This window comes from Pseudopodoces humilis, chromosome 17 (assembly GCF_049639895.1).
Source record: "Pseudopodoces humilis isolate 2021_Gansu_Grassland_sample_001 chromosome 17, ASM4963989v1, whole genome shotgun sequence".
Taxonomy (NCBI): Eukaryota; Metazoa; Chordata; class Aves; order Passeriformes; family Paridae; genus Pseudopodoces; species Pseudopodoces humilis.
This window is the reverse complement of record NC_142216.1, coordinates 12540766-12829123: the sequence shown is the minus strand read 5'-3', so window position 1 is coordinate 12829123 and position 288358 is coordinate 12540766.

Genomic DNA, 288358 nt, shown 5'->3' with positions numbered 1-288358 from the left:
ACACTCTTCAGATCAACTTAAAAAGGTATTGGTTATTATCTATTCCTAAGAAGCCAAATAATATAGTACTCATGTTAAAAGACAAAAAAACCAAAAACTCAGAGCAAACCACATCTCCATCCCCTTCCTCTCCTCCCTCAATGCCCCAGACTTGTTACAAGGCAGTAAATCCACAATAACAGCTGCTATTCCACACTGCTGGGTGGATGCAGGAACCCTGCCTGCCATGAATGTCAAATATCAATTAGGTCTACACAGGAGTTGAGGACCATATGCTACAAGGTTCAGATTTGGCAAATTTAAAACCACCACCTATGTATGGAATTAAATCAGCTCCTCTACATCTTAACACTTAAAGTGAGTGCCCACAACTGAGAAAGCATTGGATGAATCCCCAAGCCCAGTCTGTTTCTGATTTTTCCTTCACAGAAGGAACTGAATAAAAAAAAAAAGCAGGGTTATAATTTTCATACAAAAGAGAACAGAAAAAGAAGCTCAAATCCTTTGACTGTATTTCCAATAGAGCTATTTCTTAATAATATCAACTGGAGTAACTAAAATTTTGCTCTGTAGTATACACCTACAAAGGGATTCATATTTGTAATTAAATATCAACACTATGAAAGAAATACATTCTAAATAAAGATGGCTAGGGAAGAAAAAGCAGGCATTATGTATTCCTTAAAATTGTCCTTCAAAATCTATTCACTGACAGCAAAACTATGGAATAGATAGTCCATAGAAAACTGTGGAACAGCTTCTGCAAGCAGAGCCTGAGAGCTGAACGTGCCCCCTCGAAATCTGGTGTTAACACTGAGCACTTTAAGTGCAGCAGGATGTGAAAGTGGATCGGTGTTTGAGGGAAGCCAGGGCTGCAGTGTGAAACTTGGCCTGTAGCCAAGGAACCACCAAATAGTTGGGGATTCAGGATTAAGAAAGAATTATTTCCACTCAGCTGAAAGTGGGCAGAGATGGGCAAGGAAAAAAAAAAAGACAAGAATTTCTCTCTTTTTTCCCCCCTTAAACCTGAAAGACTTTTCATTTTACACTGTATTGGTGGGTAACTGATTTTGGTTTAGCTAACTTTGCATGAACTCAGAGGTAATATTTACAGTCTTTCTCCTGAAGCCAACTATCTTTTCCTTATCCTGTGCTGCTCTACAGCTGCAGAGTCCATCTGCATTTCCAGGATATTCAGATTTAATTCCATCACTACTATTATGTTTCTGGTCCATACTCATTTTTTGCCTTCTAGCAGGGAATCATATAATTCAAACTTTCCCTTTAATTTACACAGTGGGCAACCCTATCTCAAGATTCAGAGCAAAAGTATTTACTCTGAATAATTAGAGGCAAGAGCTTAACAAATTGTCACTTCCTCAGCACAATTCTTATTGTTTGAGGGAGTTGGGGTACACTAAGGACTATTTTAATGTGTCTTTTTAGTCAATATCTCTGTTGATGTGTCTTCAGATTTTAGAGTTAAAGAGATAATTCTGTTATCATCTAGGCTTATGTTTTATCTTCTATGCTTAGTCTTTTCTGACTAAAGATTTTTCTCTGTGCCCATGTAAGGAAATATTTCTGCTGCCAGCCAAGTGGAAAGGTATACAAGTATGTTAAATTCCATATGAATTTATTATTCCATAAGAAACACAGTGGCAAACCCTGTAAACCCTGACTCTCCAGTTAGGGCCCCTGTCCTACATGGAAGGCTATTTTCTATTAGTAAACCTGAACATGAAACTTCTGAATGTGAATAACTGGCTGTATCCCAGATCTTTTCAGCTCAGAATGGTGAACTTGAAATTGTGCTTCTGGCAATCCCAGGAAGCTGCATGTGCACAGAGATGTCATTGCTGAAATGCACAGCTCAACTCTTGTACCCTTGATTTGCAGGCACTACTGAAGTACACATGTTTCTGTATGCCAATGACTGAAATTCATGACAGTTGCAGATGAGCATTCTAAAAGATCCTGTCATTGATGGAGGAAATGTCTTAGATGCAAAATCTACAAAGTTTTGCTGATCAAAAACTGAAGGAGGCTTTGGGGGCTTTAGGAATACATATGAGAACAGAGTTGAGATATGGCTTAAAACACTCAAGAAAAAATGCAGTAAACCCAAATGGTGTCTTTCAGGGTTTCTTCATTTCAGAATACAGTCAGAGCTACTGCAACAGAATTGTTATCCATGAATATCCTTAGGTGCAGAGGTGAATCCTCTTTCAACTGAGCACAGATAAAGCTCTGAGAATCTCCAGACCCTCAAGGGGAGGTAGTGGTCAATATCAGCAGGCCCTGCTGGGTAATTTGGACATATTGTTGGAGAAACCAGAAGCAGAAGAACAAAAGGACACATAAGATGGGCACTATGGAGAGGAAGGAAGGAGAATTATTCTTCTGAATATTACTGTGTATGTAGAGGTAAGAGCAGTTTCGCTGCAGGTGTGCCTCCTTTGCCATGGGTGTTCAGGGAAAAGGAAAGCATCACGTGCTTGATGCAAAGTGCTGTTTCCTACCACATCAAATGTGAAATTCTGGGAGCACACTAATGAAAACATTTTGTCATACATGTACTTGCAATCAATGTATGCATGACTGTCTCTTAGAAACAGACTAAAGTAATGCAAACACCAGCAAAGGGCGTTGCTTGGGAACAGGGACACTCATTCAGCATATCTTAATAGAAATTTGATTTTTTTCCCCAGAGTGGCACAGATATTTGACATTTCAGAAAACAAGCATGCACATTTATGTTATTATCTTCTGTACTCTTAAAATATTGAAATACTATTTAATAAAACTTAAATATTAATGATACAAATCAATCCAAAGTTTTATCACATTTAAAAATTCCTTTTTAGACAGAAAAATAAATTCCACTGGGTAATTAACAGGTAACTCTCTTCCCATTGAAGAGAGGCTGAAACATACAGAAACACCAACATTAATTTGAGGACTCTGAGAATAGCACAGCCTTTTGAAACAATAGCAGAGCATTTTGAAAAGGACAGTTTGAACACTTTAAAACATAACAGCCTTCCATTTTCATTGCTGCAAGAATTTACAGTGTTCACTACTGTAGTACTTTTTCTGAATCTACAGGTTGTCATAACTCCATCACAAACACTATGTTCAATAGCAGGCAGGCATATGAGGTGCATATGTTTATGTTTACAGGGACAGTAAAGGACCCTTCAGGTACTCAACAACTGCTGGAAACTCATCCTGGAGTGTAGGAACTTATCCATCAAGAAATGGGTTGATTTCCTTCAGCATTCTTTGAACTACAAAATGCTTTATTACTGAAAGCCTGGCCTATACACGTAGCCTTACTTCTTACTCTGTTTTACAATGAATATCAGGAATTGCTCCAGTAAACTAGAGCAATAACAATATACATTTTTATCTCTGCCTTGACTTTGGCTGTGTTCCAGATTGAAATCAAAGAAATAGCTTGGAGAAACAGCAGCAAGCCAGAAGAAACCCTCCTATTTAATTCTATTTAATAAGAATTAAGACCACAAGAAACACCAGCTCCCCATGCTTAACAACAAAATGTGTTTTTTTAAATCTCCTATTTTCAGCAGCTTTCCAAGACTGACGCCAGGAAAAGAGAATTTCTTTTATTAAAATAACTGGTACTGTAAGGAAAAAGAAAAACAGGAAAGGATGAAGATGGACCCAAAAATGGGCTGATGATATCAAGCTGGCTACCACCTTTCCATGATGTTTCAGCACACTTTTCATGGTTCTTTGACAAGGCTTACCAGTACTAACTTCACCATTTGCATCATGGAAATAAAATACACTGTGAGTGACCCTCAGTCCTGATTACATTTTATTTAACTCAGCATTGGAGATTTAAAATGATGGTATTTTACATGAAACAGAATGTTTTGGACCTCTATTCCAAAATCTCCATTGAGACCTCAATGCAAGAAGAAATCTGCCACTTAAATATGCAACTTTCTGTCATGATAGCATCTCTCACTTTGCACAGAACAAATTAAATCACTTGAGAATGCTACAAAAGACAGAAAACTTTAAACTAAATGCCATTCATAATGCTACACAGCAGAGCAAATGACGTGTTCCCTTTGATACAGGAAAACATATTTACAGCATTACCTATCGTTAAATAGAGGAAACTGTCAGATACTCTTTAGTCAGGATGGTGTCTTCTTCCAGAGTTAGAATGTGCTGTTTAAACAATGGGACACACTTATATCAGGAATTTAAGTTGATATTTGTTTGTGTGTCTAATATTAGCTAGCTAAATGAAGCCCTACCTTGCTGGTTTTCAGCAGCCACCAGATACAGAGGGTATTAGACAACTCTCTAAGCTGCTTCTGTTTCTCTGTTCAGCAAAAAAATTAAAAAAAAAAAAAAGCAAAAAAACAAAGCAAGCCCTAAATATATATATCTAGTGTGTATATATATACATATATATATATATATATGCACCTACCACTAAAGACATATGTCTATTAGTAAATTGAAGTGCAAAGTGTTTTATACAAGCACCTTTTCAATTCAAATTTGGTCTTTGCAGTGAAGTTTTTCAGATGAGTGCAATAATTTGTGCCATCTGGATCTAAGCAATCTAAGTTTCTCACTAGACCAACCACACAATTGTCACATACTTTTCCTGCTCCTTTGCCTTGGTTGGGAACTTCTTTGCTGGGGGTTACTATAGTGACAAATCATTATCTACAATTCACACAATGAATTAAATAATTACTTTTATTAACTTGACCAATACTGGGCTGCAGGTGAACAGCATCACCAGTGGCTCTAACTCCATTCACTGCAGCAAACCCAAAGGGGAATCCTGACCGTCCATGAGCTGGGATTGCAGCTCCTTCCAACAGCACACAGAATTTAGGCTGCTGTGATTGCCCACCGTTTTTGCTCAAACAATTCCAAATATTATATGATCTGGGCACCATCACTATATAATTGTTCTTTTTCCAGAAATGTTAGGATTTTCTATATAGTGTTTTCTGTGAAAATGTTCAGAGCCTGTAAAATCCCTAAATTCTTTTACCTGGTTAAGGCAGGCTATGTATGGAGCATTTCCTCTCTACAGTTTTGTGAAGGTCGCTGCTGAGAGAGCTCAGATCCTCCCATTCTTCCCAGCCATGCCCTTCTGTATTTGTTTTAGCCAGCCAGGGAACCAGAAGCAGTTTGGAGAGCCTTGACATTTTAGCTGAGTTTCATAAATACTTCTACTATATACAGTGTTCCTGTAATTCCAAATAATTTAGAATTACTTTTTGGAATAACTTTTCTTGGGGAAAAGTACACCTAAAGTCAGAGATTCTAATGTTTACAGGAGAGAGTTATGTCTTTGGACATTCATGTACCATACAGAAAAATTTAGTCATACATACTTAGAGGAGTTATGTATTTTAAGCAGTTGAACCTGTTCATTGACTGAAACTTTTTAGAGCAATGCTTCTCTAGAAATAAAGTCATAGTATTTCTTCACACTGAGTTGCCAAATTACACATTCACTAAATCATGATGCAGATGTATATTTTTGTAGTGGAGAAGATAAGTGAGACCAGAGTTTGGGGGCAGAAATTTCACACAATATTTAATTGAACTCCTTTGTGCAATCCATAGTCTGTAACAAAGGAATTCAATTAAATATTGAAATTGGGGTCATATAAATGTAAACATACTTTTTTTCCCCCATATGCTATTTTTCTATCAAAACTTTAAAAATAATAAGCATATACATGCTCACATATACTTGAAAAGATTGAATACAACAGAAGTACTGCTTAGTGATAGATGACAGATTAGGTAACTCAACCATATATCAATTTGGTGAAAACCAATTAAGAAAAACTCATTTACAGAATGTTTGCTCTTCATACATAAATAGCAATTTGATGCCAACAGTATTATACTCAGAACATACTTGCAGACTACATTTTGCCACAATTTTCAAGTTTCAATTATGAAACTGAAAGTGCAGTTACTGGAAATTAATATAGAATGGACTCAATAAAACATTAGTACAGAGTCAGAATTCAAACACTTCAATGAGTGAACAGGATTTTAGTGCTATTACCACCTATAAACTTTAAGCTGTTAAAGCCAGTGCTTGGACAGAGAAAGCAACCTAATGAGAAAAGCTTCTAAACCCAAAACATTTCTAACTGATGTACTAATATTACTTAGTTACCCAACAATAGTACTTAAGAACTTCTCAGCTCCATGATCCAGTTTTTCCCCCCATAAATAATTACAATAGCTACAGCAAGGCAGCTTCAAGTGCATGTGGGCCAGAGGTGGAAGCAGCTCCAAAAAGAAGCACATCTCTCACAATGAATGACAGCTAAAACATTTGCCCAAAAGTTATCTGGATTTCTAGGCCAGGGGTTAAAGCTTTCCTTTTCTAGCTACATGCATATGTGCTGGGATTTGGCATGGATTGTATTTGTTTTAGTGGATCCTGGCCCTGAATGTGTTTGTTTATAACTTTCATTTATGCTCCTCTGTGTTACATGTGTACAGTGAGCAAGGAGCAAACATCAGCAGTAACATGCCGTGGACTTGCTGATTTTTCTCCAGGGATGATGGAAGTTCAGGCATACCACTTACCAAATCTGACTACAGGGGAAATTTACTAAAGGTAATTATGTTATATAGGTTTGTTTGGTTTTACTTGTTGTTTTCTTTTTTGTTGGTTTTTGTTGGTTTAAATAAAAAAAACCCACCAAAACCCACAAAAGCCAAACAACAAATCACCACTAAAACATCACTTCCACTATGAAATACTCACAAGTCAAAGATATTGCATTTGGTGAATGTTGCAGTCTGAACAGATCCATGTCTACATTTCAGATGATGAACCTTTCAGGCACTGATGTCTCTTACATACCAATATGCACACACTAAAATAACTACTTCAGGTCAGCATATTTCTTAATTATTAAGTGCCCTTACTGTAACTCCTGCATCTCAGTGCACATATTTAAACTTGTCCCAAAATAACTTTGCTGTTCCAAATCACCAAGACTCTGAGCTTGCTTTCTTTACCCTGACAAGGTCTGAAACAGCAAGTTACACCCTTCTGTAAAGGGCAGATCCTTCAAGATACAAGATTATGGTCCTTCAAAGGCATAAACTGATTGAATCTGAGACAAACCCCAGCAACCCACGTGCTTTTAGCAATGGCTTAACGTTAACACAGCATCAGTTTGATATTCAGGATGCTGCTTGTTTCCATAAGGTTTTGTTAAACTAAGTGCAAAATATGAAATCACTATGAATGTATAAAGTATTCATGAATATAATTTCCAATGATTAATTAATGTGAATTGGTTCATAAAAATACTCAGTAATTCAAATCCAAGTTTCAAGGAAGTGGCAACCTAAGTTGTCTTTCACAAAACCTGAGATACTTTTCTGAAATGGCTTAGAAGGGTTGACATGAATCTTATCCCAAATGTATCAAAGCAATTTACACATGAAAGTGTACAACTGCAACAAAGAGAACTTCAAAAACTGGGATGGAATGAAATACAAATCTTTCATTTCTAATGGCAGAACTCATTTCTTTAAATTAGCTTTCCCTAAATAATTCCTTCTCTGAAACACAAATAACAAGCTTGCTGAACTCTACTGACAAAGTTGCTACAAGCTGATAGTAGGCAGGAAAAGAAAAAAAAAATGCTTATTTGGAACAGTGAGAGATTGTACCTATAACTACATTTTTAATTATTTGAGAGGTACTTATACATCAGAGCAGAGCTAGTTATATAACCCCAAGACATTTAAGAGCCTATTAAAAGTGTGTATCATTAATTGCAACCTTCTTATTTATAAAGAACCTTAAACTATGGGTTTGTGTCTCAAAATCCCTTTCTTCCCCTCCACATTCTAAGTAGCCAGGCAATTAGGTTAATAGTCAAGCTCCCTGGGGATAAAAACATTAGGAACCACCTATGTTCCTGTGGTACAGTATTACTGTGTTTGAGATATGTTTGGTAATGAGAAAAATAAATACCAGAGGCATACAATTATTTCTGTAATGTAACTTGCATTCTTCTAAACCCCCTAATAAGTAGATTAATCTAGATCTCATAAAAGAGATAGAGCTGTGCCACCGAGTTTAAAAATCAAAGGCCATGGAAGCCGTTTAATACAAGATTTTATCAGACATGATCAATATAAGCGTCTGTAAACTGAATCTTATCTTTCTTATTCATGTTTCCTTTCTGGCCACTTAGTATTCTCAATAATGCAGAGAATGAGTCAGCACAAACTGGCTGAATTTTACCAGATGGTTTGTGATGCTTGCGCTAAAACAAGGCTTTAGCATAATTTGCAGTAAAATGTAAAAACTAATACAAACAAAAAAATCCAACCCCAAACCACAAAAATGTCCCTTTAAAAAGAAATTAATCACGCCACCCATAATTACTATGTAATTTATGAAAGACTAGAATATTTTCAACTGTACCTAGCAAAACTTAATCCCAGAATTTATGAAAATCAGGAAGATGACTTAATTTTTGACCTATGTATATCTGTGGATAACTCCAAGCAAAGCTGAAAGTCTGGTGACTCAGACAGCAAGGAAAACCCAGGGAACTGTAAAATCAAGTATCAGCAGTGGATATTGAGAGCTTCCCAACCCTCAGCTTGTGAAATCTGGTTTACAGAAGTCAAACTGTAACCACACAAAGTATAAATACGCTCTATTATGGAAGCAGTAGTAATCATAGTTCAACAGTCTCCTGGTGAGAGGAGTGCAGCACACTGAATTTTCTGCTATTAACACACGGTTTTGTAGTTTAAGGCCCCCAAACCAAATGCTCTACACAATGTTCTGATATCAAACCTGGTGCCTCCCCATACCCTGGCAGAAACCCCACAATGCAATCATACAACACACACCACAGAGTTTCTAGGGGCAGAACAATCCGAATTTATCAGGGCTACCTGAACCTTTCCCTGCTCGTTTCCAAATTACTCTGGTCCTTAGGAACAGAGATGCAACTGAACCTAAATAGAACACATCAAACAGCAGCACCCTGTTTGCATTTAACCATTAAACCTGCTCATAATTTTTGTCATTGTAAGCAGTATCCTTCCACCACTGAAACTGAGAATATAATTTGTAGGTACGAGACTCTTACTTTGAGCCCACAATGAGAATACCGTGGCAAGGGTTCAGCTATTAGTTTCACATTCATTTAAGGTCTATGAAATGCAGTTAATTCATTAAAATGCAATTATGCAATGCAAATTCAGAGAGAGTAAAATGTCTTCTTTTTAGTTCTTTTCCATGTTAAATTAAAGATCTTAACCTCTCTATTATGCATATCATCATTGCAAAAAAAAAAAAAAATAAAATTTAGACATTGAAGACTTCCTTTCTGCTGGTTTAAAGACAACTCCTTATCTTTGATTTGAATTTATACTTGCTCTGGAAACCACACATCTAAGTTTTTTTGAGTTCCCAAAAATTATATTGTCAGGAAGGGTAAGGTGATAGCTGGGGAAAGTTTGAACATGTTGAGAAATAAACATAAATTATAATTGAGTAAATCTACCTAGGCTGATATTTTTAATGTGTAACACCTTTGTGCAAGTTCAGCATATATAGCCCATGCTCATGGTGAAACCTCACAGCTCCAAAACTGCCCCAGTGCCTGGGCTCAGCTCTCGAGCAGCCAGCTCACACATTCACACACAGCCAGGACTGCATCCAGGGCTTCACTGATCCTGCTGGAGAAATGCCCTGGGCCACAGCTGCTTCCTGAGATGCTCCAAGTGGGTCACACATCACTGCTCCCAAACTGGGGAACCCCAAAGCCACCAAACCCCAGCACTCAGCACCTCAGCCATACCTGGACAGGGTCCAGCCAGCCCTGCCACAAAGTGATGCTGAAAACATGGAAGCTCAGAGCTCTGCACACACCCAAGCTTCATCCCACAGAAGAGAAGATTGTGCCTTAACCAGTGTCAGACCCATGGCCATCAATCCCTGACACAAACATCCCTCATGCAGGGGATGGAGAGGCACAGGAGCCCCAATGATCACCCATCCCTGGGCTTGGCCACAATTAACCAGTCCCTTACAGCTGTAGTCAAGAACCTTTTGGCATGGGAACAGGACTCTTTTAATGACACCAGCCATATGTTCCAGTTAACTGCTTGATTTCTTACCTATCAATATGTATTAGCAGTATTAAAAGTAAGACTCTTTTCTTCCAAGTGCAAATGTAACATCAGATGGCATTTAGTATTAGGTCAGTATTACTGAGTATTCAGTATTATTTAGTTCAATTTCATTAGCAAACACTGAATAAGATTATAATTTTAGAAGTATGAATCTAATAGTGTATTGCAACATCATTCTGCTACATAGTTTACTCCAAACAGGCAATCACATGCAGTAACCTCCAAAATATGGTTTCAAATATTAATACAAACCAGATACTTGTTAAAAAAAAATAAAAAGGAATCCCCCAACAAAACCAAGAAAACACACATAAATATTTTTAAATTGTTGGGCTTTTTTGCTACATTTTCTACTTTCAGGTACATGCATAATTTATCACTATCAGTAGGATCTTAAAGATGAATTAGGATAAATAAGTTATTCAAACCCCCTAAAAAGAATACAAACTAAATTCCTTGGCAATTTCAGCCAAGTTTTGCTGGGTTTAGTCACTTGAATACCAGAGTACTTCCAGTGATTATGTGACTACTTATTTGGACCCTCACTTCAGTGGGCAAAAACTTCAGAGAAGTCAAAGTCTATGAATTCGCCTCTGCTTAATTAAGTGTCAGTGTGGTTGTGCTTCTGGTTTTGCCTGTGCTTCAGAACTGGGCAGTGACAGCTATTTCCAGCAGGATGCTAAATCTAAACAGCTATATTAATGTTAACAAAACAACTTTGCCAGCAATCTGAAGCACAGTGTGCATGTGGCTGTAACTTGCTTTGTGCAGAACACTGCACAGTTGGAAGTGTTTTGTAATCCAGGTAGATGTTCAGAGAATATGCAGTGTATGAATGGTCTTCCAGTTTGCACAGTTTCCTAATGAACCCTATATTCCTCTCCACAAATAAAACACACCAAAAGAACAGAAGAAAGTACATAAAGGAAGTTATGGAATAAAAGAATAGTGTTGAGGAAATAAAATTAAACAATTACTTTCTTTTTAACAAAAAAAACAAATTAAAAAAAACCCCAAAAAGTTAAACAAGCAAACAAAAATGCCAACACAGAAACCATTCTAACAAATTTTAAATTTTCATCTGGAAGACAGTTAAAATCCTGTGATTTGCTTTGCTGTTTTAATCCCAAGCTTTTATCTCTCGGAACAACACAGCACTAACTATGGGTATGAGCTTATTAAACTTCAAGTCGTTGTTGAAAACAAATACCTGCTGAGCACAAGCTGGTGCAAGTGAGCATGAGAACTCTAAAATTGTTTTAAAAGAGTACCCATACTTGACAAAAAAAAACCCAAACAAAACAAAACAAAACAGACCCTGGGAATAAAACCGACTCCCAGTTTATTTTCAGATGTTTCAACTTTCTTTTCTAGTAAAAATTAGTTTGCAAAATTAGCTGAGAACAGAGGTGGGCAACAGCCACATTCTGTGACACCAATGGAGTTGCACAGTTGTGGAACTGGCAGTTGAAATTCCCTTCTGGTAACTCAAGTTATTGCTAGCTACAAACAAAGCCAAAGGGAAATTTGTCCTGTTTCAATTGTCAATGTATCTGTCCTTCATTTGGAGTCCATTAGGTTATCTGTATTTTGGATTCCTTTCATATAAAAATGTTTTAAGATGCATTCTTGCATCATGTTTAAATAGTGCTTCTTAGGTTTGCAGCACCCATTCTGGATGTGTGCTCTCCTGAAAGCATTTCCCTTTAGTGTCAGTAAAATTTCTGCCAAATATTAACTCTGCAACTCCTTGTTAATAAATAAGAAAGTCTTGTATTTTAAGCACAGGACAAACTCCAGAGCTCAGAGCTCATTTTGGACCTTCCCAGCACCCTCAGATATGGTCAACCAGAAGGATTTAATTTGGTGAATGCTGATGTCAAATTTTTGTTTGAATGGGTTGCTTTTGAGGTCTGTGTACAAACTATCCCTGGTTTCACACTCTGGCTTGTGCTGCAGAGAAAATGCAGAGTGTGTGGAAACTAAATCAGACCAAGTGTGCTGTGAGGGCACCTGAAGTGGTGCTGGCAGGTGCTCTGCCCACAGAACCAAACTGGGGTGAGGAAACCCTCCAACACAGCTGCTGGACTTTTGCATCAAATATCCTGTACACTCCATCTAGATACCTGGATAAGGAAAATACTTTGGCCTGTACTGAGCTGGCCCTTGTGTGTGCGTGTGTGCTGCACTGGTCTGACCAAGATCAGTGATCTGATATTCCCAATTTAGGTGTACATCTGGGTGACTACATTTCAAATTTCAAATTATACTCATGGTTATACACATATTTCCAAATGGAGTAGACATATGTAGCATGTGACTGTGAGGATATAGGTTGTTTTAATGGTGAATGTATTTTAAAGTGAGCCATCTACATATTATTCATGTTACTAAAAAGAGCATGAAATATTTCATCATTCCCATCAGTTAACAGAGTCTTTAATGTGAAGTCAAACCTCTCTATTAAAAAGGCTTTTAAGCAAATCTCCACCTGGCTTTGTCCCACCTCCTGGACAGCAGTCTGGAGAGTTGAACAGAACTGGCATTTTTATGTAGTTTATGGTGATAGCCACAGATAGTTTCTCCTCGCCTATTTGCAAGACTCTCTTATCATCATGAGCAGTGATAGCGTGTTTCAACTCCTTTTCTCTCTGAATCATCTTTATAATTTATTTTTGAAAGAGCAGGGAGACATTTTGCTTTCAACTTTGCTATTTCTATTCTTTCTTAGCCAGTCTGCTGCCCACATCCCTCTGCAGCACTGCCAGTGCCCTTCCAAGATAACAAGCACAGCACTTCTGCATTCCATCTTTTTTCACACAGGGTGGATTTCAAATCCATACAGAAAAACCTCAAGTATCTGGGTAGCAGCATGATGTTGCACTGCACACACCACGCCACAAAGCAGACATTATCAGGTTATTTCAGGATTCCAGTAGATAGGAATATTGAACTGCCTCTCCTGGGACAGCTCCAAATTACAACTGAACCAATACCTCTGAGGAATGCAGGATTTTAATGCAGAACTCCAGTGTCAATCAATCATTCAGCATTAAAGATTAAATACAAGTAGAAAGATGAAAGTTAACTAAAAGGAATTGAAATGCACCACAATCTTTTCTCAAATATTTTGGGTATTTTTAAACTAATGGACTTCACAGAAGTAAAACATGTACTTGTTTCAACAAAACAGCATAGTCTGCAGAAGCCTCATCATGCAATCTTTGTTTTTAGTTGTTTGTCTCAACATAATTTCAGTATAGTTTTTACACATTTATTTTTTTAACCGACCAAAGATCTGTATTTCTCTATAAAGAAATATTTTAAATGCTTTTAAAAGCTTAATTAAGGAAATATTATTTCCTTAATAATGATGAAGCTTTTTGGCATAGACCCCCTCAGTTTCTGTAAATCTCATATTTTGTTTATTACCACTGTTTTAAAGATTTGAGCTGTAGTTTGTAGCTTTTTTAAGACTCAAATATGGTTATCAAGTGTGATTCGAAGTAAAACAATAGCACCTTAGCTAATGCTAGTCTCAGATGAAAGAGCACTTGAATATGATACAAAAATAAATCCTTTTGGAGGATTTGGGACTTAGTTGTTTCTCATATAGGACACTGTGATTTGTTAGTGAGCCATGGTCAGGTCAGTGCAGTGAGGCTGTGCTAGACAGCCAGGAGAAATATAACTCCTGTTTAAAAGGAAATTGGAGATGTCTTTGAAAAGGGTTTTTACAATTGATAAATTTTAAAGAAGAAACAAAATGTTTTAGTTAAAGAAACATTTAAAATGCATTTTAAATTTGCCTCTTAAGCATTTGTGGGGATTGTGGTATAGTAGTACTATGTTCTAAGGGAGATATATAAAAAGATTTCAAAGCTTTCATTAAGATTAAAATTAGTGAAACACACCCTTTTGTCTAGGTTGCAATTCCTTGTCAGTAAATTGGACTGTAACAAGCATAACTTCTCTAACTTCTCCCTCTCTTTCTCTTTCTCTCTGTCTGCATCTCTCTCAATGCAAGTGCTTTCAAAGTGGACAGAGAATTCCTCTTCTTTTGAGCTATTGTGGACTTGGCCTGCAAACTCTCTTAAAACAAAAAAAAGTTTTCTAGAACATAGAAAAAGTGAAATGCATTACAACTCTTATTTTGAGCTTTGATATTAACTTTAAAAATCACTCAATGCTCAGAATACTTCAGATATAACACATAAGCCAAAAATCTCTCCACTAAATCAACTAGTCCAAGCAATAACATCAGTGATTGCTATTTGCTTATGAGAACTACAGTCCCAATTGCTCTGCACTTCCACTGAGGATCCTTGATTTATTCACAGCTAATTTCTTAAATGTCACAACAGCTTTATGAAAGTCTGCAGCACCAAAGGAATGATGATATTTCTTCAAAAGCCTCCAAAATGAAGAATATTAACCATTAATACTGCTATGAAAAGAGGTTTTCAAATTACATATTCCAGCCACATCTGCCTTACATCCTGTTAATACAGGTTACCTTTCTTTCCTCTTACGGAAATACTTTGAAATAAACAAGACACAACTGAGCAAAGAACTAATATATCATCTCTGCAAGATATTACAACTGGGTGTGTTAAATCTCGTGAGGCACCACCTTTCAAATGTGTAAAATTGCAATGTAAAGTGGCTATAGGAGACACCACACATTTCTCAACAAAGAGGTCAAAGAACCCTGGGTAATGATCTCCCACTCTTAAAACATCATGGAGGTGATAAAGTTCAGGTCAATTTTAGATTAATGCAGCAGAGATCTCGTGGAAACATGAGTCCCAACAAGAGGGACAGTCTGGCAGGCTGACACTTATAATTGCCACTCAGAAAAATGACAAATCCACCTGTCTGACTATTTCCCACACTCCTGTCTCTGCTCAGCCTCTCCTGCTGCCTTTTGTACATAGCTCACCCTCGATGACTGGCAATGAGTGACCAAGGGACTTGGTTGGCTCAGCAAGCCCCAGGTAAGCAGGGGAGAACAGGCAGCTTCATAAACAAGGTTATTTTTCCCTTTTAGGGATTTGGATCATGAGTAGGATCGTGAGTGACTCTGAAAAAAAAAGCTGAAGTTCCAGATTTTAGGTGGAGAAAATATATCCAAAGACATAGATTTTTTTTTTCTTTCCATTAGAATTTTTATTATTTTAAAGGTCATTTCATGACTACATAACTAATGAGAAAAGATATATTCCTTGAGTCATCTGGGATCTGCCACAGAGCATTTGACCAGAGGTGTGTAGCTACTGAACTATGACATTCCAGAGAGATGAGGGGCAGCAGTTGCAGCTCATATCAAATCTCGTGTGGCAGTTCATATTTGCCAATATATCTTTCAGGCTAAAAAGATGTGATTTCCTCCCTGGTGGTTTCACAAGTAGCTTTCATCAAAAGTTTGTTTAAATCTGGCATGGCAAAGGTTTGCAGCAACACACTTGCCAAGACACAGAGGTTTCCTTTATGAGACCATATATGTTTCAGTTTTCCCTGGATACCAATATGAAGCCTAAGTATATCTGAGTTTATTTCTCCAAAACCCCAGAAAGAATGAAAAGGAAAAGAGGGCACACATCTATGTCCATGTCTGGACTCCTCTGCTACTGTACAGATCTCTGATACTGTGCTCCCTCTGGTCATTTTTGAGTACTTTGCCATTTAAAAATACACATATTCAAAATGAAACAAACTCCACAGAAGATAGAATATACTATTCTGCTGTGTTGTACTGTCAGTTAAATGCACTCTGTGTCAGTGTAGCATGTAACATTCGTAACTTGACACTTAGCTGTAGTTTAAAAACTTTTCCGTATCAAAATCAGAAGTAATTTAAAATTGTTACTCTGTTTCCTGCCATATTAGAAAAAAGACATGCTTTCTACTCCTAATTTCTGTTCAAAGTGACCCTCAGTACCCCCTTTCTTCCATTTCTCTGCTAAATTTTTTCATCTGTTTTAATACATTTTGTTTAAGGATGTTGAAACTATAACGGCTTCTTTTAATACCACTTAGTGTTTTTTGTCTGTAGCGTGGCAGTCTTCTTATCCTGTTGGAAACCTTCCCAAGGAAACATGCAGGACACTACCTGCAGGATCTTACCACATTCTGAGGCTGATGGAAAGGAGGTAAGAATGCTGGATTAAAATTCACCTTTGCTGTCAGGCTCTGAGATTCCCCATGTATCAAACATCAGTAGAAGGGTCCTTGCTGATCCTTTCAGCTCCTCTGCCCTGTGCTGAGGGATGGGGCAATGTTACTTGGTTGGATATTTGGTTAAATGCTGTTCAGAGGTGTTGAACCTGGTTTTGTCACCATTTCAGTGAATTTCCCCCTCTCATACTGTACTAAAATCTTAGCAAAACTAAAAAAAATTTCTGCTTATGCTCACCAAGCAGGTTTCATCCAAATTTTACAGTTATAATTAAAAACTACATTTCCATTAAGGAAATTATGAATTGCAATAAAGTGCAAGGAACATGCAAAATGAATAATTAACATTGTATAGACTTCAGCATCTTAATGAAGATTAAATAATACATATATTCAAACTGGATTAGCACATCCACTGAAAGCTGTTATGTGCTCAGTAGGGGAGTCTATGCACTCACAAAATAATGTTTTATGAGGAGTATTCTAGCAACATTAAGCATAAGGTTGTCATATATAAAATGATTAATGTTTTATATAAAAGAGGCTGTAATTCCAGTGAATGAAGTCATTTCATCTCCCTGCTGCTTCTACCTTTAGGAATATACTGTAAATGAAAAGTGGCTCAATGTGAAGTCTAGTTAAATAGAATATGAATCCTCTTTTTCAAAGTTAATGAGACTTGGAAACCCACATTTAAAAAATGTTGTGATTTTAAATCACAAATTTCATTAAGTTTTGCGTACAGCACCTACATTCTTGTTTTATTAAGGCTCCAACTTCCTTAGCTATGTAGGACAGGATGTCACCTTGTTTCTCCTGATCTTTGTGTGCAGCCTGTCCACCACTTACAGCTATTTCTTTATAATGGGGAGGATTGCCTAAGAGATCTTGCATTAACGGAAGGCAGGTGAACAATGAATCTGCAAAAATGCTCAGACAGAACAGCGCTGGGAAAAGTGATTCCTTGGCTACTGATTATGAAGTCATTTTGTCAAGGCTGAGTACGTACAGATTGCTGGGGTATTGCCTCTCAGCAGTGAAATGTCCATCTGCAGAAGGGGCGCTGACAAGTTGCCAGCTGCTCCAAGCTGACAGATCAGAGGAGGAATGGACTGTAATTTCCTCCTGAAGAGAACAGATGATGGCAAGGTTAAATCACGGCTACCAGAGAAGTGACAGGAATGTCAGATGTAGATAAGGCAATCTATGTATTGGTATTTACTGTTTTAAATCTGTTTCAGCTAAAGAAGTAGCTGCTCTCCAGAGAACACTGGTTTCAAACTGGGAAACTCAGCTCAAACGTGGTGAGCAGAAGTTTATGTGCTCAGTTCTAATACTTTTTGAGTAAAGAGATTTTGGTTGTAAAGCCACAGAAGAGGGGATAACTCATTTTACAGCACAAGTTACCAAACTCTTTGTCAGGCCTTGTCCCTGCTGCTGTTAGGAACAGGCTGTGGGGCTGGGGTAGGCTCTTCAGGAGGAGATGAAGCAGCACAAGACTGAGCCCTGGTGAAACACACAGGTGATTCTTCAGACAAAAGCTGCAGTCACTCCTCTCTTGTCAGTGTTTTTCTACACCTGAGAGGGGCTGGCTGAGATCCTTGCTGAGCCCCTGCCCAGACACAAACAATTTTCACTGCTGTCACTGCCTTCACCTTAACCTCTGTGGGTCTGGCACAGCCCTGTGTTCCTCATGGCAGAGTAACCAACTCTTTGTAGCCTGTACCTGACTATATTGGCTTTTAAATGGAGAAAATACTGAAACTTTTTGATTATATTAAGAATATTCAAATAAAACTTATTTTTCTTTTTCCCCATGACAATGAAATGGAAATTATTTTCCATTTCTATTCTGAATTTACAGCAGTGCCTCTAAAACATTTTTGGAAAACTTCCACACCTGCTTAACCACATGAGAGGATGCAGTTTCTGAGGAGCTGTTTTCTCATTTATATGCAGTTGGATTTCACAGAAACACAGTTTTCAGTCCTCTAGTGAAATAAATATTTTTCCTGATGGTAGTAAAGGAAGTCTAAGCAAACAGATTAGAAGTTGAATTGTACGGTCCCAATTTTTAAAATATATTTTTGATGTAGTAAAATCTTGGCAAGATGCATGTTGCTACTGTCAACAGAAAAAAATCAGCTTTTTGGCTCCCACACTTGCTGGAACCCCTGTGTTAGTAAATAAGGGGGAGCAAGGCACAGACCCAAGAGTCAGTTGGTTTGCAGGTTTTTGTAGGTCTCATATAAAAAAAATAAAATCCCTGTTTGTGATGTGGACAACTGCTGTTGAACTGCTCTGTGTTGCATTTGTCTGCATGTGACTGCTGGCCCCTGCCTCCTCACCCATGAGTCAGCTTCATGTCTGAGCCCTGGGCAGGGATTCATACAGCTGCAACATTGTGATGAAGCCCCTAATACTATATGAAAAATAAATGTATTTTCATGCTAAGGCAGGCCAGGCTCAGAACAGTCTTTGGGATGGAGGATGCAGGGAGGAGGCAGGGGTGTTGGTGAATCCCTTTCCTGTAACTCTGTGAAAGCAGGGAGGCAGGAGCTGCTGCTGGCACTGGGGCAGGAAAGCTGGGGCAGGGAGAGCTGTGACAGCAGAAGCTGTGTGAGCTGGGGGCTCGTGGCTGATCCCTGGGGCAGTCACAAACTGAGGGATTGTGGAGACACCAGCCACTGGACTCCCCTGCTGGGAGCAGGGCAAAGCAAACCAGGATCTGGTTTGGGATGCTGAAAGCCCTGTGCCTTTTATCTGAGCTCACAAGCACTGAAACTCAGTGGGAAACAGACTGACTTCTGGGTCATTTTATGTGGTCTTGTGTCATAACTGCTTTTAGTTTTAAAGACTGATTTCAATTGTTTAAAACAGCCGGGTAACTTTGGGATTACAAAGAAAGCACAGGTGCTTTATCATGTGAAATATTCATACAGATACAACTAGATTAACCTTATAGATTGAGTGATTTTGAGAAATTGTCCTCCAGGTGCAAGCCTGGAATGAAAGAAAATGACAAAGTGGAGCTCATGTCTCAGGGGCCAAGCACTCTGAATCTCAGGCAGACTGGGTTTACAATATATCAAAAATCTCCTGGAGCCAAGGAGTGTCTCATCAGCTCACAGAAAAAGCACAGAGTATGCCAAACAGCTTGGTGATTTTTTTTACTGTTTTCTCCACTGGGAATGCCCTGGGAGCCCTAAGGTATACAGAAGGAATTCAAAGAGCTGCTCTGAGCCCTGCCTATGGATAAGCACATCCTGCATTCCCTGTAACCCTCCAGTGCTCGTGTGCAGCTCTGCCACAGCCACCAAAGGTAAAAATGAACTGAAAGATTGCCCTTCCATCTTAAAAATTCAAAGTTTCACCTGACCACTCAAGTATTGAAAATTTTCATTCACTGTTGTCCACTGGCAGAAGGAAGCCCTTTATCTACCTGTTAAATATTCTAGTGTGTAAATTTTGTGCACAAACCCTGGCAGTGTTTGAGGCCAGGCTGGGAAGGGCTTGGACCAGCCTGGTCTAGTGGGAGATATCCCTGCTTGGGACTAGATGGTCTTAAAGCTCCATTCCAACCCCTTAACATCCTATGATTTTATGGTATACAAAATAGAGTTATTACATGGATTTGTAAGCAGATAAAATACCCTGAAATGACATTTAGGTAATAATACAGGCAAACACTTCAAAGAACTTGGGACTGTGCTCTTCAATGTGTTCACAGACAACCTGGGGAAGAGCTGAAGTTTTCTAATAATACAGATTAATTATTTGTAGTAAAAAGAAAGGTGAGAAAATTTACAGATTAGTTAATGATATTTCACCTCAATGATAGAATGGCAGAGGAAAATAAGTGTTGATAAATGCAAAATAACATTTGTGAGAGAAGCAACTATAACTTAATAGATAAAATAATGAGATCTAAACCAGCTATTACCACTCACAGAACTCCTGACGTTAAAAAAGATATTTAGATGACTATATTTGCTTTATGTTTCATAGGAATTAAAAAAATACAGAAAAAGCCAATTCTTTTTCCCTCTCTGGAAGCAGATATCTATCAATATAAAAGAAAAAAACCCCACAAAGTCAGCATATCTTGCATATAGGAGTATCAGCAGCACATCCCTTATAATATTTACATTAATGGTGGATCTCTGAATCTAAAAACTGGAGAATTTACACCTGGGCTTACAGACATGGATACTGGAGCACAGAAACACGTGGATGGAAATGGACAGAGAGTTCAGCCATCCAGGAAAAGATGATTTGAGAAGGACAAGCCAGCAGCCCTCATCCCATCCATCACACAGCACAGCAGTGTTTTTCAACAGGCTTGTGATCCTGTGGCACAAATGTAGGGAAGAAGTACTGCTAAAGACAGTAACAGATTTCCTTGTCCTTACAACAGCTGAGAATTTGTTAAGGGAAAACATGCAGGTTATCCACGTAATCGCTCTCAAGCTACAGAAAAAGGCAAACTTTCTTTCTTACCCATCCTAAATCCAATTTGACATGGGAAAACTTTCTTCTGGGAAACAATTCTAGTGACCATTTTAGTCCTGAAAAAGGAAGTTTTTTGAATTAATCACTTATGAGATTTCTTAGTATCTCTAGGTATGTTAGTGCATCCCCATCTCTTTCTAGCCATGTTAAGTCTCCAAGCTGAACCCTTCAAGCACATATTTAATTAATGTCAATATCAATTCAGTACCTGCAACAATCAACAAATGACACCTGAGAGTCTCAGTATACCTGTCTTGAGGATACCAGCACATGGAACACACAAGGATAAAGGTCACAAGATTTAATTTTTTTTTAATTCATTAATTTTGTAGTTCTATTATACTTCACATTCCACATTGTCTGGAAGTGTTTCAGTATTTCCCTTTTGGCTAGAGCTTAGAAATATTTTTCTGTTTTCACATCTATGTTTACTATTGATAAATCTGAATATACACAATATTGTACCACTAATAGTCTACTAAGAATTAACTTTATCTTATCTCATTATCATCAGACATGGACTTGATCAGGATCCAATGACACCCTTAGGATATTTGCAGTTTAAAATTTACTCCATCAATTTCCCTAAAAACCCACAAAGCCCAAAACCCAAAACACACAAACAAAACCACAAAAAAACTCTGAGACCCCCTCGCCTTAGTTATAAAAAAAGCTTAGAAACCCTGCAAGTGTTCTGACAACTAAGTACAGCTTGGTAGTGCTGCACATTTCCTAAAAATGACAAAAGTTGCCTCTAGTGCTTCAATACACTTTGGAAACCCTTATGTCCAGAGTCTGCAGAACTCCATTTCCAAATAACTGGTTCCACCATGAATTGCAATCAGAGGGAATTTGTGAAAGGTGGCATTTTTCAGCCTTTCAGACATGTAGGTCAATCAGCCTTATGATTAAGATTCTTGCCTAATCATGCTAAAGAGCATTAAATTTTAATTGAAAATTGGATGAGAGTTCAGAGAAGCAAAATCTCTATTGACAAGAGAGCACAGTTTCCAATCTGTTGCTGCTATTTCTGCCCTTGCGCCCAGCTTTAAAATATTTTATACATTTATTTGTGGCTTTAGCATTTGACAGATCCAAACACTGACAGTGAAGCAAGACTGAGGTGAATGTAAAGTGACTTGGAACAATTACCTGGAGCAAATCACTTACAAGAAGGATGGAGTGGGACAAGTTACAAGGCTGTGTAGTGACAGGACAATGGGCAAGGGCCTCAAACTGAGAGTGGGATTAGATTAGATACTAAGATATTAGATATTAGAAAAATATCCTTCCCTGGGAGGGTGGGGAGGCCCTGGCACAGGGTGTCCAGAGAAGCTGTGGCTGCCCCTGAATCCCTGGAAGTGTTCAAGGCCAGGTTGGACACTGGGGCTTGGAGAAACCTGGGATAGTGGAAGGTGTCCCTGCCGATGGCAGGGGGTGGAATGAGATGATTTTTAAGGTCCCTTCCAGCCCAAACCATTCTGTGATTTTATAACTTTATTTTGAGCACTCCAAAACCAAGTGCTTTTATTTACACCTAACAGGCCTATAATCAACAAGCAAACATATTGATTAACATGACACCATCTCACAGAGTTTGGCTATACAAAAAAGCTCAGGTATATATTTCAGATTCATGCAGCACTTACAGCTCATGCAGATGCATCTGAGTTAGTTATAAATGAGCTTAGCAAGGGTCACTGCAGATGCATTGCTACAGAAAACTGGGAGACTTGCTGCCTGCTTATTTATATAGGGTTCTGCATGGCTTTTAAAATCTATTCTAATGTAAGGCACATAGAGAAGCTTTCTTAGATTTTTTTCTTATGCCAATGGCATGTTCTCCATTGTTTGAATACACTGCCAGTGCATCACCTCTTCAAAATAAATATTCAGATTGTATAGCATTGGAAACAATGATAAACAGGCATGTTAACTAATTAATGTCACTTTCAATGGTGAGGTAAAGGCAGCTTAATTAGGAAGCTAATGTACTTCTTCACCTTGAAGATTATGATTCGCTTCTAGTATTATCCTCAAATTAAAAGTTCATATAAATTAGCATCAGCTCAGCTCTTTCTCATCGTACTTCAAATTTTACTAAATTGTTCCCTTGGGTCTATTTGTGTGGGAAACCATTGACATTATTCTTATTTTTATTTTGCAATAAACCAGCATGGCTGGAAATAGGTTAAAAGAATAAAGAAACCATGATGAAAGCAGGCAACTGAAGATTTTGGGATTACATTAAGAAATAAAGACCTGAGGAGAAAATATCAAGCTGGTACTGAAAACATGGAGTGCTATAATAAACATTTATGAACATTTTATGTGTGCCTTCAACTATGGGCAGCTATTTATAACAGATGCTTACTTGCTATGAACAGAAATACCATTTGGAAATTCTACACTATTTGTAATTTACTGGGAAGTTTTAGCCTATGATTAATTAGGCTATACTCGAGGGCACTTCATAAAGAGAAAGAAAAGTTGAAAAGACCTCTTATGAGTGCTTCCAGGAGGACTATATACACTAGCTTTGATTCCATCTGAATATGTAAAAGATGAAAAATCTTTAAAAGCAGATTTCATTAGTCCAGACCTGAGTTCTTCAGGTGCCAAGTTCCAAAGGCTGATTTACTTCCAATGCCAGCAAATAATGCCAGAAAATAGCCATTCTACATATTCAAAAGATGCAAAGATTTTGTGTCTGTCTGCCAAAAAAGTTGCACATATGGGCCACTGCACATCATCACTAGAAATGAGTAATCCCTCATCATGGAAAGACCAGACATGGCAGTGGGGCTGTGTCAGCTGAAGGTTTGTGCTGAGGAACTGTAATCACCAAAAGATTTCATGTAGACTAATGATAGGCTTTTGAACCTAGACTAACTTTGTCATAATCAGGAGCTGCAACAGGTTACATTTTACTCATCATGCAATTAGATTTTGTACTGAATGAGGAATGAGTCATTTGTTAACTCTGTCATCGTGTGCAGCAGGGAGCACAAACCTCACCCTTCTGTGGCCTGGAAATGCTGCTGGGGACCAGCAGAAATGGACATTTTGGGAATGGAGAAATCAAAATGTCCCTTGGGATGGGTTCTAACTCCTGGGACAGAGGTGCAGTGTTACACATTTCACTGAGCTGTGGAACACTCTGCAGGTTTTAATGAAGTCCCTGGAGTGGGAATCAATTGCCCTGCAGAGGGTGACTGCCAGCAGGCAGCACAGGCAGGTGGCACTGGAGAGACACTGGAATGGCTGTGAGAGCTGGACAAAGCTCACTCTGCTTGGGAGAACCCAAACCTGTCACAGGTTCACTAATGATGTACCACAGACACTGAGGGAGAACAACCTCAGCAGTTTGGTGTCACGACTCCTAGCAAGTACAAGGGCTTGGCACTGAAGAGGATCTCATTTCAAATGTTTACAGTCAGTGATGGAGCTGCTGTTTGCACTTCAACTCGTCAATGAAACGAAATCTTATTTATATGATTTAATAATTAGATGCATTTAATTATTAATGTAAATATAATACCAGGAAAATATAAATAATTAATTATATACTTATAAATAATTTCTGTTAGTGAAATAGATTGAGAAAAAGATTTGTTCTTAATAGTAGACTTATAAATATTTAAAATCAAGTCCCAAGAATGTAGTTTACAGACACTAAGAACCTTAATGCCCTTAAGCCACTTATACAGTGTTGGATATAGTTATTATATTTGAAGATAAACTAATGATTTGTTGGACTTAAGCTTTTATTTACTGCCAGGAAATTTGAAATAATTTTAAATCTGACTTTCTACATTGTTTTATAAGTAAGACTGTTTTATAAGTAAGATGTAATTGATTTCTAAAAAAAAAAACTTTCCTTGAATCAGAGTATTTGAACACAGATGAACCAGGCAATGCTTGAAGCCATAGCAACTGATTTTGAGTTTATGACATGCAACTGAAACCTGAAGCTGGATCTTTATGTTTGGCTAAACTGCGATTAGTGTGATGTAAACTGGGGGAAAACGTGCCTTTTTGGTACATGATAATCTCCAGCCAGCTAAAGTAAATGTCACCAGCATAAATTATGACATCCTTTGACTGCTCTGATTTACTCTTACTTGTAATGGTGATAGAGCCCGCTCTGACAGGCACCATCATTCATCCCAGGGATGCATTTGGCTTTCTGACTCCGTATAGACTTCAGTGGAAAAATAAATCGGAACCCCTGTAGTAAGGAACACAAAAAGCTGTAGGGTTTGGCTGGATCAGGATCCCCCAGTGTGTCCAAACTGCTACAAAGCAGCTGTGAACCACACCTACTTACAGCCAAAAACAGTTCTCTTCTTTCTGCATCTTTAGAGTTTTATAACAGAAATATATTATTTTGAGAAAATTATTTTAGAGAATAAGTTTATTTACTTAATCAGAAAAAATAAATCCCTTCAAAAGAATTTTCCAACAGTAACTCCTGGACTTGACAGGTTACTCAGAAACACTACAGGAAACTAATAATTTTTGTTCAATTCTGAACCTCTTAAATAATTATTTTTAACGTGACACTGTTAAAAATCTATAAAATTCTATACAATTTCTATTGGTTTAATTTCTTTTTGTTTCTATAGGTCACTTCCATGATAAATGGGATCTTTTTAAAATTACCAGGTGGTAGAACAAAATATCACACTGATTGCTTTGCATTATTGATGATCATGAAAAACCTGACCATCATGTTGATTAAATTGTTCAATCAGAAAAATATTTTTATTATAATTCCCATAATTATATCCACCTTGATGGTGCCTGGCAGAAACTTCACCCTAAGAAAATTTTCTGAGAATCCAGATGTGTCCAGATTCATGTAAGAGTCAAAACCATTGCAGGTTATTGACACATGTACCCAGCTGTTCAAAGAAATTTGAGTCCACATGGTTCACAAAGACAAAAGAGATGCAAATTACTGCCTGATGACAACCACCCTCTGCAGGGCAATTGATTCACACTCCAGGGACCTCATTAAAACCTGCAGAGTGTTCCACAGCTCAGTGAAATGTGTAACACTGCACCTCTGTCGGACATTTTGATTTCTCCATTCCCAAAATGTCCATTTCTGCTGGTCCCCAGCAGCATTTCCAGGCCACAGAAGGGTGAGGTTTGTGCTCCCTGCTGCACACGATGACAGAGTTAACAAATGACTCATTCCTCATTCAGTACAAAATCTAATTGCATGATGAGTAAAATGTAACCTGTTGCAGCCCCTGATTATGACAAAGTTAGTCTAGGTTCAAAAGCCTATCATCTAAATGGAAGTGTTTCCTATTTATTTTTGGGGGCTGTGTGTCACATCAGTGTCAACACATTTACCCCTGGTGACCCTGCAAAGGCCTTGGGTGATCCTGTATTTAATTCTTAGCAGAAAACCTAAGAAACTGTGGGATAACAGCAAGTTATTCTGAATTGCAATCATCCAAGTGCATTTAAAACAGGAAATAATCTCACCATTTCTTTTTTAGGCTGTAAATCCCTCTGAAGTGCATAATTGTAAGATATAACGGGGTACTTTTGGTTTTTTTGCTTGATTGTTTTTTTGTTTGTTTTTTGTTTGTGTGTATTTTTCTGTTTGTTTGGTTTGATTTGGTTTGGGTTTTTGGTTTTTTTGGTGAGAATACATTAAAGAACACCTTTGACAGAGTTTTCAATAGCTAAATTCATGCATTCTAGCCAGCTGTCCCAAGAAGATGCACTAATGCCACAACATCTTCAAGCAGCAGCACAGAATCTCCCACCTGAACCAGTTGTGCATCATCTGCTCTCTGTGCAGTAGAAAAGAAACAATTTCTATTTGACTGTTTGGACCTGCCTTACCAGTCGCAGTGGACAGATGAGGACTAAGGCATTTATGATTAAAAAAATGAGGTTTGTTATACTTGGGGATTTTAAATGCATCTGATTTATCCAGCAATATATGTACAGTATTTTGGCACACTGTTCTCTCAGCACATTATAATAATTTAATATCATTTGGCAAATGCTTTTTTGAAGGACTTTTTTATCGTTATGGAATGTAACAGCTCTTCCAAAGCTCTCAGAGTCTTTTTTTCCTCAGTTTTTCCACTCCTTAAATTGTTTTTTCCTGTTCTTGGTCAGTGGCCTTGTACAAGTACAAACTTGACTGAAGCCAGTTTAAGCTATCATGGTAACACAAGCATTATGAACCAAAAATTCAGTGAAAGGCTATCAATATATGTAAAAAGAAGCATATAGTGAAACAGACAGGATTGAAAGCAAAAGTGTTCCAGCTTTCCCTGTCCCTGAAAACATGCCTTAATCTCTCCCAATATACACATAGAAAAATCTTCATTAATTTCTATTGTTTTTCTTCCATCTTTAGCATTTTCAGTTCTACTTTGCTATTAAGCAGTAGGATATTCAGAAATGTGCTTTACAGCCTACTCTGTTTTCCACAAATAAGAGAAATGCTTTCTGTGAAGTTTAGTGGCTGCACTTTCTGAGCCACCATGGTGCTCACAGAAGCATTTTCTATTTATAACAAATAGGTCCTTTTCTTCAGAAGTGCAGTAGAACCACTTGATTTTGTTTCTATTTCCTTGGAAAGCCCATCTCCTTTGCTGAGTGTCATCATCTATTGGATTCTATCATCCCAGATCTTTCTCCTGCCCTACCTTGACTCCCATTGCACCTTCTTAATTCATGAACTCTGTCAAAGATTTGAGGAGAACACTTACAAGCTGTGCTGGATAAATAGATAAACAGATTTTTTCTTTGAGAAACACACAAATCCCTGGATATTTCAGTGCCAGGAAAGTGAACACTTCAGGACATATCCAGAAAACCTGGACAGAAGTGGTAGATAATACAAACCCTGTTGTGTTAGTTACCATTATTTAACCCTTACCAAAATTAATCTTTCTCTCCATTGTATGGGCACTGCTCAGGTAATAAATTCTTCTGAAATCTTTTTTGGGAAAAGAATACATCTAGCAACAACCAGGCACCAGGCTGTCTCAAACACAAGGTTCCATTGAATTTAAACACTCAGGTACAGAAAAACGGTTGCTTTTAATTTCAAACTAGATCTTTACAGCTGCCCAACATAATACCATGGTGTGAAGACAAAAATCACAGTCTGATTATCTAACTCTGACTCAAGAGTGTCAGTATTCTGGGACCACTCCATTCTATGATACATCAGTCTTAACATCTGTCCTAACATCAGTCCACAGTCTGACATCTTCCAAATTTGATGTCAGCTCCTATTTCACAGCAGAAATTTCCATGTAATCTGGTTGGTTTAAATCAATATATTTGCTGCAAACAAGGTCCAACATTTGCTTTGCAGATTCTTTTTTCTGACTCCTACAAAATGCTTTGAGCCAAGCAAAAGAAAAATGCCATTATGCCAAAGTATGAGTGTTTAAAAGGGTGTTATTCTAGTGGCAACACATGAATTTAACTAGGAAAATTCTCCTGGGTAAACAAAATATCTGAAAAATGTCAAAACTCCCTTTGTAATGTTCTTTATGACTTTAGTAAAAGTTTCTGGCCATGTATCATTTTGTTTGTGTATAATTGCCTCCCATAAAGCCTAAAATAGGAATATGAACTCTTGAATCTTGGAAGTCTCTGTCTAGTTTTCAAATGTCCAGTGATGCCTTATGTAATCTGAGACACAATTTGCAACAGATTTGACCTCTGCTGATTGATCCCCTTTCCAGCTGCACCATCTGTAGGTTAGGAATTTTATTGATAGCATTCTCCCCCACACTCACTGATATCTTCAGGGTATAATTATATTTTGTGAGGATTTGAAATTCTTTAAAGCTGTAGGATTACATTGGAGCCACACTGAATAAACAGTTACTTTAGATTAATTTTACCAACTGCTGATCCACTCCAACTGCTGTATTTTGAGAGGCCCAAACACTGTTCAGAGGAATGTTTTGCAAAAAAAAAAAAAATTTTCTGCTGGTGAAATTATGTAAAAATAAAAAGCTTTGAAGTTAAAAGTTGTTTAATAAATATATTCCATGCTGTGCGTGCTTCTTTTACATAAGTATTTAGGAGTGTATTTGAGAAAAGTCTTCTAATTGCTGGGGAAACCACAAAAACTATTTTATTAGCATTAAGGCAAACAGCATGAGCAATATGATTCTCTTTACTAACTTTTTCTTGATTTTCAGCCATTTTGATATGGGAGTAATTACTTTTTTCTCTCACTTCCCCAGCAAAGCAGCTATTTTGCAGGCATAGCTTTACATTTGTGTTAAAGAGGTGAGGGTAACACAAAACTGGTATTTTGTGTTACCTACCCCTAGCCCCTCTAGCAGTCCTTTGAGTTAAATATTGCTCTGGATCTGCAAGAACAACTCAAAGCAATAAAGGTCAAAGGATGTAGTTTTCACATTATCAAACCATGCAAAAGGTTCATATTTGTTTGGACCTTCAGATCCAACTTGTGCCGCTCTGATATTTGAAATAAAGCACAATTACTGATATCTCCCAGGCTGTACTTTTGCAAGGCTGCTGGTCAGTGCTGCCCAAAGGCCACTGGTCAAGCAAGAGCTTTAAAACTTAACTTCCACTTATTCAAATAATAAGAATTAAAGAGCAAGAGCAAACTATACCTATTAAAATATATCTGTGATAACAATGTGAGAAGGAATCTGTTTATATAAAACAACTAGTAAGGAGGAGTCAGAAGAGCAAGTAAGCATAAATTAATGTGTGACAAAATGCTTTGTTAATACTCAGTTAATAAGGGGCCTTCAGTATATTGAATGTATATTTTTACTGTTGTCCACAGTTCTTTGAGTTGGAAATCTATGAATCTCAGCTTGATTTCCTCCTCTCAGTTTCTAGCTGAAAAATGGTGGAGGAGACAGGAAGTTTCAATGCAGAACATTAAAGCTGTGGATCATGTGATTGCTAAAACTGAGTGTGATCTTATTTCGGTAATCTAGGAATACAACTCATTTGAGTTTGGAGCTCCTGTGACAAGGTGTTTGACTATTAAAAATTAGATATCTACTGAAAACTATAATGTAGCATTTATTTATGATATATTAATGATTTTTTAATATAGATCTGCCTATAAAAATAATTTAAAAAACTAATAATTTTAAAGAAAAATATTCTAGATGGCATAGATGGAATGGAAGATACTTTTTCTGACTCTCAGACTTCGGTCAGTAATGACACTGAATGGAAGCCTTCAACATTTTTTTAAAAAATGCTTAAAGCTCAGCCATAAATATTTGCTTGCAGGAACTACACTTTAGCTAATCTGCTGGAGTAGATATTTGTTTTTAATTCTAGTTAAATTGCAGCACTGTTGAAAATGCTATTTAGCTCCCAAAGGTGTGAATTTTGATTACATAATATGTTTTCTTAGAAGTTTGCTTTGCACTAAAAGCTGAAGACAACTACTTTTTAATTCAACCGTACATTTAAAATTGTTTATTGTTCAGTGTATAAAGGGAATGAAAAGTAGCACACATCAGTTTTAGAATGACATAAATGTCATTATGACCTTCATGGATTTTCATATAGTCTAAGTAATCCCTATAAACCAAACTGATTCAAATGCACATCTTCAATCATTTCACTGCTGTTTTGCCTTCTGCTGCAGTTTTATAAAACTCCTTCTAATACATATGTTAAAAGAAAAAAAAAAAACCCAAAAACCACAAAACAAATCAACAAATCACCCTTGAAAAAAACAGTTGATGCTGTTAAAGCCATGAAGCTAAAAATCAGAGAACTTGTCAAGGAGACCTGCTCAGATACTGACAGGCAGCAGTATTCTGGGCTTCTGCTGTTTTAATTATATTGTATCCTTGTTTTTTGCACCACTTTAGTTAAGGTTGTGTCAGCATTTCCGTTGTAAATCCCTGTTCCCTGGGGCTTTATAACTCATTGTTAAAAATTCCCTAAAGGATTCATCTTGGCACTCAAGATTTCATCCGACAAGTGGAAACTTATCTCTCTGTGTATAAATAGGGGTTTGCAGATATAGAGAGTTTTCATATAAGGGTTAAATCACATCATTTCAAAAAGAAAAGGAAGAAAATTTTTGTAATTTCATATATTTTTCTCTTTTATGAGCAGAAAGCCAAAATAGCTTCCTCTTAATTAAACTTCTGCATCTGTCAATTCTTTTATTTTTTGAAGGAAAAAATAGAAGTAAATAAACAGGTAAGTTGACTCACAATGCAATTTTCTACACACATGGTCTGTGTTTTGCTATGAAAATGTCAAACATATGTCCTATCTATATATAGTGCACCATGCTAATAAAAAGAAGTTTTGATCAAATTCATAGTGCCAAATTTTGGAGCTGGGAGAAGCAATGTGTCAGATGAAAATTAGGATTTTCAAAGTCTTAAGAATATGCACAATACTAAGTCTAAGCTGAAAAATGAGGAGAAGGAGAGATTTCGAGCACATCTGATTCAAAGTGACGGTTTAAAAAAAAAGGATGAAAAGCCCACATACATCAGCTTTAGTCTGAGCAACAATACAGCAGGAGGTACAGTGGGACCAGGTTCTGCAGATATTGTCAATCACAATCTATGGAATGTGCTTATTGTGCATTGCAGACCCTTTCACCACGTGTTTTCAGCTACAGCTACTCCTACTGCCTAGTCTAAAAATTAGATCAGAAAAATTATTTACAAAATAACCAGCATTCACTCATCTGGGTGCTGCAAGCCCAATCTCACACTGCAGTTTAGACCTGAAAATGAATGTTAAAAAATATACTGGTATCACACAAACATACAGTAATATAGTATTTAATGAATATTTACAGCTCAAATTAAATTTAAAATTGGCAGTCAAAATATGCTTTATTATTTGCTAAAGCTATCAACATTTTCTCAGTTTGTGAGCAGACACATATGAGCCTTATGCTTATATGATATATAAGGAAGGGAAGCTCATAAAACTTCATAGTCAACCTCTCTTTTGCATCATGCTGTATAATTCTAGAATAATAATATTTTAAAAATGAAATGAACAATTTTTTGCTAACAAAATGGAGCTATTGGAAAAGAGATGAGACTTTCACTCTTGTCTGGGACAAAACGCTCCAGACAGAGCTCAGGAATCCTTTCACCATCCTTTCCTTTGTGTAACTTATACCCTGTTGATAAAATGTTTACTCCTGTACTTAAATATGCCAAAAAGCTGATGGAAAAATATGTTTTTAAAAACTCATATCTGTTTGATTGAAGTAAAAGCTGGCAAGCTTGCTTTTTTGGTTCTTTTAAGTGATTCAATTTGATCTACTCAGTCGTAATAGTCAGCCACTATGTCCAGCACTCTATGTAGAGACTAAGGAAGGATTAGAATGAAAGCTCTGCTCTCCTGTTCACAGCTCGTGTTCTCCAGCTGTTCCCTGACTCCATTTTACTTCTCATGTCACAGGTTTACTGTGAGCTGTGCAAAATCCACCTTTGCAATTAACAACACAGCAACAACAGTGCCACTAGAGTGACCATCTTTGTGCCCTTAAGTCAGACAAGAACTAGTACAAAATATTATTTTAGAAGGGGGAAAAAATAATTAAAAGAAAAAGCTAACGATAAGAATTATAATTACTATTCACTACAGATGCAATTATAAGGAGATAACTTCCAATTACAGCAGAAGTGGTGAAGTAAAAAAATAATGACAATTAGTTCTTCTCTTTGCTGCCTGAAGCCTGTTATTGTTTAATATCCTGTGGGGCAAAACAGCATGGGTAGCCATGAAATCTGAAACAAGTACGAAAAAGGACAAGTACATTAATTTCCTAGGAGTTTAAGAGATGATGTTTTTTCCTGGTGGCTGACTGTCATCACTCCAAGAAATATTTGAAACTTGCTTCCCTATTACACATTGCAAACTCTTGTTTCATTTGCTACTGACCTTAACTACGTCTTAACATGTGATGCACAAAACTCTCTACCACTAGGCTTGTTTATGCAGCTTGTAATATATGAAAGAATGAATCTGTAACAAAGACAAGAAAGAGGAATGTCATCTTCAACAGGGAAATAAGGAGGTGCAATGCTTCTATTGTGCAGAAACTCATGAGGACCTTCTGTAGCTTCAGAAATAGAAATGAAGATAAACTTGCTATTGTTAGAGGTAACCAAGGGTATTTTGGCATTAGGAAAAATTTTGTAAGAGCAATATATTTCTAGGGAAGATATCACATACAGACTGCAAATTTTGACAAATGCTAAATTTACACTTTAAATGTCAACTTTTGAGTGGCATATTCCAGACAACATCCAGCCTTTGGGGATCAATGAAATGGCCAAGCAGTAGACAGCTCTCTTTCCTGAGCTCCAGGATGTACAGCAGAGATGCTATGTGTAGATGGGGAACACTGAATTTTTAGCACATTTCAGTATCCCCAGTTGTGGTGAATAGCAGCCCTGTTCTGGAAATGGATGTCACCATCTTTCCCTGGAAGATGTACATGCCTACCTCCTCGTGCGTATGGCAGGGTGGGTGACAGATGGTGGGCTCGGGAGGATTACAGCTCCCTTAGAACAAAACCAGATTGGGCGTGGACAGAACTGACTGAAATGTTTTAGTGCCATCTGCCAATGGAGAGCAGAAACTCACTGGTCTACCTCTGCCAGCCTTTTGCAGTTCTACTGTCCCTCTTCCACCTGCAGCGACACTGAGCCTGCTCCCTGCTTTCCCCTGTCACACTCTCATGCCATGACCCTGTGGTGTGAAATCCTAATCCTGCAGCTGGAGGTCAATGGTCAGTGTTGATGTTTTCAAAACACATCATTCAACTTTTCCTGACCGATACCTTCCTGCACATGTGAAATATGAGTGGGGTTTTAGAGTGCTGGCAGTAAATACAGGCTCAGGACAGAGCATGGGAGCTGCTACACAAACACACTGCACTGCTAAATAGTGATATATCAGCGTCACAAAGGGACATCTATGGATCAGTCAGGGTGCCTGGCCACATATCATTATCATCTATGTCACTGGTTGCTTTTGTTACCTGAATGTGCATTCCAAGAATATGAGGAGGAGGGTTACATTTTTACTCAAAGAAAAAACAATAAACAATTTGGGTATTTCTGAATAGGAAAAAGTGCCATGTCAACACACATAAGGATGTGGTGAATTTGCAGAGAAATTTGAGTATTTTAAATATGGCTGTCTCCATAAATGTAACTATTCATGTAAACAAAAGAAACTGGTAAAGAAGACCTCAGAACGTAGATTAGATTTTCAGTTTTTTACAGCACTCTGTCTACCTGTTAAAGCTGTGCATGTCACACAATTCCATCTACTTGTTCAGGACCACATATGCTAAAGCTGCTCAAGGAAAAGGGTGTGCACCCTGGGCCCACAGGCAGGATATGGGCAGAAGGAATAGGAAACATCAACACTGGTCTGCAACACACAGGAAAGATCACCTGAATTGCTAAATTTATCTTGTAGAAAAGTCTGATGGCACTACTGAGGATTTTTTAGCACAATGCACACAATGGGTAAAAGACAAACAAAATTATTGTTCCATTGCCTTCCTGTGGCTGTGGTCTAAACCAGTGGAAATATTCCACCTTGCTGAAGCACTAAAATACATGCTGCCATGCACTGGGGATGGCATGGATCAGTCTCCTTTGAACTAGAATGTCACCAGTTCACCCAGCAGAGAACCGTGGCTCTGCACTAATCCCAGCACAGCATAATTCTAACACAAGTAGGCAATAAATTAAATGTACTGCATTATGTACATACAACATCTGTGCCTGCCTAGACATGACTTTACCTGATTGAAAGTGAGCTCTGGGATCATATTCCACAAATGGCTGAATCTTTACATCTCACTATGTGTTAAGTGTGTCCAGATGGCAGGTGAAACACTACTATTATCAATCAATCTACCTTTCCTTCCCTGAAGTATCTTTGTAGCACATTGCTGATGTTATTGTAAAGATAGAGGTGATTGAATATTTTAAAATATTTTAAAATAATCCTTGTGAGAAAAAAGGAATGTATACATGTGTTTTAAATAGATACATTCACACACGGTGTATTTTGCAATGCTGCCAACATAGTCATTGTCCATTTAAAGAGAGAAAAAGTCAGAGTTATAATAGGAGCCTACTGATTTTACTGCTTTGTGTTGGCACTTACACTTACTCAAAGCCAATCTTTTACCAGACTGCAGAAACAGAACCCAGCCTTTTCAGACAGGTTTTGAGAAGTTCTCCTCAGAAAAGTGGTGCAGATTTGAAATGATTTGTCACCAAACTCAAAGTATCTTCATCCTTCAGCGTAAATGTCATTTCAGTGACAATCAAGACAAGTGAAAATTATTGCCCCCACTGCATTTTCCACTGGGTAGCTCAGGTCAGCTATTAAGGACCCTGTGATGATCATTAACACAAATATGTTTAGTACAGGTGGTTCTGTAACTCTGAAAGCCTGGAAAATCTGTAGAGTTCATTGGCCTTTAAACTCACACTTCCACACAATGCAATGCAGTAGCCGAATTTTAACATGCTGGGCTGCAGTATCAAAGATTACAGGGTCAAGATCTCCTTGGGATTCTCTTCTTACTCTGTCTCTTTATTCAAATGCATTTTCTCATTCCAGCTTCTGGAAAAGAAGTGTATTTAGGAGGAAAAGACAGCATTTTTTTTTACAGAAGTTAATTTAGGTGCTTAATGTAGGTCTACAAAAGCAAACAAAAAAAAATGGCCCATGAGTAGTTGGGGAATGCTTCACTTTTTCTAGCTTGTATATTTTTTCTAAAATAAACTTATATGGTGAAAATTTAAAAGTGCAATCTATACTCATTCATTTGATTATTCAGGATGTGTGTAATCCTTGCTTTTGCATTTTATAATCCTGTCAGATTTTCCCAGAGATTCCAACAAGGTAAAAATGAAACACAGTATATATAATACTCTTAATGTACATAAACTGGGAGCTGGAAATCCTTTGTCCTCCAGCCATGGCCAAAGGGACAGAGGTGATTAGGAAAGACCCACTGATTCTTGCCTAGTGTTTGTTTTCTTATGTCTTTTGGGGCAGCTGCCCAAAAGCCTGTGCATTGGTGGGCTCTTTGATCAGTGTATAGTTCAGAGTCCAGGCAACTGATAATATCTAGGAAAACATTCCTCTATCAGCATTTGTCAGGGAAGCACTGGTAGTGTGAATCAGGGCAAAGGGGGAGAGTTATGAACCTGTTCCTGTGTCCCACAGCACAGCCAGGCAGCCACACTCCATCCCTCCACCTGCAGCTACTTTTTCTCCATTTCTCCTCTGCATCTGCTGCTGCATCACCTGCTTTGTTACTGCTGCAGAAACTGCTTTCACAACAACAATACCCAACAACATTTTCTTTCATTTCCTCTCTTTAACTCAGCACCATTCCCGCTGTTCCTTACAAGAGACAAGATCCTCACCTCACTTTCTGTTCCTGGGACTTCACCATTTCCAGGTGCTGCCCTTCCCCTTAGGGTGACTCCCTGGCTGCACTTGCAGGTGTTTAGTGCACTCATCCCCTCAGTGCCACGTATTAGAGACAAACATCACAGCCCTAATCAATAGCTGTCCTCAGGGAGCTTTTTGTAGAATTCTGTTTAGAAAAAGTATGTGAAACTTAACCTTAGATCTCAACAAGGAGGCTCGGCTCTCAAGTTCTATTGATTGAAAAAATAATATAAAGCCACATGAAAATGCAGGTTGTAGGGCAAAGGGAGAGTTTTGTAAAAATCAGGCACTCGACAGGTTGGGTTTTGTAATCTGAACTCAGGTAGTGACACTTCTGTTTCCTATTAAATTCTCAGTAAATGACATAATGCAAAGATGCTCCCCTGACCTGGACTCAAATAGTGTTTGACAATACAGGTATCTATCTACCTATCTATCTATCTATCTATCTATCTATCTATCTATCTATCTATCTACCTATTATCTAGCTATCTATCTATCTATTATCTATCTATCTATCTATCTATTATCTATCTATCTATCTATCTATCTATCTATCTATCTATTATCTATCATCTATCTATCTATCTATCTATCTATCTATCTATCTATCTATCTATTATCTATCTATCATCTATCTATCTATCTACCTATCTATCTATCTACCTATCTATCTATCTATCTATCTATCTATCACTTCTACTTTATTTGCTTAACACAAACAGTGGAAAACAAAGTACCATTATCTTAAGAAGTTTCTTGGCCATGTTGAATGAGAGAAAATTACTGAGAATGGTTATTCTATTGAGGCAGGCGAGTGAATGAAGCTAGTGTATCAAAGTATTGATGCTGTATACATGCTAAAGTACTTCATTGAAATATTTTGTTTGAATTTGTCATTCAGGAAGTGGTTAAGCAGAAACCATGAGTTTTATTCAAGAATGGCATGATTTTGCAATATTAAAAATTTGGGAGCAATATGAAATCATAATATTTGTAATATATATACATATAATATACAAAAACATAATATTTGTATGCATTAATGATAATTATAAAGATCCAGGAACTAAATGTTTTATGGGTTAAAGGCACATAGAATGTGAAAATGCGAGAATTCCTGTGTAAGGAACATATTAAGTGCTGTAAAAATTCCACCTTATGCAGAATTCCCTGCCTCATATCTAGTTTTAGATAATAATAACAACTAAATAATAAAACAGTTTTGTACTTTACTTTCCAGTGTCCTCATTTATGACCTTCTCTATGCTTCAGAAGCATTAACCCATTATGCCTCACATGTTTTTTGGTTTAATATTATTATCATTAACATACTAACACTAAATATCTATGATAAATATATTATTAAACTTTTCCAGATAAGTCTCTGGAGAAGAAATTAAATGATGTGGCTTGATAAGCCAAGCAGCAGAACAGAAAGGTCTTCACTGTAACTAAACTGACAAGGAATACACAAATTTCTGGCTTTTTGGTAGTTAAAAATAAACCGAGAAGTAGATTCTTATTTCTCATCATAGTGATGTCACCTCCCAATCTAGATTTACACTGACACTCTCCAGGGCAGGATTAGAAATTATGGAACAGCTTCTCTGAAAGCAGCAGCTCTGTGAGCCAGGGCTGCTCTCTCTGCCTAAGGGAGGGATATAATAAAGGTCTAAACTCTTAAATTTTGTGGAGTTGAAAGAAAATACCCAGATGCTATCAGCAGGTAAAAACAAATGCAAACACATTCTTTAATACAAATGTGTTTCCCTTTAAAGAAAATGCTTTTGTTAATTTTGTGTATCTCTATACAATGGGAAGCTTATAAAAATTGTGTTTCATACAGCAAAAAATAGGTATAAACCATGACAGTATTTGATAGATAATTGAAAGAATTTCTATCTTCTCAGTCCTGAGTATTCTGCTCATCTGGCATAAAGTCTACATATGTACCCCAAAGCAGTGCCAGTATGGTGGGCAAGCAGACCTCAATACCCACAGCAGAACAGCTCCTGTCTGTCAGATCCACCATAAGCACAGGAAACTCAGTAACCCACTGCCTGCCTGGGCTGACAACACTCAGGAGAAGTTTTTTAATTTTTTAAATTTTTTAAATTTTTTTTTTTGTTTGTTTGTTCTTTTATGTTCCAGATAACACTACTGTTTGTGAAATTCTTTCTCTTATAGGGAGCCAAGATTCAAAGTAAAATGGTTGCAGAAGTTTCTTGAGAATATAGGTCAGAATTATTATTATAAGTACTAAACAATGACTTGAACCAGGAGAATGAATAATGGTCTCTGAGTATCATTCACACCAGTGTATCACAAATAATTTCAATCATTATTGTAATTATTCATGTAACAGCTCTGGAAAGAATAATTATTCCTTAGTAACCATTAAGGAGGGAAGAAAAGTGGAAAAAAATTAGGCTTAGATAATTTAAATGAAAAGTTCATGTCTAACTATGAAACAAGAAAAAAAAAATTAAAATGCACATTGTTTTATGTATATGCAATATAGAACTGTATCACTTCCAAACTGAAATATGCATGAAATATTGAAAGATCAATGTGGAAGCTAAAATATCAAAGCTAATTAAGAAAATTAACAATTTGGTATTTTACTGAAAATGCATGTAATTAGAGTTAAAACAGCACGATATGTGCTTGGAGAAATTTGAAATACAACACCAGTGTGAGAGTTCTGCACAGAACAGGAAAATTGGCTGTGAGGGAAGAAAAACCAAGTTTACTTTACGATCTTTCCTGTGAGGGGAAGGATGACAAGTGTGCTTCCTTGGCTTTGCTGCTTGTTTTCCTCTACTCTGTGGCACACTGTCAAATCTGAAATGGCCTTAGAATTCAACCAGTCCCTCATTCGGGATGAACAAATGAAATATGTAAAAGAGGATTATTGTGATTAGAAATTATATAATTGTATATATTTTTTTCTTCTATAGTTTCAAATTAATCTCCTTTTGCAACCATACAGCATCAAGTAGATGCTCCTAGGAGTGTCTAAGTGCAGTATGTAAATGTGTTTACACTGTTACCAAAGATGTACATTTCAATCCCTGTTCTCTTTAGCTTATTTACTCAATTCAAAAAGGAAAATAATTCCTTTCATTACTGAGGGACAAACTGTGCTGGAAAATGCCACTTTCCCTTTTCAGCCTGGCCCTTGACAAAGGTCTAGCAGCCCCTGGTGATGCTGCAGTGCTGCCACAGATGGGCAGTGAAAAGTGTGTTTCCTTTCAAAAGCACTGATTCCACTCCCAGCAGATCTCGCTGAAGCACAAAGGACAGTGAACCTCCGTGGTCTCTGTGCTGACTGCCTAGAATGTTCTCATGGCATTTTCAACTTGAGTCTTCTATAAACCTTTTTCTGCTCTATTAAGAAATAATAGTCCTACCTTTAAAAGGCTGGCCCTTGGCCTGGAAAGAAGGGTGGTGTAGCACAATAATTATGGCCATTTTTTGGGGGAGGGTTGGTTTGTCCCTGTGTTTTCATGCTTTGGAGTAGAGGGCCAGTGTGACATACAGCAGTTTTTGTCTCAGAGTAAGATGGCTACCCTGTAGTAGAATCATTTCAAAGAAAATTTTTGTCACTGAACTGGAAAAGAAAAAGATAGGCTTGTCACTTTCCCTCATTTTTTTGTAGAGGAGGAGTATGTTAAAGATTTCAACAGTGATATTCTTAGACAACTTCAATTTCACATGAAAGCATGTTTCTGCCTCCTCTGCCTCTCCTGTACTATATTGATAGGTCTTTGGTTGTGCCTACTGTTGTGAAGAAAATTAGCTCTTTCTCATTTCCACTTCAAAACACTGCCTGGCAGGACCATCCTCTTCCTTACCTCAAATGCATGTAGTTTAGAAAGTGCCTTAGAGAAAGATTCTGGTGAAAGTACGAATGCAGTACATGATTTCAAAAAACCAGATCTGCATATACATGTATATATTAATGCACACACACAAATGTACATAAATATTTAGCATATGTGCAAATATATTCATAAATATGTGTGTGTACATTTCTACATATGCAAACACATGTATTAATATACAACTAAACATACAAACCTCAATGTAATGGACAGATACCCAATCTAATTTTCAATTAACTTGCAATCAGAAACTTGAGTACTTTGTGTGCTCACACCCACATGAACATTTGTCCTTTTCAACCAAAACCACAAAGATTTTATAGCTATGACTGTAAGAGTAATAAAATTAAAATTAAACAATTAGTATCATCATCAAATTGAAGGATGGGAGGACAAGTATGCTGCATGTGCTTTGAAAACATCTTCTCCTTTGCCACTGAGGACATCTCTGCTCTTTACCCAAATACCAATGATTTGAGGAGCTGTGAAAAATTGTGCAGAAGGTACTCCCATGTGCTGAAGTGAATATTTCCTATGTGGCAAGTCCCTGTAGTCAGAAAAAAAAGTGATTCCATGATTTATTAGCATTCAAACAAACTGAATTCTCACACTCCTTGTACTGCCTTTAATATTCTACACAGAATAGCCATTGTTTTCTGCATGCAGATACAAATCTTGCAAACTGTATGCTTGTTCAAAGCATATCTTATGCAGAAACTATGCCTAACTCCTAAATTTATTAAGTGAAAATGATAAAAGAACAGCCAGATAAATAAAGAAATATAAGGGAAAACAAAGTTCTATGGAAATCTATTTATAGAAATTACTTTTTACATGTCACTTGAGCATATATCTCTGAAAAGGAAAAACCTTTCCTATGGAAAAGTAAAACATGGATTCATTTAATTATTAATCTTTCTAATAAAATCTTTGTAGAGCAGCACTATTTGAAATCTTGAATTGGGCTAAAGTATCAGATTCTATGAACATTTAAATCTAAGATTCTTTGTGAATGATAACCATAAACAATTAATCCATCACATTCTTGCTTTTAGAAGGGAAAACTGGACTGGAGTTATAGTCAGGACTTTCAGCTTTCTTTCCTACACCATGTTCTGCTTTTAAAGATAGCAAGCATAATTTTTAGATCTTAGAGCTCTGATTAGATTTCCAGCAAAGTATCTCCACTCCAGATGAAATAAAAAGTCTCAGTTATTCTGACAGTGAAATCCCTACTATTTGCTTTTGAACTGTTCCTTTCAAGCAATGAAACCATGTAATTGTCTACCAGGCTTCAAAATTTTTCACTCTTTTTCTGTTAATGTCTGCATGGAAAAGAATCCCAGTGCAGAGTGGACTTCTAAGTAATTTCTGGTTTTCCAGTGATTAACTGGGTAATCACAGCTTGAATTATCCCAGTCTTTTCATTTGTGCCTAATTATTATGTATAGTTGTAAAGACTGGATAAAAAAGCAGTAAGGCAGGCAAGAATGACTTGCTGAAAGCATTCTGAATTGTCTTGAGGAAAACTTCTCATTGCTGTGCCTTACCTGTTTGAGTAATAGTGTCTGGCAGTGCTGCATAATGTGTGCTCATTTTTGGAAGTTTGAGTTTTTTTGGTGAGGAACAATTTGGATAATTGTGTGCAAAACCACTGGATTCAAAGGGTATGGTGTGAGAAATGTGGTGTGTGTTTGCTGTGTTTCTCTCAGGCATGGAACTCATTTTGCATCTCAGTCAATTAAATTGCATTAATCTTAGTCTTTTACACCATTCTCTTACTGTTTAGTTTAAAATAGTTCCATAAACCTCCTGAAATGATTAGGAGGGACAGAGATTTTTAGGTAGCTGAGACTCTGTCAAGGCACAACCTTCAGTCACACAGCTTTGTGAGTTCTTTGACAGGGAGAGCAGATCTGCTCCAGAAGAGATGGTATATGACAATTATCATATGGGCCAGAGTAGAATGTAAGGTTTGATTTCATCACTGTACATACTGTAGAAGAGATTTTCATAGGTAAAACTCCATTACTGCCTGTGCATTGGCAAAAGAACTTGCATTCAGCAAACATAGGTGAATGCAAATACCAAAGCTGGCACATGTAAAAGGTTATGGATGTGCCTCAAAAGGCACTTGATAATGCAGATGAATAAATATTGTATATTGTAACTAACCTCCTTCATGCAAGCCACCAAGCAAAGTGAAAATGACAATATAAACACATTTCTCAGCATGATCAGCATGATAAGAAGTCTCTTTTATTTAGATAATTTTATTTCTATTTTCTTTTTGCTTTTATAAAGACCACTCATCTGTGAATTGAGTGAATTATTTCTACAGGTATTTATTGATTTAGGTGGAGACATAGTTATCAGAAAACTCCAGGCCAAAGACTTGAAAGCCGCTGCCGAGAAGAAGCTGTGTGAATATTTCCCAGGGCTAATTTAACCCTGTAGAGCAGTGGCCCTGTCACACCTGCAAGAACAGATAATCAGAGGATGCTGAGAACACACATGGAATCAGCCCAGGGCCACCAGCCCACGCTGGCATCACCCAGAGCTGTGACTCAAACCGGAGCCGGGAGGGCAGCAGCTGCTCCTTGCAGATTTCTCCTTGCAGAACACACATTTCTACCTCAGAAAGCAAAGTGCACCCAGGGGGACTTTGAAGCCCCTGGCCAGGTGCTGTGAGGAGAACAGCAGCACCTCTGGGCCTGAGCACAAAACAGGCTGGCTGGGCAGGGCACTCGTGTTGTGTGGGGATTTGCCATTAATTAGAACATTCCATTAACACCAACCTCTGCACCTCCTCCCATCTTGAGCCCCTATCAAGGAATGATCAGCATGTTTACTCCTGACCAATTCATGAACAGACTTCAGAATTTCAGAAGGCTGCTCATAGTTTAGGGAAAAGATCTTATTACAAAAAAAAAAAAAAATAATGAAAGAATGTAAAGAACAGCATGTCTTTCATCCACCTAGGACTTTGCATATGGACAAGGGAAAGGTAGCTTGCTTTTTCTTTCTCTGACATACTTGGAATTCCTGAAATTTAAACCAATTTAAGGGAAAATTATGTAATTTATATTTTTGAGAAAATGGCAGCTACCTATTTAAGACCTTCTTGGGCTACTAATAGAAGTTTGTGTGCTGGAAACCTTCTTTGAAATAAACCTGAAACAAGTTAGCTGGCAGGTAGGTTTGTGCTGCAAGGGATTCTGACAGCCTGTCAAAGTTCCACTTTTCTCACATTCAATCAACCTCTCTCTTCTAAAGAAAGCAGAAAATATGTCAAAATGACAGCTGCCGAAGCATAGCAGGAGCAGCAGCCAGCTAACTGCTAGGCCTATTACCTTAGGAAAAAATCAGGGAAAACTTGTGTAAAATGGCACACACTGAATATGCTTATGATTTGTCTGGTCAAGTAATGACTCAATTAAAGGCTAATTAACCCTTCAGCTACTGTTACTAATGTCTCCACAACTATTTTTTTAAATTATTATTTTGAGGTTTTGGCTCATATAGCAGCAACAAACTGATTTACAATGGGATTACTTTGACGCTTCTAATGACTTTCCAAAATTAATTTGCCACAACATTGAGTAGAATTAATTTGAAAGCAAATCCAGCAGAGACAATAATATAATTATATGGGATTTTAAACTGCTGTATTATATTGGGTCAATATAATCTTGATGATCTTAAAAGCTGGAGGAAGAAATAACTGTGTTTGTTTGTCTGAGGGCTCAGTTACTGCTAATGCTTTTGTTCAGCAGAACTTTCTGTGTGCAGAGAACATCACAACCCCACCCAACCTGCTCAGTTACTGGAGGAGATCCAGTTCAGATCTCTGTCCCATTTCCTTCCATTTAGTTCTGGTTTTACCAGCAATAAATTCTTTTGGCAATGGCAAGAACCTGGTCTTAGACTGGAAGGCTTAAATGCAAGTTCTGCAAGTATTTCTCTGATAACTGCGTCTTTATATCTCAGCTGAACCTGACTGGAATCTCAGGACAAAGAAAGGCAATGCTCTGACTGCATGGCTCTATTTCAAAAGTCTTCTGCAAACAACAGAGCTCCTCAAGCTTCTCACAGAAAGGTCAAAAAAGCTTTTCTCTGGGAAAACCTTAAGCAGCATAAATATACAGGAAGCTCCTCACTGCAAAGGTGTGTGTGCACACAGAAAATGTGAGACAGGGATCAGGCACGAACGTGGAGCTCCCAGAGATAGAGCTGCAGGGTGGATTTGTCCTAACACCTCAGTTACAGACTTTATCCTTAACATCTTGTACTTTAAAATTTGAAAAAGAAACGGCATTAGGCTTTTTTTATGAGTGTGGGGAGCTTTAGATGGAAAAGGTATAAACAGTGTAAAATAATACATCTGAAAAGCAGCAAAACGGTACTGAAAATTATTTGTTAGAGCTGGAAACAATACATCCCATCTTCCCATTGTGGGAAAGGATGAGTGATATATGTTATTTCCAACCCCCTCTTTAGTAGCTTTTAGTGCTTCTAATTGCACATCTTCTAATGCAAAGTAAAAGCAGGCTAAGTCCTACCACTGAAATCATCTCACACAAAATCCAACCACTTCAATTTATATGGCTTAATCTTTACTCAGCAGATCCTGCTTAAGTTTCGAAGTGCGGAGTGAAGTAAATCACCTTTTAAAGGCTGTAGTCATTCACTTGCTCACTGTGGCTGAGAAACAGCCTTCCATGTGGGATGGGAATCTCTCCTGTTACACTGAGCTATTCTACAAGGCTCTGAAAGCAAATTCCCTCTAAGTAATTTCTAAAGGAGAGGTTTCCAGCTGTGAGGCATGTTTGCTTGTGTTATATGAGCACCCTAATTACTCCACAAAGAGCATTATGTTCTCATACCCAACCTTTGAGAAAAATTACAATGATGCTGTGCTGATAAAAATGGGAGTGAGCAACAATCCCAAGAAAATCAAATACAATGAGCCATTCTTGCTGTAACCAACTGTGCAGTCTTAGTCACAGCCTTGACTTTCACATACCTCATTTAGAGACAACAAAAAGATGGTTTCCCTGTATATTACTGTAAATAGCCCCCACACAACCCTTAAACCTGCTTTCCTTAAAACTTTGATCTGCCTTCTAATTTGCCTTTGCTCTGGTAAGCAGCAAAAACTTTGAACTGGTATGACAAATCCTTATCCCGTCCCATTTTTTTCATTAAGAATGCTTGACAAGCTTAAATTCCAACATCAAAATAATAGTTAGCAAAGAAATGGCAAGCTGAAGGACTACATTTTGTTCTTTGTTTTTAGGAATATTGCATTTCAAGTTGTTTGGTGGCAATACAAAAACACCCCAAAATAACAAACCAACAAAAACAAAATAACAATCCAAAGACCCCTCATAATTAAGGCCTCTGCAGAGTGATGGCAGCCCTGGAGGATTTACCTGTAAGAGTTCAGCACTGCTCATTAACTCCAATTCTCAGGCTGTTAAATACAGCTAAGCTCAGTGCAGGATTACAAATTTAGACAGGAAGGGAAAACCAGGTCCCTGTTCTTTACAAGTGCTCATATTTTTATTTATTTTTAACATACTTCCCTGTGTAGACAGTAACTCCTGAGCTATTTCAATCTCTCTGACTCAATGCCTGTGTCAATCATGAGCCAAGCATTTCATACACAAATGTCTTCACCTGACATTAATTCCTGATGTGGTGGAAACACACTGAGGGGATTTCGTAAACAGTTATTTACCAGAATCTGCAATTAATGCATCTCCCATTAAAACATGATCATTTGCATTCTTTTCAAAACTGACTATCCAGGTAGAGTTTCACTGACATGCTTGGAGACTGAAGATGACAATACACAAAGTAGATACAGCAGAACAGCAAGTAGTGATTACAGCTTGGTGAAGCCCCTACCCTGAATGATGTGCCCTAGAGCCATTTACTGGGGGAGAGGAAGATGTGGGAGAAAATAAAGAATTTCTGTGTAATCAGAAAACATCAAAAGATAGGAGAGGATTTATTTAGGATGTATGAGCTATGTGCAGGAATCAGAAAATGAATTGGAACTTGCATGCGACAAGATCAGCTTCTAATTATGATGTAAGAAATTATTTCCTCATAGTCTGTGAGGTACTTGGAAAAAGAGCCTCGGCTGGAGGCTCTTGATGACATCTGGTGCTCCTGGGTGAGAAAAGAAAAATCAGAGGTATGATCCTTCCATTTATCTTAAGAATATACCGGTACATGGTTCTAAACACCCTAAAACATACCCGTGCTCTGTCCCTCATTCCTAATTTCAGGTCTGCAGAGCTCCAGCTTGATGCACACAGCTTGATTATAAAGCAGTCTGTCTCTCTAGGTGTTGGAGGTGACATGCTCTCCGCCTAAGGGATTAACCAAAAGGGAAAGTTGATCTGAATATCCTGGGGAAGCAGAGTTCTATTGACTCTCTGAATCTCAGAATTGCTCATGCAGTAAAACAGGAGTTTTATCCAGCAGGAAAATGAGATCAAGATCTCTCAAGGGACCATAAGACTCCTGCACCTCATTTGAGCATAAATAACACGATAATCATCACACCCTCCTGTAACTGCCTGTACTTAGATTGAAATCAAGAAAAAAAGTAATTATAGATATATAGATCTACAGCTTACAATATATGGATACTAGTCAGATCCATTTTGCTAATACTTTCCAATGAGATATTCTGATCCAGAGCTAATTTAAAAACAAAGAAAAATTCTATTTTGGTTGCCATGCCAAAAATAATGGCTGAAATATATACATTGTTTCTTTTACTGTTTTTAGGACTTATCAGCAAAACAACTGCACCAATTTTAAGCAAAGAATGTGACATTATTTTTAGAATGTCATTGGAAAATTTTGAATAAATATCTCAAACCAAAAATGTTTAATTCAAAATTAATGATGCAGCATATACACTGAAAGATTTTACTCCTCTCTGCCAAAATCTGATTCAAAGTAACCCACACTTTTAGTCCTACATATTGTGACAGCAAATTAAATATTTCTCCAAATCTAAAATGCTTAATGAGTTCAATCTAAACATGAAAAATATTTACTAAACTTAAATTAAATGACTTCCATACAAATATATTCAAATATTTCAATATCTTTATCTTAAAATGAGATTTAATTTAGTGATTTTCTAAAACTGCAAATGTATTTTTCAGAAAGGATGATGTTAAGGCAATATTGTTGTCTCTTCCAGTTTTTCTTTGATAGTAAAAATATATACTGTATTTCCCAGTGAAACTGAAGAATTTCACAGTCAAAATAAATTAATTTTAACTGACTTATTTCCATGAAGTATTTTTAAGAATGATCAGCAGAGCACAATAATCTGTGTTTTATGTTGTGCTCTGTAACTATACACCTGCTTTCAGTGGGACACTTTGAAACCTCACACCAAGAAACTTTCAGAGTGTTCCTTCACCAATGAATTTAATTTACACTTCAACTAAGGGACCAAAATCTATTAATATGTTTGGTAAATATATTTAAAATACTTAATTCTGTATGGAGTAGCAGATTAAATAACCTTTATGACTTATTAAGGACAAAATATCTTCTTGTGCCTGTCTCTCTGATACACATCAGAGATTTCAGGGGATGGTGCCAAGATTTCCTCCTGTATGTGACTGTCAGTTTAGCAGCAACTGCTTAAGATAATATGTTTTGGTTCATAAAGTGATTGGATCTAAGCTTTAATTTGAAAAGCCTTCACATGTTGCTATCCTTCTCTTCTGTGAATTAGTGCAGCTTTAATTTTATCAGTATGATAGTTGGGGGTCCACGAGAAATCCCTTCTTAGACCAACAGAAAACCAATTCTATTTGAGAGAGAGAGAAAAAAAAATCTATTAACAGACATCTAGTGCTTTCACAGGATTGATTCTTTTATGGAGCACTGGCACTTTTGGATGACCTGGCAGCAACAAAATCAAGGTGGTCTGTGCTATTTGACAGTTAGACAATCATTTATTCACACAAGCCTGGTAAGCTCTTTTCGAACTCCTGCAGAGGAGAACTTCAATTAAGAGTGAAGAGTAAGTTGTTCCTGATGTTATTAAAGTCAGAATAAAAGCAGGCTGCCTATCTCTCCTGTAATCTCAAGTTTTCTAGATATGACTCGCAGCCCTCTTTTTCCAAGAGCAGCCATCATGCCTTGCCCCAAAACTGTTGCCTCCCCACCCTCCTGAAGGACCAGATTCAAACCCCTCCAGCTGAGGGCTTAAGCCTTCCCTGCAAGCATGTGGCACTGCAATAAAAAGGAGAAAAACAAAGTGGTGTTTTTGTTTTTCACAATGAACTGTGCTCAGTGAAGTGGGTGGGAAACCTTCAGACTATTTTGTTTAAAAAGAGAGAGACTGCAGAAGTAAAAGATCTTTCATCCCTTCTCTCCAGTCCTTCCTTCTGGCCCTGTACAATGCAAGTCACCTCCATGAGGAGGACATAAACACTGAGTGCTCACCAGTGCAGCTGGGTGACATTTGAAAACCTTGTTCTTGTTACCTTGATTTCATATTTTTTCATTGTTCCAATTATGGCAGAGTTTATTTAGAATGCAAGCTCTGCCCTGATTCCAGCTTTGTGCTGAGCCCTTGCTGTTCGAGTGTTCCATGTGATGCTGTTACTGCTGCAATATTAGCACATGAAAATGGCTTTTTGGCAAACAAGTAAATCAGAGACAAAGCATGCTATGCACAGACTGTAATTATGGCTGCATACTTTTTCATCATGGAGTGAAAAAATTTAGAACAGTATTTACTGTTGTAATTAAACTGATTCCCCCAAGAACTACAATGAACTTTAGGAGGTGATAAATAAATGCAGCAGCAAGCTGTTCCTTTGAGATTTACACTCTGATGGTAAGATCTCATGAGTTCCTGGAGAGAGAAAAGAAGGTAGGTTCATAATTTATCTTCTTCAGACCTGGTCCAAAACCTATTAGAGTCATTAGAAGCCTTTAAATTGATTTTGCCCAAAGTTCATTCTAAAGTAATTTTATTCTTGAAATACAGGTTTTAATTTTCTAATGTTAAAATTAAACCAGAAATTGCTTATCATTTCCCTTTGAAATAAAGAGTTTAATATTTATTTTAGATAAAAATGATTACAATATTTTTCGCACACATTTTCTGTAAAGAAGCAAAAATATTTTTTGACCAACAGCAAAGATACTTTTTATAAATATGTACAACCAACATCAAGAAATAGTTGAGAATTTGAAGTGTATATAACTGGACATTGCTTTTAAACAAGAGGGCAAGAGTTCTCCTTTCTGAATGCTTATTTAAAGGTCTATTTCTCTCTCCATGTACATAGATGTTTGGTTTTCTCCAAGTAATAGAGAAATGAAACATTCATCAGTGCCTTATAAGCCTGGTAGTACTGCATGTGACCTTTGGGCTCTTGCAAAGGAGAAGACAGGAATGCAGGGCTGGGTCAGGGCTGGGAGCTCACCCTTTGATTCCTGCTCCTGTAATGACAATGTTTATTTTACCTGCTGCCCATCTGGGGAAACATTCCAGAAGAGGGAGAATAATCTGTCTGCTTTATGGTTGAAACAGAGGCAAATATGCTGCAAGCATCAAGGTGGCTGCCTACAATAGACTGACAAATAATTTGTATCATATTATTTAATTTGAATGCCAGAGTTGTGTTTCCTCCTCCTTTATTAAATTTCTGTATTCAGTATGTTTTTTTTTAAAATCAATTTTCTTTACAGCTTTCTCCAGCACATTTAATCCGACAGTCATACTTCCAGTTGTATGGAGTAAGTTTCTAGCTCCTCCTTGAGAAGACAGAAAACAGGAAAGGTGACTCTGGTTTTGGGAAATGCTTCTTTCTCATTTGCCCAGCAGCTCTGCTAAAACCATGGCAGTTTATAGCATTATCCCATGGCATGGGATCCCAGCTCAGCTCATAATCAAATAAATACGTGAAGGAGGGGCCTGGTACAGCTCCTGGCATGGTAATTCCTGCATCTGTTCCATACAGGTGGAGTTTATTTAAACAACTTTCCCAAAGGCTTGGGATTCTTCCTGTAGTATGGGAGGCCACTTGCATCAGTTTATAGAGACCAGGAAAACTCTCCATAGCTCAACTGTGATATTTGTACAGAACACTGGCACTATGGGAAGAACAAAAGACTGGGATATAATGTGAATAAATGACTTGGGAGAGGGAAGAACAGATGAAGATGAGTGCATGAAACCTGGGATTTCACAGTTTCTTGCTCAAGTCTCTTCAATAGAGATAAGGAGTATATTGGACAAAAGCACTCTCAGAAATAGGTTTTACTGCTATATATCGACTAAGTGGGAATAACAGATGAGAAGTACTTTATTTCAGGAAATTTCTGAATTCAGATTCTTATTTTTGAGTGTTTACTTTTTTATTTTTCTCTTTTTTTTGCAAGAAAAAATCTGATATTGGTGAATCAATGGTATAATTTTTCAAGTTGATCCTCATAGTACAGCAAATTGAGGTACTATGAAGCCAAAGTTTTTAAGAAACTACATATTTGATAGAATAAGACATATAAACTCTCATCTATTTAGTCTTTAAAAACTAGACAGTTACTTTTAGTGCAGTGAAAAGCAGTTACTCTCCCATTCAATCCCCCTGGAATGAACAGACTAGTTGGACAAGACAGTAATTAATAAGGGAGTAACACTTTGGCTTTTTTAAGACACAATGTGAAAAGTGAAATATTTTTTTAAGACACAATGTGAAAATGTGAAAAACCTGACAAACTTATGGGCTAAATTTTTCAAATGAAAGGACAGGTTCCTGTGATCAAAGTCTGAATTTCTAATCAACAGACTTACATTTTTTACAATAACAATAACAGAGAGGATTAATTAATCAGCTTTTTCAGGCCTACCTAAATCATTATTTTCTTTCTAATCACAATGCAGCAGTTTTAATAGAGCAGAAACAAGAATTTACACGATTTGGTCTTAAGTATATTAGCTTTGTTCATTCTGAAGCAAATCATACTTCCTCTAGGGATGTACACTGTCACTTTATTTAGTTATTCTACCTATTTTTACTTTAAAAGAAAAAAAGCATTTTGACAAAATCCTCTGGCAACAAACTCAAGGCATCTCACTGTTAGATGTATTCTGATCACAAAACTTTCCCTTTATCTTGGTGGCGAATATAATAAGATATACCCCTTGTTGTGTAAATTACAGCTACTGGAACAAAACCAAAAAACTGATGTCTGGTGTACCTGACATAAAATCTTAAACTGAAGAAAGAAATCCCCAAAATTAGTGTGGACATAGCTGGCTGTGTTCTTGTAAAGGTTCTTCCTATTGACTCAGTATGTTCTTATATAGAAAGGTTTTATTTTTGTGGAAAAACAAAATCTTATGAGCAGTGTAATGAAAAAAAAGTCAAAAAAGTCAAAATCCCTTCTCACTAGCCCTTCATCTTTGATGAGAGTATGTGGTTCTAATTCTGAGAATCCTGAATGAATGATTTAGAATTTCTTCTAGTCAGATGTTAGATAATCTTAATTCAGACCAGAATTTGTACTCCATCTGACATTAACCCATGGAAAAAGAAAATCCTCTCTCAGGATCATTTCATGCTGTTTTTTAAGCTATAATTGTCAAAAGGATGGATCACATCAGACTAGTTGATTATCTGGAGGTGTGAGGCCACAATAAAAGAGAACTTTTCCTCCTTGAATCCATGCATCTGCACTTAATACAAAGAAATAGCATCAAATCTAGGGAAGGATTAATATGTAAGTGGTAAATATGGTGGCCTACCACAGTTATGATTTAAGCAGATGCCAGAAGAAGGAACTATGGATCAATACAAACCAAAAGAACCCAAAAAGTTTGCAAATCTCAGGAACTCAGTTGCATGGAAAACTTGACAGCTGGAGATAGTCTTTATTAAAACTGAGGCAAAAAGAGAAACCTGAGAGGAACAAAACCTGAGGGCTGGAGTCTGCTGGAGTGCCTGAGGATACCCACCCTGGCAGCAATCACTGAATGAAAGGAGTTGTGCACAACAGCTCACAGCATACCTTTGGCTCCCACAAATGTGTGGCTTAACCAACAGAATAATTTATCTTTCTATTTAGATGGGTGTAACGTATACTACTGGTTATTTTTGAACATTGAAGATGAAAACACTTTAAAGAAGCAATGTTTAAAAAAGCACAGAATGCTATGGAGCTTTAGGAAGGTAGATAAATGTTTTTCAAAGCCTTTAAAATGGAGCACAGAGGATAATTACTAGAGACATTGAACTTTTAATACTTAAGAATAGAAAACAGTTCTCCTATAGGACGGCATAAGAACTATTACTACTTTCCAACAAAGACAAACTGTTAAAATACTCTTCGTTGTTTTGGTTTTTGGTTTTTTTTTTGTTTACTCTGTTTCTCAAAACAGCCTCATTTTCAAGATTCATTTCTTCAATTGCTTTCAGCATACTCATTTTCTGTACACAGGAAACAACACCTCTGTCTCTTTTTGCCCTGTGCAATGAATAAAGGATCTTTCTCACCACAGTCCCCTTGGCTCAAGGTGGTTATGTGCTGTGCAACAGAAAACAGAGAAATTTTGTAAAAGGGTTTGTCCAATAAATGAGGGTCATTTTATTTTGGTTTTCATCCTGTCATATTCTTTTCTCAGCTCTTTACTAATAATGCAGTTGATGTTACATTCATCAATATGCTCTATACTCTATTATATAGTACTTATGCTGACATTAATAATGTACATACTGATAATGCTTTCGATTCCAAAATCCTAAAGCACTTCACTAAATACAGCCCTAATGTGTAAGTGAATCTAGCTCCTACATACAGCTCTCTGCAAGCAGAGGGTGACAACGCCATTTGCAAGGTCAGTTAACATACAGAGGATATAAAAAATGCAAATACAAGGGGGATGCAGCATAGCCTGTAGCAGAGCCTTTCTGAGGCTGAAGACTGCAAGCTGACAGGAACTGAGCTGAGGGGAGACAGCTTTGGCCCAGCAGAGAAGGCCAGTGTGCATTCTGCCTCATGGGAACACTGCCCTTAGAGAACAGCTGCAACATGGTTTGGAGAACTGAGCATTTGTAAGGAGATAAAATAAGAAGATACACACATAGCATTGAATTGTTAAAATTCCCATTCTCTTGGCTGGTCACTTCCTAACCCTACTAAATTGGTCTGCCTACCTATCATGCTTATCCTGAACAGAAAACCTACCAAGTTGATAAATATTATCCTGGGGTTTTTTGGGTTTTTTTGTGTCAATACTTTTTTTTTTCATATCCATAAGCTTTTTCTGTTGTGTATGCTATGAATAAAAATAATACCACCACAAAAAGAGCCAGAGCTTACATCTGAACCAATCCACACCTCATGGATCTTACAAATGATTCACTTCTCTTAGGACATTTTCCTCTTAAAATCCAAAATGTAACTGCACAAAGATTTCACATAAATAAGAACTGTAAGTACATGTAGCATTGTATAAAGAATGGTTGCACTTGTAGGGATGCCCAATAAAATTGATAATTTTGACATTGTATGGTGAGTTGTTATTTAATAATTTAATTGACTGAATGTAAAAGTATGGAGTGATGATTAAGACAAATCTCCACTGTGTGAGTGGGAAAATGAGTCACTGAGAGGCTGCATTCAGAGGTTAATGCCAAAGGGGAGGGTTTTGGCACATTCAAATTTGGAACACAAACTTTTCAGAACAGTATAAAGAAGGAAACCTGATTCTGATTATCTTTATTCCAAAGCAAGAAGTGCCTTGCAGAAGTAACTTCACATTTCCACAGGCTGGTCATTTAAGTGGACAAAATAGGTACAAATCAAATATTTATGTTAGAAGCTGCATCTTCCAAAGGGAAAATTGTATCACTATATTTTTTTTTCTTTAAACAGGAGAATAGAAAAGATTCATCATATTTTCTGAGAGTTTGTTGGAAGATTGAAAAATGACAAACTGTGAAAAGGGCATATTTTTTCATTAATAATGAAGCTAGACTCCATAATCCAGAGTTTTGTGCCTTTAATTTACAATTTAACTGGCAGCTCAAACATCCGGATAAGACAGCAACTGAAATAACATTTTATCTAAAGGCTTATCTCTTCTATCAGAAAGGGTATGAGGAATTAATTCTAAGTTTATCCTATGAGATCACAGAGGGGAAAGCTAGAGAGATATGCTGGATTAATCCTCCAATATTTTAAAAGAAAAACACACTGGAGAGGCCAATAGACAAGGGGAAAAACCTCCAGCAAATACTAAATTTGACAAAGGTTACTTGCATTTTGAATATGTCTGGAATTGATTTTTATTCTCCCAAATTGTTTTAGTCCTTCACTGTAAATAGATGCATAAAATAATAAATGGCTCAAATAAAATATTTCTTTTTCTGATTTATAGCTAAAAAATTAGCATGAGCTCCTCACATCTCACAATTTGTGTGTGAGAATAAAAGATGTAAATCAGGCCCTTGCCACAGCAACACACAAACACAGCCCTGTTGATCACAATCTGAGTGGTTTGGGCCTTCTTTGATAAGGGTTGGACGAGATGAGACCACTTCCTACATAAATTATTTTATGATTCTAATTGCTTACTCTATTTCTCAGCTTAAGCAATAATGTACTTGTTCTTTTATTTCTTATTAAAAGTAAATGAAGTCAATATTTCCCTCAGTCCAAAGCATATTGAATTTCATACAGGAAGGGTAAAGACTCTGTTTAGTGCTCTGTCCATACTGTAGTCAACAGAACAAAACCTGAGCTTTTGTTTTAATCAAAGTTGAGCTGCCATTTAACATTTAATCAGAACAAATTCCAAAATCAAAGATGGATTTTGTTACAGAGTCAAGAATAGTGTATTTTTTATGTTTAAACAGCTTTTCACATGTCTCTTGTTGGAAAGAGATTCATGTATCATGCATTTATAATAATTATTGTGAAATTTAACTCTTCTGTTCCTGCTAGAGAAACAAATATCTAATCCCCTTCAAACCTGATGGTGAAAAAGGTTTAAGAACCACCAAGTCTCTGCTACTGAATCCCAGCAATTCTCACAACGATTTGTCAAGACCTGTGGACTTTTATATTCTTTTGACAGACTTTGACAGACTTTATTTAAAAGTTGATAAAAAGAAACATGCCTATTCTGCTAACTGAGAAGCAAATGTTTTTTGGGAAAATAAATATTTTCAAACTCTCACATTTCTGCTTGTGGAAATTCTCTGATCACCAACCAACATAAAACATCTTTCAATGCATAATTTTAGATTCCAGAAGAAGCTGAAACATATTAACACTGAATGCCTGAAAAACCAAAAAATACTTATTCAGCTTGTTTCTGAGTTGAGCAAATTAGCCCAAACTTAAGTAATTGATAATCCAGTGAAGCAAGTTTTTGCACAGAAGCTGTCTTATTTATTTGGCAGTTAGAAGAGCAGACAGTCCTATAAACAAAACTGTTTAAGATGCAGCATCTTAAGATTTTTGAGAGGTCAGGTAAAGATGATCACACACTTTTGAGTCATTTAATTAGATTTCTTGACTCTTAACACTATTTCTCATAAGTAGGAAAGAAAAGCTGGTGAAAACCTGGTGTTCTTCCTCAAAGAGACAACCCTGCTTTTTGCACAGTTAATGTGTTCTACTTTTCAGTATCTGTTGATACTTTGACTATTTGTCAATAGCAAAAATTTTATCAAGACTAGAAATTCAAAAGGTCTTAATGGCTTTTTTTTTTCTCCCCAAACAGTTTTCTGTATTAATTACATAAAATAAAAAGACTCTGCAGTCCAGCCATTTTCACACTAGATCCATTCATCCCTGATTATTGCAGGTGTTTTGGAAACTGTTACCCTGAGAAGATTCACAACAATCACTGGTTCTCACTCTTCTCCTTTCAGCCTTGGAAGTGTCTGTGAGCACATATCTAGCTTGTGAAACAGAAAACATAATAAAATTGGCTACTTAAGCTGAAAGGTTAATTCTGACACTTAACTTTATGACACTATTTGTCTAATAGTGGAAAAAAACACTTCACAAGAAATACTTATATACCATAACATACGGGCAGATTATTCTGGACCACACACATATAACACCTCAGAGTTACCCAGACTTAAAATGAGCTTTCAGACAGCCTAGAAAATGTTTGTTTTATCTGTAGCAGTTTTCCCCTGCCTGTCGTCTGTCCTGTTTTGAGACAAACAGGAACATCTTGCTTAGTTAGACCAAATATGGGGATTTGGGGTTTATCTGGTTCCTGGAATGCAGGTAATTACAAGGATTTATTTTAAAATCATGCAACTTTTTGTTTATTTAATGCCTTGATTTTCCAGTAAAGCAGTGTGATGTTTAAGTGCTCGGTGTGTCAGTGCCACAGGACGAAAGTCCATATCATGCATTTACTTTGTCCACGTTATGTAACAACTTCGAATGTAAAAGGATTATAGGATTATTTCAAAACCACACAAGGACCACAACACTGCTCTGTGGCAGAGTTAATGCTTACACACAAATAGCTGGGCTTAAAGGCACCCCAGAAGAGAGGCACAATTAAAACCCTGCGAGGGACTGAAAACTCCAGCTAAGCCTGACAACGACACATCCCCACAGCAGACAGCACCAACAGCAGCCCCACCACCGCACAAAGACAGTGAAAAGTTCTGTCATGGCACTGGCCTTGATTTAGGAAGTCTGGTGACAACATGCACTCCTGAATGTCACCCACTGCAGGCAGGTGACCACAGCCACTGGAGGGGCAGGTGCTACACAGGCGTGTGCACATTGTCAGGTGACTGCAGGCACAGAGTCACTATAGGGGCTTTACATTAGATCTTCACATCAAGAAACTTCATCTTGACACCATCTATACTTTTCTCCTCACATATCACTTGCAGAAAAAAACAACTTTAATTAATATAAAGGTGTAGTAGATCCAAGGTAACTAATGACAATGTCTCATAACAATAAAAATTTACCTTTTCCTAGGCTGAAAGATTCACACATGACTGGTAACATATTTTCTTGGTCTGCTTAATTTTTTACATGTCCTGACTTATTTTTCCCTAGTGTGTTGGTGTTGGCTTAGGTTTGTTTTCCAATTAAAAACAAGCTACCAAGACTTTTCTTCCTCCAAAAAAAACTCAGAACCCCAGTAAGAGAAAGGCTACTTCTCTTTGGAGACACCACACCGTGCTGGCTGGACAGTCTGCAAACAGGAAATTTGAACTAGCCACAATCCTTGCCACTTCTTCCCCTCCTGTAGGCCATGGACACAAAAAAGCCATTTTGTGTTTCAAGCAGGGAGCAGATAATGTTGGATGATTAAACTGTTGCAGGAGCTACTTGGCAAATCCACACATCCAAACTGTACTGCAGGTGCAGCAGGCAAGAAATGTGAAAATGTTGATGCTGTGTTATCGGAACACCTCCAGGACCAACCTCATGCCCTGCAATCTTCCTTCCTTGCTCGGTGTTTGCCCTGCTAAGCCCCCAGCTCTGCCCTGGCCCTTCCTGCACGCAGCAGAGCTGAGCTGTGCTGTCTGAGCAGCTTCCACTGCAGCAGGAGGAAAAGGAGTGGGATTTGGGCTGCACTCCTCATTTCCTGACCCCAGCTGCTGCTCTCCCCTGTTTTCCTCACAGAACATGGCAGAAGAGCAGCCACTCTAGATGTGTACTGAGTGGAAATCTGTGGCGTCTAGGAAAGAAACATAGGAAAGATGGGTTTTTTTCCAGTAGCAGAAGAGACAGAAAAGTTTTCTACTGTCATTTTGAAGTGCAGCTTCTGTTGTTAAACCCATTAATCTTGATCTACAGCAAGACCAAAGTGAAAGGGCACCTCATAAGTGGACCCTGTACTTGAGACGTACTAAACCCTGGTCCAGGAAATTCCACAGTACCACAGCACCTGGTGGCTTTTATTATTCCGTATCAGACTGTGGAATTAAAGGTGCTGCTCATTACTCAAAATAGAGAAGGGCAAATCCTAAGAGACAAGAAGAGGGTTGAACATGAATACAATCCAAATGCTAATTAAAAAAAAACAAAAAAAATTCTGCTGGCCAAGACACAGATATTTTTCTTCTTCCTTTTAAAAGGAAGTGCTGGAATGTTGGCACAAACTCCAAAGATGCCTGTGCTGAGGTATGACTTCCATCAACAAATGAGTCCAACCTTGCCTCTGGGGAGGTTGACAGCAAAATTCCTGCTTGTCTTCCGTGGAACAAATTCATTACTGATATAAGTTCATTAATATACTGACTAAAGCTGACTGAGCAAAGAATGGCTATGAGGATTCAAAGGAGAAAGTAAGATGGATCAGACAGCTGGATCAAAACAGATGTAAAATACTGTAACTTTAAAGTACCAAATTAGGTGTATACCTGCTCTCCTAGGATTGCACCCTCATTACTGCAAATAATATTTAAATCCATAAGAGAGCAGAAAAGGCAGGATTACTCTGTGTGACATGGAACTAATATTGTCTTTTGAGCTTTTCCCTCTAAAAAAATTAAGTTGACAGCTCCAGTGTCCCTTTTGCCAAAATTTATGGTACAATTTGCTGAATTATATAAAGCCCTAGCAAGAAATGACACATGTGGGATGACTTTTTATTTGAAATTGTGTTTCTTATACCAAGGTTCATCAAGCTGTTTCATATTTACTCCTCTGATTAATGATATGTCAGAATTCTAATTCTAGCACCAATTTATTGCTTGTTGGCAATTGGAGAATGAAATAGCTATGTAGGCAACACGCAATATTGATTTTTATCCATCTTCTTTGAGCTCCAGTAAATGATCCCCAAATGTGCTTTGTTGTTGCAACCTAACTAAATATTACAGTCTTTTTCCTATCATCCAGCAGAGCTGTTACTGATGTAGAGTATTCCTCAAAGAGCACTAGTCTGGTATGATTTGATGTCAGGTAGGCTGAATTGTAGGTTTTCTATTTAAAAATTGTTACTATTCAGTTATCTCACTCACAGCGACAGATCACATCTTCCAAAGGTTATTGGATATTTGTGTGTTTTTGTAAGTGGGCTGAATAAAATAATAATAAAGAATAGGTGTGCTTTCAACCATTTTAATATGAAATTTGGTGTATTTAAGGTTACTCTGTGCAGTACAGCAGAGATTGGAGATAATGCAAAATTTGCAAACTCACCTCATGTATTTTGGAGTTGGATCCATCCTAACACCCATCTGACCAGTGATGGCTAACCAAGGCAGTCCTACAGGAGTAAAACAATCTCTTCAAAGGCAGCCTCAGCACCAGGTCTTGCACTTGTGTTGTCACATTCCTTTATATAAATTCAGAGTGTGAACTTTTCCATGAGACAAGGAGAAACGACTATTTGTACTTCAGATAAAATATCCTGAAACAAAGCTTTCACATCCTTTTTAAAAGGATGAGGAAAGGAAGTTGATCATAATCTTGATGAGGGAAGAGATGGATATTTTAATTGGGAATGATGCAGACATACTCAGAGGAGGGAAAAGTAAGAGCAGCTCTTGGTAAAAGGTGTGGTGCACACATGCTGAGCCATGGAAAGGTGCTGCTGTGGCAGGACTTGTTAGACACTGTGCAGGAAAAGAAGAAATTTGACTCTATTTCTGGCCAGTACTAAAATCCAACAGATAAAGGTGTTCAGCATTATGACTAAGATTGTAGTAGCCACATACTTTATGTAATTCTAGATCTTCTAAGATATGGAAAAAGTAATTTGAAAAGAAAAGAGAAAGATTTAGAATGTATCTACAGCCCATATTTTCTAAAGCTTGTTTTTCAATGCTTTTTAAGAAGGCAAATAATGCCTAGGGGGATATTTTTAAAGCCTCTCTGGATTTATGTGTCTGTAAGATGTTCAAAATCCCAGTGCCTATCTGTCTTTGAAAATATGGTTCTTAGTTTCAAGATAATGTCAGATGTACCAACTTTCAAAATTTTTCTCATCTGGATGCTTATGTGATACATAACTTTTTGTATATTTTCTTTCAAAAAACCATTTCAATTTTAGTTAAAAAACAGAATTGGAACCACAGAGACACATCTCTGACTACAGAAGGCTGGGCACAGTTGTGGAATTGTACATACAACCAGGTTCAACTTTTCAGGAAGGTAACCTGGGCTTCTTCCTGGCTGAGGGCATGATAAGCTTGAGCTTCAACATGAAGGAAAATTCAGAAAGTTGGTAATCAAAAGTGATTATATTTCAAGTCTGTGATGGTGAATGGCAAGAGTGAGAAGCTGGCCCAACCTCCTCAATTCCTTGTTTCAAGGCCATCCTCTTTTCCATCCCACTCTAGGGGTGCAGTTGGTTCCCACAGGCTGCCCTTGTGCTTCCCGGGCAGAACACCTTGTCCTGTGCTCCATGCCAAGATATCTTCTGTTCCAGAGCACCTTTCAACCCAATATTTATTTTATATAGAGGATATGATAATGTCTTTGGTCTTCAAAAACCTCTCAGCCTTATTCCCTGTGAAAATTAAATGTTAGGAAAGAAGATACCAACAACCTACATTATTAAAGCATGATGTCATAGCTTATTAGTCTTTGAAGAAGGCCTGTTAGTTCAATGTCTCAGGGTTTTATCCAAGGCCCACTGCATTGAATGAAAACCCTCACATGAATATTCTTACACCTTCCTTAGCTGACTCTTTGCAATTGTTTTAAATCCTAAAATTTAAAGCTTAGTTAATAAATTGTAAGAAGTTAAAAATAGAACATTTTCAACAGGTTATTACATGCTACAAGTAAAAAAGCTGCAAGCTGAACATTGAAACATTGAACATTGTTCCTCTGAGTTTTGCCTAGCATTGTTTTGTTTGCTTTTCTGGTCATATCTGCACATCCTCATCTCTCTTCTCATGTCCTCAAGTTGAGTATATCTTTGGTTCTGTGACTTTTGGAACAAAAGTAGTGTGCCATGAAAAAGCAAAATAACGAAAACCAGCAGATTTCCTTTCTATCTTATTGTTACATTGCACCATGTCATGCAACAAAAGAATGAAAATGAGACAGACAAGAAAACAACAATCCAGGTGGCAGAATTATTTTTTTTCTCTTTACTTTTGAGAAGAAAACACAGCAGAAAGTCTTATTATTATGGGAAGGTTGAGTGATTTATTAAAAAGGCTTGTTATCAACACAAGACAGCCTGTTACTGGTGAGCTACATATTCCTCACAGTTGAAGTGTGAACAAAATTGGTGAGGCCAATTATAGCAAAAGTCTGATACATACAGACAGCAGAAACATCTCTTGATCAAAGACAAGTTGGCAGAAATATTTTGTGCCTTAGACCTTCTCTCATCAGAAGTGGCATGAAGAGATCACAAATGAAAGGTTGTAACTTAGTAATAGTATTTTTCATGCTGCTAATGCAACATATTGGGCCTGTTCTGCCAGGACAGGCAATGACCCTACCCTCAGCCCAAGGAAATGTCCTTCCTGAGTGTCACAACAGCAGCAAATCCTGCTTCTTTTGAGCTCCTAGTGATTGTACTTCTTTTGCTGGCTGAGAGGTAGGCATTGAGTTAAAACCCAAATCATAGCACTGACATTTCTCTGTGTGTGTGTCATTTCTTTAGTTCCCTGTGCTGTTTATTTCAGGGTTCTTTTTTTCCTTAGCAGAAGAAATCAAATCTCATTTGCCTTATCAGTCTATCAACAAACACAGATGTTCCCTACAGCTTACTGAAAACAAAAGAGACCTTGAATTTAGCATCCACCCTGCAAGTTTGAGAAGCTGGCCTAGTGCCCTTCCTCAGTTCCTTGCCATCCTCTTCTTCATCCTACTCTATTATTGCATTTAGTTTTCATAGGCTGCTCAGATTTTATGCTTTCTAGGAAAGAACTCTGTAATTTCTTCATACTAAGAGGTCTTCTTTTAAATTTTTAAATCTTGTCTGAGCAATGGAATGTCCTGTTCCCGTAACTTGTTCTCTGTTTTTTTCTTCAAACACTCTGATCGTGATTTTGCCTCCTGTCCATCCATCCTGACCCAAATGTTTATCCCCTGACTGCAGCCCTCTGGGGTCCATAAAATCAAGTATTCACAGAACCTCAGACTCTATAGGAACACATTCTCTAAAAATTCACAATCCTTAATACATGCAATCCTACGGATCAATTACAAACAATAGAAAGAGCTGTGGAGATTACCTGGCTCAAAACGAAGTAAATCCAATGAATTAGGCCTTACAGGAGGTTAAAAAAAAAAGAAAGAATAGTGTTCCTCAGCATCTAGATCTAGCACCTGAAATTGCCCAAATGACAGGATATATAAAGGTTAGAACAGTGGAATTTCCCAAGAGCAGGGCCTGAATAAATTTTCAGGAAGACAAATGTTTTGCTTCTGCTTAAGCCATAAATTCCTGTTATTCTCAGTGAATCCACAATGTGGTCAGCTGGTGGTTGATCTACTCTTTATTTCTTTTATCTCATGATATAGAGAAAGGGGGAAAGAGAAACCACAACAAAAACTGTATTAAATGAAGTATGTGGAAAAAATACCAAGAGCAGGGGTCTTTTGGGAATAAAAGCAATCCAGTCTTGAATATAGAAAACTGTTTGCAATATTTCCCAAAATGAAGTTGGAACAAGGAATCACAGCCATAACCTCATCTTTATTCATCTCCTACTATGCTATTTCATGGTTCTCCAGAAAAATCACCCAGGAACTACAGCTGTTGTACAGCATAATTCTTCTGATATGTGTGGTACTCTCAGATAATGCATCCAAAGTCATCTTTACAATGCACTTGGAGATAAAACTGGAAATTAAAAACCCAGCTTTTTTTAAAAAGGTCTTTCAAGACTATAGGCTAATGTCCTTATTTCAACACTAAGGATAAAAAAAATTTACAAAAATGGCACTGAAATCTAGTTTAAAATTAGCTTTGCAAGTCACTTTTACAGATATGGCCAAAAATGAGTATATTTGTGAATCTGTAAGAGCAAAGAAATTACAAAAAAAAAAAAAAGGATACCAGAAACCATAAAAAACCCAACCTGTGGCTTTAAAATATTCCCTCTACTTCACTGATGTACTTAAAAAAAAAAAACACAACCAAAAGCCACCAGAATGACAGTAGACATAATTTAAAGCAAGAGTAAGTATCTTTAATTAAGCTCTCTTTAGAATCTCTTTAGAGTTGAAGCTTATAGGGTTTAATTCTTTATTGAAAAACAGTAAGAGTGCTTACTCACCATACAGGATTTTTTCAAGTTCTTGAAGCCTTAAAAGAAATCTATTATAGATAAAAAGAAGCTTAAATAGCACATATTACATCTTGCTTTTGTTTATATATGGTGAAGAGTATTCAGAGTGGACCACATCTTAGACTTGCACTAATCCTTAAATAATTACTATTCATCTACTCAATGCTGGAAAAACCTCATGGAATGTGACTTTGTTCTGCTGGCTTGTCTAATCCGATTCAATTACTCCAGCTCCTTCTCCCAGAGGTCTCACATTTAGAAACTGAGCAATGCACGTCTCCTTATCCTCCTACCATCCCCCCAAAAATGGAAAAGGAAAATTGGAAGGTAAAAAGCAAGCAAGCAAGCAAGAAAGAAATCAATTCCAATGGAAATGAACTGTACTTTTTTACTATTATTATTTTGGTCCTTTCCCAAATATCAGTCCATCAATAAACATGAGAAACAGCTTGTAATTCACAAAGCCTTCGGCAACTCTGTTGTGATAAAGGCAAATTGGTCTGGCTCTACAAATGCTGGAGATGGGAATAAGTTCAGTGGTTTGGACCAATTTGAATGGATGGAAATCGCAGAAGTCCCTGAAGCTGCAGCAAGCAGAGTTGTACAGCTGGCAGCAGCTTGTCATCTGCATGCAGAAAGCGACAGGAATATTACAAATTTCCTGCCCAGAGTGAACTATTTCAATCACCTGTAACGACTTCCCTCGTCAAATGGAACAGTTGCAGAAAACCTCTAACTACAAGATTTTTTCCTGTCCCTTCCCTCCACCTCTTTTCTGGTAACAGCCACCTGCCAAGAATTAAAACTTTGATTTCAAAATATCATAGTGCAGTGATTCTTGAACAGAAATTTCGTAAATGGAAAGGCAGTGCAATGGAGCACTAAGAACAACGCCATGTATAATCTAACAGATACCACAGCAGAGGAGATTGTGTGATCTTGAGATAAAAATGCATAGTCTTAATTAAGAAAACAGATTTTCCCTGCAACTAAATGCTATTCAAAACATTTTACCTTCTCCTTTTGTAATAATTTCTATTCCTGGCCTTGCATTACTTTGCAAGAAATCAAAAGTTTCATTGACAGGTATTATTTCTGTAAATGGCATGAATTTTGACCACAAGGAATGAAATTAAAGAGGAAAGCAGTTCTCACATCTTCCTATTTTACAGGGAAATGTAATTATCATGTACCTTAGAACCTTCTGATTTTAAAATGTTTCCTGTCATTTTTGCACCTATCTTATTTGTATTTACTAAAAAAATTGAGTGTCTTGACTAATTTGCAGTAACAGATCCAATATAGATTTTTCCCTTTCTACCACAGAAGGAACCATTTTATCATTTGTAAATTGCACTTATGCACATGCTTATTAATTCTATAAATTAAACGAATGTTTCCTACCATGCAGCTCCCAATCCCACCAGTGGTATAATCATTTTCAGCTCAGGCTGCTGCTGAATTTGAACCCTTCCAGAGATACACACAAAATACATCTCTGCTGTCCTTCCTTAGATCATCCCTGGGGAGCTTTTCTGGTAGCTTTTCTTCCAAAATAAGTAACAGCAAATCAGCAAATCAGTTTGAACTACAAATGCCTGGGCAGGTACCCACAGCATTATTCCAACTCGGGGAAGATTCTGCAAGGGACAGGGCAGTGGACACACAATTTCACACTGATTTCTTAATTAGATTTTTGAAATCAGATCAAAATCCTCACTATCTGCACAGAAAGCTGATTTTTATTAAAATAGCTTTTTGTTCCCCTCAGGGAATTTTTTAATCTTCCATTTCAGAAAAAAAAGTACCAATATGAAGCAGAAAATATTTTTTTTAGGATTTTCTGAAATAATCTTTTTTTTCCTCCAACAAAATGCTGAAATGACCAATGAATCTTTTGTCAGCAATAATTATATAAATATATATTACATATTATTCAGCATGTTCATTCTTATTTTGAGTATCAGTTTGTTCAGTATCTGTTAAAAAAACATTGCACAGTTTCAGGCACAGATGGGAGGGAAGCTGTTAAAATACACAGTGGGGATGCCACCCTTTACCTAGTAGGGAGATGGTTGAATTCTGAGTTATTATGAATGAAGAGTATAAAAATACCCAGCATCTCAAAATCTGATTATTGCAGAACATAAAATATGATTTTTCTAGGCATAACATCACTCTTTGTGAGAAACTCAGGAAATATATTTCCCCTACATTTATTTTGATACATAATAGAAGTATTTCCTTTTTTTTCAGAAACAAGCTTTGACCACTCAGGAAGGAAAAAAGATTGAAAAGTGAATTTCTTACTCAGCAAATATAATAATAATAATAGCAGATACTGCAGATATTTTCTGTGAACTCGTACTTGGCCCCTTTGCATACAAGTGTGATTGCTGAAATTAGGAGTAGAGCGAGATGTTCTTTCACAAGGTTTTCCCCTGTCCCACTAAACAGTAATGTGGCACCCCAGGATAAATCCCATTTATGTGTGCCCTATCTTGGGAGCTGTTTGCTGTGCTAACACATGCCCTCGGACAATCAATCACTGTCATCCAAACATGACTGTTCTTGCAAGTCCATTTGCTTTTGGTGATCATATTTAGATAGGAGCAACCTCTATCTTTGTCATTCAAGGGTAGTTTTGTTTTGATTTTTGTTTTGTTTGTGTGTGTCTTGTTTTTGTTTTACTCTTTCTTCTTGACTCTTTAAGCTGTGTCAGATACCTGGTAAAACATCATTCTAACAGATGTTTTACAAAAAAGCCAAGTCTTTTGCTTGGAGCACCTAGAAACTTGATGGGGAAATTCTGGCACGGGAATCTTCACTTTCTACAAGAATACTTGGGATGGAAAATGACTCTGAGACAAGATGTAATTTTATGCACAGTAGAACTGATGCAAAACCTTTAATTTTATTACTTCCATGGTAAATATTATTTTCTGTTATTTCTTTTTCAAATGCTTTTGCACTCCTTTGTATCTGTTTTTATCCCATTTTCTCCTTTCCCTCTCTCTTCTATTCCCCTTTCCTTTTTCTTCTTCTATTTTCCCATATAATTTCATCCTCCTTATCCTCTTTTTAAATGTTGGCATCGTATTTCCCTAGAGATAAATCAAGACTTTCCACTCCTTCCAGGTTCTTTTGACTGCTGAGTGCAATGCGAGGGAAGGGGAGGATTACAGCAAGTGCCAGTTTGGCACTCAGAGGTAGGGAAGTCTGGCACCAGCACTATTATATGTTCAAAGACTGCAGTAGTGTGCTCTCTTGTCTCTGGATTTTCTTTTTATTTTCTTTGTAAAATTCTATACAGCTGAAAATTGTTTAGGTTTTTTTTTGGGGTTTTTTTTGGGTTTTTTTTGGCAACCTAACTGAAGATTTTTTCATTGATGAGGTTTTGGAAGCTTTTTCTTCCCAACAAAGTGTTTCTAATTCACAATTAGAAAAGAGTGATGGCATAAACACCCTAGCATTTCTGCCATACTGTGCTGTTTTTTCTGTTTAGCCTTCTTTAAACTTTTTGAATATATGATGTATGCAAGTACTTGTTTAAGAGAATATGCTCAGAGATTTTCACTCTTCTGGCAAGTCAGCTGAAGCTGAGAAATGCCTAGATAATATCTAATGGCCTTTCCTCTAATGTATAGGCATTATACAGACACACATACAGACACAGGCAGTTCTGGCAACAAAGAACTTACAATCTAAATTGATGGTGGGAGGGGAAAAATTATTCAAAGCACTTAGATAAACACCATTAGGTCAACGAGATATAGCAAAATATATTAACAACACCCTCAAAAGCAGTGTAGTTCACTTGATCAAACCATCTGACAGCTTTTTTGTACTAATGACAGTGAGAAAACATTGCAAGAAAAAAGTGTCCCATGTGTTGGTTCAAAATTGTCTGCAGATAGGAAGAAATGAAATATGAAAAGGAAACTCTTGAGAAGGTCATAGCACCATAGACCCATTTGGTCTTTATGCAAACAAAACTTTTATAATATTCTGCCATCACTGGTCTTTGTTGGGAGATTTACTACAGCCATAAATGGAAAGTGAGATGAAACTAAACTGTCTGACCAGCTTTAACTGTCCAACACTGTTATCAAGTTCCTGTGCTCTGCTGACAAATAACATTTATATACTAACACCTGTGACAGACAACTCTGTAAGAAAAGAAATGAAATCATCTTTACCTCTGATCAGGAATTCCAAGCAAGGGGATGCACATGGAGGCTCAGTTGCAAAAATGCACAACCTTGAAATTCTGAAAACATTGGAAAATATTGTCTGAAAACAGCATTTTACAGTGTCCTAATATTTCTTACTCTTGGGGAAAAAAACAAAAACAAAAACAAAAATCCCCAAAAGCAGCAAGCCATTTATGATGCAGAAGAGCACAAAGCTGCAGCAAACAGGTATGGAAGATAGGTTCAGAAAACTCTGTGCTCTCATATACTCAGATTTATTCACCTGGATCTCAGAAGCTTATGCTTTGCTTTGAATAATAAGCATTACTGGCTACAGTAGGTGTATATTATAAAAAACATTCAATTAATTTTCCTGACTATTTGTACCAAAGCTTCAATTTGTAAACCTTTTTTTTTTTCCCTTCATAGGTAAAAGACAAAACCCTGCAATGAAAGCAGGAGAATGAATCATGTCTATTTCTCTAAGTTTTCAGTGTTTGTGAAGGAAAAGAAAAGCCATGTGCCAATGCTGGTGACCTTTCTTTCCACATTTGAGCTTAGGAAAATTTAGCAGAACTTCATAACCTTCAGAATATACAGTAACACTCAGTCTCCTCCAAATATTGTTGGTCATCTTTAAAACAAACAGCTCATTTTTATCAGAAATTGAACATGTCAACATCTTATTTCCTCCAACGATTTCTGTGCTTTGTGTTTGTTTATTACAAGCATAACATTGAGTTTGGGTGAAAACTTCAGAGACTGTCTGCCAGGCACAGCTGCTGACAAGTGGTCCTAGTGCTTGTAAGTCTGCAGAAAAAGAAGTGATCTGTGTTTAAAGCATGGGCAGATGGGATAATAAAGGAAAAGGTCATGAATTCCATGTCCTGATGTGCATAAGTAGTGGTTAGTAAAATCCTCAGACTGTAGGAATAACTTGGCACTCCTTTTCAAGAAGGAGTTTTGCAGAGTTGGAGGTGAGAGTTTGAGAGTACTGTCAGAGCCAGAATGTGGTTCAGGGTATGTTTGGGGTAATGTTCCCTGTGTCCCTCTCCCTGCACTGACACTTTCCATGGGGGCCTTTACATCAGCAGACTGGTGACTTAAAAATGAACAATCAGACCTGGCTTTTTGTAACAAATTCTAGGGTTTGAAGTTGTACTTCTTAGCTTTCTAGAGCTGATGATATAGAAATACAAAAATACAGTGATGTATGTCCTGGATTTGATCAACAATGTGAGATTCAAGTAACACTGGGAAAAGTGGTCTAGTTTTACCCTCATGTATAAGAAATACCTGTGAAGAAGAAAATATACTTTGCTAAAATAAAGGTGCTTCCCATCTAGCAATTAGCATCTTTAAGTTATCTTTTCCTTCAGGACAATAGCTACTTTTACATAACAGAAGTGGGCTCCTTCCAAAGAAAATTGAGTAAGTTCTACATTCACTGAGAGGATTCTTTGAAAATAAAACAATGAGGGAGAATGCTTCTGACACAGAAAGCAAGCTGTAACAAAGCACATGAATACTGGCGTAACAAGCAGATGAAACCCCACAAACCATCACTGCCAATCTTTATAATTCATTAATTTTCAGGTTGCACCTGCATTTTGCAGCATTCTCATTGTTTTAGAGTGACATGCAAAGAAAACAGCTCAAATGATCACTTGATTAGTTCACAACACTCAAACTCTTAAAAACAGACTAAAAGAAAAGCAAACCCAGCCTCCTGGGGTTTTTGACCTGGTGTTTGATGCTTCTTGAAGCAAAAGTATAATCACTTGTCCAGAAGGGAAAGGTAAAGTAACATTTTTAAAAATGAATCATTAATTTTTATGGGTTTCTTTACTTTCTACCCCCAATGAGGTGTTATGAAATCAGTCTAATTGCTAAATTAGATCCAGTTCTTTCCTTTAGGCTCTATTACACTTTGCTTATGGACTTATCTTTGATTTCATAAATACTATTACTTTTGAGATAAAATGATGACTTTTACCATTTGAAGTCTTTTATCTCAGGAGAAAGTGAAGAATTTGACCTATTTTTTACCATGTAAAATAATGATACCACTAGTCTAGGTTGCAAATAAAATTATTAGTTCTCAGATCTATACAAACATTATCTAGAAACACAGCATATCAGTCCCTCAAGGATATATGCTCTATTTCCTTGCAAGAAATTAATAAGGGGCGGATATTCATGTTCTTGGAATTGAATAAACTTGTTCTATATAGTGCTATTTTGCTAAATGTCTAGGGGAAAAGTGTGTGGGGTACTTGTGCTGGTTTTGCATTAATTGATGCTTGGTGAGGAGGGAAGAAGCCACTCATGGAAATTGTTTCTGAGAAACTGCTAAGAGCTTCCTCTGTACCTACCAAAAACCAATGGCTGGCTAGCTCTGGGAACTGACATCCTATTAAACCATTTGGAAGCTGGGTCCGCCTCTGTGAGATTCACATTTTTTGAGATTCACAAAGACAGGCAAGCCCAGGAAAGCTCTCTCTTGCTTCCAGCTTTGAAGAGGTGCCCGGGCGCCGGTGGGGCCGGGCCGCGGCGGAGGCCAGGCAGGGGAAGGGAGGCCGCGGGGCCCCGGCTGAAACTGGGCCGGTTCATGGTGCTGCCATCCCGCTGCCATCCCGCTGCCATCCCGCTGCCATCCCGCTGCCATCCCGCTGCCATCCCGCTGACACCGAGCCCTGGCCCCGCCATCTGCCCACACCGGGCCGGGTCCGCACGGCTGCCGGGCAGAGCCGGGCCCAGCACGGCCTGAAATCCATCGCCGTGACTGCTGCGGCCACTGCCCGGCTGAAATCATCGTGAGCATCCACAGGCCTGGGTGAGATATCAACTCACTGCACAGACGAGACCTGCAGAGCTCGATCCTCCCCTCGGGTGAGAGAAAAGGACAGAGTGAGGACATGTAGAGGACAGCATAAAGACACCAAGGTCAGTAAAGAAGGAGTCAAGTCCCAGACGGAAGGAGAATGAGGAGATGCTCTAGTACTGGTGCTGAAAGTTCTTTTGGTAAGGCCATGGAGATGGACTATGATACACTAAAATATCCCCTTTAACTCCTGAGAAAGTATGGGGGATGGAGTGTTCAAACTGTAGGTGTGAGCAGAGGCATCCATAAGGAAGCAAAGCAGATGTTCAGGGAGCTGTGATCCCATGAGAAGCTTGAATAGAGAGACACAAGAGTGAGGAAGAGCCTTTGCCCCCAGGGAGAGGAGGAGGTCTGTGTTCCCAGAGATGAAGATGATGGCAGAGATAGATGAAAGCAATACAATCAGCACACCCACACAGGCTGACACAAAGGTTAGGCAAATCTTTTTCCATAGAGCACTGCAGAGCTCTTCCAGCCACACACAGGTTCTGCTGAACCACCACAGCAATCAGCCTACTCACTGTATTGGACATGGCACAAGTGTTTTGTTCACTATTGCTGTGTTTTTCTTGAAAAGCTATAAGTTTTAAAAAAAGTACAGCTACTGAGAAAGAGGTTCATATTGGTTACAATTCAGTAGTCAGAATCCTAAAGCATCTTACACTCTTTTTAGAGGAAAGACTGTAAAATAATGCTGCTATGTGGTGACGAATTCTTCCTCCTTGTAGATCTATCTGGAAATTTGAAAACACTTTTTGCCTAAGTGAATAATCTTATATTTTTAGTGGAAGTACTTGTAAGGAAAGACAATCATCAATGTGAGAAGAGCCAAAATGATCTGGCCTGACATATCACATGAAATCCAGGAAAGCAAATTTAGCAATTTCTGAAAATGTTGTATTTTCCCCTCTCCAGGGTTCCAGCAAGAATGGCTGTTCCTTCCTAATCCACTACTGAGAAGATATGCTATTTGCAAGGCATAGTGTTTCACTCACCTATGAGCAAAAGTTCTAATTCACCAGTGTGTAATTTTGTAACAGGTTGTATTTCTCTTTATAAGATCCCTTTTTTCTTTATATTGGAACATAAGTTTCTATTGAGCCTACTCCACATCCATTACCTTTGTAAATGTTGCTGGCATGATGAGGGTGACAAACAGCATCAGGTGTCACCACTGTATTTTAGCAGACCCAAGATACAGATTCCACAGATGACCTTTGTGAGACTCTTGTCCCTTAGTACACTAAATACTTTCCAAAGAGTAGCCTTGATTCCAAAGGAAGAGAAGACTGACTGATTATAAAGTCCACTATGATTTTCTGAGTAAATTATATTTTAAACAAAGATAGCATACAGTCAGTAACACCAGATTTGCTAAGGTCTATGTCTTTCTTTCACACTACACAGGCGAGTTCAAATGTTCTCACAACCCTATTTTATTTTAAAAAAATTGTTTCTATATTTTTGATAAGGCATTATCAGTTTTTTTTTTTTAAATTCAACAATTTATAGAGATAATATGATACTTTGCAAAACCAAAATACCCTAGAAAAAAACTTCATTCCTTAAAATCATTGTTAATATTGATGCTAACATAATTCAGTGTATAGTAGGAACATAGTCCAAGTTTTTCCAAAATAGCAGGAGCCAGTTTGCCAGTGAGTTCTTGTACTGCCTAGCAAATGTTCTTTCTCTATGGAAAGAGGTTTTTATCATATATAGTGAGGTGAAAGGGCTTCATCAGTTAATTCTGCTAGGTTATGCACACAGTACCTGAGATGAGAGTAAGAAGAGGTAAGACTTTGGATGTGTTTAGAAAGACAAGAGGAAGCCAAGGTTATTCTGACTTCTAATTTTTCTTTTGCAGAATAGCATTCTGCTACATTTTACACTGGACAAGCTCTCCTGCCCCCAAATGTCTGGGTAATTGTTAAAAATAGAAATTTTTAGAAAGACTGCACATACTATCTTTCTTCCTTATGCCTCAAGTAATCAGAAAATCCACTAATGCAAAGCTCTGGTCACCTGATTGACCTAATGGGATACTGAGAACAATTTGGTGCAGGATAACCAAAAATGCATATGTGAATGATGCTTCAAATGAGAAACAGGGCATCTCAGAGGCAGCATTTGATTAGGAAAAAGGTTTAAAAGTATACAAAAATTAGTCCTAGCAGTATTTATCTATAACAGAGACTTAGGCAGTCAGCTGATGACTGTAATGAGACTATAAAGTGAAAGCAAAAAGCACAACAAAGAGCAAAAGCTAATCTCAAGGCAAGATGGATACTGTGGACTCAAAAACCAGTGCCAGGATTCCCCATTGCCTTCTAGCTGGAAGCTGCCCAAGGCTGGAAAAAAGAAGCTACTCATCCCATGCATAACGTAGATTGCTTTGTTACCTGCTCTATTTAATCAGCAAACAAATCAATGTAATCCATATGACTGGACTGGTCTGAGGTCTTGCTTGTTACTATTGCCTGTACCCCTGCAAAATGTGTCACAAGGGGTTTTGATCCAAACCTTTTATTTTCTAACATCTTTTTCTAGCCACTATTTCCTAGATATTTTATTTATTTAGAATACATCGATCTACATGACAAATACATATGAACACACTGCACTGTGAAATATCTGGTTGCAGAGATAAGATGGTAGAAATCTTTTGAAAATGCAACATTTCTAGGGTTTTGCTAATGAACCACCCACAAAAGGGAGTAGCACGTCTTAAAGGAAGCAGTGTCTAGAATGCTGAATAACTCAGCACTCAGGAGAACAGCGTTTTGTTTCTTCTGTGCATCTTAACCTCTGCTCTGCAGGGAATATTCTCTAGGACGGCATCTAAAGAAAGTGTATTAGGCTCTATGCTAATCACTTCTGAGCCTTTCAAGTAACTGCTGCTGATTGTATCAAAAATGTGCCAAGAGAAACAAACCGAGAATGCAAAATCCATTCGAATTTTCTTTTGAAGCTACAAGTTAAAACTCCTGGCAGCACCAGTGCTTTCAGCAGTGTAAGATTTTCATACTTTATGCACTTCAAAGTGCAGATGAGGATTATGACCTTATATATTGTATATGCACCTATATTTTATTTATACTGCATCTGTGCAATCAAGAGAAAAGATATTTCCATGACCTTCTACCAGCAAGAAACCTAACAAGAGTATTCAGACCTATTGAAAATTCACAGTTAATTAAAGGTTAAAAGGAACTTGCCAATTAGTATGAAAGATAATTGTCCTCCTTTGGCTACCTGATTATGTTTTCCTTTGAATACACTGAAGTGTACGTTGTCATGCTGTTGGTAAATGTAATCATAAAGCACTCAAAGTACCTCCTGGCTCTGAAAATACTTAGCCTTAGAAACCAAAATTCTATGTGAAGTTTATAATTATCCTTTCATTATGCATGTGAACATCTTTGGATAGTTGTGCGGGAAAAATATCAGTAACACAGTAAAGGTAAGCAAGGCTTAGAACCCAAAGAAGTGGGAGTTGTAGTTAGAATCACTTTTATTCCTAAAACCACAAGAGAAAAAGAGAACACTGAGGCTACAGCTGTGAAAACCAAATATATCATATCTAGTGATAATTCTTATAATAATTGTGATCTTTTTTTATTTGTTATTCAGGTTACCAAGAACAATACATTATGCTTTAGATTCAGGATGCAAGTAAATTCCATTTACCAGGTCACAGACAACAAAGATGTGCTTGATTTCTCTCTGTCTCTCAAAAACAAAATAAACCAGAAAACACCAAAACACCCACTGAAATTTCAAGTAAAAAAAATAATTAATATGTTTTGTTGAAACAAGAGCTCAGCCAACAATCCAGGAAACAGATGTTTTACCTCTGGTTGTGATCATAAACGATCTATAAAATACTTTCATTTTTTGGACTGTCTTGCTTCAAAATAAATTGATTTAATACCTAAGGAAATTTTAATTTAATGATAAGAAAAATGTTAATTTTTACATGTTGTTGACATACCATAGCTTTTTATCTGTGGTATTAGAGAAAAATGCCTATTATTCTTTTCTATCAATAGGTTTATAATTTACAAAACTATGGCTGTAAAGAGAAATTTCTCTGGTCCTGAATGAACTTTCTCTTGCAAAGTCTATCTGATTGCTCTTTTTCTTCTCTCTCAGTTGACTGTCTTAAGGTCATTTTATATATTTTCTTTTCCCCAGCACTCTTCCCTTTATATATTATTTTTCTTCCCTGTACTGGAGCAACTCTCATGATTACACCAAAAACCAGACTACACCAAAACAACCCAGAAGACTCCTCTGAGTCTAGAATTCTATTTATCTCAGCTATAATATTCTACCTTAGCCTCCTAATCTTGGCTTCTCTCTTTTCTAACTTTTTGTGACAGACACTTTTTGTTATCACAATACTGGCCATGCACTGTCAAGCCAATCACTCAAACAATCTACTGATATAGTTAAATCCTATTCAACTTCTCTGTAATGACAGTAAAAGTTTAAATTCAAGCTTGTAATGTTTCAATATAAAATTTTGGCAAAGTTTCACTCCTTTTATAGAATTATTTTAGAAGTGTGTCAAGATCCTGTGATTAATTCTGAAAAATGACAAGGACACACCTTGATCTTTAGGCATGATGGCAAATTTGCTGTGGATTTTCTCAAATCTGAATGCTGTAGACAATTGAATTTTCTTCCTGACATTTATGGGTCTCTTGGTACGTACGACAATTTTTCAATTTCTACAACTACACTTGCTGCTATAATACATATGTATGTATTCCAATAATCTAACAAAGGCTTTATGAATTATTTCTCCTCCTATTCAAGAAGAACTGGCACTTAGTTTCTGTTATGAAAATTGTGAATACTGGCACAAATAACTTCTCAGTTATGTTCATATGGAGAATTGGCTTGGCATGGAATGAGAATGAAAACAGGACATAAGCTACAGCAAACAACTTTCCCATGCTGTTTTAACCACCACAACATTAACCTTATTTAAATTACACTCAGATTTCATGCTGTTCTGCACAATGGATTTCCAATCACTACACTAGATTTATTATGGTTTTTCTTTTTGTATTTCCAAGACTTTGAAGTTGGCAAGAATTATGAAAAAAAGATTTGGAGATAGATTTATTTTTCTTCTTTAGTTGCTTTGCTTATTTTCCACAGAGAAATGGACATTTGGCTTCTCAGTCCTTCACATGTTGTGAGGACGAAAAGGTATTTGTCTCAAAGCAGGAAAAGCAAATTGCCAGAGCTATTTTGGAAAGGTATTTAGGAAATCCACTGGCTGGTGTGTCCTTACAAGTAACTACAATTTCTTGTTACTGTATTTGTTGATGTATTACTGTCTTGTTACTGCATTACTCCCATTTTAAATGTTTTGTGATACTCAAGCCTTCCTAAAGCCAAATGCTGCACTATGGTACATAAATATTACCAATATAACCAGTTTTCATGATAATTTTAAATTGAGCAAGAAATTCTAGTACAGATTATTCTTGTCACTACCGAGTGATTTTTCTAAAAATAAATTTTTGCCTGCTTACTAATAACACAAAAGTGAAACAGTAAAGATTCAAGCTAATCACTTACTCTTTTAAACAAAACACATATTGAATCACTGGTCAATGCTGGAGTGGGCTGACATTACCTTTGAAACCTCTATATGAACTGCTTATAAACAGCTTGACAAATATTCAATACTATTGTAATTTCAGACTTTTTGGTTTGTTTTGTGTCTTTTGTTTGCTAAACCTTTTTTTTTCCCCTCAAATTATTCCATTTTCTAAAAGGAAAACTTTTCTGTCATTACCCTGCCTACCAGTCTGTAGCCCTTGCAGAAGGCAGAGTTTCACTGAGTGTCACCTGAGCTGCTCTGTACTAACAGCTTGTTTTTTGGTTTTACCAGTGAAGCACTATGGTGAAGGTCAACATTCTGGATGTAATAGAGGCTGGGAAAAATGGAAGAGTTCTCAAATAATTTCATTAATTAACTTCTTTTTCATTACAAATGTAAACTAAAACTTTATAAGTACCAAAGAGGCCTCCAAAATTTTCATAAAAATTGGAAAAAAAAAGGAAAAAAAAAAGGATGGAAAGAAAATGAAAACCTTGTGACAGGAAGACCTCTTGCCTCTTTTTCTTTCCTATGCTGAAATTTTATGCCTTTTCAAATTAAATTCCTGTCCAGAAAAACAGGTCAGGGCAGAGAAATCAACTGTTTTCTTTAAATGGAACACCTTAGTATATATTGCAAATTAAAACCGAGCCTGTGCTTCCAATTTACACTTTGATGATGGCTGAGTATTCAGAATACATAGAAAGAAAGTGAAAGAGAGCAATGCAAACTGAATACAATCAAGGAAATGTGTTCTATTTCCAGCTGAGAGAGAGAAAAGAAAGACTCACCTTTATATCATTATCATGTTGAAAAAGACCAAGTGATATTTTGAAATATCAATCAGTTTCTAAGCACTGATTGAAAAATCCTGCAGTGATCTGACCAGCACGGGGCTGCTGAGGCATCTGCACCTGGAGCAAGGTTTGGAGACAACAGATCCCAAACACACAGCCCTGCCTTCTGCAACAGAGACCCTTGTAATAAATATTCTGCCATCTGCAGATCATGCACAACATATCTGGAGATGGTTGTATCTAGTTTGTTTAATTCTGTACTACATCTGGAGATACTACTGGTTTTCACCCATAATTTATTAATTAAATAAAATTTTTAAATGAGAAAAAAATCTAATCTAAACCTATAAGCATCCAGTCAAAACACAGTTATATTTTCTCTAATTATACAAGAAAAAACGTTGAGAATTAGAAAGGAGTTCATAAAGACAAGTTATTGTTTCATCTGGGGTTACCTTATCATTTAGAATTTTAATTCAGAATTGGGGCAGGGTCTGGACATAGTTAAGGCTGCAGCAATTTCCTGTGAGTGATTGCAGGGTCCTGTCTGGATTTATACACAGTGTGGATTACTGTGTAGGATTTATTTAATTCTGGTTATTGTATCAGGATGCCAGATGAGAAGACAGTTGATAGTTTTCTAAATAGACATCAAGACCATATTTATCAGGAGGATAAAAAAAATAAAAAAAATTAAAAAAAATATTGATAGCTCAGCTATCATTTTTTTTGCATTTTGTTCCAAGAAAAAGTCAAAAATTTGGAAGTTCCATATGCAGATTTTCAGAATGGGTTCATATTATTGTCTTGGGTAACTTCTGATGAGCAGCAAGAAGTTATTGTGACCTCAGTAATTTAGCCAACAGTAGACTAAATATAAATATCATAGTCTAAAGTAAGTCTGCCATCTGTAAAAAGCTACATAAATTTTTTATAGAATATGGGAATGGAAAAATTAAATCAAACTGGGAAATTTTGTTATTTCTGTTTTTAGAATTTATTTAAGAGAAAGAAGTCTGAACAGAATTTACAAATCATACCTATCACAACATTTAATGTTAGTTAGAAAAAAAAACCCTAGTTTTATTGTACCTAAATTAATTTTTAAAGGGAAAAGCCATTCCACCACTTTTTGGTTAAAAAGATTTCAAACCACACACTAAATTTTAGTTCAGTGAATCAACTGTCTATATATACTACTGAGAGTAACTTGGAAACGTGTCCTTAGAAGTTCCTTGTTAGTTCTGTTCTGTGTAGACTTTATTAAGTGTCCAGAAAGACAAATGAGTCCCAGGATTGTTTAAATCAGTGTTTTATTTATTGACAGGCTTTACCTATGTCATCCCTTTGGTATATTTCTAAAGGTTTCTAAGTTTATTTTTAAAGGTTTCTGTCATGTGTCTGACCATTGTGTTTTGTAACTTATTAAAACAGCAATAATATTTAATAATCACACAGGTTTTCAACTAACTATTTATTGAAAAATTATAGCTGAACTTGAAATTCCAAGTTCAAATTGTCAGTAGTGGAACATACTAACTGGGCATGTTACCACTCTCAATATTTTGATGAAAAAGGATTCCAGCCATACTGCTTATAAATTAATCTGCTCATTCATGAAACAGAAAATTAGTTCATCACTGTATTAATCCCAAAAGCAAAGAAGTGGGAAATAGATGGCAATTCTGTTAGTAATTCTATAATTAGGGATTATAATTCTTATAATCCCTAGTCTGTGCTGTCTAGGTACAATCCAGCTCCAGTCTAAGGAGGTGTTCTCCTGTCAAATGTGTTTATGCTTGTGAGACTGGCATCAAAAAATTATAAAAGATGGAAAGGGATGATAAGGCAGAAGACTGGCTTTATATTTTCACTTAAAAAACCCTGATGACAAGTTTACCAGAAAATAAAATAAAATATGGTGTCACTAAATGATACATGGAATAAAAGAGCAAAAGTCCAATATCCAGCTCACATTTCTGCGCTAATCTACACATTTGCCTGGCAGCAGTGGTAGCTCCAATTGTGCTATTAGAAAAGCTGGCAAGGCTTTGAATAGTAACCAGTGGACACTTTAACTCTGTAAAGGTCTGAGAACACCAACCTTCCCTAAATGGAATCAGTTCAACATCACAGTCCCTGTACAGCTGCTCTGTGCTCTCTCCCAAGTCTCAGGCGGCTTGGACTCCTTACATGTGACTTACATAGAACATTTTCACAGAGGGTACACAAAGACTTCAATTTTATGTCCCCAGACAGAAGGGATTTTGACTCTTTCTTGCTTCTCTGCCCTTCTATAAGTGCTCGCAGGTTTTCCATGGCCGTTTGAATATAAAGAGGGCTGTTAGCTCAGAAACACCACTTGGGAACAAGAAAGTGTAAGTTCAGCAGCAGAGGAGGAAGAACGAACCTGCCTAAGTAAATTCTCAGAGGTAATTTCCTTCTGTGAGAAAACTGCTACTATGTGTCTGCATAGGAGACACACAGTAAATATCAGATATTCTGCTTTATTAAGTCTTGCCACACTATCTCATATGCCATTTCAGAAGTAAACTGAAGATACAGGAAATTGTGAAAAGTTGAGTGTAGAACTGATTGAAAAACCATACCTAGAGCTTAGTTGTATAGAGAGATGTGCATTTTCTAGCTGATTGAGAGAACAGAAGGAATGCTTGAAAGCTTTCAGCAAACAGTGAGGAACCATAAACATGTTAAAAGACCAGCTTGTCATATAAAAGACTGACAAACTGCATAAATTATATGAAATACAATAGTTAAGGAAGCCTAAGACCCTGTTGTTTAGGAGAAGCAAATGAGCAAATACACTCTGTAGGTTTTAAAGGCCGAATTAGACAAATTATTTGTCACATAATTATCACAGATTTAGATAATCTTGTTTTATCACAGGGAGATTGACTATTTGACTTTACACCCTTTGCAGTTCTGTTGTCTACACAGGTTCAATATATGAAATGGGGCTATTGTAATTTCACTAACTGTGAAGATAGTTGTAAGGATAAGTTTATGGAAATGAGGAACTGATAAAAAATTGCCTTTGTGAGGCAGGTGAATAAATGAAAGGTAAAAACCAAGGAGAACAATTTTCAATGTTGTGGAAGTTCTTACATGACATGCAATTAAGTGAAAACAGCGGATATGATCCAGAAAGTTGGTGATGTTGTAAAATGTCTATCCTAGAATGCATTATAAGAACATGAATTTCTTGCTAAATTAAACATTTTGCTCTTATCTTAAATAACATCAAATCACATTTGTGCAGAAATTGTATTTGAGTTTTTAAACTGTGAAAAAAAGCCAAAAAGTCAGTGTAAATTACCAGGAAAAAAAAAAAAAAATAAGGTCCATTCCCAACAAAAAAAGAAACACAAAAATTTCTTCAATTCTGTGTTACAGAGGGAAATTAATGAATGTGCTGTGATAGGAATGATTCCATTAGAAAGAAAAAAAAAAATGTTTTGTTGCTCAGCTTGTCAAATGAACTGTACATTCACAGTCCCTATTGAGAAGATAAGAATAATTTCTTGTGCTGAGAAAAGAACGTAAGTGCTGCCATCTCTGACCACTAATAAAAGCTATTAAGGAGGCAGCAGGGGACAAGGATTTGTTGGCTCCCCCTGAGCACTGGTTTCTGCATTCACTCTGGATGTGCACAGCGAGCGCGGCTATTCCTCGGAGCAGGGGCTTTCCCTCTGCCCTGCTCACAGGAAAATATCGAAATCTGGATTTATTTGCTGCTCAAATGTTTTATAAGTGCTGCTGGGGAAGGGTGGTTTCCAAAATCCCATGGATTCACTCTGGACAAGCAGCTGTCAGCGTGGCCCCGCGGTGCTCCACTACAGGGGCGTGAACGGAGTGTTCCAATGACCAGCTTAATTTGCACAAATCCTGCTTAAACTTGCTGCCTTTATCTTTTTTTTTTTTTTTCTTTCAAATGTGCTAGAATTGTTCAGCAATTCAAAATCAGTGATGCCCAGAATAAGGACTGAACACACATACAACTTTTTATTTTTTTATTTTTTTTAAGAAAAAAAGATTAGAAGCTCTTCTTGGGCTGAAATTGCAGGTTTTGTATTAAAAAAAACCAAAAAAACAAAAAAACCCAAAAAGCTATCTTTTTTTATAACTTTGTACACAATAAACACACATTTGAATATCATTGAAATAAATACATATATTTGGACCATATATTTGGAGATTGAAAACAAAAAAAGGTGTAGAAATAAAACAGCAAAGACAAAAAGAGCCAAGAACAAGAAAACAATTTGTGGTATGGAGTATCTCTAACAAAAGGGACAAAATTAGGAATAAAAGAAAACAGCATTAACAGCAAGTACAAAAATTCATCAGCAAAAATTTAAATGGAGAAGAAAGGAAAATAATAAAGAGAGCTCAGAACAGTCCATCGTTGAGGACTGTAACAGCAAAAGTGGAAAAGAAGATTGAAGGTTAAAACAGCACTTAATTAAAACTATTAATTGAAATTGTATATGATTGCACAGGGAACTGTTATGTCAAAAGCTAGTGAATATTAGATTAAGTGCACAAATATTGCGCCTTCAATTTTTTTATTTTTTAATTTAAATAAGTTCCTAGTTATAAAGGAGTCTGGAAAATTCCATTCCTTCTGCCTTCATTACTTGAAGGAAAAAGAAAACAAAACCCACATTCTTCTGATCTTGGAGCCAATCTGAAATGTTGTCAATGGGACAATTTTTAACACTTCTACAAATTTAGGGAGACTCATATTGAATTTCTACCATTATAATCAAACTGTTCTGCTACTGTGATGCTATTCAAAAAAACTTTTACGTTTTAAGCTTTCATAATGTCTCTGAGAAGTGCTTCTCTCACTGGTCTCAGAGTCAGTATTTGTGTTAGGAAAAATAAACTTTCATTTCAGAAGATAAGGGACTCAATTTGCCAGTATTCATGTGAGCTGCTTCGACTCCCTCAAATTTGAGCTCTGTATATCAAGTAATGGCAACAGAAAGGGTTATCTGCACTCCCACCAGAGCTGTGTGTGATTTAACAGGTGACTGCTGAGAACTGTTTGTCACACAACATTAAATGGAAGGAACTGAATACAATGGATTAAACAGGAGAGCAAATTGGACCAAATAGTTCAGGGAAAGAGGTTGAAGAGAAGATAAAAATATACAAAAAATATTACAGGATCAAATGAGAGAAGCAACAGAATGAATTTAAAAGGGGAAGATGGAAACAGAAGATAGATGAGAAAATTAGGGGACCAAAAGCTAAAAATCAACTGCTTAACCAAAAGATTGGGAATTTAGGACCTGGCAAGAAAGTTCTAAGGGCAAGGTGATAAGAACATACATAGAGTACTGCAGGAACACAAGGTTAAGAGTCCCACTAACACCTTAAGGACCAGGGCACTGAGTGAAGGTTGTAAATGTGTTCCAAAGCACTCTGACTCATTTAAACTGTGCACAGAGCAGCCCCTGAATTCAGCACTTGCCATTTAAGCCAGTAAACCAGTGGCAGACTTGTGGTGTTCCTGTCAGTGTCAGGATCACTGATCAAACCCTGCTTTTCAGCTGAATTTCCCCCTCTACACAGTGGTGCTTATAATTCTTAATTAATTTTTGCAAAACAAAATTTGTTATGGATGTTTTTTCTTTTGTGTAGATTTTCTCTTATCTATAGATTTAAGGTAGGAAGGACCCCTAAGTTTATGCAACACTTCTTCATTAAAGAATTATCAAGCTTGTTTCTAAGTTGCAAAATATAAACAGAAGCATTATAAAAGTATGAATATTCTTATTTACAGAATCACAAATGGTCACGGTCAGCAGAGGCATCTGGAAATCATCATTTCTCCATGTCTCTACTTAAGGAGGGTCACCTAGATTAGCTTGAGCAGGTTAATGTCCAGATGGCTTTTGAATATCTCCAAAGACAGGGACTTCACAACCTCTTCCAGGCAACCTGTGCTCAGTCACCCTCAGTTAAAAAGTTTTTCTTTCTGTTCAGAGGGAACCTCTTCTGTTTCAGTTTGTGCCCATTACCTCTTACCTTGTTTAGGGCACCATCAGAAATGTTCAGCTTGGTGAATGGAATAAAAGACAGGCATGGTCAAATGTCCAAAACTCAAATACATTACTTCAATGAGACAAAGTGTTTTCTGTTCCAGCTATGCCATCACATCGCTGAATTCTCTTGTATTTCACCTATAGGCAAATTCACTGTGCAATGCTGCATTAAAACATCACTTGCTCCTTCAAATGCTGATCAATATCAAGGACAATTGCTGGAATAAATTAAGTAATCCAAGACAGCATACAGTCCAAATACTGCAATTTGGACCTCTGTCCTGATTTAAGACAGTGTAAAAGAATATAAGCCTTTCCTAAACTATGTAATTAAGAACTAATAGCTAAAACCTGAAATTAGGGAGACAATAGCCAAAAAGGGCTCATGAACTGATGCAGATGGAATCTATAAATAAGGTGAAGATCTTGATAACCTGGTTGAATTGAGCTGCAGCTATGAAACATTGCCAGGCTTTAGAAGCCAATGTGTGAAGTAAACAAATCAACATTAACAAACAGTAGATGAGTGTATGGAGATTATTTGCTCTTCCAGTAAGTGAAGGGAGAAATATCCACTCATCATCCCCTCTTTTATCTGAGCCTGAGCTCAGCATTAGCCTGTGCAGTCAATGGAATTTTTTCATTGACTTCTAAGATGAAATAAAATCTTTTGAAACAAGGGAAAACCTAGTTCCTGGAATTTTCTCTATCTGGAATGCTGAAGGAGGATAATATGAAACCAAATAAAACTGATTTGACACTTTTTTCCTGTTGAGAGCAATTTTTGTTCCCCTTAGGACACCCCTATTGTTAGCAAGCTTTTAACTCATTTGGCTAAATTGTTTGAATAGTATAATTTTACTGTAACTCCTTAAAATCACTAGCATTTAGCCAGTTCAGCTTCATGGAAATCAGTTGAACTGGTAAGAAAGCATTTCAACAAAGCAGTGGCTCATAATATGCTAAATTTTTTGCATCTTTGTTTTTACAGTTTATATCTTTTGTTTTCTTTGTAGGTTTCCCATTTTACCTTCTAAACAATTCTGCTCCATTCTCCCAGTCTTTATTCTTCCTGATAGCATTTTCTCAAATCTGAGTTCCATTTGGAAAGGGAATTTGTTTACTCACTTTCTTGGTTTACAGCCCAGTCGCTCTACATCAGTTCTGTTCCCACCAAGGAGGCAGGAAGAGGAATCATATGGTATTTTTACAGCCATTTGTTACTGCTTTGATGACTTCACAGCTCTCTGGACAAGCTGTCACCTGATAGATGGGTTTTTCTGGTGGGGTGGGGTTTTTTCAACACTTTTCATCTTTAATGGCAAGAGATGTGTATGTTCATTTGCACAGGAGGGTGTGTGTTACCTCCACACCATCCCAGTGTTCACAGCAACATTAGACTGAACATTCCAGAACTACTCGATCAGAGACTAAGAGAAAGGTCCCCAGGTCATTTGGTAGGACATAAAATTCAGCAGGACTTTAATTAGATTAAGTTCAACAAAATATTTTCATTCCAATGTCCTTCCACACAGAAGAACTTTTCCCCTGGCTTTCTGTAGCTGTGAGAGGATAAGGTATATCAGAGGGATGAAATGGCATGGGGCTGCTTGGGGCACAGCTGGTGGTAACTGAGCACCACGAGTCCATTCACCACTGGCCTGGAATCTTCTTATTCCACAGCCTCCGTGGAAAGCCTGCTCTCATAAACTCCCACAACCATCTATGAGCATGAGAAGAATGAGAAACAATCTTCTGAGAAACCAGCTCTGTGTTTACCAGGAGCAAAAACAGATAACAGTGGGAAAGAACATTACAGGGGATTTTACAGTCCCTAAGACTGCTTTCTAACAAATCAACATGCCATAACTATAAATATATCATTCTCCTGGATAACTAGAATATTTGTCTTCACTTTTAACATGGAAAACAGGAATTCAAAATTAATTAGAAATAGAAAGACAAGTCTGAAATTTAGAGATATTTACCTTTGGTAATAAATATGAACATTTTACTATTTGAAGGTATTGCTACCAGCATTTCTGAAAAGATAAGTAATTTAATTGTTTGGAGAAGAACTAGAATTTTGGACATAAGTCTTTATTTGTCCTTCATCAGTTATTGGGGAAAAAATAAATAATATTAATAAAATTAATAATAAATAATTATAATAACAAAAATTATATCATATAATAAAGGATCTTATATTACAATATATTGTGTAATATATATTATCTATAATATATGCTATATATTATAGTATACATTATAGTATGTATAATATTTTATAGTAATTACTATAATAATAAATAATAAAAATACATCTTTGAAAATTTGCTCATCAAAAAATGATGGAAAATCTCAAGTTTTCCAATGAGATTTCAGTCTGAGATGGAACAGGGTGTTGTATAGGCAGAAAATGTAATTCCTGAATATTACTGATCAAATTATAATATTGTGAAGTGCCCCAAGTAGTTTTGTTTGTTGGTTTGGTTTTTCATCAACATCAACACCCAAACTCTGACAAACAGACAGAGCCAAGAGTTCGGACAGTGCTCACAGACACAAGGTGTGAGTCTTGTGCTGTTCTGTGCAGGGCCAGAAGTTAGACTGTGGTGATCCTAGCAGGGTCCTTCCAACACAGAATATTCTGAGATTCTGTGAAATATAACTCATTGCAGCTAATGAGGATGTTCATGTGAATGAATTACCCTCCATACTGCGTCTTTCTCCAAGCAAAATGCTTTTATTAAGAAGAGAGGAAGAAGTCTGAATTAGATCAATTTCTTGAGCACTATCTTAATACAGAAAAAAACAATTTTAAAAACCTTGTATGCCGAGCTTCATGGGCATGGTCACTTAAAAAAGAAAATACAGGCTGTGGATTCAAGTATAAGCAGCAGCTTTACACAGTGTCACTGAGACAACTGATGCCACAAATTGAGGTAAAATGCCAGCTAGGATTATTCCACTGAATAATCAGAGGAAGAGAAAATATCCATCTCGACTGCTATCTGAAAGGATGCCTGGAGAACAGACCTTCCTAGCTGGCCTCCCTTTTAAGCACTCCAGAGAGCCCCTCTGCCAGAGCAGGAAGGCAAGAACCGCGTATTGAGCCACTGAAACACCGCGAGAGAGCCACAGACAAGGAGGAAATCTTGGAGCTTATTTCTGAAAGTGGGAGCAAAAAGAGGATTTCACCATTTTGTATTTCAGATTCGAGTGGCCCCGATTGCAAAATGTGTGTGGTTGACCTCAATTTTGTGCAGTGCAGATCTGCAGCTCAGGTTTTCACAAAGCTCTCATGCTGTATCTGCCTCTGAATCAGACTTCATGGCTTGCTAGCTTTTTCACTAACATATCGTAAGCTCCCTCTTGTCATTGTACAAATACATCAATTTATTTAGGGTCTGTCTTTTAACAGATCAGTGTATTTTGATCTCCTCTTTTAGCCCTGGCAAAATAACTTCAGTACAACCACTGGGGCTGAAGATTCCTCTTTTTATACACTGTATATATATTCCTCTTGTGTTTGAGAGACTGTAGCCTAGTTGAGATTTGAGAAACACTAACTTTATACAACCTTTTAAAGGATTATGTATAAAAATACTACAATAATAGACTGGTAGCAGAACATTCAAAAGTAAATGAGCATTGTAATCTATTCAACAAGTTCCTAAATTGGGCATCCATGACCCTGGTAACACTGTGAGGAATATTCAAATTTCATTGTCCAAGTGATCTCTCACTTTTACAGCATAGCCAAAATTGAAGCCAAACTCTGAAAAGAAATGTTCTAATAATGAAACAATTGAAAATGTTGAAATACTGAAATCTGAAAGAAATGACAAGGTCCTCTTCCTTATATGAAATGACATTGATTTGACAGAGGTTGATTTGAAACCCATAAAACAACAGGCTAATTAAAATATTATTTTTAATATACTAAATATATTTGATAGCATAAGGTTTATATACTAGCTAACATCTGTGTGTGGAGATGTTCTGTTTGGAGAATAAAGTTTTAAGTACACTCAGGAAATTAACTGTGCTTACTTGTCTTAGTGAATAAGTGATACATTTTGTGATGGTAAGTACTTATTTCAATGTTCTTCTGAAGTCTGAGAGCTTAGAAATTCAGAAGTCTTATAAAGAATGATAAGTTAAAATAAAATAAAATAGAACAGAGTAGGATTTGTGAGAAGACAAAAAGACCACTTTAAAAATCTCTAAGAAACCTCTTAATAACAGAAGGCTTGTTGGCTCCATCTCAGAAAAGGTATTTATCTTGAATTTTTTTGTTATATCAAAATGTGTTCAGTGAAATCAAGTGAAAGGAGAGAGAATATCAGCCTTGTCAGCCATCAATGTAGAATTTAAGCACTGAGCAATTAAAGACCTGCAATACCTTTCATAAAGATCAAGTAGATCATGCTTTTCTTTAAACAGAAATAATTACACTGCTCATTCATTAACTTCTTCATAAATCCTATTAATTTTGAACTACTATATATCCTGGAAATGCAGTTGAGGCTAAATGAACCTCATTACACAGTGTCCATGAAAATGATAATAGGGCTAAGGATGGGACGTGCATGCAGATGGTAATAATTAATTGCTCATCTTCCAGCTTCACAAACTCTAAATCAACAGTTCTATTTTTAAAAAATGTTTTTGTTTGTTAGAGGTATTTTATTACAGTCCACTTTCATTGGGGGTAGTTTCTTTTTAATGGAATTTTTTAATGGTGAGGAGATAAACACAGAGTGATTTTTATCTATGTTTTTGATAAATGAATGTCTCAGCAAAATTTTACAGCTAAAAAGGTTATTTACTTAAGAGAGATTTTCTGTATGTTGAAAGGTCAGATTTTTTTTAGATTGCTGTGAAATTGCTTCTGCCTTTTAGGAAATCTTCTAAGACGGCTCCTCTCCTTGTAGTGTTGACAAGGACACAGGAAGGATGTGGCCTGAAGAAATCAGATGAACAGCATAAAATCCTAGCTGCAATCTTCTGTTGCCCAGTTTGTAGGGTTTGAAATTCTGTCAAAATGTTGAACAAAACAAGAAGAGAGAGAGGACTTCTGAGCAAAAATCAATAACCAAGTCTTTTGAACTGTCCATGTACAAAGTTCTAATGAAAATGTCCTTGAGGGAAGTTTTAATAGTGGACTTTGAGATTGGCTCCTCCATTGCCCTGATAGCATTGTAGAGCATTTGAAGTTTTCAAAGGTACCAATGCACAAAAGTTTGGCTCAGACAGCTGAGGCTGGGGATGCCACTGAGGGATCTCAGAAGCAGTGGTTTGCCATTGAAGGCTGTACAGAATTCTGTATGTGTTACTTGCACTGTGTCAGGTTTAGCTGGAGGCTACAATTTACTTCAAGGGAGTTTGTAAGACTTTAAATAGCATCTCTCCATGTACAAACTAATAAGTGATCAGATGCACAGTGCACTACAAAAAGTGCTCTGGTCCAGCTAAAGGGATTTTACTTAATATACTGTAAATAGATGGAACTTTTATATAAATACAATTTATAAAATGTTAAATAAGATTTGGATATAATATCCCATTAAGTGGGATTACATTTCTTTGTATCTGTGTGAGCCTGATAAAAAATGCAAAACATTGAATACAGCATCAAGGTCATTCTGGGAGAACTTCCACACACATTAAACTGAGGTTAAAATGGTTGGCAACTGAGGGTTGTACAGTAATTGCACTGCTGTTCCCCTAAAATACAAAATACAGACATTTACTGTCCCTTTGGAGCATTTTTTCCCCCAGCACCATTGAGAATTCGTATGCATTTACACTCAGTTATAGTTAGTGTTATTAGAAGAAAATCTTTTTGGTATTAACATATAAGATATCTGGCACAAGCACAGGAAATGTTTCAATTATCAGAAGATGTTAATTAAAAACACCCAAAAATGATATTTTTTTTTCATTATATGATGTTTTTATATATAACTCATGTATCATAATAAAGAGGTATCACAAAATCAGCATAGAGATTTCCACAGAGACAGAAAAGCAGCATTTTGAAATACCTTTTGCTTAATAAAATGGAGCCTTTCTCACTTTAATTTTACAACTGTGTTTTAAAAAACTGGTTCTTACAACTTTTTATTTTTAAACATTCTAGCATTCTGTTTATTTCAACAGAATTTACCCTGCAGTTCAGTAAACATTCTGCAACCATTCAGCCTGTGCTGCTGCCTGGGAAAGCAGAGCCAAAGAGCCACTGCTGGTCAAGGTGAGGAGCTCATCACTCCTGCCCTGGTCAGCTGGAAACTCAGAGAAAACAATCGCCCCTGGCTTTAGATCACCTGGGCATCCTCAGCAGACATCACAGCCATGAACTACCCACACTTCCCTCAAGTCTGTTTACAGTAATGCACCTCACCCCTTAAACCCACCAAAATTCAGCTATTTAGTCTAAAGTACTTTACTTTCCCTTCTGATGTGCAGCCACTCATCTGATATTTACCAGGCAACTGTAATTTTGCAGCCATTGCTGCACAAAGACTTTTCCACCCACAGATCCTTCCATATATATTCAGGTATTAATTATGGCAATACAAAGACTGATAAAGATACCATACACATTCTGAACATTCAAAATACACAAAGAACTGTGATAGTAAGTTATTTTCCCACTACATTTATATGCAGCCTCAACATGATGGCATTAATGCAAAACAGGAACTGTTAAAGCAAATCCAATAGTTAGAATCAGGACCAAGGAAGTATATTAATAACTACAAAGAAGCACATGAAGAGTTAGTGAAATAAATTGTTGTCTGTAATTGTGAATGGTTTAATTTATGGGAAGCATATCTATAAATACTAAAAGGTGAAGAGACGAGAGTTCACATCTATCCTATTATGTGCAATTGAAAAATATCATCATGAAATCACACACTGCTTTAAAGTTTCAAGACCACAATTTAATGTTCATCTCTAGCGTGTGAATAATTCCTGAATGAACATGAACTGAGTGCTTAGAGAATTCTCAAATACAGTGACTTTCACTCTAGAGTTCTGTTAATGACATTTTTTTCACTTCATAATGGAGAGGAAGCATAATTCACTGAGCTATTTCGTCTTCTATAAAGCACTTGAGTCAATTCTATATCTGACTGAACAGAAAGATGCCAAAGAATTAATCATTACCTGCCTCCCAGTTAAAACTGCAAAGGCCAGTTTCCCTTGCTGTAAGGATTCACTTAGCCCTAATTGAAGCAGCACTTAAATATCACAATAGAACCATTCAATCTACAAATTCTCAGCCATTTCCATCCTCCTCCTGCCATCCTTCCTCCCCATTAAACTGTTTCCTACTTCCAATCCAAATAACTCCATAAAGCTTGTCATGGATTTTTATTGTTGTAGGAATACATATGGGTGGAATGCAACTGGTGGAGGAGATTTAGATGTAAAATGAGATTTTTGTCATTCACTCTGTAAATCTCCTTTGAAACAAGATGCATGAGCATTAATTATTAAGATAAAAAAGAAAAGAACAAAGTAGCTCTTTTTGAATAATGCTTGTGAAATTAAAATTGTATGTTGAACAACTGAATTTTTGAAAATACAGCTTAGGGCCACTAAAAAATTAGATTATCACATAGAACTTATGTTATATAATATAATATAATATTATAGAATAGAATATATGACATTACTCTTATGAAAAAGCCTTAATAGTAGGCTTAGAAAATTCTAAACAAAAACCAAAAGTTTATGGAAGACCAGTGAGATTTCATCTGACATGGATTCCACTCATGTACAACAAAATTACGGCAATTTGAGCAGATTCATCTCTGCAGGAGGTTTTCATGTAAGCAGGATCTGGCTTTGGGAAGTGACAAACACAAGGATTTCCCTGGACAGGTGAACTCTGGTTGTCAATGGTCATGTACCCATGTTCAGCAGAGAAAACTGATTAATATCTTTGGTGGACTATTTCCTACTAAAAAATCAATTAATTGGCACAGATTAAGAGGTGACAAAGTGTCCAAATCAGAGACAACTGTTCATATTGATGGCATTTTTCAACTGAGGGGCTTTAGAGCATTAAAAAAGGAAGTCTAAACAAGAAGAAATATTTTCTTTCCATTTGCCTAGATTTTTAGTTTCTCCCTAAACTAGACAGATACCTAGAAGCACAAACAAAAAATAATAGACATTAGTGAAATCAGTTCTTAATGACAACTGCTGGATTACATGATTCCTGTTTTAAATGAATTTTAAAATTTGGACTGATCTCATATTTAATTTTCACTGCACTTAAAAGATTGTTTCAACATCCAAGTGAGGCAAAATGATTCTCTTTCAGTGCATACTTGACTGACTTCCCCGATCACAGCAGACAGAATTGTATTTTTGTGAGGCTCTTCAACAGGCAGCCAAATAAATAGCTTTTTCCCTGCTGCATGGTTTGCTGTTTGCTTAAGCAAAAATCCAATTTCTGGAGAAGACTCCACAAGGGCTAAATTCCCTGCCATTTACAAGTGTCCCATTAGAGTAGCTTTCTATATGGAAATAACAGTCCAAGAGAAGGAGAGAAGGAGTAGGTCTGAGGTCTACTTTTTCTGATGTGTTTTATTATTTCTTTTTCATTTGAAGAGTAGAGCTGTGCTCCCATGAGAAAGAGAGAGTAATATTGGAATACAAATGTCTCAAGAAAATGGAGCTTCTTTAAAAGTAAAATCTTCTCTCTTGCTTTTTTATTGTTCCCCCCCCACCCTGTATGTATCAAGGGCAAGGGGAGACCTGACAGCTTCAGACTCAAGCTGTCTTTTGTTGAAAGGTTTTTAATTAGAAGTTTAAAGAAAAAAACTCCTACTGGGGCAGCATATATTGGAAATGTTGGGATTTGGGCTTGATTACTGTTTTCTTAAGTAGAAGTTCTCATTTTAAAACTGCAATTAGAAGGATGGGGTGAACAAGACTCCGTGCATCCAGTGGCAGTGAGACAAAATATCAGTTGCTACTGTTACCACATCTCAAAGGAAGGAAAGGTAAAACAAAAGCTCTAAATGAAAGTTCACAGAGGTGCATTTAATGTAGATCTAATAGGACAGACATTCCAAATCTGAAGGATTAGAATTGATTATTGAAAGAAAGTTCACTGAAATTTAACAGCCATGGAATGAACTCTGACATTCATCTACTTAACAAGTGATAGTCACGAAATATCCTGTACCAGGTGGCACCTCTGCATTTCACAGCGGTTCAATTACGAAAGCTGCTTTTAAATGACTTTTCTTTACTTCAGGGTTGTAATTATAATAATAATAAAAGTCTGGAGTTCACAGGGGTTTCTTCTGTACTGACAGGACATTGCTGGGTCACTGGATTGGTCCTGGTATTGTCAAACAGGGTTTTAGAGAGATGCCAGGCAGGGAAATGGGAACCTCCCAGCCTGTGCTGGTCACTCTGAGATCTCAGGGGGTCAGGACTCACACACTCCCTGCTGGATTCCACAGCACTGACACTGCCTTGTCTCAGGGCACCATCATGACACTTTGTTTGCACCCAGAATTTTGATACACACGAGAGCATTTATATTCTGCAGCAGGCAAAGGGCACTTAGGAACCTGGCAGGTTCCTAATAACTCATTTCCTGAGTGCTGCTTTTGTCTGGGGGTATTTTGCACTGGAATACTGACCATAAACTCACTGAGCTCACAGATTCAAACTCTTAGCTGTAGTGGCTGAAGTTGTTTTGTTTTGGCCTCTGGATTACTAATAGCATTTATAAAAAAGTTGTTTGAATTTGAGAATTCATCACCTTACCTGTCTCCTGAAAAGGAGTTACGTGCATATACTCTACACATATTTAAATTACAGAGCTTAAATATGTACTTGAAGTGTATTCAGAACTGTCTCCTTGAACAAAGAGGGAATGAGACCTTTGAGGAAAAGTAGGAAAGTGGCATACACAACACCCAAGTACAGAAGTAATGCAAATCACTAAAGAGTTAAACTTACGTAAGACATTGGATCACATAAGATGACCAGGGTTCATAGTTGAGACAAAAATAAAACCTGGTTATTGTTTCTTTTTACACAGCATCAAAATAGAAATATGACATGAGAAGTTACTGGAAAATTTATTTTGTGCAAGACAAAGCTCACAGAAACACATAGACTTGCTTAGAACAAGTGACCTAACAAATACTTCTTGATGAGAATTTACTTTTTATCCAAAAGCCACTTCAGAACAGGCCCTCAGCAGAGCACTTCTTCTGTTTTGACCAAGGCCAGAATGTGTGGAGCTCTATGTCTCTTTTTCCACTAATTTGTGCACATTTTTAGTGTGTTTTATTGTTTTATTATTATTTATTTATTGTCACTGTCAGACACGAAATGATTCACACGGACACAACTCGAGGTGTGGTGAAAAAAGAAGAGAAGTTTATTTGTTTTTTCAGTATTTGTAGGTTTCTGACCACAACCAGGGATTGGATAGTCAGGTCACCACCTTCCCAACCACACTGGCCGTGAGAGACATCCATCAAAAGAGAAATCTTTAATGTATATACACCTATGTTTATAGTTACTTTCCTGGGAAAGTGGCTAGAAATTATGAAAACAATATCAAAAGATCTGATTCTCAGGGCAACAATTTCTAATATAATAAAATAATAAATAATAATATATTTATATTATAAAATAATATATTTTATATTACAAATCATTATATATATATAATATACATAATATAATATTATGCATTATATATATATATTTAAATTTTGAGTCTGTTTTGCCCTTCTCCTAATCCATATCTCACAGCAAGAAATAAGTAAGTGCACTAGTGATTTTAGCCAGCACTAAACCCACCACCATGACCTGTAAAGAAAAAATTCTATGATGTACTTGGTGCTAAATTGTTTTAGCATACCTAATGAAGTGATGTGAAGTTGCAGCATATTTTACACAACTCAGAGGTACCACTGTTCAGTTTAAGTTTAAATGCCTTTGGGTGTCAGTAAGTGTTGTATCAGATTATTGCAGTTTAAAAAGCAAGTGAGTTCATTTTGGAGAAATACCAACAATTCCTGGCAACTTGCTAAGATTGGATATGTGCTGCATTGCCTTCATTCTTAGCTACATTAATTCCCAGTACCTGAAAAATTACATTTCAAAGTTTCTTAGGGTATGAGGAGGGAATTCTGTCTTTAAATATTAGTCTTGTCTTGAATTGTTAAAAAGACAGTTGAGTCCAATATGTGTTGCTTGTTCAATATGTGTATATGACTTCAGGTAAACTCTAAATATCAGCATGATCAATGCCTAGAGTAAGTTCAAAACACTTTGGCCCTAAACAATCATGATTGACAAAATTGCCCATGTTTGTGAATATTTTATTTCTGCCTATAGGTTATTTTTTTAAATGCATGAATCAAAATAGCCGTACTGAAATGGGAATAGCATATTGCATGAATATAATTGTGTCCAGGGGAAATTCCTACTATAGTTTCTGAAGAATTCTTGGTGTCAAATACATGTTAGGCAGATTAAGAAAACAAAAATAAATAAAAAAAACCAAACACAACACAACAACAAACAGCCCAACAAACAGAGCCACAAACAAAACCCCCTGCAAACAAACAAACAAACAAGTCCCCTCCCTCTCACACCAAATCATAGATATTAGCTATTTCTGAATTGATTAATTCAGAGCCTCTTGGTCTAACTGTCAAGAATTAAGACCTTTTAGAAAATAACATTTAAAAATAGTGTCCTAACTACAAATGTTTATGACTAAAGATACCCCATGGTAAAATTTAATATTATCAGAATGTGAATCCAGCATATCTGACAAAGGATGCTGGTTTGGCATATTTTTTATCTAACTTTTCTTGGCTGATTAATGAAGAACTTTTGAAACAATTTAATCTATCCAGGGATGTGACTGTTAGTTCATATTGTTCAAGGCTGATTACAGAAGAAGTTCTAAAGCGGTTTAATCTGTTCAGGGGTGTTAAACAAATATGTCAACATTCATTTTACATTTGTGTCTACCACAGCCAGAAGAATGCTGGAAATAGATTGCAGTGCTCTGTTTGCTCAAGGAAAAAAAAAAAGTCAATATGCTTCATATTTTATAGAAGAGACAAACTCCTTTGTAAGATGAATGCTTTTCAGATTGAGCTTTTCAGTAGCTTTACTGTGCAGATTATGGTCTGGCATTCTGCCATATAATGATATATAACCTTATAGCTCACTATTATGCAAATAACAATTTGGCTGGGAGGACTGAGTGCTTAGATTTTCTCTAAGGACTATCATATATTTCAAACTTCTAACACCAAATTATATTTGACATTTAATTTAAACTCAATTTATGTAGAAAAATAATTTTAGAAACCCTCTTGTGTAAATTTCTAATAAGCGTTACATTTTAATTTTTCCTTTTTTTCATATGTAGATATATATATATATATGTGTGTGCAGGGGAGGTTTAATTTGGGTTGACAGGGAATACATGATTATATAGTACACCATATATGGAAGGGTATTCTAAGCCAGGAACTCCCAGTACAAAGTAAAACATATATGGAAAACAATAGCAAAAATGTTAAAATTTATACCCGCATCTGCTATTAATTAATTCTTACAAAATAAGACTGACAGGTACATGTGCATTAAACTGTGTTGTACAGGGAATTAATAATGGAGAATGGTGGATGAAACATAATGAAGTTTAGGAGCTGGTAATTAATCTGGGAAAGGTCAATTGTAACCTGCACTCCTCCTTCCACCTCTCAGATTTACCTGGTGGGGCCAGTGTAACACTCACGGGAGGGATCATTTCACCTCCACCCCAGCCCCACCAAGGACACCAGGACTGAATTTGGCAGGGCTTTTTCCCTACCAGGGGCTCAGGCTCTCAGTCCAAAAGCTGGTCTATCAGCACCTGTGATTATCTGCAAATTCACAAGCACTAAATCTGTCCTATTCTCATTCTATACATGTCCATAAGGGGTGAAGATTACTGACTCAGAAATATTTATTTCTACTCTTCTGTTCCTTTGCCTCATCTTTATTGTACTATCTTAAACTTCCATATTTATTAAGAGCTTTTGCCACCTTGAATGAGCATAGACAAAGGTCTATCATATCATGTCACAATCTGAAGTTCTAGGTTGTTTGAGACTGCTCTTATTTATGTTAAAAATATAAAAAGAAACAATATAGGGAGCAGATTTCCAGTGCTACTTAAAAAGTACATGGTTTCTTAGATAAAAGTGAAATGTTTTTAAAGTCTTCATGAATTTCACAGCAGAGACTACTAGAAAACTGTAAAAAAATCAGCCAACCAGAGAAAAGAAAAGAAAAGAAAAGAAAAGAAAAGAAAAGAAAAGAAAAGAAAAGAAAAGAAAAGAAAAGAAAAGAAAAGAAAAGAAAAGAAAAGAAAAGAAAAGAAAAGAAAACCCAAAACCAAAAACAAGCCCCCAAAAAATCCCCAAAAAACAAAAACTAGAACAAGAACAAACTACCAAAAATAAACAAACAAAAAACCTCACAAACAAACAAAAAACAAACAAACAAAAAAACCCACAAAAACAATTGTGCAATTGAGAAGTTTTCTGTAGTTCCATACTTCTGACAGGTCAAAATTATTTCCTTTTTGGTAATTTTCATCCCTTTGGGAATGCTGGGTGTGTCTTTAACAAGTATTAGCAGAGTTGGAACATGGGGCAGATACTGTGGTTGAGTAGCTGTTTATACTTTACTGGATGGTAATTCAGGTATGGGTTTTTCAGAAGTTTTATTTCTGGACACATCCCTGAACACAGCATGTACAGTCCTTTAAAATGTCCAGTGCTTAAAGTCAGGCTCTGTTGGTCCAATACCAAGTCAAGAAATGACTGCTTGAAATGGAGAATAATGTAACAATCAGAACAAGGTGGGAGAAGAGAACAAAAAGTTGAGGCAGAGGATTTGAATGGTTCTAAGTACTAGAGGATAAATGTTATATTCATAACACCAAGAGCAGTAATCTTGGAGGTTTACTGTGCAATGAAAACAGCTACCCAAGGGCCTTGAAATATATGACATGACATAAAATCTCAAATAGTTTGTTTCTTCAAAAGTCTTAAATATCTTACTCTGCACAGAAAACAACAAAAATCCAACTTGTCTCCAAAATAATTTCCCCCTCACTCTTTTATGCCAATTTCTATGCAGTAATGGTCCTCAAACATCAGCAGAAGCAATGAAAACTGTGGTAAGGGGGAAACACTATCTCCAACTCCAGCAATATTGAACAGGAATTGATTCTGTTTGGTCATGATAGTCTTTTCAGTCCGTCACTGTCATTTCCCTCAGGCATGTCAGTCACAGTGTTTCTCTTCCACACATGTCTCAAGTCCCCCTGGAATGCATTCTTTCACCTGCTCCCCCTGGAGTGGCCTTTTTCTGCCAGGCTGTGCAAAGGGGTCAGCACATTTTCAAAAGGACCCCCAGATTTGATGCACACCAGCAAAGTCTTGGAAAGAATAACAGGAAAAGGTGTTTCAACATTCCCAATGGATGGTTTATGTATCAGGAAATGGTAGATGGAAACATTTAAAAAGAACTGATTTAAACAGCAAACACCCAAACAAACAAATAAGCAAACAAAAGAATTGCAGTTTGCTTGAATTGTGGGAAGACTTCCATTAAGTGAGCACTGAATTTGAAATAAAGTGAAGGTATTAAAAAACCCCAAGACAAGAATACTCTTGTAGTCTGTTGCTGTTTGGGGTAATTGTGGTCTTGGACTGTTATAAGAATCTCTGTGATAATGAAAGACTTTAAACACAGTGAATGCTTATTTGACAATGGCAGCCTTGCCAATGCAAATGTAGCTAAGAATTTTTCATGGACTGTGTTATTAAATTAATTTTTCAGAATTTTGTCCTGTGGCAAAAAATTCACTCCTAGGAGAATGCTTCACCTAAAAGAAAACTTTCTCTTGGGAGCTTACTCTAGGACAATTGGGATCATACTTAGATTGGGATGGTGCAAGAAGCACAAATCCAGTGTCCAGCTTTATTATTTTTTCTTTTTTTTTTCTTTTATTACTAGGTCCTATAATACAACCTTGATCAAAATTATTAGCTTAATCTTGCAAACCAAAATTAACCTCCCATAAATTTTGACCTCATGACATGCTGGGCAGGTAGAACTGAAAATGGCTCAAAGACTTTTTAATTCATCTACACTGATATTCACTGTTCCAATGTAAACAGAAGTATCCAAATAATTCACATTGAAGCTATAGAAAAATCATACTTTTGGAAGTTTGAATCAAAGAAGGAAAATGAAACTGAAGCTATATTTTCTGAGCAAAAAGATTTTGTTTTTTCTGTTTTGAAAATCCTTATATTAAAATTGTTTCAAGCAACTTCAGTTTTAAGTAATTTAAAACTGACTTGTGCCTACAGTTAAAGATAAAGAAAATTCTCTATCAAAAAGTTCAGCATTATGACATGAGTTTAGGAGAAATTATTGTGATCACAGTCCATAAAATGGACCATGAGACCTTGTCTAGCTTTAAAAAGTGATCCTGAAAGTGATCTAGCCATGGCAACACACAGCTCAGATCAAATAAAATGCAGTATTTTATTTAGTGAGTTTTCATGTCTTGCCCAAGCCAGATAATTAAAGATAGCTAAATATGCATTAATTATAGTCATATCTGCGGTGTGCACGCACTCAGACTCAGTTTGAAGGGTAGAAAAATCTACAGCACACGTTTGTGAGTGTATTTATTGTACTATTGTATAATATCATAAAATACATGGTGCAGATGGCTTGATTTTTTTATTTTTTTTAATTAAAAAACCCTCCATAATTATCACACCTAGAATATAAAACTTAATTTCCTTAATCTAGGGCAAATGACAGTGTGCAGTGATTGACCCACCACATTCTTTATATAAATGAAAAGCATTTTCTCCTCTAGGAAATACTGACAGAAAAAAAAAGTGTAGATTAATCAAATGATGCTGTTCCAACATGAACTCAAAATACTGCACTGGATGATTATCCCATCATTAGAACTACAAAAATAATTTACAGTGAATAATTTCCTCAATAATTTTTTTCTTATTTTACTCACAGAGTGTCTGTGAGAAGACTGCAGCTTGCCTAGGTTGAATGTCCTTTCGCTTTTCTTCAGTTCTTTAGGGAAAGATTTTGGAATAATTCAATTACTGTTATTTTATATAGCTATTTATTTATTTTTAAGCTTTGATTTGTGACAATATTCAACTGGATGCATTCAGGTACTGGATGAGCATAAGCCAAACAGAAAACCATATGAATATAGTTATTTTAAAAGTTCCTCTTCTGCCTAAGAACCCTTCTTTTTCCCATCCAGAGCATCCTCTCCAGCAGGGAAAGCCACCAAAACTAGGTAGAGTAAGGTAGGGAAATATCAAATATCTTATTGTCTCTTTGCCTATACATGCTATTTCTTTTCTCCTGAATATCTGAAAAAAAGCACAATATTATGTGAGATTTCTGCTATGGAAACAGACCTATGTAGACAGAAATAACATTACATCAGAAACAACTGCTAAACAAGGGGTAGTGATGACAGTATTGTGGTCTGAGAAAGAATGATAAGAAAATTAATTATATAAGAAGGGAAACAATTCCAAACCAATTTTTTTTTCAAATGCTTTGAAGTTAGTTCATAAAAAGTGCTGCCATTGCCGTAACCTATGGGGTGGCTGGATGCAGAGACCAGATACTGCTTTAATTTTAATTTTAATTACTCAGTATTAACTATAAACTCAGATTCAAGCTATGGTTATGTTTAGCATGAAGTCAGCAGAAATACTGCTAAGAAGTACTTTTTAAGCAATTAATAATATTAGTTTAAAAATCTTCAATGTTATACACAATGTAACAATGTAATCTCAAGTTTTCATGCAAGAATCCATTCAAGGGATTTTTTTTTGATGTGTATATCTGTTTGTTGACAGTCCAGAAAAAAAGCACACAAAGATAAAAATCCTGCAATGTTGCAAATCAAATTGAACATATACAAACTCAGAATCAAAATTCCAGTTAAAATAAACCACAGATCCTAAGTATTTCTACTTTTATTGTTTTCTATGTTGAAAACTTGCTTACCTAAACAGCCAGAAATTTTGACAGATCACTAATTCATAATAACACATCTTATTTTATAAAATACGTGACACTGTTGGGAATATATTATGAAAGTGATCTTGAAGGAACAAGATGCTCTGACTTAATTACACAAATCATAAATTACAGACCTTGCTGATAGCTAAAGAGAGAATCAGGATAGAACTGTACACCTCATATTCAGGATTCAACTTTAGGACATAAAGAACTAAAAGGATTATGTTCTACCCGAAAAATCTGCAATATTTATGGAAGCAATCATAGTTTTATAATTTAGTAGTCATATGTTTTTTGATATGTAAATACTTTGAAAGAATATTAGCAAAATGGGGCAGCTGACAGCCTTGTCCAATACTTTGCAATGTGACTTCAGTGTTTGTGTTAAGCACAGTCTGTAGATCAAAAATGTACAAATATTCAATCTAGCCCAGTGACTCGCTTGGTATAATGAGATAATGATGTTTTAATGTGATTACATCAGGACTAGTGCTAAGCCTATCTACAGCATATTTTCTAATCCTAGAACCACAACAGGACTTGACAAATTTAATTTTCACTACAAATTATCTAAAACTATCCATTACAATTCAAAATCCTGAGACCATGGTGTGCCATATAATCCATGTTTTTAACACAGCAAACCACAAAGACTGCAAGTGGAATGACACTGAACTGAACATAAAATATTTATCAGAAAGGTAGCCAAAGGATGGAGAAAAGTTACTTTTACTTTGTAAAGGATTTGATGCTTTTCAGGCAAGGGTTTTGAAAAATCAGAAATGTTGACCAGTTCTGTAAATGTGCAGAACAGGTGATTATGATTCCATGGAATCACACACCTGTTCTTATACCAGTTCTCATCATGGAGATGATGAAGAAATATTTCTATATTGAGATAAAAATGTCAAGGGAGTTGATCACTACATAGGGCAACATTGTAAGGCAAATTTTTCTGCTAAAAACCTTTATTTATTCACTCTGAAACAGTGAAAGCCGTAAGTTATGCTGCTCTGTGGATCTCACAAGCATGCTTCCCAGAAGCATGTTATGCAAATTTTTACCTCCACATAAATAACACAGCAAGTCTTAGATATTTTCCTTTCTGAGACACATTCACACAGCTGTGATTGCTCTGTTCATGGTGTAGAGGGATGAATCTCAAAAAGGCAAGTGACTCACCTTCCAGTTAGGTTACATGGCCCAACAACTGGTGCTACTATAGCAAACTAAAAAGCAAGTGTTCCTCTCCAAGAGCTGCTAATACCATATATCTAACTGGTTATATGGTCAAGCACTAAATAAAAACAAACACATTTCTTCACAATCAAGAGTGACATGTTGTATATAGAGAGGAAAAAAGAAAAGAGGGGGAATGAGCTGTTTGCCTTCTGGGCATGAGGTTTATCCTAAGACACTTAAAGAAATCCATTAAATCAAATCCATTTAGCAACCCTTCAGTATCACCAGAATGTGAATTTCTCTGGTAGAAAGTGAGAGAACTCTTACAGCAGAGTGCCTAGAAGAGTATTTCCTGCTCTCTGTCAGACTGAGCTTCAGCATAAGGAGTTAAATTTCTTATTGCCACATTTTTTTCAGAAGTTTATAACAAGGAATTACTATTTTCCTCCAAAATTTTCTTCTCCACCACTATTCAAACCAAGTCTCCATTAAATCATAGAATGACAAATGGCTTTGGTTACTCAGTTGCAATATGCTCAACTAAGTTTTCCTTCTTTGGGTTTAACTACCACATAAAGACCCCTCATTCCTGCTTCATAAATGTTTTTAGGAAACATACCAAGACAGTAATAACATCCCTCTTTTGCTAAATCAATTTTCACTAATCTCTACATTATCTCAGAGTCCAAGAATACTGATCACGAGACAGGGACCCACCTCTTTCACTCCAGGCAACAGTGTCACAGACTGGGAAAGACAGCTGGAAGTACAACCTCAGAAAAAAGCTCACAACCCCCTAAAATAAAAATAAATAAGAAAATAAATAAATGATAAAAAAACCCCAACCTCCAAAAAACAAACAAAAAACCTCAACCCAAAACCCAAAGCCCAAAACCACCAAACAATGCAGCACCATTGATGTTTTCATGGGGCCATGAAATGGGCAGGCAACTTACAAGGGGTCAATAACTCCCCAAGGATTTCTGAAATTTAAATGGACTTCAGTGCTCAGTTGACAGGTTTCAGACAGACTGACGAGCTTTAAACTATTTCACAAGGCATTTCTGTGCAAGAATGAACCCTGTGGAAATATCCATCATCTATGATCGTGGAAAGATTTCTCCAGTCTGACAGTGCTCTTTGTGATGAGAACAGACATTTTGGAAGCAGAGAAGTCACACAAAGTTGCAGAGCTCAGAAGGAGAGAGGAACAGATGGTTTCACTAATGAGTTTTCTAAAACACACCCTCTGTCCTTGGTGGACGCAGTGCAGTAGCTAAAATGTTCCAGTGATTATTTTCTTAAATAACTAGACCTTTTCTAAACAGATATTCCTAGCAAAATCATATTAAATTTTAGATATTGATAAGCAAAAGTTCTGTTTTGTTTTGTGGTTTTATTTATTTTTTTTTTCTTCATGCCATAGCAGTCTCAAGAAAATCATGAGGCTGTATTTTCACACTGCTAACAGTTATAATTTATGAAGGCTGAGCTCACTGATGCTAGGCATAAACAAGTAGGTATTATCATTGTCAATAAAGGCAACTTCAACTTTTGGGGGGTTGTATTTTTTTTTATTTATTAATTTTATTTAAGGCATACTGAACAGAGTGTAATTTATTCTTGCAAGAAATGGAATCAGCTGCTGTGGTAAATAAGTATCATGATACACTCTTGGTGGATTCTAGAAAATAATTAATTCTATAGGATTTAACTTCCTAACAACAAATACCAATTTATGCTAATCTTGGATTATTAAATGGTATTTTAATTTGAATTATGGACAAATAAAACATTTAAAAGTAATGGAAAACTTTGGAACTAATTATCTGATTTGTAAGAGAGTTCCTGAAATTTTCTTTCGTCATTTATGAGCATTTTGCATTTACTAGTCACTTTTTTCATGGTATAATATCAATATGAGCATTTTTAGGAGAAAAAGAAAAAGAAAACTCACCAAAAGAATTAAACCATGATTCAGTATGCAGTCATTATATTTTTCAGCAAATACAACTGCTTGGAGACTGAGCAGTTTTAGCCTTTTTCTGTAAACTCTTACAGGCATATTCTTGCCCAAAGTATGATACTGATTGCTATTCTTTGCTTTCTCAGTAAAAAAAAATATAAATTATAAAGACAAAGGCAAGAAGACATTGCTGTTATTTGTTATTTGGTTCCCACTCCTTGCATTGCTTTGGAGATTACCCCAGTGCCTCTAAGGTGGAGTAATGACATTCACAGCACTACAAATGGCTAATTACAATTACAGGAGGGAGCTGTAATTCAGTTCTAATACAGGGCTGCTCTAATTCCTGGCTGGGTGGAGCCAAGGGCTGCTGCCAAGCACAGACCCTCCCAGGGTGGAAATACTTGTCCCACTGAGAGGCCATTCAGCAACACCACTGCTCTGAATTCTCTGGGACAAATGCCTACCAGCAGAATGTTTTGTATTGCCACACAAAAAAACCCTTTTAACTGATATTATTTTCTATCCATTTTGAAAGAAGCTCTGCCATAACATGTTAAATAGCAGCCAAAAGGCAAACCAGTAAAAACCACTTTCCACAGTGGATAGATAGCTGAGTTACCTTGCCTCACCTCCAAGTGAAAGGATGATATAAAAAGAAAAAAAAACACTCACCAATGGAAGCTGGACATGTGTCCAAACTTTCCACTCCTAGATGCTGGCTATTAAATAAATAACACAGCCATTTGGCACTGCCAAAGGCACCTCAACTGTTTGGGGATTTAAAGTTGTCCATACTTTATTCCAAAATCATGAGAAATAATTAAGGTGTTATTTTAACTCTTTATTTTTTTTTTAAGATAATAATAATAATTAAGTGTAATAATAATTTTGGAGAGGAGAATCTGTCATTTCAAAGTGTAAAACTTTTACAAGTCCTTAAAAGGATAAAAGCAATAAACACTGATGAAACCTCTACACAGCTTTAAAAGCCCCAACCTCTTCTGCAACATTAGACTGGTTTTTGAGTAATTTGCTTTGTCACCATAATTCTGGTAGGAAATATTCGAGAATTTTCTCAGGAAACTGGTTATCTGTATGATCCATACCCATGATTAAAATTTCTAGTTGAAAGAAGTTTCTTTTGAAAACATAGATTGATCAATTTTTGTGAATTAATTTATCAGAAGTGAATACAGCTCTTGAAGTTAAGAGTACCAAAACTTTCACAATTACTTAAAAATCTAAGTGGGAGATAGTACACTTCTGAAAGAAAGATTAGTTTGACAGCATTAATCATGCATCAGTGCATCATTCCTGTTTTTGCAGCTACAAATGCATTGTAAGAACATAGTGATTATTTGGGATGAACGCACTTATTCCTAAAGGAAAAAAAATTCTGAATGTTGAAGTTATTATTTTCTCTCTTCTTTGATAATTGATTCATTTTACTTGGTAGAATTAATTAGTTTTAATTGATCCATTTCTGCTAGTTATTAGCTTAAAGAAGATAAAGGTTCTGATGTTATCCCATTCTTCTCTAGGAATTTAATTTTCATTTTTTCCATTAGTCTTAGCTGTGGTGAGCAGCTGACACTCATTCTCAGTTCTCAGAGATCTTTTTTGAAAACAAATACAATCCAATTATGAGGTTAACAGAAAATCTCCATGAATGCAAGACAAGAACGCACAAGAATATTTCACCTCTAGTTAGAATATGCTTGTCAGAAGAATTTGTGCACTGAAATGATGCCTCCTCTTTCCTTACAGTACCTTTTAGATGTGCCATTTAAGAATGTCTCAATGTCTTAATACCAAATATAGGTTATATTTAAAAATTCATAAACAATTCACTATGGTTTTTTGCAAGTCTTGGAAAGCAGGCATTCCTCACTGCTCTCGAAGAACCTGTCTTGGTTAAAGTACAAACTCTTAAATTCATAACATTTCTCTACATTAATTATTGTTTTATCATCCATTGTCTTCTGTTAGACTGCCCTTATTTTGTATAACAGATAAAACAAATTGGGGAAAAAATATTTAGAACTTGAATCTCTGAAACTCTCAAGCTACAACTTAGAAGTACTGACCTGAGATACAAGTTTTTAAAAGTCACAGCTGTGCGTAATTTATCTGTGTAAATTATGTGCAATCTATCACTTGGATGTTATGGAAACTGCATGAATAAGTAAAATTGCATGACTAGAATGAATGAATGAATGAATACTAAGTGATAGACGCTCCATTCCTGAGCAAGTCTTTATTTCATGCGTCAAGTATGGTGAGGAAGAAGCTGCCAAATTTTGTGTGAGTTGAACCACTGAAGAAGTAAAACAATCCTCTGAAATGTACTGCACAGTGTCATATCATTATTGTAAAATGGAAATTACTTTTTTGGAGGAAACTCTCATATCTATGTATTCAATAGGCTTCACTACATCAGGGGTGACATCTTTGGCAGATGATCTGGCAACACCCTTTGTGTCAAAAGTTCAAAACCTATTTCAGAAACTTCCCTGAATCCAGTGCCAGCTCCTTTTGCAAACCAACAATACCTAGAACAGAAACTAAAACAAAGGCTGCTATTGCACTGAGGCTTGAACTGAAATAAACTGCTATATTGATGGTGTTTAGCTGGAATTAGGACAAAATAAGAACTTGCCACTAGGTAGCTGAAGCAGGTATAGGAAATGTTTTATAGTATGCAAAGGGGTTCAAGCTCAGATTTAACTTAACACTCACCAAAAACAGAGCATGCAGGTATCATAAAAATATAGTTACTGTGAAAAATATGGCACTGAATTGTAGCTGGATTAGAATCTGATGACTCTTGTAAAGGTCCTCACTCTCTGCAGTGAGAGCAGATCTGGAGATCTGGATTTTTCTGATATGGATTTTTCTGCTTGCTCAAAGCACTAGGCTTTGCCAGCTAAATGGGTGCAGCAGAAACTTAAGTTAAAACCAGTTCTGATAGCAGCTGGTTACACACAAACTTCTGTGGTGTATCTCTATCCTATGGAAACTTTAAAAAAGCTCATGCAATAACCTGGTTTCAGTTGTTTAGAAAAGCTGTCTTGCCCAACGTACAGCCAAACTTAGGTCAGGTATGAACAACAGAATTGTACTTACTCTCACATAGGGTCATGAAATCTAAAAGTATGACCAATGAATTTTTTAAGATAACTTTTTATTCATACTTTAGAACAGTTTTATTTTAACAGCACTGTTGTTGGTTTAAGGTTCCATGTGTGAAAATACCACACAGGAATTTCAGAAAAGGCTTCCAATGGATAAATAATAAATGAATTGGACTAAAGGATGAATGTGAGAAGGTTTATAAATTGCTAAATCCATTGCCCTGGGTGAGGCATATGGATGTCCTTGTATGTATTTGTTATTGATCTGGAGAATTGCCTGAAACGAGTGAAGGAAAAAACAATGTTTATGTGATTTATGTTTTTCCTAACAACACGGTAAAGTAAGTTAAGCTGCTTATGTCAGCTATTAAAAAAAAGTCTTCATAGGGAGCCCATTGGAGCATCTGATTGCTTTATGAAGTAGCTTTTGATAATATCATAATGGAAAATGAAATTTCTTACATTTTTGTTTTAGATCAAACAACTTGATTGATTAGAGTGACAAGTCCAGTCAGACCAAGATAAAATAAACTACAGTTCATGTTAATGATACTCTGGACAAGAATAGGAAGTTGCTTTGCTGGTTTTGGCTGGGGTAGAGTTAGTTCTCTCCATGGGAGCTGGTATGGGCTGTTTTGGGTTGTGCTGGAAATGGTTTGCTAACACAGGGATGTTTTCCTTACTGCTGAGCAGGGCTCACACAGAGTCAAGGCCTTTCCTGCTCCTCACCCACCCCAGCAATGAGGAGCCTGGGGGTGCCCATGGAACTGGGAGGGGACACAGCTGGGACAGCTGACCCTGAGTGACCACAGGGATACCCCAGAGTGGAGGGAATCGTGCTCAGTGCATAAACCTTTCCCAAAGAAGGAAGCAGGGGCATGGGGGGGACTCTTCTCAGTTATGGTGTTTGTCTTCCCAAGTGACTGATGCATGGGATGGAGCTGTGCTTTCCTGAGAATGGCTGAACACCTGCCTGCCCATGGCAAGTGGGGAATTAATTCCTTATTTTGCTTTGCTTGCATGTGGCTTTTGCCTTACCTGTTAAATTTCCTTTATCTCAAGCCATGAGTTTGGACACTTTTATCCTTCTGATTCTCTCCCCCATCCCACTGAGGGGACAGCTCTGTGTGGCTGATTGGCTGGCTGGGCTTAAAATATAATTTTTTATACTCTTTATTAGTGATACCCCAAAAAATTTAAATTAGCAAAAGTCCTAATGACTTTTGTTTCTTAATTTGAGAAAAAAAAAAGTTAGGACAGGCTAAGTTATGAAGATCAAATGCCATATTGCACTAACCAAGGAAATGATGAATGTAATCTCAGTGTATATTGCAGTTGGATTGAGAAAGAGAGATGTATCTGGGGAAAGATACTCAGAAATAAATGAACAGAAAAGGGAAACTTTGAACAAGCATAATCTGTCCAAGCTAAGACAAAAAGTCATTTGGTTTAACAGCTCATCCATTGTAATATCACTATTTCAATATCGCTATGGGGGGGGGAAAAAAAAAAAAAGAGAGAGAGAATCACCATTATTTGCTCTCTAAAAATAAAGTGATGAAAATTTAAATAGTTAAATAATACCTGCTCTGGTCATAGCCCTTCCAGTTCACAGCCATTCCTAATAAAACTTAGTATCTCCTCTAGCATATTAATATTTATAGCTTAGCAGGTGGTATAAACCTAACAATTGCTTATGGTGCAAGAGACACAGAAAGTGCAGTGAAATAAATCTAGTTTTCCTGAACAATAGTTCATATATAAAAACACATTTTAAAGTTAAACTGTTCAAGCAGGATGGAAACAGATTCATTATGAAAGTCTGCATAACATTTGGGAGGATTCATTAATTTCCTTTCGGCTTTGAAGGCAGTACATCCTTCCACTTTTTCCTGTGGGAGTGAAGCATTATCCACAGCAGAGGAACAGAAATATATAGATTTCTCAGCCTACTTGGACATGGAGAGATCATGGGATCATGTGAGATGTGTCTGAGGGTGCTGAAGGGGACCCTAGGAAATTTGGCACAGTGTCCCAGAGCTGTCTTGTCACCCAGCTGGTGAGTGACAGTGGGAGATGTGGACAACAAGGCAGGTAGAGAATTGACTGCACTGCCGGGACCCACAGTGCCTGAGAGCCCAGCTGCCAATCCGTACCCAGTGGAGCCTCTCAGGGATCACACTGGGGACAAACACTGGGAATTGCCTCCATCAGTGCAGGACATGAGAGACAAAGTGCCCTCCCAGCAGAACTGTGCATGGCAACAGATCGAGGGGCATCAGTTGATATGTGGGGCCAGGGCTGCTGTCCTGAAGGGCTGGGACAGACTGCAGACATGGCTGGATAGGAAACCACTGAAGCCTAGCAAAGACCTCACTAATAACAGACACAAACACACCGGAATGAGTCCAGTGGAGACCACCACGAGGGGAGGGGATAAGGAATATGGAATACATGAAAGCCATCAAGAGGCAGGTTTGTTCAGCATTAAGAGGAAAATAAGGAGATGCATTGCTACTCTCTGCCACTTCCTGCATGCTGAGGGATGCAGACTGGCATGTGAAGAAAATATGCTGGAACATGAAAATTCTGATTAAATATTAGGAGCAAATTATTTGGTTCTACCATGAGAGTGGTCAAATATACCCAAAGAGAACACAGAATCTCCATCACTGAAGGTGTTCAAGACTGTGATTCTGTGTGACTTAAGTGTACAAGCCCTCTTGGTCTGAAGACAAGGGGTTAGACCACTTAACCTCCAGAGGTCATTCTCAAACTAAATTGTTATATGATTCTGCAAGAGCAAAAGATCTTAACAAAAAGAGAAAAAAACCCAGTGAATCCATGATACTGATCTATAATTTGGTTTATTTATTTTTATTTTTCTTTTCCTCCAAGTCAGTATTGTTATACTAAACATTAGTCTGAGCCTTTATTATTAAATAAAACATTCCTTTATTCAAATGTAATGAAAAGCTCATTATGACTTCCCAGCCACCAGTGCAAACTGTGTATTTAGCCAAATGGTAATTGTATCGGTCTTCCTTCTATTCCAATACTGCTCTGAAAGTTGTGTCCCTCAAATGAATAATTACCTACAGAATAATTAAATGTTGCTGATATGGTCTACTCATCCCACTTGTACACAGAAACAGCAAAGTCTGTCTTCCCTGAAATCTATCTCCGTCATGTTGGATAAGTATACTGCCCATCACACGGCTGGCATCGATCCCCACTCAATTACAGATGAACATAGCACCATATTAAAAGACAAATAAGGTTTAATTTTAATCACAGACAGCCTGTAAGTCCATGTTCCATTATAGATTAAAAGAACCAATTATTTTTAAAAGTAAAGATTTAATGAAAGGCCTTACTAATATATAGACACATTGCTCCCTCTGCATTCTAAGTCAGACTCTGCAGTAATGTTTGAAATTGCTGCAAGCAATCCAAGCAAGGCATGGGGATGCAACTTGGAGAAGAATGTTTTTCCTTCAGATAAAAATACACTTTCTCAACAGGGTTTCTTTTGCAAGATTTCTCTTTCAAAAGAGTAAAATCACAGACCATTTATAGTCAACAAATTAACTCTGTGGACAGAGTTTTATTGTTACTAAGACAGAGTAAATGCAAAATAATTGCATTGAAGCAGGCAGAAATTCCACACTAATGACACTGAATGCTGCTGAAATCACTTTATCCCAGACTCAGAAAGGTAGTTAGGAACCTAATTCTCATCTGAATTCAATGGGAGTTAGGCACCTACACATCTCTGAATCTAGACATTATAGCCTTCCATCTGTAACAACAAGAGTTGCCTTGCATAATTAACTCCAGAAGCTAGGGCATCAAAATCCTTATTTTTTTACCATCCATTCTTTAGCACTAGTTTCCAATCTTCCTTGCTTATTGAGGTAGTATAATGTTTGTGAGACTGTGAACTAATAAAATTTTAGCTCTGTAATGTTGTTGATATTAGCACTGAGAATGCAAAGATAAAAACAGGTATATTTTAGAGAGACATCTATAATCTGACAATGCTGTTAATAGTGCTATTAATGCAATTCCACTTGTACAGAGAAAACACAATAGGATATATATATATATATATATATACAAAGTTAACATCCCAATTTTTAAAGCTGTTTTTTATATAATGCCATGCTTTTTTTAAGGAATTTTACATATACTGTTCAACCAGAAATGCTTAAATACACAGTAAGTCTCTTCGTTTTTCTAAATTTGGATATACCTTCTTTAGAAGGTAAAAGAAGTTAAAACACTGCCAACAGACATTGTCATATTAATCTTACAATTACCATTCACAGTTAAAAACAAAAACCCCAAAACAAAACAGGACTCCCTTGACTAGAAAGAACCTGTATTTTATCTGCACCTCTAACCTTTGAGGAAAAGTGTACAAAATAAAACACTAGTTAGGTCTGTAGAATAAGGGCTCAGAAAAGAAATGCAGGCATTTCTGATATATTTTAAGGATCTCATATCAAAAGATTACTTAGAATACTTCTGATGATGAACAAAGGAGTTGGGAAACCTTCTCATCTATTATACTCAGCCCTTGCTGTTTTCATCCTGCTAAATTCTTTTTGGTTTTGTCCTCACTGATCCCTGAAGGAAAAAAAATCTCCAGCTTCTCTCCACTTGTTAGATATTCACAAAGAGAATACAGGAGAACAGCAAGCAGGTGTTCCAAGGAAAACAGCTCCTCACAAGGCAGGTGCATCGCAAAGATTCAGCTTCAGAAAGGAGCAGCTGTGTTCTGGGAGTGTTCCCACCTTCCTTGCACACTTACACACACACAATTAACAGAAATGAGAATCTGAATTTACCAGGCCTTGGGATAACCAGGATTGTGCAGAGCCAAATCCCTGCTTTCAGGCTGGAATCCTGTCCTTTTTCATTTTTAATGCTCTTTTAAGTACAACAAATTCCAAACTTTAGGTATACCACCAAATTCTTCCAACATGTTCTGTAAAATATCTTAAAAGACACATGACATCAAGACTTTGTTTGGTCCCTGCACAGAAAACCTACGAAAACAAGATAAAACAAGATACACACTAAAACTTCTGTCTCAGCATATCTTTCATTAGCAGTACGAGGATATAAAAGTTCTTCAACAGAAATAACAGGTTTCAAAAAGTGTTTAGAATATGCAACAGTACAGGTCATTGAAGTCAAGACATGGATTACTGGTCCAGTTATGATTTTAAATCAGCACAATTATTCTCCTATAGTGACACCAAATATATTGTATATTAAATACATTATCAATTTATTCTGTAAACTTTCTAATTCATTGCAATCTATTCTAAATTCTGTCAGAGACTTCTATAAAGAAGGAATACCTTTTATACACAAGAAAATTTAGAGAATACTTCCAGGGTTTTCAAAAACCACTTATCTGTTTGCTATACATTCAGAACTAGAGCCTTCTGTGCTGGAAATGTAAGCTGATGGCTCACACTGAAAAAGTCACCTGCTATTTATTTTCATGTTTTCTTTTTCAGGTTGAAAGGTCTTGCCAATATGTTGTAGCAGAAAACTGTCTGGCCATATTTTCTGCTAAATCCTTATATGTTACTCTTCTGCAAGCAAAACACTCCAAAATCTGCACACTGGGTTCTAGATTAAAATATTATAAAATGTACCTTTATAGGGACTACTGAGTGTCTTTTGCATTCTTTGCTGGCCTTAGCTAGAGATGATCTGAATTAAGGTATATTGTAAAAGCATTAGTCCTCTCCCAGAGTATTTGCAGCAGTGAAAAATAAGATTTTCTGTTATTAGCTTTCACAAAACCTGACACAGCATTATGTGCAGAGTAATAAATGTCTTCATTCTTGCTGTGACACACAGCACTGAGACATTTACATGAGGTTGCTGTTGTCATAGACAGTAATTAAGTGCTTGATTCTGCCATGGCCTTTCAAAAGGTCTTAGGTACCTCAAATGCATGCTAGGGTAAATCATATATATTACTCTAAGAAAATTTTACAAGCATAGTACTGTAATATGCAGAGATATGCATACATGAATTTTCCTTTGAACAATACCTCACCATAAAAAACAGTGCACTCAAAGTCTGAAATACCTAATAAAAATAGCCAGTTTTTATAAGCATAATTTTAAAATTAACTGAGTAATTTTGGCTGCATAATCATACCCCTGAAGGGATGCAATAAAATATAAATTCAATCAAATACATTTTTAGAACACGCTTCAAGCTAGCGCATGTACAATTTTGATCCAAATATCTAGTCATGAGTATAATATCAGACCTTTAATTATAATTCCTATTATAATTGTTCTATTGAAGAAAATGTAGCCAGTGCCCTTACCTGCAATTATGCACACACAGTCTGTGGAAAGAGTAGATAAAGACTCTCCTGTGAACCGTCCCTTGCTGAGCTAATTCACCCAACTGTTTTAATTTCATTTGCCCTCAGTCTGCCATTGCAGTGATTACATCAAAATGAAAATGCAAGGAAACACCAGAATTTTAAAAAATAAGTCATTAGGTTTATTTTCTAAATTTTCAATTTGACTTTTATTTTTGAACAGTCAGAAAGTCAGGGTCACAGAAAGCATGTTGCAAGAAAAAGTGTTTGGTACTTTCTGATGGTAGTGTGTGTGAATATCTTGTAGTGGCTAAAATTTGTGGCCTCCCTGAGTCTTGTTACAGTGCACACCTGGTGTTCTGTGATAGGTGCCCTGAATTTTACTCCTAATATATTGGGATTTATAAACCCATAAAGAAATGTCTTTTTGGGAATATCTAGTGTTAACACTGCAAGCTGCTCTTCAAAGTCAAATATTCTTTTTAGGCTACAGTTTTAAAAGGTTTTCTGTGGCACAATGATCTGAGGAAATACCCAAAAGTTTATTTTAAATATCTAAATTTATTTTAAATATCTAAATGCTAATACATAAGTTCCAACATTATAATATACATCATCTTCTAGTATTTATTTCAATATAATTTCTGCAATGTACATGAAGCTTTGGGAACTGCACTGCTGGCTCTGTTAGCAATTTCCAAAGGATGGCAAAGCTTTGCACAGGAGGGACGTGTGGATTCAACAATCCCACGTGTCCATCCATGAAACCCTAATCACAGGAAGGAACTAACCCTGGAGATAACTCAGCCTCTTATGTTGGATGCATTATGGAGTAGCAGGATTACATTTCCACACAGTGCACCATTTATCAAAAACAGATGCTGGAAACACACTGAAGCTATTCCAGAGAGAAAGTAAGCATAAGGCTTCTCTCAAATGGCCCAGGACTCCCCTCTGCCCATCTAATCCACAATAAAGGTACTTCTTTGGAAAATATCAACTCCCTGTCACATTTTATCGTTGCTTCATATTGCCCAAATCATTGTTTACAATATTGTTTTTATTGTACAATAAAATTCAACCCAGTAAATGGTCAAAAATCTCCCAGTGAATTCCAAGCTACACAGTGTAATGTGTGGGTATAATGTTAATTCTTTTGAACATGAGCAATACATGGAATTTTACATGGACTTTGCTCCTCACCCAAAATCTACCTTGACCTTGCAAACTCTGGAGTTGTTAGCTTAGTCTCCTGGGGAAATAGTGATAAATGCTAGGCTATTAGAAAGTACCATACAATAAATTTCAACCCAAAGACCACAAATAAACAAACAAAACCCAATATGACTTTCCAGTAAATCCCAAACAAACTAGTCTATCAATTAGCCCAAAAAGCCCACTCCAGGAGGGCCTGGGGTGGTGATTACACCATGTATCAATAATTAGATTAATTCATTCAACTGATCAGATACATAAGCATGAAATAAAGAAAAAATGGAAAAATTCAATAAGCATACACAACCACATTGGCCTCTCAGGCAAAACAGTGTCATGTAAGGATTTTTTTTTCCATCATGTGACTCATTATGCAGTACTAATTACATCATCTCCCCATCTTGCTGCCTCTAGACACTCAATTGCTATGGATTGGTTGCTTTCCCTGAGGCCACAGATACAGTTATAATAAGCATGGACTAACCTCAAAGTAATGAATCCCACCCCCTTCATGAATTTATATTAAACAGAAAATGGTGGAGAAAACCCTAAATATCTTATTTAAAAAAATATCAAAGATGTTTGGCTCAGCTTCTGAAAAATTTTTTTTGGAATTGGATACCAGCTTGATCATGCAAATGTCTGGCTTACACTCCTTTATATTGTTTATTCAGGGATTTAAGTAGTACAGCACCTTTTACACAAGGCCATTTAAATGCTCTGGACACCAAGATTTTTGCTTTCTGAATTAATTCAAAGTTTAATATGTGACTATTTCTGATAGTGCCATGAATTATATGTAAACTTTGACCAGACATATTTGAGTAGGCAACGCCAGAATTTAGTCTTGTTCTGTCATTGTTCGTGCAATTTCAGATTTGGAAAGAGAGATTAAAATATTTGCTCTTTTCTTCTGAATGTTTTCTAAAGCCAAGGCATCCCATTGGAAAATTACAGAAGATTGAAAATTACAGAAAATGGAAAATTTCCAGACCTTCTACAAACACATGCAGCATAGTGACTTTAATGAAGATGTGCTAATTGTCATAGGGGTATTCAAAAGGTTTATCTCTTTATTAAAATAACAAACAGTTTGTACCAGAGCAACCAGATGCTGAGGCAGATTCCTATCAAACATTTTATCTTCAACAGTTCTAACATGCTCAGCACATCAGGGGTGCAAACCATGATGTTAACTCCAACAGTACTGATATCTATTTCCAAAGTGTTTAACGACTTCAATTGAAACCTAGTCCTCTGAATTATGAGGAGGCTAAATTCCTTGCATCACAATTTTTCAAGACATACATGAGTAACATCCGCCCTCACATTGGCACATTACTTCACATGTCTCAAAATGAAGAGCACCAACTACCTGGATCATCAGAACTCATGGAGTAAAAAATCTTTATGGAGCTAGATCACTCATTTAGCATGAATGTTATGGAAATGTTCCCTGGCTGATTTGGGGTTTTTTTTCATATTATTATTTTATTTTCATTCCACAGCCATTACACTGACAAGTTGCATAAAAGAAAGTGTAATTGTGATTACAGTATATTTAAATTACAATGTATTTTTTTTTTCTGCCATAGGTCAAAGTAGCAGCACATCTGACTTCTGTTCTCTTCTAAGAGTGACCAAGAAATGTGATCACAAACTTTTCTGAACTGTTAATATTGGGGAAAGGCCTCATTGTAATGCTGAGCAGGCATATTTACTGTGCAAATCAGAGTGCTCAAACTGCTCACTGATCCCATATCCACATGAACAATACATTACAGGCTTTTAAACACTTTTTCTGCATGTGCAGAAAAGGCAAGTTTTGCCTAAAACCTCCCTTGATGTTTGCTTGCATTGGTGCCTCACACAGCCTTAAGTACCAAATATCCTGGATCTTTCCTCTCCCCACATCAAGAGATGGGAATAAATCCTGAAGGAATGGATGTCACAAAAAGATTCTGTGCCTTAAAAATGGTCTCCATTTTATAGGAACATGAGCCAAACCCACAGTCAATTATGGGCACAATATACAGCACCATATCCATGATTACCACAAAGAAAGCTCAGACAAGTGTGATCCTCAGAGTCTGAGCAGAAAAATACAACCCAACAGCCTCCTCAGAAATGATAAGACTCCTTTCCATGAATGCAATAGTTTCATTTAAATAAAAACAGTATAAGCAGTAGCTGCAGAGGTGGAGAAAGCTCAATATTATTAGCATTTCAGAATGTTTTCAGTGTTAACAAATTCAAGTATTTATGAGGAAGAACATAGGGGGAAATGTCAGCTTGAGTGCATTTTGTGACACATAGAGAATAGATCCATAGCATACAAGAGAATAGTAGAAATTCAAGGATGTCAGTGCCCAACAATAACATAAACAAAGATGTACAAAAAGTAGTCAAATCAGAACTACATGATAAACATATTCACTTCTCGTGGGCTTAGAGTTATTTTCCTATTAAAAGAGTAGAAAATAACTGAACTCCTGAGATAAACTGGAGATTTGGTCATTTCCTCTGTAAAATTTGTATATACTCAAAGTATTTCACACACACTCTTACCTTTTCTGATTTTTTTTTTTTTTGGCTGTTCCTGATTTTGTTCATTGTTGATAAAAGAAAAGGCTAGCAGAGTTTATCTGCAGCAAGAATTTACAGCTGTAGCAACACTTCTAGGTCACCAGCTTGCCAGCCTGACACAGTAAACTTATGAGTGCCAAAGGCATGGAATCCAGAAATTCCACATTTAAAATTAAAAAGATAAAAAAAGAAAGTAAAAGGCAAAAAAGGGAAACAGAAGCAGAAAAAATAAAGGAGTGGAGCATAAGGAGTAGGAGCTCCACCCTCTTTTGAAACTTTCACAATGCACTGAAAATTTATGAAGATTTAATGGGAGAGAAAGAGGGAAGCTGACAGAGTGAAAAAATATCTTTTCAATATTCACTTCACTTGGAAAGCCTAACAGTCTGTGGTTCATATTCAACATTACATAGTCATTATGGATTTTGAAAAGGGCGAGAAATCCCTTAACTTTTAATTAAAATTCAGATCCCTGGGACCCAAAATTTCAATGATTTCATTGCAATCTGAAAGAAGACCACTGTGCTTCACCGAGGGACAGAGTAGAAAAGGAACTCCAGATCTACTGAAAGATAAGAGCTGCTTATCTTTCAGTACCAACAGCACTGAAGATATTCTGGGTCCAGATATTAAATACATAAATGACAGATATCCCCTGGGTGAGTTTTGCAGTATCACAGTCCTTTATTTAGGCAGTTTAGTTTTATCCATTTGTGGAAAACAGAAATTTAATAATGAAGACTTCTTGGTCTAGCCATAAAAGATTAAATGATTTTTACAAGCCTAAGTATCACAAATTCCACCTAAAAATATATACTTTTAATACTGCAAGTGTTTAACCTCTCCAGCCATTTAAGAAGTGGCACTGTGTACTCATAAACTCCAGATATTTTAAAATCCAGAAATGAATTTTGACCAAAGCAAACCTCTAGATCAAAAAAGAGGTTGTATGCCTGTGGTTTTCAGTGTGAGAAATGTTGAAGGATAAACGTGGCCATTCAGAAATTTTTATTGTATAAATTCAAAATTGATCTTCATAGAAGACCATTTAGAACACAACAATGCTAATAATGCAAAAAACTGAATAAAAATCCATAGGCACTGTAAAAATTCAGTTTAAACTGACTTGGCCTGTGAGTTTCAGTGGTTTTCTGAAAGGATAAGTTGCAAATGAGGCAAACCAATAAGCATGAAAATTCCTAAGAAATGTGATTTTTTTTCTCTCAACTCTGTCCAGTAACAAGGAGGTGATTCAAATTATTCAGCAGATGGCTCAGATGTAAGAACAGCTTGGTAGAAGCAGGACAAGGCTAATTAGGGTATTGTGCCTATGCCTCTTCTTTATTTTCTACCTCAATCCTTCTTCCCTCCCAGAGAGTGTATCCAGCCTCTCCATTTCTCATTCAAATATCACCTTAAATCTCAGCAATGCTCTTGTGTAGGAGCACACCAGAGAAGAGCAGAATAAGCAGGAGATTTGTGCTAAGCAGGGAGCCAGGAGGCTGCGTTTCCCTCCGGGCAGGGCTGCTGCTCTTTTCACTGGCTCGCAGGGAAGCTGCTGCCTTGCTGCATTCACAGCAGGTTAAAACACCTGTCACTGTTCCTGCAGATTGGTGACCACGTTTCTGTGCACTGCCACCTAAATTAGAATCAAGTGAACACGTGAGATTGAAGGCCATTAGATTTCACACACTCAATAAGATGAGACTATAAAAGGATATTTGCATCGGAATGCATAAAGTTATTGACATTTACAATGTTCCACATATGTACCAGAGAAGAGGAAAACCATTTTGTCTTGTGGTCTAAGTCAAACTCATACAAGCTATAAATACTATCCTGCTTTGGGCTTTTTTTTTTTTTCTTTTTAAGTTATCAGGGAAAAAAAACAATGTATCTGTCTATGTGAATGAATAACTACTTCTCTATTTTAAAAATACATCATGTTGCTACATGTGTAAGGAATTAGTGTCCATCTAATGCAGAAATATAAATACTATGAACCCTGAGACCTTATAGTAATTTCTTTCTTTGCTCCTACAACTTCAAGTGTGATTGTTAATTTTATTTCATGTCTAAACTGTATCAAGGAAAGGGATGGGGATTCTTTGTACAAATCCTTTATGTTTTAAATAATCTAAATACGTATTGCTTGAAGACTGCCACCAATGTTATTTTAGCACAACGTAAATTGGTACAAGGATACACCAGGGCCATTGGCCATTGTCTTTTTCCTGTTAGCAGAATATTCTACAATCATATCTGTGCCTTTGTGAGATAAGCAGTGCTACAAGACTTCTTGACTATACATCAAGAGAGCATGAGTAGAGCTGAAGAAAACAACTGTGAACAAGGATACCTGGATGACAAATAGCATTTATATATGAGACATGATTTTAATGTAGCATACATAAGTGAATTAGTAAATCACACTCTGTGAATTTTTAGAAAGCAGGGTTAAAACAAGATTTATTACTGATTACAAGCTTGAACTCCAAGTAGACATGTACTAATAAATTTTCTAAAGCCTCCTAAACTAAATGCAGTTAGAACTTAAAATGTCCCCAGCATCATGGAACAGTGACCTGGGGGTACAGAAGCCAGTCATGTATCCCCTATACTGACAATTCTTTTTGTAGGAGAAATTGCTAAGATAGAGAAGTTAGCAGAGTAGTGACAAGACTTTCAGATTTCTCTTTGCTGCACTCCACCACAGTCATGCATGAAACAGGGACTGGATGCAACCATCATAATAAAGATCAATACATGAGTAGTTCTAAACTGTTCTTTGGACTCTATGGATCTCAAAGGAAAACAAACATCTTCCCTTTTCTTAATGAAGTTTTTTCTGATTTAATAAGATTAAACTCTAAGGAATATTTTTCGTTTGTTTACTAAAATGTATGCAAGTGTTTGAAATTACCTCAACTGGCTTCAACATAACCAAGCCCCTGCAGAACTTTAACACAAACAAAAGTAGTTGTAACAGGCCCAATGAAATAACCATCCTTTCAGCTCAGACAATGTACACACTAATATGAAACAGTGATATTGTAAATGTGTTCCAACACATTTTTTTGCAAAACTTCAACCATCATATTCAGCAAATGTATTATTAATTACATTCACTGTTTAAGCTGCAGCCATGCTCAGCTGGTTCAACATATTTTGTACATAATCTGAAAATTTATATAAAAATCTCTGCATAACATATATATAATAATGCAAAGAGTCCAGCCAACTTTATCTTATTTTACATCAGATAATATAACTTCCAGCAGTAGTTTTATTAACATACTGCTTTTAGGCAAAGGAACTCTGAAAACCACCATGTAAATGGAAAGTTTTGTACCATATTTTTAATAAAAAATCTTCCAGAGAGCAGGCAATCAGTACAATGCAATAATTTGAAGATGTTTTAATCATACCATCTGGGTTGCAGAACTAACGAGAAAAAGGGTGTTCCTATTAGTGTCTCTAACAGTAATTGTTATTTTAATTGGCTGAAATAAACTCTTCTGCCCCCAGGCCAGTCATAACTCTATGATGGTGTAGACCTGCTTTCCCTCCAGAAGGTAGAAGTGCAATGGAAAACTGCCCTGTGAATAAGTAGAGAGCTAAAATAGAACAGTTAATAATTTTCATAGAGATTGTTTGGGGGGTAAAGACAAAACAAAAAAAACCTCACACCCAAAAAAATAAAATGGAATACAATATCATACATTTTCCTGGGCATTAAAGCTTTTTGGCATTCCACAACATTTTAATCATGCATCTGGCATGAAAATTAATGGAGAAAGGATGGTCCTGTAACTATTTCATCTTCTGACTCTTCTGACAAGAATCCCATGTAGGTGATAATTATAACGTATGATTTGGGTGGTTTAAAGTTTTTTGGAAAGAGAGGACATTAAAATAATTTTAGAAACTGGTATTTTACAAAACATCCTTAACCATCATATTCAAGGTAGAATCAAGGTTCCTAACTAGTTAATCACAGAAATATTTACTTAAGTGAATATTTGCATCTAAATCAAGAAGAATCAAAGCTACTGTTAAAAAATCTGTTAATAAAGGAACCATATCTGGTGCTTCTCTGACTTTGCTCTGTAGAACACAGCACAAAACTGTGCTGAAAGGACTCAGGGCCCATCTCTCACCTCCCCAAGAACATCCTAATCCCAGCTTTTGTGAGGGCATGTTCTACCAACCCCTTGAAACTGGAGCACCAGTCAAATTAAAGATTCCCACCAATCAGAAGAACATGAACATAACAAAAGGAGTGAATTCAGACTTTGTAACAACTGATGCCCTTCCACTACAAAGTCAGGTTTTTTGACAGCTGGACTGGAATGGGCAATGTCCAAACAAAGGAAATCTTTAAGACAATGTTCAGCATTTACAATTAGATATTCCATGAGGCTCTCCACCCAGCAGGGCTGCTGCTGTGTTTTCTATCCAGTGATGATTAACTGACCCTAGAGAGACCCACAGTGCCTCAGGTTGCTTTAGGCACAGGTTCCTTTCACATGCAGCCCTAAAGCGGCCTGCCCATCCAAAGCCCAGGTAGTTGGGCCTTCGTAGGCAGCAGTGCCTTGTCATGTTCCAATTGCTTCAAACTTGAAAAGAGTTGGGATGGGTTAATTCTGGCTATGAGAAAATACACCAAAAAGTATACAAAGTATTTTTGCATCAAAGGCAAGGCTGAACTTAGGTGTCCTTCCTGCCCCTGTGTCTAAAAACAATTGTTTACACTAACTTCACTAACTTCTATATTTAACTGTGTCCTGGTCTCTTTGTTGGGGATAATGATACTGAAACACTTGCAGGATTTTGGCTAGCATTGAATCAAAAGTGACTGATTTACCTGTTGAGAGAAAAAGCTTTTTCTGCAGGAGACTGTAGCTGTATGAGGCCTCCTACAGACTGTACCCTCCTGAAGGACTTCAGGACTTCCTGCTATTTCATTTGATATCCTCACCTCCCAATGCTTAACAACAGTATTTTAAGGGATCAGTAAAGAAACAAAAGTTGTTTTTTTTAAAAATGAAAGAGCTTTAGTAATGTCACCTTGCTGCTCATTGCCTTTGCCGTATTTTAAGGTATAGAATAGACAAACTGTGCTCAGGCAATTGAAAAATGGGGAGCCAAGATTAAATCCTTATAGTTATATATAGTATATCCTTATAAATATATATTTTATATTTTGATGTTCTCGTTTTCAAGGAAATAAAAATAGAATTTACATTTTAGGGGATTGAGCTTTGAGATAACTATGGTTGAATGTCTCGTATGTTATAAAAGGTTTTTACAGTAGTTATGTTCTGCCTTTATAAAAAATAAGCAGCAACTATTTACAAGTTCAAGATTTACCAGATTTTAGCAACAGTAGTGACTCTACCTTATATCTTTTGTTTAATGGACTTACACATATATTTTGGCTCCATGATTCCATGATAAAAAAAACCCCAATAACTCCAAGAACAAATGTGGCTCTGTTGGATAGACAAGACATAGTTTTTCTCTGATCACAAGCTTTGTATCATCCAGACAGTCCTGGGTCTCACCTGGCCTTGTTTAGCTCTGGCAGCGATTGTCTGGCAATTAGGTAATTGCTCATTGAATTAGTTTTAGTTAGGTTTAATTTATAGAGATGACAGGTGCTTATTCACCATGGAGTGAGTGAACCACCATTCCAGCAAAAGTGTACTCTGCCCAGGCAGCACCAACAGAGGCCCCAGGACACAAGCACAAATCATAAGGATCCATCTAGAAGGACATCATTCTTCCATTCCCATGAAATCAGTTTCAAAGGAATCAAAGTAAACAAAAAGACCTGAACAATGAAACCTATGGAAAGTAAAAAAATACATAAGCAGACTAAATTTTATAAAAACAAACCAAATTCACCCTAAAGCCAGGAAGGAAGAAACTGCCAGTATCAAAGTGTTCCCAAAAGAAAGAAGGAAACCTTCCTCACTAACTTTCTCACAGCCCTCCCAGCAAAGGCTCAGGATGCTGACAGCTTTTTGTATCCCCTCTCCTCCTGAAGGTGATCACCCCAGGACCTGGGGGACAGCCCTGGTAAAGTTTATTCTGATTTACCATTCTGAACAACAAATTTCCACAGAATAGTTCTCAAAACAGAAAAAAAGCTGAATTTAAGTTATCCTGGTTCTTATGGATGTTCATTTTTTAACCAGTACTAACTTACCCTTTTTCATCTGGAGCAGCTTCTTTACTACAGTCAATGGTGTCATGTGAAAACATTAGGAACAGATGTGGGTGATTAATAACTGTAGAAAATTAATTTTTTTATGATAGACTACATAAATCTCTCCACTATGAGGTATCAGCTCTTCAGTCTGTAGCCTTTGTATAGTTTTTCTGAGGTGTTTCTTGTTTTTTTTTCCTTTGAAGTACTCAAATGATAAGATACTAATTATGATGATGTACTAATTATCAGAGAACTGCAGCATTAAAGACTGATATTTATTGCCTTTTGTAATTTCAAAACTCAGAAAAAGTCCTTACAGTCAAGTTACCATGACAGTAAATAAATAAGGAATACTACTTGGAAGATGTTATTTGCAAAAAAACCCCTTTTCTTTGCAAAAAAAACCTTTCAAAATTTTTTATATAAAATGTTTCAAGCTAATGGTGAAAGAAAGAATTGTCCTTTGATAGTATTTTGATATGCCCATAAAGAAAAACACCGGAAAATATTAAGTTGAAAGAAAGTTCAGCAAAATTACTAATTTTAAAATGGCTTTTATTAGAACATATCTTAAGCATCTCCCTAACTGGAGTGGTATTTAAGCCTGTGCTTACATCATACTGAAGTTACCCTGTGGCTGAATATATCCTTGCACACTTGCTGAATGAGCCTGTAGGAACTGATACCAATTGAACAGATCTTGAGATTCAGAAAAATTCTTGGGTTTGTTTTGCAGTCAGCACACTCCCATCACATCCGCTATTAATCTGAAGCTATAAAATACTAATATGAACTAAATTTTACAAGAATAACCCTACAAATTCCACTCCATTACCTTTTGTAAACAAAATCTTTTTTTTGTTTTTTTTACTTAAGAAAGAACCATATTAATATCTGCATGTAAAATGTGAGCTTCCCAGAACCTATATTAAATTAAATATTGACTTACCGAGTAGTATGCCATTTATTATTTACTTTACTCAATCTGTGGGATTTATTAAAAACTTAATAAGAATGGCTACTGGTAAAATCCCTCCAGGTGAGCTCCCTAGCCAAGCCAATTATGAAATAAGTAAACCTACAGTTACTACAATAAAATGACAGTATTCGATTTTAGCAGCTGGTGATATTTTAAAAGGACGCTTTGAGACACTTACTTGAAATGAATTAGGTGCAGTTTCATATAAAAAACTTTAAGATTGCTTTTATTCTGTTATTTGCCAGACCTTTCTGTTCCCCTCTGCCCTTTTCTAAAAGTTGATTTCTCATTTTATTAAAAGGTTTTTTTTTTCCCTGTATTTCAAGAGTTCTCTTTCTCCCCTTATGCTCTCTATTTTAAACCCACTCATATATATCTGAGAAGTGCTCATCAGAGTGCTACAGACCAACCTGCAAGAAACTGTGAAAATACTTTTAAGTGTGAAGACAAGTTTAGAGGGAAAAGGACATTTCCAGCTTTTTCATTGGTGCTAATGGTCAGTGCTACCCTGTGTGCAGGAATGAGTTTGGCATACAATTTGTTTGCAGTTCCATGGATACACAGGCCAGGCCTGCATAGGTTTCAATGTCCTTCATTCAGATTTCCCATTAAATCCCAAGCAGTGCTCATTAAATGCATAATCAAAAGTGTTCTCAGTATTGTTAACTACAAAAAAACACAGCAGGGGAGTAAGAGGTACAGAATCCACAAGTACCTTTTTGTTGTTGTTGTTGTTGTTGTTAGTTAATAGATTATTTTTGTTATTAAGTCAATAGACAATTTTTTAAGTTATGGGGGATCATGACACTGTTGCATGATACATCCTCTGCATTTCAACCCCAATTTCTTTTATGTTGTGTGAACCTGTGGTTGCTTTCCAACAGGGATACACTTCACCTGGTTTTGATCCCAGACTAGCTCAATAAGTTTCCAATATAAAGAACCTGTAAATCATGCAGGAAAAAAATATTACAGCCTCAGGTGATAATTGGTCACATTCTTGCTTTGAAAGACTACAGGTAGTTTGAAAACAGAAAATTAAAAATAAAACTTAACTACTAAGAAGGTTCTGAGCACAGAAAGCTCCTCAGACCTTGAACCAAACCAAATCCAGTACTTGCGATTTACACATGAATGCACTGAAATTTCCAGTGGAAAAACCACTTTAATTCAGCTCACCGTTAGAGAGCTCCATAAACACCAGCCTCTGTCTCTAACACCGGGGAGTGTTCCTGGGAAGAAAAGAACTTCCATTCTCAAACAGGTCCCTGTGGGACCAAAGATCCACGCTGAAGTCACCAGGCAGGATGTGGTGGCATTTTGAGACACCAGCACGGTGCTGGGGCAGGGGAGGGCACAAACGTGACACAGAACCATCAGCAAGTGAAAAGTTCTTGTTCCTGAGCTGCTGCCTCACTCTTAGAACCAGTCTGGTCTGAAAAACCCTGTTTGCTCTGGCACAAAAAGTTTGCTCAAGGTTTACGGAGATCCAGAAGAAAGCAAACAGCATGAGAAGCTATGTTCAGGATTTTTCATTATGTTTGGATGCATTACTAATGAAGATTTCTCAACAGAAAATCCTCCACAACATCATATCTATCAATACCAGCACTCAGACACTAATTCTGTCAACAATAAAAGAGTGATCATAATCTTGCACCTGCATATAAAGAGCTTATGGGCTTTTATTTGATAATGAGTTGCAGAGGTGGTGTAGAACTGCAAAAAATGTCTCTCCAGGAGACAGCTTAAGAATTGCCATACCTGTAATCATAACTGGGGGAGATGGTGGTACTTTTTTTTTAATCCATGTGTTGGGAAGGAAAGAAAATGAAACCTCTCATGTAAGTACAAAATCTACTTAGATATTAATTCTGGGTCTTGATATGAAGTGGACAAGACCAAAGATGTGAATTTTAATAACAACTCAGTTAATTTTAAACTATTTTGTGAAGTTCAATATTATTTACCATGTCAGCATCTTATAACAAGGAGACAAGGACTAGAGGTTGGCCTTACTCTTGTACCAGCATAAAATCTACATTTCAATTTTCTTAAGGCCGAGAAAAAGAAAACAAACCTTTCAAAATTTGGATACTTTGATTTAACACTTGTGATTTTATTTTAAAACATCTGCATGAGTTATATTCTTTAAAAGTAGTACAGAGATTTTATAAGATATAATCAAATATTTCTTAACCCTAAAGAAATTACTGAACTTAAGAGCTGAAGCAAAATCAAAGGACGGGCACAAATAAGAGTCTTGTTAACAGGAATTGGGAATGTTGGGAATCATTCTTCATTCAATGAACCAATGCACTAGAGAAAAACCAAGACTGAATCCTCTTCCTGTTTTATTTTGTTTTGCTTGTGAAGAAACACTTTCCTACAGAATTCTTCTTCCAAATCTTTCAGAAGCCTGCAGAAACTGTCCAACATCTTCCTGTTCTTTAGGAGAGAGTCACAGGAGGGGGCACTTCCACACTGATCTCCTGGGGATATTTTGTCTTCTTAGACTAATCTGTTTGAATCTTCTCTTCATTTTAAGAGATTGGGAAGCTTCCAAAAGAAATGTAAGGAAGTTTCATATTAAGAATTATTAAGGTATGAAGCAAATGTTATGGGAAGAAAATGTTATGTGGCAGTTTGCAAAATAATTGGATTTTATAACCATTGTGGAAAAAAGATTAGCTTTTAAATTCTCCAAAATATGTGCACAAGCAAACAGCAGATGTTTCTTACATTATGAAAAGGACATCCTATACATACAGTTTAAAATATTCATCTGACGCATAGTAGTACATTATGTTTAAAGCTGTGGGGTTTGACTCTGAAATTTTTAAAAGGTATTGTAAAGATCTGAAACCTTTTAAATATCTTTCTTTATAAATTAAAGTAATTGAAGGAACTAGTTCCAGACAGCAAATAAAAACACAGTCATTTAGCTGACATTAAGTTAGGAAAATATTACATTTTTTGAATGCTGTCCCATGTGTTTGCTACAGATGGGTGCTTTGAGAAAAGATCACTGTGAATTTTTACATCAGAATAATCAAAGTACCCCAAAGAATCTCTTTTTGCAAGGTGTCATATGGAAAAGAGGAGGGATAATGGATACAAGCTACTTCTGGGGACATTCTGATCACACACAAGGAGAAAACTTCTCCCAATGAGAACAATCAGACATTGGCATAATCTCCCCAGGAAATATCCCCAATATTGGATACATTCAAGGTTCAGCTGGGCAGGGTGCTGGGCCATCTTGTCTACACCATGTTTTTACAGTGCTTTTGCCAAGAAAGATTGAATCAGATTATCCCTGAGGTCCCCCTCCATCCTACTGTCCTGTCCATGCTGTGTGAATCACCTTAAACATGAAGAATGTTACAAAGGACTTCCACTACAAGCATGAAAATTTAATTAGCAGATACAAAGGGAAAGGAAATAATGCATAATGACTTTTTTTCCTTCTTTAACCTAGAATAATCAAGGCTATTAAAAAATCACAACTAACAAATTTAAAACTAACCCTGTTAATTTAGGGATTTGTTTTCTAGTTTGTGTTGTGTGGAAGTTAGAGTGATTGACATTTACCCTCCAGATACAATCAAACAGCCAGACAATGCTTCAAAGAAAACTGCCACAGACACTAATTTTACCTAATGCTGACATAAAACCAACAGCCCAAAAGACATTACCTCATTTTCCTGTATTTTCAGTGAAAATACATTGCAGCTGATTCAAATATCATTCAAAGAAAGATCAATTTTGTAAATACCTTTCAAATTTTTTTATCTAGTTTAGTGAGTATCCTGTTTTTTCTTGGATCTGCATGTTTCAAGAAATTTATGACATGCATGAAACATTTGCTTTTTCAGTTTGGCTCCTTCTTAGCTTAGAGGAAGGAGAGTTAGAGATACCCACAGGTATTTAGAGTAGATTGAGACTGATATTCCCATTGTGAAAATTTTCATTAGGTGTGTAATAAAATGAGAGTGAGAGAGGAGGGAGGGAGAGGTGACATCCGCACTAGGATGGACTCTGCATTTCCAGCCAGGACAGGAGCTGCTGTGCTGAATTTCTGACCTCCCTGGCATAAAGTGGAGCTGGAGCTGGGATCCAGGCTCTGGCAAAGCCCAGCACAGCCCACAATGCTCTACATGAGGTCCTTACCAAGTGACTGAACGTTCCCTTTCAATTCCAGAAACCCAGGTGTGTTGTAGATTAGCACAACTTACAAGCAGTGTGTGGAAATTTATTATGATAATTGTTGCTTTTATTTTTTATTTCCCTGAACTCAAAGATAATTAATGCCAGTATGTGTCCTGGTGTCTGACTCCCTTAATTGGCCCTATGGTGCCTTGGGGCTTTGAAAATTCACTCACTTAAAGCCTTGCTTTTTGTTTCTTTTTTTTTTCTTTTGACTTGTTTTCCTGGAGCTGTTCATTAGCGCCTAAAATATTTGATTACATTTAAATGTAATGTCTTCAATTCTGTGCACCTGCTGCAATTTATGTAGTGGGGGAAAATAAGACCTACAGAAGCTAAAAAGTGACACGAGGAATTGAATGTTAAAAAGAATTCCCATGCAAAGGGTAATTGGGGTTAAATATGGAAACAAACCAAACATATTCTCAGTTGGGATTTCCTACCTGCTATGGTAACACCAAAAGGATTTATTGCATAATGGTTTCCTTTTCAGCACTCACATTCAAAGGTTTCATCTCCATTTTAACATTCCTAATTATTTTAAGCCATATCTGTAGCATGAAAGTCCACGTGGTGTTGGTCCTGCAGAGCTGCAGTCCTGAGCCCCACTTCTACAGGAAGATGTGTTGCTTCAGTACATTTTCCCCAGTCTTGCCATTGGTCTTTTAACAAAAGATGTACATTTTTCTACCTTTTTTTCCCTTACAAATATTGAAATGGTTAAAATTTTCCTGGCTGACACTTTAGTTTAAAAACACAGCTTATAGCATTTGCAAATCAGTCTATAATACTAATACAAATTATCAGCACTGAGTGATGCATCACTCAAATTCCCCTGACATTACTGGAGAAGGAATAAGGGAGAGAGCAAAAGAGAAAAATCTAGTGTGTTTTTAAGAGGGAAATAACATCAGAAGGTTAATTCTTTTAAGCTGAATCATGCTTTCTCATTTATCTCCAAGGGGTGGTATAAACCAGGTTTAGAACAGGTTCTAATTTTCTGTATTTTTCAGAATAAAATTCTCTGTATTTTTCAGAATAAAACCAATTAGATCGGTTTTAACACATCAATGTTAGCATGACACGAGAAGTTCTTATTTCAGCACTACAGAGGAGAAGCAAAGAACAAAACTCTCACCTGCTGATGTCTATGATAGTTTACAGCACAGAGCTCATTGTTGTGACCCATTAAGTACTCTGCCAAGGGAATTCCAAAATTCTTATGCAGTAGCATCCCAATGCCTTTATTTATTTCTCTGTTTGGTAAATATTACCTGGGGCATTTTAAAGCAACAGTTAATGATCCAGACAAGTCAAGGTCAGAAATGTATTTATCCCTGCCATCTCTTACTAAGTATGGAACAGACTGAAAAATACAAACACTGGTATCTCTTCTTTTAGAATAATATTCTAATAAATTGTCGGGGCTCCCAAGAATGTTACCGCACAATGAAAATTTTATATTAATATCTACATTTCACTTTACTGGGGAAACCACAGAGCTGACAACAAATGATAGAAATTAATCTTACATGGAATCAGAGACAGCAATACATTGATGAGAGCTATGATGACAAACACTCCTCTCTAGTCATTCCCAACAAGCCTTTAAACAAATGTTACAGCAAATGTGTGGCATATTTTTACCTCAATTCAAGAACTGTCCCTGACGTCAACAACAGAAGACTGCTGTACAACTGAAGGCATGGGACCAACAGTGAGCAGGATGCTATTTTATTCTCTAGATTCAAGACAGATTTCCTGTCAAGACACTTGATTTATGTTTCCCTGACCTCCTGTGTAAAATGGAAATAAATGATGCTTTTTGCCAGTTTTTAATCACAGCACATTTGGTACCCCCAGAAGCCACTGCTTTTGAACTTCCTTACAACTGCACTCTACCAGTCACACTCTAAATTACAGGGCTTCTGAGATGAGAATATCAATTCAATGTTTTAATTCTGCCTTTGCAAACAAGCCTGAGTAATTATTTCAAAAGAGGTGATAGTATGCATTTAATGGATTAAGATCAGTCTCATTATTTCTATTTTGGAATCTTGAGATTGTTTGACACTTAGAGGCAAAAGGTGGCCAGAGCTGTAATGTTCAGCAGGTTTGGATGCCACAGAACTGTGACAATCTTGATACATAAACAGGACCTCAAAGCAAAGTGGCTGAAGTACATGCACCAGCAACATGCAACTCTTATTATTGCAAGTAAATATTTTCAATTTTAGGCTTTACTATTACTTAACAAAGCAAAACCAATTAGGTTTTTGGTATTTAGATTAATTCAGATAACAAAAGGATGTAAAAACTGTCAACAAAAGAACATTGGTTTCAAAAAATAAATTAAAAATAAGCTATTCCATGCAGCTGACAGTGAGGGAAAGAAAATAAAACAAAACAAAAAACCCAGAAGAGGGAAACTTACAAACAAGGTGTGTTTTCCTAATGTGATAAAATCAAACAAATGAGAGCCAGGTATGTCCACTTCACAATCATTTCAGAAAGAGCAGGAGCTTCCAGCTTAATATTCATGCAGGGCAAACCCCAGGCTGTGAGCCAGCAATTTTAGGCACATGGTCCTGCATCAGCTCTTTAGATCTAACAGGGCTTTAGATGTTTCCTTATAGAGAAGGTGCTTATGTCGCATCTGATATCACATTTGGCATAAATACAGAATATAATCTCTGCCTAAGACATTGCACTGCAGTATTCTGTCTTAGCCATTGAGAGAATCTGAAGTTTATCAGATTTAGTAACTTTGTGCTGCTGGGCTTGGAACCATTCCACAGTGATCCTTTTTCCTCTGCTCCCTGAAGCCACAGGACCAACACACAGCAGGGCTGGCACTGGGTACAGCCCCACCCAGCCTGCACTTCTGCACATCTGTTACGAGCACCTGGATAAAAAAAAAATGTAAAAGCAAAATGGAAAAAAAGAGTTTTAAGCTGAAATATAAAAAAAAAAAAACCCTAAATGTTTCTTGCAGAGGTGGGGAGCACATGGCTGTGTGGCCATGGCTGAGGCTGCATGTGATGCTGTCACTGAGGGGAGCACATTCACACACAGAGGACCTGCCCAGTACTTGCAAACGACCTGGAATGTAGCAACAAGGTTACACAATGAGTATTTAAACACAAAGGTTTAAATATTAAATTTAATGTTATTAAATATAGCATTGTCACAGCTAGCTAAAATTTGGGAGCTTTGCTTTTCAAACTCTCCTATCATGCTCAAGCTCATCTATCAAGCTCTATCAAGCTCATCATGATGAAATCTTCTTCACAGCTCATTCTACAGAGCACTTCTCTATGATGTTCTCACCTGAAATATTCCACTCTGTTGACCCAGGGGCTCATACAGAAATCACTCTATAATAAAGACTTAAATAAACATTCCTGTATATGGCTAAGAAAAGAAGGCTAAATTCCATCCTGTGATTCTGCCTTCAGATTTTTCTAACTTTTCTGGTATTCTAAATACCATCAAGAGTTCTTATATCTTATTTTTCTAGTTCGTATGAAACTTTTTCAGAATCTACAAGCTCTTTGCAACAATCAGTGATTTATTGATTTTTCAGACCAATGTACTTTTAAAATATCCTAGTGCAATTTTATGATAATCAAACTTAACAAAAATCCAAATAATTTCAAAGATGCTGTGATCTTGAATATTTAAAAGAGCATATGTGCTATTTTAACACTAATATCCCTCTAGCATATAAAGCCATGATCAAGGATTAATGAGTTTTTTATTACAACTTCTGAGTTTTGAAAAAATATTCTTACTAACATTTCAAAGTGAATAAAGAACTCAGTAATCTTCTTTTGTGTGCATTATGAATATTTAGAGATGCAGAACAAAAGTCTTTCTTACACACAAAAACTTGAAGGCTGTTAGACTCCTCTTGAAAACCAGTTTCAAGCACAAAAGTTTAGGAAGAAAGGCATAAACATAGTCCAAAGCCAATCCATGACTGATCTAATTATGAAATGTCTCTATGCATCCTGTTCTTTCTAGGTAAAACAGCCAGATCTTTCTGTTGTTTTATTTATTCCAAGTATTAAAATAATTAAAGAGGAAGATGCAGGAGGCACAAAGCAGTGAATGTCAAGAACCCTTGATGCAACACCATAATGATGAATGTTCCAGCACCCTCAAAGAAACAAGTTTCTCTAGATATTGAATGAAAATAATGTAAAAATAGCACAAATAGCATAAGCTGAGTGTGTGTGTGAAGAAAAGAAGAGAGACAGGCAGCAGTCATGTTTCTTCTTGTTGGTGGCATGTGGTGAATAATTGATCATTCCTTCCTTCCCTCTGATGAGTTCACTAATTCTCTCAGTGCCACACTCCTGCAAGTGTCACGATCACTATTAAACCAGCAGAGGAACCCAACAAGCCCCTGAGAATACCTACTGTCTGGGATGCCTTTTAAAGCACCAACTGAAAAATTAAATGTGAAAAGCAAGAACATGATTCCCAAGTCTCCTTCACCTCTGCTGTGTGCTCTAATGCTGTACTTGATAGGCACTGTGCCACAGCCCAACACTGAATTTATGGTGCCTGCAATTTGTAATAAAAGAAGGGAAAGTAGATAGAGTCATTCAGTTTGTTGAAAAAAATGGCATTAACTGCTTATTTTATATGTAGTCAATTAACAGCACAATTTACAGACTTAAAAACGATTTGTGAGTTAATTTGCACTTTTGAAAACGATGGGCATATAACAGCCAAAAGTATTCAGTATGATTTCATACTGAACAAATCCCCTTATGAGATAATGAATTAAGGACATTGCTCATTTCAAAACGTGAAGACAAAGCTGCCCTGTGCTTTAGTCTGTGGTTAAAGATATTGCAGAAGATATGGTTTTTGTCTGGTTTCAGTGAGCCATAGAAACTATTCAAAGGTAAATTCTTTTTCCTAAACTCCTAAACTCAGTAAGATGCTCACTGCCTTATTTTTCAGACTGTTAAGGAATCCAAGAGCTCAGATGGACAAAGCTGTGGGTATAGACCTGAGTCACCTAATAGGATTCCTGTATGAGTAAGGGCAGATTTGCCTCAAAACACATTGGTAAATAAAATACTGCCAGCAACAATAGCACACACTATTTTTAGAATATTGGGTCTCACGTAACTGGAGGCAAGAAAGTTATTTTACAGATAAAGTGGCAATTAAAAGCTCTAGCACCCTGCTGGGGTAGGTACCCCATTCTGTTAGAGGAGTTCTTCTCCAAATACAGGAAGAAACAAAAGGAAACCAGATAAATCAGGAAAATCAAACCCAGAACTGTGTTGACAAACAACAATATGGGAAACAACCTTTTCAAAAAAAATAAGCAAAGCTGAGCGGAACAATGACAGTAAAAAAATGTGTAGCACGTGTAAAGTCCATGTGCAGAAAGAAAAATATGCCAGGTTTTGAGTGAAAGGCATTCACCTACAAATCTGTCAAAACAGAGAAGCATTGTCCTCTAGTACAAAGCATGGCAGGTTACTTTGTCAGAAAACAAACTGAATATGGTACTGCTGAGTTTATTACTGTTCAACATCATCCCCTTCTTGTTGATATGAATTATATCCCTTTTTGCCCATGGAAGGTTTATGACATCTAACCAATAGTAGAGAAGCTCAGGGGCACAAACCAAAAAGCTGTCTGGGCACTCACAGAAATGATGGAACAATGTATTTTGAACACACACTTGGAAGCCATGAAACCACATTCACATGTCTCACAGCCAAAGCAAAAGGCTTGAATTTATGCTGAGAGAACATGGACAATTCCTGCTTTGCAGCTCCAGTGGGTGAGGAACACATCCCCGGTCTGTTACCCTGCCTAAGGGGCCTTGGGGATGGGACTGCCTGCCATGGCCTGTCTGTACCCCCTGCTCCAGCAGGAATGCTCAGCACCCATGGACACACACAGACAATGCTCTGGCAGGAGAAGACCTTAAGAACTAAATTCCATAGAGAAGACTGCACTTTTCTGACATTCGCAGACAGGTAAGAAGCAGAGCAGAATATAATTTTGTCACACGCTTCCTTCCAATCTTTCATCTCCTCCATTGATGTAAACCTTGAAAAACAAATTTATTAGAGACCCAACCCTGGCCTGCCAACTACAACGACCTATGGGACAGGGCACAGGTAGGTACACCTAAATCCCAAGCCATCATTTGGTGACACTTGGACATCTTCCTCTAAACAGGTTTTGCCCATATTCCTGAATTCTCAGTTCTGCATTAAAGGCCAGGTGGCATTTGGCAAGGCTCTGCAGGCTATTTATATATGGCTGATACAGTTTTATCCTACTAACTGTAGGAATCCTTCATTCTTAACATGAGGAATTATCAAGGGAGTTATCCTAATGTTCTTTGTTTCTTACTGGAAGTTCCAGTTCAGTGTACAGCAAACATTTACATGCTGATACTTTGCATAACAGCGTATTAACTGAAAAGTAGATATGCAGAGATCATTTTAACTGAAAGTAATTGCTATGTAACCAATCTTTCTTTGATGTTGCTTACCATTGCAACTTATTTTCAGCCACATATCTTATGTTCAGCATTGGATATTATGATGTGTATTAATAATGTTGCTGAATAAAGGTTAAAAAGAAATAGTTTCTCTGTCTCTGAACATTTTTGACATATCAAACACTTCTTCATCTTGAATTCAATGAGGAAATAACTAAAAAATAAAAATTAAAATCATCTCAGTGATTCAGAAAACTTAATTTCTGTTTCAAAATTCATTATTTGTAATACTACAGATATCTTAATTTAATACAAAGTTGCTTCAACCAGCATAGAGAAGAATTTTAATTACAAATATTCAGAAGGGATATTCCTAAATATTTCAAAATACTTTTTCTGAAATAAAAACCATGAAAGCTTATGTTTTTCTACGAATACTAGTTTTGACTTCCCTACCCACTCCACTGCAGTAAATCTAGCTCCAACTATGAGTCAAGTGTCAGAAGTTTACAGAGAAGCAGATGTACATAAGAACTGTTGTTTCTTGGAGATATTGTTCCTCCATAAGGACATCAAATAAATCCATTTGCTCAAGCTTTTAGCTAATGCTATTAGCTGACATTGCCACAAGAATTTAAGATGATATAGGTACATTAAGCTCAAGGATACCCAGGCAAGGCAAACAAGCACAGACTGAACTAAAACCCCAACAAAACCCCAATTCCCCACCTCTTGCCAGCAAGAGCACAAGACACACTCAGAAAAGTAGACTCTAAGTAGGACATAATCTAAGAGTGTGACAAATGAGAAATCTTGTTTTTTTGGGAGTAATGCAGAGCAGATATAACATTCCACACAGAATGGTAACGCTCCTCTTAAAGCTTATTTCCTCAATCTTAGCAAATGAAAACTGGAAATGTATAAAGATTAAAAACAAGCTATGGCAGTTCATACACCATAAAGCACTTCCACAGAAGTTTCTCCTTGCATTCATCACCTTTATAGCTACAAAACACTAGTTATGACACACATGAAGTACACACTAAATGTCTAACCTGGGAAATATGCCCATTTTTTGAAAGACTTCCTTCAAAAATATGTTTAGGAAAAAAAACAAACCAAACCAAACTAAAAACCCCATGAAGTGTACCCTGGTCTGAAGAACTGGGAACAGAGACTAACTTAGCCAACCTTGATTTTTAAAGAGGGCAGAGAACATCCTCAAATACTTTAACTATAAATGTACAGATAAAACCTGACAGATTGGATAGTTACACAGTAATAATAGCTGTAATGAAAACAATTTAAAGTATTTCTGTTTAGAGATTCACTGACTGGAGAAAGAGAGCAGGTAGTATATTTACACAACCTGCTTCACAATTGTTTATTTCATGACAACTCTTTTGTTTTCCTTTTGTTTTCCCATGGGACCCTTTAAAAGGAGGAGACTCATTAGCTCTGAATATCCTGTGATAAGTGAACTTGAATACTGCCATTCATATTTATTGGCTGATTATTTAAAAAGCTTACAGCAGACAAAGAAACAAATGCAGGATTTACAGTGCAATTTTAAAGATCAGGAAACAGAAAACAGGAAACAGAAACTCCTACTGGACAAAGAAATTTCCTTCCTCTCCCTCTGCATTGCCAGGAGACTAAGAAGAGTATGAGAGGAAGAACAGAGTTAATTTTTTTCTGAGAATTTCATTACAAGTCTCTATGCATACTGTTGTATATTTTCAGGCAACATTTTTTAAACAAGATTTAATCCTATTAATTAGTCATAAGCAGGCCAGGCAGGCATTCCTTCAGTCAAGTGTTGCAAAGATTAACCTGTAAAATAATTAATTTAAACAAAGGTCTCTTACCTCATAGATACATTCTGTGTTTTCACTATGCACATGGCCAGACCCCCAACAACTCCATGTCTACATAGTTTCAGCTACTTGCACTCACAATCATTTAAAGAATCTCTCTGGAGCACACAGTGGAGTCAAAAAACCTTAGAGAGACTTTTTTCCCCTTGCTACAGGTTAGGTTCTAATCAACCTTCTTACACTAAATCATCATTTAATGAAGGAATCCAAAATGAGCTGTATTGCCCAAAGATAAGTAGCGTGTAGCTGTTTCTGTGAAATATCTTGCACGGACTATTAGGGTTCAGACACTTTCCCCACTCTGCCAGACACTTTTCTTTCTTACAATGCAAACCCTGGGGCACTGCTCTCCCACAGGGATTTGTGCATCGCTAACTCAGCCTGTGTAGCTCCACTTCGATGGAATTTTGCTGCTTTTTGAATAGCTTGGGAAATGTGTAGAGGGCTTGTACATATATTAATATGTTCCCCAACACCATGTTTAAAAATGCATAAGTGATCAGATGAAAGAAAACCTGCAACTTATCTACTTGTATCAATATTATATCTCACAGGATATTTTTTCTCTTATTCCAACTGAACTGCTATACTCTTAACTCTAATACATATTCTATCTGGAATTTATCCCTAAATTTCAGTTCTTCCTTACTTCCCTTTCCAGTTCCTTGAAGAAACAACTGATGCTCTGTCAGTCTAGGTAGCATTTATTGACCTTGATGGATTAACCCAGGGTTCCTTGATTCAGTAAAAAGGGGAAAGTCCACACAACTCCCTCATTGGCAATATAAATTCTCCCTAAGCAATAAACACCCAGCAAAGCAACTTAACTGCGTTCATGAGATACTTTTTTACCACTCTACTGAAAATTTAACATAAAAATGTCAATCATATCAAGTGGATGTAATTTGCCACTTTTTAAAATCAAAACTGTATATAACTATTTTAAATTACTTTTGATCAAAACTGTATACAACTATAATCAATGGTTATGAGAGTCACTAAAGATTTAGATAACTACAAAGTCCATGCACTAATTTTAAGCATCACTTTTTTTCCCTAGACCTTGTGGATTATTAAGATCTCAATTATATATTAATTATTAAACATTATAGATTGCTTAGACTTCACACACCATATCAGTAAAATGTTATCACTTAAGCTGTCACACCTGGCTCACTGCAAATTAGTACTCTTAAATCTTTTTACTCTAGAGCATATAATTTTAAAAGGTCAATTACTTCCCTAAAGAGTTTTCGTCATTTGTTTTGTATTTTCAGATAATTTCGAAGCCTCACTGCTTGTTTTTCTCTACACTTATCAGCAGCACTTAAGATCATCACTAATCAGCACTGCACATATCCTCCAGCTATAGAAACCAATATGAGATATAATTTCCATAAGCATCAAGTTCAGGTTCACTGCTTCATTGTCCCTCATTTCAGGCCAATGGGATTTGTGGCACTGTTTCACTTAGGTTCCACTGAAAATTCTACCCATGTCCTACAGGAGCCTTTGCTATTTGCTCTTTAAAATAGCATTTCTGTTTTCCATTTTTTTCTGTTCTGCTCCACAAAAATCCACTCCAAACAGATCAATGCTATGTGACCACATGGAGATAGATCTATCAGCAGGATTTCCAGGACAACACGGAAGCTTAGGTTATCAAGCAACAAATGAACAGATGGTCCTGTCAGTCCTTATTTCAGAAAAGGTGATTGCAGTGATAACATCTGCTAATAAGCCTTTCTTGAGTATCCTTTAGAAAGTCAGCAAGCAATGGTATTAGAAATGAAAGATCAAATTGGGTCAGACATGCTCTTCTCAAGGTGCACTGTAGCTTTCATAAAGGTAATAGCAAAATGGATTGAATGTTCACTCCACATCAGCTGCTCTGAAAGGACTGAAAATATGTGAAGGATGCAGTACACAAGATGTGAGGACTAGAAGGGAAGAAGTACCTGTCCTATGTAGAATGCTCATCAGCATGGAAATGTCCCAGGGTTAATTGCTTGGTGTTTGAGCTTTTTTATTTTTTGAATTTTTAGGTCAATTAAAAATTTTTTTTCTACTGCTGGAATAACTGAAAGTCTTTAAAGGAGAGAGAGAAACCTGAACTCCAAATTTCTCTGTAAATGTGTTACACTATAAGGTATTTTAACTATTATACCATTTGACTACTATAAAAACAAACAGCCTAGATAATATTACAAAAAGGAGCTGAAATGAAAAAAAGTATTTGAAAACACTGAGGCTTCATTTAAAATTTAGCCTATCAGTGATTATTTAATACACTTTTCATCTTTGAATATTATGATGCAATCAGATTATCAAGGTATTAGACAACTACCAGTAAGATTTTCAAAACTCCCAGCTATTAATTTCCACAGATTTCCATGGGATTAGGCTTCTATGTACTTGCACAGTTAGATAGGTAACTAATACTTTTTAATAGAAAGAGTTTTGGGATCATTTTAAATGTCTAGCTATCTATAAAACCCCACTGTCTTCAGTGTCCATTATCTATGGCAAAACACTATGAATTCATAAATTTGATGGTGGCTTGGTTTCAAGGTTTTTTCTTCTGTGGGTTTTGGGGTTATTTTGGGGTTTTTTTTTTGCTATTTTGTTTTGTTTTCTTTTTCTTCCTTTATTACTTATTTAAATAAGACAAGGGTTAGCTATAATATCCTTCATTTACTCTCCCATCCAGGAGACAAACCCTAATTGTATATCATCTCTTCAGCAGGACTCATTTCAGGAGAGCTGGGCCTTTGTAATCAGGTCACCCTCTTCTGCTTAGGGAAAGAGTCAAAGAATTACCATTAAGATAACAATTGAGTATTTCTGAGAATATTCCTCATGAAGAACTCTGAAAGAGGCTCTGTTCAACATTTTCATACAGATCTTTCACAACAAGTACATTTTAATACAAGTTTTTGTAAAGCCAGGATTAGTGTTTGAGCTCATTTAGCAGTAAAAGCTCGACAAACATATGAGGTACTGCTATATCATATTCAGCCATGGTCTTCAGTTTCAGAACTGAGATGTTTCCTGTGAAAACCTATCTGTCTCTGGTTCCTTGAGCTGCTCATCCTATGTCAAATAACAAACCTGAGGATGAATTACCAAAGAAAGGTTTATAAACATTACCAGCACCAGCTCCTTACCAGCACTGGGAAGAATAGAATGACACTCAGACTGTTATGAGCAGACAATAAACTCTGCACCCTGTTTCCAGCTGTGGTTGACATTTCCCAAACAGTGCTGCATTCTCCTTACTTATGGAAAAGAGGTACTAGAGAAAAAATTGTCAGTGGGTGAACATGCTTAGCTGCACTGTTTACAGGAAACTCAGCTGGTGACTTTGGAGAAACCATCCTGATTCTTCCCAGCTGAAGCTGAAGTGCCATATCCGCTGGTCAGATTAAAATTAGGACAATTCTGCATTTTAGCCAGGACAGATCAGAAATACCACTACTGCTCTATGCCAGGACACACTTACCCAGTCATATCTGAAAAGGCTGCTTGTATAATATCTACCATAACCAACTGCTTTTATTGCTAAATTGTTCTCAACATGACAGGATTCAATTTTATTTTACAATTAATTGCTCTTGTTATAGGGGTGAGGAACCAGTGGTGAATTTCAGTTTTTCTTGTTGCTTTTTTCCATTATTAGGACATCATTTGCACTCTACCCAACCTTCTGTTCTGCTTATGTTGTATGGCAGAGAGAAGGCTAATACAGTTATTTTTTCTAAAGTATTTTAAATACAATGGGATGAATTACAAGTTTAATTTTGTTTAGTTACCACAGCTTGTGGAGGGTAGGATGGGAGGCTGCTTGAGCTTGATTGTGAGATCATAAAAACTGAAATGGTAATAAGTAAGCTTATAATCTCCTATTCTCTTTACATAAGATAGTGAAGCCCAGGATGTTCAGTGAGCCGTGAAATACAAACCCCAGCAGATATAATATCAAAAGAGGCTTTTTTAAAGAACATACTTTCACTTTTCTGTAACTGTTTACAGTGCATTCATGTGTTGTGGAAGACAAATAAAAGTATATAAAACAGTGTGTTATTGTTATGCTACACAACTTTAAAAAAAAAAAAAGATTTAAAATAGACTACTTTAGAATTCTGTTGCAATACTTTTCCTGAATGTTAATATATTCATGAATATATATGTAAACAGTCAGATATCTTGAACTATTTATAAAGTAGTAATACTTTACTAGGGAAATATCATCTTAATTATATTACCATGAAATGCAATCTGATTAATTTATTTACTTAATAACCTCTTTTGGAATTAGGTGCTTCAATTACAGTCATTACAATTCAAAACAACAGGTAAATAAAGACAATAAAATACATGAGTCCTAAATCAAGTCTCAGTGATTGCAAACTCCAGCTCCCATTGGAAAGGTTTTGGTTAGAGCTGGGCCCTTCAACCTAAAAAGCCCTTCAAACCCAGTAAGAGAAATAACCCTAACAGGGTGATGCCAAAAGAAGCAAATCTTCGAATACAAAGAGCAGGAATTCCCTGACAAGCTCTGGATGCTGGGGGTCACTCCTTGAGGGGCTCCGAAGTGTCTGCAGTCACCACAGTCCTGTTTCCATGCTGACCTCTGCACTGCCAGGAGTGCAGAGGAGCATTCAAAGCTCTTCAGCTGTAGTTTAATCTCTCCCCACCAACTCTAGTTGGTGGAGATTGATTAAACTCTGTAGTTTAATCAGCTCTACACACGGGGCCACAGAGAGCATTGCTGGTGATGCTGTGCCCCAGAGATGTGGCCACGCAGCTCACAGCCACTGCTGGGACAGATGGGAACCACAGCCTGCTTTGGATCAGGTGCAGCTCCATACAAACAGGACTCTCTGCTCACCCATCTACACAAAGCAAAGATTGCTTTCAATTTATTTGAATATGCACAATCTGAATTAAATGAAACTAAAAAAGGAAAATAGGCATTTTCAGAAAAGTTGCACATCTGCATTTCAGAGTTCCCACCTTTCAGTGGACTATCAGTCAGAGACAAGAAATGACACCCTTGCTTCAAATGAAAAAAAAATCACAAAGTACAAGATATCTTAAAGCATTATATGTGGCAGATACATTTAATGTAATATCTACTTGTTTCATGAAAAATAAATTATTTACCAGCCTATATTAATAATAACTATTTACATTTTGTGGAATTACACTTTAAAGTTTCACTAATTCAGACATATGGAAAAAATGTGCTTGTTTCTTCTATAGTATGTTTTGCTATAGACTAATAGGTATAATGAGATATTTCAGCCTTTTTTTTTTAAACTTAAAATTTGATACATATCTCCCAGTTTTATCCTTGTTTTTAGTATGAAATAAATGAAGATGTGCTTGAGCATGGAGGTTGGACTAGATGACCTCAGTGATCACTTCAAATTTTTAGCCATTCTGTGAATCACTGACACCAAATGTAAAAGCAGCACCAGAAGTAAATTCCTTCATTCTTTCTTAAAATAGATTATACTCACGTAACAAAGGGTAATCTAGAGAGATCCCCAAATTAATGACTCATTTTTTAAGATAAAAGACTAATGTTTGTCTTTTTTCACTCTTATATTTATTTTTAAAAAAGCAGTTTGCTATGATTCTCAGGCTGTGCCTCAATCTGACTGTGTCAATACTCTAATGGTACTTAATACACTTTTCCACTCAAAGTCAGAGAAGTGCTGAAGCACTCAGCTGAACTGGGGCCAATACACAATAATCAATAACAGATCTTCTCATCAGCACAGTCCATTAATGAAAGACTACTGAAGGAGGAGGGTAAGTACATTGCCCTGCTGCTGTGTGTCATTAGCAGATTTAGGTCACAGGAAAGACTCCTGGAAAATGGAACAGGTGAAATTTGGCTGCAGCCTAGGTATAGATCCGAGGAGGAAACATTGCAGGCCACCTGCCAGAAAGCATTCCTCCTCTTTAAACAGCTCGCCATTCTGGCTAAAATTCCACAGCATGGGCATTCTATAACATCTTTTCAAAAAGTTTTTCGTGACCAACCATTAAATAAAGAAATATATGTAAGAAGACTTATATTTAAATGCAAAGTAGGTACACATAAGGCTTGATTCCAAGCTAGTGAAGAGACTTAGCAGATACTTCAAAAAGTCTTAGGGATAATATAGCTCCAACAATAGATTTGGAAACCACTGATAGTTCCTCAATTAAGAATTTGGAATGGGATTTTTAAAAGAAGCTGAAAGACATATATCCAGCTAAACAGAAATACAGGAATACCCTGGTAGTAATAGTAATAGTAATAGTAATAGTAATAGTAATAGCAACAATATTCCACCATTTCAAAAATATTTGAGAGTGCAGTTGATGATTTTAATGCCAGTGATTAAAGTAAAAAATTCTAAGGTTCATTCATATCAGCCAAATTGGAGAATGCTTTAAGTCCAATTTCCAGAGATAACAAAAATATTTTCACTGCTAAAAATCCCTTGATGTTACTGCTAATAAAATTTAACAGATGGAAAACTCCATTAAATTTTGTTTAAAGTGTTGTCCTAGATGTAATAGTAAATTCTCACAAGACTATTTGTAGAAAGGCAGAAATATGACAGGACAATAGAGCATTAGACTGTCCTAATTCATTCTAATTCACAGAGGAATGCATCCTGGTTTCCAGGGTGAGAATCCAATCTACCTGATGTGTAGCTGAGTTTAAATGAAATCACAGCAGCAGAAACCTGACATTGCCTATTTTGCTAAATAGAGAAGTACTATAAAATGGTTTTTCTCTGTTTTTCTTAAGTAGTGGTGGGCTCTGTTTATCCAAACACATATTATAGTAGTAGATCTAAACTCTGTTCACCTCTTCTGTTTGACTACTTTAGTCTAGTTTGCTCTACACCTACACCTTGGAAAGTTATTATTCTGTGATATCTGTGGACTTGTCACAGAGATGATTTTTTTCTTTCTTACTAGATTCTAATACATATCTGTTTGTTGTGATTTATACAGGATAATCAATATTCATATTAGAAAGCACAAACATAAATAGTGGGTTACTATGAATTGTAGCAAGCTCTAGGAGAATCCCAGTTTAGATTACAGTTCTGCCTGTGTAATACTGTGAAGGCTTTAATAATATTAGCAGAAACCTGAAGTAAAAGTAGCACATTCTTGGAACTGGATTCAAACTGCCATCTTAAATGCTCTTCCCATTTTTAAGTTGGTTTTCTGAAGAAAATACTCAAACACATTTTTATTTACAGTGTACCATGCAAGAATATATCACACTCTTACTTGATACAGCAAATGAAGCCAGTAAAACTCTTTTGAAGACTGTTGGTAACGTGGATTTTCCAGGGACTTTGGCTTCTAAAGACTTAAATGCCTTTGCACATTCTTCCACTTAAGTGTTTGCCATGTAGAAAATATTAAGATTTTTAATAACTTTCCATTAAAACTTTGCATGTCCATATAACAAAATTGCCTTTTTCTTGAGCCATCTACTCTGGGTTCAGTATAACATAACTCTAAGCTCCCTATATAAGGCTTTTTTAAAGTTCTCTGGTGGGTGATTTCCCATTTATCCTTTTTCCATGATTAAAATAACAATATCTTTGTTATATATATTATTATTAACAGGTATAAGCAGCCTTTCACTATACACAGGATAGCACAGCACAAACACAAATTTTTTGGTATTTTATGCTCTCACTCTTCAAGTGTGGAGTTAGCACTGAGCAGTTTACAGCATCCTGAACTGTGTATTTGTGTATCTAATACATATTTAAGACCTTGACAGAAAACATAATTTTAATAAACAAGACCTAGAAATGAACAGAGATGTAATCACATGTTTATTGCAGAATCAAGTCATTCCCACAAAGTAAATATGTCTGTGTCACTGAATTCCAGTCAGGACTTACACTTTTTATTTCTGTGTACACCTACTGTAAGAGCCAGTTCGCTGTATTATGATGCAGGAGATGAACTGGGGAAGAGATCTTGCTTTCTAAACCATGTTTCTAGATCTCCATATGTTTTTTTAAAAGCAATGTTAGATTAAATATGACTAAACAAAATGAAAGAATCTTTAAAAAATTACATTGGATTCTTTATTTATTCATTTCTTAAATATTAGAGTTTTCTCTTGTGCTGCAAGCTAGAAGTCAATTTTTATATATAAGATAAATGTTTGTAACTTAAATAGACTATAATAATTAGAAAAATATGCTCATTAGATGAATATGCACTTAAACCAAATTCATTCTCATGCAAACTCAGCTCAGCCCCAATAATATACCATTTATAGAGCAAACCACCCAGAATATCCTGCAATTAGAACACTGAACTTGTTTAATCTTAAACTATCCTATCTTGGGTCATGTAAGAGACTAAAACACTGAAATTCACCTTGAATATTAGTACATTACTAGCCCTTTTTATGACCTGACATTTTAACAGTACAATCTAAATGCTATCAGTAAGTATTAGTGAAAGTGTATCCTTGATCTGCACTTATTTTAGTTCACTAAAGGTCCCATTTGTTCTTATTGAGGTTAATGGATCTGTGAATACAGATCCATTAACCTCAGAATTTTTAAATGTTAAATCAGCAGCTTTAAATAAATGTTAACATGAGGCAGCAATTACTGATACTGTAATCCCAACTGGAGGGCAAAGTTTGGAGCACAGGCTCCCGAGAATGTGTTAAACAACCTAAACTCCTTTATTAGTAAGATTTAAAAAAAAAAACCCAAACAATATGAAGCTGAATATTCTCTGGAGCTACAAGCACTAAAAGCATGTTTCCTTAAATGAAAAATAGAACCATGCAGCATTTAACTGAGGGCTTACATATCTGCTAATTCATCTGCAATTTTGGCTTTGAACAATTGTCTTAATGCAAAAACTGTGTCTGCAAAGTGACAATTTACACACTCACCCCGTGGTTATTACTGCTTTCAAAATTAACATGTCCCAATCAGCATATATGAAAGAAAGTTTGTTATCTTGCAAATGATGATTATATAGCATTTAAACAGCTTGACATTCAGAAGCAGAGTTTATTGCACACCAACTATTTGATATCCATGGCAATTGCTATAGGGAAGAACAGCTCTCAGGGAAGCTGGAGCTTTATCATTTCTGAGAACTGTGTTGTGCACCTACCTTAGCTGTAAGACAGGTCCTTGAACAGGGACCTGGGAGCATCCTATCCCAGATTCCCACTGCTCTCAGCAGAAAAAGAGAAGCACTTGCCACAAAACACACTCTTATGGTTAGATAGATATATTTTAAATTTAATGACAAGGTAGTCTTTAAGGAAATACACCTGCTTTTTAGCTACTAGAAATATAATCTTTTTTTCCACTAGCAGCATGTTTTGACTGATAATAAACCAACAGAAATAATGGCTTTTCCTAGAGACACATATTGAGTCAACAGGGTTTTTTACAGTTTTTTACAGTTGTGCAACCTCCTGAATTGCATTTACAATCAGGGTCACAGAGGCCAAAGCCACATTAGTAGACCCATGGACTACTTTCAGTCCTCACAAAAGAGCACAAACACGTCTGCAGATGGTCTGGGCCATTCCATGTGTGAAGAACACAGAACAGCACTAATCTTGGATACACTTAGAATATCGTGGATAAGCAAAAACAAGTGTTTATCATGTTAACATGCATAAAAAGGAGAAAAAGAGAAACTCATCATTAAAGAATGATATCTTCACATTCTTCTGTTATGCACAATCAACCTTTAGGAATCTTTAGGGTGAATTCGCTTTATTCCTGAGCAAGGGGAGAGTGGTACTTGTGCATGTTCAAATGGGAAGAACATTTCCAGGCAAGTTCCTGGGATGGAAATACCAGATGTGGTGTCAAAGATTTGTGCTGGACCACTCTGCCTTATGTTTCATTCAGAACCCATAGGAAGTGTTCTGTCTTATTCCAGTTCTCTAATTGTTCACCTCCCTGTCAATCAGGCCAAAAGTATGTTTTGCATTTTATCACCATGTCTTAAGTTTTATTTTTTTTCAGTGAGGTACCATTTCAAAACTGCTATACAGACTGTGGTCTCCCACAGTGAAAACTTTTGATTTTATTATTATACAGTGTAAGGATGAGCCTGGATGAATAAAAATGGTACACAAGCCACTTGATAATATTGCACAACCTTGCACAGTAGGTCATAACAGGAAAACTAAATTAATTTTGTGAGCTTCCTGGTGTAGAGCAGACATTCAGCTAAACAAACAACAGTATGATCACAAAATAAAAATACTTTTTAGCTTGATGTATAGCTTTTGAAGCAAATACTGGACAGTCCCTATAATGAACACAAGGAAGTAATTAAAAAACTAACCTATAAAAAAGCCTCATTTCCACTTTAACCTTACAGAGATGAGGCACAGCAATAGCACTTTATTTATTGAGTACATTGGCTGCTTTATTCTAGAAGCTTAGGGGCCAGCTTCAACAGAGAAGAATAAACAGGGGAGGAAGAGATATTTGCTGTTTTCAGTCTTTTCCATTAGCTGGTCAAAGAGGAGACATTTTCAAATTTTCAGCATTTATGAAACAATGTCTACATATAAATCTAACAGCTTCATTTTGAAGGAAAGTGTCCACTTAAGAAGTGCTTTCTCCCTTATGGAAAAAAAATAGCAAACTACAACACAGTTACTTGCTTTCTAACAGTCTGTACAGGCATTCCCTGCCTGTCTTTACAACAGTGCACCTCTACAAGCTCATGTATCTTATTATTACCTTAGGTATTTACCAGCCCCTCAAGTCTCAGAAAAATCTCTATAATTTAATGTTTAAACTCACCACTATTGACAATAAAAAATATAATTCTATAAGCATCACTATGAGAAAGAAACAAAGCAATAAAAAACTCAGCTCAGCCTTCTCTATAAGAACACATCCTCAACCAGAGCTCCAGAGGCAAGAACACAGACACGTTTCTTTAAAAGATAACACAGTCAGTCTGTAGCACTCAGACAGCAGAGAAAAGCTACAAAGGAATTTCAGAATACATTTTATTTAGGTAAATGTTTTCCAAAATAAATACTGAAACTTATCATTCACTTCAACACAGATTTTTCAGTGACTAACTCTGACATAAAATCATGGCTGATATAAACCTATATATAATATTATCTTTGGAAATCTATCTACACACTCATTTGGCAGAGACTGAGTCTGGAGCCACGCTCAGTTGAAATAATTTGTGATGACATTATGCACAAATAGGGCCCACTGGAGTAGTCTGTATATTGAAATCACACATCATAGTAAACAGAATATATTTGATGTCAAAGCAGTGCCTGATACACATAATGGAAAAGAAAGTAATTTAAGAGAAAAGTTTGTATGAAGGAAATTACTTCAATTCCCTCTGCATCTCCTCCCAGCCCCAGAACAGAGAGTAACACATTGTTGATAATGAACAAACCAAGTAAATCAAGCCTAATACAAAAGCATTGGCTGTTCAACATTATCTGTAATTAAAGTTAAACTGGAATGGGAGTATGTTTCTTCACACACCTCTTTCTCACTTCCCTTCACCCCAATCAACTAAAGCACAGTACTGAAGTCATCCTCTGTCTGGGGATCTTCACACTGATAAGTAGAAGTCCTAATTATATAAGGTGCTGTAAAGTAGATGCAGTTGCTACCTAGTCCTCGTACACCATTTGAGAGAAACTGAGTTTGCACAAAGAAAAAAGATCACAGAATATTCTGAGTTTGAAGGAACCCATAAGGATAATTAAGTCCAGCTCTTAAGTGAGTGGCCCATACCACCCATGTGGCATCTACCCCACAACTGTGATGTTATTAGCCCTGTACTCTGACCAGCTCAGCTGGTCTGGAGGTACCTTTCACACCCCTCAATACCCCTATCATAGAACACTAAATAGAACCCATTTGTTCTGCAGTACCTGTTGTACTTTTGTTGCAATGTAAAGGGAAACGGTGTTTGATGGCAGCACTGCAGACTTGCCTTCTTACAGCCCATACAGTAAAACACTGTCCCAAATCAAAACAACTTGGCCTGGCAGCAGTTTCACAGCCACCAACCACACCACTGCTGTTTTTTCTCTTGAAAGTCTAGTGGATGTCTGATAAAGTTAATATCTACTCATTCCATGGTGATCTTTCCACTAGCTTTCAGAAGGTATTTCACAGCGTATCTGTGAATGCTGTATTAGAAAGGTCTTGAGAAATACATTGAAGGCAAGCAGGAGTGGATGGAGACAGTATTCCCACACTGATAATACAGACAGGAGAGAGCATCAACATTGTGCTAATTCCCTTGAACCACCTGCACCTTTAAAATATAGTGGTTAATTTGGGAAAGGAACTTTTTACTGAACTCATTTCTGGAAATGTTGCTTTGCCAGAAAAGTTTAGAGCATAAGTTTCAACAGATATGTCTGGTGAGGACAGTGTTGTGAACAATATGTGTATATTGAAAAATCTATCAGAGAAGAAGAATATGATGTTTATAGATCCCAAACAAGATAGGTGACAAAATACAGAGATTATTTAATTTGCAGAGACTCTGCAACTGAAAGATTGTAAATCCTCTGGTAAAATCCCCAGAAAGAGGCCTGAAGATGTCAATAGTCATTGCAGATGCACTGATTTGCTATTCCTACATGCAAAGCACATGTATTACCTGTGAATGTGGCCCCTGCGATGTAGGAATTGGTGATAGATTCAGCAGTTTGCTGTTTGCCCACTGGTTTGGTGGTGCATGAGCCAAGCTCCAGAGATGATATTTTATTGAGATTATGCACATTTCATAGTGCTCTCCAGGTAAAATACAAATGACATATCACAGAGTAACACCTGACTTATTCCCCACGTGGAAGAAGTGGATTCATAGCCTCTGCACACTCAGTATCCTGTGTCACTGCTGCTCAACGCCAGCAGTCATACCTGCTTCATGGGGGAAAAATGACCCAAGCTATTTTTATTTTAGCAATAAACAGCAGGATTTAAGAGATGAGAGATTGAAAAGTATTGGCAGTATCAAGATCTACTTTGTAAAAATCATTGTAACTGTTTGCTTGCATCCTGAACAAACTTTTTTAATGCCATTAATATTTTTTTTTCAAAGTATCACTAACAATCTAAATAATCAAGTACAGAACTAGGAATCTAGAGGGTATGACTTGTGCTTTTTCTTGCTTAGGATACATTAGCACTGCAACTACAAGTAAATATATCCTCAGTCATACAGAGAATTTTCAATTATTTGTATGAATTATGTGGACTATAATACATACTAAGGAAAGTATGGGCAACAAATCACAAGGAATTTCAAATATTAAAAAAATAAGAAGCATGAAATGGAATGTCAAAAATGAGAACATAAAATTACAATGTAATCTTAACACAAAACAAAGTATTTTTCAGAGCAGTCTTTTGATTTGTAGCAAAAGAATAACAGAAACCCCTTAATTTCATGTGCATATAATCACAAGTTTCTGATTATTTTTCTAGAGTTATTACTGCAACTTTCTCTGAATCTCCTACATATATTGGAACCAGCAGCTTGTAATGAACTGAATTTTCATTTTTCAGAGATCCCAGGAAGGGAAGAAGCAGAATTCCTGCTGCTCAAAGCTTGCAGGCAAGTGACATCAACTCTCCTGTGTCACTTCACTACAGATGGATTCACAGCTCAGTAAGCCACAGGCTCTTCATTACCAACTTCTGCTACCTTAGGATGGGGATACACCAAGAAAGTCTGAGCTTTCCCATCCAACCCTGTCTCATCTCAGCACTTTTCATCCCAACAGACCTTGGGAGATGTCATTTCTGTCAATTTTATCATTTTCTGTTCAAGCTCTGTGAACTGGAACAATAGAGATCTTGAACTGGAGGCTCTTGGAAGGGTTTCCCCACCTCCAGTGGGTGATTTTCAGGAACTGTCTTTACCTCTCCAATGCAGTCTTGTGCTCTGAGGTGGGGAATTGGTGTGAGCTTACAGGGAATAGGGAGCCCATGTGTACATGGGTCATGCAGCAGTATAGACCCTTATTTTAATATATATACACCTCCTGACTATCTACATTATCCAGATTATTTATGCATGTATTATATACATGTCATGATACACTGAAAGATTTTATTTTTTCTTCATATTAGAAATGGTAGTGGTATATTTATGGCTTTAGATTAGGTCAGGCTTTATTACAAAAATCTGTTAGACATACAAGTATATTTAAACAGATCTACTAAAAAAGTTTCTGATAACATTGGGGGTTAGGAAATAAAAGCTATGTAATGAGCCTAGTCTGAAAGAAAAGAAAGGAGAGAAAAGTGATTCAATTTAAGAAAGAAAAGGACACAGACGAAAACCTTACTAAGAATCTTTTTTTGCTGCAACACTTTTTTTTTAGTTCATATGTAAAGCACCTAATCTTTTTAACTCTAGACATAGATCTAATAAAACCACTGAGCTGTGATACTCTAATTCATAGAGACCTGGACAGATTTGGTAGATGCAGTGCTCTAGCTTAATAGGTAATTGGTAGCAAGGATGTTCTCTACTTTCTTTCTCTGATAGTGTTAAACATGTATTGACAGGATGCCTCTGCTGCTCTATGTTTGGCACTTAGGAGAAGTTCAATTAACCAACCTTTCATCTGTATTTCCACATAAAATACAGCTTTACTTTCCTGTGCTAATTGCTAAGCCCAGAGTACTTACTGCCTCTGCGATTCTAAAGCCTGGCTGTTCACTTGGGAGCACTAAGCATGTTCTCTGCTGCAAAGAGCTGGCACAGATAACCTGAATAACTTTTCACACCAGCTTCTTGTCCTCTCCCTGTGGAAGCTTTTGTCCACGCTGGCTGGAACAAGGAGTGTGCCTAATTTACAGAACTCCCTGCACATCTGCACTCAGTGAAGTTAACACATTGTACTTAATCCTGAAAGCATGTGGGTACTGTATTTCCTAGCATGAATGAGATTTCGAAACATTCACATTTTATATAAGGATAAAAGACAAATCATACTTGTAAGCCAATTAAAATGTTGTCTCAGTGCTCAGAGGTTAACATGGTTGGGAGTTTAGAAGTGGATACTTCTAGTAGAAATAATGAGCGGATGGCAGACAAAGAATTAATAAATTATCTTAATCTGTATTTGTTTACAAACATACAATCCCTGCAGATGGTTTTGAACAGAAAGGGGTTTTAGAGGCATAATTTAAGCATACACAAAAGTGATTATCAGCCAACACTTCAATCAGCAGTTTCTTCTTGGACAATTTCCTGCATGTCTTTGTTCCTGCAGAGAACAGATTATTCTCTGAACAGCTCAATTTATATTGCTCTCTGTATGCTTTTCCTCAAAGTTCCAAAATATAGCTAATAACTAATTCTTCAATCACATTCAAGATAAGTTTTAAATTTTCCCCAATGCCATATTTTGCCTGACAAAGAAGGACAAAGGGTTTTCCAGTGTCCAATTTAGCTTAGCTGACATGGTAGGCAGCATTCTCATTAAAGTACCAGCATCTGAAAACAACTGAAGAAATACAGTTCTTCATTTCCATGTAAGAAATAGAGTCAACAATCATTCCTAGCAATGTAGCTCTGGACAATGAGCAATCCTGAAAAACTGGCTGAAATTAATTTCTGAAGTTCAGAAATCAGAGAATAAATATATGGAATCCAGTATTTCATTAGTAATGCAAACAATAAGGTGCTTTTTTAATACCTGAATTAAGGGATTTGTAACATTCCAGATTGCACTGACTTCAATTACAGAAACCACTCAAGTTTCCAAGGCTGAGAGTTTTCTGACCCATGGTCAAATTAGGAATGGGATTTCAGGAGCTGTTCTGAGTACAGGTTTTTAGATTGTTTGAAAAAAGCCCTAGAGGGTTCCTTACTTTTTAAGAGTATGGAGCTAAAATAAACTAGGCAGCCTTAACCCGGATGCATCAAAAAGCACAAAGATGATGATGCTACTGAGCATGTTACCAAATACAGGAAAAGATGTTTTAAAAAGCACAAAGACCAACACCTCCACGACACAAGATGTATAAAAAAGACAACTTATGCTTAAAAAATAATTTTTTTTTACTCCTTAAAAAAGGAGGAATGTTTCTCAAAGTGGTCAGAGTCAATAACCTCACTCTAGGTATAATTTTGGTCTCTTTCAAATTGTCAGCATCACAACAGAAATATTTTATAGCTATACCAAGTTCAGTGCATCACTAAACTACACCCTTTAGGAAGATAAATTAAAAATAAACCAACAAAACCCCTCTACTGTGATCATATACTCTGACTAAACAAATCAGGAAGCTAAAAGTACAGAAAAATCAGCTTTGTGTTTTGAAATGTAAGTTGGTAGACAATTGTTGGAAAGTTCACACCAAAAAATGTTAGGAGGGGCCAAAATGCACCACAGACTTCAACATACCTTAAAAATTATTTTTCAGGGGAAGAAAACAGTGACAGTGAAGTGCAACTTCATAGTTGCATTTAGATTATAAATATATTCTGCTTCCCTTCAGAAAACCTGCAGCAAGACTGAACCACTATTGCTGGTTAAGATTGTAGAAATTAAATAGAAGATTCATTTCTTCATTGAAATCATTCAAACCTAGCACATTTATCAGCTCTTTGGTGACAAAAAAGGAAATAGTATGATCTAATATTGACTGCAGACTACTCTACTCCAAAATATTCTCATTTCACTAAAGTACCAGTTGCTTAAACCAATCTTGTTATTATGGCTTAACAGCTCCCATCCATTTAACAACATTAAAAAAATGTAGCATATTTGTATCTTAGCTATCAAGTACTCTACGGCATGAACAGTAATTTAGCATGGAAAATCCTTCATGAAACAAGTGATTTATTCTTCTTTGAAAAAAGAAATTTTTATAAGCATTTCCTTTTGTCATAGAAACAGCTCCATTCATTTCCACAGAAACAGTAGGAATGAGTAGCATATGGGTTATTTTCATTGCCTTTAGCCCTTAAGATGAGTCAATGTTTTTACAATTGAGTATCACTGAAGTATTAGTTCATGTTTCTGGTTCTTTAATCATTAGATTGAAAGATACCACTTTCAACTTTTCCAGCATAATTGTACAGGCTGATTGCTTTCACTTATATTTCATCTGCATTTAATACAAGGTTAAAAAAATTAAATTGTGGTACAAGTTCAAATTATTATTAAATACCCATCATATTTGCTTACATTCCAGACACCTGAAGCAAAGGATTAATTGGAAGACAACAACCCAAAACTGGAGTCTCTGTCCCCAGCTGGAGATTCCCTGTCCCCAAACATGCCTTTTCTCATGTCAGTCTCACTATCATCCTTGCCTCTGCTGTTTGCTATTTATGTAAGATATTTTCCAAATTAATATATGGCATAAGTTACCAAATCTGTCAGCAAAGACTGATTAACAGTGGACAAGGGGGAAGGACTCAAATGGCATATGAGATTACAGATTCCAAAGCTAGGCCTCTTCTCAAAAAGACAGTGCTTAGGTAGAAATGAAACAAATTCTATAACATTGCTGCTATGGGGAATTGAAAATATTTTCAAGTGACAGAATCTGCTCAATGTGTAAAATCATTCTTATTTGTCAATTGTCTGGATAAAGCAGGAATTAAAAGATGACTAGTAATTTTTTTTTCCCCACAAACAAGAGGATCTATTATATAATATTTGGTCCTGCTCAAACATTTATGGACAATACAGAAGAAGAAAAAGGAGTTTTATAAAAAAAAAAGAATAAAAGAAACTTCTAAATTGCTGCCAACTATTTGTTCCCAATTCTCTTTTAGTCTCTGAAATTTCCTACTACTCACAGACTGGATAATAAAATTGAAATTGATATCAAATGAACTCTACAAAATGACGGTAGCTATCTATTAGTAGTGTGTTTTTAACTGCACTATTTTCCTTTAGCCTGTATTTTAGCAATAATATGCTGTATGTGTTTAATTATTTGTTTTGTTTTAAATCAAGACTATATTAGTTTAATTGTTTATCCACACATGTATGCTTGGCAGACTAATTTGTTCTGAGCTCTTTTGAGGAGATACATTTGAAGCTCTGTTTTGTGATTTGTGTGACTACAGAACTGCCTGGAATCAAATCTTAGGAAAAACATATCAGAATAACTATCAAAACTAGGCTAATTATCCCAAACTGGCAGTATGTAGTTTGGCCACCCTTGCAGCTGGAAGAATATTTAATTACCCAGGACTGCTACCTCCCATTTCAATATTCCAGTATATTCTCCACTCAGGTAGAAAAAAGATGGAACCAAAAAATACCAGTTAACCAAGTTCTGGTAGTTAATTAGAAATCTACCAGTTGAATAATAAATCCCCACATACTTGAGACCTTTTATTAGAATATATTTACTGAGAATAATTGAGTTATTGGAAAATGACTTTTACCTCCTCAGTTGTATTATTGCACCTAAGCATATTTCAGTTTTAAAAGTCACTATCCAAAACCAGCATCAAAACAAATCAGCTGCAGAATTTAAATCCCGTGCAGAAATGTATTAGATGGATCCTGATAGGAAAAATGTATCATTAGATTAATTAGGCAATTATCAGAATTCACATCTGCTCTCTTTGACAACTGATTCAGTGGCTCTGAATTAATAAGGGGTGGTCTCTATACATATTCTACAAATATAAGTTTATAGAAATATTTGTTTCTTTGATGTTTGTCAGAAAAGCTAATAAAAAAGAGACTGTACACTCAAACTAGGCTGCTATTCAAGAAATATGATCAAAAGGTAGTTCTTATATCCAAGCTTCTCTAACATACTGCATTCAATAATGAATTGAGAATGTTTATGATATCCATTGAATTCAAGAGAACCTCTCTTTTTTTAAGCTTCATTGAGGATGGAATTGGGCCCAATTTCATTTTTATAGCCAGTGTGCTTTTCAAGCCACTTTGTTCAACAAAACAGAAGCTTGTACAGTGCCTTTTTAACAAGATATGTAAAATATAGTAATGAAATCTGGTAATCTGGTCCTCACAGTGCAAGACAGGTAAAAACTGAGATATCCCAGGTCATTACCTGTTCATTGAACCTACTCAAACATGTTGGTGAAGTTATAGGACAAAAATCCTGGATGCAGCTGTTTATTCAAATCATATTTCTTGAAGTTCAATATAATCTTGTAAAGCTAAGAAATAGAATGGGATCCCTGCTATTTATGTCCCTTTGGAAGAAGCCTTCAGTTTATCCTCTAACTTTTTACTTGAATTCAAGTTGAATTACTTTTTATCATCTTGTATTGAGATAAAAAATACAATCAGTTTTTCAAATAGTAAAAGCATCCCAAGAAAAAACCCAAAGCAAAGCCAACCCATCACTAGTATTTGCTTTCATATGAATTTTCAAATGAACATCTAAATACAAATTCAAATAGTTTTATTTTTAATTAAGTGGGATTGATATAAGGGTAAGAATGTTCTGCTCTAGTGCTCTGAGAGTGAAATGAATACCCAGAAAAAATTATTCAAGCCAAAAGAAAGCCCATCATTAATGTATTAGTGAAAGATGAACACAGGATTGACACAGATGAAATGAGGAAAGTTGGGTTGACTAATGGCCAAACAAGGAAACTGAAATATGTCATAGTGAGAAGTCTTTGCCCTGGGAGAACTCAAAAGCTATTTATTAATTTTCTGCTAGGCAGAGCCTTTGCAAGCTCTCAGCTTTAGTCAGCATTTTACATAATCTCCTTACTTAAAGCTACACAAGCCTCTCTAGTAAATTCTGAAAGCTGCTTTTAGATCTTGTACAAACAGCACCACCCTCCCAGATTTACAAATTTCTTCTCTGGGAGGAATGATTCAACTTTCTTGGCCAAATCCCTGCTGAATTTTGTGGATATTCATGAAGGATAAATACAGCTCATAAAGGACAAAGCAAATTTGCTTTTCCAGTCAGTAGGCAGGATTGCTCAAATACCATTAACAGAAGAGAGAGGGGGAAGGGATAGAATTTCTAAAGAGAAATTCTGGAGAAACCTCTTTAGAAACTCAGAAAGGCTGAGTTTCTATAGCAAAGGCTTCACAGGACAGTTAGATTATAATTTTGTAATAACGACAGAAAATAGAGTGATTCTACACTTAAATTTGTTATCTAATTTGATTGAATTCTCTTCCAGAATGTGACACTCAAAAAACATAATTTAAGTACAAGCAAACAGAAGAAAACCCGAGAACAATAAACACCCAGGGAAAATAATTTGTGACAGTTGTAGGAAGACTTAAGCATTAGCTGTCATTCTTTTAACTACTATAAATATTTAAATTGCTACATCTTTGCCACATGATCTAGACAGAAGTGTCTTTCTTTGCAGTTACTGCTTCACATGACAGATCTCATGTTCCACTTAATTTTTTTTAATCCTTAGCCTTAGTGCTGATGTAACAGAAACAACATATGCTGCAGTATTTGCTGCTATTTGTTTTTCCCTGGATCTCTGCACTTTCTGCCTGCATACAGGATATGTCAGAAGACAGTAAAGAACCCATATGACTCCCTGTAATCTTCAAAGATGTTCCTTAGCATGTACAAAGGCACATGATTTACCTGACCTCATGCAAAGCCTAAACATCCTGGAAAAGGAAAGACAGCAAGGAGCAGGGTAGAAGATGCTGTGCTTTCACTGCTCAAAGGAAAAACCAACCCCACTGGTTCTTGGACTGAGCTCTGTTCTGAACATGGAACTATGCTCTGTATGCTCTCTGGTCTGAAATTCCACAAAGACAATAAAAAAGGCCCCTCCTGCTCAGAATTTGGCTAACCCAGCCCGTGTTCAGTTCTGGTGGATGCTGGGAGCACCACAGGACCAGACTTGTGCCCAGGAACACCAGGATTAAGGATGCAAACACTCCCAAATAAGGAACACAATGTGTATTAAGAAGCATCAAGGTATCATCACTAGGTTATTTCTACTTTTAAGGCATTTTAATCTTTAATTGTAACATAGCTACATAGTTAAAACTGCAAACCAACTAATTCACTTTTCCATTAGGGAAAGCAGCATTATTCATAACTCAAGAATTCAATATAGTAAAAATGTTTCTTTCTGTTCCCTCTAAGAAATAAAGGACAGTCTCATAGTATATGATGGAACTCCACGGAGCACGTTGAGATGGATGAGAAGTTCTAAGACTACTTTTGCTGTCAAAAGAAAACTTGTTTTCATCATGGGATAACTAATAACTAAAAACTTTCCCATGCAAGAGAACAGTGGAGTCAAAATATTTCATACTAAGTAAGCTAAGAAACATGAAATGAACACATCCAGAGGAATGCAGTTTATCTGGCTGCTCTTTAAAGCAGCCTCAGAGGAATCAAAGAACCCTGCTTCTATTTAAGATTTGCACTGGCAGAGCTGGTATCATTTATTTAATAACAAAGTAAAACAAACTATCTGGAGCCAGTGAGGGAAACACTGAAGTTAACAAATACTGCAGACAGCAATAAGCTTTAAAAGCAGAATCAGTATGTATGCAGCACAGACACCCAACAGGCAAAAGGTAGAATGCCAAAAGCAGCACAGAAAAACAAGCAGCATTATTTGTCAAACAAAACTTGGATGGATAGCAAGGAAACAAAATGCATTATTGTCTCTTGATTTATGCCACAACATATTTTTTCCACTACTCACAACTACACAGATATTAAATTATTTGTATTGTAGAGGGTTCCAAATCCCACTCCTAAACCTATTCAATTGAATTTCCAGGATACCTGCCACTGAACACTTGCCAGCAGCTGATGAGCGAGGTAATAGTACTTTCTGTTCTCTAGGTTTGTGAAGGGAAATCCATAAGCACAACAGTACAGTGTATTTCTGGGCTTTGCAACATGTCATAGCCAAGGCCACATCTCCTGGCTTCTCCACCCGCAACTACAAGCTGTTACCTGCCTTTCACACTACTAAAATGTGTCCCCCTCTACACAATTGGGACTCAAAACAAGGATGTGTCTATTTGTGCACAGAACTGACAAGTTGGGGTGAGGTCCAGTAACGTTTGAGCACCTGCATTTAGCCGTATCAGCATCTTCTTTCTTCCATCCTTATGCCACCAAAGATTTCTGATGTTCCCTGCTACACTGTATGACAGGGTTAGATGGTAACAAAGCACCCAGAGGAAGCTCTGCTGGATGAATAAATATATGAACGCTGATGGGAGTCTTATCTGGTGGAGCTGATGTTCTGACTTGGAATCTGGGGCAATTTCAGAGTTGTTTTGGGTGGGATTTTTTAACCGGTCTTTGAACAAGGTCTGAAAATCTGTCTCTGTTCTTCCATGAATTATTCCCACTGGGAAGAATAGCATATAAATCTAGTCTCAGTGGTAGAACCACGTTCTCTATTACATTCTCATGCTCTTCTGGTCTACTGAACCAAAAACAACTTCTGCCTTATAACACTCTATAAAAAGAAAAGTTAAGTGTTGCAAACTCCTTTTCTTAACCTACAGCTGTCTGAAAATACAATTGATGTGGATATAAATACCTTGAAAGGGGGGTGGCACTGAAACAAAAGCTGTGCTTCAACCATGGCATAGCAGGACACAATAATTTCTTGTGCTGAGGAAAGTAAAACAGATGACCTGTACTTAGTCTGTGACACAGGAAAGATCCAAGCTGTTTGGTCTTTTCAAGAAAAGAATTTAGAAAAGCAATATACATTGACAAAAAAACATTTATTTTTTAATTCTTTATCACATACCTATGAATTCTGATCACAGAGACAGAGAGGAGACATTTTTAGGACTGCACATTTGGCCGCATATTTTATTTCATCACTTTTCCTCCTTCTAGCACTCAAATCCCATGTCCCCTTCTTATCTTATGAAGTGGATTTCTCACTCCTAGAAGTGAAAAGATGCTATTACATAAAACTTGACTAATGCATATCTAGACCAAAACCCTAGTTGGAATGAAGAAGTTAAACTATCTTTCTATATATCTGAAGAAAGCAGATCTACTTTGGAACATCTTTGAGACTCCACAAAATGACCAGTACAAATCTCATTAGCCACTTAATTCTCTATCACCTCTTGAAAGCTAAATTATGTTTTTGAAAAGAATCACTTCAATTGTTTAAGCTTCAGCCTAGTCAAATAATTTGCACATCTTTAATTATGAGGGATTAATTCTTTCATCTATCTTATTTTTGCCCAGCTTGAAAAATGACCTAATCTCTCTATACTCTTTACTACTTTGCATTTTATCCTTCATCACACTGGACATCAGTTCTTTATTACTGCTGAACATTTTTTAGGTGGGAATTCTTCATCATTAACTTCACATTCTCACTCTCACTATAATTACTTAGATACTTTTTATTTGATTACCATCATCAGCTGAATGCATTGCTGCCAGTTGCAGAATCCATGACACTCTCTTGAGGACATGGTAACTGGAATATGGCCCTGAGTTGCAACTTTCCTTGGGGATCAATTCTCTCATTGTTTTCTTGTATAGTGTTTTGGGGTTTTTTTTCTTTATAATTTTAACAGCATAGTCATACCTTTCCAAAAATCAATATTCAATTTAATCCCTTTCACTGCACATCAGGCCACATGATATAAAAAGAATTTTTCTTTTGTTCCTGAAACCCTTCTTTTTAAATCATGTTCACATTCTCTAAAGTCACGTTTTTCTAATTCTTTTCTTGGTCTTCAACCTTCAACTTTTTACATTAATATTCCTTTTCCTTAAATTTTTTATTTTTTTTTTTATAAAAGATGTGCTCATGAACAGCTGAGATGCATTCTGTCCACTTCAAGAAAAAAATATATTTATCTTACATTATTAGCCCTTCAACTGTATGTTCAAGGAAAAAAAATATCAGCTCAGATTCTAAAGTGTTTTCTGTGAAAGAACATGAATAATTTCAAAGGAGTTGAAAATTAATATTTTCAGAGAGAACTAATTTGCATACACCAAGCTATGTCTTGGCACATGGTAGAAGTCACCACTTCACTATAATGAAACTCACCAGTAAGGATTTTTTATTTATAAAACTATAGTCACATATGCATATAAAATTTCACAGATCAGTGATTGCCATCTCTTCCAAACTTATGAGAAAGAATTATCCATATATATATAATTTATATATAAATAAACCAGCCCCTGAATATATGCAATTGAAGCTTCCATGACCTTGGACACATCAGATGACTATTAACCCTCAGTAGGAAGGAGGTGGAATAATTGCCAAATTATGAAATAATAAAACTATGAACCTTTTATCCAGTACAGCTGCAAAGCACAGAACAAATCGGGTGATAAGAACTGACCTTACAAACTAATATCAGATGAGGTCACAACTCTACTAATCCCACCCATCACTCTCAAATGAAGTGTGGGGGATATTGTTTGGGGTTGTTTCTTTTTTGGCTTTGCTTTATATCATCAGGTAAATTAGCTTATTTATCACAAAAAAAGATATTGCAGAGATAGAACCCAAGGAGATTTCAGCTCTGCAAAGCTCCCATTGTCCAACCAATGAGATGTGTGTGCCCTTGACAGAGGCCACCTGAATGAGCTGCTTGCAGCTCCTTCTGAGAGGTTTTTTCCTGTAAAATATCTGCATGAAAGTGTACTACAGTTTAAAGCTCTGTGGAAGGTGAAGCTCTTGAGACACAGAAGACAGAAGGAAAGACTTTAATGAAGTACATTTATGCATCTCACAAAGTTTGATCCAAATTTGGACTTACAGAAAGAGAGAAGGAACTCTGAATGCTGAACTAGACAGGAAAGTTCCATCAGCCACAGGAGAGCTCGTAAGTGATGAGCGGGTGGGATGGTTAACACTGCTCACCAGTGGAGCAATTAGAAATCCACCAAAGACTGATTTATCTCATCCTAAACCGAGAATTACAAGGGTCTGTTCCTTGCTGGGAGGAGGAATGATGTAACCTGACACTGACAGCAGCACCCTGAGGAAGCAAAACCACAGCAGCACCTGCAAATGGGTCAAACTCAGCTAGGAGCTCAGGAAACCAGGGGCTGGCACCACAACCCTACATCTTCTGTGTATATCAAAGAAGTAAAATAAACAGATAGTACATTTCCAATTAGACCAAACTGCCTGAGAAATATTGCTGCTCCAAACTATGGCTCACTGCCCCTCTTTGTTCAAATTTTTCTTAAGACCATGCTGTAAAAGTGATCAATAAATCGGAGTTAAACCCAGCAAGCAAACAAAACACAGAAAATAGCAAGAAAGTACTGACAAGAACAAGCAAAGCACCTCTATTTATATTTTTCTGTATTTACCCATATAATTTTCTAAAACGTATATAAAAGATTTAATCTAGAAAATGTTTATTTCTATTTGCCTGTGTTTAGAGGTGTTACCAAACACTTTGCATCTCCCGTGAAAAAAAGATTTATCAATAAATAACTGCATAAGCAGCAAGTGATGCAAGAATGACTTAAATCAGCTATGCTAACCTCCCTTCAAATTCTACCATCATAGTAAAAATGGAGAAAAGTCCAATAATTTTGCTGTCAAGACAGACATGTAGAGCTTTCCATATCCTGAAATTTCCCAGATTTAAAGAAATGCACAAGATATTTAGTTGTTGATAAAAAACCTCCTTGAATACATATATGTGTACATATATTTATATGAAAATCCAGTGCACAAACCCCCAGAGTAAAATAAACTAAATTAAGAGCACACTATGTCCCCCCTTTTCAAGTTAAAAGATACTAATTTGCATTTTAATTTTTCCTGTAGTGGGTTTACACATGCATCAACAATTGAGCTAAACAATCATGTGGTTCTTCCTCAGTTCCAAGCCTCATTGCTCTCTATGCTACCAGCACAAGTGAAAGGATGGAGAGCCCAGCCACTGCAGATTTCACTGGCTCCTTAAAACTTCTTTTTGGTTTGCATTCCACTTTTCCATTCCCAACATACAGAGGAAACATCACACAATTTCTTTGGATTTATTCAGCAAAATTTTAAATAATTTAAAAATCACAACTTTTTATTTCACCACAAATGCAGCAGTATTCAAAGAAGCTCTAAAACAGGCTGTAGATCAGCGCATGAAGTAATTCAGATACAGATCAACTTTAAATGGCTAAGCCCTCCATGTGCCTTTGACCTAGACTACCTTTTCAGCACACAAAAGCTTTGCTAAATAAATGTGTGCATGATCAAACTTCCAGAACATTCATAATACTCTACACATAAAATAATAATAAAATACTACACAATTTTAAGAAAAAATGAAACAGTATTAGGACTAACATTATTCTAAATACTGCTATTTGATCCAGAAATTAATGTAATGATACAAAAATATAGTTATAATTAACAGAAATTCCCATGTGATTTATTTATTTGAAAAAACTTAAATTATTCTGCTAAAGGGAAATTCCTATCACAAGGTTCCCATGTTAAACCATAGATGATGTAACATTTTGAATTAATTTTCATATTTCTCAGTGGTATTTTAAATTCTTTAAAGAATGATCTCCAGAGCCAATATTTTTTTAGATACGTTTTACACCCACAATGAAGCTTTTCTTATAATTGCAGGCAGAGGCCATACAACAAAAAGGTAAAATAAATACTGTGGAGTTTCATTTTTTCTCTCATTGTAGTTACAGACATATTAAGAAGCACAGCTTCTACAGTTTTAAGTCACCTAGACAGCTTTTCAATTAAATAAAATAGCTTCTGTGCATGTTTCTTTAATAAGAATTGTGATCCTTAAACATTTGGGAGGCATTTATAGATAACAGAAACAAGAAATCATATGAGGTTATAAACCTCACAAGCCAAAATAATAAGATTATTTTATAGCTACAAAATAAAACAAAACAAGTCCACAATATCATTAGATAAAATTTGGACATTTATTCCAAAGAAACCTTGGGATATTCTGCATTCCACAGTGATTCAAGAGGGAAGGGGCATGTAGTTAGAAAAAACCAAACCAGCAGGTGCTGAAAGGAAGAGTGTGAAGCTGTACATAACATTCAAAGAAAAAGACTCCCTACAAAGAACAATTATCCATGAGAAACACAGTCTCAAATTATAAAAGACTTCCAAATTATAGCAGTGTGCAGTCTCCAGCAGTACCAAACATGACAAATAAACAATAAAACCATCTTACTTGCATTGCACAAAGCCTTCAGAATATAATCCTTCACACCACAAAATGACAAACAAAAATGACCTTCTTTTTCCTAATGTTTGTTGTTTTCTCCATACCTTGGTACACAGTGCCTTTTCTGGCACCTGTAACATGTCTTTTACTTCAGGCTAGAAGTTTATTCCTGGCTATTCTATTCTAGTATCAACAAAATGACTGTTCCTGCCAGACATTACAGCTTCTCTGACACACAAGGACTTCCAGAAAGATACATTTCCCTGAGAAAGGAAAGTAGAAGAAAGGAAAAGGACAATAGTTAAAATTATGTATGAAACCAGGTACCATTGTACCTGCTATCTAAAATGTCAGGAGTTGAGCTCCCTATCACATCATCTTAATGTTTTAATTTAAAATTTTGCAGGTAGCCTCCTGCCATACATATTTTTTTTATTTTTTTAAATAAAGACATTATGTAAAGGAAAGAACCCAACAAAAAAATTGTGAACGTGATGATGGCAGGAAAAACTACCTGGTAAGCAATAGGTTGTAAACAAGCACTTAAACAGATTATCTTAAAGCTTCACTGAGTATTGTTTTCTTAGTGATATCTAAACTTCTACATAAAAACTAAAACTAAAATTTTCCATCAGAAGTCAAGATAATGAAGTTAAAATTGCTGATTACCTCCTGATTAAATACAGTTAGATATCAATGGCACTTTAGAATTCCTTTTCCTGAAACAAAGCAGCAAAACAAGAAATAAGCACAGACAAATGAAAACATGTATAAAGGTTACTTCAGGTTTATCAGCAACAATTTTGTATCCTCCTCACTGTTAAATAATGTTATTATTTTATATAGACTAAGTTATTTGTCTATGGATAAGCTGATACAGCTGCATTGAAGTTCATGTACTCAGTCATTTCTTGCTTGAGGCATCAGCAAACAGATGACCCACAGTGTGCACACCATGCCTGTACAGACAACCACTTAAGGTCTGTAACATCCACCTTACACAAGACTGTTTCTAAAATGACTTCCCTTTTGGAAGCTGTAAACGTCAAAACCTGCATATCAATCTGTGAATTTAAATATACTTAATACTTCCCCATTTATTAAGAAATTGGTTTTTAGCACAGTTTTAAATTCATTCATTTTGTCTGGGTATATATGTGGAAGTAGGAATGCATTGCTACCTTTCATGCCGCATTTTTTAATCCTTCTGTATTACATTACATATTCTCCTCTTGAAAATGTAATCCCTTCAAAGAATTATCTTGCTAAGTAAGGCAGTTTTTTTCTGCTATACAATTCTGCTTTCACAAGTTGCAGCAAATGAACTGATTCACACTTTACCTTCTCCCATTAAATGCACGTAAAATACGTCATCACATACTCATTTTTTCCCTTACTGCACTGAAACTGCAATATTGTAGATATAAGTGCAATAATTTTAGAAATGTTATGTAAAAATGTTAAAAATAAGGACTCTTACATTCCCCTAAATATATTTATTCACACTACTAAAATTGCATCTAGTTCTGCACATTTATACCACAGTGTGTTTCACCATGGTGTTCTGTAAGTAGGCAGATCACACTTCCACTTAGAAATAGTATCTTTAATTAGTCCAACAGTTATACATGGAAAATTAGAGAAGTGCTAGAAAAACTAAGCTCTTTGGATGTTTAAAATAAAGTCTATTTAGAATGTTACAGGTTTTAAAATGATTAATTTTAAATTGATGATGGGTTTGATCCAAATCCACAGGAAGGTAAGAAAACTAATGGGAAAGTCCTACCAGCAACAGGAGCACAACCAAGCTATGAAACCAGCAATGCTTCCTTCGGAGTAGAGACTGAGCTGGAGTCAAGATCATCTCTACACTCACAGGTCAAAGTCAATACAGAAAACAAGAACAACAGAGGAAAGACAGACCTGACAAACTAAGTTGTGTTTGCTAGCAAAGCAAATAGGAAAACTGACAGAGAACAGAACATAAAAGTAACAGCAAACCTGGATCCAAAGTGTTAAACAGCTTACAAAAAAAACCCACAGGTAAAGTGACATTGGAAATATAAAGTATCAGACATAAAGGACAGGAGAACAGGACATTTGATTGAAGTGTACAAAACCACAAATAGAGAATTATGACAAGCAACATGGATGATTGGGAAAAGTACTAAGAAAGAATTAAAGAAAGAAAAGAATTAAAGAAAGAAAAAATAATTAGAAACTGAAGCAGGTGAGAGCCTGACCCCAAGCCCAGTGTGTAGGCCCTGAGGGATGATGTCATATTCCAGAATGCTGAAGCCATTACATAAAGCCACTTATATTTTATGTACCAGTCTCTCTGAAGCCATTGTAGTGAGCCCATAATTATCTCTTGAGAAGGGATAATGGACAGAGTATCACAATAAACTGGATTGTCTTAAAAGATTCAAAAGAAAATGTCACTAAACCTAAAGCAACCAAAACTAACTCAAAAATAACAACCCACAGTTTTACTTAACTGGGAGATTGCACCAAACTACTGATGACAGAAGGTGCTTAAGGTTCTTTGACTGAGCAATGAAGAGGCCTTCAGTTCTAAGTCAAAGAGCCACTCCCTCCACATCTGATTTCCATAAGTTTGGAATAGGCTCAGAGCCTGCTATAAATACACACTCCCCATATGGTATCTCTCCATGAGGCATCCTGCCTGGGTAAGAATAAAACTTGCCTTGCTCCTACAGCAAATTTAGTCCTCTACCAAAGAAGACCTTACATTAAATCTTGTGAAAGCAAAACTACAGCACGACAGAAGAGTCTAGCTACATAGCAACGTTCATACACTTCCTTTAACTTGGTGGCTATATAAGATAAAGAGTACAGCTCTTAAAAACAATCTCCAATGTTAATTGGAATGTGAATGGAATATAATACAGAGCACTTTATCCTTTTGTAGTTTTATTTTTCCCCTACAGTAATAGATACAGCATTTTTAGCTTCTTTTTGCATCTAATGAATATACCAGGACACTCACAGAACAGAGCAGACTATTGTTTTTCATAGCCTTATTTACTCAGCTTTTGTTTATTCAATTGAAGATAGCTGGGGAGTTTGCATTCAGCATGACATATTTACTGGTGCTGGTAACAGGATACTCTGGAAGATATTAAGGGTTGAAATAAAGCAACTGCTTTCACTGCTTAAGTGTCCCTGGTTCACTTACCATGTATAACAGATTTCAAAGGCACACAAAGTACACAAGCTTATGGAGTAAAATCTACTGAGCATTTTCACATACATTGCAGAAACTGATTCTCTTCTCTGTCAGAGTAAATCAATATTTATACTATCTAAGAACTGACTAATACTAGCATTTACTGAATGGACAACTGAATTTTAGATACAAATTTAATAAAAGTAACACAAGACAGGAAATAAACACGGGGAGAAAAAAAAAGCTATTTTTTTTCCTTTAGGCTTCTGCAACTGAGATACATCTCTAAGTAGTTGTAGATATTATGTGCTCTCTAGCATGTAACTGTTCAAAACTTAATCACCATTGTTTTTCCCCTCAGAACATTTACAAGCATAAGGCAAATGCATACAGATAGAACTCACTAAAAATTACTTACATAAAAAAGCATAAGCTACTGAGCAAAGACATGCAGGGTTTGGAGATGTTGATTCACTACTCTTATTAAATGGTCTCAACACCCTTCAGTTTTCATCATTCATGTTGTTCAAGTCCACAGTATTTAAAGGCGACCATGCCATAGTAGGAACGGGAGAGTCAACCTCAGTGGATGTACATTCAGCCAATCAAAGCTACAGACAGCAAACATTTTTGAATACTATCACACTATCACTTAAGTTTTCCAAAATGCTGCTGTACACATCCTTCACCTGGCACAACTTTCTCCCTGCTCCCTGACTCCCCCTTGGTAAACACCAAGGTCCTGTGCAATGATATTTCTGCTGTTCTTCAACTCAATGTTCTGTTTTGCAGCTAAAACCATCAAATCCTTAGCTGAACTAGAATATCCTCAAAAGATGTTCCTGTGTAACCATGCTTCCTGCTGGACTCTAGACAGCTGTTGGCATGTGTACCTAGTCAGTCTAAAATATTTATCTATCTGATGGAAGGGACCCTTCCCTGAGGAAACTAAAGGAATACTTTAGGATACATCACCTCTCCCCAAGACAAATGGAAATATCCCCTGTGCAGCATCCAAGTCTCGAAAGGATCACAGCCACAAAGCAAGCATCACAACATCCAACCCTTCTGGAATGGTGGGGAATAAGATCCCTCTGCCTCTGCTCACAGCTCTGAATTCCTGAGTACAGCAGCTTCCAGGCCTGCTTCCAGGCCCCACAAGTCAGTCTGTTGGCAGCTGAAGACTCCTTTGGAACCTGGGCAGAGTCTCAAGGATTGTTTACAGGAAGATTAAGCCTAAAACCAATGATCTGGAAGTTCCAATTTAGTCCCAGGGCCGCTTTAGGTCCACAGATTATCCAGTACCCTGTGTATAAAAAGCATTCTAATTTGGCACTCCTTGTTACAAGGTGTCAGACAGGACACCCAAGGAGCGGTTCATGTTACACTTGATGGGAGTTTGTCTTAAATTGCACAGAAAATGTCCTAGAGAGATTTTTTTTAATCTGTAATACTCCAAAATTCAAGTTGGTTTATATTCTCAAACACTTTTAAATGCCTAAAAGCCACAAAGATCTTTCCTTTCTGATGTTGCCTGAGATCTAAAAAGTGGTAGAAGCATGACAGCTTTATTAAATGTTTACCTAAAACATTCACTGCGCTTGGGATGTTTTCTCTGTGTAAGTTCCAGCAACACTCTGATTCCAAAGGGATTCAAACAGGACTTTAAACACCCACTGCCAGCAGAGCTCCCACTGCCTGTACAACACAGTGTACACACGGAGAAAAGAAAGGTAAATCTGGTATTAGTCAGGTTTTGTGGGACTGAAAAGAGAAAATGATTTTGAAATACCTGGTGATACCTGTAAGTGGAAACATTGGTCCAAATGCTCACTCAGGACATTTCAATCAATGCAGTTTTCAAAAGAAATGCCAAATGGGACAAACACTTCACCTCCTTTCATGATTGCCACTGTTTCATATTCTACTGGAATAAAATGAAACTCATTTTGATAAGCTTCCTACATTACTGTTAATTTATTTTGAATAATAGAGATTACTAGAATGAGAATTACTAGAATGTCCAGACAGAGGAGGAACAACGTTTCACCCACAAGAAAGAGAAGTAAACACAGAAAGTAAATGCCTGACTGTAAGAAGGGGCTCCTTCACAGCTGGGACCATGACTACTTATAACATCTGAAACAGGTGAGCTAGTGATCACTAGAAATGTCACTAGAACAAAGTAGAAAGGTTTGGGTTTACATCTTTTATAATTACTGGAGTCAGATGAAAAGGCACATCTTACTAGCTGTTCATCTCAGAGAGGTTCCTCAATTAGCATTTTCTTCCAGTATCTGCTTCACTCCTGAGCACAAGCCTAGGGGCAAAACTTTATACTTCCTCCTTCCAGTCTTTCATAAACATTGACCATTGATTAGCCTATGCTCTTATGCCTCCTTAATTCCAAAATATACAATGGTATTGATTTCTAGTACAGCGCTTCCTTTGAAAATACAGGGTAGATTCTGCCCCATTTTATAATTTTCATTCCTCACTCTATACATCAGTATTTGTATGACTGCTTTGTAAGCTCTCTCTTTCCCTTACATAGCAAATATTGCTATGTAGGCAATGTACTGACAACATTTAATTTTTATGTGCTTCTCAGTACATCCTGTGTTCTCTACTGCTACTTTATTTTATATATATATATTAGACTTCTTATGTACCAAAACTACTAGTAGCACCTTCCTTTACTTTTCACATGCTTTTATTAAAAAGCCAATTAATTTACACATCTGCTTGATCACCTACACTGATCTTTTGGTCTTTTACACACTCCCAACAAGCACACATATAATCTAATCACTCTTGGCTACTGCCTGAAGCAGATATTTCCTGGTTTATTATTAGACTTTCAGCTGGATATTTCTTCATGTATTGCCATGCCCAACTCCATAATTTTTTAGCCCTTTTAACCCATATCCCACCTACAACTATAATTGCCCTCAGTAGAAATTTCAGCTCCTGCTGTGTTGGATGTCACTTCTTAAAGTTCTGGAGCTTTGGAAATAAACCTTCAATGCAATTTAGTTAGACTGCCAGCCTATGTTATCATGGACCAGCACAACACTAAGACAGAGGCTCAATAACCAATACAGTTGTACAATTCATTACAAAGTCAGATGAGCTCTTTGTCATTTAAGTAGACAGGAGAGACTGACATTAAAATACGGTTCATTAAAAGTGAATTTGAGCCTCAGCATTCACTGTACCAAAACATCTGGAGACAGCCTAATTCTTACTGGAGTGCCTCAGAAAATATTTGATCTTCTAACTAAGCACAGGGGATTTACCAAGTAAAAGGCTGCCTTCTGTGTATCACTATATATTTGTGGAGGATTTTCTTTATGAATATCACAGTATCTCTCATCAACTGCAAAACCATGGACCCAGCACCAAGGACTCTTTGTATTAAGACACATTACTCCAGAAAATCCTGCAAACTGTTTGCTTTGCCAAGTTGTCCAGGAAAATACGCAGTTAAGCTCCTGTGTATTCTTTAACTTATTTTAAATATTTATCACTTTTATCTAGATATGAAAGTAAAAAATCAGTTTATTGCTTTTGACTATTCTGAACAGACAATGATATTTTTGTGATGTTCTTTCTTGAAGTATTATATGGTATCTTCTTGGATCATTAGGAATACAGACAGGTCAGATAAAGTAAAGGAAAAACTTTAAAGACTTCAATAAACAGAACACAATGTAGCTCAAAGAACCCTTATAGATTGATAATCAGGTTTTCAAAGTGCCTTGGAAGTGGCTAGCATTTGTTTTTTCAATGCTTTTCCCTTTTCTTTAAGAGAAAACTTGTTACTTTTTAATAAAAAAAAAAAAAAAGCAAAGGAAAAAGAGTGAGAAAAACATAACTGAAATCAGCACATCAAGGCAGGTGGGTATACCAGTGAAATTCTGTATTTCTCTCTAGATGCACATTTATTGTGATTTTGAATAGATCTGTTTGAATAGAACTGGTTTTTCGAGTTGAGCATATGTAGTTTCATACTCTCTTTTGATCAGGAAAGGCACCATGAGAGGCAGAGCCATGAATGCTCATGTAGGATAGTTAGGGCAGTTTGCATTGCCAGCTGATTTCAGGAGCCAAAGGAAAACACTCCAACATAACAAAGCAAAAAATTATATGTAGCTACACACTAGGAATACAAAAATATTTAATTCTAACCTTGATTTGCACTTGTCTATTTAAGCTTGTTTAAATCATGAGATCTTTCCTGAGACCTTTTCAGAGAATTTATAATTTAAAGTATTTTAAATTCATTCTCTATCATCTATATCAAAAAATATATTCTAATTTATGGAAGTTTATAATACTGAAAAAATGTTATATGGGTTAACTTATGATCAGGAGTAGAATGTCTTTGGGTTTTGTGTTGTTTTATTCTTTTTTGGAGAAAAATGATCAAGCCTCATTATCTTTCATAACTCAGTCTGTCTTCTTATAGCTGTTTATCCAGAAAGTTATTTCCAAGTGTTTTTACTACTAACTGTTAATTTTAACCCAGCAATTTTAATGATAGGCTTTTGCATTTAGCAAATGATGGAGCACAAAATACCCAAATTTGCTGTGCTAATCACTTCACAGTTCAAAGGTAAACCTTACACTTTTTACAACAGTATCAGCTGTTGTCAAGATGTAAAACATATGTGAAAGCAAACAACATAATGCAATTAGTTAATTTTGGTGGATTTGCACAAGTGTTACCAAAGCAGAGCTTGATTCAAATACAAAATTACAATGATAAAAAAAAAAATCCGCAGATTCCTGAATGTGCAAATATAATTCATTTTATTTTTGATATCACTTATTTCTATCTCACTGAACAAAGGAAGAAGATAAATTGTTCAGTATTGGTTCTTGAAGAGTTGGACAGAATGACTCCCTATTGATTTTCCTGCAGCTGTTCTGTTCAGGGTACAATTGAAAGACATGCAAGTACTTTACCGTTTTCTAATGGAAATAAACATTTTTGACAACAAAACACAGAATGAGACCTTGGAGGTAAAGCAGCTGAAGAACACAGAACAACGTAAATCAGTAGCCTTAACACTGTCTACCTGAGAAAGTATTTAATTGAAATTTGAACAGCCATGTGGGCCATAGGTACAGATGTGTTCAAGTATCAAGTAGTATTAGGGATTTTGCACTGCTGAAGTGAATTTCATACAGTTTGAAAAATGACCAAATGCAATTTCTATCCACAGAGTCTCTCCTACCACTCCCAGTTCTACTATAAATTACAACTCATTGCAATTATTAGCAGAAATATAAGTGAACTTAGAACTGACAATTTCCTGTGGTGTACCTTGATGCTTTCCAAAAGCTCTTGTTTTCTCCAAAAGCGAGTTGTGAGCACTATTTCTTCTAATTTTCAATGCAATTGGTAAAACATATACAGAGCTGTTTAATGCATAAAATGTCAAATGCATAAAAAACTTTACGTTGGTGACAATGTCTTTTTCCATGATCCTTATTGCATAAGCCTTAGAGCACAAAGCTACTTTTATTGAATTTCCAAGTGTGACTTCACAGCTGTTGCCCTTGGTAGCAGTCAATATTTGTATATTACTTTAATGAGTTCCTAGTAACCCAGACTCCTAAGGCACAGCTGTGCTCCTGGACTTAAACATGCAATTCCCATAGATTTCAATTACCAGAACTGCATTCCTGCTTCTCCCCCACATCTTTTACTTTACTTTTCTGGCACGTCAGGTCAGGGGGTTTTCCCCCTTCCCTTTCCTCCATGCTTTTCAAAGGAGTCCAGTGAGAAGAGGTGGTGTTTGGTGGCTCTGTTGAGAGGCTGGGAGACCTTCATACCTGCTGGAGTCCAGATGTAAATCTGGATAGAATGGAAAAGTCAAAGCCCAACAGACTACAGTTTTTAACATGTACAGGGTTTTTTTTCGGGAAAACCTGAGCCAAGCTTGTTTATCAGAGCACAGCTCCAGAGAAACAAACCTTAGCAACACCTGTTAGTGAGTCTTGACCACTACTCAATTTTTGTGAGTTTGGGGACCAGTTTACTCACTCTCCTTAACTTTCATTTGGCTGTGTGTGGAAAGGTCTTGAGCACTAAGAACTATAATACGAAAAGATTTGTAAAAAAAATTTACATTTACAAGAAGTGCTGGTTTGTTTCACTGCTTAAGAAAATTATTTCCCCTTCCTTGTTATAGTGAGAGGTCAATCATGAACTCAATCATCAATGAAGCTCAGCAGTATCCAGCACAAAGCTCATGTGAGTATCACTGTCAGGCACCCACAGCATGAGCAAATGGACAGTTCTGAAAGAGAAATCTGTTTAGAAAATGGGAAGAAGGAATTCTCTCGCAGTCTTTCCTAAGCACATACATACTTACTTTTTGATAGGCAGAGTTCAAGCACTTCTCCTAAAGATTAAATCTCTTTTTTCACTATGATCAGTTTCAAATACCTCATGGCTCAAGGTGAAGGATACTGATGTTTCTCCCAGAATAGAGGATATAAATTCACATATATAATCCTCAGGTCTTTCCTTGCTATTCCCACCATCACAGAAAAACCACAAACACACAGAATGACACTTATGTTTGTCTGTCTCCAACCATAATTGTGCTCAGCCAAATCCTTCAAAATTGTCAGAGCTATGTCAGAAGGAAGACAACACTGAGCACATTGAACAGAAGTGAGGGGGGAAATGCTTAAGTCTCAGAACTTAAAATGTAGTTGTACGTCAAAATGAAAGACTTTTAGTGAAATTTCTCTTTCTTATCTACAGATTCACTTCAAGATTGCCTATATCTTCCTTCAGGCTTAAGACGTAACATATTTAGGCTTTAGGTTCAGGCTTTTATAAAATTAAACTTTGTTTCATAATTCCCAGTAATGTTTCTGGTCAAATGTGGAGTTCAATGTCCTGTCTTCAACTAATACTGTTCCACCAAACATTAATGATATTTCAGTGGATGGATTCACAGATGCAATTCTAACAAGCAGTGACTGGTTAAACAAATCCTTGATTATTCCAGGCACTTTGGATAGTTGAAAAAAATCCTCTTGGATATTCAATAAAACTGTTTAGAAGGAATATTGCCTCTGCATCTACACTGGTTTTATTTAGGAAAAAACATGGTTTGAGAGAAGCAAACCCTTTCAATTAATTTTGGGAAATTAATTGGGAAATTAATTTTGGGAAAAAATCTAAGAATATACTTAATTTTCTGAAAATTCATTGTAGGTTTTTTAATGTAACTGAAAAGAAAATGTTATTTGGAATGGGTTCCTACATCTCTAAACACCATAAAGAAATATACATCAGGTTTCAGCATAATAAAAAAAAAGATGTGGGGGAGGAGAGTGAAGGGATAAAATGATCTTTCAAAGGAATAAAGAAAATCCATCTAGAAAGTTGGCTGCTTCATTTAACATAAGCTGTTTGCCTGGCTGAGTCTGGGGGAAACTCATCAATGTGTGGCACTTTCTTGACTCTCCCCTGCTGATCAGATCTCCACCAAAAACCCTAGCCAAATGAACTAGAAATCATCCTGATTTCCTAAACCTGCTCATCTCATAACATAGTTTCTATAAATACCAGGCAACCTATCATGCGTGTGACCTGTGGTCTTTAGTTGGATGGGACTAAGCTACTGCAATCAGCCAATCCCTACATAAGTACTTTTCCTATTTCAAAGCAAGGCATTTAAAATTCAAGCTTAAATGCGGCATCACAGCATCTTGGTGACTGTGGGAAGGGACAGGAAAGCAATTCTTTTTTTTGTTTCAGTTTAATTCCCCTTGCCCATATGAGAGGTACTTATACCCACTCGTCTGGTACAGTTATTTTTCAAAAATAGCACAGTTTCTACCTTGATTCACAAGCAGTGCTTCTGTTGTCTTATGGCTTGTTTAGTGATGAGAAAGGTGATGGGTAAAAATAAGAGATGGCTTTTATGGAACACACATCATACAAAGGACTTTCAACACATGCCTGTTTTAAAGTAATGCATGGCTCAAAGGTCAGTACTAGTTCCTATAATCAGAGAGTTAATTAATTAGTTTTAATGTGCTACTTTTTTCTTATCACATTTTCCTGTGTTTGTACTGGGTTCTCCCACTTAGTCCACAGAACCTAAACCACTAGATGTCACTGCAAGCAGAACATTGGGAATCGCACACTCATATGGAATTTACTGCTTTATTGCTATTTCTTTTTTAGAAAAAAAAGTCAGAAATAAGTTATTTTCTAGTCATATTTACTTTCTCATTTACTTGAAGGTGAATAGCTGCCAGATTTCAAATATGTATTGAATCTCCAGTCACTGAATCTAAAGGCATGATGAGTAAAAACATTAACAATGTAAGAGTTGAAGGATGGGGACGATTACAAAAGCTACCAGAACTTTATTTACAACCAGATAATGTCCTGCAGGTAGTCAGTTTATTATTATTTCTTTAAAAACATTGCAAGCCTCTGTCTCATTAGAGAGCAGAAGTAGCACACCGATTAATGTGCATATGCTACAACATTAATTAGAGAACAGTATTTTGCAGAAGATTGATACTTTCATAGCGACAATTGTAGCTGCAATTAACTGAATCTTTTCTGGAAATCTTCTGATGAGACAAAATGAAGAGAAAAGAAAACCAAAATCCAGTTTGAGGTAGAAAGAAGGCATGAATGATCTTCAGCATAAGTCAAAAATGCCTCTCAACAAAGTGAAATTTGAACTAAAATTTTGCAATTATATTCCATTGTCTGCACTGGCTTCTAAGGGAGAAAAAGAAAAATCAGGCCACATAAAAATAAAAAAAAGCTTGTTTTTAACAACAAACAAAGGTTCCAATCAGTAATATAAGCAATCAGCAGTTAAAATATCCTTAATAATAGGATAGTGGCAACAGAATAATAGTAGGGAAAATAACTATTCAAATTACTCTGCTCAACTGACATTTAATAAATTCATATTTAAAAAATGACATTTAGAGAACTAGATGATAATGCAAATGAGGGATATATTTATGAAGGGGTGAAAAAACAGCTTCTAGTCTCAAGCATGAGAATATTCTAGGTTATGGTACCTGGCAAAAAATATCAAAATTCGCTGATGGATAGTGATCTGGTGCAATTATATGCTATTCTCAGCTAAATGCCATGTATTCTCCATCTGCCCTTACTGTCATGGCAGAAATAACTTTCTAGCACTGGCTCATTCTTGTTTATCCATGTCACCCTCTTGACATGAGGTGTTGTTTTCTGAACACAAAATGGTCCAATAGGCCAAAAGGAGCTGCTGTAATTTACGTGCTTGGATGCTGCACTGTGCCAAACTGGAGTTTAGCTACTCATTTTGCTGTCATAATTCAGAATTTGGATGTCTCAGTCCCTTTAGGAATATATATTTTACATTTCTATCCCGCCCCACAGTTTCTGCTATAACAAGGGTATTGCATTTCTTTAAGAGCATCTTCATTGTCTGAAACAGTCCTCTCGCATTTAGCAGGGGCTTTTTGCATTCCCTTTTGCTCAGCCACAAAAAGCCACAAGGAACATTTTCAGCAATACAGTAAAAGTGACATATTAGCATTCAAAATGCAGCACAGTGGTGGTACTGCTGACCCACTCACCTGTCTTGGAGTGAGGAATACAAAGAATTCCCTTGAGCCAGGTCACAGTTTTCTTTCCCACCACATATTTCCAATGAGTATTTAAAAAAAAAACAACTCAACCCAAAAGTTTGACACTCACTCGCATTTCATTGTTACTGATGATGTTATACTCCCAGCACTTCATGGCTAAATGGGACTACACAGTTTTTAACCTGATCCAAAATTCCAGAGGATGCCTGATAATGGATTACATTGTCTCAGATTATTATACAGGTGCCATTTTCCTGCTCCCCCACTATCCCCAAAAAAGGATGGTATTGTTAGTCTTACAGGGTTGTTTTTTAAAGAAAGGATGTCTTTTTTTAGCACCAGTCAGTGCTGAGTATTAAGGGACAAAGACATCATCTAATGTTGGGTTAAAGGCATAGAGTTCATTTGATAACTGTATTCTTAGACAGTCTCTAATTTTATTTGTTTAAAAACGAAAGTGACTTATCTTTTAGCTATACTCTTGAAGTACATTACAAAAACAGAGGTGTTATGTATCCAGTCAAACAACCTTAGGTTTTCCTCTAGGAACAATGTAATTAAATCTTAAACAAATTTTAAGAAGCCTAAACCTTGCATCATGCTCAGCTTGCAAGACTTCTTATTACACAGTTGAGATTATATCCGCTTAATATAAGATCCACTTCCACTTTGTCAGAGCACAAATGTTAATTAGAGCTTCAAAATGCATGTTTGAATCTCAGATAAAAAGATCACCAATACATAAATCAAAACAAAGTGATCAATACAGCTGCTGTAATATTTGTGGCATCCATTCCAATATCTAGACAAAAATCCCAGATAAAAAATCTCAAAATAATCAACATCAATCTTTTAAATCAAATATAAAAGCTTTCAGACTCTTTAAGACTCGTGACTACAACTGATTAAGTGGGAACTTCAGGCATACCATTTAATTGCTGAAACAAACCCCAACCTCTTTGTTGGTGTTTAACTTAGTAACTTCTTTTTTCAAAGTATTAACAACGCAGTAGTCAATGAATATAAAACTCTTGAAATTTAATCTGGAAAAGTCTGGAAATCACCTTAGAAACCCGGCACTTGAGAAGAAAGGAAGAATTCAATCTCTCACAATTAACACTACAGCATATTTTCTAGCAATTCTGAGAAGTTCATCCTCAGGTGTGGCCTCTACCAGGGTGTGACTGTAATGTTTTTTTATTTGGAGGCGTTGGAATTCTGGTTGTGTTTCACTAATGGATTTTAAGCCGTTCCCTCCCTCCACCCCAGCCCACTCCCCTCCCCACAGAGTCTTCCCCAGCACAGATGAAAACATTATACATAACTGTTAAATCTTAGATTATAAAATACTGTATAAGACTAATCATAGATACTTTTAGTCTGCACAAACTTTGTTTGCTCATCCATAGCAAGCATTTAATAAAGCCAGTTCATCTGGAAAGAAGTTAAATTAAATAATCCAAAATGAATGTGATGCATATTCAGAAAAAATACGGTGTTCAGAACTTACAATAATGAAATTTAGACCTTAGGAAAAAAAACAACAAATACAACAAAGTCTGTAATTTGTTTCATTCTTTCCCCCATTTATTTGTTTCTACAACCAAGGGGGAAAAATTAAAGACTAATATTTTACCAGCTTGGTAATTTTTTATCTATTAAAAGTTTTGATAATTGTTCCTTTGTCTTTAAGTGTCAGTTAAGATTTGAAGAAGGATATAAATTATAAATTGAGAAATTCAAAATTATAATTTTCCTCCCAATAAAAGACCCAAAATGCTGAAACTTGGAAACCCATTCCCTGCCACAAGCACTCCCTACTGAAGCCAAGGACCCAGATGAGAAAGGAAAAGGTGAGGACATCACCAGGAAAAGGAGACAAAATAGGTCATCTGTGGTACAGAACAATTGTAACTACATGGAGACTCCTTCTGTGAATTAGCATTCATCTTTTCTATTTTCTGTAACAATTAAATCCACATCAGTAATAATAATCCTGCAATTTGGCTTTTAGGCTTTCAATATAATAACAATATTCTCGTCTTTTCACATAAGCTGTGTTTCCTTTGTGAATGTAAAGAGATGAATGACATCATGCTGTGCTATCTGCTATCTCAGTCATGAAGCTGGCTGTATACACTGAGCTCAGGTAGAAATTCCTTAAGGCCAAAGAAAGGCGAGGATTTAATTTCACAGACTGTGCTAACAAAAAAAAGGTCACAATTATCAAACTTATGATACTTTCAGGAGAGCACACAAGAGTGAAGACATTATATATATATATATATATATATTAATATCACCCTACAACTTCAGAGACCTTAGAAGGCATAATGTGCCACAAACATTCTTACTGTTCTATGCTATTTATCATAGAACAGTTTCTAACTTATTGTATGGTACTCCCTGTATTTATAACTTTAAACCAAGGTTTATTTCTGCAGTCCTGTGTATCATACTATCATAATATAAAATAGATAAAGTCATATTTTATACTGTAAAATCTCATACAATTGCATAAGACATATTTTTTGCTTTAAGAGCCTGCTATTTTTTTATGTGATTCACGGTAACTTTAGAAGTAACATGAAAATCAACAGCTGGAAACTGGATATGGAAGTTCTGTCATTCAGAGATGCAGACATTTCATACCAGCAATGGGGGCATCCTGAACTGAGAAAATGTCACTTTTCCTTTAAAGAAGTGGAAGGAAAGAAAGACTCACCATGACCCAAAAGATACCTCCACATTTTTGCAGCCAGGATTGGAGAGTTAAAATGACAGGAATTATTCCATTTCTGATGGGTGCTCATGAGACCTTCAGCATACTCACACTTCCCTCAAGATGCTGAGATAGTTATATCAGCTATAGTTTGAAAAACAATGTCAAAGTTACTATGGATTTTCTTAATAATTTTTTCTCACTTTCTCTTAACAACACATACATTGAAACTTCTGTTTTCTCTTTGCTTCTTGTAAGTGTCAGTTTATCAGGATAACAAATAACACTAGTATTTGTTTAATAGTGTTTGTGCTCATCTTCTATTCCAAGTTTAAATTAATATCATACCTATATATTTTATAGGTGGTGAATAAAAAATTGCCACCTTATACTTACTGACAGATCTGAATTTTAGATCAGCTTGTCTCATTACATTTGTGGTAGATCTGGGGCATTCTATCTACTCTGACAGGTTTAGCTTCTGCTGAGCAATATCCCTCTGAACCTGCCAGTGTTCAGATTCGGGGCACACACTCGCTGCAGGTGGTTGGAAAACTATACTGGGACTTATGGGATTTATTTCCCTTTAATGTAACACAGCCCTTTCTCTATAACCTTTGTGTTTTGATTGCATATGCATAATCAAATTCATTGTTAATGACAAAAGTGAGCCCTTCCCACCCCAAACAAACCTGTTCACACTTTTTTGAGTGCAAATGTAATGAGGCCTGTCCCTCCTAAGGAAAGTATTTCGGGTGGGCAACACACATAGATTATCCATACTGGTGTTGGATAATCACCTCTGGGTGTGCCTGTGTTAGGACTCTGTTTTGGGTCAGAAGTGTTGTTTGGTTTGTTTTTAATGCTAATTTCACGATTAAATCTGGTGCATCATATGAATCAAAGTACAATCAGGAGACAGAGTGCACAAACAAGATGCCTTTCACCTGAAAGGAAGCTAGAAGGTGTGCCAGATTCCCATCCAGAAGGAGCATTCCATTTGGAAAACCCGTCTAGAAGTAGCACAGAATATAATCCCTGTAAAAAAAAAATTGTTAGTGTAAATGCCATGCCCACCATCTCTTCCACTTTGCACATTTATTCTTTTTGCCTGCACTGCTTCCTAATGTGAATGTGGACTTTGTCACTGAGTAGCGTCATGACCTTTAAAGATTCTTTTGGCATTTTTTTAAAGCACCAAAAAAGAAAGGTTTAATGTTAGTTTACAGATAAGCATTATTTTTTTATATCCTGGCAGAGTTCCAGTTACAGAAGCACCGTCTGGTCTTAAAACATGACTTGAGCTCCCAGCAGTCCCCCTGTTAGGAAAGCAGTTCCTGGGATGGGCTTAGCACTACTGCTCAAAACCCAAAAGATTTGGTTTGCTTCCTTACATTCACTTCAGTCACATTACTTGTAAAAAAACCAACAGAAACAACAAACCCAAAACACAAAAAAAACCTGAATACAAGTTACTTCCTGTTGTGCATAAATTATTACTTGAAACTGGAAAAATGTGCTTTCATCTAGGATGTTGGAGCAAAGCTTAATATTTTTATGAAGCAATCCTTGTATCACTGACTTCAAATTGGCCATGAAATATCATAATTCTAGGGATCTGGATACTGTCAGAGCATATTTTCTAATTTAACTTCAATATCCAGCTCACGTAATCTACAATTTAATGATAGTGGAGAAGATAATCTTGAACTGTTCTTCAGGAAGATTGAGAGCACTTTTAAAGCTATTAATATCATTAGTATTTGCTGTGCATGCTAACACATCAGCTCCTTTATTTTATAAAGGAGTTACGCTGCTACAGCGTAACACTCCAGAAGGGGAACAAGTCAACTACATCCAAAACTTCTAATACGCCAAAACACAAGGCAGATTAGCTTCTAACTGCCCTTCAGATTCAGAGGTATCCTAAATCAGATCCAATACCACACAAGTGCAGTACAATTCAATTTCCAGCTTTTGCTCTGGAAGGTGGCATGACTAAAAGTATGCAAAGGCCCTGAAGTTGTGGATAACTGAGGACCATTAGGTATGTTCAGCTGCCAAGCACAAAAATTCTTTTTAGCATTTTGCTTGGCATCTCTACTCTTTTTGGTGTTTTGGGTTATCTTCAAATGCAAACTATGGAAATCTTGTCTTTCTTTTCCAGGCTATTACCATACAGACTTTCTCCTTAGAAGCTTTTATTTTACTTTCTTTCCCCCTCCACTCCCAATTCTTAGGGAAACACCAGTATGAAACAAGAGAGGAGATTACAGGCAGCCGAGTATAAAAGACATAAAGGATGGAAGAACATAATGGGTGTAAGGATACACAGAAACTATTTAGGCTTTTTTCAGCGAATGTCAAATCCAACATCTAGTGAGCTATTTATTTGGTTTTATATAGACAGAATATGATCCTTCTGAATTGTCTAATAGGCTTCATATTCCTGAGTAAAGGAAAATAGAATGTGTATGCCTTGGTATACACACCCAGAAATTAAAATGCATCTACATGGAAACATGCAAATAGATATAATTGCAAGTGGTTAACATGCAGAGCAGGTTCCTACAATGATTTTCTAGCATGTTACTAAGATTAAAATTAAAACCAGCCATATATCTCTCTGTCCTTGCATCTAGAAGCAAAAACTTCAATGTTATTAACCTCTTACAGTTACACACTATATGGATACCTGCATATATTTTCAGCCTGTTGTCAAATTTGAAGCTCTGTATCACTGTTCCTAGCCTTAATTTAAACACAAAGGAGTCACATGTATGTTTTTCTGGGTATTAGTATTCCCTGTCAAGCTCACAATCCTGGAAACATTACTTTATGGACATCAAGACTGAGGTGGATAAGCCGTTGTTACATTGCTAGAAAACTAATACAAATAAGCAAAATTACACATTTCGTTCTTCATTCAGTTATTGTTCTATAAGAACAATAGAAGTCCATACGTGAAAGACTTGGAAATAAAAGGGAAACAAACAAACAAACAAAAAAAGTTTTGTAAATTGTACTATAAACAGAATAAATGTCTCCTAGAAACTTGATAGATCTAAAAAATCAGGACAGGATAGGACTCCCTTTGAATGTACTATATATGAATAGGGCAAACAGTACCCTACAACAAATTAAATGTTTGGTTTTCAAGGTGAGTTTTGGTGGGATATTTTTTATTCATTTTTAAACATACCTGTGATTTGTTTCATAAATATTAAAATGCAAGGAAAAATGTGGTTTTTTTTTTCTTTAATAATACAAGTGTTGATAATACTGCCAAAACTTACAACATGAGATCATGAAACAACCCCACAGACAGGAGTGTCTCCAGAGGCATTAGTCTATATATGGGTTATATCCCAAAGCATTTCTGCATGGCTAACTTCAAAGGAGTAGTGATATTCCTGTTATTGCCAGCACTGAGGGCTACTCAGAGAAATAAAACACGAATATAAAAGATACACACAGAGCGAGACAACTCCCTGAACTCCCTTCTAACACAGAAATAGCAGCAGGCAGCCTCCTCCACCGGTATTGCTTCACATGATCGGCTAGAACAGGCAGAATTGTCCAGCTGCACCCCCAGAGCACAAAAAGCATGCAGGCAAGGAGCACAACCTGACCACAGCACTGTGCAAAACCCACTCTGTGTTTACTAGCAGTGCTTTTCAGCTTTTCCAGCTCTGTACCTGCAGTCCCTCAGCAGGGTCACTGAGCACATCACTGCAAACAGCTTTTTAAAGCGCTCGTCTTCACCAAATCTTTCCAGAACCTCTGCCCACACAGCGCTCCCAGCGGCCGCTCCTTTGGCACCAGGGCTGCCGGTGGGGGCCAGCACCGAGCTGAGGGCCAGCACCGAGCTGAGCCCCGGCCCCGGCCCGGCACAGCCCACCATGGCCACTCCTCCTCATGGACGGCCACTCTGCCCCCTCTCTTCAGTCTCTGTGTCACCGTGGTGTCCCCAGCAGCCCTCCCGCAATGGCAGCCACCCCTCGGCTGTGCCCTGGTGTCCCCAGCAGCCCTCCCGCAATGGCAGCCACCCCTCAGCTCTGCTCCCCCATCCCGCACTCGCCTCTGCCACACGCATTTCCCAGGCCCGCAGCAGCATTCCGTGGCATTACTGTTATATTAGTGATTACAGTTTGATACTGATTAATGTTAAATGGGACATTAAATGCTAGCAATGTAAATGTTTCATGGGAAACAATGATCCCAAAGGTCGTTTCTGAGCTGGATAACTGCAGTTCTGTGAGCTCCCGTAGGCAGCAGGTGCCATCCAAGCTGCCACGGTTCCAGGAGGAACCTTCTAGAAGGAGACGTCCAACAGCTGCTGTTGAACGTGTTAAACTCTGAAATGTTCCATAAATGCCAACTTAGTGCCAGGCATAACATTTGCAAAAATTTCAATATAAATGCTTTTTTTTTCTGCCTCTCGCCCAGCTCACGCATCGCTCCGGAGCCATGTGCTGCCTCAAGCAGGCCTGCGTGTTGGGCCTCACTGCCTCACTGCAGGCACTCACTGACCTGAATCACAGCCGTACCAGACCTTTTCTAAATTACACTGTTTTAAAAACAATGCTAAAATTTAGCATGTAGACAGCCAATTCCTGCTTTGCTGAGTACAAAATGGAAGAACAGATAAAAGAAGACTATTTTCTGAATAGCCCTAATTAAAGCAGAGGCTCCTGGAATAAATATGGTGCAACACTGTGCTACGAATGCTGAGGTTTAGGCTTCTCTAGACCCAGCCCAAAACTCCAGGGATCTAAAAGCAACGTAACTTCTAAAAAATAATACAAACCACCAGCTTCTGAAGTTTGGTAACTCTTTTGCTGTATATCTAAACATTAAAGCCTCTGAGAAAAGCTGCAGCATATTTTAAAAGATGCTGTGAAGATATGAAAAGAATAAAAGGTCGTGGTAACCAATGATTTAACAGATTGTAGGTGGAGAGGTTTTTGTGCTTCTGATAATTAATTGGCAGGTTTAGAGAGCACAGTTCTTAATTAAACTGTAAATATGTGTTGATGAGCATCGTGATTTAATAATGATTAATGGCTTTATCCTGTTACCATAAGAACATACAAAATGGATTTAGTTCTTCCATAATTTAGCAGACACATTCATAATTTTTCTCACTAATTTCATAGAAATAGAGAGTTTCTTTCTGCAAACATAAATGCCATGAACCTCAACATGAAGGTTTGGCATGAATCATATACAATTTGGATGGCTAAAAATAGTGAACAAGATGCAGAGGGGGAAAACTAAGCATTTCTGAGGACTGCAGTGTCCATGAAGTTGCATGAGATGACATGTTTATTATTTTCTTTTCATTTCCTTCAGAAATTTATTGTTGGTGCTGAAAGAAACCAGCCTTCTGCAGCAACAGAAGCTTTTCTTTGGTGGAGATGTTGTTAGAAAGCAGAACTAGCATACCTAAGCCTTGTGTCTGTTTTCACATGCATAGAAAAACAGATCATGCACCACAGGAGACAGTATGTGGGGGATATTCTCAAGTCTCAAGAAGCAGGGGAAACTTCTGCTTTTACAGAGATAAGTCAATAAAAGCAAAGGTTCCGCAGTTCCAACAAATCTTTTATTCAGCCTGCACAAAATTACTGATTGCAAGCTTGTTGGAGAGAGAATTGGAAACGCAACTAAGTTTTGCAAGAAAAAATGTCTGATACAACGTAATTATTCTAACTCAAAGGACTGCTTTTTACACAAGAAACAATAGAATAGTCAGTGAGAAGGAAAAGGAATGTTTCTATCCTTCCCAACTGTTAGTAGGCAATTGATGTGATGCTTAGAATTGTTTCCTGTGATACAGCATCTTCCTTTTTCCCTGGCAAATTTGAAGAGAATGAGCTTTTTTTTTTTCTTTTTTGGCAAAAGATGCTAGTGCTAAAGCAAAAAAGGAGTATTCATTTGGATTACTCGAGGATTATGCTCTAAAATAAACTGGGATACTGCAAGTTTTTCAATTACAAAGGGTATGGACCTGGAAAAAAAACCCCAAACAAACAGAAAAAAATTATAGAGGCTTGCAAATTATTTAAAATTCTAAACTATAGCCAGAAGACATGATTTTTTTTTAGCTAGAAACTTCCACACATATTCTTCCTACTGAAATGGTACAAGTTTTCTGGTAGGGGATCTTTGAAAAAGTTTGTGTCAATCTCAAGGATTTAAAACCTGCTTGAAGAGTATAACTTGAGCTTAACTATGGAGCTGCTAAGGTCTCTCTCTATAAATTTTACATAAGTTTACAATGCCACAGTGTTGCCTGGTGGTTCACACAGCAAGTTAAAAGCAGTCTCTATCCACACCTTGCAACCACAGTTGCCTATGACAAGACAACTTGGAGAGGGCAAGAGGGGAAGACAAGACTATTAAAAGCTCTCTGTGGTATCTCATGGTAATTTACCCTGAGAAACAATGAGTTTTTTCTTAGGAAAGCAGTATTTTAAACAACACTACCTTGCAGTGCATGAGGTGGTGAATAGAAAGCAGCAAAACATCTCAGAAGCCTGCAGTAAACAATTCTTGTTTGGAAGTATTTGTGGAAGAATATATGAAAAAAGTAACTGAACAAATCTTTGACTGCAATAAAAAGCTTGCTTTACTCTTGGACCATTTGCAAAAGCTGTAGTGAAGATGATTAAAAAGGAGCAAAAAGGAAACAGTATTTGCATTCATTCTGATAATAGAATATGAAATTAAAGCATGAAGGGATTAATGTTTTAAAGCTTGACTTGCAGTGATAAAGCTAAGGTATTAGAAGAGACAACATAACCATTACAGGATAGACAAGCAAAGAAAAAGCAGCACATGCCTTAAAGATGAGCAAGGCAACCTAGAATGGAATTACAAAATGATTAATCAATAGAAATGAGAAAGTGTACAAGGAAAGAGAGCTTGGTGAGGCTTCTTACGGGACTCAACACTGCAGTAGCTTAAAGATAATGAAAGGAGCATAGCAAAGCCAAAGAAATGCTTTCATTCAGTAGCAAAGTCATTTGTGAACAGTTTAAATTACCCTAATCACCTCCCCTCCAGCCGTCAGTATGCTCTGTCTCTTTAGTTATTTAAAAAAAAAAGAGTTTGGGGAAATGAGTTCTGCAAATCTAAGCTGCAAAATAATTATACACACACCGTTTTAGCATTTTAACAATGCATTCCCAAACATTTGTTCTCATTAGAATGCAAATCGACTCATTTAATAATCCCACAAGAGAATTCCACCACACTCAGCTTAAAAAGCGCAGTGGTATTCAAAATATTATTAATAAATGCCAAATATGGAACAGCCAGTTTGTTTTGCCAGCAGCTCAGGGTAGATAAAAGACATATAGAACATTTTTTCCAACCAAATTTGTTTAATTGAAATTTAACAGTGGGAATGGTCTGGGCTGGTCTTTAAAAATATGAAGGTGACAGTACCCTCTTAACACAGAGACATTCACATTCACTAAAGGCTGAGCACTACAGCCTGTCCTACAAATCAATGACATCAATTTGCTTCAAGTAGAGTCCAATTTCAGTAAGGTACTTCACTATTAATAGTTTTAACCTCTGGTACCAGTTCAAAGCACTGGCCTGAAGTGTGTCATTTCCGATTTATCAATCCAAGTGATGGTGTCATATTTTCAATACTACTGCAGAATTTTGATAAATAGAGGACTGGAAAAAAACCCTTTGCAGGGGAAATAAACAAACAAAAAGGCTTAACAGTAGCATAATAATCAGAATTTTTCTATGGTATTTACCATCCTATTCTTATCCTGGAAAGTTATACACTTCCATTGCTCAGTGAAGTATAATATTTCATAGCTATTACAAGGAGATCTAGTTTAGAAGAGAAATCAGATCTATTTAAATAGCACTCTCTAAATAATTAAGAAACCTGTAATGACCAGGACTAACATAATTAAATAAAATCTGACCCTGAGGCATCTGTATTAATGAGTAACTCTCATGTCAATATATAGGAGAAGCAAGGTAGATAGCAATAATACTTTCTCCAAATTCCCAATTTCAGTAAGAATTTCAAATTAAATGTCCCGTGTGATTCTTGGAGTGAGCATACAGAATTTTAGTAGATAAAAATCAAAATGATTGCTGTGATTTGCTTGCAAGCCCATGATTCAGGCCTGATTCATGGTGATTTAGGGAACAATTTGCTTTTTTCTAAGAGGGACAAGTGGTGCCCCTTTACTCATTCAGAACAGCATGTTCTGAACACATAGAAGTCCACATCCCACAGAGCAGGTCAGTAGGGCCATTGGCATAAATGACTGGATATGATTGAAACACCAACCAAAGCTGCTGTTTCCTGCTCTGTTCCTCCAGGTTTCATTCATGGGGATTCTGATGCTTCCAGAAACACATGGTGCAGTGGACACTCATCCAGGGGTGAGCAGGGAGTGACCCAAAGGACGTGTTGGGGCTATCGTGTATACCCACTACTGAATGTTTTCTCAGTGCTGATTAGGGCAATGCAGCAGCTGCTGAAATATGAGAAATCTTTTAGAGTTAATACAGTATGACAACAAAAACAAATTAAATATTGTAATATGACATGGAGTATAAATTGTCCTTGACACAAAGTTATAAATATCTGGAGAATCTTTATTTGTTTTGAAAATGTCAGCTTGTCAGAAATTTTCTTCTGACTGTTTTAATTACCTCTACACTGATGCACATTTAAGCCACAATAAACATTTTTAGAAATCTCAGCTTTGGGTTACACAACTATGTTGTTAAGTACCCACTTCCGAACATTTTAAGACAAATTAAAAGGATTTCAGGTTTTCTGCCTCAGAATGCTGATATAGAACCCACTTCTTCCTGCTACATAAAACACTCTATCACATGCTGATCACTCAACTAGGCTGCAGACACGTATAAAATAATTCAAAGCATTCATCTACAGGGAGGCAATGCCAACTCTCTTTCTGTTAATCACAAAGTGTGTAATGAAGTTCCCAGAATGGTGTTTAACTCCTTCTGAGCCTCAGCTGAGGGAGACAAGACAATGTGATGGATGAGGATGTTGTGCCATGAGCTGCACCTATGCCACACTTTCAAATTCATTATTCAGTCTTTTAACCAGTAAGTATTTCTGCTTCACATGAGTAAAAATATACCATAATGTAATTAACTGGATATTCTAGAGACACATAACCCACAGATGGACTAATTTAGTTTACTGCCAATGTAATTGCCCAGTAGCAGTGAAGCAATGGATATTTATCCATTGTAAGCTACTGTTAAGTATGCCCTAATAGACTGGTTTCACTGATTTTCTTTTTTCCCCCCTGGGTATTCATACAACCTCCTCCATTACATTTTCTGAGCACCTAAAACCTTCAGTGAATTTGTCTTCACAATTGTCTTAGAAGGCAAATAGCAGAATTCTCATTTTACTGAGGAAGAAATAAAGAAATGAATTTATTCCAAAGTATTCATGGGCCAGCTGGGAACTGAAACTTTGCACACCCCCATGGAAGTCAGTAGAGTGTTCTAGAAGAGGATGAGCTGTGGCACTTGGATGCACAGGACACCACTACAGGATGAAGTGGCTCTGGTCAAGGAACAGCACATTTAGAGTCACATAAAGCACAGGCACAGCAGGTTTGAAAGGACTTTGTACTTCTGGAGCTGGGCACAGCCCAACAGCCACAACTTCAACTTCTAAGGCTGTCCTTGAGAGGAAAAAAACATTTACAATGGACCTAACTCCTGAGGTTCATGGAAAAAGAGGAACACCAGCACAGCAGTGTTTTTATTTAATTAAAGATGCCTGCTTGCTTATGTTTTGTATACTTTGTGTAACACTAAGCCAATCACACGTGACAGTATACAATTATTGTAGGAAAACTTGCTCAGACTATATTTGCCTCATGCTTTCAACCATTCCAGACATGCAATTATTACACAGTTGTGTCTGGGAAATTATCAAAACAGTATGGTATTTATAAAAGTGAGAGCAAGCCCACATGCACATTATCAAATTAAACTGTGGTAATGTGCTTTTGCACTTGACTAAAATTTTTATAACATAATTCTGCAATATCTTTTTGCTTCACAGAGTTCTTGCACTTAGTTGGTAAAAATCTCTCATTCACATTTTTATGCCCAAAACACTGCAGGTTTAAAAATAAGCTTTTATAACTTCAATTACTTAATCAATATACAATGAAATTATGAAAATCATGATCTTGGTAGCCTCAAAGCTTTGTCCATCCCAGCTTCCTGGCTGCATTACATGGCTTAACACATAGTTTCATAACGAGTTACAGTATTTAAAAAGTGCATCATAGCTTTCCCACAAATCACCTACAAGAAGCTTTACAAAAGGAGACAGATTTAAGTAATCTGAAATTATAATAGTCCTCTGTTGTTGCTGTATCCACATTTTTGGCTTTATTCTGGCTATATCCTTGGTGTATGGCTGGATGCAGCCAGTATCCAGTGCCTTAACACTGTCAATATTAAAATCCGTGGTGCTGGAGCTACTTCTCATGCTATGCAGTCAAGACAATTACCTCTACTTGAGACTTGAACATATTGATCTCTGTCACACAGCATTCACATGGTGGAGAGGAGCAGGAGAATCAGAGCAAAATGAATTCTGTCCTTTCACATCTCTTCTTCTCTCTCCCATGTCAAGTAACACAAACTCCACACTGGTTGAGTGAAGCTGCTGTGCACTGCAAAGTTCCAAGCACAGTTCAGCATTGTACTGAACTGAAGGAGCAAGGGTTTCTTGAGACTTGTCATCTAAACATCATTAAATGGAAGGAAGCCCAACTGTTCTTTGGCCCTGAGCAAATAATGTAGAGGTTTTTTTAATTTTTGTTTGGGTTTTCTTTTGGACGAGGGGTTCTTTGGGGTTGTTTTTTGGTCAAGCAAAAAATCATTCCAAAGGGAAGTATCAGCTAAAAATATAAAGTACCATTTGTAACATTTTTTATAATTCTAATATTCCACAATGAATGGCATTTTTAAATTGAAAGAAAGGTGCTAAGGCAGCTTACTGTTTGCTTTTTCTAGATTTGCATTCATGTAGATTAACTTAATATAACTTTTACTAGCATACTTTTGCTTATGTATCACTCTAAAAAGAAAAAAATACAAGAGAAAAAAGATTTCTTCTTGGAAATAACTGCATGTTAACATTTACTAGAGTTGCTCCCTATTGACCTCTTCTCCTGGAATATGTTCTGCTGTGGAGAGGCTTTGGCAGGCTTTGACGGTGGCAGTCCTTTACTCCCATACAAAGAAGTTGCTAAATGCTTTGTTAGTTGCTAAAAGATTCATTATTTACAGTCACAGATTGTCTAATACACTGATATTCACCAGTATTCCTAATATAAATGATACCATCAGATTTTTCTCATGAGAACCTTCCAGAGTTATTGTGGTAGAAACAGAAACAAACTATGATTAAGTTTTCTCATTCTGTTTTCTAAAGTGGACATCCCATTACATCCCTCTTGGGCTTTTTTCTAACATTTTTTCTTCTGCAAAATATTTCTCAGCAAATACCAGTCCACCATAGTCATGAGGCTTCCTAATACAAATTGTAAAATCAAAGTTGTTCAAAGGTGGCAGGACAGGTGCTAATTGTCAATTTTAAAAGTTAGTATGTCAACAGTTGTTCAGGTAAGTGAACAGATAGATGGGCAAAGGGGTTGGTTCTGCCATCTCTGAATCCTCAAAAGACAATTCAAAAAGGGTTTTACACATCCTTTTCTTTGTGAAACAGGATACAGACCTCAGAAGCTCAGACAATGCACCAGACGTATATATAACTCCAAAAGAGTTATTAAAGAATATGATATTTTTTTGCCAATTGTCACCTTTTTTTACAATACACATTTCAAAAGAAAATGTGATATTTAAAGATCATCCTTGCTCACTATTTGAAATATATTTTTATACATGTACTTTTATAGGGTTGGGTTTTTTTCAGGATTCTCTGAATTTCGTTCCTTATGATCATGTGACAGAAATGCACTGGATGTGCTTGAGTTGCTGCATAACTATTGATTCAGAATGCATAGGAAGGCATCATTGATAAAGCAAATATAAAAGCCCACATGCCTCTTTCCGTGAATGTATTTGTAATTTGTTTTAAAATGCCATTAATACCCCTCAGCTGAGTGCATGCTCTCCATGGTAAATAGCTGAACACTGAAGGTCTTTATCAAAAGACCTACACAGACCACATTTCAGTAACCTCAACCAATAAACAAGTGAAAAAACCCTAATCATTTAAGAAAGAAATTATGACAGGTTCAATATGCCTCTATCATCCTTTATTCCATTAGTCCATTATTATCATATTCATTCCATTAGTTATTCCTGTTATAGTTTGGTTAAATGTGTAGTTGCTGGTGGGTTTGGGTTTTTAAAAAACATACATATTACAAATCAGGAGGCTCATAGGGATCTTTAGGTAAAGCTAACATTTACAAATCCCACATTTCCAACAGCATTAAAATTCTGAAGGCTTCTGCTTCTTAATTGTACATAGGCAGGACAATTTGCTCCAAGGTTTTATTACATTAATTTTGTATAACATTGTTATGCATTATTAGATTCTTGCTAAACTACACACTGCTGAAGCATGAAGTAGAGAGCTCAGACTAAAACCCATCCTGGAGTTTACAGTCCTGACTGGTGTAAAAAGTTTAAAGCATTGCACTTGTATTTCAAATATTTGTAACCACGTAACTTGGGGAAAACAGAATGCATGGTTGAAGGAACATCAGTGCAGTAGCAGACCTTGTAAAAAGAACAGAAAAACTATTCTAACTTTGGAAATGAATGCATATTCTTCTATAACTAGTTTGAATAGGAACAGTGGTAATATATGCTGGTATAATTGAAGATACCCTTGTAGTCTCTTTGGAAAAGATAACAGTTCTAAGCAAATTTGATATTTCAGAATAAAATAGGAGATTACTTAGGAAATTGAAAAATGTAGGGGGAAAATCCCTGTTAATTGCAGCATATCTGTTTGAACAGTCTTATTAAATACTTCATGTTTATTATTAGGGTTTCTTATGCCTATGCCACACAGTGGCCTAAGGGGATGGTATTCAGTCTTCACCCAGAGATCTGAATATTCACTCAGAATGATCTTGTCTGATCCTTTTGCCTCTGCAGAAGCACAGTTCCTTGAGGAAGCCTCAAAACATCCCAAACCTCCCTAGTGCTCTGTGTTTAGACAGGCAATTAGAACAAGCTGCCACCAAAATATTGCTGGGGGAAGCAGGGATAGGACTGAAGGTGACAGGGAACAGAGAGGGGACAGGAACCAGGCTCCTCCAGCCCGACAGATGCTGTGGTCCAGTGGCTGCTGTGAAGTTCAAACAGCCCTGCTGAAATCAAAGTGCCCCAGAGACTCCCTGCAGCCACGCTGGTGAGACACAGACAGGATAAATGGAAAGCTGGCAGGGCTCTCAGGCTGCAAGGGTCAGCTTTTGCCAGTGGTAGAAAAGGCAATTGTGGCTGGTGTCACTTAGACACTCATGCCAACACCACTTAATGTCATTATTTGCAATCTGGACAATGGGATGAAGTATATTACACTTTCCAGCTTGCTTAGGAGCATTTTCTAGAATTGATTGAGAAAGTCTTATTATTAAAAATACATAAAAGAAGAAATGAGATGATTGGCCTACCTCTCTCTATATACATTTTGTAGAATAACTGACTAATTCTACTGTCTGTATTAAATATGACCACTTATATATTTCACTGTCAAATAATAAATTATTATGTTTATTTAAAATGTTTGTAATGAGGATCTTGTACTTGGAAATCAGTGTCTTAATTCAAGTATTATCTATTACTACAGGAGCACAGACTGGTATTTAGAACTGCTTTTGTCACAGTACCTTACATCATCACTTTTGCAAAACAAATGTAAACATAGAAAGTTTTTTTTTTTTTACCAGTATCTAGGGAAATGAGAAGGTTCAGTGCAGAATTTGGGATTGATTAATGCAGTTATATATATATTCAGAATAAATGCCTAATTCATGCACCTGATATATGCTGCTCACTCATTCACATTATCCAGAAAATGATAAAACAAACCAATGATAAATATGATACTGGAATCTCTCCTGCAGTAAAGAACTGATGAGGATCAAACCTTTAAGATGCTCTAAATCAATGAAGAACCAAAAGCAATTTCCAAAAGGTTGCTTGGTAGAAAAGTTGCTGCCAGAACTCATACACTGACAGTGGTAAATACATATTAACTCCAAACCCAGGATATTTCAGAGGAAGAGTATAATTGTTTATTACAGCTTGATATGTGATTAAAGGCAGAAATACCACAGTTCAAAGTATAATGCAATCTCAAGAAACCATTTCAGATATTTTCTGAAACTCAGATAATTACTGGTTAATTCTTTAGGGGAGGTATTTGAGTTTTGCAGGCCCATGAATCTGTGGGAGGAGGACAGATCAGAGGAAAATGAAGGAGCTGAAGTTATTTTTTACTGGACCCAAAACAGAGTTGTTTTTCTGAAGCTGTGCAGAGAGAGAGGACATTCTCATAAGGAAAAATGGTCTGGTTGTGCTTCTTCAGAACTGAGTCTTCCCATTGGCAGGGAAGGATAAGTTTTAGAAGAAATCTAGGAAATTTATTCTCATGCTTTGTATAATGTTTTTCATTAACAAACACAAACAATAAAACAAAAACACAAAGAAACAAACTAACAAAAAAAATCCAAACACTCATTTCAAAAATATTGTTTGGTAACCAATTCCCACTACTGTCATTACCCAGAGGGAAGAGAACATCAGTATTTCATCTAAAATTAAAATAGATTAGATAATTCAGGGATTATCCAAGGATACAGCTCCATTGAGACCTTATTGATGAATGGTACTCTGAGACATGACTGATGAAGGGGTGAGGGAAACCACCTGCACTGAAAATGCACAAACAGCAGCTCAGGAGGTGGGAAAATTAGATGAAGCTCATCCTAATGGGAGCTCTGTCAGTAGGGAGACAAACTTACTGACACTTTCATAAAACAGGAAGTATTTCAATAACATATTGTAATTTCTCCTCACAAAGAATTGCTTTGAAGAATACCAGAAATAAAGGCAGTCTGAAAAGGAATAAATGTGCAACTTTCCTGTTTAGTACTGTCATGGTTTGTCACTGGCCAAACACCAGGCACCCACCAAAGTCACTCACTCGCCCTCCCCTGCCACAGCTGGGCAGGAGAGAGGAAAATTTAATAAAGGGTTCATGAGTTGAGATAAGGACCAGGAGAAAACACTCCAAGGGCAAAACAGGCTCAGCTTAGAGGTACAAAGGGAATTTGTTACTGGCAGAGTCAGAGGAGGATAGTGAGAAGTAAAATAAGCCCTTCAAAACAACTTTTCTTCCCCCAACCCCTCCCTCCTTCCCACCAGCAGCGCAGGGAACAGGCCGTGGGGGTTTTGGTCATTTTGTCACCCAAGGTTTTCTTCTGCTGCTCAGGGAGGGGAGTCCTTCCCCTGCTGCACCATGGGGTCCCTCCATGGGAAACAGTTCTCTGTGATCTTCTCCAGCATGGCTCCAATCTCACGAGCAGCAGTCCTCCCAAAACTGCTGTGGCCTGGGTCACTCTGCCAAGGGGTGCATCCTCCACAGACGGCTGTTCCGGCCTGGAAGCAACAGAGCCTCTTTCCACTGGGGCTTCCACTGATCACAGCCTCCTCCAGCACCCACCTGCTCCAGCATGGGCACCTCTGCCATGGGCTGTGCATGGATCTCTGCATCCCCCATGGATCCCCATGGGCTGAGAGTGAATCTCTGTATCCCCCATGGATCCCCATGGGCTGTGGGTGGATCTCTGTATCCCCCATGGATCCCCATGGGCTGCAGGGGCACAGCTGCTTTCACCATGGACTTTACCACAGCCTGCAGAGGAATCTGGGCTCTGGCCCCTGGAGCACCTCCTTCCCCTCCTTCTCCACTGACCTTGGTGTCTCCATGTTGTTTCCCTCACATGTTCTCACCTCCCCCTGTTCTCTAGGTGGAATTAACACTGCCCACACTTTGTTTTGATTTTCTTCTCAAATAAGTTATCACAGAGGCCTTACCAACCTCTCCCATTGGCCCAGCTTTGGCCAGCAGCATGTCCATCTTCAGAGCCATCAGAGATTGGCTCTGCTGGACATGGTGGAAGCTTCCAGCACCTTCTCATAGATGTCACTTCCGTGGCCCCCTTGCTACCAAAAACCAAGCCATGCCGAACCATCTCAAGTATTTACAAAAGTTATTCTAAAGCTAATACATTGCAGAAATTAGAATAATTGCTCAATCCTTTCTTCAGACTGAAAGGTTCATTATTTTTTACATCATTAAATGCCAAAAACTTGACTAATTATGTATTATTTACTTGTCATATTTTTAAATGGCTTTTTGTAGGCTTCCTCTGAAAGATTGTGCTGTACTACCTACCATTATCCTCATTGCTAACACAGAGGTTAAATGTTCTTTCTTCCAAATATAAAGAGCAATAAAGGGCAGTGGAAAGAGCAGTACTTCTTTTTAATATGGTTTTGACTTCCTAGTATTGTTGAGTAACTTACCTTCTGTATTCTAAAATGCTGAACAAATTATCCTGACAGAAATAACATATTCAAATTCTGCATTTATATTCTTTTTTTTCCTCATGTCAGTAATAATTACTAAATTAATTTAAGTGTCTTGCTTATTGAATAATTGTTTGGTGTGTTTTTCTTCAAGATATAAACATTCAGAATGTAACCTTTCAAAACACACTTCACACAACATGCTTTAATTCAGGCTTTACAATAAACTCTCAACTAATTACAATCATGCTTTTAGAATTGTATCATTACTTCAGCACTGGTACTGTTACTTCATATATTGAAGTGTTGGGTAGAGCACTGATTTAAATTTCCTCTCAAACTAATTTTAGTTGTCTGGGTGGGGTAAATAAAACAACATAAACTGAAAGAAATGAAGAGATTTTGAACAAAATTTTCAGACAACTAACACTCAAACATTTTGGGAACTGTGTGTTTAGGAAGGAAAGGATACGTTGGATACAACTCCAGCCAGACCTGATGTCATGCCACATGGAAGTTTCCCTTCTCCTAAACTGCTACTGTACTTTTTCTGGAATAGAATCACAGTTCAGCCTCTGACTCCTTGCAAGTCACCAGAGGAAGCAGTGAACTCTACTGGCATTCTTCTTGCAGCAGTTCATTTTCATCTCCTGTTAGCTCAACTGCACGCTTGCCTTGTCTGACTGCGTCATTATGTGCACTTTTAATGGAAGTAAAATAGCAGCAGGCTCTGTCCCAAACAAGTCAGTGCATGAGAATAGAAGCAAAGGGCATCTGATGCCTTACTTCCCTGAGGAAATTGGCAGAAATCGTTCTCATATGCCTTATAGTAAGAACATAAATTCCATATCAAGCAGACTTAATGGTAAATAAATCATTTAACAAGGCAATCAATTCCAAGATGCACACATTTTTGGGAAGGGACAGCAAGAAGTTCTACTGAGTTCTACTGAGTAGGGTTTTGCTTGCATATGCTCCCATGGAAATGAATAAGTAAAATGGTAGATTTTAAAATGGCCAGTTCCCAAGGTCTGTGAAACCATCATCTCTAAGAAGGAATTTGACAGGAAATTCCAGATCTGACAATGGTATAGAAAAATGGTAAAAAAAATCATAGGAAAAAAAGAAATGGAAATTATACTTACTTCAGTGAAGTGTCTGAAAAGACATAGAAGATGCTATTATAGTAATATTTGACAAAATAAGCGACCCTGACAGGGTAAAAACACTTAGGAGAATTTAGAGGCCAGTAGAATAAACAGCCATGACAGGCTGTTCACACTGTCTCCTAAGACACTTGGCTAATGGCTTCCCATGACACAATATTGAGCCAGCATTGTATTCAAGGAGGGAGAAGGTATTACCCACCAAAGCCACAGAGAAAAATATTAATCACTTCACTAGGACTTGATTCATGTCTTGGGTGAAATATGGCAAGATTTCATTCATATCTTTTTGCAGTACCTAAGAAAAGGCTTTGTGAAATCAGATACCGATAAATGCCAGCTTCTCAGAACCTTCAATTTATTATTGTGCACATCAGTGACCCATAAAAAATTTTAAGACAGTTGACACTGCTGATCTTCTTTTAAAACTTTTTTTACTTATTTAGCATAAATACATCATCTTAGTACACCTAAATGTATTTCTAGTGCACCTAATAATTCTGTGCCATCAAAGATGTAAAAGAAAGAGAGATAAAAACTAGTTTTACTTTTTTAACTTGCAGGGAGACATTCTGCCAGTGTGATTATTTACTCTTAGAATCACAATTTTCCCTGCTGGCTTTATGTGAGTGGCTTGCAGTAATGGAAAATCTATTTGCTTTTAGTAGAGCATAAGGTACTCAACCACCATAAAGCTTATTGTCAAACTAGTGCTGGCTCTGCACAAAATGATTTCTAATGTTCTTCATTTTACTATGTTAAATGAATTCTCTAGTGCAATTATTTTGCAGTGGATCATGGGGGTAATAAGCTAATTGTTACTTGTTTTAATTGCTTAAGTATGAAGTGTCAGTGATTTATAAGTAATGAAGAAGCTGAGATGAAGTCATAAAATACTAAATGCCCATAAGATCAAGTAGTGCACTTCTGCAATGAGGAAGACTTTATTTCCCAATGGCAAAAATGCTGTATGCTCAGCCTCTCAGTAGTAAGCTAAGGACAGGAGAAAGAGAGAATTGTGGCTCTTTTCTTCAGCATAGTTGCTTCAGTAGTCACTGGTACAGTGTTAGCAGTAGACATTTCATACACTGCACACAAAAAGGAAGACATGAAAATTACTCTGCAGGAACTGGATGAAAATATTTATGCAAAGCTTTGTGCAGTCAATGGACCTAAACCAGTGTTAAATCAGTTGCACCTCTTTTGAACTGGAATACAGTTGCTTTAACAAGTGATTTATATTAGCATGATCAAGTAGAGTTTAGCTTTGCATGATACAAAACAAAGTCTTATTATTTGTTCATACTGTTTATAATGAAGCTGTCATACAGTGTATGCTTTTCCTTGATCCAAAATATATAACTATGAAAATCAGATGGAAGTGCATAATTCCCTACTGCATTGGTCCACCATCCAGAGATGGATGAGGGAAAAGCTGGTTTGTTTCTTGACTTAATATTTTAAGCAAGGTTCTAAATTTCAAAGACTTGACATAAATAAATTTCTGTGTGTGAATTTACAAGCCATATTTTAAAATATTAGAGGATTGATGTTCAATAACTCTTCAAAACTGTGCAAATTTCAGAAAGTAGAACAAAATTTTACAGCATCAGAGAAAGTTGATAAAATATATCCTTTAACTTGCTTATCCCCAGTGCAAACGGTAAACATGAAGAACACAGAACCTTGATTCTGGTCCATGAGCTCAAGGAACATGGGAAACTTTAATCCCATCTAATCTGAACTTCAAGACTTTAAGGCTTAGTAATTTCCAGAAATCAAATTTCTGAAATATCACCAGAGTATTTTTTTTTACATAGAATATCTGAAAGAAGAACATGTTGATAAACTGATCTGAAATTTCTCCTGTGTAAAAAAGCGAGAATCTTCTGCTTTCTCTAATCCAAATTTCCTAAGGGTTAAGGAAGGCTTTCTAGCCCTAGCGAGAAAAGGAACAAAATACCCAAACCCACTACCAATGAAAACCAAATCCAGAAGAGGAGGACAATATATCAGGTATGAACTCTAGGAAATTTAACAGTTGGAGACTGGGAATTTTCCTTTTTAAGGATGAGTTCCACTTTTGAGAAGTTAATTATTTTAATTTTAAAAACACAATATACATTATTATAATCTATATTGTAAAATAAACACTACCATGATTAAAAATTATTATATTTTACAAAGGAAACTCTCCTTACATGTTCAGTTACTATTCAAATCTTGCTAAGAACTCAATAGCTGGGTATGAAATAATACTTTTTGGTTTTGTAAACATTTGTTTAATACTTGAAAATAGAGATTTTCTAAGAACATGACCCATATTCACTAATTTGAAACAAATATTGAAGTCTTTGAACATTTGTGCTGTTCTCATTACTATATTTATTGTGGGCATTCTCACAGACCAAAATTTGTGCCTCCTTGCACCATACCTGCCCTCAGCAATTTAAAATCTGGTGTTTGGGCAAGAGAGACAAACAGCAGCAGAAAACTAAATGTAACCAATGTCAGCCTTTTTACTCTTACAGAGCATATGGAAACTAAATTTCTACTGCACATTTTACTAACTCATTAAAAATCCATCCAGAGGTGTGGAATTTCATCATTATCCCAAACTTGTAGTATAAAGAAAACACCCAGCTGTTAATATTCATTTACATGCACACACACAAAGCCCCAACCCTTCTGCTAAAGGGATCCAGAGCTGCACTCAGAGGGAACAAATGAAGCAGAGATATTATTTTTTATCCTTATGAAGTAAGACTTTACAATATTTGGTCAAGTAAAAATATAAATGGAAACTTGTTTGCTTCAATAAACAAGATTTTTTTTGCTTGTACAGGTCAGAAGATTTCTTCCCATTGCTTCTGTTCTGCTTCTGTTGAAAATGGTGTTAGGCTCTCACTGAGTTTGCAAGCCCAAAATGAAGTATTTTGTCTAAGTTCTCCTCTCTCTGGGTAAATCATGAAGTTTAAGATCACAATAGGCATATAAAGCCAGGATTTTTTGGTTTTGCTTTCTGGGTTTTTTTTTTTCAGTTTAAAAGAATACCTTTCACATTTCACAATTCCTAATTATTTCAAAGGTATAACACTGCACGTGTCCAGAGCAGCGTGAGCACGGCACGGTATCTGAACGGCTGTTTACCTTCTGTTATAGTGCTGAAGAGGAAATTGAGCTGTATATGTTTTTTATTGGCTTGGGATATCTATCTACTATCTGAAATTACTTCTATTTCCATATCCATTATGTGAATTGGATGTGGAAATTATAGTCTCAGGTTTCTTGTGGCATCTGCACACTAATGCTGATAGCATGTGGACTCAACACCCCTCGGAAATAATTGTATGAGATCACTCACACCATTACATTTGATGCATTAGGTCCATTACATACTCCCAGAGATCTCTGTTCTCAGTACTGTAAGCAATATCCTTGATAGTGCTGGTATCAAGGAGAGAAATTCACCTCTTATTTAATCATAATAAATGTGATATTTCAGGGTAAAAGCAGTTCCTGACAGAAATCAACTTCTTGGTCACAGCAGATTTGCTGATCTCAGCCTACACAGGACAGGCATCTTTTCTCTCTTCTGTAATAATGAACATCAAGAGGAAAAGACCCTTACTGATCATCTGGCAAAATTATTTGGGCTTTCTTCAGCCAGCAGAAAATTATACTCATACATTAGCCATGAAATGGTAGTCAGAGATAACAAGCCAAGGTAGAAGTTCTCTTTAAGGGGTGTAGTACTGAAATCCACCCAGGACTGAAAATGAGCTGCAGCTTTCTGTGTTTCAAGCTGATCAGATTACCAAGAATAAATGTAGTGGGAGTGTAACTATGCATCTGTGTACATAACTGCTCATATTCCATAGGAAAATTCTAATAGTTGCTGGTAAAACATGGAGATCCCATGCCCAGCCCTTTAAAACCAAAGCAGGGAAGTTTAAGTTTTGTTTTTTGCAAAGGAGTTGCAAACAAACAAACTTTTCATACAAAATATCATTTATCTTCCCTGAATTTCCTTGTTCCTTCTTTTTCTAGGAAAGTAACATCACAAGCACTGCTTCAGGATGCAGTGATTTAAATCAAACACATACAATAAGTCTCTTTTGTGTTACTTTTGTGGCTTGTTTCAAGTGTTATAAGGATTTTTTGAACTTTGGAAAGGCAGAACAGTAGGACACAGAATGTATGTTCAGCTACTCCCACAGATGAATCAGGATTTATCTGAGGATAATGGCTTCATTCATCAATTCCAAAGATGAAAGCCACATGATAGAATAGGTACCAAAGTCAGTGTGGGACAGTTCTTCACAAAGCACTGTCAGTACAAGGAAGCAGGAAGAATACTCGAGTGAAAGTGAATCTCAAAATTAGGAGTAAGTGAATTTGGACAGGTATCTGATAAATGACCGTGGTTCAATGTAAGAAGATCAGCTGTGTGAGTAGATAATATTTTAGAAAGCCAATCTATAATTTTCGAATCTATAGCTTTTAGGTCCTAAAAGACGACTTGATTTTAATTTCCTTCTATGAAGATAATTTTCCACATTGGAAAATGAAAGGATGTGCTACATTTGACTAAATACTTTGCATTCTATAGGCTGCACTGCTAACTGTGTTGGTGTTTTCAAAATAACACAAATTTTTAAATAACACAACTGCCAAAATCTCCAGAGTTTAGCATGAAGCAGGAAAGGGGGAATGATTTGTTTTTGGCTCCGTTTCTGTGTTGTTCTGGTACCATTGCATGTCCCTCTGCTTTGCTGAGTGTAAAACAGACATGTGAAAATAGAGAAAAGAAGCCCTTGAGTTCCTCTAGTGCTTTGATGTCCAGCAGGATTCTGAGGTGGAAGTCGTTCTGAAGTATTTATGCCTTCATTCTGAATTTTTGAAATTCTATGTATATCAGATAATCCTAAACACCTATACAATAAATTATGCAGATGCACCATACAAACACATTCCCCTTTGCTCTCAAAATTATGTAACATTAAGGGTAAATATTGCCACCATTTAACACAGGGAGGTTGATTGAAATACCATGAGAAAACTCAAGATCACAAGACTCCAGCAAACCCACTTTGTTAGACTCTAAGAGCAATTCACAGACAAAAGACAAACAAACAAACAAACAAACCACTGTTAAACAAAAAACCAAAAAAAGACAAAACTGCAATCTGTGATCAATAGTCATAGTCAAACCAAGTCACCAAGATCAGAAAGACTTCATGCAGCTTTTACTGAAATACTCAACTCAGGCCAATATCTAGTGAACTAACAGTGCTTGGCTTAACAGTGAGTCTTAACTGGAAGGATTTGTGGACTGGGGGGGAAACAAAAAAAGAAACAAGAAGAAAAGAAACTGCTATATAGAATTCATATTTCTTTTCCAGAGTCACATTGCATTGAAATGCAAACACACAAAGGAGCAAAATGCAGTTTGCTTCAGAGTACAGGCTGAGAGGGAGTCTGCAAACTGCCACCACTGCCAAGATACTTTGTATATCATTTGGCCTTGATTTCTTTCCCAAGCTTTATAGAGAAAAAGAGAAGTAATTTTCTCTAGAGAGATTTTTATTTAGCCTTATTTTTTGACTCTCATGTTAAGAGGAAAACATCACAGGCACCATAAGAAATTATTGATGAAGCTGTATTATTTCTTCACCATATGTTATTAAGTGACAAAACATCAATTGAATATGTCTTTTCAAGTAAGATTTTGAAAGACTCAGGAACTTCGTCAAACTAATATAATCCTCTTAGATGTGTCAACACTGAAATAAATTTTATTGCTTCTGGAATTAAGAAGTATAAAATTGAATGGGGGAAAAAATCATTAAATAGCTTGATTTTGTGTGTTCTTTTCCCATCAATCTCAAATGTTCATATTCAGAAGAGCTCTTATTTTATCTCTCAAATTTAAAGTACCAGCCATCTGTATTATCCACAGTGTTTGTGGGTAGACAGATATGAACAGTGTTTATATTAACATCTTAGAAGACATGCATTTGCACTTTCAGCTGTTGGAAAATATTAGTTGAACACGTTAAGCACGATAATATGAATTCAAAGTAGATGTCAGCTCTCATCATGTGCTGTCATCTAAAGAGGAACCCAAAATTACAGTCTAATGAGAATAATGACTAGGTTAAATCTGTGCCAATGCCCACTTTCATAATCATTTAATCTGTTTTTGACATCCTCTTTCAAAAAAGGAGACCTATGGTAGTTACATTCTATGCTAGATACTCTGACTTAAACCTGCATGATATTGCTTGGACCTTCCAAGAATTTGGGGAGGCCATTCCACTTGTGTTGGTTGTTAGGTGCTAATGTGAGCACAGACAAAGCAAAAAAGGCACGGACAGCAAACTACAGAAAATATAGTGGGAAGCGTTTTCTGTTATATTTCATAGAGGGCATTAGATAAAAATTCAACTACTTTTTAGTGAGGGACTGCTACTAAAATGGAAAATAACACAAAAAATCCATTGCAATGAAAAATATTTCAGTGTTTTTGGTTTTGTTTTTTAAATATTAATTATAAATGAGCATTCCTTATGGATATCTTAGGAGATATGTCTCAGTCTATTTCCTATTGACAGGTGGTAGTGTAAACCAAATGTGGTATTATGAATTCAAATTGGATTTCAACTGCTCATCATTCATACTCTGGCTTTAGAACAGCCTGAAGCTATTATAGCCTAAAAGCCATAATGAAAATGAGTATCTTCTGTCCCATTTTCTAGTCTCTTTTCTTATTTTTTTAAGAGGACAGATTTATGATGTCCATTTAATATTTGTCATCTCAGAAATGTATTATTCTGCATTGTATACATGTGTTACTTTTGATTAGGTGAAGCAATAAATGCATACTCCATAGTACAAATATAAAAATATAGTATTTGGGGAGAGGTGGTATTTAACATGGACAAGCATCAGATCCAGAGGATTAGTTTTCAGTCATTAGGCACAGAAATGTTGACATAATGTTGTAGTGGGGGTTGCCATCTCAATATAGCTGTAAGTCCCTTGGACAAAAATAAATAAATTATATGTATATATTCCAAACCAGGCTAATTTTTTGGTCTGATAGACACATGCAAACCATGCCCACACTAAATATTCCATTCTATCTTTCTCAATTAATTTTCTGTCTTCTTGACCTTCCAGTTTGTTCCTTGGTTTATAATTGCGCAATCGGTAGCCACATTTTTATACCAGAGAATATAAACAGCAACACAGACCCACAGATGTCCCTGCTAAAAATGCAGAAAGGGCACAGAAAAAAATCCCTTGCCTGTAACAATGAAAGAGAGAAGCTACTGCCAGAAAGAGGGAAAATATCTCCACTAAACTTCTCTGTCATGTTCACTGTGGAACTTTTCCCCTTATCCTCTCGCTTATCTCCGTGCTTTCTGCTGCTGGGTAAAGCAGCACTCCAAAGTCTCACCATAACAATACAGCTGGGAAAGAAACAGCTGCAAAATGTGCTGGGATGGCAGCCCTGGAGAGGCAGGAATCAGTGCAGAGACACAGAGCCCACAGAAGCAAGGGTTCACTGAGATCTCTTCTTCCAGAAGGAGCTAAAAATAGCAAAGCTTGAGTATTCCACAGATGTAAAGCACCCAGGTGACTCCGGTGTGACTTCTGCTAAGCATCAGGCAAAGATTATTGTTTATACACACACACACAAAGCTCCAACCAGGATTTTAAAGCCAACCATGCCAAAATTTAGTTTTGCAATTCCCCAGAAAGTGTCTGTGCTGCAGTCTCTGCTCAGTGCAAAGGACAGACAGATAGTGCTAATTAATACCAGCAGCTGTGATGATTTTACAGCCACAGAAGCAACAGTTTGTTACAGTGAGCCTTCATCTCATATTAATTTTTAAATAGAAAACTCCCACTACCAAAGTATTCACCAATATTTTTATTATTTGACACTGAATCCATTGTTAGCATTTCATAATTTTGTACAGAATAACTTAATCTGTCATTTGAAGTTCCTTCTACAAATACCTTCATTAAATAAAACAAGTGAAAACAATCTGATTCAAAATTAACAATAATAATCATAAAAAAAATCTCCCTGTGTAAAATTCAGCTCAAAAGATCAGCGTGGTTTTCTTTACTGTTGTTAATAAAATACAATTATTCTTGACATTTGGAAAGATTACACATAAATTCAAGAAGAGAAAGGACTGCTCAGCCTTTCTGAAGATGGAAAGAGCTCATGTACCTTTCTAATAGCCCCCTAATTTAATTAATATATTCCTTATAGCATCTGATCTGACTCAGTCAAATATAACAAAGTAGATCACAATTAAAACATTATAAATATAACTCGATTTTAGAGTGAACACTTTGGATTATACCATCATGGTTAAAAGCTGGGCAGTCAGCAACGTGACAGATGATTCCACGAAAGCTAATTCAGCAGACACTTTGCAATGCACTCTTTGTTAAAAGCATCTGTATATTGATTTCCATATTTGTATTTTAAGGCAATCTCATGCTTAGAAAACAAGATCTCAATGTACAAATGAGGCATGGAATATCTGTCACTTGTCAGATCTGGACTGAAATCTGGAGACATTAACTGTCAGGAAAAAAAATGTTTTACATCTGCAGTAATTAACCAGGAAATTATTACTCCATTTCTTTTCTAGAAAAAAGAGCAGAAAATGGAAGAAAAAAAATAATATTTGGCTTAGCTTTTTTAAGTCTTCTCTTTTTCCTTTTAAATACCAGCATATTTGGAAATAGCATCATTTTGAGATGCACATACCTCCTTTCCCATTAAGTTTTACTATAATTCAAAACTCATTTTTCATTTTTCAGTATTAATTTAATTTCCATCAGAATTTCTACAAATGGCCTTACATTATCAAAGTCCATGACCAGGTCAACAGATGAAGGAGAGACATATTAATTGTATTTATCTAGTTTTGGTCAAAAGTGGTTCAGGTCACACTGACAAAACTAGAATCAATTTGTAAAAACCTTTTATTGCTTATTCAAATGCAAAATAAGTAAAATTAGAATGACAGTAAAAATTACTGTTATTTCTCTGGACCATCTATTTGCAGATAGGGTGTGAAAATACATGGATAAAACATTTCTTTTTTGTCCATCTCAGGCTTGCCCCTCATTTTAATGAAATACAACACTGCTTTTTGTCACAAGCCAGGTCATTTTTCTACAAAGTGGGCAGAAATCAGTAACTTTCAAACCACGATAGTCTTGGGAAAATGGGGGGGATTTTCTGTATGATTAATCCCCCAAACACAGAACAATTCTCCCAAACACAGGCGTCTGGGACTAGTTCCACTCTGGAAACTATCACACGCTTTCCCAAATTGCTACTGATGAAGAAATCTCCTTAATTTTGAAGAGATAAGTAACACAAGAGAAAAATATCATTTGGAATAGCCTCTAATAGCACAACTTAATATATCTATACCTTAAGACATAACAATGTGTAAAGAGTGATCCTCAATACTTATTGCAGCATAAGTAATATGCTACCCTGGCCTATCATAAAAAATATGATAGGTTTTTTTGCCTTTTATATGTACATTTCTTTCTGCTCAGCACCTTTCACTTGAATTAAAAGCCTTCAGTCCATAGGGTTTGAGAGAAAAAGAAAGTCCTTTTAAATAGGAAATAAAAACCGATTGATGAATTGATACCAGATTTGTATTTGCACAGGACACAGAAAAATCTCTGTAATGGCTATGATGCCACCTATTGAGAATCTGTAGGGCATAAATGGTAATATTTGCTTTTAATTATTTTATTTTTTTATTTTTTTTTTTATTTTTTCATTTTTTTGCTTATCCTTCAAAGCACAGAAAAAATGAAAAAGTGAAATTACAGATTGGCATAACATTGTCAGCAGCATCCATTTCAGTGCTGTGGGTTCATTTCCCCAGTCTAACTTTGACTCTGCTTGGGCTGTAATGGAAGAATATATCTGCATACCATCACAACTGATCAGAGAATCAGTTCTCCCCTACCCTGCCAACACAGGGAAAAGAGAGGTTTCTCTTTTCCACTAACATCAGTTAATTCATCCTATTTAAAGTACAATAGTTTTGAATTAGATATAATTGAAAACCTGCAAAACAGGGTGAAGTGGAGTTTTAGCTGAAAATGTAAATAATGAGAGATAAAGTGATGCATGTTACCAAATACCATCTATCTAGATTGCCAGCAGTTAAACAAATGTCAGGGTATTGATCTGTATCCTGTGTGTGCCAGAGGACTCTGCTGCTGGACGCTGGGGGCTTTACACCGAGGCCTGGCTCCTGCAAACAAGACACAGGATCCTGCGGATTTCTTTGACAAACCTCACAGCCTCATCTGCACACTGAGGCAGGACACACAGCACCCTTGGAAGAGCATCAGACCTCAGCAACCTGCTCCCAGAGCTCTTTCCTATTCCCCATCGTACTCTCTGGGGTAATAAATGCACTGGAGGACTTCATCACTTCAGGAACCTTTTGGCCTCTGTCCAGTTCAGCACAGAAACTTGGCCACTGCCTCATAAGACACTAAACTGCTTTTATGCCCTTTATTCATAGCTACTGAAGATTTAATAAAAGGAGTCAAATGCTGGGAGTGGGCTCCTGAGAAACAGACTGTGACAAGGACAAGGCAAAGCCACAAGGTGGAAGGAGCTCCCCAGGCCTCTCCCCAGCCAGTGGGACCAGCAAGGACCAGTTCCCTGCTGGGAGCTTCTTCATCTGTGTTCTTCACATGACTGTGGAGCTGCAAACCCATTCTTTAGGGACTTCTGTGAATCAGCTACTAATTATTTAGTTTGGGAAGCCTGGATTAAAAAGTATATATCAAGTGTTACCTGTGACTCAAACTAGTCTATCCAGTGCTGTTTCACTTAAAAGAAGCCAGATGCAAAACATTAGCAGCATCTTATTTTGAATATCTGCTCAGCCTTTTTATGAGCTGTATTTTACTATCTCAGGCAGGCACCACTTGATTTGTAAAGAGAATTTAGAAGCACAGGAGATATGCTAATCTCACAGTTTATTATCCTGCCTGACTTCCACATTATTTTTTCCTTTTCTTCCTGTCATGAACTGAGAAGGTCCCAGATGGAATTTCAAAGTGAAAGCATTTGTGTCCACTGCTCCCTACAGAAAAAACGTTAAGGGAGAAAGTCTGTGGGAGTCCAAAGATAGGGTGAGGAGTTAAAGGGAGGACAAAGGTATCAATGGGAATGTAGATGGAAACAGGCAGGAACTGAGAAGAACAAAGACTAAGCATGAAATAATAAATATTAACTGCCCTCCTATACATATATGCCCTTTCCACAGAATATGGAGCTCCTCAAACTACTTTTCCCCCACTTCCTACTGAAAGGGTCAAACCTGGTTTCCAGCTCAGAGCCAGCTCAGAGCCCAGCCCAGAGCCCAGCCCAGAGCCCGGCCCAGAGCCCAGATCAGAGCCAGCCCAGAGCCCAGCCCAGAGCCCAGCTCAGAGCCCAGCCTGGAGCCCAGCCCGGAGCCCAGCCCAGAGCCCGGCCCAGAGCCCAGATCAGAGCCAGCCCAGAGCCCAGCTCAGAGCCCAGCCCGGAGCCCAGCCCAGAGCCCAGCCCAGAGCCCGGCCCAGAGCCCAGATCAGAGCCAGCCCAGAGCCCAGCCCAGAGCCCAGCCCGGAGCCCAGCCTGGAGCCCAGCCCGGAGCCCAGCCCAGAGCCCGGCCCAGAGCCCAGCCCAGAGCCCAGCTCAGAGCCCGGCCCAGAGCCCGGCTCAGAGCCCAGCTCAGAGCCCGGCTCAGAGCCCAGCTCAGAGCCCAGCTCAGAGCCAGCTCTCCAGGCTCAGGCAAGGCACAGCAGGCTCACAGCATCTCTGCTCTTTCACTTCCACCTCCTTGAGGTTTATTGCTGAAAACTTCTGCTTATAAACATCACCACCATAATTTTATTACAAACACTTAGTGTAGGCAAAGTGCATTAGGGAAGTATTTTGCTTTTAACTCTCTTGTTATTTGCAATGACCAGAACGGGCAATAAAATATGTTACTAATGTTTGGCATGGTTTAATCAACACCAGACTACAGCAAAGCACAGAATGCTGATCCAGACCTCGCTGTGCTGTGTTTGGATGCTGCTTGCTGGTGATTTCCAGCTGCATGTTCCCTGGTCTCTATCAGAGTGAGCTGACTACTTTCAGAATCGTAACAGTAATCAGGAGACTATTCTGTAGCTTCAAGGGAAAGGTAATAAAATGGATTCTAAAAGATTATTTTGCTGGAGAGGAAGTGGTAGGGCATTGTGTAATAAACATATGTAATATCTAATATGCAAGATTAATATACATAATATATGTAATATGTGTAATAAACATATGTAATAAAATTAAAAAATCAGGCACCATGGAAAAATTCTGCCTTTCCCCATTAGACAGACACCCTGTCATCTTTTACCCAAACCGAAGTGAATGAAGGCAATGGTTCTGTTGTGTAAGGGAGAGTGTGGAAACAGATGAGATGAAACACATCATCCAGAGCTCACTGAAATCACCTGCACAGCTGGAGATGAATGAGGGACGTCCATACAGATTTTGCAGCCACTAGTATCTTACTTTTCTCCTTCCTGACAGTTGCAGGGAACACATAATTACGAGTAGTGATTTGCATTAGAGAGCAAATGTGTGTTTCTTTCGTTATTCAATCACAGGTTAGATTAACTTTGTGTATGAAGACATACATAAAAATGTAATCATTTCATTGTCAGGAGCCTAAAGCTAACATTAATTACAGTTTGAAACTTCGATTATTAATGCATCTTTACCTATTGAAGTGTGAAATAAGCAATTAAATTAGCTTTTGAGATTAGAATTCATAAATAGGATACTATGTTGTATTTACAGTTAAAATTATAACACAGCATGCAAGAGGTGGAGGGTTCTGTATTCCAAACAACAATAAACCTTAACATTCATTCAAAGAAGGAAAAATGTTGGCCTTTTTCCATGAACCTATTGGTAAATTATAAATATTAAAGCTTTATGTCCTGTGGAAGCAGATGCTATATTTATTCTATTCAGTCAACTATTACAAAAATCAAATTCACCTTTCTCATAAATCTTGCCCAATACACACACCCACGCCCCTTATGAAAGCAAATGGATTCTATAGCCAGAACTAAGCAAATATTGAATACAGGTATTCAAGAACAATAATTCAAAGAATTATTAGAATTCTCTGTTAGCTAATAACTTTTTTTTTTGTCCATTTTCTAAGTTTGTTCATTTCACTTTGTTGAGTTGGAAAGTCAACAGTACAAAAATGTATCACCTAATAAGTTAATATCATAAATACTTGGAGAAGAAAATGTGTGTACAAATTACAGGAAAGAAATAACGTTTTACCTGTATTGTAATTGTTTTAGGACAGAGGAAAATTAAATTTACTTAAATAAATAAAGTTTTAAAGAACAACAGACTTCAACTTCAGTAGAACATGTGATATCCATTTCAATTCCTTTCAAAACTCCAGTTCACTTGTGCCAGTTATTGCAGTTCTGAAAATGTACTGTCTTTGCTCCAGCCACAGAACAAAACTCCCCTGATGTCTTTCTCTCCACATAAATTCTCTCTCCCTTTGTACTAACAAATTTATTGAGTGGTTATTTACCTTTCAGTATTTATTCCAGATTATTGCTTTTTAAAATTAGTCTTTAATCAATTTTTATCTTTCCTCTCCCAGTATCCCTCCCTTCCTTCAGCCAGCTTTCCTTCCAGTACAGACACCTAGAAAAGGCAGTGGGATTTCTGAAATGCTGCACATGCACAGTTTTAGTGATTATTGGAAGATCTTCCTGATCCTGCCATGTAAATTAAGAAACCAACCATCACACACCAACCTGTCCACATGATGAGGTTTTGGACACATGCTTTGAATAAATGCTCACTGAGGAGAATGCACTTGATAATGGGATCATAATTTGTATTGTCATCTTTTGTATTATCTTTTACATGCTTGTAAAAATTGAAATTGCTAAAACAGTATTAATTCAAATTAAATGAAATTTCTACAGGAAATAAATTGTTAAAATTTCATTCCAGAGAGAGATTTGAGCATTATTTTTTCTTCTTCCTAAAGGACACTTGGCCTTGTTAACTGATTATCATTGACATCAGTGAACTCTGCACCTCAGTACCCCATGAACAGCAGACAAAGCATTGTTTGCTTAATTAACTTAGATGCCATCAGAAGCAGCAACTTTCTTTAGACATCAGTTCTTGCATGAATCCATGCATGATTAAATCACAAGTAATTCTGAAGCTTGGAAATCTTCACCATGCACATTTTAAGTTGTGAGTTTTTTTTTTCCTTAAAGAAACATTTTTGTTCAATAAATTACTCATTATTAGTTACAGACAGCTTTAATTAGGTACTGACTTAGACTGAGAGAAAAAGTCTGCACAAAGTGATCTAATAAATTAGATATGAACAGGAATCATGAAATGACAACCTGAAATTAGCAGCATAAAAGCAAATTGTTCTCCAAATTTTCAAGTAGATCATAAGCTTAAACTTAAACAAAGAATATATATTTTTAGTGCCTCTTAGAAAACTCACTCCTTTGAAAGCCACACCAGAAAACTTATTATTCATTAGGGACCAAAAAGTGGGGATGAATGAGCAATAATGAAGTAGCAGTTCAGAGGAGGATTTTCAACAGCTTTCTGAAGGCAAGAGTACACTAGAGAAAAATCTTTAGAGAGCGAAAAGAGTGTGGAAATAATTCAACTCCTACAGAAGACAAAATTTAATCCAACATAACATTGGTGACATGCAGAGATGACATCTTATCTAAAAAAAATCCTCATACAAAATTAATCAGTCAAAACAATTTAAATGCTTTTGACTTGGATTTATTGCTACTGGGGTTTTGTTTCACTGTATTGCTGATCCCCAGTTTCAGTGGATGACAGGAGAGAGACAGGATCCAAAGCAGAGCTGTGGTGACAGACAGTGGTTTAGAAGGAGTCAGTGATACACTAGATTACTGGACAAACTGATTAATTAGTTACTTTGTCAGTGTGCTGGGGATGTTAGGGGCAAACTGCTGTTCCTGGGAGGATCCAGGACAGAGATCACTTACTTTGCCTTCCTGGGTCATCCCAAACAGCCAAAATTCAGGATGCCAAGTCTGTTGGGGTAAAGAAAATTCTCTAACAATAATGACTTGACACCAGCAATCTTCTTTTAAAATATGTTCAAAATCCTGTAAAACCATTCAGGAAACAGATTTTTTTTTTTCCTTCCCTCAGAGTTTTAAGTCCCCTGATTCCTTTCCTTGGGGCCATAAAGCCAATGCTCTGACTCATCCTTACTGCCTTCCCTGCGTCCTTCATGTAAGAAACACCTCCTGAAATAAAAAAGCCTCAGTGCTCATATAACTCACGTTCCTGAGCAGTCCTGGGCAGAATCTAAATTTTGGTTAACACTCCAAAGCTTTTAATAGTGCCTTACAACTTGGTCAGACAAAGAAGCATCATCCCCCACCACAGCTCCATCCACATCCCATTCCTCTTCCTCTTAGAATAATCCACTAATGGAGCTGGACCAAGAAATTATCAACTTTGACCACAGATTTTATTTTGGACCTAAAAGGATTGTCTTAATGAAAGAGAAAAAAAATATGCCTTTATGAGTACTCATATGTTTCAATAACAGACAATTCCCACCAAAAAATCCTACGACCTTTTAAAAAATTAAATAAATACTTTTCATTGCTCTCCTATACCAATCCAGCTCAGGTTAAACATCTCTTGACCTGCAGATGTTGCCTTTTCTTAGGCTTTGAACTAACTTGAAAAATTATTTCTTTTCTGCCTGACAGACCAGCACTGTGGCTCTAACCCTGAGTGAGCACAAAAGCCCACGGTCAGTGATTTCTGTGTACAGTGATTTCAAGTTGTTCAATCTTGAACACAAAGCTCCTAAGATATGTCCCTAGGTTTTGTGAACATGAGCATTTAGGTTAAATCTTTAAAACTTTGCCATACCTGAGCTGCATTTAAACCTCATTTCTTCCACACCTGATTCTCAACCAAACCCTTCTTTTCCTCTTAACTCCCAACTTAATGTCTCTTCGAGCCACAATCAGTTTTTCAATCCTTCTCATCTCTGCTGCCTGCTCAGAGCAAGTCCTTTTCATCCTCTGCTATCTCATTTGCCAAGTTTCATTCCTTTTGCCAAAGCCTTTGCTAAGTCTGGCAGTTCCCTCCTCTGTGCCAACCATGCTCACTGAGTAAAGCTACCATGGAAGTAACAGACTGTTTTCCCTGTTTTTATCAAGTTCTAGTTTCAAAGGCAGTCTATGTCCATGAGAGTAAACTCAACCTTTAAAACACTTTTTTGGAAGGAATTTGATATTCAAAAGCACTGCTGAATATCCCACGGGGCTGTGCTTAAGTAGCAGGAGATTATGTGTTGCATAGAATTCCCAATTTGGAAAAAGAGTTTCTGATCAAGTAAAAAAAAAATAAACAGAACACTCCTATCAAAGATCCTTAAAACCCTACACAAAATGCATATAGTGTTTCTGCATTTATTCAAAGCCCTGGAAGCATAATGCAACTCTCAGAGGACTGCAAAGGTTTCAGTAGATTTGCAGTTGAGCAAGTTTATGGGTATGTGCTCATACTCTGTCTGATGCAGGTCAGTGCCATTCACTCACTTATCTGAATATTGAAGGGATTCATGAAAATTTGGAAAAAGAAAGAAGCACTCTAAGTCCAGCTTTTACTGGCAATTCTTGTGTTTTTGTTACATATTTTATCTCCATTCATTGATGAAAAACTCAGTCACAATTCAAAGCCATTACACTCCTAACAACCTGCTATTAAATGTAGCAACAACACATCTCAGGAAGACTCAGGACTGGCTGAAGTCATGACCAATTTTGGAAAATGACAATTAAGATAGAAAGGAGTTAGAAACAACAGTAATGGATGAATACAAAAATCAATGAGGGCCGCTCCATTTTGGGCAGAATTTTAACAGATAGAGATTAACTTGATCTTATATAAACTAGCCTGTCATGGAAATGAAAAACATTATTGAAGTCTAATGTCTTCAACAAGCCTGGTCTGAGTCCAACCATTGGTATTTTCAGGAGATGCTGGATGATGGATAGAGTCTCTCAGCACCTCCTACATTGTCTGAATGCCAAAAATGCCATGGCCAGCTGTGTGGTGAACTTTCATAAGGGTCAGGTTGCAGTGGTGCAGAGACAGAAATAACAGAAGAATAAAGCCTTGGGTTTAGATGGTTTTGGTTTTTTTTCCTTCCATGAATTCTCCTGAACACACAACAGGACTTAACAATCACAGAGCCTTTGAGCTCATGAAGGTTGACAAAATGTGAAGGAAGAAAATTAGGAAAGACAAAGCTTGTTTCATACCCGTGTTTTCTTACAATGCAACAGTGGGCATTAAAAGCATCAATAAATCTAGTGAATAGATAAATTTCTGTAAATAGCCTTTACACAAAACCACAGACCTGAATGATTTCTTTTTTTTTCACTACCGGATTAAAAAAAATCATGTCTGAAATGAGGAGGGAAAATGAAAAATTTTAGAAATAATTCCATAATATACTCAAAGTATGTACAAGAAAAGTGAGCAATGCTTCCTTAAGTTAAACTCACTCACATGAGAAGATGCCGGGTAGGAAATAGCTCTTCAATTTAGGAAACAAAGTGGAAATCCTAAATTCAGGTTTCAGGTGGAAGGGGGAGCCAGGTGTCACTTAGAAATAATCAGAATAAGCAGAATATCTTAATCAGAAAAGCAAGCAACACAACCCAAAAAGCAGAAAAGTAACCAGAGCAGCAAAGCAGCTCCTGTAGTTCTGCTTCTTATCTCAGTGATGTTCCTCCTCCCCTGCACATGTAAACATCAGCACCTTGGTGACAATGGCTCATTAAGGTCTAAAATACCTCTGCTTCAGAGATGAGTTTTAAGACACAATAAGATGTAATATACAATTATATAAGGTTAGATATAATACACAGTTTTGTCCTAATCTTCTCCAACAACCAGCATCATAATGTGACAGGATTTTAATTATTTGAGGTATTGGGTATAAATTCTTACTATCAACTATGCACCTAACTTTTGTGAATACTACTAAATACTTGGCTTCCAGGATAACTTTACTAAACTTCTACTTTTTTAACTCCTACTAGAATGTTTTAGTTCATAATTGGTCCTATTAGAAACAATATTTTCAAGACAGGAAGCTAGCTAATTGCTAGTGTTCAAAAATGCAGTGATGATTTTAAAAAAATCACATTAAGGTATTAAGTATGGCCATCAGTTAGCATCAAGTGACTTCAGAATATATTTTCTTTTTAATTCCAGCATAAATTCAAAGTATTACTTTGTTCATGATTTAGCCTTCTACAGTTACACACACCACCATCTTGGTAACAGGAAGAAATGATAAATGGGTCTAAAACATGTATTAAAAACCTGAATCATATCCAAATTGCCCAGCCTTCTCTCAGAACCACTGTGAATCAGTAGAAGCGATAAAGTCGTGAGTACCATCAATTAAATGCAGTTGTAATGAAATAAGCTGTATAATAATGTAATTTGCAGTGCAAACCTTGGAGGATGAAGGCTCAAAAGAGAAAATGGTGCTGGGAGAGATTTCTAATAGGATGTAGATAAAGTTGCTCACTTTTACCTGAAATGAGGACTTCAAATCCCATTTTACTTTAAGGTACAACTATTCTGGCTTCTCCACCTTCTTCTTTCATGCCCCCAAAATTTGTAAAATACATGCAAATGAGAATGCACCTACAGCAAACTGAATTGGACACACTTCTGACTGTAAAAGAGAAAACCTTCAAGGAAAGAGATCATTTAGCATTTTCTTTGAGCTCTGTGTTAGGCTGCTTCTGTAAGAGAACTACTCCAAAGAAGGGATGCAGCTGTTTGAATATTAGGGGAAATAATGAATAGATTTTATTCCACTTGTAAACCACACTGGATCACTGATCGGAAATAAAACCAAAAAGTGGAAATCATCTCAGAGTACTGATGTGGCCTCAGAAGATTTCCTTCCCCATATTTGTTGCTTTGAGTTATGTCAGTTTGTTTTATAGCTGCAGTAATTTTAAATGCATTTTTCTCTCTTGTGAGATGCACTCTTTCAACTTTCCTTGAGGAAGCTTGAGGCACTGATTTATGGTCAGATATGTGTGAATATATCTGACCATAAAACACATCGTACTTTAGTATTTACTGCTAGAGACAGACAATATTCCAGATTCAGTGTCTGAGTTATGTCAGCCCTCTCTCCTGCTGTATGCAGGTACCATAACATCCTGTTAAAAATAAAACTGCATCTGGTTTATTAAATTATTTCTAAAGGTTTTACAAATGTAGGATTTCAACCTTAATTAATGGTAAAATGCAGACCTACAATATTTTCCTGTTTTACTTATAAAGGATCCTTAATTTTCAACCTATCTATTGTTAAAATATGAATACTGAAAACATTTGAAATTTTAATCCTCAGGTATAAAACAGATGGTTTTCTTCTTCTTATAATGAATAAAAAGTGAATAGTGCTATTTAGGACTTGGAAATGTGAAGCTGCATCCAAACTCAGGCTGGGGGAGTTCTGTGGCCACTGTGCTGTGTTTGCCACATGGTTGTATGCTGGGACTGCCATTCTTGGTCAGTGGGAGAGTAGAAGTAAATTATTTTCTTTGAATTCTATTTGTTATTTCATGTAGTAATATTTGAATTACTAAGAAATAAAGACTTATTCATGTAATGTGATTAGGAAGAAGGAAAAATTGCTCTGACTTTGTAATTACATACTCAGATTTCAAATACTGAACCCTAGATGTGCTGTATGATCTAGACCTGTGACTTTGTGAGAAAAATAGTAAGCAAATAATGCAGCATGAGAACTTGAATCCTATAAAAAAAATATTAAATATATGAAGAAAACATTTTCTATGCATAAAATCTCAATAATATTTATAATTGCAACTGTATAAAAACTCATGGGCAGTAAATGAGACTTTCACAGAATCAAGGAAGGAGCACCAGACCCTCACAAGGTCTCTAAAGGATCAGTCCCTGCCCTTCCTATCACAAGACTATAAACCAAATACCTGTGATTACAATGCCTAAAACAGAGGTAAAGTCTCCAGCACACCAAATTCAATGTCTCTAATAACCTAGAAGTTTTCAGTTCTTCTATTTTCTTTTGAAAATCATAATTGAGCTCATATCTGATAGTGTCCACAAAGCACCATTTTCCTACTGCAGAGCTGCTTCCCAGACCAGCTGTCATTCCTGTTTTTATTATCAGTACTGATCTGTCAGGTGGCAGCAGCCATAGATGCCAGTGGTACAAAGGGCTGCTTGTAACAGCCAGGCAGACAAAAATTTTCCTCACTGTCCACAGGAAACTCAAAAATTGTCATGTGGCCTCAGCAGCATGACTGGGTGCTGATTGTTATGGTCAGCTTCCAGGCTTCTTGCTTGGAAGTAGGCTTGTCCTGTAGGAATCAGTCTACAGAATATTCAGAATATTGCCCTTTCCTTTGTTCTTCTTCTAATTGAAGGACATTTAGAAAGAAGAAAGAAATGTGAACCACAAAAGGCCCACAAGTTTTTGAGGGGTACTGTACAGATAACCCAAGGTGTGTTGTGTGTAAACTTAAGGCCAAATCCTGATGATCCATACAGTTAAAATCCTGTTCTCTGGTTCCTCATAAGCTTACAGGTTTTATCTGTGAGAAGAACAGCTACAGCCAGCAGTTTAAAGCTGGAATGAGACTGCATGCTTCATGTGGAATAAATATTGCCTGAATTCTGGCCACTTAACTGGTCTGCATTTAACTGCCCTGCTAGCTGCATGTGCTGAGACATAACCATTTATGATCCAAATACTTCTCCTTAAGTACAGTCAGAAAGAACTAATTTTGGCACCAATGTAGCTATTTAATGTTAAGGGATGAGTCAACAACATTTAAAAAGCCAAACAAACCACAAAAAAAGAAAAAAAAAACAAAAAAACAAGCCAAACAATGACAAAAAACTTTATAAAATAAATTTAATTTAAATACTTAGCTACTAAAATCACAGTGACAGTAATATAGTAATTTGAACTGCTATGGTGAGCTGTCATTTCTCTGCTTCCCTCATGATATATATGTCCCAGCACTGTCTACCCACTTGCACAACAAATTCCAAATTCCTGAACCTCCTGAAGTTATCAAGCGTGCAAGCAGCAGAAGCACATGCACATTTATTATTACTGTCTTCATTTGGATAAATAACTGACCTGTACAGGAGAGAAGACAGGCCAGAATTCCACAGCACAGTCTGGGGAGGATGGAAAGAGGGTCAGATTTGACATAGTCCAACCTGAGCAGAACAAGGGTTCTGTGTTCTCGTGCAGAGACATCTGTAATATCTGCATTACCACTGACAGGACTGAATACGAAATTGCTTTTTATTAGCAAATGCCTGCCTTGCCAACCCATGGATATTTGGCTTAGAGCTTCTGAACTTCAGATTTGACCCACATAAAGTGCCACAATTTGGCCAGACTCACTATCATAAGGATTTCTTGTCTGAAGAGCAGTTCCCACAATAGCCTTTGTTTAGCACACAATACATATTATTCCCTTTTTTTAATGTTACAACTAACAGGGTTTGTGATTGACTGCATCTGAGCTTTTATGTGTAAAAGCACCTCATAATTCAGAAGCTTTTCATATATAAAACATATTGTCTCAAATGTAGACATCAGGCTGACATTTAGGCAATTGCCTGCTTTGTTTAGCCCTTAATCCATTAATGGAAAAACTCCTTAATTTTTTGAATTGTACCTTCCTCATTCCTCCAAGACTCAAAAATGCTACAGTGGTTTTCTTACAGAGAAGCTAATAGACTCTTATAGAATACTTGATTGAGGCATGTTTCTAATTTATACAACTCCTCCATTATGTAAACGAGAGCAGGGTAAATGGAACAGTTTGCATCACTTAATGCAAGAAACCATTATGGAAGCCAGTGCTTGGCTGACAGAGAAAGCTTCATTAACAAGGTATCTGGGTAGCAGCAATAATAAACAGGCTTTTTTGAATTGTTCATTACCTTTTAAAGAAAAATTCAAGAAAAAAAGCTACCCCTTAAATTTCAGATTGAAGAAAGTACCAAGGGAGCCCTTCCAGCTCATTTGAAGTCTGAAGGCTATTGTACGCATTTTTTGAACCTGATCAAAATTCAGTCTGCTGTTTGTTACTAAATTATGTATCTCTGAAGCATAAATGTGTTAGCTTTAGAAAGTTACAAATTAGTGTATTTCCATACAGCTTGGGAAAATATAATTTTAACCGCTTTGTTTTGGGTAGGAAAAATATTGCTTGCATTATAAACACAGGGGAGCTGTCAGTAAACATGGCCAGACAGTTTTTTTGGCAGCAAGATTTTCTCAGGGCCTTACAAGCAAATTACCTAGAATTATTAACAGTATTCCATATAATGGCTGGTTTTATAAATTTTTTTAAATAGAAATCACATTTTATCATTGAATTGTCTATATTAAGACATTTTATTTTTAGGTCCATCTTTTTATTCTAAGAGAAGCTACTTTGACCCAGAGTATTTGCATCCTCTATGTCTACTTGAGTTTATAAACTCAGAGCATTTGTAACTGAATATTTTCCTACTCGTTTATCTTACGGTGACAATTTGGTTACACTGCCTAAACTCTTTAAGCAGAACTGATGACTTCTGAAAGTGCCATCAATAAAAGAAATAAGGGCCAACTGTTACTGTAATCAGAAAAGGTTGCCATGGATTTCAGTGGCTTTAGGATCAGGACTTATGGCAGGAGGTAAGAAGCAAACTAATTAAAATAGATGACATCTATGAAAAAAAAATAAAATAAAAGAGAGACAGATAAAGGAACCGAAGGGAAAAGGAAGGATTTAAAACAGTTAAATCAGAAAATGTTGAATAAGTCAGAGGAATAAAACTGGATAACTACATTGCTCAAAAATAGCATTTTCAAAATGAAAGAAAACTAACATAAAAAAGTATGGATAAAAAGACAATCCCCCTCCTCAAACATATCATAGAAGTTTTAATTTCTAGTCATCAAAGCTGTGAAAGGGAACAATGACTTCAAACAGGAATAAGAAAAGGAAAATTTGAGATTAGACCACAGCTTTTATGTTACCACTGTTTATTTGCACTAATGACTACCATTATTAGAATCCACCCCATTTTGACACCTGCAGTATGGTTTTCCTCACAAGTGTGTGCCAGCCATTGTTCCAGAGCCTGGATATGTTTTTCCTTTTTTATCTCCAGAACATGAAGGAATAACGTGATTTTTTGCAATTAGCAGCTGTGTACAGAGAGGATTACTGGTGATGATGATGATGATGATGATGATGATAACTTATAATTTTAACAATAAATCTGCTGAACTAGAAAACAAAGGACTTTCCTGAACAAAACCTGGAAATCTGGAGGATGAGTAAAAGCTACAAATTTCTTTGTATTTATCCTTTTCTGTCCATGGAATATAAGTAAGCGAGTAAGTATGACGGCTGATTTTTATTTCTGACATGACAATTGCAGCTCTATTCAAAAACATTTGAACAGCAACAACAAAATCAATGACAAGGATATTTTTGTTCCTTTTTAAGAACTCTTTTTGTGTCACAACTTCTGCTTCTTTGAAACCATTTCTTTGTGAAAACTATTTAAAAGTGCAAACTGCCTTTGCAGACTCATCTTGCTAGCAAGATAGGCAGTGACCTAGCATCTTCATTTCTGATAGAATATTATTTAATTTGGAAAAGTGAAACTGGTAAAGCTTTGCCTCTCGCTTATCCTGCCTATTTTTTAAGTAATTCAATGCTTTTAGGTAATTTTTAGCTTTCACTTGGTAGTGTTGCAGAGAAATGTGTAAGTGTAGCATTTGAAATAAGTTGGGCTTTTTTGGGTTTTTTTCACAAATGGCACCAAATGCCATGTCATATTTTCTTGCTGGTCTAAAGTTTACAGCAGTTAGGAGGAAGGCTGCAGTTCACATGGGTTCTATCTCCATGGCAACTTGTTTACAGGGAATGAAATACATGCTGAAAATTCAAGGTTAGCTTTCCCTTTGTTCCTGTTTTGATGTTTTTGGCAATATGAATAATGTGGGCATAATCCTAAATTCAAATTGTTTCATGGCAGACTGAATTGAAACAAAACTCTAAACAAAATGTGCTTTCATCACCCCCATTAGAAAAAGACAGTTCAAAAGGGTGCTTAATCAGACCCATCAGGTTGCCTCTTCCTTTCAATCTCCAGAACAACCATCCTTATTTTGAATTTCAGTTTTATATCTCAGGAAGGAGACTGTCTAAAGCTTTATATTTTTACATTGTCTGAAGATTTATATTTTTATGACATGGTAACTCAGGGTACATGAGTGTCTGTGTTGCATGCATACCATAAACTAAAGAATTTCCTTTGCAGAGGTAAAAATGAACCTTTTCCAAACTTAAGCTGAATCACATGATGGGAGTCTTTTGTGCTCAAAAAAATCAAATATCAACACACCACAATTCTGTAACTTCTAAGGGAAAACTCTCATAAAAGTTTCAGGCAGTTTCTTTATCCTTCATTCAGTGAAAACAATGATTGGAAGTGCCCTTGCAAAAACCTTCAAGGGCTGAGGTGACCTTGCTATCTCATGTGATTAGTTTAGGTATGATTAGAAATCCTCAGCATTCATGCAATGAAATGTTGGAAAGAAGCATCCTTAAAAAGAGTTTAAACGTACTGAGGGGTTTTTTTCAGTTTAAATATAAAGAAGATAAATTATGTTGTGCATGAGGCACCCCTGAGTTTGGTCTTACCCTGTTTGCAGCAAGTAGCTTTGATTTTTACTCAGCTGATAATATGCTTGCTTACTGTATATTGTCCCAAAAACAACCCTACAAAATCAACTAAAAATCATATAATACTTTTGATGGCACAGAATGTAACACATCTTATTCTGATAAAAGGCTTGGGGGACTTTTGCCCAAGTTCCTTTGCAGTACCTTTTTTTAAAATCACTTTACTTCTCCTTCCTATTCATTAAAACTGGAAATTCCTATCACTCCCTTTCTGTTAGAAGAGAAATGCTATAAAAATGACTAGATAAAATTCACCTTTTGAACAAGGCAGTTGTTTTATAGCTGCTCCATCTGATATACAGTGCCTGCTCTTGATGTACTCATTAGACAAACAGTTAAAAGCTGTCAAGCTGCTGGATAGATCAAATTCTGCAGGGTTTGGAACTAAAGCTACTGAAACAAGGAAAGGCATTAAGAATTCAGCCGCTACATCAGGATCTCTATCTGAAACAGAATATTCTGTGTGTTCACTGCTACACACACAGAGCTCAACTCTGGCTGTGAAAAGAAAGGGAAGAAGATATTCCTTTAGTTCCAGGTCTGAGAAAAGCAAAAAGCCTTTAGAGCCATTACTGTCCAGTTTTAACCTAGACTAGGAAAAGCTGTGTTAGTACCATTAATGTTTTTAGCATTACTAATAATGCTTACAACACATTTCTAAGCCAAACAAATGCATTTGGGAGAGAAGAATATGAAAATATCTATGTTATGTGTTTTGATAGTACAAAATGAATACTAATTATAAAAATCAATGTAAGTTTGAAAAAATTGTGTATTTGTTCTGAAAATTGTTTTTAATAAAGCTTTCTAACACCTACTTTACCTAACAGAATCGTAATTGTACTACATTAGAAATATTAGGCATTTTAATTAAATTAGCATCCATGAGGTTGAACAGATATCCAATAGATAAATAGAATATTTTACTTTTTCCTGCTTGGTACTAACTGCAACACTGAAGTTTTTGCTCTGTAAAGGAATACTTATATCACATAGTTAAGGTGCAGCTCTTTTTCCCATTGCCATATTTCTTGAAATATTGCTCATTGTGCAGTTCCTAATTGCCACTGGGACTGCTGGGTACTGCTGCCATCCCAAGTCAGCAATCTCACACAGCACGACTTGACACTTGGCCTAGCAGTACTGACTTGGACAGGTCTTTTATAGCAAAAATAGAAGCAGAAAACAGACTTTCATCCTTCCTTTATATGTCTTGATAATTTTAATTGATGTTAAAGATAACTCAGACACTGTTTGTTAACAAAAGACATTTTAAAATAATTGCCTTTTTCCAAATTCAGCTTTTCTTCTGTGTATACTCGTCGGTATGGCATGGCTGAAATGTGAAATAAAATGCTGTGGAACTTCTTCGTCTGCTAAAAGTTGCTACCCCTGGCTGTATATTATTTTTTGTATTGCTAAGAAATCATAAGATCCAAAGCTTTTTAGCTGAAGTGCAAACAAAACAGTGAAAGAAAATAGCTTTTGGTCCCCTGATGCAGTGCCTGACAGCTGACTCGGCATAGCACAATGAACAAGACATGCATCGCTTGAGAGGAGACAGAAAATGTCAGCTGGGGTTATTCATATAGTGAATGGGATGTGATAACCTTTAAATACATATAAACAATGTGTCCTCACATACTGTGCTTTGCTGTTCTCTTCAGACAGATACTGTCCAACAGTTCTGCCTTTGGTACAGAAAGCAGGATGCCTGCCCATGGAAACTTAATGGTTTGCTTCAAGCACAGAAATAAAGCTTTCTAAAGGTCTAGTTAGTTATCATGGCAAGGGGAGGCAGTCAGAATTTTGGTTGTTGATGTGGTCCAAGCAGCAGGTAAATATAATTCCAATCTGGATCGACAGAATTTACAGAAGGAAGTTCCAATACACACAGACAAACCCGTGACTTTACACAGCCTTCCTCCACCTCTGTTTACAGAGGAAAAACAATCCCACAAGCTTTGATTAGTTCAGAAGGTTAATGAGCGAAAAAAAGTTCAAGGGAAGCATTCTAGATTTGGCCCTGAAACTTTGCCTGGGGTTAGAAATCCATCAGTCATGCTCTCCCTGTCTCCAATATCCACGGTCACTCATGAAGGAGCTGTAATGGATTCTGTGTCTGTAGCACTCACCCCCTCAATGACCATGAAAATCTCTTGTGCTTATCACTGTTTAATAAAGCTGTGACTAACTTAGGATATCTGGATTATGTTCATCCTTAAATGTATATACAGATACTGATTTTGAGGAAAACTACACTTTTCTATCTTTGGATAACATGCTGGTGCCTTATGTAGGATGAATTCTTCTCACTCCCATCAAGCATTTGTTATGCCTGAGGAAGATTACAGTTTATATTCATTTCTATCACGATCATTTGGAAGAGCTATATGAGATTGGGGACACCAAAGTCTGAGAAAAAATGTAGTATTTTAAATAGCTGCAGCTAAAAAAAGTCTGCAAAGATGACTAAGTGACAGTATTTGCTCTGGGGAAATACAGTAAAGTGGCTGATTTACAGAAAATAGAGTAGGATTGCAGTGCTTAAAAATATGGTAATGTAAAGGTGTAGATATACACATATTCAAATAAAGCATCATAAGATTTTAAGTAATTAAAATTAAACCACTGGAATAAAAATAAACAATATTTGGGTGCCTTTGAATCTGTTGATTAACACTGGTTCACTATTTTCCATCATAGCTAGGAAGAAGTCACAAGGTGAGGTGATAAACTGCTCATTGCATTTTCATTTATTTTGCATAAATTCAAAAACCTGATGCAAAAATAAAGGAACGAGGAGGAATCTTGGTCATCAAGTCCAATTCCATACTGTCACAGATATTCCCATTACATAAGACCATTCACAAACCTTTTAAGTTCATCACAGAACGTCTCCTCCACCTGAAGGACTATTCCAGAAACCACCATTCTTATGGTAAGAAATCCTCTAATTTCTGCCCTGCTTTTGTTCAAGTCTGATGCTATTTACCACTATGCCATTATCACCCTTCTGCCTAAAGTGTTCTTTCCCTTTCACTGTGTTTATGCCCTTGATACATTTACAGACAGAAAACCACTCTCCATCTCAACCCCTTTATGCTGTTTAGGCAAGGCAAGTTCATCCAGTTTGCTGTGGCACCACAAGCTCCCCACTCCTCAGGTCATTCTAATAACCTGCTTGGGTATTTTTCCAGTCCCCCTGTACTCTGCCTGGGACTCACTTGCTGCCTGTAATTGTTGCAGCATTCCTGACCTCTGAGCACCTGCAGGTAACTGCTTTCTTTCTGCCTCTCTGTTGAGGAGAACCAGAAAATATTATCTGTTTCTTCTAAAATGTGACATACCTATTCCTACAAAGGTGGTGACTGATGTTCTACAAATAATTGCTTTTCTAGTTTGGTGCCTAAGCCAAAATACATAATGAAATCCAAGCAGAAATACTGCCCAAGTTTGTTTCTAAAGCATAGAATAAATTGTTACCTTCCAAAACAGAAGAAAGAATTAATCCATATTTTTGTTAATAAAATAATCTTTACTAACATCATCTGGCTTTAATTCCCTTTCCTGCTTTGACACCTATGTCCTGCACCCCAAAAGAGCATCCCAATCACCACCTTTCTGGAAGGGCTGAACTCTGCCTTCTCACAAATTCCTTTTGTGACCCTTGATGACATTGGGGACTCAGGTCCCCTCCCCAACATCTAAATCAGACTCTGTAATTTGGGGGAGCAGTTTCCCTCTCATTCCTTCCTGACAAACCTGTGTTACCCAATGTGGAGCAGCTACACTTTACTCCACCCCCAGGACTGAGGGAGCCTGAATCCTCAAAATTTCACCACGCTTGGACAAAAGTTCAGGTTCATCTCCTGACTGAGTCAGAGACTGAAAATTTTGCCTCATAATGATAAAAATCATAGTTTTTCTTTGTCAAATTTACACAAATTTGTCTTGTCTAAATATGTATACATCTGAAAAATATTACTAATACTTAATTTAGAGACACACGTATATATGTACACCAACATATACACACACACACACACATACGTATATATATATATATATGTATATTTATATGTATGTATGTATGTATGTATGTGTGTGTGTATATTCTTGCTTTTGGAAGGTGACTACCTAAATCTTGAAAGGCAGGCTTATCAATGCAATTATTTCAAAGTAGTGACAGATTTCATTTCACAAAGTTTTGCACTTAAAGTAAGACAGGAGTATAATTTTTCTCTTTCACCTTGAAAACCTAGAAATTTACACCACTCTTCAAGCAATCTACTTATATCCAACTGAGGAAAAAAAAATCTGACAGTAATTTTTTTCAGAATAAAAGGAATTATGACAACACCTTTGTTATTTAAATAAGTTTTTACCAAAGCTGACAAGTTTAAGTCTATTAAATCAGGCAATCGAACACTTTACTTGCAGAGGGAGAGAAATGGCACACAGCACTTAAGTAGGGCTAAGACTTTGAAATCCATCTGAGAATTCTTTTTGTCCTCAGGATTAAGCAAAAGAGTTGACCTTTAGCCTAATGATGCAATGGAGCTGTATAGATAACTCTTTCCAACATATTGGCAATTGTACCTTTGTTTTAGATTTCTCAATCACCAGATTCAGCACTTGACTTTATTTGCCCAACCCTTGGCCTCTGACTTCCAGGGCCTGCCACCATCCCTTTCTCCTCTCCATCTCATCAGCATCTCCTGCCTGCTCCCAGGCTGGCTTTGGCACTGCTGCAGAGCTGCCAGCATGGGTTTGTCACTGATTTAAGCCACACAGCCTCCAAAAGCATGGCCCTGCTCTTCAGTGTTCCCCCACTCCCTGTACTAGCACTCCAAATGGCTCAAAGTTATTTTTGAGCTCTTTAAGTTCTCTCATCCAGCTGGTTTCACTTATAGGGCTCAAAATCAACTTTCTGGAGTTGCTTTTGTCTTCAGCCTCACTGGTGCTGATCCACAGACTGGGTCTAATGGGCTGCAAAACTGCACCCTGGACTAACAGGTCTGGCTTGCTCTGATCAGCTTTTTATCCCCTGTATTGCAGCAACTTCTGCACCCAGGCCAGCCCAGCCCTGGCTCAGCTTGTTGGGATCCATTCCTCCCACCGAGACACCACAAAGAGCTGTCCCTCTTCTCAGTCCTACCTCTGCTTCCCATTAAACCCAACCAGCCAAGCCCAACAAGCTCCCGTTCCCTCTGCAGGGGCAGGAGAAGCAGCAGAGCCCCTGTGGGGGCTGCAGGGGCTGTGCCATCCCCAGACATTCCAGAACAAGGGACAAACAATGCTGACCTCCCCCTCAGCACACACACTTTGTGTTTGTGCACACCCAGCTACACACACACCTAATTATATTCTATAGAAATACACCCCTAAGGATGGCAAATGAATTCTAATAGTTACCCAAATGTTTTTATTAGGAGTTCAGGGTATAAAAAGATAATAAATTGCTATGATTTTCTATTTAAACAGCACATATTCTGCTCTCTTCAGTCTGCTGTTTTCACAGATTTGAAGATTTAATGGCACCCACTATAACTCCCAATTTTCAATATTCGGTGTCCTGTCTTGCTCCTGTTTTAGGCAGTGGGAGTTTTGCTGTTATCTCAGAAGAGCAGGGGTGAGCATGTGGTTAGTATGGCATTTGCACAATATTAAAATAACCTCTCATGATTGGAACACTGTGCCATAGTTAATTAAATATATGAATGACTTGTTTGAACAATCTTCTGTTTGCATTCTGGATCGTAGCCATACAATCTGCTGATGGTGCCAGGGTTATCTCTGCTGCTGCTTAGACTTTCTCTGGTTTGTTCTGCTTACTGTGGTTTGTTAAGCATATGTTCTTGCGAGTGTTTCTAACCCCAACCTCCACTTTTTTTTATACTTATATAAACTGAAAGTGACAAGCCATTTGTTTACTGTGGTTCTAAATTAATTAGGATTCTCCAAGGCGTATTTCATACTGTTTGCTGCAGATCCAGTTTACTAAGCACCACAGCAGTACTTTGCACCTTACACATAATTTTACAAAGGAAAAATGACACACATTTTCAAAGAATCTCAGAATATTTTGTTATAACATGTAATTATATTATAAAAGATGGAGATACACAAACACAGAGAGATGAGGTATTAATGTGCCTGATGGTAAGGTATGCCTAAGGTATTCAGTGATACAGCTGAGGAAAAAAGCTTGAATGCCTATATTATGTTCATAACTGATGAGTAATTACTGCAATGATGATACCACATGCTTACTCTCATGCCCCTAAGCACATCTTGCTACAGCAAAGGCTCTTCCAGATCAATGAGATGTAAAATAGAAGATACTGAGGTTCTTACTTTATTAACTCCTTTATTTCAACCTCAGCTCAACAGCATTTGCCATTTCATTGACATATTTTGAAGGGGATCATGCAAGATCTCTTTCACCATGGTTAGATCTGTACAACCCTAAACTCCAATGATTAAATTCCTGTTGGGCTCTCACACCCAGATACATAACACTTCTGTTCACCTTCAAAAAAGTCCATTAAAGAAGGGAGAATTAGATCATCTGTAGAATTCTTTTTGCTTTTTTTATTTTGCAGTTAACTACACAGTCAAGTATAGCAAAAAGTCAGTAAGTATAAGCAATCAAAAACATTCCTATTGGCTAGTCCTTAATAAAACAATATTTTTTCTAATTTGCTGTGGTTCATGGTTGCAGGGCAATGACACCACGACAGTAGTAATGACACAGCAAACCTGTCTAGGACAAAAGAAAACCATAGAAACCCTTAAGAACACTCATATCACTGATGTCTTACCTCTCCTACTGAGCAATCCAAGCCATCTGACAATGGAAAATCGAATATTAGCAACAACTTAAAGCCTAACTGGTGGAACATCTGGGATATCTCTTCCAAAAGCCTTTCCAAGCACTAAGGCGACACTGTTGCCATTTTTATGATGATTCAAACAATGGAAGTCCTCATCTTGAGAGGACACATGTGGGGAAGTTTATGTGGGGCTGTCTTCCAAGGGCAGGACCCCAGGGTGTGAGGAGTCCTGCCCTGAGGAGGAAGGAGCAGCAGGAACACCATGGGATGGACTGGGGAACTAATTGCAGCTCCTATTCCCTGTTCCCCTGTGCTCATGGGAAGGAGCAGGGAGAGAAAACTGGGAATAAAGTTGAACCCAGCAAGAGGGGAAAGATGTTTTAATATTTTATTTTATTCCTCGTTATCCTTCTCTGATGTGATTGGTAATAACTTAAATTTATTTGTCCCCAAGTCAACCCTTTTGCCTGTGATGGTGAGGAGTGAGTGATCTCTCCCTTTCCTTACCTCAGCCCAGGAATCTTTTGTATATTTTCCCCCTGTGTAGATGAATAAGTTGGGGAGGAATAGAAGAGCCTCAGCGATCACCTGGCATCCAGCCAGGGTCAGCCCACCACAGGCTGGATGTTACTAAGTACCAGATCATTATATGTGTGCAAGCAGGAGATAAATTAAATATAATATAAATGCACATTTTAAATAGGTATTACAAATGAAAAAAGTCTGATTGAGTACTAACCATCCACTTTAAAAAAAAAATTAAAATAAGAAATTATTGCAGTTTTATGCTCAGTTTTATTTGCTTTCTTTATATGAGAATGGTCCTATCTCTAGGCTTTAAGCTGTTTGCTCAACCCAGACAAAAGGCACAGCACCTGTTAATAATGAGTGTATCTCTTCCTTCTCCATGCAGGATTAGGTTGCAGTAAGAACATATTTACATTTTCCCCCTAGAGCTTGAGTTACTTCATACAAGTCAAAGGCTTGATTCAAACACTGAAATCAGCTCATAAATGAGACTCAGATTAATTAGAAAACACACTTTACAAATCATAAGTTGTGTGATACCATAATAGAGATTCTTGGATAAGGAAGATCCAATCCAAAATGGCTAAAAACTGTGGGGAAGTATTCTTTATCCAGAGGATACACCTAGAGAACAATTTTCTAGAAAATTAGAGTGTAATTGTTTTCTGTAAATGGTGCAAAATCTATCTCCTGATGAAACCCTTCCTGCCACGATGCCTTACAATGCAAACACTCTTAACATCATCATCAACCCCCACCCACGAGCAGAGATTTCATTTCAGAGAGAAAAAAATACTAGGGCTCCATACACTCTATTATAAATCATGTTACTGATGTAGGTTAGATTATGAAACACAATTTTTATGTAGAATCATAGAGAACACTGGGATTTTGCCTTAAAATCTGTGCAATATCTACTACAAATCTCATTGGGATGAGCTTAGTTAAGTCTTCCCAAGTAAACCTCAGCCTTTAAAAACATCTGCTCAAAACTGAGTCACAAAATGAGCCAGCTGTCCATGCAGGCCAATATTCTGGCTTTTACTCTGAGCTGTGCTGGTTGCTGAGAAAAGGAAAATACTCAGCAGGGCAAGCAGAGCAAGGAGAAACCCTCCCCACCTTTCAGTAAGCACTGAACTCAAACATCTTTAAAACAAGAAAAGCACTTAAAATGGTATGGATAAAGTGCAGACATTCTGCTCTTGGAAAACAGCTATTTGTCCAAAGCAAATGCCTGTGGAAAGGGTGATTCTGACAAAATCACACAGAGAAAAGCAATCCAGCAAATTTTTTTTTTTTTTTGGAAAGTGAAAGATATTATTTTAGCTCTTTTAGGAACATTTATGCATTTATTTTTAGGAATTTTTTCACCTCCTTTTTCTAACATAAGTCATAGAATTGGCTGATACTTCCAAGCAAAATTTCTCTGTTATTTTAATGACATTTTAGAATAGAAGAATTGTAATTAAATCCCAAGAAAAAATAGCAACATCTGGCTTTTGGTCTACTGTAGATGTCAAGTGTGTTTAGCTGTTGAAACTGCTTCTACACCTCTTATGTCTATAAACTTTCTCTATTTTTAATCTGGCTTTTTTAATGAAAAAATTATATCAATAAAATAATATTGTTAGGATGTTAGTCCTAATGTCCTTAGCAATGACTTAAGTTCAGGAGAGAAACAGCATCCAGCGGTGATGCAGGCTCTCACAGTGAAAACTACATGTAGGGACTCTATCTGATTAGGATGCTATTCCATTAGCCAGTTTGGAGAGGAAATCTCTTCATTATAATTTAAAAATCAGTGTCAAAAGCCATTCATCAAGATTTCTCTTGTAGTTTAGTTACTTATACTCAACTTTATGTACACAAATCATCACCATTACTGTCAGAGCAGACGTGAGCTTCTGCAGCAATCCTCGGCTTGAGAGTATTTATTTGAGTTTTGATCCAATTACTGCCTAGACTGTATGTAATAACAGATGTCCTGGCTTGGTTCTACACTGCCTCATTCTGGATGTTCAGTAATAGCAAATGCCTCCACTTTGCATTTTTTTCTCTCTCCAGAAAAGCCAGCACAGCTCCTGCTCCTACAGTGGAGCAGCAAATTGCCTGTTTGGTCCTGAGTGCTGCAGAACACAGGAAATGGTGATGGCCCAGCCTTTGATAAGAACAAACTTGTCAAAGTTTGGGTTAATTTTGAGGAATCCATGGATTCAGCTGTGGTGGCATGTGAGCCCCAGCAGGTGACTGTTAATGATGTTTTCCATTACACTGAAAGTTAAAAGTAAGCTGTGAGTTGTAACTCTCCTTTTACAGCCCTTCAGAATTGAATTTTTTCATATTCCTGTTTCATAATTAGGTTTCAAAGATAAGAATACAGTTAGTGATGAAGTAGGTACTGTTAGAACTTTGCAGTCAATGCAAATCAGAGACAAACAATATCAGGGAAGGTGTTCTACTGATAATCATTGTCATTGCACACTGGTTTGATACCAGAAATGTGCTGGGAAAAAAAATTCGTCAGACAGTTTCCAGTTACACTTCAGTTACACACAAGGCTTCTTAAATAATATTTCACATGTATTTCCAACTTCAAAATTCTTAAATCTAGTTATAGTCTTTAAGCATTTGTGAGTGCAGTTATGCCCATACAACTATGTCTAAACTTCTAAACTAGTTAATGTTTAATTCCCAGAAAAGACTGGCACAATCTTGATGGGTTTTGAAACTATAACGCAAAAATAGGGTACTTGTCTGGCATTCAACTGCTATCTGTCAGCCTCCACTTGTTTTCTAACACAGTTCATTTTCTACCACTTGATAGAAATAGAGAGGAGACAGGCAGAGAGAATGCCTATGTACCAAGGGAGAATAGAGAAAGAATAAAAGGCTTATTCACAATTATGCCAAGCTTCACTTGAGATAGCGAGTGAGAACCTTGCTTGGAGGCTGATGACAGCATTCCCCTCTCAAGTAAAGACTGTTCCAGGGGCCACAGACTTCCAGCACACAAAGATATCTGAAGTTTGTCTTCTGTCTATACCATAGCTAATGATTAATAAGTGTGGTTTCTGTTTTCACCATTAATGGAACAGAGCAATATTTGGTACTCCAGAAGCAAAAGCCTTGCTTCAAGAACAAAAAAAGATCTCATGTGACCCAGGGCTAAAACTCTTTGCAAACAAATTGACCTTCCTGGAGCTGGGTAGAAGTGATCAGATTTTTGAGATTAAGAATAATAGAACATTGTTCTATTACTGACTATACTGGCTGGTTTCTGAGTACTTTTTCTGCATCTTTCAAAAATTCATTGTAATAAAATATAATTCCAATTTATTTTCACACTCCAACATATTTATTGAGCTGGACACTTCTGCTGCAGTGTGTAAATAAAATACATAAGTTCCCCTTCCTTAGAAAGGTAAACTAAGCTCAAAAAATCAGCTATGCTATATTCCAGAACTTAAATTTGCTGTCTGTGAAATTTATACATCCAAATTGTCTATGTGGCTTTTAAATAATGCCCTTGTAAACTTATGTTGAAGATTTTATACACACAGGGAGAAAAAAAGCTCTTGAAGATTTGAAAAAGCACATTCAGGACACTCAACTTTACTTTTCTGGATACTGAATGAATTCCTCATGGATCAGAGAAAAGAGTAAATAAACCAGTACTGCCATGCAGCATGTAAAGCAACATGTTTGTCACACTTTGAGAGGGAGGAATTGAGGATCCAGGTTAGATATTAGAAATACACTGTGGAGCTGATTAAGTAGCTCTAAAGCCTTCACAGGTAAAGAACAGGGTGGTATTTTCCTGTGAGGAAAAACTGGTCTGTTGAAATGCAGGAGTATAAACCCTTGAGGTTCTTTCAAACTTAATTTTATACTTAAAAATGCTAAAGTATTCAAGATACCACAGCAAAATCATTTGATTAACATTACAAGCTCAAAGTTTCTTAGTCATCAAAATTGTATTCATTAAATTAACAGTTAAATTCTTTAAAGCAAATAAGCCTAACTACATCGTTTTATAAGCTTCCCAGCTTATAACCCCAAAATTTTATCAGCAGTTTTATTACCATTTTCCATCTGTAAATTTATATCATGTTTAGAATACATTTCCTTCAAACTAAGTGTCTAGAGCTGGGGAATGTTCAAAAGACCATAAATTTAGAAATCATTGTTCACACAGCTATTGTTTTTAAACAAAATTGCTGTCATTTATATAATTGCTATAAAACTCGAACTGTGCCAATTGGGAAGCAAGGAGCATTTGCTGAGCCTTAAGATCATTTAGTTGGTTTTAACTTGGCAGGCTCCTGGATGATATTGCTTAATGCAAACTTCACATAATTAAGAGTACAAATTATCTTCTTTAAAAACCACTTGCTCAGAACTCAAACAGCAACTGTTTTGTTCAGTTTATTTTCTCTATTGGTCTCAAAAAACCAAAAGAAAACCCAAAAAAACGCCCTCAGAAACCCCAAAAACCAAAAAAAAAAATCACACAAATCCAAGTGCTCCACATTATTATAGTTTTCCCTTTAATCTCCAATCAGCCTACAAGGGTGAAACACGAGGGGAGCAGTCCCCTCTAAACACAGACTGCATTTCTGGCAGGCGTGAGGAGGACTGCAGGAGGTGATGGCTCTGCCTTGGCTGGGCAGTGGAGCACAGCCAGCCAGGAGTGCATTCCCTGCTCCAGAGCACGTCAGGAGCTGCTCCCAGGCCAGGGCAGGAGTTCCCTCTGTCAGGGTCCTGTTGGCTCCCTCTGAGGCTCAACTGCTTGCCAAGGCTGGCTCCAGCCCCCAGGCAGCCACAGCACACGGTCCTCACTCCTGGCAGGAGTTATGGAAAGCCACCAGGGATTCAGATTCACCAGCCTGGCTGTTCTCACTACCAGGATACACAAGGCAATGCCACAGGTGATCACAATCATAATCTAATAACTAACCATTATATCTATTATATATATTATATATAATATATATTATATATATTATACATATATATATATATTTACAGTTGCTCTATTGGGAACGACGAGAAGAACAACACAGACTCTCTTATGTGTTGAACAGGAGAGCAAAGTTTATTATTCTTGATCTTTTATAGACGTGTTCAAGGAAAGCCCAAGAGGTAAAACTCTCATTGGTCATTAAAGCAACACATCCACCATTGTTAAGTGGAACACCACCCCTTGACTGTTTTCTTGAACATCACCTGCAAAGATTGTTGTCCTTTACCAAGGACTGTTTGGATTCTTTCTCATGCTTTCTCAGGCCAGAAAGAGAAGCCTGTGACTTAGTTTCACACAGGCTCTGTTCCCTTCTTTATGCATTTAGCATCCACAATATATTATAGATATATATATACATATAAAATTTAAATATTTAAATATATTAGTTAACTAACTAATAACAGGAAAGTTTGAGACTGCGACCCACTGCAGCTGAAGTCTTGAGTTCACAGACACAGACACACGTGTCACTTTTGCCTTCATCTCTCTCACAGTGTCAGCTAATTTATTAAATTAGTTTAACCAACTCTTCAGCCCAGGACACTGCTCAGACCCCAGATTCTTTTGCTGTGTTTATACTCCAAGCAGAGAATTTATTAACCAACTGTTCGGGGAAAAAAAATAAAAATTAAAAAAAACGGCACAGAGAGAAGTTTTTTAAATTTTTCATATCTAAATTTAGGGTATCCAGTTGTACAGTGGCAGAAATTTTGCTTTGCATTAACCGTTGCAGTAATTCAAAATACTGTCTCAGTATTGATACACTCACCATAAATGCTTTTAAAAACTTCTAGAAAATGCTAGAAAAAATATGGGCATGATATTTATATCAAAATATGACATTATTAAAATAGTATCATAGGGAAGCATTGGCTCAAACATATAAATCTCACATATTGGATCCTTTTGTTGCTGGTGATGAAGAATTTACCTTGCGCTCCAGAGCACTGTCCTAAGCATCAGATTGCCTGTTATTTCTAATGCAAACATGTCACCTGCTGTTGCAAAGAACACTGAGGAAAAGCTCCGGTATTTTTTGTCATTTGAAACTGCACACATGTTGTCAGAAACAGCAAAGTGCCCAATCCATTTGCAGATGGACAGGGACCCAGGGATTGCCATGTCCCAAATCAGAACTGATTCCTCTGGCAGACCTCTATGCCACTGCTCTCAGGGCAGCGAGGACATCGAGCTCTGCCTTCTTTATCATTCTTTTAAAACAAAAAGAAGTTAGAGGTTAATAAATAGATGACAATGATGTTATAGTAGGAACAGCAACCAAAATAAAGAAATCCTCTACAGTGTAATGCAAAGACAGGATGTTATGCCAGTGTAAGGACAGTATGGCATTGCCAGCCTCGTTATCCTGGTGCTCAGCACCACTGCTGACCAAATCACCCTGCAAAACCCAGAGCAGCTTGTCACTTCTACAAACTGCAGCAGTTTGTTACTCTAGAGAGCTCTGCAGGACCTGTGCTTTGGTATGTTTTATTTTCCTCATCAGTTAAGTGAAAGGAAAATAAAGGGCACTGTAAAAGAAAGTCTGTCTAGTATACATTACAACAATTGGTGCTCTGAAATGAGAAGTTCAGGGAAAAAAAATAAGATTTGGTTTCTCCCTGGATTTGTTTTAAATAGGTGTCTTGTTAGCCATGTCCTTCACTGAGCAAACTGAAGTGAAAGGTTAATTTTGCCACACAGATCCTCTTGTTTCAAACTAAATACTTGTTTCAAAAAAACTCTCTGGCTATAGAGAGTCTGGCAATAAATGAATAACATTTTTACAAGTTGGACTATTAATTCCTTGCTACCATTCTGAAAAACCCTGCTCAGCTGAGCTGAGTATGTGAACTCATTAGCTGTGTCACCAAAAACTTTTGAAGTGAAAAGCATTTCAAAATCATGTTACTCTAAATTATGACGTATGTAAAAATAATAGTGGTTCTTTCAGTCATCTCTTTTTTGAGTCTTTAACATTTGGCTTTCAACATTCTGGAAAGTCAAAATGGATTAGAGGAACTACTACTTGAACCAGAGTAATAAATAATTAGTTAAAATGCTCTTAATGCAAGTATTCACACTGCAAAAAAATTAATGAGAAGTCTCATAAAGTATTTTGAACCTGCAGGAACACACCTTTTATTATCAGCAACAAAAATATATATATGATGCCAGGTGTAAACAATCATAAAGAGCTAGAAATGATTGCAAAACCCCCTAGCACAGTGTCATAAAGGGAAGCATATTGGTTTATAGCCCAAGCAGTACAAATAAACCCCAAGCACAGAGGTGGTTTGCATCACTCAGGGAAATCAGAGCAGGGAGAGCAGCCTCCAAAGCTGGCTGCAGCTCTCAGTGATGCTCGGGTGTGTCTGAACATGCAGAACACCCTCGGGATATGAAGTGCCAAACACGACAGCAGCTCACCCTCATCCCTGGGTTGAATTGCAGAGAATGCTGCTGCTAAAGCCAGGATGGAAGGAACAAACGTGTCAATGCCACCCCTGGTTACCCATCCCAACCCCGGGCTGTCACACTTTACTTTGTTCCTGATAGAGGACACAATCTTAGTGCTTTCTGTGGATCATTGTGCACCAATATTTGTGCAATTAATTCTACCAAGACAAGCCGAGGGTTCAAATCTATAAATATTTACGTCTCACCTCATTGATTTTCTATTTATTCCTTTAGCACTACCATGACAGAGGTTTGAAAACTCCTTTTCACTGCCTTTGCCTGAGCAGCTTTCCCCATCGTGCTGTACCGTGGTTGAAAGAGCATTACAATGTAACTCAGAAAGCTTCTAAGGGTAATAAATGCCTTTTCATTGACTTGAATAGCCTGTGTGTAACAAGTGCATTCCTCTCTCCCAACTAGAGCCCTGAACAGCTGGAATAAAAAAGGAGACAGAAGAAATTTTTTTCTTAAATGGTTTGGGCCAGATTTGAAAGATGCTGGAATTGTCCTGCAGCTTTAAAATATTTCTTGTTCCAGGACAAGATAAAAAAGTCTAGCTTCTCCTAAAGTGTTTGTGCAACATCCAAGAGTGCATAGTGTAAATTCAAGGTAGTTGTTAGCAGGTATTATAAGGAGAAATTATTGTCAGCAAACCATCATTTACTGCAAACACAAAGATTAACTGTTTTACTCTGGCATTTGACCAAAAATATTTAAATTTTCAGTGAAACAGATTAAAAAATGAAACCTCTGCATGTAATGAAAGTCCATCTAAACACATACTGGTGTTTTGGGCATATCCTTTCCTTGAGCAATAGGATAAATCTTAGTAACTTTGGTACTAATAGGGTGTTGAATGTCAAGAAGGGATGAAAAGGCAGTATATCTGCTTGAACTATTGCACAGCTAATTGTTACTGCATGGTGTGTGTGGAATATCTTTCCCAGAAATTAAATATAGACATAAAAATCAGAGGGTGAAAAAGAATATTTCTTTTTGTCTGATTATGCATAACCTCATTAATCTTAGATTAAACTCTTCTCCTTTAATATTTGTTTAATTCTTTTTTAATGTAATGTTTAAAATATGAAACTGGCACTGCTACTGAGGAACAATGCACAGGAGAAAAACAAATCAACAGAGAAGTTCCAGTAAAGAAACAACACTGACTTTGGAGAAAATATTCCTGTAATGGTTGTACAAATGTAGGGCATTATTTTTGGACATGATGAATTCTGCCTTCTTTTCTCACTAATGCACTTACTGTAGTTACAAGGTACAAATCTTATTGAAAGTGCACCAATTCTTTTTAAAGAGTAGCAAGCCATGCCAATAACAACATCTGCTTAATAGAAAGGTCTAAGCTGAAGTTTGAGTATTTATTGCATGCAAAAAGCATCATTGTGAAATTGTTTCCAGCTTTTAACTGGCAGTTTTTTCTTTCCAGTGCTGAACTCCTTTTATTTTGCCATTTTAAAGGGCTCCAAATGGTCGCTGCTCCATTATGACTCACAAGGGAAAAGTGCATGTTTGAATTATGAATCTCAGCCATTCTCTGGGGAACTGTGGATGTATTACAAGAGTGGGTTTGCCACTGATTGATTGAAAACTATTGTTTCTGAGCTGCTGATTGCAGGATATGTCAATTTACAGACCCGCTAAAAGGTTTGCCACAAAATTATACATTGCATTTAAAATAAGCCCACAGTAAGTACTTTAATAAATTAGCATAAATATAATATTACAGAGTGGTTATATTGACACGAAAAATCGTATTTGTGAAGCTTTAAGGAAAACATATGTCAAGCTTGAATGTGTCAAGCTAAAAGGAAAAAAAATCCATTTCTTTATTAAATGAGGAATGGAATTATTCCATTGTTTCTACAGTCTGATCTTGACCTGTAACATTGAAGTCATTTGTACCAAAAAGTAGAGTTTCAATATGGAAAGCAAAACCATCCACTTCTCTCAGAGGTGGCAGTTTACACTATATATCATCATCCATGTAACCTTGCTCTGATCCTTGTAGTTCTCTATAATCTGGAGAAAGAAAAATCTGATACCCTATTTTACAATGTAAATGTGGGAAAAATTGGCTAATATATTATCTAACTTCAAATGTAGTTTTCAATTTAGAGTTTAGGATAGAAGTACAAATAAGGCACAGTAGAAATAACCTTTGAATTTTATCAAAAGCACAGAAAAATGCACTAGCACTACATCTTCCCATGTGGTCAGTTTACAAAAAATCTTTTAGAATCTCTGGTTTTCAGTATTTTATAAGTTTGAATGATCTCAGCCTTACTAGGATGTAGTTTTGGACTGATGCTTTTAGCAAATATCCTGCACACTGTATTCACCTTGCCACACATGCAGGAGGTTGGCAGAAGATAAAAACTCAAAAACTAAAATGTCTTGTGACCATTTTTCACATTTTGTTAAAATGTTCTGATACAGCATTGTTAGCAAAGAGAACAGTGACATAATTCTCTCAGTGCTTTTAGCTCATGGACTTTAAATGATTCTCTTGTTCAGCTTAAATAATACAAACTGGAAGAGGTCAGTTGGGAAAAATGAGAAAAGATTTGTAGGCCTAACAGAGAATAGGAGATGACATTCCCCCATTTCAAGAAAAGAAGGTTCAAACTGTCCTTTGACTCATATTTACCAATTTAATTTAATAAAAAGAGGGCAAAAGGATGGAGAATGTATAATTCAGGGAACTGGTGATGGGTTAAAGCTGCTCTTCATCTGCAGAAGTTACTTTTTAATAAAGAAGGTAGTGCAGTTTCTTGTAGATTTTATAGAAAACACAGAATATGTGAAAATAAAGTGTAAAAAGAGAGTGAAAATTCATCTGAAATGCCAGCAAGACTTGAAGAACTCAGTTTAAGTTGCACCATACATTAAGAAAGAAATAGAAAAACATATGGAATGCCAAGGATGCAAAAAAATCTTTGCATGAAAGCTATCAATAAGAGATGGCATTTTATGACTAATTAACTTCTCTGACTAAAGCTGTTATATCAAAGTGCAAAGAAAGGCACTGCTAGAAATACCAAACAGCAAAAATCCCGAGTTCAGCCACGGTTGGTGCAGACTGTGAGTAGCTGGCACTGCTCCCCCAGGGCTCTCTGGAGTATCTCTACTACAGCTCATCTCACATGGCTCCAAATGTTTGTACACACCTGATGCTGAAATGTTGCTGTCACCTACACTAAAAATGAGAAGGAGACCAGCCCAATTGTAGGTGTTTTTCTTTCATCACAGCACTACCTCTGTAAGGGAAAAACTGATTCCATGGGTTTATTAAATAGGGGCTGCATCATGTAAACAAAGCACGCTTGTGCAGAATATGGAAGTACAGGATTTGGATTACTTACTCTCAAATTTCATCTGTCCTTCACTTTTCAAAGATGAAGGGACACTACAAACTAAGAAAGACAACACTTAAAATCAACAAAACATGGCATAATTAATAATTGCTCAACTACTATAAATTCTACACTGTACAATACATTTGGCTTGGCTGTACATACATATGGGTAATTTTTTCCGTTTCAGGGATTTTATATTTATATATATCTACATAAACTTATTCTAGAGTTGGAAGATAACTACTTTTCAAAGTGAACTATGTGTAGGAAACAATCCCTTAATTTGCTACAATAATTTGAGGGCTGATTCAAAAAAATCAAAGTCATGGTTATAAGATGCACAGCAGAGTGTCTGTCTTTTGTGTACCTTGTAAGCATTTTGTTTTTCTTGATTGCTATACTGGTACTGCTGCTTGTTTCCAAGTTACAGAGCACCATAGCTGGAAATTCATGAATTTCAAAACATTTACGCTTTCCTAAGCTTAGGCAGGCTTTTTGAATTTTACATCCAACTGTTTTCAAGGATTATTCTATATTATGTTTTCTGCATAACAAATTTAGCTAACATCCTTGCACTTCTCTGCTTTCTCTTGATCACATCGTAAAATAACCACAGCAGTTTAAATACAACTGTGGGAGCAAATACATGAGACTTCCTGCCACCATCTGAGATAAATATTTGCATAATATTTAGTTAAATCTCTACTGAAAAGACTAAGACCTCTTATCACTGTCCAGATGGAATTGTGAATTTATCAAATCATACACACCTTTACTGATATTAATTTACGTATTTAGAAAATCTAAAGCCAGTTTCCATTCACTGAGGTTTTCTAGAAGTGAAAGGGCACTGCAATGATCCTTAAAAATCATCAGAGACAGTTTTGTCACCAGGCAGTGCTTAAAACCTTGGTGTTTAATTTTGCAGTATTAGAGATTTTGAATCTCTCTGGATGAAAACATGTTACAATTTTTTCCTAAGAAAAACATATCATTAATCAAGTGTCAAAATAAAGTGTTCTTTGTGAAATTGAAAAAGACAACTGGTTTCTTCTGGAAACTTGCTTTGCTGGACATCTGATTACCTACCTAGCTATGTTATAGTCCCTCAACACTCACTAGACATCCATCAGTAAAATAGAAGAACATTTAACTCAAATGTTTATGAAGTCCCAAAAAAGAATCAGCAAAAGAAAATGTGACTAAATGTCAAATCCATTGTTTGTCCTACCCTCCTGCAGCTTCTGGAGATAAGCTGTTCCATTAATAATGCCAACCAACAATGCAAGTGTGTGTGCTGGGAAATATCCAAACTATTCCTTTTACTCCAGCAGCACATTCCATTCCCAGACAGACAAAATATCCTTAATGTTAAAGGAACTGAGGACTAATTTTTTATTTCATTCTCATAACAGATTTCCTTGGTTAAGTTCCTCTGGTGGCAGTGGGTCTGTTGATTCCCTGCTATATCCAACAGTTCCTACTTCAATGAAAAGTCAGTCAGGAAGCCAGGCTACTATTGCAGTATTTAGTACTTTCTATGGATAATATATATATCATATCATATCATATATCATATCATATCAGTATATGTAATAATGTATATATAATAATACAATAATAGAGTACTATTGATAAAAAGAGCAGGTGCAAACACAGTGAATATTCCAGTATTTATTTATGGCAACTGATATTTTGGGAATAATTATTGTATTTTTAGACTGAACATACCTCTGTAAAGGGAGGGCAAAGAGTTAAGACAGGGACTAAATTTTTATCTAATTAAAAGCCTTCATAGGTATTGCACAGAAAGGATCAGAGTGATGACTGGTTTGGTCCTGGCCTATTTTTCCTGTAAATATTTGGGTACTTGACATGATAAACCTTAATGTTCTTAGGAGTGGCACACATCTGCACATGGATGGACTGCAGCAGTGATGGGTAATGCCAGCATCAATTACAATGGCAGGAAGTGTTTCTTTTATAATGTTCCCACTCCACAGTGCCAAGGACAACAACACTGCACAGGATGGAGAGATAAGATCACAGCCAAAGGCTACAGAAATAGGGATGGCAGAAGGTTCCTTCTCTAGGGTGGAATTCAAAGCTAATGAAACCTAAAGCTTAACCCCCTCATCAATTTTGCCAGCAGGTACTTGAAAGATGCAGCAGAATTTACAAAGGCACACTTCTGTACATTTTTATTTTTCATTTCAAAGCTTTCATTTCAAAAAAATAATTTGATACAGAATTTTACTTTGGATTAAGTGAAAGGATGTAAATGATTATGTTTAAAACTCTGTATTTGAAAATTACACTCTATAGTACAGTTAAATAGAATATCCTATCAAAATGAGTTAGTAACATGTCTCATTTATTTATCACTGGTAAAAACCAATCACACAAGTTGCAGAGCACAAAGAACTGAGGCACAGGATTCTTTTATAAAAAGAACAGCAAGACTGACCTCACAGGTAATGAGCCTTTCTCTGTACAGACTTTCAGAAGTTTGCATCCTATTCACTCACCTTGGCAGAACACTGAAACAATTTGACAGTTCAGTTTCACCAAAGCAACTTGGACATATTTTGACCTTGGACTATCCTAAATACTAAAAATAGTTCAACAGACCCAAATTAAAATAAAATCTATTTCCATTTTGAGTTCAGCACTGAAAATAATTATATTGTTATGTGGCTCCAGGTGAAAAAAGCATCAAAAACTGTTCCATTATTTCATTTTATAAAAGCTACAGATAGAATATACACAATCCAGAAATGCATACATGCACATATAAGTGTATATGTAAGCATACATATCTCCAGAAATGGACAACAACCAATGGACCCAACAGTCTGGTTTTGGAGCCTCATCTCAGTTTACTGGCTGCAGGTACAGTTTAGGCTCTTGCAGCTCCCTCGAGGTACATTCTCCAGACAGTCTCAACCATATGAAATTATTCACCCTCCTGACTGCTCTCTCAACTGAGTGAGTATGTCAGATGATAAACTTCAGCAACATTCACTCTTGTTCAGAGCTGTTTCATGGGTCTGGTTTAGGGAAGCACTCTGCAAGAGCTGAGCTGACCCCTGTGGGATGGTGACCATCCCTGTCCCAGGAGCTCAGGGCAGAGGAGCAGCCCTGGTACCTTTGAAGAGGAGCTGATCCCACTGCAGGAGCCCAGGCTGCAGCCTGCAGGGTGTGCTCAGTTCAGGCAGGGCTGCAGGGGAAGGGAGACACCACTGCAGCAAGGGCTGAGCAGCTCCCCGGGCTGGCCCTGCCCCAGCAGACACAGGCTGGGATCTGTGAGATGAGATAACACAAGCCCAGAAATGATCTAACTGAGGCATGTGAATTTTCTGTGAGTAGGGGAGGCTGGAATTCTCCTGACACCAATCCCACAGCCTCAGACTCCTGGCACTCCTGCAGCAGGGCCAAGGTCAGAGGTCTTTGCAGTCCAGGAGCAAAGGGCACTTTCACCTGCCTTAATAAGAGAATTCCTGCTCAGTCGTAGCTGGATGCTGAACTTATTCACTTCCAGTTCATGAGGAAATCACGTACAACTATTTTATTTTTTTATTTATTTACTCAAGTCAATAGATTTTTCCAGTGCCTTAAAAGCAGGCCCAAAATATATAAGGCTGAAGGAAATGGATTTAAACTAGATACGATCTGAGGCTTGACTATCTTTTTTTTTCTAAAAGAAAGTTTGGGTTTTGGAAAATGTAAAGCTCAATAGGAGAAAGAAAGCAAATAGAAAGTTCTGTTTCTTCAAAAAGTGTTGAAGTTACCTCTTTCTGAACAAAGAGGGGATCTGGGTTCCTTTAGAAGCAGGAAGACTTCTCCAATAAAACACAGGTGCAGGTCAGCCTGGGCAGCACAGTGTGACCCCATAAGTCCATGTATTTCTCCACAGTATTTACCCCACAGATCATGTGCTGAGCCTGGAGCCCAGTGCAGCAGCTGTGAGGCTGCAGTGCCTTGCACAGGTCTGGATTTGTCATTAGAGTAGTTTCCAGAATTATGATTTGTGCAAGGATGTGTTGGCTTGCACAGGGGACAAGACAAATACATTTTGTACGAGGTGACTGTGTTCAAGGAGGTGGACAGATGCACTGTCACAGCGCTTCCAGCCCTGCTAATAACCCCTCCATGAGTAAGCCTGGCTGTGTTCCCTGCTTTCCCCACATCCCCAGCACAGTTAAAGTGAGGTCTGGATAATGTGCATGCCTCTAAACAGTTTCTGTTTTACCAATGATTATTTGTAAAACCAATGTGTGAAGCCTTTCTGCTACAGACACTAGCTGATCCCTGTGACATCTGATTTCATATGACTGGAATCAATCATTTATGTGCCCTTATCACGTATCATTTTCTTTCCTGCCTTCCCCCACTGAACTTGAACCCTGACCTCTTTTCAAACAGCTGCAACATTTTCATTTGGTGCTATGAGCAATCTCAGAGCCATTGCCACTGTTTGAAGATAGCAGCATTACTCATTACCTCTCTTCATGTTCGACATTAAAATGTATTTTTGAACACTCAACAACTTATTGTTTAAATTAATCATGGACAGATATCCTGACATCCATTTTTTCCCTTTGTTTCACTGAGCTGAACTTCCTTTGATTCATGTGTTAATGGAAACAAACGATATAATCCACAATGAATAATTTTGCTCTGCTTGAGATGTGCAAGCAATAATAAAAACGTAAACACAAGTTATCAGAATCCCTTGTAAATGCTACAATTGCTTTCTTTGTAATGACAACAGATATTTATCTGCTGCCGACTTTTCATTTATATGCAACATAATTAAGCAAGTGAAAGTGTGTTTCCTTTTGAAAACAAAATTTTCCAGGATTAACAATTCATACCAAACCATGGATGATCATTTTCACTGTGTGTATCAGCACTGTCTATCAGCAGGTTAAATAAACTTCATTTAAAATTCTTCTCTGCCTGTCACTTACACTTACATGATGCAGATTTTGCAGTAGGAGGATTTTCAGAGTCATGTTTATCCATAAATGACTCAGACCTAATCTATATCTAATTTTATACCTAGAGTGAGGTAGAAAAGGGGTTTTCTAGGGTAAGAATATATACAAGAGTTTGTATACTGCACTAGAAACAATATTAAAAAAACAAAGCTGAGAGAAGTCAGAGCCTGTTAAAATAATACAACTTCCTCACTTCAGGGTGAGAGTACAAAGGGGATATTGGCTGCAACCAACATGATCTTACCAATGATCTACAGAGCTCTTCAAAAAACACCAACAAATGGCAAATATAATGAACCTTCATGTCTTATGGTAATGAGTAGAACTGAGAGAGATGCTAACCCTCTTAAAATTATATCAGCATTTGTTCAGGGGGGCACCAAGATATCCAAATTTGATAAGGATTGGGGGCTGTTGAAGAACGTGCAATTAAAACATGATTTAAACAAGTGCCTGTGCATCAGGTCCTTCTGTCCCTGGCCTTACTCTACAGTACAACAAAGGTGAATAAATGCAGGCAAATAGGAAGAGGCAAGTGGGGATAACAATTTTTTGAATCATTGCAGTTATATTTTTCACAGTTCACTGCCAAGAGAGCTTGGACATGGTCCCAAGCTGTGTCCTTTATGCACAGAGACCAGCCCAGTCACTTCCTTTCCCCAAATCTCCCCTCAGCTTCTGTCTTCCCATCATTTCACCCTCCCCAAGCAGGACTTAGACGCTGCTGCCAGAAATACCTGCTCACATTGTTATTTCATGGCAGAAACTATTTTTTGCCACATGTATTTGCTGTCTAATTCACTGTCTAAAAAGTATTCAAATTCAAAGTGCACAAGACCATGTACAGTGAGAAAATGCTATCTGATGTTTGGCCAAAGAATTACTCTTCCTCCCTCTCTTTCATTTTTTTATTTTTCAATATCAAATTGAATTCTCCATATTTAAATGAACTAGATTATTACCTCAAATCAAACAAAAACACTCAAATCATAATTATAAATTATTGAATCTAAAACAAGAGCTTGGAAAAGAAGCATTTAAGTGGTAGAAAAATATTCTTGAATTGTAAGATATGCTCTACTTATTCCAATCAAAATACTTCATAAATCTCTTTAATATTCACAGGAAAGCATACAGAAATAAAACCAAGTATTTTGGTTTGAGCATGTATAAAGGGAAGAAAACATGCTGCTGAGGAAAGGGGAATAAACAAAAAGTAATCTATGTCAACTAACAAAAACTGATTTATATTCCCAGCCTGAGAAAACGATCAGAAAGAAGCCAAAATAAGATTGTTTGACCTATGTACCAGCCATAGCATATGCTTTAAAGAGGGAAAAAAAATAAAAATGAATGCAATGTATCCCTTATTACCTTCCATTGCTTTGATATGTCCAGAGAGAAGATGTATGAGATACATTTCTGAGGCTGAATTTTTCACAAACAGTTTGACAAATTAAACAATCACAGAAATATAAGATTTCCACGATCTCAGGTAGAATTCTCCACAAGTGATATATTGTTCTCATTAGAGTTTTAAAAACAGTTTTATGTACAAAAATAGATGCTTAAGAAGAGGAAAGAAAACAAAAAATATTATATTGTGGGTTTTTTTTCCCCCTCTGCCTATGAAGTGAAGTAATAAACCTTTCCCAAGTTTTCTAAAAATTTTTTTGGCTTCTGAGGAAGCAACCTTCAGGAAACATTCTTGCAGTTGTGTTTTCTCTAGCATGGTTCAGAGTGATAAGTGATATTCTTAGAAATTAGAATCAACAATATTAGCTTCCACATTTAATATTTTTGTTTTGCATATGATAATATTCTTCCAACTTCTTCCACAGGTCAGGATTTAAAAATGAAGCAAAATCCCCCAAAAAAGCCTCTGTTAATTTCAGTTCCTTTAATCTGGGACTTAGCAGACTTTCTTTTTGGTGGGGATATGATTATCCATTCTGGAAAACCTGACCCATTTTTCAGCCTGATTCTACATTCCCTCATCATGTGTGGAAGTCATTGATATCATCTTTGTTAGAAAGATGAAACTGGGAAAATGACTTCAAGAAAAGTGAGTTCCTAATTTCAGTAAATTAGAAATAAATGAAAAAAGAATCTGCCCTTTGAATCCCCAATGAGGACTGTTTGTATAGCGTAACAGCATGGTTATTCCTTGTTACAGAAATATAATTCATGTCAACTGGACCTACATTTACCAACATTAATCAGAATGCACATCTGCAGTCATCTACAGTAAACTATGTCAAATTCTCCTCCAAACTCTTAGAAGATTACAGATAAAAAGTTTGACTTGAAGAAAAGCACAAAAAATATGCATATATACATTTCAATCCCCAAACTAAATTTGTTAATTTTTTGTTTTCTTTTTTTTTTTAACTTTGGAAGAATATGTAATATTTGTACCATATTTAGAGTTTCAATTTTCCATTTAAGAAGATGTCACTCTGATATAAAGGCCAAAAATGACTAAACAGTAAAAAGCATTGAAGTACCTTTCTCTCCTAGCATTCATCAATTAAAAAAACCATTAGGTATCACAAGATTACAAGAAAATAATGTTTCATTGTCTCCTTGATGTAACTTGAAGAAATTAGGTTTTTTCTAGTGGCCAAGCAAGAATTTGAAATTCAAGAGATAGACCAATACTGATACATTCCCAGTAAATCAACAAGTTAAGTATTTTAGTACCCCAGTAGCATAAAGTTAATAATTGATTGATTTGTGTTTGTTCTCCTGCTTAACCTAAGAAAACATAAGCCCTCCAATCATCAGAGGTACTTAGAAAATTAAACATTCTTCTTTAAGTTACAAATGTGTGTGGCTTTTCATTAAAATATATATTTTTATGGTATATATAAGGCTATATTTAATTAAGTTCATTGCAATTTTACTTTTTATTGCACCTAATTGTATTCCAACACAAAATATCATTCTGACATGAAAATTCAAAGTATTTTAATTATGTCTAAATGTAATATTTGGATATAAATTTACACTCTCCACTTTACTTTCTTTTTAGTTTCTTTTTTTAATAGAAAGCAATGTGCTATCAATTATATTAGTCTTGACAAAAATACTTCTCTTTGAAATTTGTATTGAGTTATATAATTGAAACATCTGAAGATTTATATGAATACTAGAATCCCAAACACATATAAACTGTTGTGGCCCTCATACACAATAACAATTGCATGAAGTAATGATAATCTGCAGGTGTTTGTGTTTTGATTTCAGCCAGTCTGTGAATCTTGAGTTTCCTCTAATTCAGTGGATTAATTTATAACTGCCCACTTTACCCAGCATTAACCTGTCACTCTTTTTTCCCTAACAGACAGCAAAACCATCCCCTGTGACTGATCACAGAGAGGTAATATTAACAAAGGAAGCCTTCAATTCAAAGTCCTGTGCTACTGAGGGCAACTTAGAGTAAAGTTGGGGAAAAATTATTATCACTTAATGCTGGATGTATTCAGCCTTTCATAAAGACTTGCCAAACCAGAAGGTGATCAACATGCCCAAGCTGGGGAGGGAAGCCAAGAGAGAGCATTCACAAACTGTCCAAGTGAGAAAAAAAGAGCAATATGTTCTGGCCACAGAAACAGGAAAAACCCACAACAAAACAAACAAAAAAAAGCCCAGAGAGAACTTTCTTTAAGGGGAGTGAAAAGAAAACATTAGAAAGGTCAGTATCATTACTGTATTATTAAGTCCTTTTTAAGGCACACACTGTGCATGGCCCTGCCCCAAAATGCTAAAAGTTTACAGAGCTCTAAAGCCCAAGACAGATTCATTGCTATAAAAGGTGGGAAGGTTCACTGAAAGAGGGTAAGCAAAGCCCTGGAGCACCTGCTGCTGGGAGCTACAGCTGCTGTGGGGTGGCACAGCCAGGGACTGCTTCTCCCCTCACCTTCCACCCAGAGCAGCACTGGAGAGCTTACCAGTAAAATATCCACAGCTGTAACAGATACTAAAATTACTTTTATACCATTTCTGTCCTCGTTTGTTTCATTTTACTTCACGATTTTCCTCTGAAATTAAGTATTTTGTCACCTGAGCTAATGTTTTCAGGTAATGGGTGTGAAGAGAAATTTGGAGGTCTCAGTTCTAATGCAATCACTTCTCAGCAAACAACTTTATAAGATGTTTTTCAGGGAATCTTTAATTCTGTGGCTTAGACCTGACCAAGTTTATTAATGACTGTAATTACGCAGATTATGGATGCAATACCCAAACATATAAGCAGAAACATTTTACAGTTACAGCCAAATACAAATCTCCAATTCAAAATCCTGTTACCTGTTATCCTGTATCATCCTAGCATCCAGGTCTGTTCGAGCATAAATGCTCCAATCCATGATCAGATCCCGTGAGAGTAATACTGATAGACACACTCTGGCTGTTAATGACACTTGATAATTGGAGACAGAGGTTTTAGTGAAGAAGAAAGAATGATTGTCTTCAATTCACTATTTGCCTCGTACTTTCTAGGGCATGAGGTGGTCACTTCTGCTTGGTTTTGGTAGAACCTGCCCAAGTGTTACAGAGTTTACAACACAGCTGTTCTTCTGGATCACAGCACAGCTACCAAGTCTGGTTTTAGCTTCACAGATTACCACTCAGACTAAGGTACCCTAACAATATAAATTTCTGTATTTTTAAATAAATTTATTCTGCATTTACTCCCAACACTCAATGTCAAACATTTTAGTGTGATTCCTTTGTAAACCTGCTTATAAAGTTACATGAGGAGTATTAGGACTATGAAAAACCCAATTTGTCAGTCTACATCAACTTTTAAACACAGTCCAGGCTGGTCCACCTCTTTCCCCCTTCGTTTTTCTCAGGTAAATCCCAATCAGAAAAAGGCCATCTCTAGAGAGAATATCAGAGTGACAGTGTGACTCAGGGAGATACCTGCACAGAGATCTTCCACATACTAAATCAGCACTAATTCATTCTTTCATCACTCTAAGCTGATGAATATTCTCTTAAGAATTTGAATGCCACAGTCAAGTAAATAATTATGAAAGGGCAGCTATATTTAGAGTATCAGAAATATATAGCTTCAGAGCTAAGGCTCTGCATTTTTACACAATATCAAATGATCAGTAGCATTCTCCTGCATATTTCAGGCAAACACCACACAGAAGTTAACAATGTAAAAAATTTGAAACCATGTCAGGGTTTTCTACAATTTTACAAGTAGCATTTAATGATTCAGTTTTATGAAATTACTAGCCTTAACATTTGTGGCTTATAGCATTCGTATTAGGTATTCACAGGAAAAAAAAAAAAAAAAAGAAAAAATCACTTTATATCTAATATACCTAAAATGAGAAGCACTGGAGGGCTGACTTTGATTTTGTGCTTTCAGGGGGTGAAAGTACAAAACAGTTGTAAGAGGGGCAGATATTCTGATATATGCAACAGCTGCTTATCTGAAATGTAAAGTCTGGATAATTTTGCTACAAGGGAAAAAAACTCAACAAAACAACACAACCCAAACAACAACTTCAAAAAGGAAAATACCCATTCTCTGAAAAGTACAAAAAAGCAAAAGAAAAATTCCTTGCATAAGGTGGATTTTCTGTTCTCTTTATATTTGAGAAAATTTCTGTAATAGAATGATGTTTCCATGCATGTCACATAAACACCCCAGAGTTATTGCTCAAATGATCTCCTCAGAGATATTTGAATGTTGTCTACTTCTCCAGTCAATTGCAGTTCTGATGTTCCACACTGTTACCCCACTTGGATTCCATTAACACCTAATTTACAAGCATAAACCATGTAAATGGTTGGAGCAGATGCAGAAAAATAATTATAATTTGGGCTGAAGTCTTCATTTCCCAACCTAATTCAGTAACAATAAAATTCTCTCTCTAAAGAGTAGATAGGAAGACTTTAGGCATAAACCCAACTAAATAAATAGTTACAGCCCTGGGCATTTAATTTCTGGAAGCAGACCATGAATGGAAGAGCAATGTCTCAAATTATGAGACAAGCAATGCAGGACATTGTTCTCTAGATAAGGATTACAATGATAAAATAATTATGGAATAGGAAATTCTTAGTATCTCCAATTAAATTTTTACTCATAGCTTTAAAATACACACTACTTGGTCCCAAGGTTTCCTGGGTACTGAAGAAATTTTCTGCTAGGTCCTACTTCAATCTAGAGCTCGAGAAGCTCTTTCTCCTTTTGAGTTGATTTTGTGCAAGAACTTAAGATCACTTATCTCATAAAACCCAGCACAAAGCACAGAGAGTTTTGCTGATGGCACCTGATAGGGAAAGGACAGTGTAACCTCCCAGTGAGTTCAGCCCTGTTCTCTGGAATCACTCTCAAGCAGTTTCCAGAGGCAAACACCTGGGGGGTGGAACAAGCCCTGTCTCATCTGTATTAAACTCCTTCTGGCAATAAACCTCGGCTTTTATAATCCGGAGTTGACATTTATCCATTCACTCCTCATTTTCACCGTGTTCTTTTCTTTGCCTCTGTCATGTTTTGTGCCAGGGCACACCCATCATGTGTGTGACTAAACTCACATGATTTTTCAAAAAAATCCTGATAATCAGTGCCAAGATTCTGATTTAATGACAATGAAAATACACAGAGTCAAAAAATTTGCTACAAGCCATCCACAATCAATTAATGAAGTTTAAAACTTAGACAATAATGTCCTGCTTATGCTTATTTCACAGACAGAAATGCTAAATTACTGTTTACATCATTTGTGATACACTATCTGTGTAATTTCAACAATAGGGATTTTATCTATTTCCTAAATTGCAGGGAAAATTAAATATTCAATATTTTCTGTTTCAGATATATAATTGCTAACACAAAAGACCTTGTACTGCATTACATACTGCTGAAGGTCTTGAGGGGGATATTCAAAACCCCCTGCATTTTTCAGAAGATCCTTTTTGAATTTTAAAAATCTCTCAGGCTAATTCAGGATAAGCAAAGTAAAACACTATAAGAATAAAACAGAAGAGGGGATCTGGGTAACATCCATAAAAACACATTTGTACACTGAAAGCTTAGAGTCTGCACCTGCAAAATCTCTTGTTCCAAGATAATCAGTATTTATAGGACACTGTATGTCACTTGAAACCAGTTTAACCTTTCTAAGGAAACACAAAACTCATAATTCTAGCATTTACATGAGTGTTGACTACTTAGTGCTTTGAGCAGTTTAAGGAGAATATCACAGATCAATGAATTAAAGATGATCTCTTGCTTAATCAATTAAAGCTGATCTCTTTTCTAAGAACAATATGAAAAAAAAAAAATCCCTAAAATTTTCCAGACCGCTATTTTATTCCTATAACTTCTGGGGCATCTCCCAGTGGAACTGTTAGAGATAAATGGTCAGCATTCAAAAGGGTATTGCCTGAGCCCCCAGCTCAGTGGCATGGAAAAGCAGGATCCAGGACTCTCTAAAAGCTGAGATTTCTGATCACAGAGAGACCACAGAACCCACAAGGAATGGCAGCACTCACCCTTGTGTGAGCTGCTGTGCCTCATTTCACTGCGTTATGTAACCGTGACATCACGGAGAGAAGTCAAAACAAGTGCAGCCAGCTTGGGTAAAGAGAGAAAACACTCAGATAATTCAAACTCATGAACCTGAGCACCAATCACTGTAAGTACATGAAATACTGCTGCAAGCAGTACACTTGAGCAGAAAAATAGAACTGTGGCACATCAGTTCTCTTCTATAACCCAGAGAACCTCAAGCACAAAAGACAGAGAAATGAGTTGGGGCATGTGAAATTGAAAAGTTTTATTCAGGGATGGCCTTGAATCTCAAGCTTTCAACAGCTCAGGAAAGTTAGGTTATCTCTCTTTCTCTAATAGAATATATATTTTTTGTTACTTATGCAAATCTTCTGTGCATGAAGGTGCCTGGTTGAAAATTCAACAAGTGCAAGAGGAGAGCTGTCCTGATTGGTGGGGAAGTTGGTATTTTGAGTATTCACTCTTTACAATTCACAGTAAATTACAGCAGAAAAGAAAGATATTGACTCTTGGTTACCAACACGTTAGCATGTATTTTCCAGAAGATTTTATCTTAATTTAGAATAATCACACACAAAATTAAATCTTGAAGACTTTTACAGATTGTAAAAATTGGTTCCAAATTCTTTTGGAAATCTATTTTCTTTAAACTGAATTTTATTTTGTATCAGCTCAAAAATATACAGCAATGCAATACCATTTCATGGATCCTTAGGGACTGTAATTATCCTTTCTTGATTATATAATTACTTTTAACTTCCTACTGTATTTTCTCATGCCTTCATCTCTCTTCCTTAGTGACTTCTACAACTTTGCTGAAATATCCTTTTTGCTTTAGCTCCTGACATTTGCTACCAGGTAAGCTTATATTTCTGTAGGGGTTTAACACAGAATATTCTCCTGTTCATGTCATGATGATTTACATCACTTGAAGGGATGTTTCTGTTGGGCTCAGATCCTCTGCATGTCCCTAATGCTCCTGGACACCTCATGGATTCCAGGGAGTGCAGAAGTCCCTGGCGCTCCCTGCTTGGAAGGGAATGGGTGCCAGGAGACCTGAACAGCCAGCTGAACTCTCACAAGTGTGGTTTGGACAGGTCAGACAGAGGAATCAGGGAGATCAGAGGGTGAAGGAACCTGATGGAGGGAAATTCAGTTAATTTAGCTTTTATTTTCTTGGTTTTGGGTTTGTTTTCTTTCATTTGCCAAAAAATTAATAGAGTCTGAATGAAGGACATTACTTGCATGTCTTATCACTTCTGAAGAGAAGGAATTGAATTCTGCTTCACTGACCATACACTGAAATCAACAGGTAGTCCAATGTTTTGTTTAAAAACAAAAAGAAATATCTCCATATGATTTTGCATTTAAAGAATTTCATTATTGAAATGACAATGTACTGGAATCCATCTTTATAAATTAATATATTGTATTTAATTTGACAGAATCATAGAATAATTTGGGTTGAAAGAGATCTTTGGCTCAGTTCTCTCAAGTAGATCAGATTGATCAGGCCATAGTCCAGCCAAGCTTTGAAAATCAGCTAGCTTGAAGACAATGCAATGCAATTGAACAAATCTTCTAATTTTAACTACACTCATGAGAAAAAGATTCTTACATGTAACCAGAATAATGTTGCAGCTTATGACCATTGCCTCTGAGGCTCTCACTGTAGGACTCCAAGGCTATAATCTCATGTTCTCTGTACTCTCCTATCAAACACTATAAACATCATCTCCCCTTCCCCTCTTGAGTCTTCAGCCTTAAACTCAGCCCTCTCCACCTCTCCCACTCGTGCTCCAGCTCACGTTAAGGACATTTAACATTATTGATCCCCAAAGTACACTGGTCACACCTGGCCACCAGTCTTCCCATCACAACCCAGTCAGTTTTCCACCCATGTTTTCCATCCTCTCCACCAGCCTGCACTGGCTGAGCTGACTGTAGGAGAACCATGCTGAAGCCCTGCTACCTTCCAATTAGCCCACCACCAGGCTCTCTGGTGTGTCCGTGTCTTCCTTGTCCCAGGGAGCCCAAAGCAGATGCAGCACTCAAGTTGTGATCTCGAAATAGAGGGGGAAGATCACTCCTCTGAAGCTGCTGGCTGCACTTTTGGTAATGTGGCACAGTATGGGGTTGGCCTTCCTCACTGCAATATCATCTCTGTTGTATTATATAATCTCACACAGCCTTTCCAGGGAAGAGTTCCTGCTGAGCACAAAAGACACAACTATTCTCTCATAGCAATCAGTTTGTTTGATTTTGCCAGTTCTGAACATTCCAGGAGATAGAGCAAATCCAAAAAGAAATGAAGGCTGCATAGTGACCTGCCTTACTTCACCAAACTACTCAAAACATGATCAAATTATTTTTGATACTACAGGTAAAAAATTGCAATGATTGAAAGCTACTCTATGACTGATTGCAACAACTTCTGTTGTTTTAGATATTCATTACTTACAATGGAGACTCTTGTAACAGTTCTGTGACAAACTTTTAACTCCCAGTTAATCCTTGTGTTGTTTTTTAAAGTCCATGTGGTATCAATCTACTGTAATATTTTGGAAGACACACAGCACTTTGCTGGAGAGAAATCCATTTTCTGTTAGACCTTCAGTGCTCCATGGGTCTGTGTAGATTATTTTGCTATCTGATAGAAAACAGATTCATGCAATACTATTGCATCATTGGCATCTGGATGACAATTGATGTATTTGGTCTTTAATGAGTGCAGCCAGAGGCAATAATTCAATTTTCTTTAAATGATTCTGAGTTGAAAAAGATGCAAGTATTTCTAATATTGACAAAATAGAACAACTATCAGCTCAAGTCTGTTTGGTACATAGTACAATGAATTAATGGGAATTACCTGAATTATTTAAGTCAGTGTCAAAGCTCCATAGCCTAATTTTTTTATTCCAAGATTCCATTTCAATCAGATGGTCTTTAATTTGTTTAAAATTATTTTTTACAAATTTATCTATCAATATAGCAATTTTATTTGCAGTAAAGAGAAACCAGGATGAGAGCTAAAGTAAAGCTGTAGTAACAAATAACTTGTAGGATCAGAGCAGAGAAAACAGAATTTAACTAAGTAACATCATTTTTAAAGTAAAACATATGGGTTATTTTTACCTCTATATCAGATTTTTTTTCCCCCTTTTTCTTTTTTTTCCTCAGAGCTTGTTCCTGAATTATTAGCTATAGTGACAAATACCATTTCCCCAATATGGGGACATTACATATGGTTTTACCCTCCATGTAATAGAAGATCAGGGAGAAAATAACTTACTCCAGGGAAAAAGCAGCAAAACAATAAGGCAACAGAGAGCACCAGTAGATCCTCCACAATTTGATAATTACATTATTTTCCAATAGAAAGAAGAACATATCACTGCTACCTAAAACTGCAGATGCCTCCTAACAAATGCAAACAGCAGACACAACACCCATCAAGGACCAGAGTTTTATGTTTTCTCTCTGTGGTTCCCCCTGGTTAATGATTTAAAGGAGTTTCAATGTGCACGTGCCTCCTCTGAGGATACCATTGCTTGGTTGGACAGTCACCACCTGCATCCTTACTCCAACATCCACTCTCTTCCCACAATTAGCATTTGAGCAGGCAAAATTACCAAGGCATATTCCTGAAGGAGAAATTAAGAGCAAAAATTGGAATAATTTCTTGCTGATTTCAGTCAGTGTTTAAGGTACCTTATATTACACTGGCAAATGCTGTGGAGGTTTGCCTAGGTGAGAAACATCAGGAACTACCACTCAGTGTCACTTTCTGGACCCAGAAGTGCCTCTCCCTGGTACTTTACAGCAGAGTTCAGGGACATCAGCATATTCAATGTCATGCATGGCACAGCACAACTCACTTCCCACTTCAATTTCCAGCCTTCGAATGGGATTGGTAGAGATATTTACACCAATTCCTGCTGCTCTGAGAAAAAGGATAACTGGCAAGATTGTTATGCTCATTTTGCATTTAGGCCTGAAATATTAATAGCTCACATACATGGCAGTGGATTGTTAATGGGAGCAAAGTACAGTATTTTGAATGGCCACCTACATATTTAACTCATACTCCAGACTACAGAGTCAGAACATCTTTATGGTTGCTGCTCTTTTGTTATTAAAAATTAATTCCATTTTTATTTAGGTGAAGAGTGCAATGCCATTAGTATTATCTGTACATGGTGTACCTTTGGGCTAGGAAAATCAGGGAGGGAGAAAAAGTTAACTTTAATGAGCACTTTCTAATTTTTTGATGCACTACAGCATGCACACAGTGACACACCAGGTGTGCTCCTGCCATTCTCAGATTACAAATGGTTCTAGTTGGCAAAAATATGCCAAATTCCCTCAGAAACATCATCCTAAAGACAAGTCTTGATATCTCTAGATATCAACCAACCTTGCTTGAGAAAGGCATGAACCTGGATTATCCATGCGTTGTTAATTAGCGTGTCGTTTAGGGGATCACGACTCATCTATTTTCCTGGCATCACTTATTAAGAAATGGAGTTTTCATCAGTCCACTGGTTCACAGCTTGTATACAAAAACAGTTTTCTAGGTGCTAAATTTCATGTAACAGAATGTTTAACATTGTGAATAGATGGGAGAAATACTTTTTTCAGATGCACAATTTCACATACCCATTCAAATATTATTTTCTGAGAAAATGACAGTAGCTCTTATCACAACAGACATGATACAAACCTTTGTGCTGGTGAACCAATTATGTGGTGTAAACTCCATAGTCTGAAACACCAAACCATTAGCTACAAGTGCAAAAGCAGCTCTCTCATGTTTGACACAGTCTAACTCTTTAGGTTTTTTCTTAAAATTTTAAAAAATAAAACCCCAAAACAATAAAAAAACTATCGGAAGATGTCAGGGAGAGGAACTTCTGGAAGTACAGCTGGAAATTTAAGGTTCAAAGCCATATAGGCAGGAAAGAACACAAATCAAGTGATAAAAACTCAGTGTTTACACATAGGATCTCATATCCTGCTTTCATTCTCTACTTGACTCAAGACTAAAAGCACATCTCTTGTTTCATTTTATAAGGTACTTTTTATTTGTGCTTTTATTTTAAATCTTTTTTTCTGAAATTCTACATAATGTGACACAAATTGCACACTGCAGAGAAAACTGTCTGTCTTGGTGAATGAAACCATTTTAATCTCAAGGGCTTTATTATCTGTTAAAATATATTTAAATATAAGCATTCAATTTTATATTGCTTGACTTTTATAGAGGAACTGTTTTACTAAAGCAGGATTTTGAAAAGATCATAATAAATACTTGTGACTTTGACATCTAAGATCCGAAAACATGAAGAAAGAATTACCTTAATTTTCAGAGTTATTCACATACACCAAAATATTTCCATAGGCCAGAGACCTCTTAATAGATTGTATTTGTTATGCTAATGCCTTCCTGATATATGTGAAACTGTATACACCCTAGAGACACACAAAAAACCAAGCACCCAGCACTGTTACATTTGAAACCGCTGAAGCATTTTAACAATTAATTGTATAATTCTATTATTCCTCCTGAAGCATTATTACTTGACTGTTCACAGATTATTGAATACAATACATTCATATATTAAGGAATAAGAAGGATAATCTGGTAGACTGCTGTTTCACTTTTGTTTTAAGCAGATGGCACAATGGCAGCTTCACTTGTGTGAAGCTATTAATAGAAAAACAGGCAATTTTTTTTTAACACACTGCAGCAAAAGACATCTTTACTGTAACACTTGACCAAATTTCCAGCTCTGGAGTTAAAAGGATTGAGAAACTGAACTTTTTACATTAGGTTTTCCAGTGCTGTAGGCTCTTCATGCCTGATGTATGATAAAGAAAAACTAAGATTCTTATGAAAAAGTAAAGAAGAAAATCATTGCAAGGCACTAAATTACTTTGAACATTCTGCATGAAACTTCAATCCATCAAATGGCCACTGAAAAATGAGGTAATTACCTACAATAATTTGCATGTTAAGAGCTAATACAATATTACAAAGTAAAGTCCAGTTGCACATTAATTGTGAAAGCAATGCATAATTTCCTGATTAATGTTTCATACCTAATATTCTTCCATGCTCTGTCAGATGCTAAATAACAATATGGCCAATCAATCTACAGAGAGTACACTCAGGCAGGGACTGAGCTGAGTCTCCATAAATCCTAATGCAACAATTGCAGCTACAATGGATGGTATTGTGAAATTTATAAAAACAGCTGCTCAAATTAAACTCAAATGATCTTTTAAATAATTAAACTTCACAGTAAAATCATCTGAGGCACAATCACTGACTCTTCATACACAGAAGTAAACCTCTGCTGCTTCCAAAAGAGGGAGAAGGGGGTGAGGAGGGAGCTGTGAGAGGGTAATGCACTGTCACCCCCAGCACACCTGGGCTCCTGGGGCTCTGTCTGCTCAGCCAAGGCTAAGCACGTCAGAGAAATGATATGTTCAGCCTCTCCAGAGGAGGATTGCTATCCCTGCTCCTCTGTTGAGGCAGGAGGGAGTATTCCTCAAGGACTGAAACTCACCTGTCCTGTCAGCCAGAGACAGGGTGTCACGGCATTGAAAGAGCATCAAGCAAAGAAGTGAAAGGATGACAAAAATAAGGAAAACCAAAACCACCACTAATAAATATTGCCAAAATGAGGGTAGCATTAACTGTCAGCAGCAGAAAACAAGTGTGGCCTGGAATTTCTCCGTTCTATAAGAGACAATTCAGTGGCCAGATTTTTGTTAGGCATTAAAATTTAAGAGACTATTTATAGGATCAAGAGGTCGTTTACTTCTAAGTGGTTTTCTGGGAAAACCCTCTGAAAGATTTGACAGGCAAGTTACTAACTTGGTGTCATTCAAACAGAAGAATGCTTCCCAGAACTTGGCGAGGGTGCTTGGGTAAATTCTGAAAGCAGAGCTTTAAGACAGCAAATAGTCAGGCTCAATGAGTCAACAGGAAAAAAACAAAACAGTCAAAAACCAGATCTACTGACATTATTGGAAGTACTGGCCACCTACAGAAAGAAGAATCTTCAAATAAAGAATATTTGACTTTCCCTGGCTGCTGAGGAATTTGTTGGAGACTTTGTGATCCAATGGATGCAGAAAAAAGGAACAGGAGTTTTTTTAATGAGCTATGCCACCAATTTAACAATTTAAATGACCTTGAGTTAGGCATGTGACTGAAGGGTGTCACTTCCCTCATTTGTAAAAGAGATATTATTCTACCTATTTCACAGTGGTATTTGGAAACTTGATTAATTTACAAAAATGCCTCCAGACTCTTGGAGGAAGGTGACTCTTAATTGATCTCCCTTAAAGCAGACGATTTTGATTAGAATAAAAATGGCACTAAAGCAACTGCAGATTTCCAAAGCCAGACTCCAGGGACAGATTCAATGCTGTCTGTTTTTTAATCCTTAGCTAAACAATAAATATTTGCTGGGGTGATAGGAATACGTTTTGTTTTAATTTTCCTGCCTACACAAAAGCTATGTGATCATCTCTTCAGCTGTGAGAGCTGAGATTTCACACTACCAATGTGAAAAGGCACTTCAAAATTTAATTGACCTGACAGGTATATTTTGAACCTTTCCTACAGAACAAAATCTGTCACCTACTGATGAAAATAAAAAAAGGAACAGAAAACCCAAGACCCTAAAATGTGTTGTGTGGTTTAAAGATGTTCTGAGAAACTCAGTGGTAATTTTTTATATTCTTGTACTGTCATCCTGTATCGCCCTCCAATCTCCAGCTGGATGTCTGCAGAATCCTACTGGGAATCTCAGAAAAGAGAAAAGCTGAACAGCTCACTGCAGCAGGCAGCAGCAGCTCCAGTTTTACCAACAGTTTCCTTATTTTCACCCTTTCTCAAACTCTTTGCTGCACTTTCTTTGCTGGTTTTTTTTTGAGGATTGCTCGTTGCATTCAGACTTTCAGTCTTGGCAGTTTGAATGAGTTTAATCACACTTCTGCTTTAATTTCACTACAGGGCCAATCCAGTGGGGTTTTTGTGACCATCATGACAGTAAACTGTTTTCCAACAAAATTTTTAAACTGCAACACTGTTTATTAACTATTGCAAACATTTTAACTTTGTACTTAGTTTCCACATTTTATGGCAAATCCTATTCATGTCAGTGAAGGACCACACAAAATAAATATCCCAAGGAATCAGAAGCAAGAGAAAATGAGAAGAATCACAGTTTATTTTACTCATTTCTTACTTAAGAAGTAAAATGCTTTCATTTCCCACTGTGGGATGCTTCTAGGAGAAATTTAGAGATGTTTGTTTTTATTGTCCTGAGAAAATTCAGATTTCACAACCAAATTTGTATGGCAAAATTATTATGATAATTATGTAACATTTTGTGGGAAGTTGCTTCAGAGAAACTTCTATAGGATACTAAAAGAATCCATGTGTACTATGCTGTACCTTAAACTCTAATCAGTCAGGGATTGCTTGATGTAAACACTTGCTTTCAATTGTCACAAAAGTATAAAAATAAAAGGTAAGCACTTTTAAATACATGAAAACCAGGAATTTCTAACCTAATAAAGTTTCAAACATCTCCATTACGTGCATAAAATTTTAAGTGTGTGTGTCATTGGCTGTTAAATTTTCTGTTTTGAATGAGCATGTGCAATTTTTTCACTGTTCTCTTTATCTTTCTTTATTTACCATTAGCTAATATAATTAGATTTAGTAACCCATAATGCCTACTCTTAAGAGCAGTTCCACGAGCACCAGAAAGAAAAAAGACACATTTTGTAGATAATGTGTGTCATAGTGTATGATCTAAATAAACTTTTCCACATAGAACATCCTCACTTATCTTTTTAATTGCAAGTAATGTGAAAGAATATTCTCTTTATCTTCAGAGGAAAGAGAATTCACTAAGCTGGTTCCCTCTGCAATTTATGGAAAAGGAATTGTGAAATATACAACTAATTGAGAGAAATTAGAAGGGAAGAAAAAAGAACTCAAATTGACTGGAACTATCTACAAAAAAATATTATTCTATTACTATTGGTACTTACACTGAAACTGCTCTTGTTTGTTGCCTCTGCAGTAGTTTCTCACACTTGTTGAAGTAAATGAACATCTTCTCATAAAAATAGATGGAAATGGAAAAGATAACACAACTAGAAAAACTAGTACTCAAATGTATTCAGAATCTGGTCCTAAAAATACAGTACTTTGCAAGGAGCTCTTAGTAGCCATGATATTACTTAAAAAGTAAATAATTACTCATCAGTAGTTATGTACAAGATAGAATAGATAGTTTGGGAACCAATACTAGACACATTCCAAAGAAAATCTAAATTTTCACAACCAGCAGGTATTGCTGTCACTGTAACTGTGTTTGTGCCTGACCATCTACCACAGAGATAAAGTGTCAAGGTACCTTTCCTTTTCATCATCTCTCTAGTTATAGTCTTGTCTAGTCTCCAATTATTCAGCAGCCTACACAGAAAGAGAGAGGCTAGAAGCAGCATTCACTTGCTAATTATCTTAACTTCAGGAGAAATTGGAGTGTCTTTTTTCCCTTTGGTACAACACTGTTACCTTCCTGAGTACAATAAATACCAAAACCCAGTAGAGTATTTCAATTATTTAACTAGGAAATATATGTAATAGTCTTATATCTAAATATACATATGCATATCTATGCATGTTTATATATCAGCAAAAAAGATAATACCAGCCTAGAACAAATTCTAATGAGATAACTAACCTTCCATTTTCAGAAAAAAAAAACAAAAAACCATTACAATCAAAGACAGAATTCCAAACCCTAGGGATTTATAATTTAATTACAGAGTAACAGCTGACAGTGATTAAATAGCTGGACTGAACCTCAGGCTGGCTATGAGTTGTTTGCCACTCACATCATCCATTTCCTTTCCTTGCTGTACCTTATCTCACCTCCTTGACTTGTGTGTGTTTCCCTCAGCTGCTCACCTTTCCCAAACTCAGCCTAATGAAAAAGGTCCCTGTGGTTCTTTCATTTAGGCCCAGAAGCAGAGCTGGGCAGGTTCAGGGGGTGCTACAAGATGCACACATGCTCCACCCTCTGATAGAGCAGCAGCACTGTTTCAATTACCAGAAAGCCTAAAAGGGAAAAAAGCCTAAGAGAATCCCCTCACCATTCCTGAAACCTGGCTTTATCCGTAAGATATTTACATGAAAAAATGTTAAGCCCTATTTCCAGAGAAGGATTCTTCTCAGACAGCCATCACTTCACTCTCTGTGCTCTGTCACCTTCTTCAGGCTGGTCAGGAAAACATTCACTTAAACCCAAGCTCAACATGCTGTAACCAGATGAACCTGTCTCAAGCAAGGAGCTCCAATGTGATGGACTCTTATTGGACAAATGTGTGTCACATTGTGCCAGAAATCAATCAAAGACAAGCCAAATAACCCTCTCGTGCTCTTCAGAAACTCAGGTCAGCCTCCCTCCCACCCAACAGACTTAGAACCACCTGTACTAAAGGAGAACTGAATTTCTGTATTTTCACACCCATTACAACTATGACCTGCTTAAGGACCAGGCAGACCCTTCATTTCATTTGAAGTAAGATACTTAATATTTTTTGATTAAAAACCTGGAAACTGTTATAAGTGTATGTATTTTTCTAAAACGGACCCAGTTTTTTAAAGCACTGTCAGAAGAAAGTTCATTAAAATATGTTTTGTTCATGACAAAACCCATAGTTTTTGTTTGGATGTGAGAGAAACCCAGATGATGATAGGGACTACAAGTGCTTAAACACAAGGGACTCTATGCTATTGCAGTTCTGGTTAAGCCTGAATAATCTGTTGATGTTTTTATCTGCTGCTATAGAAACACTGAAAAGTTCTACTTGACCTTGCATATAACTTAACCATGAACTTATGGGAACAACATATGACACATTTTGTAGCAAAGTACAAGAGAAGATTAAAAAAAATTAACCTAGACTACATATTATTCTCCATTAAGCAACAATTTTAAATAAACTTTGCAGATTTCTCTAGCACTACAGCCACTTTCTAACACTTTCCAGCTGTACAGCTTGAAAAGTAAATTTCATCAAATAAGGGAGACAGTACTAGAATCTGACAAACAAAACCAATGTCAATGTAAATACTGTTTTAATTGTAATGTTTATACTGGTTCTGACTTCTAAACGATTTTCATTCTATTCCATTTTAAAGAAACAAACTCAAATGTCAATGCCATTTCTGTACAACAGTAGGAATTAATAGACTTCAAGCTTCTAGCGGGGATATTTTGATAAAAGCGCTGTTATGAAAAGAAAGGAGTAATAATGATAAAAGCATTTGACAGATTTTTTTCAAACTCTGGGTCAAAATCCTTCTGAGGTACAAAAAGCCTTCAAGAAACAGAAGACAACAAAAGAATAAGAATAAGCATAAGCATGAGATGAAGGATCACACATATTCTTGCAGTTTTCTTCCCATCTCTTTCTTTTCCCTTATGCCTCCTTTTCAGTCTACACCACCTTATCTATTTTACCCAAGAAAGAACCACCCAGCTGGGGTATGTTTCAATGACAGCTGATGTGCAAGGTTTAAATGCTGTCTCCCCTCCACTTTGGCACGTGGGCTTGTCCTGGCTGGCATTTATTTTCAGGAGTCTTGCAAGAACAAATTAAAATTTATTTGGGAGGGCTTAAAAAAAGAAGCAGAAGTCATTCAGGCACTTACATTGAAAACACTGTGATCAACTCTAGCATTTGCAGAAGAAAAAAGTTTAAAACATGAATATTATGATTCCTGGATACTGCTCTGTCTTGCAGATTTACACTCTGGTACAATCACTCTCACTTTATTTTGGTCTGATCTAATTTACATGAAAGCTGGCAAATTCAGCAGCACAGCCTTGTCTCTGTAGGTGAATATATGTGAACATAACCCCTTATACTTCAGCATTTTTAAGCTGGACTTGAAAAGCAAATGGCACTATGAATGAAAATATGTTTCTACATCTGTAATTTGACTGTTAAAAAAAGTTCTGAAACCTTTGTTTATCTTTACTTCTACTGTGCCTGAGAACAACCGTGTTCAGTTTCATATTGCTTTGGTTGCTCAGATCAAGCACTTGATCAGCACATTTTGAACAAGAGCATTCTCTTTTTTCCAGCATACCATTTTCCAAAAATTTAGACAGACAGATAATTTAGACCAGAAAGTAACAAATTTCCTGGATATTGTCAATCCCAAACCACAGCAGCTGCAGAAAATTCTGGCAGGTAATGCTTGAGGTCTAGACTTCTTACATGTTTAGAAAAATATCTTCAGTGTGAGACACCTGATTTATGGGCTCTTACCCAGAGCTTCTAAATTGTGATGAGCAGTCAGATGTCTAAAAACAATGATGTGCACCTCAGTTATACACACAAAACTGCAGGAACAAAAACCTTGCTGACACACCCTGATAATGGCAGCCCACTGTAGTGGCAAAAATCTATAGGTTAAATACGTATAGATCAAGAACCTTTTCCACTCTTTTCTGATCCCACCCATTAAATAGATTTCATAGCTAGAATGAGCCATATATTCTTCTGCAGATGTGAAAATCATTGAATCCTTTACATGTACTTGATTTGGATTTACAATAGTTACTTAAATGCCTCAAAATATCAATGAAACAGCACTATGCTTTAACCCATTATTCATATCGATTTTTCTGTTCCTTGATTTCCAGCAAAACCCTTAAAATCAGATTTTTCACAGTCTCTTGCTTTTAATACCCCCACAATTGAAAAAGATATTTATTCATCATAATTTAAAAAAAAAATAATTGAGAGAGAAGGGGAGGGTACAGGGGGTATGGAGTAAAAACTGGGCTCACTTACACACTTCCATAGTACCTCTAAAGAAACTTCAAATTATTTTCTTTAAGGATTTCTAAGATCACAAATACATGCAATAAGAGGGAAGAAAAAAAACTAAACAAAAACAAACTCAAAATTTTGTGTAGAGCTGACCAGAAAAATTTGGCATTGATAAAATGCTTTTAATTGTTTTTATTAATTTTTTTTATATTCAATGATTTTAATTCAAGTGATTTCATAACGATACTTTTAGTCATAAACAATATTTTGATGCATTGATGTAAACCACCTTCCACTTTACTAAACTGTCTTCACTAAAACAGAACCTTGGCAAGTGCAAACCTGGTGTCAACTTGATGTCACCACCTGCATTAATGCAATAAAATAGCACAAGTATTACATATGAGAGGGACTTCAGATGTGCAAACCTGCCAGTCAAAAATCCACTATTTCATCCACTGTCAGAGCTGATACACAATGCACAAATCTCTATAGACACCCAGGCAACAACTCCCATGCTCAGAACATTTTTTTCTCTTTGTGAGAAAATTTTTCACTACATAATTAAAGATAAAAGCAGAGATTGAAATTCAAGGTGTTGGTCTCCTGTGCCAGGGCGATGCAGGAATGCCACTCTAAACCAAGAGCGCAGGGAAAGCTCTTACAAGTTCAGGTGGATGTCCCTGAAGCCACACAACCATGTCCCTCACAGGTTCCAAAGCAGACAGGCACAGCACCAAACTTGACACAACAACCTGCCTTTGTGAGGAAATTCAGTGACACAGAAAAGTATATTTGACAAGTACACACTGAGTTCTGCTAAGAAATGTGTAGCTCTGTGTGTGTGTGTCTGGGTGGTGTCTGGGTTTATTTCTTTCTTGAGGGGGATGCTTTTTTCTTTGTATTTCCAGAAAGATAAATAGGTAGAGAGGGGATGAGTGCATACTGATGTAATTTCTCCCTTTCAAACCTCAATTTCTATGCAGCTGCATTCCCCCCGTACTGAACAAGGTGTTTGTTGCCTCAGCTTGCCCTGAGCAGTACACCCAGCTTTGCTCTGGGGACCAGACTCCAGTTGCTCCTCAGTTATCTTAATGTCACTTTCCACTATCATCACTGTAAAAAGAGGCCTTTGAGAAAGTTGAAATTACATTTATGTTCACTGTAAAATCTCTTCCAGAGAGCTGGTTTGTTCACTGGTGAGCCTCGTGCCAGAGCCAGCTGACATCACCTGGAACAAGGCTGAAGGCTGCTACTGGTGAATGTTAAAACTGTGTGAAAATCTTCCTTAATGTGTTTCTGTGGTTCTGGAATGAGAGATGAACTGTGCATTACTCCTTACGTGGATATGTGCTATGCAATGGACAAAGAAAGAATGAGGCTTGTCGAGAGATAAAGTTACAAAAATCAGGGTGGGATCTGCATGCAGGGTGAATGCTGCATTTTAGAAAAGTTTGTCTCCCAGGTAAAATATGTATTATAATAAGGAAAGATTTTTGGGTGTTGCATGCACGCATAAGTTCTAAGTGCAGTATTTATCATTTGCTAAATCACACTCATTTTTCTGCATTTTTCCAGCAGTTGCATCAATTGTCATTTAACTGCCCTAAATAATGTGTTCTCTTCCCTGCTGTATTAAACTATTTCTATCAAGGCTAATGATTTTCTGATTTCCACATGCCAGTGAGCTTGGCAGTAACAAATGACGCCTCTCTTTTGCATGTTGCAAGTAGCTTAAATTATATTTTACATACCCATTTAAAGGATCATTAGTTAAGTTAATATCCTTGCTATTCAGGAGGATCAAGCATTTTAGTAAAGGATAGTCTCACTATACATCTTCTGCTGGAGCTGAGTGCATTTTTAGCAGCCTTGGCTTGTTAAACTCACACTCACTAGGTATGGATAGGCTGTAGAAACCCCAGATACCTATTGTGTCCTCAGTTCTAGTGGCTTACTCTGAAGTTGCTGTTACCCCCCAACGGAGGAACTACATATTTCAAAACAGAACTCCAAATTTTTCATTTTTTACTTCTAAAATATTTTCTAAAAATAATAATACAAAGCAACAGTGAACAAAAAATTGTGTCAGAATAGACACTACAGCATTTCTGAAGGCAAACATCAGTCACAAAGGGACACATTTATAGGCAAGGGCTTCCAAAGTCAAAATGGTACCCCACGCTCACTGGTGCATTCCCCTGAATTGTGTGTGACTGACTTTGAGGATATGAATTATCTGAGGCAGTGTGACACAGCAGGCAGCAATCTGCCAGTGCAATAGTAACAGCACTCACTGATGTAATCATTGACAAAATAAGCGTTCTAAAATGGGGATCTATTTGTTTCCATTGAAGCACTTTCATGGGACATGGAATTACCTCTCATCTGAAATGAATAGCTTCCAACACACTTAGTGACAATGAAATATAAGGAGGGTATTTTGGAGGCTCACACAAATCAAATACAGCAAAATAAATTTTCTTACTCCTCTAAAGTGAAAAGAATTTCATTCTCGTTCAGAAAAAATAATTTTATTTAGCAATAAAATCTCCTTTAATCCTCTTTTATATACGTAACTTGTGCAAACATTTTAAAAGGAAAAAAAAAAAAAGACTTTCAGATTTGATAAAAATATTTTTTCTTTAAATTTTTAAAATTCAACTTTTCAATTTTCATAACAGCTTAAAATTTAAATTGTTTTGCTCAATAAATAGACTATTTGTTCCCCTTTCCCACCATCATCTTCACAACCCCTCCTGTTAATCGTAAAGGAAAAAAAGGAGAAAAGTCTGGCTGGCAGGGGCTGAGTTAATGTAGAGAGGGAAATGGTATAAGCAAATGTTCTCTAGAAAGTCAAATATAGGAAGCAATTCCCTTTCCTGTGGCAGAATCAACATAGCAACAAAAAGTTTTGCTACAGCAGAGTACTTTCTGATGCTTCAAAGACAGTTTTCTTGTTTTGGGGTCTACTTATCAAGTTTTTATTTGTCAACTACCTTGTATCTCAATATATGCATAGATCCTGTACATTGTTAAGTTTAAAAAACACCAAACTAAAACCTGAAGAACAACAAACTCTGAGAGATAACAGGGCTAAAAGAGACCAAGTTGCTGCTTGAGCCACCACTCACCTGAAAAAGGAGGTGCAGCTTCTGATGGCCATTGGTTTTTAATATGATTTTGACTATTTATAGCTTTGGCAAAAAGAAAACATTTGTGCTGAACTTTTCATCAGTTCATGCCACCAGTTATCTTTTCCTGTCACATTTACAGAGGTCACATTTTTGTCACTTCCACAGTAGGTCAGGTAAGTAAGCAGGATTGTGTAGCCCACACTCTGCCAGTACTACAGCACTGCTTCCAGAAATATATTTCTAGGGATTTTAGGTCTGTGCTTCCCCAGCATCTTTATTCCCAGCTGTGCTGGTACAGGGTAGGGCCCCAGCAGTGTGCACAGGGACAGACCCTGTCTCACCACACTCTCTGAAACACAGCAGAACACAGAGCAGATTCCAGCTGTCCTCCAAAGCTGGGGGCAAGAAATGCAGAGGTTGGTGAGCCATCAACAATTTTGCCATTTATCAATTTTGCAGTTCCACTGCAGTGATATTGTCTGGCACACTTTTACCAATTAGCATCTGATTTTAGTTTCTTGTAAAAATATAAGCCTAGGTCACCAATACCCTTTGATGAAATTTTAATATGTATGTGTTTTTTCAAGTTATAAAACACTTTATTAAAATTAAAAATCAAAATTCTGGTTGACTGAAAAAATAATTGGTACAACTGAAATATACCTTCTTAGCAAACATACAACCAAGAATGTCAGCTGAATCTCCCTCCCATTCATAAGACTGATTTTCTTGGTGAGTGCACAAAATAAAGCAGTCTTTTAAATATTTACCCACCATTAAGTGACCTTAATCTATTATGGCCATTGGACAATTGCTGATTTATGACACGAAGCAGCATCCTGGCCATACTCTGGGCAAAGTTTGACAGCATCTTTAAAAAAACCTCTTGCTGACAGCTCATCTTCCCTTACTTCACCCCTCCCTCCCATTTCTTACAGGAAATATTTAACTATTGTAACCATGTACAAACTTGTAATTGGACCTGAACAACATACAGCCCTTAAATGTTAAGGAAAGAGTATTAATTTACACAGTCCATCTCTGAAGGACTTGATCAGGAACAGAGGATAGAACCTCTCCCTTTGCCTCTGACATGAATTTCAGGTGGTGTCATGGTTTAAGCTCACGCAGCCACTCACTCACTCCTCCCTGGTGGGATGGGAAGGAGAATTAGGAAAAGGTGAAACCTGTGGGCTGAGATAAACTTGAGCCTGACAAGAGCCTCCCAGCCCAGCAGGGCACTGGCTGCCAGCTTACACAGGACAGAGCTCTTCACCAGCCAGAACATCACAAGCAGGAGAACAAAACCTCAAACCAGACATGACACTGATCACAGAAACACCAGAACTGATTCAAAAAGATTCTAACTAGGATATCTTATAGCTTCCATTTCTGGCCCAGATGATGCTTTACTTTTTTCAGCACAGATTCAAAAGCAATGAAACACAGGACTTAAAAGGCTCTTTGCTGCCATTACTGTACTGTAGGGTTTTTCCCACAGAACAGTTATATTCCTCACATTTTCAAATATTCAGGAAAATAACAAATTAATTCATTTAATATCATCAAATGAATACTATTACTCTGCACTGCTTTGAAGTATTTCTGAATTTAAAATGCAAATTAAATCTGAAGATTTTTTTTTCAGTTTATTCACGAAAAGATAAAGCCAGTCTACAAGAAAATCAAGTTAGCATGCCTATCTTCCAGTAATACTCTTTAAGTCTTGAATTAAATGTTTGAAATGAAGGAAACATTGGTTCCCTCAGGTATAAGCCACCAGCTTTTCTTGACTGTCAAGTAGCCACAGTTAAAGGAAAGCCTTGTTAAATCATTATGCTGTAAGCATAGTATGTGTTCTCACTACCAATTTCTAAGCACCATGGCTCTTATAAAGAAATAATATTAAACACAAGATGTATTCTATCTAGACATTGAGGAACAACTGAGTGCTTGTGTGACTCTTAGGGTGTCTTTTTAAATTAATTCAGATGAACTTAAGTTTTCATATGCATTATGACCTTTCATTCTTTACATACATTGTTTAGACCTAAATTAATTCAGGTTTCCTGTTACTCCCACTACTGGTATAGTATTGGTAATAGCCTTGTAAACACAGCATTGCTATTTTAACTATGCCATAGGTAATCCCATAGGTATGAATAAGACTGTGGTTCAAATGCTAGTAAGAATTTACCAGTTTAAGTTTTTGAAAAGGATAGGAACATACCCACAATCTCACTGTCAGCACTTCCCTCTTTGGTACCCTTGGTTTGGAGATTTACCAAGAAATTTGCTGCTGGACTTGCCTGTTCCTGCCTATGACATCCTGACACAGAACATTTTTGTACCTCAGGGTTGTGTTTAACAGAATTCAGAGTGGCTCTGCTGATGAGCCAGTGCATGTGGCTGTCATATACAGGTAAAACCTTACAAAAGAAAGGCCTTGTAAAATCATGGTTCAGGCCCTTGTTACTTCGGCCAAGTATAGCTAGCAGCTAGCTTGGTAAGTTCCTATGCAAAAATATCTTGAGAATGAAACATTAACATTACAAATTATTCTTGGGGAGAAAAACAAGTGCACCTGTAATAATGAGGGATCTGTCCCATGAGAATCAGTAGAAATAGTATGTAAACATTGTTAGAGAGAAAAGTTTGATTGACATGTACACTCACCATTACCAGCCAATGAAGTGAATTCCTAACCAACTGGAATTAAGCAAGGTGCCTTCTGAGAGCCATATAAATATAAGCTGTGTGCAATACAGATTTGGGCTATGATGGAGGAAGAAACAGGTGTCATTGTCTGTCCCTACTGTGACATATTGCTGCACTTTTATGCAGAGCCCCCTTGGTCCCCCTGTTCCCTCCAACATGACAGGACTGATTTGATGAGCCATGCAAGGCTTGCTAACCTTGATGTTATGGGAAGTTTCCTGCCTGACCATCCAGGAGCCACTGCTGCCTCACATCCTTCCACCTGAGCTGGGCTCTAGGGTACTTTGCAGGGGCAGCCCCAGGGAGCCCATGGATGCCCTGCTCACCTCCCTGCACACTCACACACCTTTACACTCACACAGTCAGATCATATTTCCTTACTGGCTCAGCCCCAGGTTTCCCATAACAGAGTCTCAGATCCTTAAAATAATTTAATCATGGTGCAACAACAAAGTACCTGCTCAAGCTGGTGCCTCTGAAGAGGGACCCAGAAAAAAGGAACACCTGGACTTTTATATCCTCCCTTGGCATAGTGTGTGGGTCCTTGTATCCTCCCGTGTCTCCAGGTGTCCCTCACCTGCACAGGACACAGGTCCTCAGCCCTTTGTTGTATAGCAGGTCACAGCCTCTCGTCCCTGGCTTTTGCCATCCAGAGTTAAATCTGCAGCTCGCACTACAGCTTCACCCAGAGCCACCTGCACTGAACAAAATCCCCAGCATTTAAATTGCTAATTCAGAGAAGCTGTGGCTGTCCCATCCCTAGAAGTGTTCAAGGCCAGGTTGGAAAAGGCCCTGAGCAACCTGATCTGGTAAATGGCACCCATGCCCATGGGAGGAATGCTGGAGCTAGCTGATCCTTTAAGGTCCTTTACAACTCAAACCATTCTATGACTCTGTGATTCTACTTCCCCTGCTCAGGAAGGTCCTGCCATTTTATTTGAGTAATTTAACCTGTCCTTCAGTCACCTATGCAAGCTCTCAACATTTTAGCTTTTCTTGACAGCTTCAAAAACTTGGGAAGTAATTCCCCAGAGTCCTATCACTAAAGAGCCCCTTCAGCTTCCTCTATTTAATTAGGTCAAAACAGTAATTCTTTCAGTACTTGTTTTAATCAAGGGCAAATCAGGTACCAAGCAAGATACACTGGCCAGAGGTTGTTGTCATTGACTATTTTGAATGTAAATGAATACAAAATATATTACGGACATAAGAAACTTGAAAAACCATTAGCATTTTCTAAAATGTTCTTAGGTGGCATACAATGTTTACCTCCAAATGGAGGCAGTAGAATGAAAGATGATTTTTATTTTGCTTTTGGCCTCAAAAATGAACAAAGCTAGTGCACAGAAATGGTAACAAGGAGTTATCATAACCTGAGGGAATCTATTAAATTTCAATTAAGAGTATAAACTTCAGGCTATAAAACTGAAAGGGACAAACATCCCTTCAGACCAGAATGAAAGGCATCTTCAAAAATCAGATCCTAAAGGACCAGATAGATTAAATCCTTGCATAAGCTTAAAAATCCCAATTCACAACCAGCAGAAAATAGAGCTAGTCTAATTTATTCATGGTGTATTTTATTGTATTCAACAAAGTAGAACATTATTTTGCTGTGTTGAGTTATAACCCCCTACTCATAGAGGTAGCTTTTGATTTCAGTTCCATTGCCTTGGGCAAACATGGCTGAGGACCCACAAGGCTGTGTCAGATGCTGATTGATTCATTTGAAACTGGAAGATAACAGAAGCTGCTCAAATTGACTGCAAGAAAAAGAAATGTGAATTGGGACATTAGGCAAATTACAAAGCATCTTTGTAATCTTAATTTTAAGAATTACTCTTACATGAGAAACACAAAGATTTTAATTCAAAGTTCTCACATAAGCTTACTAACATCAATTACAATTTATCTGTTGGATTACATTCTCTAAACTTCAGGGAGATCAGAGACTATATGAAGCCTATAAAACTGAAAGTTAAAAAGGTATGTTCTAGACACTCATTTATCATTTATTCATTCAAGAACCTCAATTTCTTTGGTGTTCAGCATGGGTTTCCCAAACAGCAGAGGGATCTCATTTAACACCTTATATTCTTAACCTTTTTAGTAAGATATTGCTGATTTAAGGCCTCAAAGTTTACATGATGCCCTTAGGGAAACAGAGGAGGAGCAGGAGTGGCAGCACAGCCTTGCTGGTGAAAGGCCATGCACACAAAGTGCAAGTGACAGCAATCATGGAGCCCACCTGTGGCACACAGCGAGTCCAGTGGCCAGGGGTAAGAGGTGCTTGCAGCAAACACTGCACCTGGCAACAGAGACAACAGAAACACATCTCCAGATTTAAATATCCAGAATAAAGGAAGGGATGATTTCCCAGCTCTGCCTTGTTCCTGCTCCTTAACCTCCAGCTCTCTCATTGTACCATCAGGCATGTCAGAGATTAGTTCTTACAAGAATTCTACCCAGGGAGTAGTGGGAAAGAACAATTAATTGGTCAGACTGGCATAAAGACATCCTGCCTTTCAAGAGGGGTTGTCTGTGAGATGGGGCTCATTCTCATGGATTTTTAACACTAGGTTTGGTACCACTACACAGCACAGCTGCAAAGAAAATTAACTAAAACTGGAATTTAACAGGGAAGGAAACATAAACACTATCAACAAATAAAGTCTGGAGTACTGACAAGGCATAATCGTTGTTTTCTTGAATTCTATTAAATTGTAGATTTCTGCTTTGAAGACTTTGTTTAACTTGACAGATAATGCATACACCACTATGAAAGGTGAACAACAGACACAAGATAAAATGTACATTGTCTTTTATGACAGTTTATTACCTAGGAGTCCATTATTTGGAGAACAAATTTAAAATAAAAACTTACATTTTTAACTGAAATAAATACTCATACAGAACACATAGAAATTACTTACAAGTTGAAGCTGCTGACATCATTATTCACACTTGTCTTTCAGCTGAAAAGTAATGTGAATATTGATAGGAATTACATCTGCCATGCAGATACTCAGAAATAATACTACTCACTGCAGACTCCCAAATTTGTCATATCCCGAGTCCCCCTGTGATGCTTGAAGAGTAGAATGTGTGGAATGATAATGAAGCATTAAGAGAGACAAGAAAATTGTTCTTCATACACAAATGTTTAATTATTTTGGCTTATTTTTCAATTAAAAGAATAATAATAATGATAAGAATGATTATTATTATTATTATTGTTATTGTTATTATTATTATTTCAATTTTTTTTGCTTTCCTATTAAGAATGGGTAATGTATGTAGGCTGTTTCTCTGTGGTCTGGTTGAGGGCAGTCCAGACCCCAAGCACAGGGAACCCTCAGATTCCTTGGCTTTCCCTGGGGAGAGTTTTTCAGTTTTGGACCAAGCAAAATGAGAGTTTGTTAATTCTTGCTAAGCCATTCTCACTCATTAATTATTATCATAGAGCACTTTGGGTTGGATTTGAGACCTTAAAGACCATCTCTGTTCAGTCCCAAGGCAGGGACACCTTCCACCAGACCAGGATAACCCCATCCAACCTGGCCATGGACACTTCCAGGGACAGGGCAGCCGCAGTTTCCCTGGGTAACCTGTGCCTCACACAGAAGAACATCTTCCTTTTCTCTATTCCAGTTTGAACCTCTTGGCCAATAAAGTTTCTGTATGACATTGCCAGTGCCCTGAGCCACCTGGGCCTGGATGAACAGCAGTGTTTCCATCACATTTCCAAATCCTGACTGATTGTTAGGTCAGAAACCCTGCTGCAAATTTTGCCCATAGTGCACACTTAACCATAGCCCTTCTTTCTTGAGAACATTTCTGTACTGATAAGATAGTTTAAGATTTTTTTTTTAAGGTTTTATGGTTTTTATTTTAAATTCAGATGTCCAATTCCTTTTAAACTGTGAATATGTTTCAAGGCTTTGCACTATCAGCAGTGTCCTCCTTTGTTCTTTTAGAGCAGCTGCCAATTTACAGCCACCTCCTTTCTCCCCTTTGCTCTGCAATCGAGGTACCACTATGATGGTGTTTTTCTACCAGCTAATACAACTGCTCTAATGTAGGCAATTGTGTTTACATTTATTATCTGCTCTATGACTCTTTTGCTTCACTGCCATAGAGAGAACACTTGGACATTCCCATGGGGAAAAAAAAACATGCAGGTGAATAGATCTAAAGAATTTCCAGAGATATTTTGGTCACTATTTTTTACACATCTACAATATTTTATGTGAAATACAACATATACTTAACATTCATTAAGCCAACACCTACTTAGCATACATTACTTTGTTACACTGTGCTTTAACACAAATATTAAAAATTGCCTTCTAGATCCATTATAAGTAATTCTTAAACTTTTTTTACACCCCACTGGTATCTGAATATCCTATGGTTTTAAACACAGCACTGTACCTATGGCCTGACAACTTGCAAATTAAAGTGCAGGGTCCTTTTGCTGCACTGTCAGCAGAGGGAAAAGCACACTCCAGATGCTTGAACAAGCAGTACAAATACTCTGCCCCTCTGGTCCTTGCTCAGGAGCTACAGTTTGAGGGCCAAAACCAAAAAACCTTGAAAGCTACTTCTGAAAAAATTACTTTCCTGGACCCATAGCCCCATAACCCGTATGGAAACCATTTGTAGCTATGGTTGACTTTGAATTTATGCAATTGCACCTCCAGCCTGTGAGCTGAGAAACAACAGAACAACAGGCTGTGGTTTTCAGCTCCTTTAGCCAATTGTACTGACACCATTATCCAAGGACAGGATGAAAACATAAGGACTGTGGGCACCAAAAATTGGCCAGATATTGAATTTGAATTGTGCTCTGTGATTCACAACCTTGATCACAACCATGAAAATGGTTCCATGGAAACTTTTTAGTCATTACAGTCATACTTCATTTTAACTCTCCTAAAATGTGTTGTAAGGGCATGACTTTTCTCTTCATGCTGGTGTAAAAGCCCCACAATTTGATTATTAAAAAAACCTAGCAACTTCTGAATCTATGACAGAATGTCTTATTTTTTGTGTCATTTGAAGATATTCATAAAATTATAGATTAACATTGGAAAAAAGAAAAACACAAGTCATAGTTGAAGGAGACAACAGAAAGTAGTGATTTAATTTAGCTTTCTGAAGAGCTTTGAGATTAGTGAAGATTCACTGCTTCCATATACACAAACTTTCTTCCTGATGGGGAGTTTTCCAACATACCAGAAATAAAACACCTGCTAGTGATGATTTTATTTTCGAAATTTGGGTGATCTTTAAATCCTCCTTTTGTTTGCTCTGCATAATTAGGGCATGGAGAGGTAGTAGGGAGACTTAAGACAAAGTGGTAGAGCTGCAGGCAATTTCTTTAAGGCTGCCCAGCACAAATAGGGAAATGTTAAATTGGTAGGATGCAAAAGTAATGAAAATTCTGTAAGGATGACTCGCTGAAATATAACAATATACATTTATCTTGGGGAGGGATGAATCAGGGCTTGGAAAGTCTGCGCACAGAAATGAGAAGCAGCAAAGGTCCCTGAGCATTAAACAACAGCTTATTTATGTCCTGTTCTTTCACATAATTCATTGAGTTGAAACACCTTGAGAATTTTGATAGCAGGAACTGAACGTGAGTACGAGTTGGTGATGCTGTGCTGTGAGAGATGAAGCCAGCAGTGAGGACTGCCAGGCCCAGGTTACTGTTAGCTCAGGGAATCTCTAGACTGACTTTCATTCATTTCACAACAGAGAAATGTCTGTACAATGCATTGGCTATTTCTGATGAAATCTCTAGTCTGAATATATGAATATATCTACAGAAATTATGGACAGAAATGAGAATATAAAGTGCCCAAGTGATGGCCATAATTACACCAAAAAAATGTATTATTGAAAAAACCCCAAACAATTCCCTTTATAGACTTGCACCATAGTAGTTAAAGAACTTCAGCACAGAAATGCTACTTTCCTTATACCTCATCTAAATGGAAGCTATGTTATGCAGAAACCCTCAGCAGAGTGATTAGATATTCAGATTCTCCTGTCTATGAAATGGCTACTCCTTGAGTCAACTTCCTTAGTTCAAATTTTACTTTGTTCACCTGCAAAACTTGAACTGCATGGCTAAGTGCTAAGTAGAACTAAAATACAAATAATAATGAGGGGTAAAGAAATTCCAAAGTTTACTTCTTGCATGGCAAAGGTCAGAGTTCTGGATTAAATCTGACAAATCTCATCCTTAATCCCATTTCTCTCTAACCCACTTATTCTACCAATATTGACAGAGACAGCATCTGGAATGACACGCTTATCAGAGAGATTATGTAGTGTCTGTGAACCTTTCTGCTGAAGGGTAAAGGTCACCATGGGTTATTATTTGCATAACACATGAGGAAATGAAAAATTAGAGCTTCTTCAATTGTTTTCAAAAACTGGGGGTTTTTTTTCTGTCATTCATGCCTTGATTTAAATGTTTAAACATCCAGCATTAATGGTTATACGCGTTAATCACTATGCAATTAACACCTGTTCTTGTATTCAACCATAACTATTGTCAGTTAGAAATGCTGTGGTAGTAGTAAGCAAAAATGTTGTCAGTTACAGTCTTTGTAGATTTTACAATACAAAGAAGCTGAAGATTTTAATTAACATGGAGATTCCTAAAAAATTGAAAGGGGATCTCTCATTTCACTTATACCTATTTATATCTGTCCACCTGGCAAAAGCTCCAAGGAAACACACTGCAAAGCTGAAAAGCTGGAAAACCAAATTGTCTTGAGCTATGACAGCCTAAAAAAATTATGAAAAAAATAATCTATTCAGCATAACATATAGAAGAAGTTTCAAACCACAATTACATGGCAAGATTTGCAACCCAAAACTGACTAAAATAGAAGACTGCATGTAAATGTGTGTAAAATTGGTAAATAAAAGTTCTGGTGCATATGCAGAGGCACTCTAAGCCACAGTTTGGCCAATTTATAGCTGTAAATTATCAGTCTGTTCTACTCAGTGCAAGCTGGTGCAGGGAGCAGGAAAAGGGATGGCAGCACTCTAAGACTGACTCTCCTTTTCTACTTCATTCCTGGACAATTCTGATGATGAATATCAGATTTTAGCTCCTTTAGCTGCACATGAAGGCAATCTCCCTATTCATTTTCCATTATAGCCTCCATCTTGCCATATTATTCTATTTTCTAAAATCACCACATTTGATGGTAGCACCACAGAAAATGTACCATACTGACACCCGCAGATTAAGCACAGGTGATTTCCCACCTACAACACTCACTCTGTAGCTCTCAGAGTTACTGCCAATGCCAAGACTTGTTGAACCATAAGATCCTGTGTTCACTATTATCCATCTGCACCACCCATGAGGCACTGAAGGTCACAGCAACCTGCCAGGGAGCGACAGAGAATGTGTGTGTATCAAACCAGCAGTGACAAAACCAGGGTGGACTCCGAGTTACTCATTACCAGCACAAGGGGCAGGCACAGGGGAAAGAACCAGAGGAATGTGTTTCATAGCACCAGTAAGAGCAGCAGGTATCATTTGTGTTTTTCCATTTCAGAATGGCTCTTAAAATGTTTTCATGTAAAGGCGACAAATTTTCTCACCGCCTTGTCCTGAGTCCTCCAAGTGTAACAAAAAAATCCCTGCAGGAATTGCCTTTCCCCTTCCCACCCCAGCAAAGCAGAACCTCCTACCCTCCTGCAACTGTACAGGTATTTTTGTAACGTGAGATCGTATAAATGGTACAAGGTACAAGGGTAGGACTGCAGCTGCAGGCAAAGGACAAGTCAGCTTCTCTTCTGCTTGCTCATACTAAATAAACATGGCAAGTGGCTCCAGCCCATGGAGAAGGGAGCCTGATGAGGTGTGTTTCCTGGAGCTGAGTGGTAAATTTCTGTCCACACCTATGGCAGCCTCAGGCAATGATGGTTCTCATATAATTACACAAAGGCCCCTTATTTTGTAATAATCAAGTGAGACATGAAGCAAGTAGTGCCATGAGCAAAACAACAAAATAAAAGCTGACATGTTGCCCATGAGCAATGGCTTGGTTTGCTTGAGTGCATACTGCACAAACTTATTTGAACAGACCCTGACCATTTGATTATTCCAGATTTTCTCTGTGTAACATTTTAAACAACTCCCTGGGCCATGCTAAGACAAACTGTGAGACTGTTTTGCAGTCCAGGCCCCACAGAAACTTAAGATGCTCTTGCCTATAGAAATAACCAATTAAAAGGTTTGGGTAATTTTTCTTTTTCAATTAAAGAAAAAAAAAATTTATGAATGACTCAGATGACAGTATCATCCTGGGTTTCTTGTGAGAGTGTGGCAATAGCAATGATAAAAAGGCAGGAGGGCTTTATTCTTATCACTGCAAACAAAAATAAAACCAACAAATAAATAAATGAAAAGGTCCAGAAAACTGCAAGGCCTGTGACATTACTATTAGAGCTGCTGATTGTGATCTAAGTGTATGCAACAGGATGAGGGCACCTTAACACACCCCAAAACATAGAAGTATAACATGCACTGAGGTTTTCCTAATGGTAGGATAGTTTGAGGTGAGAAACCTGTGGCCTGAGACCTACAGATCTTCCTGGTCAGGCTAATTCTCTGGATTTTCCTCCTCTTCACCAATTTGCTACAGAGCAAATGGTGAAGTGATTATTCATATTTTGAAATCATACAGATATTTCCAGATAAAAATGAAATTCAAATACCTGCAAATTAACAATATTGCAAATTATGAATTTGGAAGAATTTGGAGAAGCTGTTTCTAAGCATCTCAAAATCACTCTGCATTCTAATCATGTAGCCAAGTATACATCTGTCATTTATTTCATGTAAATGAAATATAGTCACTCTTAATTCTATTGTCTGTGTCTCATGGAAAGGTTCAGTTGTGCCACCTCTCTCTTTGGAGCTGCACCTGATACATTTTTCTGATGTGACAGTGAACCACTGAAAATTGCTCTGAGAATTGTTTTGTCAAACAGTTTGTCAATCATAATGATGGTTTTTCCCCTCCAAAGCTGAGGAAGATTTCAAAGTATACTTGGCATGTTTAGAAATTAAACCACGTGTGCTGAATGTGGCAATTGTAGGACACACATGAAAATAAGTTTAGCAATATCCACTTTAACAATATTTATTAACAAGATATGTCTGATGCAGGAAAGAAATTAACTTTTATAAAAAATTAAAGCAAAGCTCCACAGAGTGCAAAGCTTTCCTCAAGCAGAACTTAAATTTACTTTTTTTCCTCTTAAATGAATCAGTTCTTCCCTTTTGTCTCTGTCCATGTTTTCTCACCGAGTACACAATTCTTGAACTTTTTAGGAAGTTCAGGTATTTCTGTAATTCCATTCACCATCCTACTGCAGCTGTTCAGTAAGGGGCAGTGCACATTCTCACCCTCTGACAGGTGCTGCCCTCCAGCTGCACAGCAGCTGTTGTCACTCCTTACACCCTCACTCTGCCAACCAACAAGCTTCAGGTGTCATTGGCTCTTTTGTTTGTTTTTGTTTTAAGAATTGGCCATAATAAATATATAGAAAATTACATAAATAGAACATATTCAGAAAAGGGTTACAATATTCTTTTGCAAAAGGGGAGAAAATGATTTTTTTATTTGATTTGAACTACTACATGTCTTGGTAAGATGTTTCTGAATATCTGCTAAAGAGCATTTTCAAAGACCCCTTAACACAAAACAATCTGGCCTCTTCTTTCTCTGCTATCTCTATTTACTTGATTTGCCCTATGGCTTGGCACTAAAAATTAGGTACTGACACCGGATTTTTCAGTCTTTTTTATTTCTTTCAGACTTTCTCATTAATACACAGATAAATTGAGATGAGAAATAGTCTTTTGAGCTCCCCAGTAACTTTAAAGTTGCTATTGGCAGTGCACAGATAGACAGTGTAGAAACTGCTGTCAAAAGGTACATTTCTTATTCCATTTCCTTCTTGACGTAGTAAGGACTGACAGTGGAGAGAATTCACTTTGCTTACAAAATTGATTAGTTTGGAAACAATCACTTGTGTAATTAAGATAGGTCAGGCCAAGTTTCTTTATAAATAATTCATCAGGAAACTAGTCTATAAAAAGCTAGAGAAATGTCACTCCAGGTGCACTCTTTTAAACTATTTCTGTATAAATCAATTAAGGTGCTTTATTTTGACACCTGGTGTCAGTGTTTACAAAACTTGGATAGACAAGTCCATCCCTGCAGCATGCATTTGCAAATAACTTTACTCATTAATGTTTAATTAAGACAGAGGAAAACTGTCCTTGATATTTTGCTGCAATTAGTGCTCTCTATACCCCACTGACTTTCCATGATGAATTACTTTTCAAATGCAAAGTGAAGTGATTAAATAAAGCTGAAGATTCTCCAGCCACTGCACATTGCCCACCCTACACTTTTAAGCAGATACAAATTGTACTGCTGAGCTGCAGCTGATAACTATATGGTACAGCAGTTATAAAACACCACACTTACCATCTAAATGGAAAAAAAATATATTTTTTTACATTCTTTCCAAACTATGGTTTCAAAGTCCTGAAAATCTGCTTGATATAGAAAAAAAATAAATATCCAAATTCAGATCATATCCTGAAGGAGTCAGTTTGTTGGATTTTTATGGTTTGTTTTTTTGTTTGTTTGAGGTTTTTGGGTTTGTTTTTTTTTTGGTGGTGGTGGCAGTTGTTTTTTTTTTTAAATCAATATTCTGTCACTTCTATGCAATGGTAAATTAAGGGACAATTATATTCCTGATATAACCACCATTAAAAATGCCTCAGCTGTTTGAAAAACTGCATTTTAGTTCCACTACACTTTTTGTCATCAGAAATATTTTTCAAACTTAAGTAGGGTAAAATGCCAATAAAACATTTCAGCAATGAGTTGTGCAATATTTTGCTCCAGCTACCCTGAAATACAAATCCTTTTTTGAAAACAAATCCTTGCCCTAACTGAAGCCCCTGACAAGATACTGAAGCCCTAGGGCATAAAAAAATAGTGGCTGAAACCTTTTCCTTATGCACAGAACCTTGATAGAAATTAAACCAACTTCCAAAACATTTCAATTTTAATAAAAAATAATAAAATCCCTCCTTTTTTTCCTGGTTCTTATTAAAATATAATAGTTTCTCTCATGATAGTTAACTTTTCCTCTTCCAGACCTAGAGAAAACTAGAAATCTGGAGAAAAATCACACCCAAAACTGGGGGCAGAAGCAGCTGGAGGGAGGGACCTGTGCCTAAGGCCCAAGGAAAGGAAAAGAATGACAGCAATAAAGGGTTACAAGGGATTATTTCAGAAACTGGACTTATAATATGTGACTGGGCCTTGGGAACAAAGTTTTTTTATCTGAATGAACACCTTCGCCAAGGTTAACTTGTAAGGTTTCCATGTAAGAGGATGGATTGCTCCACAGGTGAGGAGGCCCTGACGTCTTCCAAGACGTGTTGGGAATTATTTTTGGCAACCTCAGTGGCTGCAGAGGAGAATGCATACACTGTGCATGGACTACAGTGTGATTTAAATACACATAAACAAAGCTCAAATATGGTGTTGATAAAGCTTAGCCATGTCAGTGAGCTGCTCAGTCAAGGCTGTTTTTTCACTTATTTTATGGCCAGACTATATTGGGAATAAAGTTCAGAGATGGTGATGATATCATGCTCTGACAATTTTAAAAAGTGTTATAGAAATCTTAGAGAATAAGGATAGCTCTTCACATCGACTCATGGGTCACCCTTTGTTTATTAAGCTTATCAAGCAGCCCCTCTGATCTGTGCCACAAGCAAACCCCCAGAACTCAAACCAAGGGCCACCAGGGCCCATTTGTAGATTCCCAGCCTCTCTGGGACAGGCTGCCCCTGTCACACAAAAAGTGACCTGTCTGTATTGTCTGTGGTAATGCTGAAATACAAGTTTTGCCTCCTGCAATAAAACAGAAAGGCTGTAAAATTTAGGTTGGGAACTATGGATTTAAAGAGACCTGATTTAAAGGGCTGAATAAATTCTTTCCTCTGGGATTTATTTGTGTGGTGAGAGCTTGCCTTGAGCAGGGAAGGTCAGAAGCAAACCTTTGATCTGTTTGGACTATATCTATATCCTGTCATAGGCTTAATTTGATGTAGGGACCGTCTCAGGCTTAGGGCCCCTTTACAATGGTGACTTAACAGGAATAAACCAAATTCCTACACAGCCCACAGGCAGCCTCCCACATTCCCCTCTCCCAAAAAAACCTGTGGGATACATCAGTATGTAGCTGAAGCGTTAGAAGAAGGACAGGTCAAACTGATAAGGATTAAAAAATAATAAATAAATTTAAAATGCTGCAAACAATTGTTGGAGATACACTAGAAAAAAAAAACTAACAGGAGAGAGAACCATAGTTATGGATAGTGATCTTGTCCAGTAAAGTATTAACAAGGACTAGCTGATCCTATTTTGTATTTTTGGGTGGGATACTTTTCCTCAAATGCCCTCCTCAATCAAAAGTGTACCACGAAATCTGACTGAAGACCTCACTGAAATGAATGTACCCTGCATTGCAGAACTTGGGACAGCTCTTACATTATACACCAAAATATATGCTTAGACTTTCTTATGTTCTTAAGTACCTTTTGGTGGTTTATATGTTTTTGTTTTGTTTTTTTTTTTCCTAAGTGCACATTACAGCCTAAAAATCTTGGTAGGCAGCACTTATTTGGAGGAGAGAGGGATGCCAGATGAATAAAACCCCTCATGTTTGTCTTTGTTCCCAAAGTAGTGACATAATTTAATACCACAGAGAGTCAGTAACGCAATTTCTTACTCCCTGAGAGCTGGAAATATCAGCCAATGTCACAGGACTCTCTGTACTGACCTACCCCATACCTCATGAGGAGCATATGACTAAAACCCTCTGTCCATTTTCTTATTTCAGCAGTCCACAGTGCTCAGCACATTCTGGTATCAGTCTGTGAAGCAGAGGGATTACAAGAAAACTGTGAAACGTTTATCTCACTTTTTGTGCAACTGCATAAGTGTACTTCTGAAGTAGTTCTGCAGTTACAGTAGAAACATTCCTAAATCTGCTGTGCAAGTGTGAGGACAGCATAAATACCTGCATGTGCTACCTACAGCATTAAATATGACTTTGCTACCACTCCTGCTGCCAGCAGTAGATCCTTTCCCCTCCTGCCTCACTGTATGCCAGCTCAGCAGCCTAACCACCTCTGCTTTGTGGCTGCTTTGTGGGTGAACTTCAGGCCCTTTTACTGACTTCCTTTGTGACCAGTCTTAAAATGAGAAAGCCAGAAACTTTACCAGGGTGGGTCTTTTGAATTCCACATATAAATGAGAAATATCTGTTTTTGTGTCTACCTCTAGTCTCTGCTTATTATCAGTGAAAAGGCTGGTAAATATAAAAAAATGGTAAATTCTGAGGGGGAGATGCAATTTCAAAAATAATAGTTTTGCATTTTTTTCCAAATATTGAGTCATATAGAAATAACTCTGAAAGCGTCATTTCTCTGAAGAAATTAATCCATTCATGTAATTTGTTTTAATTTCTCTGCCCCTCACCTGTTTTCTGTTCATCTGTTGTTCTGCCTCCCTTTCCAGAAGAGCAATTCTTATTCTTACTAATTACTGCTAATGATTCTCACCCCAGGGTACCCCAAAGCACACATACTGTCCTGATGCTCCACATCACCAATTCTTAAACTAAGCCATTGGATTCATTAAGGGGAGAAAGATAAAACCATGTCTGTGTTGATAAGTTCTTGGCTTTAGTGTTAGGCCCAACATAACTTGGAAAAGTTGAAACATAACAAAACCCAAGGGAACTCTGTGTGTGGGGAAATCTGACAGACCTTTAACTGCAGCAGCCCTTCTGGATGCCACTTATAATAACAACCCAAAGACCTTGAGCTATCAAGCAGGTTTACTGATGGAGAACTCTTATCAAAGTTCCTGCTGTTAGTCCTGACACATTCACCACACATGGCTGCACATGGTTACACTCACATTCATCCAAGTGTACAAGACATGTCTATTCCTAAGTCTCTAGGACTTTGCAATAGTAGTGTTTTAATTGCAATGATGCTGAAGAGTGACTAATACCTGATAGTGAAAGTTTTCTCATCGTAATGGAGCCTTTTCTGTGATCTAAAATGCAAGCAAATTATAGTATATAGTTAAATAGTCTCTCCAACAACCCTGTACAGGATAGGGGGCTTGGCAGCCTAGAAGTGCTTTTCTCCTCTGGTGTAGGTCTTTGCACTGCTGGGATTTGTTTCCACCTGTATGTGCAATGGGGTGGATGCTGAACTCTAATGAATGCTATCAGCCAGCCCTTGGGGGGAGCCTGCCTGCTCCAAGCAGCTGCAACTGCAGCTCTGCTGGCAAACCCGGGGACAAGCTGAGTCAAGGTGCTTCCTTCAAACCTGTAATTACCAGCAAATGAGCAGCCACTGCAGTGCTACATCAGCATAAAATGCTGCCATTCTTGCTTGGTAGAATGTTTCATTCCTTTAGAGCAACTGTGAAGGAAAATGTCTAATTTTGACACTGACAGCGTTGTGCACCAAGTGACAGAGGTGGGTGAGTCCAGGCACCAGACGTGCCATGCACTCAGTGGACATCCACTGCTTCAGAGGACAAGTTAGAGCATCCTGAATCCCATTCCTGCTTTCAATTGCCAATTAGAAAAGCATCTCTCCACTAGCTACATTTATTAATGATTTATGAAAATAGTAATTTAAAGCAAAATGAAAAGTAATATGAGATCAATATTGAGAGCGATTTACAGACTCTTAAAACACAAGCCTTGAGAGCTTTCTGCACAGTTACTGAGTTCTCTCCCATGTCTCATGAGATGTCTTTTCCACAAGCAGCAGACATTTGTACACATCACTTGGAAGGCATAGATATAACTGCAGAAAGGAAAAAAAATTAAGAAAACTAAACCAAAAACCCCTGAGAATTACCTAATTCTAATTGGAATCAGGAACTAACATTTTCTGAGGCTTTCTACAAATAATTCAATATGCAAAGTATTGGCTAATATAGCATGGATGTCTTTATAGTTTTGATTAGAAATCCACTCAGGCAAGGATTGCAGGAGTTTTCCACCTCCTTATGTATTAAAACAAGCACATTTACAGTTTCTTTATGACCTCATGAAACTAAGTTTTTATGTAAACTGTATCTCCAGCAAAAGACAATGGGCACTAAGTTGGGATATGTGAACCAAGGACCATGTTCTAGGTTCAGCTCAGGCATTCAGCTCAGGTGTTTAAATAAAAACTGTAATAATTGTCTGCTGTTTGTATCCACCTCTTTATGAACACTTTAGAAAGTAATCTCATCAGGAACAGATACTGAATAATTGTTGTCTGGGTAAAACAAAATTATTGTCACTGGAGAGCAAATCACATTAGAAAATTCAAGATAAATATTGGCTGTGAAATTCAGAAAAGTGCATTCTATTTATTTCCTATAAGTAGGCAGAGTTCTCTCTAATAATTCAAAACAAATAACTATATCTCTAAGTTTGCATTTTGTTTAAAATCAACTATTGCTCCTTTGAATTGTTCAAACCTTTCATTGAATGTACATTTCAAACCATCTATCTTTAAAAGTGCTAAATCACAAAGAATATAGAACCTAACACAGCTGAAGAATATAAGTGGAGCTGTTATGTTCATGAATCACATTGCCACCAAACAGCAAACAGCTGTAGAGATGGCCAAACAAAAAATAATTTTGCATCAAGTGAGAACACAGTTCAAATTCCCATTGTATGGCTGGTGAACCAAGAAATAGCTGAGTGCCCTGGCCAGTTTGTCTGCAGGTTTTGCTGGGACTGCACACTGAGTTGATATTTCCTGAGTTCTATACACTTAAATGAAAGTTCTCTTATTTTTGAAGCAGCACATCTTGGAAATTTAAGTCTCTCCTCTTACACATTTTGCTTTTCCTATACCCAAGTGATTTTTAGGGGTTTTTTTCCCCTATTTTTGTTATGATGAGAAGCAACACCTCAGAGAAAGTGAAGTCTATTCAATGGGATCCTGATGCCTATGACATTTTTGACAAGTTGATTTTTTTAACACTCTGAACGAAGCACTCGTTTTGGCTGGTATTTATTTTTTATATTTTCTATTAATAGACTATCTTCCATCTCATTTGTCTTTCAAGATTCTGTGTATTTGTTGCTTTTTCATGTCTCTCACTGTCAGAAATGCTTTGACTGACACACAGCCACTGTCTAAAAAACAGCAGAGTTCTGTCTCAAGGTGTCATGCTTTTCTTTTTGCAGAAAATCCACCCAGGGATGTGATCAACAGTTCTTATTTATAGGAGAGATTTTTGGAACTCATTATTAAAAATTGTATGCATATTTTATGGAGATTTTCTTCTTTGTTCCATTTTGTAACTCCAAGCTGAAACATGCTGAACTGCTCCAGAAATAAAGTGAACATGAAGGAAATCCTTTCAAATCTCTTCAGTACATTCAAATCCATTACACAGAACAGCTCTCACTTGAAAAAAGAATTTAAAATTAAGAAGAACTACTCAGAGAAATACATCGAAACATTAAGCATCATGACTTCCCTTTTGCAACTCTTATCAGGCCCCACAGTCTGCATTTCTCTTAGTATGAGATATATTTGTGACATATATCAACTATCTTTTGATTATATTTTTGTTCATGAGTATTAGGAAGACTTTCTTCCTGAATGCTAGGAAATTTAAGAGACAG